General features: G+C 39.5%; 4 protein-coding genes and 2 long non-coding RNA genes across 13 annotated transcripts; 5 read left to right on the top strand and 1 right to left on the bottom strand.

Moving 5' to 3' along the window:
• Positions 1-26,027: 26,027 nt before the first annotated feature.
• Positions 26,028-29,069, top strand: LOC129728820 (uncharacterized). The gene is made up of 4 exons (XM_055687289.1): positions 26,028-26,171; positions 26,229-27,413; positions 27,471-27,614; positions 27,679-29,069. The coding sequence occupies exons 1-4, from the start codon at positions 26,145-26,147 to the stop codon at positions 27,835-27,837; spliced, it is 1,515 nt and encodes a 504-aa protein (XP_055543264.1). The 5' UTR covers positions 26,028-26,144; the 3' UTR covers positions 27,838-29,069.
• An 11,759-nt stretch (positions 29,070-40,828) lies between these two features.
• On the top strand, positions 40,829-41,630 carry LOC129718863 (uncharacterized). Its single transcript, XR_008727068.1, has 2 exons — positions 40,829-41,119; positions 41,183-41,630. It is a non-coding gene; the product is annotated as an uncharacterized LOC129718863 (long non-coding RNA).
• Positions 41,631-42,656: 1,026 nt separating this feature from the next.
• On the top strand, positions 42,657-48,910 carry LOC129718355 (uncharacterized). Of its 3 annotated transcripts, none has more exons than XR_008726880.1 (4): positions 42,657-42,849; positions 46,656-46,750; positions 47,273-47,358; positions 47,414-48,910. It is a non-coding gene; the product is annotated as an uncharacterized LOC129718355 (long non-coding RNA). The 3 variants fall into 3 exon arrangements; XR_008726879.1 differs by having other exon boundaries at positions 46,656-46,783; XR_008726881.1 differs by having other exon boundaries at positions 46,656-46,798.
• A 5,467-nt stretch (positions 48,911-54,377) lies between these two features.
• LOC129717999 (uncharacterized) lies at positions 54,378-101,817 on the bottom strand. 4 transcript variants are annotated; one of them, XM_055668371.1, is made up of 5 exons: positions 101,411-101,805; positions 65,634-65,836; positions 55,796-55,920; positions 55,429-55,734; positions 54,378-55,375 (listed from the first exon to the last, which is right to left on the bottom strand). In XM_055668371.1, the coding sequence occupies exons 3-5, from the start codon at positions 55,832-55,834 to the stop codon at positions 54,917-54,919; spliced, it is 804 nt and encodes a 267-aa protein (XP_055524346.1). In that variant the 5' UTR covers positions 55,835-55,920; positions 65,634-65,836; positions 101,411-101,805; the 3' UTR covers positions 54,378-54,916. The 4 variants fall into 4 exon arrangements, with proteins under 4 accessions (XP_055524346.1, XP_055524347.1, XP_055524345.1 ...); XM_055668372.1 differs by having other exon boundaries at positions 65,645-65,836; XM_055668370.1 differs by lacking the exon at positions 65,634-65,836 and having other exon boundaries at positions 101,411-101,817.
• On the top strand, positions 70,939-71,774 carry LOC129718000 (peritrophin-1-like). The gene is made up of 2 exons (XM_055668374.1): positions 70,939-71,044; positions 71,111-71,774. The coding sequence occupies exons 1-2, from the start codon at positions 71,038-71,040 to the stop codon at positions 71,518-71,520; spliced, it is 417 nt and encodes a 138-aa protein (XP_055524349.1). The 5' UTR covers positions 70,939-71,037; the 3' UTR covers positions 71,521-71,774.
• Positions 101,818-113,882: 12,065 nt separating the features above from the next.
• LOC129732254 (uncharacterized) lies at positions 113,883-152,436 on the top strand. Of its 3 annotated transcripts, none has more exons than XM_055692976.1 (7): positions 113,883-114,055; positions 124,292-125,288; positions 138,738-140,621; positions 151,167-151,321; positions 151,386-151,888; positions 151,950-152,046; positions 152,101-152,436. In XM_055692976.1, exons 2-7 carry the CDS (start codon positions 124,428-124,430, stop codon positions 152,282-152,284), a joined length of 3,684 nt encoding a protein of 1,227 aa, XP_055548951.1. In that variant the 5' UTR covers positions 113,883-114,055; positions 124,292-124,427; the 3' UTR covers positions 152,285-152,436. The 3 variants fall into 3 exon arrangements, with proteins under 3 accessions (XP_055548951.1, XP_055548936.1, XP_055548941.1); XM_055692961.1 differs by having other exon boundaries at positions 124,255-125,288; XM_055692966.1 differs by having other exon boundaries at positions 113,883-114,541; positions 124,255-125,288.
• The last annotated feature ends 102,623 nt before the right edge of the window (positions 152,437-255,059 follow it).

The following is a 255,059-nucleotide window of genomic DNA, read 5'->3' as shown; positions in this document are numbered from 1 at the left end:
TATATATATATATATATATATATATATATATATATATATATATAATATATATATATATATATAATATATATATATATATATATATATATATATATATATATATATATATATATATATATATATATATATATATATATATATATATATATATATATAGATATAATATATATATATATATATTTATATATATATATATATATATATATATATATATATATATATATATATATATATATTTTGTTTCAGGTGAAGGAGAAATTTGCATCCAAACCCCTGAGGTGACCAACCTCAGGGAGTGTGGGGTTGGTTTGAATCAGTGACCGGACCCACTAAAACCCCTTCAGTCTCCAGCCCATAATACTCCCCGGGACCACCGCTAGGTATTGCTTCGGGGAGCGGCTTTTGTGCTCTGTGCACCCTCTTGGTTCTTTAGGTCTTTTTGCTAACTTAGCTAACTTACCTGGAGACTGGCCGTTAGCTAACACTGGCGTGTCGGTGGTCAACCTGTCGCCTGTTTTGCAATTCTAAAACTATTTGAGAGGCGGCTGTACAAACCGCCCTCCAAATGTTTGGGTCTTTACACATCCTCCGAACTAGGTTGTCCGGAGTGGTGTCTGGCCCGCTCACTACCATCATGTCGCTCCGCGCATGCACAAAACGACGGCACACGAAGAAGACATGCTCAGCAGTCTCTTCCGCTTCCGCGCACTCGGGACACATGGGGGACCCCGCATGCCCGAATCTGGGTAGATACTGCCTAAAACAACCATGGCCTGACAGAATCTGTGTCAGATGGAAGTTCACTTCTCCATGGCGCCTCCCGACCCATCCGGATACATCCGGAATAAGTCGATGCGTCCATCTACCCTTCACGGAATTGGACCACTCCTGCTGCCATCTGATAATCGAGAATGATCTTCTGGTACCTCGTATGCCCCTTGTGTCACGTTGATCGAAGCATTCTACGTCCTCCTTAATGGCTATGCTGATAGGCATCATGCCGGACAGGACGCAGATTGCGTCGTATGACACAGTTCGATACGCGCTCGCAACCCTCAGGCACATGAGCCTGTAGGTACTTTCCAACTTACTCCGATGTTTACTAGTACCTAGTGCTTTGAACCACACTGGCCCGCCGTATCTCAGTATGGACGAAGTCACGCTAGCTAGAAGTTTCCGCTTGCTGCCGTACACTGCTGAGCTATTGGACATCATGCGAGATAATGCTGCAAAAGCCATTGAAGCCCTCTTACAGGCATATTCGACATGGCTCCCGAAGGCAAGCTTGTCATCGATCATCACCCCCAGCAGCTTCAGGGAGCGCTTAGAGGCGATGGTGCAATTCCCGACACTCATGAACGCCTGTTGCTTCGACTTGCGGTTATTGACAACTGAAATCTCCGTCTTATGATGCTCCAGCTCCAGTTTTTTGGAGCGCATCCAGTCCTCGACGATGCTTATAGAGTGCGAAGCCGTCAACTCAACCTCCTCGATCGACTCGCCGTAGACCTCAAGTGTGATGTCGTCCGCAAACCCAACGATCACAACCCCTTGGGGGAGCTTTAGTTTCAGCACTTCATCGTACATGATATTCCACAGTACCGGGCCCAGGATGGAACCTTGTGGAACCCCTGCGGTAATTGGGACACTGTGCTGTAAACTAGCACACGATTCTGGAAATAAATTTCCAGAATCCTGTACAAAGACACCGGAATGTCTTGTTTCCGAAGCGAGTGGGCTATGGAATCCCAGCTAACACTATTGAACGCATTTTTCACGTCCAACGTGACGATTGCGCAATAGCGAATGCCCCATCTTTTACGCTGGAGTGCTACCTCTGCTGTTTTGGTGACGGACAGAATAGCATCCACCGTAGACTTGCCTTTTCGGAAGCCGAACTGGTTACTCGACAGACCGTTTGCACTTTCGGTGTACCTAACCAGTCTATTGAGAATAACCTTCTCGAGCACCTTACCCGCCGTATCGAGCAGACATATCGGTCTGTATGCCGACGGGTCGCCAGGTGGTTTCCCTGTCTTCGGCAATAAGACCAGCTTCTGTCGCTTCCATCTCTCTGGGAATGTACAGTCATGCAGGCACTTCTCCATGACTTCCCGGAATAGTCTGGGGGCCTCTTTGATGGCCTTCTTCACAGGCAGATTCGGAATCCCATCCAATCCCGGTGCCTTGCTCACCTTCAGGGAGTTGGCGATCGCGATGAGTTCCTCATTCGTAACCGTTTCCGCCTCCTTTGCCTCGGCACGGCTAACGCCGTCACTCATATATTGGGTGTTCGGCAGGTTGACCGACCACCTCTGGTCTGAGTTTGAGATACTGGAACGTCGGTGAAGTGACTCGCCAGCCGGAGGCCAAGGATTTGGCTCGTGGCGTGGAAAGAGTCCCTCTATGATCCGCTCAAGCATCGCTGGTGATTTTTCTGCGGGCGCCATCGCACCCTTAGTCTTGGCCATCACCATCCTATAGGCGTTACCCCACGGGTTAGTGTTGGCACTAGCGCACAGTCTTTCGAAGCACGCACGTTTACTAGCTTCTATTGCTCTCTTAAGCGCCGCTCTTGCGGAACTGAATGCCCCTCGACGATCTTCCCTTTCTTCGTCGGTTCGCGCACGTTGAATCCTTCTTCTCGCTTGAAGACACGCTCTGCGGAGGTTCGCTATCGCGTCGGTCCACCAGTAGACTGGTGGCCTTCCATGCCTAGGCTGGCGGTTCCTAGGCATAGTGGCGTCGCACGCCCGCGAAAGTAATACAACAAGTTGATCAGCGCTCAGGTTAAGAATTCTGCTCGCCTCGTGTTCTAGTCTAATTGCTTCCGCAAATACCTCTTCGTTGAAGTGTGATATCCTCCACCCGCGAGGAGCTGGAGTGTTAATTCTACTCGCCACATGCGGTCTCGTTTTACAATCTACGCTATAACAGACCGCCATGTATATATCGCTATGAGTGTAGCCATCGTCTACCCTCCAGTTCGTGATCAATCCTGGACTACAGAATGTCACATCGATGATCGACTCCGCGCCGTTTCTACTGAAGGTGCTCTTCAAGCCGACGTTGGCCAGATCTATGTTGAGCTTCGCCAAAGCCTCCAACAAGATCCGGCCTCTCTGGTTTGTGCGTCGACTTCCCCACTCAGTTGCCCATGCGTTGAAGTCGCCCGCCACTACCAACGGTGATAGACCGATCAGCTCCCCGGTGGCTCGGTCGATCATCCTTGCGAACTGCTCGGTAGACCAACGAGGCGGAGCATAGCAGCTGCAGTAGTACACTCCATTCACCTTGGCAACCGCGTATCCTTCGTTTGAAGTTGACACTATCTCTTGAACCGGGAACCTGCTCGTCGTCCATATGGCCGCCATACCGGACCCGTCCGAAATCCAGTTACCGTTTCCGGAAGGAATTCGGTAGGGGTCCGAGATTATGGCGATGTCCGACAACGACTCAGTGACTGCTTGGTATAGCAGTTGCTGAGCCGCGAAGCGGTGGTTCAAATTTAGCTGTGTCACTCTCACGCCCGTGGCTTGCTAGTCGGCTTACCGGCCGTGCACCTCGGGCCGTCCATTATGTGCTTTGCGTCACGCTTCCCGGCGCACGCCAAGCACTTCGGGGGCTCTCCGCAGTCTTTGCTTTTGTGGCCTGCAGCACCGCACCGCCTGCATAGGGAGCTCCTGTCAGGCCCCTTGCAGCTAAAGGACTTGTGTCCTTGCTCGAAGCATCGAAAGCAGACCTCCGGCGGCTGGTAGATGCTGAGTGGGCACATTGACCAGCCCACTTTGAGCCTCGCTACCGCCTGGTTTGCGTCTACTGACGGAAGCCTGACAGTGGCGGTCTGGGTTCCTACTGGGCCTTTGCGCAGTCGAACTGCCTCTGGTGCCACAACCACTTCGCACTGCTCCTTGAGGGCATCCACGACTTCGCATGCCTCGGTGACTTCGTCCAGGTATTTAAGTTGTAGGGTTACCTGCGACGTGAGTGCCCGAACCTGCACTCTATCTCCAAGCGCCTCTTGGACCAATGCCCGATAGGCTGGGCCCTTGTTTCTGGCTTCCTTGCGGAGCTCGACGATCATTTCTCCCTTGCGGGATCGGCGGATGCTACGCACATCTGCCCCCAGATCTTTGAGCTTCGCATCGCCTCTCATTGCCTTAAGGACTTCCGAGTACTTTGACTCTTCTGTCTTAAGGATGAGTGCGTCGCCCTTATTTTTAACTTTCTTCGTCGCAGGATTTGTAACCGGGTGCGGTTTTTTGGCCACCACTTTTTGGTTCCTACTCCTTCCCGGAACCGTTACCCACGGGTTACCGGGAGCCTTCTGCTCCTTGGCTGCCACCGTGGGCGTTGCTTGCGCCACTCCTACACCGGTCTGAGGGCTGTTTGCGATTAAACGCTTCTTGGTGCCCCCGGGGGCCGTCTCTCCCGGGGACTGTCGCGTTCGTTTGGCAGCTGGTCCTGCCGCGCAAACTACCGCAAACGTGCTGGCGTCCGTTTGGACCGACTTCGTCGCCAGCTCGGTCACCTTCGTCTCCTCTTTCTCCGCAGCCGCAGCTTTCATTTCGAGCTCGGCATGCTCCTTTTTCGCAGCATCGACGGAGGACCGAAGCATGTAGAGGGCCTGCTTCAAGTACTTCGTTGTATTGCTGCGACTTTTCGCAAACTCGATTATAGCATCGAGCTGCTCAGACAGGGCAACTACCCTCGGTAGCGTGTCCCGCTGTCTTCCGACCGCCTTTAATAGCTGTGGACCAGCCACCGCGATGTCTTGCGTAGATCCGGTAGGCGTACTGCCTTTACCGTCTTCGCAGGCGACCTTCACTGCATCCGTCTCCACTTTTCTAGGCGGAGACCGCTGGATGCCACCTCGCGCAAATGGGTTTTCCAACCCATCTGCCCCCATCTCCAGAGTTTTGTTTTGCTGCATTTTTGTTTATTGGGTTCCCCTACCAGCCGCTATCCTTATCCATAATGGAGTAGTCGCCTAAATGGTCCCAAGGTAGTCTATGCCGGAGCAGTGAGGCCATGGCTAGGGGCGGCTGCCATAGCGCCTTATGGGCAACTATGACACCCCCGCCCAGCGAAAGTCAGGAAAAGACATCTGATCCTACTCCTGCCGGGTTCCCACCAGGCAATGGACTCGGAACGTACTGAAAGGCCTGCCAGGTTTTACGTGACGGAGACCCCTGCACCGGTTGTAATCTCGCCGTTTCAAGCCGTTATCACACGACATTACTAAGGGAGCTCGGCGCAGGTGCCAGCCCAAAATCATGGTACGAAAACGAAATCCGACTCTTATCCTATAGTGATGCGACCAGTTGCCGTAATTGGGAACATTACTGGCATCAGCCCCAATGGGCGGTATAGTGCATTTGGGTGGTGGGAGCGGCACTACTCGCTCCGTCGGAGCTGCTTCCGGCCAGTGTGGCTTTTGCGAGAATTCAGCGGCCCAGTGCCTGCATCTCGCCACGACCTAGGCTAGCTCCCGCTGATGGTCCGGGACTGCTTGCTAGCAGTGAGCACTTCCGTGGCCTTCGGTAATCGCCAATTACCGACCCGTGGTGGCATACAGCTCTGCCATTGGTGACCCCGACATGTATATATATATATATATATATATATATATATATATATATATATATATATATATATATATATATACATATATATATATATATATATATATATATATATATATATATATATATATATATATATATATATATATATATATATATATATATATATATATATATATATATATATATATATATATATATATATATATATATATATATATATATATATACATATATATATATATATATATATATATATATATATATATATATATATATATATATATATATATATATATATATATATATATATATATATATATATATATATATATAAAGGAACTAGTTTTCCTGTAGCAACATTACCGTTTTATAGCCTGTAACTTTCTATTTAGCAATTGAAAAAGAAAATCGTATTATCAGGACTTTTAAAACAAAACACGCCGAATTCGGTGCATTTTGTTTAAAAATAAACAGATAAGATCAAAATGAACACGTTCTTTATTACGACTTCCGCCCTAGTTTGGACCTAAGGAGAGACAACTGGGTACACACTTAACTGCATAATGTTTTCTCGGTAAAGTAAAATACCAAACTACTTGAAAACATTTTCGTTTACCGTTGTTCCGTAACAAAATTACTGAGAAATCGGAAACCGAATGTGTTTACCGGAATACCGTAAATTTGTTTGCCGAAAAAATCCGTAAAACAGCAAATTTCCGAGCTCAGTAAACTAAAATACCGAATCTCGGAAGCTTGCCATCATTTAACCGAAATCTCGTTGAACCAAAAAACCGAGATTCCTTAAAAATAGAACTGCCTTACCGAGATCCCGAAAAATAGAACTGTCAAAATAACGAAAGCTTCACTATCAGTTTTGTTCGTGTTTCGGTTTAGAGGTAAAAGGAAGAGGTTTCGCGGTTAATTTCGCGTGTTTCGGTTTAGAGGTAAAAGGAAGAGGTTCGCGGAGAAATCTGTAATATTCAGATTAACCTAAAATGTTTAGTGAGTATACAATATTATTTCACAGATCTTGTTTGTGTTCATTGCAAATATAATACTAAAAGAAAACAAATAATTCTTTCCTTACTCAATTTTGTAGGTTAACTACTCGTTTCGCAGGATGGAAGTTGCAGTGATTTAATTTAATTTTATTTTATTCAATAATTTATCTTACAGTATGTAGTCTTAATAAATTATAAAGATAGCGTCAAGTTTACAAAATATTTTTGTTGTTTTAAATCCAGAAAGCAATACAATAGTACAATTCAGATGGGTCAATGAATGAATCATAATCATTGATGGATGACACATTTGATTTTAAGGATATTAAAGATGCAGATTCTCCGGTAACCCTCAGACGGGGTCGTCTGCGTCTATCGTCTGCAGGAGGAATTGTGCATAATGCTGATAAAAAGTATTAAAAACATTCAAGTATTTTCAGAGTGAATGGCATCACTTACGCAAAATGCAACAGGGATCATGGAAGTGGGTGAGTAAGAAGAGTAAGAAACCAGATGTCTCCCCTTAGGTTTGGACTACCCCGTAATACATGATTATCACACTCGAATCTCGCACACCATTTCGCAGTTATGGGTGATAGTTATCGATACTACACAGTAAAGAAAATTTACATTACTTTGAATGCACATAAATGGAGCATTAGAAACCACGTAATATTCCGTGTGGCATTATATTCACATGCAAAGTAAATGAATATATTGTGAATTTGCATGCATATTTATATTCGGAGCTTTAAGTTTATATCAATTAACGTACAAATTTACATGTCTAGAAACGATTCTGTATTGTACATTATTTACGGTTTGAAATGGTATATGTTTTTCACTTTATGTGTTAGAAATCGTTATGTGCTTTCATTTGTATTAGTTGTAAATTTCATTTTTTGGTACTGTGTAAGGATATCGAAACGTCAGATAGGAATACTCTAGTATATCGACAAAGATACTTCATTATGACTTTGGTTGGTAGGTTAATAAGAAATTACTCGATAAATGCGCAGTGCTTGATACCGATATATATCAATTTTATAAAGTATGCATGTTGCAAATAAATTACCTAAACAAACAATGAAGCAAAAAAATCTACCACTGCACTACTAGGCTGTCTGTTTGAAAGAGCGAAATAAGAAATTTGACAAGCAGTGATTATCACAGAAGTCTAAATAGCCATGCAAGGGGCAATATTGTAACTGAATAAAATATGGTGTCGCCTTTCTTGTTTATTTGTTCACTGCTCATCTCTTCCTTTGAGTATTTCTATGCATCTTACGAAGCGTATCTATTGATTCACAGATGTCGCATCCCTCTTTAACGAAATGTACGATGCGAAGTTTGGTTCTGATATCGGCTCTAAATTATTGAATCGGTTTTCCCTGCTTTTGTTTACATTTTCTTGTTTTACAGGGCCACCAGATGTGCGAAATCGTATGAAAAATACAGATTTATGCGTATTTATGTTAATTTAATGTTATGTTATTTTGATTTTATTTTAAGTTGCGTCCGAGCTTACCAAAATTTGCGCAGTATTTCGGATACTTTTGCTAGGGTAGCTTTTCCAGATGTCGGTAGATTATTTTCAGATTACAAGCATACTGTTTTGGGTTTTCGAGCAGCTGCGAATATTCCTAAAATACATCTGATATCAATGATTATCATTATTGCTTTGATTTGATTTTGTTGCAAAACTCTACAATCTTTATAAAAATTATATCGAGAATTCATCAAACAAACAATTGGGCTGAATAAACAGCTAATAAACAATTGAGTCATGAGGTTGCTGGTAGAACGCGTTGCCGATTCGTCTATCTTGACATACATGCCCCAAGTAACCATGAGCATTAGGAGATAGCATTTTATTGGCACTAATTCAGCCTTGTTAATGACGAATAGCTATATATTCTGTTTTTTTTTAATGTTTAGGGCATTAGCATTACTGAGAGCAAAATATGCGCTTAAAGGGCTACCGTAAGTGTTACGATGTAGTGTTTTAATTGAATATAGAAGACGCATTACATTTTTTCGTAAGTGCCAATAACGAGCGATATCGAGTGGTCAATTAAAAAAAAAGGGAACGGCTTAAGCAGTAGCGCCTATTTTAATCAGTCGAAGAAAACAGGCCTCAAACTCCTGCATTTTGATTGATATCGACAATTTCAAAGATGGAAACCATAACTTCGATTGTCCAGCTGTCTTAAGAATATAAGACATACCGTTAATAACAAAGTAATCTCTGAACAAACATCATTTGAAACATATCGACCTATATTGCAGCCATTCAAGGGTGCTGAAAAAGTGGAAGAGGTTGTTTATAAGAAACGACCGCAAGGTTAACGTAGAATTACGACAGCCTGTCTTATGGCAATAATTTTTTGCAATAGCTTTGGAAATACACTCGATTAGGGTTAATCGTTTTAATGGTGTGAAGCGATATATTTTTCCGAGTTTGTTTCGTATATTAGTGTTGCTTTAAAAATAAACGGAATCCGTTGGAAACTAGCTGAGTTCAGAACTTTTGAAAGTGGGCAATATCCGTGACGCTCTCGATGCTTTCGGTTTTACAATTTGTACCCCTATATATGTTGCCGTAAGACATAATTCTACGTCGAAAACGCACTAATCGATGTGCTCAAGTCGACTCTGTTGAAAGAATCATAAAAAAAATCGTATAATCAATTCATAAATGTTTGATATTAGTTGTTATTACCAGACAATTGAACTGTGCAGTAACAGTTAATAATTTCAGCTTTGTTAAATGTTTAAAATAAACAAATCAGAAAGAATTTTGAATTTCCGAATGTATCGTCGGAATCCTTGGTCAAGTATATGAATATGAAGATTGTTTGTATTTCATGATGCTGTAAAAAGACGGAGTTTAACCAGAGAAACGCCGGAATCCTCAATCGGCAAAGATGCCCCTTCTGTAAATTGTTATGAACCATAAGTATGATTGAGATGCTGTAAGAAGTGACTGGTTTGTAATGCTGAAAACTTAGTAAATTGACATTTACGGATTTGTTTCGCATATACCGCTTGTGCAATTGCAGCAGCATCAAACTGCAATCAAAGTTGCAATTTAGTAATAATCATTCATTATGCTCTTCCAAATATTTTTAGTAGCCTTGAAAAAGACTGGTTGCTGCAGTTGCAAATTTCATTCAATTATCGCATAAATGCTTCATGGTCCAGATAGCGCGCGATATCCGCTCTGACAAAGATTTTTTTCGCACGTATCAACTCAAGTATCAACGCGCCCAGCGCGATCAGCCAGAAATTGAAACCCGGCTTTTCTTTCTTCTTCACGATCAGCAACCAACGTCCATGTGGTATCGGCACAATCATGGAATGAATTATACATAAAACACAAAGCGCGCATTCTTAGTCAACTAGGTATATTCTATCGACCTTGTTAGGGAAGGAAGCATTGTGCGACCAATCAGAGGTCGACATTTGCGTTTCGACAAGGCTTGACAATTTTCAATAGTACAATCGTTCGAACAATCAGATTACAACTTTCTGCATTTGGACGGGTGCTTGGTTGATTTTCCAATCGATTACTGCAAAAATGACGAAAATCGGTTGGAAACTGACTGAGCTTAAAACGGTTGAAAATGGACAATTTTTGTGACGCTCTCGATGTTTTTGGTTTTTGAAATTGGATCCCTGTGATGAAACTAGTCCGCTGTGTATGTTGCCGTAAGACGTAATTCTACGTCAAAAAAAAAACGCCTGCAAAACAGATGAAAACTGCTTAAAATAGGTTCGGGGTGATTGGAACAGTGTCCCTCGATTGGTAACTTTAATTCATTGTTGTTAAAGTTTGCTAACTTGGTTTTACAATCTGAAAACAAGTTCTGACAGAGAAAACGATAGAGAATTGATTGATATACAGTCTGGTTTTTTTACGCGGTTTTTTTATACGCGGATTTTTTTACGAGTTTTTTTTACGCGTATTTTTGAATTGACGCGGTTTTTTACGCGGATTTTTGAATTGACGCGGTTTTTTACGCAGATTTTTGAATTAGCGCGGTTTTTTACGCAATACCGCGCAAATTAAAAAAAAAATCGCGAATTTCCGAATTAACGCGGGTTTGAAACCAGAAACGTTTAAGTGTTTATCTAGTAAAAGACTTAGTCCAAAAAATACTCTCCGCCCACCGAAAGATCCGGAATGACCATCAAAGAGGACAATTTTAAATACTGGTTCTAGAGCGTCTCGGGTTTTTTCTAAAACCCTTTTTGCTGGTTTACTTTAGGCGAATAAAAACATGATTTTTTACGCGGATTTCTTAATTAACGCGTTTTTTACGCGGATTTTTGAATTAGCGCGGTTTTTTTACGCGGATTTTTTTACGAGGTACGTATCCCCCGCGCAAAAAAAAACCTGACTGTACTACTGTTTGAATTTCATCCAACACATTTCGAGTATTTCGTCTAAATAAACAGGCGGTTCCTAAAGCTGCTTAGGAGAACATACAGCCAAGAGCCGCAATGCATGTGTTAGCATTGATGCAACTATCAGGTTAATTTCTGTTTCCCTATTCACACATAACAAGAATCTTACCCGTCAACCTCAAATGTCTAATTAGAAACACCACTGTTTCGTTCCCCAGTGTTTACTTGAAATGAAAACAGGCAATACCGTGAGTCCAGAGTTGCGATTGTTGTTCGGGATGGGCACGAGTTTTGTATCTTCAAACAGGTCCAAATGAGTTGCTATGAAGCACACTCAATGCGTGTTTTAGTTAGCTTGCATAAAGGCAAATGTTTGTGTTTTTCTCTGGCGCAGTTTACAAACCGTGATGTGATTCCAAGGCGCATTTGAAGTCTTTGAAATCATCAACGTTTGCATACTGTATGACGGAAAAATAGGCTGCTTGGCAACTCTTGTCATATTATTTCTTTATTTCGTATGCGTACAACAAACTAATCCACGCACACCGGATGAATTTCATAAACCATTTCACATTGCACTGTGGTCCAAAAAGGCAAAAAGTGGAGCTTAATTCCATAGCGCCTTTCGACTTCATCCTAGCTCAAAGGTGTCTTCAGAACAATTGTTTGCATTAATGACCCGCATAATATCAAATTGTTAAGAGATAGAGGAATAGTTTGTTTGGCAAAGTTGTAGGTAATTCGAAAACATGAAACTTTGCTGAACTAATAAAATTTCTATCTTCATTGAGTACAGAGTTAAGGAGTGTTTTATAAGAAAGGTACTTAAAATTTAGTTTTTGCCTTTCTCCTAGAAAGATATAGCAATCACTTGCAAAACCGAAGATATAAAAGTGCTCCAAAAGGCCGAATGGCATATATCACTCGACTCAGCTCGACGAGCTGTGCATTTTCTGTATGTGTGTGTGTATGTGTGTGTGTATGTGCAGATTTTTATTCTCACTCACTTTTCTCAGAGATCGCTAGACCGATTTTCATGAAATTAATTGCAAATGAATGGTCTTGTTGTCCCATAAGACCCTATTAAATTTCATTGTAATCGGATTTTTAGTTTAGAGGTTATGTATCAAAATGTAAAAATCATGAAACATCATTATCTCTAAAACCACACAACCGATTTGAACGAAATTGGTTTCAAATGAACGGGCTACCTTGAAAACCCTCAACTTTTTGAATTTAGAAAGATTGAACTTGTGGTTCAAAAGTTACGAAAAGAAATGTGTTCTGAGAACAGTTTAATCTCACTCATGTTTCTCAGAGATGGCTGGACCGATTTTCAAAAAATCAGTGTCAAATGGAAGATCTTGTTGCCCCATAAAACCCAATTGATTTGTTTTGCAATCGGACTATTACTTTGACTGTTATGTTTAAAAATGTTAAATCCAGCGATGAAAAGTAACATATTCCGACGACTACTTGAACTCACTCACTTTTCTCAGAGATGGCTGAACCGATTTCCACAAAATTAGTGTCAATAGATAAGTCTAGCTGCCTCATAACACCCTATTGAATTTTATTGTAATCGAACTGTAACTTTTTCTGTAATGTACCGAAATGTGAAAATCACGAAACTTCATTATCTCAGAAACAACACAACCGAATTGATCAATATTATTATCAGACGAGCGGACTAGTTGAGCGTTAACTGATGAATTATGATTGAACACGTGGTTCCAAAGTTTGGCTGCCCTATACGTTCCCATTTCATTTGATTATAATTGAACTTAAGCGATCGTTATTAAACAACATTATCGACTTTTGCCTTCTGTAAATCGCCTTAATTCTAAATATATTCATATCGGCTGGTATTCGGTCATTTTCAGCAGATTTTCTGGCACAAATCTGACACCGGAAATACCCATATTGGGAGGTATTTAGTTATTTTGGTTGTTTTCCAGAAACTAAAAGTGGTCGTCTTTAATTTCAAAATAGTGTCCAGGGTCAATGTTTGGTTTCGCAACATCTCGATTACGGAAATATCCATATTGAGTATAATTTGGTCATTTTCGACTGTTACTTAGAAGTTGCCATTTAGCAATTCAAAATGGTGCCTGGTTGGTTATTTTAGGCTGTTTTTCACAAACCGGAAGTCACCGTCTTGGATTTCAAAATGGTATTCAAGATAATTTCTGGCCTCTGAGCGTCATTCTGATTGATTCGATCATTTTCGGCTGTTTCCCAGAAACCGGAAGTCGCCAACCTAGAATCCAAAATGGGGTCTGTGGTCGGTTTCAGCTGCTGTGTATCATTCTAGTTCCGGAGATACTCATGTTAGGCGAAAATCGGCCATTTTTGGCTGTTTTCCAGAAACCAGAAGTTGCCATCCTACAATTCATGATGGTGTCTGAAGTCAATTTTTAGCTTCTTGCAACATTCTGGCTCCGGAAATACACATATTGGGTCGTATTTGGTCATTTCCAGCTGTTTTTCAGAAACCGGAAGTCGCCATCTTAGAATTCAAAATGGTGTCTGTGGTTGATTTGAGCTCCTGTGTATCATTCTAGATCCGGATATTATTATATTGGGTGGAAATCGCCCATTTTTAGCTGTATTCCAGAAACCGTATGTTGCCATTATTCAATCCAAAATGTTACCTGAGGTCAATTATGGAACATATTTGTTGCCACTGAAAACTTTCAATCACCAAATATGGTTCCATTTAGTTGATTAGTTCGCGAGAGGTGCAGAAATTTGTGCAGAAACATGTGCTTCCAGAAGAGGGAGGGGCGTCGAACCATTATGGACATATTTGTTACCTCTCAAAACATTCTCATACCAAATTTGGTTGTATTTTCTTGATTGGTTCTTGAGCTGTACGAAAATTGTGTTTCATTTTTATGGGACCTCTCCCTCATAGAAAAGGGAGGGGAGTCAAACCATTATGCACATATTTGTTACCTTTGAAAATATTCACCTGCCAAATTTGGTTCCATTCAGTTGGTTAGTTCTCAGGATGTGCAGAAATCTGTGTTTCATTTGTATGGCACCCCTCTTTTCCAAAAGAAAGAGGGTGTCAAAACATTATGAACATATTTTTACCACTAAAAAAATTTACCTGCCAAAGTTGGTTCCATTTAGTTGATTAGTTTTCGAGATAGGCAGAAATTTGTGTTTCATTTGTATGGGACCCCTCTCTTCCAGAAGACTCAAACTGTGAACCTTTATCGGCACCAAAAACCCCTACATACAAAGTTTCACGCCGATCGGTTTGGTAGTTTTCGAGCCTATATGGATCAGACAGACATACAGACCGGACTGAATTTTTATATGTATAGATTACAACATCAATTTTTTAGAACTTTAAGAGTGAATATACATTTATTGGATTAAAGCGTTCATGTAAATCTGTTTTTACAAATAATAAGTTTGAATGAGAAAGGCTGGGTCTGACCGCTAGGTGGATTAATTTAGGTTTTGTACTTAACTTTTGTTGGTTGCATTTTACAAGAAAACGTTGCTCTAACGAATTGTTGGGGCATACAAAACACACATTGTCGTCGAAGACCACACATCTCCAGGATTTTTTCTTACAAAGTTAGAGCCCATTTTAGCTTTTTTTTCGATAACTTTGACGACGTATAGGGTAAAAAGGGGCAAGCGAATACACGAGATGAATTCTTTTACGAAAAGCTCAGCTCAAGTACTACAAGGTTCCATTTGTCTTGGTTCCATTTGTCCCAATTCACATATATAAGAGTACAACGACTTTATGTTACAGAAGTTTTTCATATACTTCATATGAATGATTTATTATTCTTCTGATTTCAAAGCATGAAATACTTTGAAGATCTACGGAATGCATGAAATCACATGTTTTGCTTTTCTCCTAGAAAGGTATAGCTATCACTGATTTTTTTTGCAATCGGACTATTACTTTGCCTGTTATGTTTAAAAATGTGAAATCCAGCTATGAAAAGTAAGATATTCACAAGACTACTTAAACTCACTCACTTTTCTCAGAGATGGCTAAACCGATTTTCACTAAATTACTGTCAAATGAGAGGTCCAGCTGCCTCCTAACACTCTATTGAATTTAACTGTAATCGGACAGTAACTTCTTCTGTAATCTATCGAAGTGTGAACATCACGAAACTTCATTATCTCAGAAACTACACAACCGATTTGAATAGTATTGATATCAGATGAACGGGCTGGTTAAGGGTTAACTGAACAATTGGTTTCATGATTCGGCTGCTCTATACGTTCCCATTTCATTCGATTATAATCGAACTTATGCAACCGTTATATATTAAATTGTTAAAACAACGAGTCTATTATCTCAAAGATTACACGACTTATTCATCATAACTAGCGTCATATGAACGAGTTATCTCTTAAACTTACAAATAACTAACTTCATAACAACTTGATATGTGGTTCAAAAGTTATGGAACGAAGAGAAATTCAAAGACTATTCAAAACTATACCTGCTTTGATCAATATACGTGGCCTCAACATAATTTAAATGTGGTTTCGTACTATTCCCGGTATCGCTCGTGATGAAATTGTTCGAAATTAAAAGTCATTTCTTTTATTTCGCTATTTCTCAAGCACTAACATTACGTCAAATTTCTTATTTTATACATCAATTACAACATCAAGATTTTAGAACCTAAAGAGTGAATATACTTTTATTGAATTGAAGCGTCCATTTACACGGTGACAAAAAAGTCCGGTCACACTTTTTTAAGGTCGCCTGTAGCCTACACGTTGCATCTCTCTGGTGCCATCTATATGTCAAATAAAAGGGTTTACTTTGCTGCCCAAAGTGGCAGAGTTTCGTTTCTGTGCAGTTTGTTTACATTGAGTTGTGAGCCATGGCAGAGTTAAGAGCAGCTGTTATCGCTGAATATGTGAAAGGGTACAAACCCGGACACATATTCAAACACCTAAAACCGCTCGGAAACAACCGGAAATTCGTGTACCGGACCATAAATCGGTACCTAGAGACCGGAGGCACCGAGGACAAGGCACGATTTGGACGACCAAGGTCTGTGAGAACTCCAAGGCTGAAAAAGATTATACGAGACCGGATTCGCCGGAATCCCGCCCAATCTGCATGGAAGCTGGCCAGGAACCTTAAAATGAACCGAGATCAATCCGCCTGCTTCTGCGCAAGGATTTAAAACTTTCATCGTACAAAAAACAGGTGGTTCATGGGGTTACCAAAGCTACAAAGGACAAGAGGTACCAACGGTCGCGGGAGTTGCTCGGTTGGCGCGCAGATGAAGAGATTATTTTTTCGGACGAGAAGCTGTTCGTTTTGGAGCAAACAGTCAATCGCCAAAATGATCGGTTTTGGAGTGTGAGCCTCCAGCAAGCTCCTGCGGACAATCTGAACGTTTCCCGGTACCAAAATAAGACGTCAGTGATGGTTTGGGGAGCCATTTGCAAGAGAGGTAGACTGCCACTTATTTTTATCGATAAAGGGGTCTAAATCAACGCAGCGTACTACCTGGACACGGTTTTGAATAAAAATGTTCTGCCTCAAGCTGAACTATTGTTTGAAGACGATTACTACTGCTTCCAGCAAGATGGCGCCCCATCCCACACCGCAAAGGTTGTTCAGGCGTGGTGTGAGGAAAACTTGACTGATTTCATTTTGAAGAATGAATGGCCTCCGTCTCCGGATCTGAATCCACTGGATTATTTCGTGTGGGAATACATGATGTCGAAGCTGAACGACTATAAAATAACAAATTTGGAACAATTCAAGCGAGTTATCACGAAAATCTGGGACGAGATGCCGATGGAGCACGTGCGCGCCGCTTGCGACGACTTTTCGAGACGTCTGAAGCTGGTTCGATCAGAGAAAGGTGGTGTAATCCCGAGATATCGTCTGTGAAGTATCTTTATGAGTTACTGAATAAAGCTATAAAAGCCAGATTCAGATTTTCTTCTTATTCTTTGGAATAATGAGATTTTCCTGTGTGACCGGACTTTTTTGTCACCCTGTAAATCTATTTTTACAAATAATAAGTTTGAATGAGAAAGGCTGGGTAAGACCGCTAGGTGGATTAATTTTTTTGTTAAACATTCTAAAATATATGACGTATAACATGCTTAAGTTTGACCAAAAACAAAACTCGAACTCGAGCTTCTGTTTATTTATACGCAGATTTCGGAGCCAACTGTTTAATGTAGGTACAGGACAATTGCCGGGCTAGCGCTACGATTCTACTAACACTAACAATCTCTTCTAAGCCCAAACTCGAGCCTACGACGACTGGCTTGTTAGGCCAGCATCGCACCATCTGGTAGATTAAGTTTGACTACTGAACCCATATAATATAGGCTATATTGAGCCTGTACTTGGCATCATCGCATAACTCTTGTTCATGTTTATTGTGAATCTCACGCGTGGTTGCCAGAATGGGATCCGATGACTCCAGAAGTCGATGAAGCCAGAGTCTATGTTTATAATATAGAGTCGCGCAAAGATGAAAATAAAGGAACCAAATCAGTGTCAAACGAGGGAACCAATCGAGCAATGTATATAAACAAGGTGATAATGTTAGGAGTGAGTGAAAAGTGTTGTAATTAAGCGTGATAAAGAATATGTGTTTTTTCCGAAGTTTTAACTACACATTTTAATCCAATATCGAACCTGTACACTGGCTCAGGTAAATTTAACAAAGCATCACCGGTGTAATCTATCGAGACTGTTTTACTCGTTGCAATGAGTTGTAATTTCAAAAATGATATTCGCTCATGCATGGTGAAAAAGAGAACTGTATAGTTCTTGGCAAAAAACGGCACAAAAACTGCCTTACCGAAACGATAGATTTTCTCTTTGTGCGACTCTATATACACACAGACTCTGGATGAAGCAGGTCTTGGTTCGTCGCTGTTCTTGATTTTTTTCTGGTGTGGTGAGTTCGATACCTATATAAAAAATCTAGTGTAGGTTTAATAGAAATTTTTGGTTAATTATGAATCTACCTTTTGAGATCTTTGTTATGACTCTCTTGTGTTCATTCGATAACTGTTCTATCGGGACCAGGAAATGTTGTACAACTTTCAAACCATGCATAAGGATCTTATGCACGGTAACAGGCATATGGTACCAGTCGTACAAATTAACTAGCTGGTGTGCCGTTTCTAAACAATACAACTCGAATCTATCAGCATGGATTTGTTTTCCACTTGCCAACATTTGACTACATCGTAATTCAGACCTGTTATTTCTGCCACCTTCGCTGGATTTCGGAAAAATTCTCTAGCCGAATTTCCATCGTTGGAACTCCCGGAGCCTCCGGATCGAGGTTTATCAACGTTCAGATCCATTTCTATTTTAAATTAGTCACTGCAAGAGTTTTTTTTTTGCATTCTCACTCTTTTTTTATCGTTATTTTCTCGCGCTTTTCACTTTGTGCTCTTGCACCGCTATCCTCTTTACACAATCAACATCATTCATGGTTTTGGGTGTTATCCCACAAATATAAAAGGTTTGAGTGGACTCTGTGTTTGTTACGACATTAATGACCTTAAATATTGAGTATAGGAAATGTTTCCATTTAATTTTACTATAAAGTTCAATAATTACCTTAGCATCAACCATTGTTAGGAGTAATTCGTACGATACTCGCAGAATTCTTCCATTTATATTAAAAATGCTGGGCTTAAGACTGGCGATTTGATTTTCAATATATATTTTCTCTCGTTGGATAACCTCAGTCGTTTCGTTCAAATATTGGACTCTTATTGGCCTGCAGTATCGTACGGAGGAAGGGCGCTTATTCTGTAAAATAATTTTTCCATGTTCTTTCGCTTTTATAGGGACTATAGAAGCTGCGAAGATACTTTTGTCAGAAAAAGTACCATCATCACCTGTAAACCTTATGTTATATTCACTCATTCCATTTGTGCCATCAAACCCCCATTTGACAGTCATAATTATATCTTGCAATTCTACATTAGTGAAGTTTGCAAGACAATCAGCGTTGATCTCGATTATTCTTCTGGTAGTATGTGTTCGAGAAGATCTGATAGACAAACTAAAGCGCGTGTTTCTGTTACCAACAATGAAGTAGGTTCAGAATAATAACTTTTAATTGGCTTTCGAAACTTCATGGTAAGATGGATAGAGATCAATGATACGCATCAAAGCACCTTTTCGAAGTCTTTCGTAACTATGTCTTGTGAGATTGAGATCCAAAATTAAAGCTAGAGCTTCAAGTGCCGTGTATGGCGCATATTTTACAGTCGAATCCGCTAATGAAGATATCTGATTCCTATGAATTATCCTGCGTAACCTTCTGAACCACAGAAGCAAGATCCCTCTGTCCTGATTCCCTAAGTTTTATCTGCTTTTGCCCAGGCTCAGACTTTGAATGCATCGATCGTAATCTAGCAGTTCTCCGGTTCTTAACCTTGGAGCAAACATCTTCGAAACGCGAAAATTTCCTACCTCTGCCAACTTTTTTAGGTGTAGATATAGTGGGAATCATATTAAGTATTTTTGGTGATAATTTGAAGGGTGTGTTGAAATATTTTTCGTTTCTCTCAAATACTTTCAATGCTGTTCGGTTACATTTTAGCCATAGTTAAAAAAAATATCGACACGTATGTCGAACGATATCGCTTATCATTTTTGCTACGTCTGTCATAAGGGTTTCTATCTATCCATTGTGAACCTCTCTGCTTACGTCAGATTCGTGATTTCTGCAGTTTTGGCAACATTAATGTTGCCAGATTTATTGTTTTTTGTGCGAAATACATGAAGAGTAGGGTTTCCCAAAAAAAATCGATGTTGAAAAAGTCAAAGTGCTCAGCCCTAAAATGAAAGATAATGATATTTATAGCATTTTTGTAGAACATTTCGACTTTCCAAAAAATTGCGAACAGGTTGCCCAAACGTGATTTATGAAAAATGACTTTTTTGGGCTGAAAAAACAACTTTCTGTACTTTTTACAATTCTTTTCGATTCCTATGTTTTTTCGCATATTTTTTTATTTTTGTAGGGTCATTTTTGAATATATTGCATGGTTTGGTTCAGCATTGCATTCAGTTATTAAACTCACAGAGCCCATTAAAGATCGCAAAAAAATTATTTTTTCCCAAAATTTTTAGATAAGACCCTTAGAACACATATAAAAAAAATTTTCATGCAAGAACGGAAGTTTTCACTGCAAAGCGGGATTCAAGAGAAAAGTTTACATGAAAAAAGATCCTTGATATCGTATCGGGGGGCTGAGATATTGGCATTTGTATATACGATGAAAAACTAAGCATTTTTACAAAATTGCCACCAAAGCTCAATATATCCATTGGTATTCTATTTAAGCTAATTCAAGTGATCAATGAATGGAAAAACTCATATTTTTATTGAAAAAACATTGTAACGAGGAGAGTTATCCGGTTGGTGTTGGGGTTGGATTTAGCTGTAAAGGCATGTGATGATTTCTTTGTTTACTTTTGTTTTTGAACTTCTGAAAATATTTAGTATGTTTATTTATACTTAAGTTTACATATTTCAAATCCATATCTGGTTTTCAGACAGTCTTTTTCTATTTTTTGATACAGTAAGTATTAATTCGTTTTTTTCAGTCTCGTTTTTAGGACCTACACCGTGGAAATCTACATATAGGGATATTGCACGCTCTGAACAATCGTTAACTACGCTTAAATTTTCAGCACATGCTTTGCCGTGAAGAAAATTTTTGTCTGTTGCCCACGTCGATGGATCCTTGGTGAAAAGAAACTCGGTAGGGTAAATATGTATAAAACGCCCCCCCGGGGCATAACGCCCCAGTCCATTTATTCGGAAACACACAAAAAATAAGACATGAGACTATTGGGTATCCGTAGCGGGTCATAGGACCAACCTTCTGTGCAAGTTTGATAATTGTCACTAGCAGCAAAAAATAAACAAAAATCACTTTTGAATTGAGCTGCTTCAGATCTAATTTCTTGCAGCGTTTTCGTAACATTTTTTCACTAATGTATAAAGTTTATTACCTGGTTTTTGTACTTATATATCTCAAATGAACCTCTAAGCAGCTGTATCTAATGAAGAAACGATAAAAATTGTATAATTTGCTTAAGTATTCAATGCTTTCTGCTACATTACAGCTCCCGGGTAATATGCCCCACCGCTAGCCCGGCTGATTTGTTCATTGCTTTAGCGTTTGCTTCTGAGACTTCAAGCGCTGTTTCACTTCGCATGCTGAGCTGTCATATGAAGCTACTGCATGGGATATATTATACTGCATCTGGGGCGTTTTGCTCCGGTAGATTGAAAAGCTCGCAATTTTGTCATATTTTTTAACAAAATTATGGCGTTTTTGTGTAATAGTAATTACAAAACAAAATAATAGCAGTGCATTACCAACTAAAAAGTGTATCCAACTGCATGAAAGATTTGTTGTTTGTGATAAACAAAGCTACAATATTGACGATGTTCCTTAGGGGGGGCGTATTATACCTGTTTACCCTATTGATCTGCAGTATACTGAAAAATTCTACTGATTTTTCCGTCACATAATCAGGAAGCGTTGATTTGAGTTTTTATGCTCTTACGATATTTCTCCCTGTACTTCTATATTTCAATCGTTTCACCATCACGAATCACGCAAGCGCCATTCTGTTCGCCCGAGTTCACATTCGTCATGTCGTTACCTTTCCCTTTCACAAACGTATCCAGATGCCACGATTTCAAACACTTGAAAACAAGCTCTGCTACTGACCTTCCTGTGCCGTTTTCGAGAAACTGGCAGTTCAAAATTTGCTCAGTTAAGTTTTTCCCAGTCACTACAACTGCTAGCATCTCACGCTTTTGTCGATTAGATGACACTAATTGCTTTCCATCAAAATGGACCACAACTCTGTTACATTTTTCAAACTTCTTTTTGATTTCAGTTGCAATTTCCTTTCGAACCTGAAATAGTAAAACAATAAGATTTGAATAAAAAAATGAATTCTGTAACTGACATTTTTCCGTTTTCTGTGAATAGACGACTTGCTCAACGTAACGCGGTCCAGATTAACATCAAAAGAATGAAGAACGGAGCCAAGAATTCCAACGGCAGCGCGGTTCGAAATTTTTTCTCGGTCCAAATTTTCTACAACGCTGTTGTTCATTACGCTGATACGTTTCATAGTACGTTTCTTCGCTTCGAAGCTAAAATTCGGATCTTCTAAAAAATTTTCTATGTTCGATTCCGAAACGTTTTCTATGATCTGCTCTTCTAAAATAGTAGCTGGCCTTTTTCGTAATCGTGCTCTCTAAACAGGGTTTTTAGCTATTGCTGCTTTCTGCCTACGTACGGTGGCCCCAAGTAACTTTGTTCCACTGGATTGAATATGAAACGTTTCATTCAATCCAGTTCTGAACTTTTCCAAGATTAGCAGTGATTTCGGATTCGTTTTCGTAACACACTTTTTGGCCTTCTTACAGTCATCTATCAGATACTTAAGCTAACGAATTGCGTTTTTCGTAGCCTGGTGTGGATGTCCAAGTTCATCCCACACTTTCACGAGTTCATCAACCACCGATTTCAAACATAGCTGAGACGGCTTTCTCAGAACTTCTTGCTGGTAGCGGTAAAAACAGATAATTTCCAGATTCGATGGAAGATGATGTCGCGGCAGACGACCTCTGGGAACTCCAGTAAGCTTTTTGGCGCGTTGAGCTGACATCATTTCTGTTTAATTAGTTGATGGATTAACCAGTTTAATAAAATGAAATTTTTTGTTTAGTACCTACCACATTTTTGACAAAATTTTGATGGCAAATGCGAATGGCGTAGTGCCCGAACGAGGAGTGGACAAATTGAAAAAAAACTAGCCTACTTTTATATACTGACAATCACTTTGAATAAGCTTGAACCGGGACATGAATCGTGAAAAGACGAAGAACAACACAAATGTTATGTCAATGCATAGACCTACCGTACATCTCTGGATCCTACCCCAACACCAACCGGATAACACTCCTCGTTACAATGCTTTTTCAATAAAAATATGAGTTTTTCCATTCATTGATCACTTGAATTAGCTTAAATAGAATACCAATGGATATATTGAGCTTTGGTGGCAATTTTGTAAAAATGCTTAGTTTTTCATCGTATATACAAATGCCAATATCTCAGCCCTCCGATACGATATCAAGGATCTTTTTTTATGTAAACTTTCCTCTTGAATCCTGCTTTGCAGTGAAAACTTCCGTTCTTGCATGAAATTTTTTTTTATATGTGTTCTATGGGTTTTATCTAAAAATTTTGGGAAAAAATAATTTTTTTGCGATCTTTAATGGGCTCTGTGAGTTTAGTATCTGAATGCAATGCTGAACCAAACCAATATATTCAAAAATGACCCTACAAAAATAAAAAAATATGCGAGAACATATAGGAATCGAAAAGAATTGTAAAAAGTGCAGCAAATTGTTTTTTCAGCCTAAAAAAGTCATTTTTTCATAAATCACGTTTGGGCAACCTGTTCGCAATTTTTTAGAAAGTCGAAATGTTCTACAAAAATGCTATAAATAACATTATCTTTCATTTTAGGGCTGAGCACCTTGACTTTTTCAACATTGTTTTTTTTTTTTGGGACACCCTAATGAAGAGTCAAACTGACGTAAGCAGAGTTGTCAAAAGGGTAGGTAACATATTACGAATTTTTCATTATAGCGTCCTCCATTATGGCGCGTGAAAAGCTGGATACCGTATGCCCTAAAAATTTCTTTGGAAACGCAACGATAACATTCTTCACCGCTTTCTTTTGACTTCTTTCAAATACTAAACAATGTTCGTTTATCAAGTTCGACTAAAATTTGTAATAAACATACTTGATAACATGCTTTTCTTTTCTCCTCAAAAAACCTCTAGAGTGCAGGAGAACATCTTGCACTGCGAAAACGACTGCTCTCACACTAAAGAGCAAATCAACGCTCATGCCAGAAGAGAGCGACAAACGATTTTTATCTGCTGAGCTTCCTGAATGCACTGCGGTGAAACCTGAAATCTCTCTCTTGCAAGACAATGAACTATGGTGTACTTTCTCACACGTGTGGACATCACGCACAATAATTACACTGCAGAGCTATCTGTGGTGCGTTTCACAGTTGGTTTCTTGAGCATGGCAGGAGAGGAAAAGAGATTGGGAGAAAAAAATAGACTGCGTTGCTCGTGCCTCTCGTGCCGGTCGAATTTACTCTGGTGGAACACGAGGACTACACTTTTGGCCAGTAGTTTTTTTTTTCACTTTCGGGACTACTCGCCAGTGGACACTGTTGTGTACTTCTGCGTTTTCTCTGTAGAGTGATTCCCTCTTGTTTCTATCAGATGTGGGGTGAGCCGGAAGTGTGTTTGTCTCTCTGTAAGCTAGTTTAGATACTTTGGAGTGGAGAAAGAAGCAGTGTGGTGAAAGCATTTGCTACACGCAGGCACATACTGGAAGGGAAGTGCGCGGTGAATTTTTCCTCCTCTCCTTTCACATACTGAGGAGAATGACAAGCATGACTGGCAGTATCGATCGAGTATAAAATCGAGGGATTAAGATGTGTTCGAATCGCCTAAACAATAAAAACAAATTGTCTTATTAAGTCAAACCTATATATATATATATATATATATATATATATATATATATATATATATATATATATATAATGTATATATATATATATATATATATATATATATATATATATATATATATATATATATATATATATATATATATATATATATATAAAATATATATATATATATATATATATATATATATATATATATATATATATATATATATATATATATATATATATATATATTTTTTTTTTTTTTTTTTAATTAAATTTGTCGTAGTTGTAATAAAGCTGAAAAAGCACTTTTTCAGAAAGACAGAATGTACAATTTTAGCGATGGAATTGTAATATAGGCGCTTATTTAGACTGTAAGCCAGCTACTGTTGGCTGTAAAAGAGTTCTTATACAAGCTGTACAAATAATGAATAATCGCTTCTACAGAATCGATCAGCATGTATGAAAGTTGTTAAAATGGCTGAGTTATTTCTTATTACCCCTTGTTCGGCTATGTAACGAATGTAAGAAGTAGCTGAGACTGAGACAGAAGACAGTAAGTATCAGAAGCGTTCATTCATGCAGTTTGTTCAGTGTTTAACCCTCTAGTGCCCAATTTAATTTTCAGACAGACTTCGAAAAAATCACTATGAAACTTTATAAACATTTTGAAGTATTGATTGAAGCTTTTTAGAGGTTTAACTGAAGACCATCTTAAGGCGACACTGGGCACTAGAGGGTTAATTGATGTTGTCTAATAGCTATTTTTAAATTGGAATAGTGCTTAACTAGTCAACAATTAAACAATGGTGTGGCGTATTTCTCAAGTTTTTTTTTAAACCAGAATTTATTGCGTGTTCAGCTAATAAATCAACTTGTGGCAATCCATTTACCTGTATGCAGACTTTATTCAGCTATTTTAAAATTATTAACTGTTTTATTCAGCCCAATTGTTTGTTGGGAAGTCAGTCAGTTTCCAGACCCAGATTGAAGAACCATAATTATTTAATTAATCATATAGTTGAACGCTTTGAAAAAGTATACCACATAGTTGAATTAAGTTAAAAGTGTTTTAAATCACACAACTAAAACAGTTAGTACCCTAAGTTTTGTACTTTTAAAAAGCAACAAGTTTTGCAAAAATAACGATAATGCTAAGTAGTAGGGGTCTTCACATCGAGCTCGTATACGAATACCGAGCCGTAAACTGTGTATCTTCCATTACTCGTCAATGGAGGTGAGTATTTTTACGGCTGGGTATTTGTTTACGAGCTCGACATGAATCCCCCTAGTGTAAAAACAAATCTTTACCGTCTAGGAGGAATTCGTCAAGTTGTTGACAGATATCGCACCACTCTATCCTGAAACGTACGATGCGGCTCATGGTTTTAACATCGGCTTTTAATCGGTTTTTAATCGGTTTACCGCGCATTTGTTTACATTTGTTTGTTTATGTCATAGATTAATGCTCGTAGGAATTGTATTGTTTTATTTTGGTTATCGTGCGCAACTCAATGATCTTTGCAGTAATCTCGAGAAATCTAGTCTAGTTAAAACTAATAATGAATATAAACGAGCTTCCGGTTGAGGTGAGCAATATTGAGTGTATATATTATAAAGTATTGATGTATTTTGGTTGTCCTTAGATGCTGGAGCATATTTTCCAATTTCTCCAGTTTCGGCATCTTAAAATCGCCTCCACCGTCTGCCGGCAATGGAATCAAGCGGCATTTTCATGGCCAAATTTGCTGAAGGTCAAATTAATTTTTGGCTCTGATAACATTTGTGAGCGTACAATCCCGGCTTTGGAAATCACCCATCAGAGGAGATACCGCAATATAACCTTTAGCTTCCGGGATGCTCAAGCTGATCAGCCGTTGGTGCATCATTTCTGTAAGGTTCTCCAAGAATTTCAAAAGTCGTTAGAAAGCTTGGAAATCGATTGGCATGTGCAGGATGCGGCACTGGATTTACTCATGTTGGCAAAGCTTTTGAAATATGCCCCAGGACTCAAAGAACTATTCGTTTATGATTACACGAACGCTGAATTTACTCACGATCCCAGTTGTTCACTTCATTTTGCACCGATGATGTTTTTGGACAAAGTACGCCTTCCTCACAGTGTGATGGGCGATGTTCGATTTAATTTTGCGCAATTTGCACCCAACGTTACACATGTCGATGTAAAGTTTGATGGTAGGCATCCATGGGATTCAATCCGAGCCCTGCAAGAGCAGCTGTGCGCTCTAGGAATCGATACTGCAACTCAGGGTAATTTCAAGCACCTTTGGTCGATGGAACCACGAAAGCTACGGAAACTTGAATTGAACAGAAATGACTGTGATTTTATCATGCCAAACGACGTGAAGCCTCGTAGTATTGGTAATTTTTTCCAGCATTGTTCGGCGCTAACTGTTCTTATGCTTGAGTTAAAAGTTCCCATGGAAGTTTATCAAATCGTTGCCGATAGTTGTTTGCAGCTTGAATCGTTGTTAGTATCGGAAATTGACGATGGCTGGGAGTTTTTGTCGATCGTTCAACACTCGAAAAAGCTGCGACGTCTTATAATAGTCAAAACTTTTTTCGATTCCAACCAGAGATATATTAGAACCACCCGACTGCCAAACGTGCAAAACTTGACGATAGAATTCCCGGAAATTTATGACACCTCTCGGTTCTTTGATCAGCTGAATCTGCTCTTACCGAATATAAGAACATTTCAACTAACGCAGTACAACAAGTTTTTGGAATATTCTTTCAATTTGAAAATTCTGCAAGCATTGTTCCGCAGCAAAATGCAAAGGTTGGAAAAGCTGATTTTGTTTGATACGGTATGCAATTTTGAAATTCATATAAAAAGTAAAAATAAATGAAGTGTTCCATTTCAGGGTGCAGATTTTCCTTCGCATCTATTTAACCAGCTCAACCTTTTTCCTCGACTGAACGAATTTTGGCTGACTTGCGAGGCGCTCGCTCCATGGAGTCGATCAGCGATAGTTCCCGGTGTGCGTAGTTTAGCCGTGAATGCTAAAGTAAGTATTTAATCTTCTTTTCAAAGAAACCAGGTCAGAATTGATAATAATTCCCTTTTTTCAGATAAGTAAATTTCAACTTCAAGCGTTGCTGAAAGTTTTCCCATCACTGACCAGGTTAGACGTGCCACATGCGGAAGAACAACCCACTCCAGGAAGCTTGAATTGCGAAGTAGGGTTTTGTAAAAATGGGTTTTGCCTAGAGTCCTACGGCTCTTTGTGAAGAATTCATGTTCTCGTGTGACGCAAGACGCTTTTTTGAGTTGTGGAAAGATCAAATTATTTCACAATGCCCGACAGCTATCAGGAGATGAGATTCAAACCCAAAGCAGCGAGGTCGGCGTAGCACAAACATTACTCGCACTTAGATCTTGAAGCTTTTATTAGTTTCGTTTATTGTATATTAGTTTTTTCATTTGATTATAATACATTGTTACACATTACCAGCATTTTTATAGTTTAACATGTTTTTGACGTTGGACTACATCTTAGCGTAAGGAAACAAATTCCAATTATTGTCGAATTTGGTTTTTTTTTTTTAAGTAGAATACTTCTCTCAGGAAGTTTGGCTACAAAGGGATGTGAAATGAAAATCTAAAACCGAAAAAAGTGAAAAATATGTCCAATTTCAAATGCTAATAAATCGGTTAGTATTCGATGGATTTCCTTCGTTCTTGCAGTAATAGATTGGAAAATCTTTTTAGATTCTTCCCAAAAGAAGATAATTGTAATTTAGTTATTCACACTATTGTACTATTGAAAATAGTCAAGCCTTGTCAAAACAAAAAAATCGACCTCTGATTGGTCGTTATATGATTGCTTCCCAAGCACGGTCGACAGAATCATATAGCTTGCAATTTTAAACATGCTATTTGGCCTATAAAAGAGCCTGTTTCAGTCGAAGCCGCTCATAATAGTTCTAGACAGCGACAACAGCAGTCATTCCTTAGCAGCAGCAGTAGCAGTGCAGTGGATACCAGCGATGGCGGAAAGCGGACACAGCTGTGGCGTAGCCAGACTTCCTGAAATCTCGCTCGCACAAAGAAGAGACAGTGTGCTTTGCGCTACAAGTCTCGTTTCTCATTCAGTCGCTACGTGCTGTGTGCAGCGTGCGAGCGAGAAAACTTACCATTCGTACGAGCCATGTCTCGTCACATGGGAATTTTTTGCGACGTACACGAAGATACCTCGTCTCTCAACTTAACGAGTGCGGTGCATGGGCGACGCGTACTTGAGACAGCTTGCGTGCAAAATCTCGTGAGCTCGTCTCGCGAGCTTGCCTCGCATGTTGCTTCGCGCAAATGGTGCGAGAAGGAAATTGATTTTGCGCAGAAGGATACAGGCAGGGGATTTCATGTTTTTTTGAAGTAGAATACTTCTCTCAGGAAGTTCGGCTACATAGGGGTGTGAAATGAAAATCTAAAACCGAAAAAAGTGAAAAATATGTCCAATTTCAAATGCTAATAAATCGGTTAGTATCCGATGGATTTCCTTTGCTCTTGCAGCAATAGATTGGAAAATCTTCTAAGATTTTTCCCAAAATTAGATAATTGTAATTTTATTATTCACACTATTGTATTATTAAAAATAGTCAAGCCTTGTCAAAACGAAAATTTCGACCTCTGATTGGTCGTTATATGATTGCTTCCCAAGCACGGTCGACAGAATCATATACATTGCAATTGAAAACATGCTATTTGGCCTATATAAGAGCCTGTTTCAGCCGAAGTCGCTCATAATAGTTCTAGACAGCGACAACAACAGTCGCCCTTCCTTAGCAGCAGCACTAGCCCTGTGGTTGGTCACCACGTCTCAGGAGCAGCGCGGTTCTTTTCAGCGTGTGTCGCCAGACTGCCATTATTCCCCCCGTGTTGGGGCAGCATGAAGATTGCCATCAGGAAATCCAATTTTGAAAATCAAAATGCCTTTTTCAAGGCAAATAAACAAGTCATTGAGAGTTAATAATTTTTGACAACGCAAGCAAGCATTCTGTGTTGGATCCTAGCAATTTAAATCTGTCGCATACGTCTAATTTACTGAATGTGGAATAGCTTCCACAGTGCATGTTGTCCGTGTATCCTAATTCCCCCACTATTAGAGCAGCTCAAAGGTTGCGGTTGCGATCAGCGATTAGAAGATAGTTGTAATTTTATTATTCACACTATTGCACTATTAAAAATAGTCAATCCTTGTCAAAGCAAGTAAACAAATAATTGAAGGTTAATAATTTTCTGGCATCAACACAAGCAGACATTCTGTGCGGGATGCAATCAAATTCTGTTGTAGTTGTCTTATTTTTACTTTATTAAGTAAACCCCCCAGTGTAGGGGCAGCGCGAAGGCTGCGATCAGCATAACCGACTTTGAATAACAAACTGCCATGTTAGAACGCATTCACAAAGACACTTAGGCCTCTGCCATGGTGAACGCGAAAGTGAGCGATGGGGCGAGAAACTTGCCGTAGGTAAATAAACAGCTCTCTTTACGGCTGTTCGGTTTTCTGAATTTGGGCAATCAAAACTTCTACTGGCTGTCTGATTTTCAGTGTGCAAACAGCCTTCAACTGACTACTTTACTTTACTCGTTTACTCGTTCTGATTTATAACCAAAAGTTAATTATCTTAATTAACAAAAAAACTTAGATTTTTCTACTTATTTATTTCGTTGTCCGCAAAATCAATAATTAGGCATTTAGATACTCACTTTCCGAGCCGTTTGGTTGGCAAAATCAAAAATTACAGATTCAAAATCAATGGAATCAGTGATTCCACGTTCGATTAATAAAATCACCACTTCGGCATCGTGTCATGCTTCAAGGACTAACATCTCAACATATGTGTAAACGGGATAGCATATCATCGCCTCTTTTCATACATCTTTATTTTACTGCTGACAGCGGGCACAAATTAATTTGAGTCCAGGACGTCCAGGACATGAGTTCGTTGTCATTCACTGTTACTCGATATAGGCCAAAGGCTCGGATAAAATGGCAAGGTTTGTTAATCTCAAGTTACTCATCGTTGACCCAAATAGTTCTTGATCAACTTTAACTTAGAGAAACTTGACCAACTTTAAATTAGAACCAACTGTTTTCGGGTGCATATAGTCTCGCGTGAACGCAGATTATTTCCCTCGCTCTGTTTCATGTTTTCAAGTTAGGCACACAACAACACAGATAGACAGCGTTTTCCAGACTTGGTAAAAGCACCGCTATGAGCCGCTCGGTGACATCGCCAAATCATAGACACCAAACACCACGAGCGTATTATGACATACATAAGGCATACGTAACACTCAGGAAGAAATCTTCCAAAAAAGTTGGTACAAAATGAACTAATCGAATGGTACCACACTCTGAATAAAATCACTGTTTGAGTTGTTTTTGAAGGCAGTGTACCTGCGCAGCCCTGCATCTGTCTCGTTCCTAATCGAAAAATGTTGCATTGATTTTGTAAATAACTTTTTGACAGTTCCTTATGGGATTTTCTTTGGGGCTCGATAAGGCCGAGAAAAAGAAAATTCATTTTGTTCATTATTTATCGAGCAGTTTGACAGGGCGAGGTACGGAGTACTATGGGGCAACGTGTACCAGAAAAAAACGCCAGTGTTACGTATGTCTTATGTATGTGGTATTATCGTCTTATGAGACATTCGTAGCAAGCACCAACTCGGCGCAAGAGCTAAAAAAGCTACGAATGCAGTGCGATAATTATGTGTTCGTCACCTGGAGGCACGTTGAGCGTTTTTTTCTTTTTCGTTTTGTTTTGATCCGTGAAGAGATATTTGCTGTGTGATGCTTTTCTTAATTTGTTGCGCACCAAGCTGAAGACCAAAGCACCTAGCCCGAGTGCGTGTGGGTTATGGAGCTAGAGTAACAATCAAGCTCTGCTTGAGATGCTGTGCGTACTTTACCAAGTTTGATTAGGAATTTCGTAATATTTTTTTTTTTAAATATATACTGGTTTTTTGAACAAAGATTGATGACTATGCTTTCTGAAACGACGGAAAGTATCGAAATAGTGTCTTGATTATATTCCACCGTATTTTCTGGCTGCAGGCTCAAACATATAAAGCAATTAAAACCTCATATTACATGGAATATTCACCGAATCGCATGCTATTTTTAAACGAAACAAACAAATCCAAGTAATTGCAACTGTTGCAAAAATTGTAAAAAAATTTCACGGCATGTTCTTTTAAAACTATTAAACAGAGCATTATTTTGCTGCTTCATTTAATTAAATTTCATTTCATTGAATTCATGACATTCAATTTCAAAAACAACACAAATATATAGTCACCCACTCAACCGCATACGTCGTTAGCGCTCACCCTCTGCACTAGCTGTAATGTGTAATATACATAGCAAAGATAGGCAGAGTAAAAGGAGACGGACATGCCACGAAGCAAAAAAGCAAGCAAAATCACCGTGCGCTATATGTAACTTTAGAAAAACACCAACGAAGAGATATCCGCTCTGTGGTGGTGTTCTTCATTCTTCGCGTGTCGAATCATCGACCGAAACACCCAGCTCAAATGCGTGATACCTAGTCTAATCTGAGAGCAAGAGCTCAATTTTTGTTCCGCCTCTAGTGCGGTGCGTGCTTTACCAAGTCTGGTTTTCAGCATTGCAAAAAATCGCTCCTTCGTTGCGTGTTTCCATGTTGCATCGAATGTTTTCTGCGATCGCAAAACATTCAACTTCGGCGTCAGTCGAATCACGAATCATGGTAAAAATGAACATCGGTATCCCGTATATCTCGTCCGTGTGGATCACGAGAGCAGAGTGGCGAGCACAGATACATGCGTTTAAGTTCAGATGGGCATGTTGACCGGTTCGGTGGGCCTGGTGCGGACCGCACCAACCGCACCCCCCTAGCTACGCTACTGCGTCGGTTTAGATGTCATTGACTATCTTATGATAGAACTCTGTTTTGTAGTTCTAAAAATAAAAAATGTGGTTTGAAATTACAACATAAGTTTTCCGGAGTTAAAAATAGTAAAACCATTAGAATTGTTTATATTTTCTAGTACATGTTGATGTTGGATAGAATTTTCGAATTGAGTACACTAAAGTCGCTTTTTATGCGGGAAATACATGCCGCGTAAAAAACCGCGTAAATTCCGGAATCCGCGTAAAAAAACCGCGTAAATTCTGCAATCCGAGTGAAGAGGAACCGAAATCCGCACACAAAAAATACCGCGTGAATTCCGGAATCCGCGTAAAAAACATCGAATAAATTCCGGAATCCGCGTAAAAAAGCCGCGTAAAAAGCGACCTTAGTGTATAGATATTGCAAATCAGGTTCTGAAGGTTCGTGATAATCTGATCGTAGTTATATATTTTTGTGAATTCTTCCGATTAATACACCTACAGAAGGGTCTGACGGCATATATCGTATGTAGGTGCGTTAGGCAGCCTATACACCAGAGAGACGCAGAGACACTCACCGTTAAGGCAACTGTCAACATCAAAACGGATAAAGGCAATGCAAAATTATACAGCTCCCCCGTTTTGATGTTGACAGTTTCCTTAACGGTGAATGCTTTGTCATTTCTCTAATATACAAGTTCACTAAGGTACAGTACGGGCGTCTCGCTCAGTTCGTAAAGCTATGAGACATCGTCTGGTGCGCCGCAGTCTCTTACCGAAAAAAAAGTAGGAGGGTGGTATTCAAGACACGACCGCATGACGTTGGACTACGGTATTCTTATATTCCATTAAAACAAATAATAAAGAGAATTGCAACTCTAGTGTTTGCTCCAATTTTATCTAACAGTGCATTTCTGAATGCTGAGACGTTGAAACGTTATAAATAATAATATATACTAAAAGAATGGATATCTTTTATTTAATCGCTGTCATTTCATACATATTCGAATCAACCCTTTGTTTGCTGCACTACCAAGACAATCATTTAATTGAGCGAATTGGTAAAATTTTCCTATCTAAGCAAAAAGCAAACTTTACGAAACTATCTGAAATTGGAGCCCAGAACGATTCAAACGAAAATTTTAAACTTGAAAATTGTTTGACATTTAATCGATAAAACTCATGCTAGGTTAGTTCCAGCCCAGCATATAACTTCATGTATTTGAAAAACAAAAACGTTTGGTTCAATAACTCAATATAGCAAGAGCTCAATCACACGTTTTTCGGTAGTTGTTATCAATCGGTAGTATGTTGGGCGAGTGACAGGATAATATCTTAACTTCTTCAGTTGTGATTTAGAGAATTTCTAATTGTTTTGATATTTTTCACGATAGCGACAAGTTTGTTTCTTTCTCTGTGTGCGAGAAACAAAATCGAAACCGCGCACCGAGAAACAAAAACGAAAATTTAATGAATGCTCATTGAGAAAACTTGCAACTCTTTTTACCAATAATTTATGATACTCAAAATAACCCGTTTTGATCTAAATCAAATTTCTAGTAAATAAGTGCTGATCATTCATAGGTAGTAATTTTTCCTCGATGAATTAAGACTGGCTGAAGAAGTTAAAACGCTGCTGTAAAATCAAATTCACAACTGTGTTCGTTGAGACATTTTAATATTTTCAATGACAATAATAATCTTCGATAAACACCCGCTATAGTTATTCACACACATGCTATGACTATCTAAACACGCGTTAAAACTATTCATACACACGCTGTAGCTATAGTTTTTTATACACACATGCCGAAGCTATCCATACACACGCTATTCCTTTCCATACATCCGATACAACTATCTATACACACGCATAAGCTATCCAACCATGTGCTATTACTATCCATACATACGCTATAACTAATCATTACACAAGCAGCAGCTATCCACACACAAGCTATAACTATCCGTACACACGCTGAAGATATACACGCAATAGCCATAAAATGCTACACATGCTAGTGTCTTACACACGCTATAGCTAGCCATACACACGCAACAGCGCCATCCCTATCATCGCAAATGTCATAGCAATACAGATGCACATACGCTATATGTGCACACTGCACACACACTAAATGGCGGTAGCTTTCCTAGTGGCGGTGCTGGCTCGTGCAGTTTCTGGCAGTTCTGGCAGTTTCGTGCAGTTTTCACCCAACGATATCTGAATTGGATTACCGCTGGTGGGGTCCAACTCAGATCGAAGGAGAACCGAACTGAATGAAGAAATGCAGCTGCCCACTACCTCCGCCGCTGCTGCCTGATACCACCGCTCTGGTTCTGCTGCAGCTCAGTTTGGCCGCTGGAATCAGCCACCGCTGCTGATTATACAAGACCGGCCTGGTAGCCTTCCACTTGTTAACTGATGAGGCCTTCCACTTGCTATGAGACGACACAGGCTATTATATAGCCCAAAGCAAAAATCCATCCGCGAGCAAACAAGAAGTGAGCTTGTGATTGGTTGAATGTGCACGACTTTTAACACAACTTTTTACTAGTTTAGTATCGAAAACATATTTAAATTATTATATGACAATCTTGCGCAATATTTCCCTTATCAATCAAGCCATTGGTGTTTAGAATCTGTTCAGTGGTAATGATAAAAGAAGCATTTTAAAACGGTGTTGAAACACCTGTTGCAGCTACCGAAAGCGAGCTCGTTATTGGTTGAAAGCTGCGAGACTGTTTACAAAGTCAGATCGGTTGTATCCGTTAGTGTCGACTGTGCTTGTGAAGAGAGGTGGTGATTGGTTGCTCGGTATGATTTAGACAATCGATGTGATTTATCAATTTTCCAATAGTGTATCTCGAACAATAGGTTATTTTTGTTACATAAATTCAACCGTAAAAGAATTTCTGATCGGTTGATGCCAAAACCTCGAAATTCTGAAAAGAAATGACTGATATATAAGCGCTCAAAACCTGACCACTTTTCCCTGGTTTTCCCCGGTTGAATTACTAGATTTTCAAATTCAGGTGCCTAACTTCGATATAGACGTTAGTCCAACGTCAAAAGAAAAGAAACCTCTCGTCGCTTGGGTAAAAAGCGCGTGTACAGGAAGTCTGTGTACACGAGAAAGTCTCACGACTCAGTGAGTCACGAGCTGTAGCGCACAAGCTGTATCAAGTATGTACAGTACGGGCGTCTCGCTCAGTTCGTAGTGCGAAAGAGAAGCGAAAGAGCAACCTGCAAATTGCATGTGACGTGTCTCGTCTCGTCGCACATACATGGAAATTCTACGAGCGAGAGGAAGATTTCTCTCGTCGCTTGAAAAAAAAGCACGTGCACAGGAAGTCCGGGCGTAGCAGTGGATAGCGCACTAGTTGCAGCAGATTCCAGCAATGATAGCGGCTGATGCAGTGAGGCGCTTTAGTGAAATGCAGTCTCTGAGAGGTAGTGGGCACTAGTAAATGCATTCAATGAAAAGTTGACTCATTTTGACAACACGTGAGCCGTCTAGTTTTGAGTGTTAAATCAGCTTTTCACTGTTTGTTTTATCACAAGGAACACTTCATTCGCACTGTCAATGATAACGCAAAGATGTGATCGGTATCTCATCCGATACTAAAATGAACAACAAACTGTCCTTTTCAGGATGAGATAAAAACATGATTGAAGAGTTAATATTTTCTAATGAGTTTTTTCGGATTTTCAAATTTGTAAAAGTTAAAGTTTAATTTTACTTTATCTCCGTGTGTCAGACCGTACTGAATTATCTTTTCGTTCAGTCATGAACACGATAGCCGAAACTTTTACTTTCTGCATAAAAATCAAATCTTCGCATAATCAAAATTGAAAAACAAGCCCCAATAATGATAAGCAACTTACTATATTATTGAAAATGGTCAATCCTTGATGAAGCGCAAAATTCGATTGATTGATTAGTCGTTAACATGATTGCTTCCCAAGCACAGTCGACAAAAACATAGACTTTGGAATTTGAAATGTGCTCTTTGTCAGTATAAGAGTAACGATGGGAAATATCGACTGATGCGGCTATCGATAGTTATCGATGATTTCTTACTCCTATCGATAACTATCGATAAGTTTTTCATCTCTATATAAGAGCCTATTTCAGTCGAAGCCGCTCATATTAGGGACGAATGACCGTTTGGGGTTGAAGTCCCTTCAAAAGAAATCAATCAATCAATCGAAGCCGCTCATAATAGTTCTAGACAGCGACAACAGCAGTCGTCCTCCCTTAGCAGCAGCACCAGCGATAGCGGATAGCGGCCACAGCTGTGCCGTAGGAATGGATAGCGCACTATTTTCAGCGGATCCCAGCAACGATAGCAGCTGGGCCAGCTGATGCATGGACAGCGGATACCAAATGGCAGCGTATAGCGGCCACAACTGTGGCATGGATATGGATAGCGCACTAGTTGCAGCGGATCTCAGCATCGATAGCGGCTGATGCAGTGAGGCACTTTAGTGAAATGTAGTCTCTGTGCGGTAGTGGGCACTAGTAAATGCATTCAATGAAAAGTTGACTCATTTTGACAACACGTGATCCGTCTAGTTTTGAGTGTTATATCAGCATTTCACTGTTTACTTTATCACACAAATGCTTTGTTCGCACTATCAGTGATAACGCAAAGATGTAATCGGCATCTTATCCGATACTAAATTGAACAACAAATTGTCCTTTTCAGGATGAAAAAAAAACTTGATTGAAGAGCTAATATTTTATCATGAGTTAATTTACATTTTTAAATTTGTAAAAGTTATAAATTTTACTTTATTTCCGTGTCTCAGAACGTACTGAATAATCTTTTTCTTCAGTCATGAGCACGACATCCGAAAAAATTTCATCTCAAAACTTAAAAATTGTCAAGCCCCAACCATGACAAGCAACTTACTATATTATTGAAAATTGTCAATCCTTGTTGAAGCGCAAAATTTGATTGATCTGATTAGTCAACGTTTATCTACTAGAAAAAATGACTGACACGCAAGGTTATCTTTCTTGTAAAAGTATTCTACTTCAACCTTGCGGTCGTGGCTTTGCACACAACCCTCCTGTTATTTTCCTAGGTGGCAACAATTAGATTTCACATTAATACTGGCCTTTCATAACGATCATGAGTTGGACAAACTGCTACCTGATAAAGCCACGAACTCAACTTTGTGATGGTTACATTACTCTAGAAGATTTTGCTGTTCTCATCTGAATATAAAGGTTGTTTTCAATGAGCTGTAGTTTTTCATGATGACATTTACGAAGTTTTCCTAGATTGACAAACCGTATCCGATCACTGTGAGAATGATTATTTTGTGGGCTTGTTTTGGATATAAGAAATTGGTTTGTATGTTACATTTTATTGATAACTTGAGCTCATCAAATCTAAGGAAAACTGCATCTTCCGACCATTCGCTGAGTGTTTTATTGTGATTTGACCACGTTTCACTTTCGGCACATGAGCCAAAAACAAGCGGTTATGTTTAATTATAATTTATTTTTTTCTTGTTTTTCTTCTAACCAATTTAAGCTCAACAACCACCAAAAGAAAGGCACATTTTGATAAGCGAATGGTCAAGCGTTTGAATCTTGCGAATGATCAGTTCATTCAAAGTCAGAGGGGCTTTCACACATGAATTTATACTCATTCCGCTTCCCTCACGCTTAAAAAAAAGCTGACCCAACTCAAAATTTACACAAAAACATTGACCAAACCCAGAATTTATCACAAAAGATCAAAATAATGGTCGCAGTGGTCAAAATCTTACACAAAAAAATAGTCAAAATTTTGCATTTTGAGTTTTTTGATGGCAAACGATACCAAATACTGTTAAGTTTTATTTCACGAAATCCCGTTTCAAAATTCACAAAAACTCCAGAATTATGCGTAGAATTTCTTAAGATTTGTATAATGGTTAATGGAATAAGGTTTTAGCTTGTTCAACGTGCTCATGTGTGCATAATCGACCCAAAAATGTTGAATGAAAATTGGAAACTTTAAAATTGGAAGTTTTCTTGAAAATTTTAAAAGAAGTTTTCGACGCTAATTTTCAAACGCGTTTTTCTCGAAACTATTTTTTTGAATTGTGCCACTGTTACATGAGACCGACGATAAGTGGATTCCTCTCCACACAACTATAACTGCTGATACTAGTTGACTAACGAGGCTGATGCTGATACTTGGTAACTAATTAAGCGTAGAGAGAAAAGTGGAAGCACAGACTAACAGACATAACACGTCGAACAAATTTTCAATAAAATCATCGTTTGGATGATTCCAGTATTTTACGGTAGTAACACTAACACCATCTGCTGTCGTGTTCGCGCTGCGTCATGTACTTCGACATCAGCGCCAGCGTTACTGCATGTGTCAAATGGGGAACTACAAAATATGTATGAGACTGCATGACAGCGCCCCAGACGACGTTTTCGCGCGATGACTGTTATTCGATTGAAAATTTAAAATGAACGTTTCTTGTGGCGATGGAGCTAGGTTCCAGTGTTACGTCTGTTAGTCTGTGGTGGAAGTATGTATAAAAATTTGTCACTGCATGATGACCAAAGTACCTTCGTCTCCGTAACAGTCGTAAGAGATGTAGAGGCGATCTCGGTCTCTGGCAACAACGGTTGAAATACTTCCCCCTCTAACCGACCGTGAGGACGTAGTCGGCGACGTAATCGATCTTTACAAAGTGGCAACTACTGATGTAAAGTAAAGATGGTAAATGTATCCCAAATTGGCCATCTTACGGTGTTTTTGTGCAACTTCTCTAGCTCTGATCTATCGTAGATGAGCAACTACAAAATGTACGATCCTTTGAGCAGTGCTCTCGGTCAAAAAGTGAAACTTTGGCTGCTTTGAGGCACGTGTTACCGAAGTCCGATTGAGCTGAAATTTTGCATGAAGCCTTTTTTAGAGAAGACGAAACTTTTGAGCTCTACTTCTAAACGAAAGTCAAAAAGTCGATTTCCATTGCCACTTTATTTTGATGGTTTAAGAGTGCTGAAAGTTGAAACAAAAAGCGTATTAAGCCTACACACTTAAAATTTATTGCCAGGTCTCGGTAATTTTTGCCGAGAACGGCACCACTGAATGCTCGGTTGAAAAAATAATGACAGCTGTTACATTTTTTCGTTCTACGGCACCTTTTGTACTACGGCATAAAATATTACCGATCAGTTACTACCGAGATTACGGATATTTTGTGTCGAAATTTCAGTTAGGTGAACCGAGATTTACGAAAAAATGTGACGGCTGTCATTATTTTTTCAACCGAGCACTCAGTGGAGCCGCTTTCGGCAAAAATTACCGAGACCCGGCAATAAATTTTAAGTGTGTAGTGTGTTATAATTCATCCCTGTGGATTATTGTGTTGCAATGCAATGATTAATAAAAGTTGGTTTGGAGTCTAAAGGCCTAAACACAATGAGTAGGTTCGCGTTGCGTTGAAGTTCTTTTGACAGAAAATGTATGGGCCAACTGTCGAATTGCCTCAAACGCAGCCGCAACGTATCCATTGTGTTTAGGCCTTAAGACAATTCCCAATTCCTAACTTATGGGGAGCTGCGTAGCCGCAAGGTTACAGAGTCCGTCTTGCCAAGCGGATGATCGTGGCACAGACAAACAGACGTGCCTCTTCAAACAAAAATCATGAAAAATCTTCGTCCTTATTCGAAATGTTACTGCTTATTTCCTACTAACTTGTTTTCGTAAAACGGTTTTTGTCTTTGCTAATGAGTGTGCACGCTTGCTTATATCAACCCAAGCGGCATTACTGATGGTTTTTGTCTTTGATAATGAGAAGGCACACTTTCTTTCAGCGACACTACACGGAGAAAAATAAAATGTTAGTATTGACCTTACACCCATGGTTATCGCAACAACCAAAGAATTTTGTAGTTATTACCATGATAATTGTCACCTTGAAATAGTTCATGGTTGAAAATACCATGACGATTAGAAAAGCAGTAACCATTTACATTGTCAAAACAACTCAACCGCAGCGGTCATAGCGACCATGTTTTAACTGGTGATCAAAACTATCGATATTTGCATTAGAACTAATTTACCGGTTAAATTTACCTATTGATGTAGTCATGCGAACAAACGTGTAATATTTTTCGAGTAGCAATATATTCTGACACCGAAATCTGAAACTGTCAAAACAATGTCTGAAAAAATTTTGTCATCTCGTGGTTGCTCGAAATCGTAAACAATTTTCTCCTTATCGGTCGTTTTTCTCTAGATTTATCAGTGTCTGTCACTAGACAAAATATAATCCCTGCTGTGGGCATAAGATTAGGTTACTTCGGTGACTTCGGAAAGTGCTGATGGTGTCGAGTGAAAAAAGCGGTGAAACAGAAGTGAAACCTCTTGCTTTCGGGCAAGGCTGGTAACGAAATCTACTGACAAGGAACCGTGCCGGGATTTAACGGAATTGTTCGAACAAGGCCCGAGTAGTGCAGGAGAATGAAGTTGGATGCCAGCGTTTTACCATTAGAGCTGGTAATCACCGCTCAGCCACTAGTTGGGCTATCCGGCTTGAATATGCAGCGGAACACTATCCACAAAACGATCTGGGAGGCGTTCAACAACGGCAAAAAGCCAGAAAGGTACCTAGATTCTTAAAAACGGATGGTATCAAATTAGTTGTTTTTGTTTTTGTTTAATTCCAGCGCATCTATAGAATATAAACTTCTTCCACCCAACCATGAATTTTCTGTATCAAAACTAAAACACCAATACTATGAACGGTATCACTCAAAAGGTATCTTAAAACAAAACTAGATGCTGAAAGATTTGGAACGATCTACAGTGGAGTGAGAAGCAGTTGCAGTGTGCTTCCATTATCCGGTAGCTGAAAAACTCACTCCTAGGACGAAATACACGGCTAGCGGTAGTTTTAATTCAAAAAGGTGCTAGCATACCTCAAGGAGATGATTTTCTTGCTTCCGATGGGGCATCCAACCAACTGCCTCGAACTAGCGTGAAATGAGCGACAGTTTTTCTCAGCGACACATTTATCCGACCCCAGCGCACGGGTGGCGTAGCGGCCAGTGTTGGAACTAATTAAAACTGGATATTATTTTATAAATTAATTAAATAAATTAGATTTTCAATATATTACGTGTTTATTTACTGTTTTAAAAGAAAGCCAATAGAATAAGGAATGAAATATTACTTTAAGCGAATTCCTAAATAGGCAAATCAACGAGAAATTCAAGTATGAGATAACCAGATCTAAGAAGCAGAAAATAAAGGTTCATTGCAAGGAACACTAAAAATACCTATCACCGAACCATGTTAGAAAGTTAGCAGGCATGCCAAGCTACCATCTGACAAAATCTTACGGTTAGCTTCAGGGTCTGACGGAAGTTATGGGGCAAAAGGTGTGAATTTTGTCCAAGTTACAGCGGAAATGCTCTTGGTGATGTATGAAACATGAAAAATACCTATCACCGAACCATGTTAGAAAGTTAGCAGGCATGCCAAGCTACCATCTGACAAAATTTTACGGTTAGCTTCAGGGTCTGACGGACCAAGAGCATTTCCGCTGTAACTTGGACAAAATTCACACCTTTTGCCCCATAACTTCCGTCAGACCCTGAAGCTAACCGTAAGATTTTGTCAGATGGTAGCTTGGCATGCCTGCTAACTTTATAACATGGTTCGGTGATAGGTATTTTTCATGTTTCATACATCACCAAGAGCATTTCCGTTGTAACTTGGACAAAATTCACACCTTTTGCCCCATAACTTCCGTCAGACCCTGAAGCTAACCGTAAGATTTTGTCAGATGGTAGCTTGGCATGCCTGCTAACTTTCTAGCATGGTTCGGTGATAGGTATTCTTAGTGTTCCTTGCAATGAACCTTTATTTTCTGCTTCTTAGATCTGGTTATCTCATACTTGAATTTCTCGTTGATTTGCCTATTTGGGAATTCGCTTAAAGTAATATTTCATTCCTTATTCTACTGGCTTTCTTTTAAAATAGTAAATAAACACGTAATATATTGAAAATCTAATTTATTTAATTAATTTATAAAATAATATCCAGTTTTAATTAGTTCCAACACCGGCCGCTACGCCACCCGTGCGCTGGGGTCGGATAAATGTGTCGCTGAGAAAAACTGTCGCTCACTTCATACAAACCTGCCTCGAAGTCAAAACCGTAGCTGATTTCGTGAGCTACAAAATTTGTCGCCTAGTTTTCAAACTCAACGCACCAAAGGCTTCAATATCGCACTTCACGAACCACATCGTCAAATATCGCAACCGAACGGGTTCCAAGAAGCTGCTCTTCGAGCACTACGCCTGGCTGAGTGTGCAGTACAGTGCCTTCGGTAAGTTGTTTTGCAACGCAGTCAAGACGGGCTGGCGCCACTACAAACCCAACATCCTTTTTAAGGAGGGGATTTATTAGTAGCTTAAGTATTTATGATAAATATTAGTAAATAATGAGTATTTGTGTCCAATCACAAATGGTGACTTCTCAACACTATTATAACATTGTATAATTTGTAATTTAACATATCATTTGTAATTTTAATTGTTAGGATTTGTTTGCTTTCGCAATTAGGACTTATCATTCGTAGGGATTTAAACCTACTTATCAAAAAAGGGGTAGTAAACTTACAACTAGCTTAATTGCTACCTTATTGACTATAAAGAGCAGCGAAGGAAAAAAATCACCTCTAGCGATTAATGAATACATATAAAACAAGCCTGGGATGCGTTTACATCGTCGTCAGTATGCGAAAAACAAAGTATCGGTGCTGGTGCACTCTTTTTGCTTTCCTCTTTACGACATATGTCTATTCATTAGTGTACACCAAAATACGTGGTTCTCAATGTGCACAACTCGGAATATGAAGTTATTCGTCTCTGTTACAGAGAGCGATCAGAACTTGTTATATCCTTATTCTTTTGACTCATGAATATGATTTTTTGTCAGAAAAAGAAAGAAAATGACAGTGTATGCTCTCCTACTCTCGCTTAAACTCAACCGCTGCCGAAGTAGTTCCTTCCCCCACACATTCCCTTTCACCGCACCACACCTCTGCTGCTGTTCAGGCGACATGATTTTCTCCTGTTGCTATCCTTTCTTCTCGTAACTACCGGCTTATGGAAAGACAAACGCAACGATCGAATCGCTTCTCAGAGCTGATGTAGTCTAGTCATGTGTTTGTTTTCTCCCAGAAACCTATGCACCCTATCATCATTTCATTATGGGTTGAGAGGATTCGAGTTTAGTCCCGGCCTGTACACTTCGTGAAGTGCACATATGATGAATAAACGACGATTGCATCATATTCGTTTCGTTTCCATCACTGATAAAGAGAGCTTATCGTAGCAACTGAGGATTGCAACGATTATTGTCGAAAATTGTTATTAATTTTATTTGACATAGCTTCTGATGTTTCAACACCAATAAGTCTATGTAATTCAAGTGTACCAAACCAAGGAGGGCGCTTCAAAATAATTTTCAGAATTTTATTCTAAATCCTTTGAAGCGTTTTATTCCTTATTATCGGTATAGCATAAAGCATTGCTGGTCTAAAAATTTGTTTATAAATCAGCAGTTAATTCTTTAAACAAATTTTAGGATTCCTGTTGAAGAGAGGATATAAACATCTCGTATATTTGATGAACTTTGCTTGTAAACTCTTAGTGTGTTCTTTAAAAATAAGTTTTTTATCGTAAATTAGTCCCAAGTACTTAACCTTGTCAGACCATCTTAAAATTCCCCCATCATTTTGATAACGTGATTATTGTTTGGCATGAGGAAAGAAGCCCTAGTCTTATGGGGAAACATTATCATTTGAGTTTTAGAAGCATTGGGAGAGATTTTCCACTTTTGCAAGAAGAAAAAAATATCTAAAACTGAACTGAACTGAACTCAACTGGATTCTTATCCGGCTTTAAAATTGGAGTAATTTTTGCATTTTACCATTGTTTAAAAAAAAAATGCAATTTTTTAAGCAAACCCAACATCCTGGTATTTACTTCCACAAGGTGGCCGAATATGTAGGCAAGCGTGAGGAGGCGTTTTTGCAGTGTTCCGCATTGGCACCCCCGAGCGAGACTCAAACTGGTGGTGCTGGGCAGGTAAGTTAGCAGATGGCTAAGCGCTGAAATCATTACTTTTATTAATTTGTTTATTCACACCTGCAGGCCTCTTCCACCAATGCTAACGCGGTGCTGTATAGTGACTTTTTCGGTATACGACTTAATTCGAACATCCGCGTAAAAAAACCTCCTATAAAACCGCGTAAAAAGCATGACTTATATAATTTCATGGATTTTTCTGCATGGGAAAAACTTCGAAAGTACTTAATTTTTTTTAATGATTTTAAATCTATGGTTTGAGTCAAGCCATCAAGCTCTCATTTTAACAAGATGGTAATCTCTAGTTGTGAGATTTTGAATGGCGGTAATATACACTTGCTGAAGCCGTTTTTTTGGTATTTTGCACTAAAGACCTGGATGTCTTTTAAAGAAATTGATGCTGATGTAGATATGCATAACGTAATGTTATTCGCATCACTTTTGAGGTCAATTAGTAAACAGATATACTGTCACTTCCGGTATTTTCCCGTCATGCTGGAAATTGGCTTACATGTTTCCAGTACACAAGAAGGGAAACAAACACGATGTGAGCAATTATCGTGGCATCACCTCACTCTGTGCTGTCGCAAAACTGTTCGAACTTGTCATCATGGAGCCTTTGCTCGCTCACTGTAAAGCTTTCATAAGCACTGACCAACATGGATTCACAGCCGGTCGCTCCACCGCTACTAATTTGCTTTGTCTCACTTCGTACATCAGTGACAGTATGGTGAAACGTGATCAGACGGATGTCATTTACACTGACTTGACAGCTGCCTTCGATAAACTGAACCATCGCACAGCCGTCGCAAAACTTGACAATCTTGGAATCAATGGGAATCTGTTACTATGGTTCCAATCGTACCTTACCGGTCGCCGTATAACCGTTGCTATTGGGGATTGCCAATCCTCTTATTTTGACGCTACATCTGGAATACCGCAGGGAAGTCACCTAGGACCACTTATCTTCCTGCTCTATTTTAATGACGTGAACCTAGTTATTAAAGGACCACGGTTGTCTTACGCGGATGATCTCAAACTCTATCTTGAAGTTCACACAATTGAAGACTGCCACTTCCTTCAACGTCAGCTAGATATTTTTGCCGATTGGTGCCATCAGAACCGTATGGACGTTAATCCATCTAAATGCTCGATTATATCATTTTCGAGGAAAAAACAGACCTTACATTACAAATACGCTTTGCTAGGAACTGAAATCGAGCGCGTAAACCAAGTTAAAGACTCGGGGGTTATTATGGATTCCCAGCTAACATTCAAGCCCCACATTTCGTTTACCATCGACAAAGCCTCTAGAGTTCTGGGATTCATCTTCAGGACCGCTAAGGAATTTACAGATATTTACTGCCTCAAATCGTTGTATTGCGCAATATCTCGCTCTATATTAGAGTACTGCTCGGTTGTCTGGACCCCTCATTACAACAATGGCGCGGAAAGAATAGAATCAGTTCAACGGCGCTTTTTGAGATTTGCTCTTCCATGGACGGATCGTTTCCGCCTACCAAGCTATGAAAGTCGCTGCTTACTAATACGTTTGGAGCCTTTGTCTGTCCGTAGAGACACGGCCAGGGCGTTGTTTACCACAGACCTTTTGCAAGGCCGCATAGACTGCCCCGCTCTTTTGGAACAAGTGAATATAAACGTGCAACCTCGTGCTCTGCGAAACAACTCGATGCTGCGATTACCTGCTCAACGAACTAACTACAGCACTTTTGGCGCAATAGTTGGTCTCCAAAATTATTTAATAGAGTATCCGCTCTATTCGACTTCAATTTATCTCGAACGCTTCTTCGTCGGCGATATCGTTTATATTTTTTAAGATCTGACTAGTTGTAATGTCATATTGTTGTATTCCCGTTTCTTTATATGTATTGACTCTCTAAAGATATTATTTTTATTGTTAGCTTTTAGTTACACCATTGGGGCACTTGCTCGCCTGTTGGTGAATAGACCAAATAAATAAAATAAATAAATCTCCGACTTTCCTTGTTATTGCTCTAATAAAAGTTATCTTATTTTTTAGGAACGATAAATCGACGGATCGACCAACAACTATCTACTTCAAAATTAATCATAATTGAAAGCTTCAGCGAGCATTCGAAAACTGTGATTACGTTGGTATTTGAACAAGATAACTTTAACGTTTAATTGGTAAAACTACTTACGGTGTGCGGTTATTCTGAGCCATTTTCATTTATTGTTTTTTAATTGTTTCTCGAAGCTCTGCTATTGAAAACCAAAGCTCAATTTTTAGGTCTTTTTGAGATTTTTCTAAAAAACCCAGAACCAATAATGTTGATAGCATTGCTTTTGAACTTTTTTCGTTAGTATTTAGCATACAAACCCTTGTTTTCATGCTATTGCATATATTTCATACATGCATTATTTATATGCTAGCTTCATCTCCCACTCACACAACACACGATATATATATATATATATATATATATATATATATATATATATATATATATATATATATATATATATATATATATATATATATTATATATATATATATATATATATATATATATATATATATATATATATATATATATATATATATATATATACCAGAGTTAAAACCGAAATCATGGTTAAATTAATCATTCACAGCGTTTTTTTTTTCATTTACAGGAATTGACACATCCTATTTGTTTTTCGCAACGGGTTTGCATACTCAAAGTGAAATTACCCGTTCTGTACACGATACACATCCGTAGGTAATTTATTAAAACGACTCGAAATTCTTGCAACTTATAAAATTTCTTCTTTTAGGCAAACGTTCCAGAGTCCAGAGCCAAACGGAGTGCAAATCGTATTTCGGGAGTATATTCATTCACCCGTAAACACCTGGGACGGAACTTGTTTTTTGAAAATGCTCGTTCTCAGCACTCGAACGGCCGGTTTGGGAAAACTTGGAATTTTATTCAAGGGGAATAGTTGCTCTAAGTTTTTATAAAGATGCCAACCCTCTGGACCCCTCCCCGTTTACGTGAGACGCAAATATGTCTGTGTTTTTTTTTGTAATTTTTCAAACAGATTGAGCAAACACTGGGAATTTTCATACGTATCAATTGCTCCATGTATCAAATCATGTCAGGTAGATGAAATATGGTATGTAAAAGTGAATTTTAAAGTTTATAAATAATTTCAGTACAAAATCACAAAACTACGTATTTTCATAAAAATTCAAATAAGAAAATCGTTCTTCAAATTTTAAGCTCTACATTTTTACGGTTAGGTCTCCTGAATCAATACGCGATGAAATGTTTATTTTAGCATGAAATATTTTGAGAAAAACGAGTTTAAATTCACTCAAGTACGTATTTTCATGGAAACCTGATTCTCTCAGTCTCCCACAGTAGGTTTCAACTTAGCTCTTCAATTTTCAAGCTCTATATTTCTAGAGTAACATCTTCTGAATCCAAAGATGCTGAAAGATTTATTCTAGCATGCAAAAAACGAGTTTGAATTCTTTGAAGTACGAGTTCTTATGAAAACTTGATTTTCTCCGAATCTGCAGACCTTAAAATTTGAAGAACGGCTTTGTTGTTTGATTTTTTATAAAAATACGTAGTTTTATGATTTTGTACTGAAATAATTTGGAAACTCCAAAATTCACTCTTACATACCATATTTCATCCATCTGACATGATTTGATACATGGAGCAATTGATACGTATGAAAATTCCCAAAGTTTGCTCAATCTGTTTGAAAAATCACAAAAAAACACATACATATTTGCGTCTCACAGAAACGGGGAAGGGTGCAGAGGGGTGGCACCTTTACCAAAACTTAGAGCTACTATTCCCCTTGAATAAAATTCCAAGTTTTCCCAAATCGGTCGTTCCTGTGCTGAGAACAAGCATTTTCAAAAACAAGTTCCGTCCCGGGTCTTTACGGGTTAATCATTATTTATAATTATATTGAATTAATCCATATATAACGCTAATCATATTTATACCTATCTGTTTAGTTTAACATTATTCATATCATTCTTATATTTGAATCATTCAAAATGCAAGATTTTGTTTAAAATTCAATAACGTACATAAAAAATACCAGAATCCAGTTTTTTGAAAAACGGAAATGTTTTCGCACTATTTAAAAAAGGCAGTGATATTGACTCCTGATATTGCGAGAAGTCAAATTAGCACAGACTATCTTTCTAGGGTTAAGATGTGATGTGATTCATTACAACATTAGTTATATTTAAACTAATTCATATAGAACAACTAGGGATATTGTGCGTTTAAACTAAATGTATGTAAGCTAAAGAATAATAATATTATATATATACATATACACTTCGATTAGCGTTATTCAAATCATTATGATGACAATAATTAAAAATGTCCACAGCGAATAAAAAAACAAAATAAATTGTTGGGCTGACCTCTAAAATGGTAGAAATTTTCATTTCTACTAATTTGGGGGTCAGCTTGACACGATGGGATGGGTGGTTTTCAACCGACTTTTAAATTTGGTTCAGACAACAAATGCATGGTCAAAACAACCAATTTTCCTGTTCGCATCTGGAAATGACTATTTTCTTGTTGTACGAACAATAAGGTTCCTGGTTCATAATAACTGAATATGGTCATTGCGACAGTTTCATAGTAAAAATAAAACATAGTCATTTCAACCATACATGGTCGATTCTACCATTTGCTTTTTCGTCTTGGTATTGTTATTGTAAAATTGTTATCTTGACCACATAGAATAGTCGGTTGAAAACCACCGATCAAATCTGTTCATGCGGACCCTTAAAATAGTAAAAATTTACTATTTTTTACCATGTTTTTTTCTGTGTGTAGCGGCATTATTGCCCACTTAGCAAAATTTCAAAATTATCGTTATTTTTCTGGTCGACGAAATCGTCATCGAGTGGCACGTTGTGTTGTGATCGTGGGTTCAAATTTTTAAGGAATGCCCATCTAGAATCCGTAATAATAAAATCATTTGTATCTCGGTAACGGATTGACGCAAATAAGGTTAATACAGTCGTCGTTCACAGAGGGGATTCACTGCTGTCAAATTTCATATATGTGTGCGTTATCGCAGATCAGCTCTGGTCCATGACGTTTGTTGGTCCGTGACGTTTGTAACTATGAACGATAATGAGGAAAAAATCACTACACAACACATTCATAAAAGTTTCCCGCGGTTTCTCGAGTTTTGATAAGAAAAAACGTTCCAATTCTATAATATTTCACATCGATCAATTTCATAACCAAAAAGAACAAAAACCAAAACAAACACCATGTTGCCGAATATGTTGGTTACACGATGTTTGACAGATAGATCCCCCCTGGTCGTTCAATAACTGCACCATGTTTACATCGCAGTTATCGAATGCCGTTCGATAACTGCAAGACTTGACACATGCCAAAATTTAGAGGGGGGTGCGTCACTACCATTTTTGTTTTCAATGATGTCGATATGTATTTTTTTAATGGACAAAAAATAGTAGAAAACTAAAATAGGCAAGCTTTTCGATTAATCAGTTTGATATTCTTATTTCCGCATCATAATTTATTGCGTTTTAATAATTACTTTACATAACCAATATGTGGGCAAAGTGCGAAGATAAAGTTCATCACTACAATAGACCATTTTACGCGACATTTTTGAGCTTAATTCATGAATGAAATATTGACAGAAAGCTCGGAACCACTGACATAACGCGAGTAAAAGCAACATCAATGTCGGCTGGATCCGTGTTAATCGGAACATTCGCCATGGCGGACGAAAACATTTTTTTTCTTTTTCCCTTGTAGGAGCCTTTGACCACTGCTACCATTAGTTAGATATATATGACAGGACGAAAACATGCGTGTAGGCAAGTTTTTAAGCTCTTTCTTCGTTTTTTATATCAATTCCTCTTCCGTTTTCGCGACAAAATTGTTGGAGAAGATCTTGCGCTTCAAGTTTGCCCAGAAATTCTCGATGGACGCAGCTGGGGGACCTTGGGCGGATTCGTCGACTTCTGTACCACATCGATATTCAGCCGCTCCATCTCCTCCAACGATTGCTTCGTGTAGTGAGCCGACGCCAAATCTGGCCAGAACACCGTGTCTTCGCCCTTATGGTATTTCTCGATGAACGACACAACTTCTGGAAGGCACTTCGTATGATAAAATTCCCCGTGCACGGCCAGCCCGGAGCGAAAGAAAAGCGGCTTTGTCATCCCCTTCTCGCTGATTGTCAGCCACAGCAGCACCTTCTTGGGGAACCTGGTGTGTGAAATAAATTTCACTTCGAAGCTCACTTCCTTTGTTGCCATCGTTGCCATCCAGGGTGTGATAGGTCTCGTCATCATCACTGCCACGTCGCGATTCGCCGGGAAAATCGACTTGACCATCTTCTTCAGTCGCTGTCGCTGCGTCATTGCCTGCAGCTCCGAGATCAGTTGACGGGACCGCCGCTTCCTGACATGTATGTCCATGTTCTCTAAATACTTTTTCACTGTTTTACCGCATGGTCCAACCTCCCGGCCAAATGCACGCAGCGATTTAACAACTTTTTCCTCGGTCTTCCTCTTCAGCATCCTTCGAAGTTTCTTGTCGCTCAGGATCGTTGGCCGTCCGGAACCGGGCTTTCTCTCGATGCTCTGATCGTTGTCCAATAGTGTCAAGATGTTGTAGATGCCGGAACGGGCATACCCGGCGTCCACAAAGTGCCGCACGATGTCCGTTTTTGAATTTTTTTTTGCTAACTCATGGGTTACTATGATTGATGATGCATGAGTAGTTTCGTCAGTGCGATTAAAGGTAAACCCATGAAAAATCGGCAATTTTTGTCCATTTTTTTTACCGCAAACGTTATTGCGGTACTGGATGACTTCCCGGCTGTAGTGGTAACTCGCCAAATTTGGTCAAAACTTCACGGAACTTTACTAAAAGGTGGTACGCGTTATTTAAGGCATACTTTCTTGTACAACTTCGAGTCCATCGACTTATTCATATACCTGGCCGAATCATCAGTTTTTTGACAAATTTGTCCATAAATGCTATCTTAAACCTCAAAACCTGCTGATACAATTTCTGAGCTCGAGTTTTGCTGAAGAAACTCTGGCGGTTGCTTCACATACATAAGACATACGTAACACTCCGGAAGAAATCTTCCAAAAAAGTTGGTACAAAATGAACTACTCGAATGGTACCACGACCTGAATAAAATCACTGTTTGAGTTGTTTTTGAAGGTAGTGTACCTGCGCAGCCCTGCATTTGTCTCGTTCCTACTCGAAAAATGCTGCATTGATTTTGTAAATAACTTTTTGACAGTTCCTTATGGGATTTTCTTTGGGGCTCGATAAGGCCAAGAAAAAGAAAATTCATTTGGTTCATTATTTGTCGAGCAGTTTGACAGGGCGAGGTACGGAGTACTATGGGGCAACGTGTACCAGAAAAAAACGCCAGTGTTACGTATGTCTTATGTATGTGGTTGCTTCCTGGCTCGATATGAACGATATCGTGCTCGCAAACGTGTTCTTCGATCGGTACTGTGAGCAGCAGCGTATTTTTGTGCGATTTCATTACCTGATAATTCTCACTGCACGAAACACCGTGAAATTCATACCACAAAAAGTGGGCACCTAAGTAAACAAACCGCTGTAAAAGAATTCCACAGCCGTCACTTTCTGTGCCGCTGCAACACAATAAGTGATTCCGGATTCTAAATGAACAGAATCAGCCAATTCGATATCAAAAAGGACTTAGGCATGGTTTTATTCATGCTTGTCATTCTCCTCAGTATGTGAAAAGAGAGGAGAAAAAATTCACCGCACACTTCCCTTCCAGTATGTGCCTGCGTGTAGCAAATGCTTTCACCACACCGCTTCTTTCTCCACTCCAAAGTGTCTCAACCAGCTCACAGAGAGACCAACACACTTCCAGCTCACCCCACATCTGATAGAAACGAGAGGGGTGAATCACTCTACAGAGGAAATGCAGAAGTACACAACAGTGTCCACTGGCGAATAGTCCGGAAAGTGAAAAAAAAACCTACCGGGCAAAAGTGTAGTCCTCGTGTAGTTACACTGCGAAAACGAATTCCACCAGAGTAAATTCGACCGGCACGAGCAACGCAGTTTATTTTTTTTTCTCCCAATCTCTTTTCCTCTTCTGCCATGCTCAAGAAACCAACTGTGAAACGCACCGCAGATAGCTCTGCAGTGTAATTATTGTGCGTGATGTCCACACGTGTGAGAAAGTACACCATAGTTCATTGTCTCGCAAGAGAGATATTTCAGATTTCACCGCAGTGCTTTCAGGAAGCTCAGCAGATAAAAATCGTTTGTCGCTCTGTTCTAGCATGAACGTTGATTTGCATTTTAGTGTGAGAGCAGTTGTTTTTGCAGTGCAAGATGTTCTCCTGCACTTCTGAGGAGAAAAGACAAGCATGGTTTTACTCTCATAATTTTCCACCACTTACCCTCCCTTTACGCTGAATTCAAGAATACCTCTTAGTGTGACTTCCTCTTAATAAAATAAGTCCCCGTTATAAATAAATTAGTCCAGAAAAACGCACAAAAAATTTATCCGAGGAAAAATAATTGGGTGTTTTAGAGGTATGTATATTTTTTTTACAATAAATGTCATTTTTTAAATTTATTTATTAGACAAACCCTGTCATAAAAATATCATGAGACAGGGAAGCCATGTCATTTTTCAAATGTCTTCACACTCCACGAAACAATATTTTCATGCATAGGAAATCTGTAAACACGGTCCCCAGTGAAAGTTGAAAAAAATCCCAGTAAATACATTAAATCGGATGCGGTTGATCAACCGACTATTAGGCTTCCACTTCTTCACACGCGCTTCAATGTCTTTGAAAATAAGACGTGTCTTCACATCAGGCATTCCTGACATGACACATAAACCAGGGTTGTATTTTCCATAAGCCAGCAACAGCAATGTCACTATGTACACTACTTTTTTTTTGTTCACATTTATTCGACACGGCACAGTACACGTGTGTACTACTTGCCAGTTGGTGAAAATAAAAAAAAAATAAAATTTTTCAATTAAAAATCACACGGAAATCGTAGAGATCTAAGACAAATTACGTAGTGCCTACTGAAGGGTCATCAATTAGTATTAGAAAAAGCAGGAATTTTTTAAATTAAAACCCCCTATTGGCAATACTTGACAGGAGAAACGAGGCTCGGCATGTAGAGCAGTAGTAAGCGTGTTATAAACGGAAGGGTAAAAACCATATCACACACAAGCACGGATAAATAAAGGGCATGCCACTTCTCAATAGCGGTATTGCTAAGAATAGAAGTGTGGGATTCAGCAGACACCCGGGCATATCTCACAATAGATCAAAGATTCTGGTGGCAGTAAGGAAATCTATATAGGAAGATTTTTTAAATTTATGGTGTTTCGGCTTGCAGTCTTCTCTTAAAAGATCAAAACAGAAGTTTGTCTACTGTCCTACGTTTCGGCTGAGTGTATTTAGCCTTCTTCCGGGAATTACTGTATAAAACATTTTAACAATTTAGTGTGAGGAGTGTATAGGCGTTGCGTGTACTTACTAGGTTTCTGTCTATCGTCATTAACTGTAATATTTCTACGTGTAAGCGTCCTGTTATGTACATCAAAGGTGTTTGATTGTTCTATGTGCTAATGAAAAATAAACTTTTTTGTATGGTTTTTAAAGTTCACTATACTTTACTGCTTCGGCGTGTTGTCACTACTCTTGTGGGTATTACTGTAATCTAGTTTATGCTGTTTACTATCTGTTGCTGTTTGTTTCTGTGTTTTTTGTTTGTTTTATGATTTGATTTGTTCATCAAAATGAGCATCTACTAGAGCTCTCAGCTGAAAAAATAAATTAAATGTAGAATAAATGAAAAAATCGCACGAATGGAACATAACGTGCGTAGAACTCGTGCATATGTTATAACCTGTGCTCTCCTTTATATCATGACTCATCCCAGCCCGCTATTATTACATCTGACATGTAACTTCAGCACTCAAAACAAATTCTGCGTGGTCCGCGAGCTCGGTGGAGCAACGATGTGCGGTGCCCGGGGCGAAACTGTTTGAAATGGAAAATAATTGACAGACTGTTGTTATTGGTTCGTTTCATTCTGAAGCTTATTTTTTTTGTAGTCTGTGGCGCGCACTTCGTTGAAACCAATTAAATGATAATCCAAATTTCTTTAATTCCATGGCTTGGATTCAGGAATGATGTGATACTGGTTCTTAGGTTTAGACGTAATTGAAAGCGTGAGTCGCTCGTAAATATATATTTTTGGATATTCACTATTGTATCTTGATAGGAATTTTTTGAGCTTTCCGTAGCTGGAGTTTACCCAATCCGATCGCGGCCAGTTGTGTTAAATTATTCGAACAAAGCTCGAGCAAATTGCGCCGTGCGCTGACTTGCACGATCCGCTGGTCCGATTCAACACCCCTCAGGATCCGTTGTGCAAGTTCACGTTCGGTAAGATTGAGGTTAAATGTAAGATTCGTGCTAGCCGGGGTTGACCTCGTCGGTACCCGCGTTAGATCATACTGATCGCAGAAGATGGTCGATAGATGAATGCTCTCCGGGTCTCCAGCACAGGGTGACACTTGAGATGAGCGGGAAATGCTTTTAACGAGATCATGGTATTCAGACTGAGTATCGTGGAGGGCTTTGGCACCGCTAAAGGTATTTTTGATGGAAACAATTCGCCCTCCACCGTTTCGGAGCATCGCAGGGACTAAACCGGTTAGCATCTGAAAATGGATTAATTTTAGCATTTACAGTGATTATAGGGAATAGAACTTACATTCACAAACCCCAGAATATCACCGGACGATTGACTTACGAATGGTTCCTCTTCTTCTGCAGCATTTTCTATGGGGGCAACTTGATGTATTATAAAATTGATGCGATCACATTGTTCGTTCAAGTAGGTTGCTAACTTTTCAACCCGTTGCCTCTGGGTAAAATTACAGTCAAACACTTTCACCGCTCTATTCAAGTGCAACTCAGTCAATTGAGCACCGGTCGAGACGTACGCCACTTGGCAGTGGTGAGTTTCGACCAGTTCCTCGCAAAGGGCCTCCGACAGCGGTTTATTCCCGTTCGTAACCTGAAAGGGAACAGTGTCATGAATTGCTCGTTTCTAAAGGGCATGGTGTTGCGTTTCCCACTAGAACCGATTGTTTGTACAATGTTTTTCGGCTGGACATTTTTCTTCCGGTGGAAATTGTGCAATGAGGGTCAGTCTACTGCTAGAGCGAGTAATTTCCTAGGTTGGTTAGATTTCATGTCGTTTCTGGAAAAACAAAGCAAAAAGAAAAGATTGATCAATTTATTTTGAATTTTAAATAAATGTTGATTTTTTAGAAAAAACTAACTGTTTTTGCGAACTTTTGCCCCCCGTTACTCTGTATTCGCCAACAAAGTTTTCTTCAATTCATATCATAATACCTGATTTCGATCGAATTTGATTTTAAAATTTCCCAATCAATTATACGTCAGACATGTTGGATTGCAGATAGCATTGCTGTGAAGTTTTTTTCCCTTGTAAATCTAGTTTCTGTATTCGTCTGGTATATTATCTACCGGTGCACTGCTTAATCGAAATCGATAAGTAACCGTGTGAAGCAGTAAAAAGGTATAAATGATGTGCTCTCAAGAATCTAATCCATATTCCTGAAGCAAACTCTCTTCGAAGACCTCCTGTCGGAATCGGTTTAAACATGAAAGGTGAGTTTTTTTTTAATGAAACAAGTTAAGCTTTTAAGGTGAATCGGGACGGTGGCTTTATTTTGTACAATTTTCAGGTTAGGTTTCATGTCACTTGACGATTTTGAGCGTAAAAATCTCAGCTTCCATTTAATAAATAGGGCCCGAATTGCTACTCTATGCATGCGTCGGTAGTGCAAACAATCAATCAAAGTTTTACACTTGTAATCTTAATGATTTTCGAGAAAATTACCTTGTAAAATTTGGACAAAATTCGAGCACGGAGTTTCACCTTAATCACATCCCATCTATTTACTCAGGATATTTTCTGCTGTTAGTACTTCTCGGCATGGCCGCCGCCAGCCTAAGGAAGGTCGGGATTTCGGCAGCCGATGACGTTGAGATTGAATGCCCGGCAGACTCCGATCCGGACAATCCTACTCACATTCGGCACCCAACGCAGTGTAATATCTTCTTCATTTGCATTGACGGAGAGCCAGTGGAACAAATCTGCCCAGACGGAACATACTTTGATATAGTAACGGAGACCTGCGAAGAGAGCGTGTTCTGTCCATATGATCACCAGTGATTTTAGCCTGTTTATAAATTAAGAGTTGCAAACAATACGGCAAGTTTTATTTGAAGAATCTATGATTGCATTGCAATACGAACGGTAAATTTGAACTCGGAATTTTCTTAGTTACTATTTTAAATGTTTCGATGAAGTTCATATTTAATGGATGGAATTTTTCTTTGCTTTGTGAATATTTTTGGGCAAAACTTTATAAAACATGGAATTTGAATAGCACCTTTTATAAATTTATTTTTACTTTTCAACCTTTATTCGTATTTTCTGTTTATTCGCTATAAGGAGGAAAAGGGATATTTCTCCGTTGAACATTTCCAATGTTTGCAGTTAATGTGTTTTCGTTGTTTTGCCTCTGCAATAAGAAGAATTAGTTTTAAACTAAGATCAAGTTTCTTCTATTGCGGTGACTATTTCTATTAACCTTCATATTCTTACTCAACAAACAAGAGCACCAATAGTCAGGGAACTGAAATTTGTCTTATGAATTATCTAGCACATTTAAACCACAATGAAAATAACAACTTGATTTTTTTAGTCAAATCACATGCAATGTACTATATGCGGGTAAAGTGGAATTATCATAGGAAATTTGGCGGGGGTGAAGATTCGCCGACATGGGTCCAAATTTTATCACACGTTCTCACAAAAAGAACACATATCAAGATAAACAGACTAAACATTTTTGTAAAACAAACAGTAAGGGCAATCATATGCTGTTTTTTAACCAATGACCTGTTCAATTTAACTATTCTTAGGGCAATGCCCTGAAAATAAAATTCAAAATTGAAGTGTTTAGTTACTTTTCAGCCAATTTTATCACTTATCTTTTCCGTTCATGTACGCTTGGGTAATTCTTACGCTCCCGTAAAGCGAAACGCGGTGAACAAGCAAATGATGATAATTTCATCTTTTGACAAATCAAATATCAACTAGAACTTTATTCTTAAGACAAATAACGAAATTAGATCCAGAAGGTAATCTTTGTATAACGGGTCTCTTTCGTCGAACGTGTCTGGTGGGAGCACACCGACTAAGGGATCGCGTAAGCGATAGGGATATTGGTATGTCGCTAATATTCTCTGCAAGTGAACACTCTCTCTCAGTCGCTAGAAATATCTCTCACATGGTAGTGTGTGTAGTTGATTCAGGTGTTCTAGAAACGAGACACAATAGTAGAGGGCATACGATATTGGTCTTAGATAAAAAAAACCGTTCCAGATGATTGTGGTTCGAACTAGTAAGCTTCCTCATATCATTGCCAGAATTGGAACAAATGAATACTAACTTTTCTAACTCTATCAGAATATATAATGTAATATTCTAGTAAAGCAGGAAAAATCTTCGAACAAATATTTCAATTGAAAATGAAAGACTAAATTGAATCCAATTTACTTTTTACGGTGCACTAAAAAATCATTATTCTATTCGTCTGCCCTGTAGTACTACACTGAAGACTAAACAACGATATTTTTTTAAAGGGGGGATTTGTTTGTAGCTTAAGTATTTATGATAAATATTAGTAAATAATGAGTATGTGTGTCCAATCACAAATGGTGACTTCTCAACACTGTTAGAAATTTGTAATTTTAATTTTTACTTCGCAATTGGGACTTATCATTGCACAATGGTCCAGAAGCCAAATTTAGGGGAAAATTTGGGTCTAGAGCTCTATAGCAACATTTTAGAGAAAAACTTCCTACTACAAAGTTGTAACATATGATAAAGCGCTCATCGAAAAATTATCAAAAATTAGGGTGACCAACATTTTCGATGCAATCATGTGTCTAACATTTTTATCTTTGTAGATAGAAAAAAAATTTGTTCTACAATGTTATAGCTCGATTGATTCTAAGTTACTTTGTAGAAAAAAGTTTTTCTCTATCTTTGAAAACAACCGATTTATATTGAAAAAAACATATTTTACGCTCCAACTTTTTTATTTCAAGTTTCATCTCAAAACTGTCTTTGAACGACTTTTAGAGCTTTTGAAGAGAAACAATTTGCAATGCTGGAATCGTGAATATCTCAATTTTACTCGAAGTTATTAATATTTTTCATCAAAAAATATGCGTTTTTCATTTGTTTGTCACTCTTTTTGAGGCAAACATGAAAAATATCTCTTGGTCTCATTTTGAAGAACAAACCTGACTCTATAAATGGAGTAACTTTTAGAAATACGTTTTTTTTAAATGTGACTAAATTCAATTTAAAAACAAGCCGAAAATTTCAATAATTTTATACATTATGCATATAAAAGCACCCATATTTATTTTTTGGTATTTTTTCTTATAACTAGACGTAATTACCTTTAATTAGACCCAAAAAGATCAAAAATCGATCAACTGGTTCCAAAGTTATGAATTTTTTTTTAAATTAAATACATCGAACACAGTCGTTTTTTATGGTCACCCTATTTCGAAGTTGGTCTCGCAAAGTGCTACAATTGTGCTCAAAATCGCAGAGATGCATCTATGTTGAAAATAATCTAACCCGTATTGTTTCGTTGGGTTGTCAAGGGAACCAGCTCCGAAATAGGGTTACCATAAAAAACGGCTATATTCGATGTATTTTATTTAAAAAAATTCATAACTTTTGAACCAGTTGATCGATTTTCGATCTTTTTGGGTCAAATTCAAGGTAATTACGTCTAGTTATAAGAAAAAATACCAAAAAATAAATGCTTTTATATACATAATGTATAAAATTATTGAAATTTTCGTCTTGTTTTTTAATTTAAATTTACTCAAATTAAAAATTAACATATTTCTAAAAGTTCCTTCATTTATAGAGTCAAGTATTCCCTTAAAAATGAGACCAAGAGATATTTTTTATGTTTGCCCCAAAATGCTACAAAGATAAAAAAGTTAGATACTTGATTGCATCGAAAATGTTAGTCACCCTAGTTTTTGATAATTTTTCAATGAGCGCTTTATCATATGTAACAACTTTGTCGAAGAAAGTTTTTCTCTAAAATGTTGCTATAGAGCTCTAGACCCAAGTTTCCCCCTAAATTTGGTTTCTGGACCATTGTGCATTGGCAATTTACGTAACACAATTTATGCGAGAACTCGAGGAGTTTTTAGAAAACTTCAATGGCAGAACAACTTATCCAGCTAATCTGCACCAGAACCACGTGAAACCTTTGTAAATTTAAATATATATTAAGAGAATAAATTCTTAAAGTAAATAAATTTAAATTTATTAAAATTTAGGAGAATAAATTATATTATATTATTATATTAAGAGAATAAATAAATTCTCGGCAAAATAGTTCAATTTAGGAAGTGGTCTATTCAAGGTAGCTCTACCTCATAAATTGCTAATTATGTTAAGAGAAATTGAATTAATCTAACAGGTGGTCCACCAGGGTTGTTAGTCTCGCTCGTAAGCAACATGCAACACCCCATATGAGGTTCTCGGTGCTACCGCTATCACACACTAGAGAATTCTCCATTCAAACTATTTCCCGTTCTTTTTCACTTTCTTTCTTGCTCCCATTCTCTCTCGAGATCATATGCACACACTCACATCTACTTTACTCGTGTGTACTCATATGTACCTACTCCCCTACTCGCGAGACCGAGCAGCCGAAGACAATTGTTTCGAGATGCTTTGCAATGGTTGCAAAGGGACAAAAAAATAATAGGGTGTCGGAATCAGGCTCGACGATGACGCAACTCAACTTCGTCTTCAATCCGATTTGATATCAACTTCGTTTTGTTTCGCTCTCCTTCTCACTGAGCACAAAACAAGCGTCTTTCACTCGGTTCATTTTTTTTCGTCGTTTCTTCTTCGGTGTTTTTGTATCGTCGGTTCAGATTGAACTGCTAGAACTGAGGCTTCAAGGCAGCAACGAAGAAAGCAGATTCGAGCAAATTTTGCTTCAATTGACGATTTAAAATTTATCGTCAACTGCATGATGACGATGAACCGAAGCAAGTTATTCGCTTTGACCTGTGAGGTAAGGACAAGCATGTTGGGTGCTGTGATTGATGTATTTGGTCGCAGGCTTTGCAAATCGTTGCGTGGAGCATTTTACACGCTACATGTTACACGTTTCATGTCACACATTATACATTATATGTTACACGTTACATATTACATGTCTCATTAGGTCCCGTTTCGTTTACTTTCAAATCATACGTAACATGTTACAAATCGCATATATCAGTTTTAAAGCATAATTTTCCTAGCCCTTATGCCTGCTCCTATATGTCTAAGGGCACGTAAATACTAGCGCGGTCTGCACTGTGAAGGCGACTCACCCTATCGCTGGTTAATGTACTACTTAGGGCTGTACAATAACCCACGGCAAGGCGAACAGTCTTTGCAACGCAAGCCGCGCCAGTATGTCCACGGCCTAAAACGCAACAGCAGCATCAACGCTTTGTACGAAGTAATTTACCCTCATCCATCCAAGTGACGATTTCATTGAAGCTGACTATAGTCGCTTCAGTTGGATAATGAAGACGAAGAAATTCATTTTGAGCAAATTTTTCGTCAGTTGAAGTTGTTTTTTACTTCATCCGAAAGACGGAAGGCAAAGCAGAACGCAAAAGATTACACATGCAACAGTCGTGTGGAATATGAAGGTGTTCATCTTCTCTTCGGCAAGCGCCAGCAGAACTGAGTTTACGAAGATTTAGTAGCAGCGAGTGTCTCCCAGATGGTCTCGAGGTACGATGCTGGCCTAACAAGCCAGTCGTCGTAGGTTCGAGTCTCGTCTCGGGAGAGACTGTTAGTGTCAGTAGGATCGTAGCGCTAGCCCCGCAATTTTTCTGTACACTAAATAGTCGGCTGCGAAGTCTGTGTATAAATAAACAGAAGGTCAAGTTCCGAATCGGAATGTAGCACCAAGGCTTTGCTTTTCTAGTAGCAGCGAGTGAGACGAAGGGGTTGCGTGCATGGTAGGGAAATGTACTGGTACGCTACAGTATTCACACGACAGTAGCAAGATTTTTGTAATTACCACTGTGGAATGAAACACTACGCGACAGTAGCCGCTACCGAAGTTTCATACGATCTGCTTTACGTCTTGCTTTTTGTCACGATTTCAATATGAACAACAATTCTCTCGCTCACTTCTCTTTACATTGTTGTCATTGTATAGACAATATCTGGCTCGTGTGTTATTGACTGTAGCTGTCTGTGCTATTTATTGCATTTATTACTAATTGAAGTGGAATCAATTTACTTAGCATCGATTTTTATTTGGGTCCGAGGACGGTAATTAACCCATTATGGACCGGGTGTTCGGTTTTCCGAACAGTACTTTAGAAATTTTTCACTAATAACTGAGATAAGATAAGAACATTCCGTCTTCTGTATATGATAGCTGGAAATGTTGGCTACAACAAAAATGTGCTGGACACCCCTCCCCAACCATCCCGTAGGGTGGCTAGCGTTTCGCGCAGATGTGTGCAAAAACACAATTTTTCATTATAATTTTTAAAACTGAAAAAAAAGTAGAAGCTATTGATATTGATATATTCTAGTTACTAATGGATGACTCTTACTTTGTACCATTTATCAATACTCTACGAGCATTGCAACGCGCGTGCCCCTTGATCGAAAATGACTGTTCGTTTTTCCGAACAGTGGTCCTATAGGTGTTCACTTTGTTTACGTACTGTCAAACGCAGTTAGTTAAAGTTTATTTTATAGTGCGTCAACTACTATTGTTTCATGTGGACTGAATCTGTATTGAAGCTATCGTAAGTATCAGTTTCATGTCTTTTGATTACTTTGCTCTAAGTGTATCTATAGTGAATTCGATCTTCATGTTTAGAAAACAAGATGAATCGACGCCGCGCATTGACGATGCATGAAGTTTTCGCTATACTGGAGGAAGAGAGTGATGATGAAGAAACTTTAGCTATTCAACGGGCATCTGAAGTAAATGTGGTATATATTCCCCTCCCGTTGATTTTAGATATTAGACAACACTTTCCAGCTAGAGCTCACGATGAAAAATCAAGAAGATGAAGGCATTGTCATAAACCCACAATATTCATTTGTAAAAAATGTAATGTTTATGTACATCCCAAATGTTTTCAAGCTCTTGAACCACATAATTAATAAATTTCAATGAAATCATATGATTCAGGATTCATTGATTTGTTATCACACATTGGCCCATTGTTCGGAAAAACGAACAGTGAAATACTCGGTTGTGGAAAGTGGGAAAATTTTTTCTTCACCATTTTTTTCTTGATGAGAACAATACAAGCCTGTGTTGTGAAAATCGCGTTGGAGTATAATCAGGATCTAGGTCCGGTCCATAATGGGTTAAATTTGTAAGATTCATGCTTTTATTGTCCTGCTTTTGCCTAAATATGCCTAATTTGGATAAGATTTTCGCTACAACGAACTATTTTTGAATGAAAAAATTTAGAAGTTGTGACTCAAATCTTCTAGTGTACACGATTGATGATATTTTTCGGCAGTACATATTTAGAAATTATTTATTTTCCATTTTATTACTGTGCTAAACTGTCGCATGATTGCTAATTATTGTCATTCGCACAATGTGACAGTCGAGATATCGAAGCGGCCGGAGATCGGCACAAAAAAGAATCGTTAACCATCCGTGTTAGCTTCTAGTCACACGATTCTCCCAAATAGAGAAGCGTATAGTTTAACGCTGCTGTCGCAGTCTGCAAGAGAGGCAACAGTACTTTTCGATACGGTGTCATGCAAAAATGTCAACTGTGCGACACACTGGTTGCGTGTTCTCCTTTTGGTGCTTCATTCGACGACGTTGAGGCCTGGTCGGAATACTTCAGCAGCGGTTTGTTTCGGCTGGTTTTGCATAAGACTGCTGTAAAAAACTTACCGAAGCAGTCCGATACCCTACATGTGCCAGTATGCGACACATTACATATTCTTCGCCCCACTGTCGGGTGTAGGTGCATGAAGCAAAACCGGATAGATGAAGAAAGCGTTTTCGTTCTCGAGCACAGTTTTTCAAGCACTCCTCTTAGTCGAGCAATTTCAGTCGAGTACTCCTACTCGCTAGCAGGAACTCGCGTACTCTCTTACAGTCGCTGAGTAGCAATAAGCAAGATCTCTCTGCGTGTCGGTGCGCGTTTGCTGCTACTCAGGTGAATGCATGAAGAATAAAGAGTATCTCGAAAGCGTGTGTGCGAAAGACTTGAGAAGCTTAGAAAATGTCTCGTTCTCAAGCAGCTTTCTCGCTCGCTTTGCAACGCTGTGGTCCACTGTAGGTTTATGAAGTAAAGAGGTCCACTATAGGTTAATTTACTCTACCAGAAAACTTTTATCGGGAAACATCTTATCCAAACTCCATCAGAATCACGAGAAACATTTGTAAATAATAATTGGATGGACCGCTTCCTTTAGTGGACCAGCCTGATGAAAAACACTTCTCTTAATATTAATTGAAATGTATAAGCGTTTCTCGTGATTCTGATGCAGATTACTTAAATAAGATGTTTCCCGATGGAAGTTTTCTGGTGATTCCTCGAGTTTTCGCATGAACTGAGTTAATCTGACCGAAGTGGTTCACCCAATTTTGTTCTAACCTGAATGGGTGGTTCATTTATCAAGTGATCCATAATAGGACAAAAGGGGATACAGCGGTGCCAGTGAAATTATGAAAACACGAAGAAAATACTCAATTTAATACTTAACACATTTATCATCGAACTAAGCTAAACTTTCGAGTGTAGCTTGAAAAAGCAGCTTGACCCCAACTAATGCTTGTTTTGAACAGCAAGAGTCAATCGATGACCGGTTAAACAACGCAGCGAGCTGGAAACAAACTAATATTTTGAAGAACTTAATGCGCACCACCACAAAACTGGCAACGAAATTTTAGAGAACCACTTCAATGAGCGCTTTGTATGGAGACTTTCTCGAAGCATTGAACCGTATCTTTAAAATGTCGTTTTTATTCACTAGCAGGCAAGAGACTTTTCTGTAGACTTTGAGAGCCAAAGTCGATCGCAATTTTCGATAGAAAGATATAGTTGATTTTTGTTATAAGAAGACCAGTCTTTAATAATGTATTTATTTTTAACACATTTATGTTATATTGAATTTTGACGTAGAATTACGTCTCACAACAACGTAGGGGTGCTAACGTTTTATCAATTCCTCCTCTGTTTTCGCGACAACCCTGTTGGAGTAGATCTTACACTTCAAGTTTCCCCAGAAATTATCGATGAGACGTAGCTGGGAGAAGTCCCAACTTCCTTACCATAGGATATGCAGATGATCTATCTCTTCCAATGATTGCTTGAAGCAGTGGGCCACCCAGCCAACAATTTGGTCCGTATATTTCAGTTGTTGTTGAGATATAAGCACCCTTGTACAATCTGATGAGGTTGTATATAACGTTCTATATGAGCTTATAAGTACCAAAGTGGAGGCAATATACGTACCAAAATGGTTCGCGCAGTTAAAAATATACAACTTTTGATTCCATTTTTTACAATTCTATAACAATTACCTTTTGCATAAAATCTGAGGTATGAACAACTCTGTTTGCTACTTAGTACAATTTTCTATCTAATTCAAGCATACATACAATTCCGTTCCACTCGTATTATAGTTCTACCACGATGCTCTACGAACTTAAACGCAGCAGTGTGTAACCTGAACTGCGAATATATTTTGCATTACACACAATCTAAATTTTCCAAATAATAAAATAAACATAAAATTTTTTTATTGATAACTATACGTACCATTAACTTACATTCTTTGGTATGTATTAATTATTGGGGTTGGATGCGGCATTTTTCTTTATTATATTTTACAAGGCTGTGTTCAGCCTCGAACCCCCAACGTTCCAATCACTGCTCTTGTTCCCTATCCTCAGAGTCCTTTCACGATGCTGCATGTCAACGAGTTTTATCTAGTACTGTTGAACGCCTCAAATCGTATGAACCTGCAAATCGTATATAATGTCACTTATTGTTTTCAATGTTGACCTAAATCTATTTATAGACTCGGATGTCAATGTGTAACTCAATATTGTCTCATATACGAAGGAATAATAACATGCGATCTGTATCGACTTACTTTTTAACTGTTAGGTGATTCAAGCAATTGCAATCAACAAATATTAAAAATCTTTTAAGGCGTTCCCCATGTTTGTGTGAAACCCGACTGTATGTGCCATTTTTTTGGGTGATTTTTCTTTTAGTCAAAACTGCGTTCATGATTTATACCCAATTCTTCAAATCTTTAAGGAACTAGATTTTAAAAACCAGAGTTATTGAAACATATTTAATTTAAATTAAATTTGACATAAAAATGGTATCACTCTATACTATTCAACGATTTCGTGTTTCATAATAGACGATTTTAACTGTCACGAAAAAGTAAATTGTAAACAATTCATTATACAATCTCCTTACAACTGTTTTCAAGGAATATGAATATCAACGTGGATCATATAAATTAGAAATCCAACAATTTTGCACTGCAATTAGATTTAGCACTGTAGACAACTCTACTGCGATGAAACCTGATTTTTTGTGTGCATTTATACGAGGAACAATATGCAGTCATATATCACGGACTGTACGATCCATATATGATGAAAGATAACTTGAACTGGTTATATCATGAACTTTATACAATTTCGATTGAAACTGGATGTTTGTACGATTTTGTATTGTCATTTTTATACGATTTCTAGTTATCTGGGCAACGCTTAAGCCGGCCGAAACAAGAAGGTGTCTTCGCTCTTATGGCATTTCTTGAATAACGACGCAACTTCCGGGAGGCAAGAGGGGCTTTGACATTCCCTTTTCGCTGATTGTCAGCTACAGCAGCACTTTCTTGGGTACTTGACGTGTGAAATGAACTTCCCCTCGGAGCTCTCTTCTTTCGCGGGGAAAGTAGAATACGAAATGCCCTGCCTGTCGTTGCCATCCAGGGTGAGATAGGTCTCGTCGTCCATCACCACCTCCACGTCGCGATTTGCCGGGAAAGTTGACTTGACCATCTCATTCAGCCGCTGCCGCTGTGTCATTGCCTGCAGCCTTGTAACCAGTGGCTGTAACGCATGTTTGCAAGATAATTTTACACTGTTTGACCGGTTGCACCGACCTTCCGACCAGGTGCACCAGGCGACTTTCCCTCCAGTCTTCTTCTCCAGCATCCTTTGGAGCTTCTCATTGTTCTGGGTCGTCGGCCATCCGGAACCGGGTTTTCTTTCGATGCTCTTATTGTTGTCCAATAGTGCCAAGTTGCCGATAGATGCCGGAACGTGTGCATCCGGCATCCACAATTTGTCGCGGAGGTGTACGGTTCTTTAACGTGCACTTTTCTGAACGGAATAGCTCCACTGTTTTTGCCATCACAATTAGATTTTGACTGATAGAGCTGTCAATTTTTTTTCTGCTGATTCATGGGTCGGTATGATTGATGCTGCATGGGTAGTTTTGTCAGTGCGTGTGAAGCTAAACTCATGAAAAATCGACAAACGTGTAACCGTTGTTATAATTTGTCTCTAGTTGAGGAACTGTACACAATCAGCGACATATAACCCTGAGGGGGTGGGTATAATGGAAGAAGCAGAAAAAGGGAAGCAAATGGTGGATGGTAAAAGAAAGCCAATCAAAAAATGAAAAACCACTGAACATACAGAAGTACAGCGGCGCTCGTATGAGAAGCAAGTGAGTAAATACTTTGAAAAATTCGAATGTAGCAAAATCAGTACAGTAAGCCGGGGGGAGATTGTGCCATACAAACCCATTGTCAGTCATCTCATGGCGATCACAAGCCCAAACTTTCTTGAATCAGTTTCCTCAAATACTTAACCAAGAAAGACTACTCTTCAGACCTGGAAGAGATGGCTGACAAGTCACGGGCTGGATGGCACAATCTCATCCCGGCTGATGGCAGCGAATATTCGATAGAGGAAGGAAAGGTGCATTCAGGTAAAGAATACCATTCCGCTTTAGTTACCTGCTAACAGTTGATGTCCGAATAGGACCTTTTTATTCTTACGCCAAATGAATATTTTATTCGTTGGTCATTTTCTCACTTCAATTCACTTAGCCTAATCGTAAGGGAGTTTCGGGCAACGACGAGCTTGATGAATCCTCGATTTATTGTTGTTGTTTTGCCCGTTCGAGTGCACAACGATACGCCCACCGAAAGAATAACTTTTATTATAAATATATGAAAGCCAGTATGCAGAAATTTAGTCTTTATTGTATTACCGATCACTCTAGTAAGAAGATGATTTGCTGAGCACTAGACCGACAAGTAGTAAAGAGTTGCGGAAAGTCGCATCGCAACAGGCGGCGAATTCAAATATCTAAATTTTGTCGAATGAACCGAATATGAAAAATATGAAATAACAGTACCAATTAGTAGATGCTTATTTACATTATTGACATAAAGTTAATAGCATGGCTTACGTAAGATTTCGATATAAAATAATACATATCATATTTTTTTACTGACCGGATTAGCACTGGAAATTGACACGGGTTGACACTAAGATTTATTTTAATTCGAGAGAAGTAAATGTTGTTTTAGTCATTTTCGATTGCAGTTTCGGAAATTGGCAACCCTGCTAGTGATTGTAGATCATCAGCGCAAGATTTTGGATCTCCCGTTCATGTGGGAAGCCCTGTCATATAGGCAAGCCCCTAGCTTTGTGAAAACAAAAACCAACCGTCCTCTCAAGGATAACCACAGTCACTTTACAAAACGTATGAGAACAAATTGTTACAAAATTGGCATATCGTCATTTTCGTTCAAAACTGGTAAAACCCATAATCAATAATTTCGAGGAAAACGGCTTAAAAATTGGCGTGGGAATTATTGTTCACATTTCCAAGAAAATCTGAAGCTTCCTATTCTCATTTTTCTTGGGTTTATTCAGTATTACGGCGTTTCAAGATATGCAATAGGTGAATCATGAACCATGCAGTGAAAAGATTCAAATCAAACTTCAATATATGCAAAGAAATAATATCCTATTGTAGTGCTGTAAATAAAATTACGTTTAACGTGAAATGTTTTGCCGAGCGGCAGAAAAATGTCAACTACTTCACAATCAAATAATTTGGAGTGTTTAGAAGCGCGATTCGTGTTTGGCAATAGGGGCATCCTGCAATTTGGTTTATTTCTCGTCATTGCAGTTTGCTTTTTGCATGACGTGTGGAATGTCTATCATTTTTTTTTTGTTATCTCGGCAGCATTTTATAATCATTTTTCGAACTTTAGCTTCCTGAAGTGGCGTGAAGTGAAGTGGCGTTCTACCTGAAACTGTGTTCCAGCAACCTTCAACATTGTTTTAGAATCATTTATGAACGTTACCATGGGTTTTCAACATATCTAAAACCTTTGCAAGCCTAACATCCTTCTAGTAAGAACCAATAAATTGTGTGTGAAACCTATAATGGACGCTGTACACAGGTAAAGTTAGCCGGTGATGACTCAGAAGTTCATAATAAAAAAATCTTCGGATTTTGTAAATGACTCAGATTTTCTACACTAATTTCAATGATCATAGAAGCATTCTACTGGAAAAATACAGCAATTGTCAAATATTTATTGTGAATAGTGTTGTTACTAAACAAATAAGACTCGAAAATGGTTCTTTTTTAAACTTATTTACTAATGATATTTCCTTGATAATATCATTGAAATTTTTCGTATATCACCATAAGAACTTGATTGATTGAAACTGGTGAATATCTGAATGTACCTACTTGAAAAAAATGGTCAGCTAGTGATACATTTTTGGACTGCTAAGTTTATATTTAAACACATTAAGCATAACATCTGATTTGAATCGGATTGGATTTTATAATTCACAATCAATTGTGCGTCAAACATGTTAAATTGCAGGTAGGGTGCCATGTAGGTTTTTTACCTTTTTAAATTTAGTTTACATTTTTTTTTGTGAGACGTATTATCTACTGATGCACCGCTTAATCGAAGTCGATAAGATTCGTTTGATTGGACGTATGAAGCGGTTAAATGGTATAAATGATGTGCTTCCAAGAGTCCAATCTGTATTTCAGAAGCAAACTCTCTTCGACGACATCCTGTTCGGAAAAGGCTTTAACATGAAAAGTAAGTTTTTTTTTTATAAAAATATCGTTTAAAGTTTATACTACATTCAATATATTTGATCAGGTTATTTGCTGCTATTAGTACTAGTCGGTATGGCCACCGTCAGCATCGCTGATGTTGAGATTGAATGCCCGGAGGACTCCGATCCGGACAATCCGACTCACATTCGCCACCCAACGCAGTGCAATATCTACTTCGTGTGCATTGACGGCGAGCCAGTGGAACACGTGTGCCCAGAAGACAGTTACTTTAATCAGATAACGGAGGAATGTGACGCAGCGGAGAACGTCTTCTGTCCATTTGGTCATCAGTGATTTTTAGTTTGATAATAAAATGATAATATTATCATCATTATCATTATCATGCTATTTAGCAAAATATATGTGGTAAAATTTTTTGGAGCACTTGAAGACCCAATTATCGTGCAGCAATAAAATTAAGTTGTGAATTTTCTCAGTTTCGAATTTTTCTGTTTTCTACTCTTCTTCTACTTCTACTTTTGTATCGCTAAATATTTTTATATTCGGGAATATCTGATACATTTGACATGCGATACTTTCTTCAATATTTTTTTATAAATATATATTGAGCGTGTGCATTGAGATTATACAGGGTTTTCCCATTTGTTTCTAATATCTCTTATCTTTACATACTCGTATTAGCAGGAACGGTTATGGGCAATGTTAGGGTGGTTGCTCACAATGAGGGTACAACCATTTTACAGGGAAGTTGTAACTTCATGACCGCAAAACTGCAACAAACTGGATATTAATTAACTTTCGTTATTTAGAGAATTAGTCATCATATTTTCATCGTCTTATCAAATAAATACAGACACTTTTGAATAGTATTCCTAATGTGACCGCGACGTTCGATAAGTTATCGTGCAGTCCAGTAAAGATATCCGTCTACCGATAACAGTAATCCATCTGACGTGAAAGTTTGACTTGTTTAGCATATATATATAATGCTAGAGATCGACACTAATTTGCTATTTCGAAGGTGACACTCGAGTCGGGACTTTCCAGCAAGTGGCACCTGAAAATGATAAGTGAGCTAGTGATAACATTTTACAGAGAACATTCGAAGGCTTTTCATCATATACATTACCTTTCAGAATATATTCTATTTTCGGCACTAGTTGGACTGGCTGCGGCTGGCACCAGCAGCATCTGCCCATCGGAAGGAACTCGAAAATTAGCGATACCTCGATTGACGACTCGCTACGTGACGTGTATCGATGGAATCCCGTCCGTGAGTACATGCGAATCGGGAACCCAATTCGACGCTAGCTACGAACAGTGTGTCGTGATCTCAACGGTAGAAAAAGCAGCAGATGTTGAGATCGTATGTCCTGAAACGGACACCCCGGAGGAACCAATCTATGTTGCACATCCGGGCAGATGTTATGTATACTTTATCTGCGTAAATAATGTGCCACATGAACAGATATGTCCAGACGGAACATACTTTAACCCTGCTGTGAATACGTGTGACCTTCCGGAAAAGGTTGATTGTGAAAGTTAAATTTTATGAGCCATGCATTTAATAGAAAAAAGACTGTGGTTAACACAAAAGTCTAAACAAACTCGTATTAACTCGAATTGAACTCAATCAGAAGATTCCCGAACAAACGTTGAAATAAAACACAGCTGAAAGGGCCACGGATAATGCTTTGCGATTGAAAAACCAGTTACAAATTTAGAACTTGATTCATTCAAAATTCATCCATTAAAGCAGTGAAACCTTTCCATTGGTAATAAAACATCCCACTATTGCAATTCCTAATCTCATTATCGCTATGGAATGGAAATGATGCTGTTTTCAATCAAAAAAAAATATTTCATTACTTTTGTCAAACAATCAACCTTACAGAAAAATTGTTGCATTCGTGTTTTAGCCCTGGTTTATTATAACTGCAACCAACAAGCCGAGGTAAAAAGGTTATATGAGCTTTATTCTAAGGTTGCATTAAAGTATTTATAACAACTCACTGCGCAGTGGAGAACGTCTCACAATATTTACCTACCTCAGAAGACCGCGAAAGAATAAGGTTAGTAAACGATGCAAAAATAAATGAAATACCATCAATAAATCGATTATCGTCACCACCCCGGCAGGTATATTTTGATTTCTCCCCAGACCAATCTGTCCAATCTGCAGAATCACTTCGTGCAAATAATTTCAACGAGAGCTGCTGACCCGTCATTTGAAGCTGCGGTGTGAGTCGAAAGGCCAAACAAAGCGGCTTGGCAAATGACTTGGGTCTTTTAATCTATTCACTACGTAAAATACGACAAACAGGTAGGTATATAATTATTGGCTTTAGCCTATGGCTTAGCGAGATGGTTTCGGAAGGTGAGCGTGGGTCATCTTGAGTTGAGTGCTTGGCAACTATGCACACCAACAACACCGACAGGGGGTTAATGAACTTTATTACCCACGCGATGAAGTTTATTTTATTAGATAAATTTCACTGAACGGGCGGTTGAATAATATTCATAAATATTGAGTGGAATATTCTTGACACCGGTTATAATAATCATAAAGAATGCAAATTCATTCTCAATCTGGATCTCAAGTTCCTTAACTAAAATTACTGGTCGTTAAAAAGAAAGTTCGCACCACCGAAAAAGTCACAAAACAACCTTGTTGGTCATTTACCGTCTGTTTGAATGGATTGTTGTATTATTCCGTTCGATCAGAATTGGGATACGAGGCGAACATGTTACGAATTTCCGCATGTCCATTTAGTGGACAACTTTCACAGATGCGCTTTCGTACTACAGGTATTGACTGCACTTCTAGACATGCGTAGGTAGTCGGCATGGCCCTGAAACCCTCAAACGAATCGGTCGTCGTCGTTTATCTCGAAAAAAAGTGAACGGGTAATACTTTCAAGGGACAGTGTCTTGCCCTTCGCGAACCCGAATGTTAAGGATAAACCTTCCTTCTTCGTATAGGTAAACTGGGTTGTTTCCATTCCAATCTTTCAAAGATAAATTTATTAAAATTCCAACTCAGTTGTCGCATTTATTTTATATTATGATGCAACATTGCATTTGAAAATTATCAATAACATTGTAAGATACGATCGAAATATGCTATTCATTTTAATTTTGATTTTTGTGCCACAAATATTCCATTGTCTTGAAATTTAATTAATCATGCCGAAAAGTGCAACCTTATCATTAACCTACTGCGCCTTAAGTATTAAGTGTGCTGTATCCAGGGAAGACTAGCCGTTCATTTTTAGTCTGCATCAATGACGAATTATCAGCTCATGTGATTTCACGGTCAAGTTTCGGAATGGTGAGTTGATGATCCCGCCCATAGTAAGTGTGCAGTGAAAGTTGTCAGGTTTAGTTTTGTTTGGTATAAGTTCTCCCGTCTACTCAGTGAAGGAGAATCTTGTGGCGTATCCGACATTCGTTCCGTTTCATGGCTTCGAATGAATGCTTTAAGATGAAAAGTTCGTTTGATGAAGAACCTCAATTACATCTAGCATCTGACGATGGAAAAAATCAAATGCTATTCTGTGCATTATTGTAGTTGATTGCGAATGATTGATATCGATTGTAAGTAAAAAGAATTCGATTAGCAAATAAACAGCAAAGCCAAAATACGCTAAGTATGTATTCTGAAACTGCGAACCTTTTTTGATTTTTCAATGTAGAACAAGTTTAGCAATTATTAATATTTAGATTTAGAATAAGCAGTTTTAGAGTTAATAGAAATGTGTGTACGATTTTTTTCAATCTATCAATGAATAACTTCTAAATGCATTTGTTTTCATGATATTTCTAACTCAAATTTTAAAAATTATAAAATGAAATACAAGTGAAAAATATAGAGGTGATCGAAGTAGGCCGTGGCCGGATTTGGACGTCAAAATTTTCGCTCGCGTGATATTTTGGACGAAAATTTGTTTAATAGGATAGTGCGTGTAAGTTACAGGTGTTATTGCGAAGTGGGTTTATTCGGGAATGTTTGTTGTGTTGTGCTTGATGCGGAATATTCACTTAAGTTCCGTGAAGAATCATTGATGAACTGGCTGAATTGGCATATGGAATGGTACTACGCCACCGTAGTCTGCAGCGGGTTCTGTATTACTTCTCATGACTGTGTGGTTTGAATCTGACAACAAGGCTAGCTGGATAATGTGTGCGGTTTTGTTCTACGTGTGATTTTGGTGAAAAAGTTGTTTTCTTATTAGTGTAATTGGTCAAGTTTTTCGGTTCAGGTTCTACTGCTGCCCGGGAATGTGCAAAAAGAAGCCAGCGGATCGTCATGAAGCAGATAAGTGGCATTTTTATTCATAGTGTTTTTGAAATGCTTTGTTTTTTGTTTGTTTTGAAATCGCACTTGGAAGGAATTGAAGAGGGGTCGAAAAAGATCGTTTTTGGGATTGCGTCTTGGGCTAACTAAAGAGCGCTCGAAGCGCCATCAACATCCAGATAGAGGAGCATTGTTATTAAGAAATGTCAGGTGAATGAGGTTCCGAAAGTCATAAGAAGTACTCGAAGCAAAGATAATTTCGTAGTTAGCGTCAAATGATATGATTCGTTATGCACGGAGGGGGAATGTCATCGTTAACATTTTGAGTGATATTTGTCGATGATTGACAACTTGAATTCAGGCGCATATGTGGGAGAAAGTCGTCCATGGCAGTCCTATTGAGGAAGTCGTATACAAACGTGAACTGTTTTACAATTCAGTTTCACACCGTTTCACTTGCGATGTGCCCGTTCAGGAGGGTCGGGTTCCGAGTCGAAATGTGGCACCAAGGCTTTGCTTTTTTCGATTTTCCTATGTTGCATATAACTTTAAGCCGCGACCCAAATTCTCATGATTTAAGGGGTTATATACCTTTTTGGTCGAGAAAAATGAGGAAATTTGAATCTATTTTTAAGCGCATAGCATCATTTTCATTGCATCAAAGGGGTATTTTTCTGAAAGTACAGTTTATCAACAACAAAAAAATACGTTCGATTTTGAGGACTATGGTGCAGTAATGATAGCCAAAATCTTATGCTTCACTTTTTCGATTTTTATAGCTTTTGGGCAAATTTTTTTTTTTTATTCTCGTTTATTTTCCGTCGGTCTAGTTCCGCCACTGTTGTGGCCAATCACCGACGCCCAGGGAGGCGACTCCACACCCAGGATCCTAACTCACGACCCGTTTATTAACGGACCGGCGCCAACGGCTTTACTTCCTCATGCGATGGAAGGCGTGATCCCAGAGATTTTTCGCCTCAGAAAATCTCCCGGTGTCGGCTAGGATTAAATCTAGACCAGTTGGGTTGGTTGTGAGTGGATCACGCCACCTCACAACCATCGACACCTATGTCGGCGGTGGGATTCGAACCCAGGCGTCGAGCGTGGTTGACGGAGACGTTACCAACCACACTAGGCCCCCGCTCCTTTTTGGGCAGATGTTTTATATAATACGTTCCAATTATGACTGGTTCGGCATTTTGTTAATAAACTTGAGACTATATATTGGTCAATATGGATAACTTCGTTTTTAAATTATTAAGGCTTTGCATGCATAAAACTTTGCCAATTTTTCTATTAAATAGGTAACATTCACATCGAAATGTCGTATCCCCGAGCGTCTGCGTCGGTAGAAGGAAAAATAGCGGTCGTCCGTAATGCTTCGGTGTAAACCGCGTTTCCGGTTCGGGAGAGTTTTGCTCATATGAACGTTTTCGAATTTAAGTGATTTCGCGGAGTTTACCCAGATGCTTTTTCATGTCTCACCGAAGATTTCGTTCGGTCGATAAATATCGTGACTAACGAAAACGCGATGTAAACCTTCCAAAGAATCGCGGCCAACGTGTACTCGAGATTAACAAATAGCTGGTTGCTACAAGTGGTAAAGGCTACTTCACGCGCGTCGTACGCAGAGGATCTCGGTGTTTGGCAAGAAAGATACTCATGGTTCGTTTCCGTAATAAGCGCGCATCATTTTTATATTCCGTTTTTCAGGTGTGTTTTTCGCGGGATCGTTTTTTTTAGAGCAGACGAAGTGAATACGAGAGACGTCGTTAGTCGATCTGTTATATAGAAAATATCCGGTTGACCGAACCTAGAGAGACTCCGTGTTTATACATTTCAAGTGGCATATTTTTAGATAGATCAACAACGCGCAATAGCTTTCGGTATAAAGAGGATCACCTTACGAGGAGATATCCGATCATTTGGAGTTGTCTCGATTCAGTCAAAGATCCAGTATCCTTGCGTACGATTTATTGTTGCGGTGTTACATTTTCAAACTGAATAAGTTCGAATCGCATTATGAATATCGTGGCGGATGTAATGAACTCAATGGCGCGACACTTGTTGTAAAGAACCCGACGCTCGAAATCAGCGCATCGTTCACCAAAACGAACCCTGCTGTATACCTTGCCCTTTCTCCAACATCCCAGTGATTTCTCGTGGAAGTGCAGAGGTGTTCTCGGCTTCCATAAAGCGAGTATCACGTCAACATTTTCCTATACAAACTCCTTCTTTGACCTGCATTCGGATGCGGCCGGCGCTGGTATTGCCTGATTAATATATTAAGGTCACCAGATTTTACACATTGAGGATGCATGTTGGCCCCAAGCATCATCTATTGGTTCTCTGTGTAATTACTGCTGATCTGGCAATAACGGAGTAGCAACCGCGGGCGGTCAATCATGCTCATGCTCATGCTCATTATAAAATGAAATACAAGTGAAAAATATAAGAAATAAATTCATATAATATAAGTGAGAAAGGAGAGTGTGAGAGAAAAAAAGAGATAATTTATAACTGTAAAGAGAAACTGAGAGCAAAAAAAGTGGTCTATCTGAGTCTGAGAATAACTGAAAAAGATAGACTGATAGGAAGAGGGACAGACAGAGAGACTTTAAGTGAGATAGAAAGAAAAACGGAGCTTAACTAAAAGACTAAGAGAGGGGGTACATACAGCAACACCAGAGAACACCGTTATATTTATTCTCAAATTCTGTCCAAACCTGTCGGCAAAATTTAAGATATATCACGGTGCCCCGCTGGACCATTATTATAAAAAAAAATTGTCCATCAAATCCAAGTATAGGGGTCAATTCTTGAGGTCATTTAACACCTCTGGTTAAATTTTTGAAAAAATCCACCGACTGGATCTCGAGAAATCTCAATTTTAGTGTGTTAGTTAATAAATTTCGAAATAATCCGTATTCGATTCATGCAATATCATTGAAATTCATCCAAAAACTTGCCCAAATCATTTTATGCCAAAATATACTTGTTGGTGTTGCTACAATTATGATAATTCACCACTGAATTAACTCTCCTAATTGGCTTAAGTGTGTTATTTGTATGGCTTAGTGGCTCTAGTTTAATTGAAATGTTACGTTCTGTGAATTGAATGGGAAAAAAATAATTTAAACTTGTTGTGTTTCATACAAACCCACACATAAACACACACAAACACGCACTCACATACACACACAAATATTCACACACGTATACATATATATTACACACAAATTTTGAAAATTATGTATTATATTTTCCTAATTAGACAGAGTTATTCAAAAAAATATATATAATAAGAGAATTTAGTCTCTTTTTTCTGTGTATCGAATATTACGATTTTTTTAAACAATTGCATTTCGCAGGGAGTAAAACCAATTGGTAGTTACGCATTTTTAATATTTCTCGAATGTTTCAGAACAAAAAAGTTTCTTTTAGTGTGTATTATTGTATTTATTTTAGAACAAGAAAGTCGAATCAACAAAAAAGTACATTTTGGACATATTGGCTTTTACGTCAACTATGCAAGAAAGGCAGTATAGGCTAACACATGTGATTACTGTTATACTCAATCAAGGCACTTAATAAATGATCGTTGTGAATCTGGAGTTTTTTCAGTTGCCAAATCACGTTGAAATGAACAGGCTCGGAAGCTTGTTCATTGTGATGGCCAAGGCATCTTCCAGTGTCTCTACAGAACTCTGGTACAAGGTACTTACTTAGCCCTGGAAAGATAATCTTATTTCGACGTGAAATTGATGCATAAATTTCAAATTAAATGATTTGAAAGGCAAGTTTTTGTTTAAAATTTAATATTGAGTGATCATTATGGTGGTAACACATCGAGACATAACAAATACCAGAATTCTGTTTTTTAAAAAACGTGAACATATTGCACTATTTGAAAACGAAGAGGGTAATGTCACTAAAGCGAGGAGTCAAATTGACGCAGACTGTCTTTCGAGGGTTAGTGATGTGGTAATTTAAAAAGAACGGAAGTTGTAGAATTTCTCAGCTGCTGGCAAAATCAGAAATTGTCTTTTTGAACCCATGCTCGAGACAAAAACAAAACCATTTAATATACACTGTTCTTTCACTATCCAGAACCTGGAAATCGCACTAACAATTAAAAATTTGATAAAGTAGTAGAAGCCAAACATTCAGCAGCATTTGTCTTTCTAATTGAGAAAATATAATACATAATTTTCAAAGTTTGTGTGTTCATATGTATACGTGTGTGAATATTTATGTGTGTTTGGGAGCGTTTGTGTGTGGATTTGTAATAAAACACAATGATTCATTTTTCCACATTCACTTCACAGAGAGTAACATTTAAATTAAACTAGAGCTACTAAGCCATACAAATAACATACTTAAGTCAATTTGGAGAGTTAAGTCAGTGATGAATTATCATAATTGTAACAACACCAACAAATATATTTTGGTATAAAATGATTTGGACAAGTTTTTGGATGAATTTTGATGATATTGTATGAATCGAATAAGAATTATTTTGAAATTTATTAACTAACACACTAAAATTGAGATTTCCCGAGATCCAGTCGGTGTTTTTTTTTTTTTAAATTAAACCAGAGGCGTAAAATGACCTCTAGAATTGACCCCTATACTTGGATTTGATGGACAATTTTTTTTATAACAATGGTCCAGCGGGGTACCGTGTATATGTTTTCGATACAGAGGGTCCTATAAATCGTAATTAAAATATCATGTCGCATTTGTTACATGGTTGTACCTGGAACTACAACTTGTTCTTAATAGTGCTGGTGCGGACGCGCAAATAGTGAATGTCCTCCTTCTTAACACGCATCTAAGGTAAATTAGCCTATAGTGGGCCCCTTTCCTTCCCGTAAAAACGTGCCAGATTAACTCAGTTTATGTGGAACTCGAGGTATTTTCAGAAAAATTCCATCGCGTAATATCTTTTCTAGCCATTCTGCATCAGAATCACGAGAAACTTTAAAATTCCGATTTGTGTTAAGAGGAATTGAGTTAATCTGACGAGTGGTCCACTATAGGTTAATTTACCTTAGAAAGATTTTCTTTACCTCAACTGTGTTCCGTTAGTATGCTATCAGGTACCTATCTTGTATCGCTCTCATCAGCACTAGCACATTGTTCGTATGCGACGCACCCACTCAAATGCAGAAAATTGTAGTTTGATTATTCGAAACTATTGTGACGGCTGTCATAAAAGGCTGTAGGAAGAATAAGCGTAAGGAGTAGCATACATACTTCTCGGCACCTTACCTTTGTGCAAAGAAAAGCAAACTCCGCAATAGAGCGTACCAATAGAGTTAACAGCACCTTCCACAGCGCTAGATTTTGGATCTCCCTTCTGTGTGGAAAGCACCGTCTACCTATAGACATGTCCTCAGTTTTGTGAAAATTAAATCCAACCATCCTTTTAAGGACGAACACATGTTTTTTAAAATGAGTTTTCCACATCTGTGTGTAGGAGTCACCGTATATTGAGAGATGTTTTGAAGGATTTTTATGTCGGCAGTCTTTCCACTACGATCGATCAATTATAGAGGAACACTCTCGAATGTCACCAAAAAACTGTCATTGCCTGGTAGTTTTTTCCCCTGTTTTCAATGCTCATTCAATCAGTAGGTACTTAAACTGCAAAGCCACTTCATCTACTTTTCATTTGCTGTCAAAATTTTAAATACCGGCCAAGTGGTAACGATTGAGGATTGTGATTTTCTAGCAACTCATGTAGAGGAAAAAAATGAAAATGAAAAAGGTAAGAAGAAGAGAGGGTGATAAAGTAGAAGAAACAAAGGAGAAAGAAGAGAAGAATGAATAAGTAACAGTTCAAGGTTTGTTCCACTTAGTATCTGCCCATTTCGTTGTCGTACCGAGAAACCTATGATAGCGTTTTGATCTGAAAGGTTTGTTTACTTACAGGTGAAAATTTCGCGCTAAACAAACCAAATGTGGAAGTGGAACATTGGACCGGAAATTACAAGTGAAGGTCATCAGGGCAATCCAGAATAATCCTGGAGTCTCCCTCCGTGATTTGGCGAAAAGGTTCAATGCAGCACATAGTACAGTTCGTCGAATCTTAATGCGTGAAGGATTACGGTCGCATCATGCTAGCAAACAGCCCAACAGGACGCTGAAACAGAACCTGGTTGCCATAACCCGAGCCAGAAAGCTATACGAGCAAGTCTTGACCGTGTACAACGGATAAATGGACAAATCCCGGGTTCGGGAATTTTACCATGCTAACCATAAGGAGATTGCTCAAGTTACCTTCAAATTTGTTTTCGCGGATAAACTCGCCCGCAATTTGATGATTTGGCAAGCCGTCTGTAGCTTTTCATCACAGGAACAACCAAGAATGGACAAGTCAACAAGTGTCTTTAGGAGATAATTTTGCCGTTCATCCAGTCACACGAAGGCCCCGTTAAGTTCTGGCCTGATCTAGCTAGTTGCCACTAAGCAGAATAATATTGATGTTACCGAAAAAAAGTTTAACCCTCAAGCTGCCCACAGTCTCGTCCTATTGAAAGCTATTAGGTAATGGTTAAACGTAAATTGAAGAAGTGTGGCAAATCAATCAAAACATCATCTGATATGGTGAAGTGGTAAAGAATGGCCGATACGATTGTTGTTGCTACTGTGCAAAAATTAGTTGAAGGTTTTCGACGAAAAGTTCGAGAATTTATCAGAACAGCAGACAAATATTTTTTTTTCGTAAAGTTCAATAAAAACCCTGCAAAAACTTATTTTTACCAATGTTGTACGTTATCCCTCATGGGGAAATCGGAAATTCTATGCGGTCCTAACGTCTCCGCCAACCACGCCTGGGTTCGAATCCCAACGCCGACATAGGTGTCGATGGTTGTGGGGTGGCGTGATCCACTCACAACCAACCCAACTGGTCTAGATTTCATTCTAGCCGACACTGGGAGATTTTCTGAGGCGAAAAATCTCTGGGATCACGCCTTCCATCGCATAAGGAAGTAAAACCGTTGGCGCCGGTCCGTTAATCAACGGGTCGTAAGTTAGGGTCCCGGGTGGAGTCGCCTCCGAGCGTCGGTGATTGGCACAACAACAGTGGCGGAACTAGTCCGACGGAAAATAAGCGAGAATAAAAAAAAAACCTTAGAAAGTGTAACACAGAATAAGTTACGTGAAAAGAAGGTGGATGAGAATCAGTCACTTTTCCCGGTAAATTTTACGTGCATTTTTCTCAGAGTGTAGGCCGACGTATGTACGAAGAGCTCTTTTGTTGAGCTCTAGAAGCTTTTTTAAGTGATAGAGATAGAGATAGAGATAGAGATAGAGATAGAGATAGAGATAGAGATAGAGATAGAGATAGAGATAGAGATAGAGATAGAGATAGAAATAGAGATAGAGATAGAGATAGAGATAGAGATAGAGATAGAGATAGAGATAGAGATAGAGATAGAGATAGAGATAGAGATAGAGATAGAGATAGAGATAGAGATAGAGATAGAGATAGAGATAGAGATAGAGATAGAGATAGAGATAGAGATAGAGATAGAGATAGAGATAGAGATAGAGATAGAGATAGAGATAGAGATAGAGATAGAGATAGAGATAGAGATAGAGATAGAAATAGAGATAGAGATAGAGATAGAGATAGAGATAGAGATAGAGATAGAGATAGAGATAGAGATAGAGATAGAGATAGAGATAGAGATAGAGATAGAGATAGAGATAGAGATAGAGATAGAGATAGAGATAGAGATAGAGATAGAGATAGAGATAGAGATAGAGATAGAGATAGAGATAGAGATAGAGATAGAGATAGAGATAGAGATAGAGATAGAGATAGAGATAGAGATAGAGATAGAGATAGAGATAGAGATAGAGATAGAGATAGAGATAGAGATAGAGATAGAGATAGAGATAGAGATAGAGATAGAGATAGAGATAGAGATAGAGATAGAGATAGAGATAGAGATAGAGATAGAGATAGAGATAGAGATAGAGATAGAGATAGAGATAGAGATAGAGATAGAGATAGAGATAGAGATAGAGATAGAGATAGAGATAGAGATAGAGATAGAGATAGAGATAGAGATAGAGATAGAGATAGAGATAGAGATAGAGATAGAGATAGAGATAGAGATAGAGATAGAGATAGAAATAGAGATAGAGATAGAGATAGAGATAGAGATAGAGATAGAGATAGAGATAGAGATAGAGATAGAGATAGAGATAGAGATAGAGATAGAGATAGAGATAGAGATAGAGATAGAGATAGAGATAGAGATAGAGATAGAGATAGAGATAGAGATAGAGATAGAGATAGAGATAGAGATAGAGATAGAGATAGAGATAGAGATAGAGATAGAGATAGAGATAGAGATAGAGATAGAGATAGAGATAGAGATAGAGATAGAGATAGAGATAGAGATAGAGATAGAGATAGAGATAGAGATAGAGATAGAGATAGAGATAGAGATAGAGATAGAGATAGAGATAGAGATAGAGATAGAGATAGAGATAGAGATAGAGATAGAGATAGAGATAGAGATAGAGATAGAGATAGAGATAGAGATAGAGATAGAGATAGAGATAGAGATAGAGATAGAGATAGAGATAGAGATAGAGATAGAGATAGAGATAGAGATAGAGATAGAGATAGAGATAGAGATAGAGATAGAGATAGAGATAGAGATAGAGATAGAGATAGAGATAGAGATAGAGATAGAGATAGAGATAGAAATAGAGATAGAGATAGAGATAGAGATAGAGATAGAGATAGAGATAGAGATAGAGATAGAGATAGAGATAGAGATAGAGATAGAGATAGAGATGGAGTTGGAGTTGGAGTTGGAGATGGAGATAGAGATAGAGATAGAGATAGAGATAGAGATAGAGATAGAGATAGAGATAGAGATGGAAATAGAAACAGAAATAGAAATAGGAATAGAAATATAAATAGAAATAGATACAGAGACAGAGACAGAGATAAATGGAGAGAGATAGAGGAAAAGGAAGATAGAGAGAAAGATTTACAGTGAGAGAAAGATAGTGAGAGAGAAAGATATAGAGAGAAAAAATGGTAGGGAGGGATAGAGAGAGATAGATAGAGATAAAGAGAGATGAAGACAAAGAGAGAGATAAAGAAAGAGATGGAGAGTGAAGAATATAGAGATAAATAGATAAAGAAAGATAGAGAGAATGATAGAGAGAAAGAGGCAGATAAAAAGAGAGAGAAAGGTAGAGAGGAATAGAGAGAGATAGAAAGAGTTGAAGAAAGAGATGAAGAGAGAGAAATAGAGAAAGATAGATAAATAGAACAATGTATAATGGAGAACAGTGAAAAGATTTGTAGAGAAAGATAAATTTGTGGTAGAAAAAGAAGAAAGATGGGAACTAAAACAGTCACGGAAATAAAGAGCTATTGCACTGACATCTGTTAGTAAGAAATGTTATTGTTGGGTATGTATGAACGCGGATGGCTTGTAGTGATTTTGTGTTTTGTTTTAGGCTAATGGCTCTCAATTCATGACAAGCAAGATGTAGGAAACAGAGAATAAAAGAATAGCAAGTAAACAAGAGACAGAAGGAAATACGTAAAGTAAAAAGTAAAAAGCTGACTAATTCAGTTACGAATGTAACAGATACTTTACTTTTAGCAGCATACTGTATACAGTAGGGTGAGTCAAGATAGTTGATGTTTCAGAACCATGTTTTTGTGGTTCTCTTATGAGGCCCCAAGCAATCCTAAACTTACAAGAAGTCGATTGTTTCGTCTCCATTTGGCGCATTGCATTCTAAATTGCTCGAAGGTTTGTATGATAAAAGCTACTTTTTCGCATTTCCCATTCTAGAAGGCTTAGCTTCATTAATACATTACATTACGTAAAAGTATAGTGTTTCGGATGCTAAACAACTTAACCAACGGCATTAAATAGCTAAACAGCGTCCATTGAACATGAAAATAGTTGCAACATCACCTTAGGTGAATGTATCCAAACCAGGGCTCAACATTTTCGAAACAAAACAATGAAACTGATTATTCCGCGCTGTCACTTCGATTCGAACAGTTTCATTTTCACTTGATTCCTTCCGGCTGCTGTCATCGAATCACTTCTTTCTTTCTTTGTTGTTCATCGGATCGTTTCAAATGAAACTGATGACTATTTCAACTGACGGAGAGAGTGACGGAAAGAGAGAATCTTTTCTTTTCTTCAGTATCTCAATTAAAACTAGCACCGCATCGCACCGTTTCATATCGTCACATTTTCTTTTCTCCCTCGTTCATATATTTTCGCGCAGTACTGTGTGGAAGCCCTCTGTCTCCGTTGGCGCTAATTGTCAATTTCGATTGAGAATCGTCATGTGAGAGTGACGGTGATAATCTTTTCTTTCAATTGAAACGCATTTGTATCAGTTTCGAACCCTTCAGTTGTCAAACTCAAAGCAAGGCCTTCCGAGTAGCTTACGTGTGACTCACGGAAAGCTTGAGAATGATACAAAAGCTTTTCAATTGAAAGCGACGGGTCAAAGCGTTACTACAACCTGATAATTGTCAATTGAAAATGATTTTGTCAGGCTCTGATCCAAACCCTTCACAAAAATTGTTACACATTCTATTTCACTTGAACATCAGGGATGCCAGCTCATTTTTCCAAATGTCTTCACATTCCAATAAAAAACGGCTTTACATGTCTTCCAACCCGAGATGGCTCGTTAGGACCGACCAAAGACTGAAAAAGTTACCTGCAAATCAAAAACTGTCGAGCAAAAACAAAAAAAGATCACCACCTCTGCAAAATGCGGGTCATATCACATATTTTCTAATGTTTTCACAATGTTTGTCTTCACAAACAAAGTTGTCTTCACCGCAGGGTAAATGTCTTCCATTTAAAGGCATGTCTTCCAATCTGGCATCGCTGTTTAACATGTTAATTCGTGTTCAAAATGCCGCTAAAACAAGAGGAACTGCGCGCTCGTGGTGTACAATTCTTCGAAGCAATTGAAAACGAAAAAGCTCAAAGTTCAAGAGTAAACATATACCGGTATCCATTGTATTCCATATCCTGGATTCTATGACAGTAATCCGGAAGATAGGTAGCGGCCGTCCAACGGAGTTAATAAATAAAAACCCAAACACAATGGATACGTTTGCGTTGCGTTGCGTTGACGTTAATTTGACAGAAAATGTATGGGCTAACTGTCAAATTGCCGCAAACGCAGCCGCAATGTATCCATTGTGTTTAGGCATTGAGAAAACGCCTCGCTCCACAACCCGTTCAACAACAAGGATTCGGAAAGTCAGCGGAAAGCAGCCAGAGAGTTCCGTTGTTCAAATTCATACATCTGCAAGCCTTTAAGGTGAAACGGTATTGAAACCAAAAATAGCCGATTTCGAACCATCACTTCGAATTTTCAGAAAAACAAGACTCGCAAATAGATAATGCGTTTCCTGTGAAAGCGCAACTTTATGTTTATTTCACCGCAACAAACATGAAATAGCGTTTTTGCATTAACTGTTACCGAGTCTTGTGCCCTTGATCGTTCGACCTGGTGGCTCGAAGTCGGCCATTTTTGGCTTCAATACCGTTTGGCCTTAAAAAAAAAGGAAATAATGAAAGCAACTTTTCTTTATCGAAGTCGAAAATGCCCGGAAACGATCGATCCTACACTAAACACAAATTCACTGATCTTCCAAAAATAATCTACAAGTTCGAGCACAAGTTTAAGTTCGAAGATTGTACATCGTAATATCCGATAAAAGAATTTCAAAACCGTGGTTCAAACCAAGCGGTTTGGTATTAATCAGGAAGTATATCACAAAGAGTGTTTGAATAAAATGTTTGAAACGTATTTTAGCCGTACAAAGCATGATCACACTACGTTAAGCATACGCAAATCTTTCTGGAGAGCCAGAACACATCAAAAACCGAAGCACAATGAACTGGCTCTGAAAATATTTGTAATCATCAGTATCGTTTTTACATAACATTTTTTCACAGCTATCAAAAAAAAAAGGTGGGAACAACAGCACAATGGCATTTTTGGCCCATAGAAAAATCTTTGCAAAGTATCAGTCAAAATAAAAAAGAACAATTGAAAAAATACTAAAACTGGGGCATTTTTCATGGAATTGCCCCACAGCAAAAATATAAATTGAGATATTTAAGGTATGAGGTATGACAATTTACTCTCAATGCAATATAATTAATGATTCGATGATAATTAAGATCATTCGAGATTCCATTCTAGGTATATAATTCACCTTAGATGTACTTTTCTGCTCGCGAAAGCAATGACCAGATCAAAGTTTATTAAGCTCAGCCTGTTAGTGATCAAGTTGCATTACTGCTTTCTCGAATGGCAGCACGTGAAGCAAGTTGTTATACCGAGAGCTGCAACAAATCCCACATGAGTGTATCATGCAATGAGATGAATTATGCTGCAATATCTCTATGCTAAATAATTACAACATAGCTACTAGGCTGGCGCTGTGCAGGTTGCGCTCACATCAAAAAGTCGAATAAAGGCGTTGCTGGGTGGGCTCGAATGAGGTGCACGGTGAAACTGTGGTACTAGTTCTATCCAAAGCGGAGGGGAAAACTATATTCGCGAAATCGATTTCCTCACTCGCCTGCAAGAGGTCGATTTTTATCAGCATTGAGAAATTAAGGCAACCGCCCGTTAATACTTCAACGGGCGTCATTAGTCCAATGCTGTCCAACAGGTTGCGTGTAGCAATTTGGCGTGCATTTTACGCAAGCGTAAACAGGAAAATCGTGCCTGTTTAGCCTAGTTTGATAAAGGAGTAAGTATCTAATATAGAAATATATCCATGAGAAATGCAAGACATTAGTTTGATCACTTCAACAAATTTAGCAATTGAACAATTATCATGCACTCAATACGAGAACAAAAATTGAATTAACGTGAGTGTAAGAACTGCGCTGTAAGCAAATTTAGAAAATCTTGCCATTCGCAAAAAAAAAACTCAACTAAGCAACTCGCGGTAAAGCTCAACCAAAAATTGCTCAGTTGAGCACCTCAGCTGCAGTTTGCGTTGGCCATGAAAGCGTTCTACCATGTGCCGCTAGAAAGCCCTTGATAACTTTTAATTACTCCTCGTGCGTTCGCGTAACGTATGCTAACTTCTTGTGTGCATTATGGACGTTCCAATCGACTGGACATGTTTTTTGCAGTCTAAGGTGGATGGCGTAATACTGGACTCCTATAAAAATTTTAATATGGAAGTGAAAATAACTGGGCGACGAATCACTACTTTACACCTAGAAACGGTAGCATGAGTCGAAATGTTCAGTCAACCAAAGACGAATTAGGATTCACTTGGATAACAAGATATCGGCTGCCTTAGGCAGTGGATTAACACATCGTTTTGCAGCGACTACGTGTACAAATGCGTTCTAAGTAACAAGTTGAGAGCGCATTAAAGGGTCAGTAACCCTCCAAGGGAGAAACCGAACAAGTGCTTTATTACGCATTTGACGTGAAAAAAAAGTTTATCGTCAGGTACGTGACTACAGTTTTGTTTACATTGCTAATGTGAGAAGTACTTGTCATTAAACTAATGATCGTAACGTACGGTAGATGGTTATACAACTTGTTGCATACACGAGGATCAATTAAAGCTCAACTACAACGATTGACACACCTTTCATTATATGTCATCGCTGTGAATCATCTTCTTCAATATCCTGTCGACAGAGTTTGATCAATTTTAGTGTAGGGGTAAGCGGGGTAAGACCGCCTCCTTAAGCAATTCTGTTTATAGAAAAAAAAGTTGCGGCTGCATTTTCATTTTTTCTTCGCTAAGAGGTTCTTCTATTCAATACCCGCATTAAAAAAATAAGAACTGAAATACTTTTGTTTATTTTTCAGCTTTTTTTTAAATTTTAAAAATTCATTGAAAATGTGCAGATCTTTTTCATGCGGGGTAAGCCCGCCCACCAGCGGGGTAAGATCGCCCACCATTTTTTTGAGGATAAACAATATTTTTAGGACCGAAACGGTTGATTCTATCGGTATAGTGTCTCTGACAAAGTTGTAGATGGTATTTTTTTTCTTTTTAAATAAAATATACACTGTGAAAAATCTGAAAAAAAAAATTTTTCTAAGTTTTAACTTATTTTGTTTTCTGATTATTCAAGTTCAAATCAATGTTTAGGTACCATTTTTGGTTTTCAAAATAAATATATTTTTCAGAATTGGGGTTTTTCAAGATATTGAATTCATAATATACCTATCTTTAAGCTAAAAATTAAAACTCATTAAACCTATCTGTATGATTCTTTTGAAGACTTATTATGTATAGAAAAATACTAATAATTATTATTTCTTTCATATATATTTTCAATTTTCCATGTTTTTTTTTTTGAAGAACAAAATTACCAACGACTCTATACACCAAATAAACCGTCCAAAAAAAAAATTCTTCACAAAAATTGAGCTATTCATATTTCCATAACTCCATGATCCAACAACCATAAAATTTTAGCTTACCTTTTGTAGATTTTACAGGCAAAAACATGTTTTTTTCAACAAAATTTGAAAAAAAAATTATATATTTTTAATTTTATTTCTATATTTTTTCTTTAAATTTTTTTAGAGTGTGTACTTTTTTCGAAAGTAAAAAACTACCATTTTCAATTCTGCCGGAGACGTCATACCTATCAAACACACCGTCCAGGCTCTAAGATTATTTTGGTTGATTAACACCATTTTCACACAGCTTTACTTTTTTCAAAAATAAGTCTTGTTAAAATATATTACTAGAAAAGCTTAAACCAAATCGAAAATGGTCGATTAACATCGATGTCTTATGTGGTTTGAAGTTGCTTTACTGATCCTGTAAATGTTCCCTTTGTAGTGTCGAGGCATTTGGGTCTTGAAGTAAAACAACAAGCAGTTGGATTCGTGGCGGTTTTACCCCGTGTATAGTGGGCGACTTTACCCCCAGTGGAACATTTTCATATTTGACCAAAAAATAGTCAAAATAACAAGATTACTCACGGCCTTCGATATTTCCGAAAGAAGATAGATTCAGGCAAGCCATTAAACGTATATTCACGAACAAAACAATAGATTTTTAGACTGAAAAACCTTAAGTCCCGTTGCCGCAAAACAATAGCGCATTGACTGGTTGCCAGCTGAAAGGTTGTTTTTGATTATTTCTGCGACCGTTCGTGCACTATCAAAACAGAAAAACGTGCAAAATGTTATGTAATTATACTGTAATAGACACGTTAAAGAAATTTTTCAATTATTTTATAACTTGGTAGTAAAACTACGGTGGGCGGTCTCACCCCGCAGAGCGGTCTTACCCTGTTTACCCCTACACTGATCTTCACTTACCTTGTTTGTCTAATGAACGGTTCGATCATTATATCGGTAACATCACATATATGATCATCCAATAAATGCATTCAGTTGATTCCAGATGCGCCTCAAGGTCCGAAATAGTAATTGCCGGCATGGTTTGCCAGTTAAATGCAACCAGTTGCCCACTCTCCAAGGGTGCAACAACCGTAATGAAATCGCAGCGAAAATTGCATGTGGTGCGAATAAGAGATACAATCGAATTTGGCGAGAATAACGCAAAGCTTGGTGCAATATTGATTTCGGTAGATGCACTGAACTATTCTCATCATCGGTGCATGGCAGGATGTTTATTTTATATTGAAAACAGAAACGACGCATTGTTACATACGTCGGCGCAATTGTAATTAATAGACCATACACACAATAATCAGCCCCGCTATTCCGAGAGTAACTATTGATTATTGCCGTTCCAACATCCGACGAACGCGTTCAATTACATACCGGTGGCGAAGTTTAACTGTACAAATGGTTTATCATTATGCAAAAATCATTTACCGTGGCGGAACGCGAATGTCCGCAAAAATTCTCATTGGCTTGCAATCTTGCGTTGAGGTTTGTTACGGGTTAGAACATAAACCATCACGCCAAGCACTGATGGACGTATAAGCTTGACAACGATCATAACCACATGGGAAATGATTACTTATGACAAGCAATTGTTGACCAAAATGGAACACCTTTGATAGCGGTAGAGACCCTCCTCAACCCTGAAACTGTTGTGAACACGTGTGCAGTAGAATCAATTTTTACAATGATTGCATGGAGCAATCACGCAAAGCAAATTTCTGCATATGAGAAACTGTCTCCAGGTGGGTTTCCACAGTCTGGTGCGAATAATTTTTATGAGCTAACTGCAGACAACAATGAAAGAGATAGAACCCAGTTGCAATGGCGGACAAAAGTCAATAGTTGCGCTTCAGCGGCGAAAAATTACCAGATCCAGTGCTGAGACTGCATTCGGAAAGACGGTTGTTGGTTGTTTTTTTTCTAATTTATATCTGAGTCGTCAACAATTGCAAGCATTTCCGTATGTTCACTAGACGGTTGCGAAGGTAACCGTCACTCCGGCGTCATAGATGAAACACTAACAGCGCTTTCAGTGTTTGTAAGATGGAAATGATCATATCTTGCTCATCAAATACTATTTTTCCAATTGTATGAAAGAACCACACGTAATCATGAATAAATTACATATGTCAAGTAACACTGCTTCCTACTGTTTTTTTTTCTCGGATGCAAATCACGGCAATTGTTGTCATGTTACTTCCCATCCACTTGCGGTAATGGCAATGCTTTGTAGGCGGAATAGATAGGCAATGTCAATCAGAGAGCGTTGTACAACTTACGCAGGCATTTGTGATTATCTTTTGAACAGTTTAACAAAGATAAAAAAGTTTCAACAAAAAGAATGGAAACCACCCCGATTACTGAATAATTTCTGAGAATCAAGGCTATTCGCTGGACCAGGTCAGTGATGTCAGTTTACTCAGTACTTACAAATGAAAAGGCTAATGTTTTTTTTAAATGAATTAGTTAAAATCATAATAGAATCGATGACTTCCTATCGACAAAATAGGTTCCTCCTATAATAAAACTAGTCAGAGGTACATTTAGTTGAAAACTCTCCAGGGAATTTGAATTGGTGATAACATTGGCAGGAGGGACTAGGCTAAATGTAGTGAAAAATAGGCGAGAAAGTAAGGGCAATGGTCAATGGCTGGGCACTGCGTACCATGAGTAGTTCGTGTACTTGCAGGCATAAAATAAACCCTGTTGTAAACCGTAGCATCCTGTCCAGCAACTCCAATCCGTCCCTTCTCGTGGTACAAGCGGGGATACGAGTAACACAGCGAAGACCATGGTAACCAACCCGTGGAGGGACCTCAACCTTATACTGACAGGGAAGTCTGATTCCCTGATTAGGGGCAGCTCACAACAGTGTCTGACCCGGAACGGGTGGCTAAATAAGGAAACGTGCTGTCTCAAACGCTATAGCCAAGATGGCAGCCCCATCACTAGACTATGTAGCGTGGCCCTAGCAAGGCAACCTACCTAAATACTTACAACAACACTACACTTCACTACAACACTTCGAACAATGAAGTAAATATAAATCGGAACATTCGGCACCGACCTAAGCAACGAAAAACGGACCACGAATGGAAATTCGGTACCTGAAACTACAAGTCGTTAAATTTTGTTGGCAGAGACAGGGTGCTGCTTGAGCAGTTAAAACCTCGCAGGTTCGGCATTGTGGCTCTGCAGAAGATATGCCGTAAAGATGAGAAGGTGTGGACAACGAAGCTCAGTTCTAGCAGAGCGGTGGAGCAACCAACGAGCTGGGAACTGCTGGGGTTTCGTGTGCTGGGCAGAATGCCGGATCGCATGATCAACCGGTAGGCGATCAACGAGAGGATGTGGTTGTTGAAGATTAAAGGTCATTTCTTCAACTACAGCATCATCAACGCGCACTGCCTGCACGAAGGTAGACCTGACAACAAGAAGAAATCGTTCTACGCGCAGTTGGTGGCACATACGAAAGCTGCTCGTCACGGGACATCAAGATCGTTATCGGGGATATGAAGGCCACCATGAAGGCCACCGATGATAAGGCCTCACAGCCTACATACCGACATGAGCGACAACGACTAACGGTGCATACAACTTCGCAGCTTCCCGAGGCCTAGTCAATAGAAGCACATATATCGAGGAGCTCGAAAAGAGTTGATCGCGATTCTGAGGTCAAAGAACGCCAGCAGGTGAAAAGAGATCGTGAAGAGCTGGAGCAACCATTTTTAGCCCGAAAAAATAAAACGCGCAGGTTTTACGAGAAGGTAAACCAATCTATAGGGACGAGGAGGGAACTTGATGACAAGCGAGCGCGAGGTGATCGACAAGTGGAAGCAGTTTTTTGATGAGCAACTCAATAGGAGGGGCGGAAAGGAAGTTAACCGTGGAAACAAAGAAAATGGTACAGGTAAGAACAGATCACCGACAGAGCTCTATAAACATGACAAAGAGCCACTAAAAATAGCACTTCTCTGTTTAATTTCCAGAATTTGGAAGAAATAGACTCCCGGAGTGGATGAAAGGAGTTGTGTGCCCCATCTATAAAAAGAGCGATCGGCTATAATGTAGCACCTACCGTGCCATAACGTTAAGCAATGCCGCCTGCAAAGTTCTCTCCTTAATCTTACTCCACCGTCTTTCTCCTCTAGCAAAAGTATTCGTAGGCCAGTAACAAGCGGACTTCACACAAGTACGCGCTATTACGGATCAAACCTTCGCTCTGGGGCAACTCCTTCAAGTATGACGTGCCCACACATCAAGTCTTCGTGAATTTCAAGGCAGCGTATGATTCAGTCGATCGATAATGCACGACTACGGTTTTCCGGATAAACTGATACGGTTTATCAAAGCTACCTTGAATCGGTGATGTATTACGTGTGCGTATCGGGCATATTCTCGACTCTCTTCGAAGCGCGCAGAGACAAGAAGATGGACTATCCTGCAGGTTTTTCAACATTGCTCTTAAGGATTTAATCCGACGAGCGGGCATCGAAACGAGAGGCACGATTTTCAGCATAGACTTCGCAGACAACCTCGACGTTAATACGAAAAACTTTTGGACAGCGAAGGCAATCTACGCCAGACTAAAAGTGAAGGCTAGGAGAGTTGGACTGGATATGATGTGTCGTAAGCCGCCGACAATAACACAAGTAAGAAGATCCAACGAGGTATTCAAGCTGGAAAGCGGGCCTACTTTGGGATTTTCAGGACGTTTTATCCAGGAGCACACAGCGTCACACGAAACTGGCGATGTAAAAAATCCTAATAAGACCAGTAGCTCTTTATGGATTTGAAACCGTGACGCTGCTCACGGAGAACATATGCGCACTGGCGGTACTTGAACGGAAAGTGTTGCGGATAATATTGGGTCGGGGAAAAAGGAAAGGTCGTATTTCTGATCGAAATTTGACGCTTTATTTAACATACTTAGAATTATCCGATTTAAGTCAAATATGAGCCATTTTGTTCGCAAACTTGTTGCCATTTAGAAGGCAACTTCATTATTCCCTCTTCATAAAACCCCCCTCCTTATTTGCAAAAAGTTAGACAGCCAACCTCTTTTGAGGCCAACTTAGTATCACCAAGAGTGTTTTGCATGGACCGAAAGAGATGGTAATAACTCTGTGCCAGGTCCGGACTATACGGTGGATGCGATAGAATATCCAATCTGAGCTCCTGTAGCTTCTGGCGGGTCATCAAAGATGTGTGAGGCCGAGCGTTGTCCTGGTGGAAAACAACACCATTCCTATTGACCAATTCTGGCCGCTTATGGTAAATTGCCTGCTTCAAACGGTCGAGCTGCTCACAATAGATAACCGAATAGAGGGTCTGGCCTTAATTGTGCAGCTCATAGTGGATGATTCCCTTCCAATCCCACCAAACACACAGCAAAAACTTCCTGGCCGTCAATCCGGGCTTGGTGATGGTTTGGGCCGGTTCACCGCACTTCGACGGGTGTATCTTCGACAGCCACTACACCAGAACGAAATCGATCAAACCAGCGCTGTGCTATGCGAATCGTTACAGTATCGGGCCCATAAACTTCACAAAATTTTTTGACCACCTTCGTTGCATTTTTACCTCTCAGGTAGTAAAAACGTAAAACATGACGAATTTCTTGCTTGGTGGACTCCATCTTTGGCGCGCTGTAACTTGAGACTGAATCGTACGATCACAACACTGTCAAAACGTCACTAGTAGCATAGATTGTCGTCTCTTAGTAGCCGTACAGTATGACCCGACGGGATAAATATAACACAAGAAACATATCCATCCAACTATTGACAAAATACGGCATTTTTTTTCCCCAACCCAATATTTGGTGAGGTATAAACCGAAAGCGTAGATTGGCGCAGGCGTATGTATCACGAGCTGCAGGCACTACTTGGAGATATTCCCATTATGCACTTAACGACTTGCACTCGAGGTCGAGAGGTTGTGATGGACCGGACATGTCGCGAAGATACCGGACGACAGTGTGGTAAAATCGGGTCTTCAAGAACCCCACCTGCACCACAACTAGAGAGGTCCAACGTGTTAGGTGCCTTGACCAGGTTGAAGCCGATTTACGAGTGTCGAGAATCCTAGTTTTCACACTACAGATTGTATTGCCGACAGATTTTGATTGCCAACATCCCCGTTTGTGTGGTCCCAAAATACGACAGAGCTTTTCATTGGAAGAGGTGTGTTTTTTAGCTAGAGGAAGAAGTAGTGCCGCCAACGTTTGTACCATTACTACTGCTGATACCCGTTGCAGGTACCTATATTGCCGCTGGCTCCAAGTTAGTATCGTCCTAGTGGCCATACACTAGTAAGCTGATTGGTTTGAGCAGAAAGAGGCTTTTCTATAGCCGAGTGCATTCCCGGTTCACTTGGTATGTAATTCTGTCGATCGAGATAGGAAAAGCAAGCATCAAGTGTTTTGGCGGATTTCTCAATCGACTGCTGCAAGAACGAAGGAAATCTGTTGAAAACAAAGCGTTTTACAAACATTTGAAAAATGGCAAATTTTGTCCTCTCTTCCGTTTTAGATTTTCATTTAACACTATGAAGCCGAACTTCCTAAGAGACGTAGTTCTAAGTCAGAACTTTTTTTTCTTGAGAGTGCCCGCTTTGATTTGTTAGAAGAACTTTTGGCAAATAAACTGTGCATCTCAAAAACATATTTTAAAAAATATCTGAGATGACTAATTTTTTAAATCACTTTTTGTTTTCAAAATATTATTTTTCACTATTGAATCCGAGATTCAGTTTTTTCAATATTTTTAAGGTAAATTTCAGACAAGCAGGTTTAAGGTAAATTTTAGAACTCAGCCTTCGACAACTTTTATTTATTTTTCATTGTTATTATTCAGTTCAGATTATTTAAAAGAAACTCAGCCCTTTTTAAATGTTAGTACCATAAACTCCGATCTCTAAATATCTTAAATATTTTAAAAATATACTGAACACAAAATTGTTTGGTTTTTCTGGCATGCATTGAGCAAGACCCTTGAAAAGTTTAGCAACAATTCTGCTGTTTTCAAAAGTGCTCTAAATGAAAAAAAAGCAGGAAAGAAATATTTTTGCTTTTGTCATCTCGCACATTTAGACAATTACATATGAGAGTTCGCGTAGGTTCGAACGGCCTCTTAATTTTTTTTGGTATCGTCAATGCGAATTATGAGACGTCTGGTTAAGTTGCAGTTAGGCTTGTTATTCTCCTCAACATGTGAAAAAACCGGAGTTTTTTTCCTGTATGGACTTCCTCACTAAGATCAGAATCGTTGATTAATTGTTAGATATGCCCGGGTGTCTGCTGTATCCCGCCCTTCTATTATTAGCAATACCGCTTTTGCGAAGTGGCATGCTTATTATTTTATCCATGCTTGTGTGTAATGTGATTTTATCATTTCTTTTACACTCTATCTGCTCTCTGAGCCTCGTTCGTCCTACCAAATATCACCAATCACAATTCCCTGGAGAAGCTTCGTCGTGCATCCTTTAGCTAGTTTCATTGATGAGGGACTTATTTTTTGTTAAGAGTAAGTCACGTAAAGGTATTATAGGTTTCAGCGTAAAGGAAGGGTAAATTGTGAGGTAGCTTGAGAATAAACCCATACTTAAGTCCAGTTTTGACATCGAATGGCCTGATTCTACTATGATTAGAACCCACGACCATCCACTTGGCAAAGCGGACTCTGTAACCTTGCGGCTATGCAGCTCCCGGAATTGAGTTTTATTCTGCTCTTGGGGAGCTGCATAGCCGCACTTCTTTACCGGCATGAGCACTGCACGTAGCAATTTGCATTTCTTTCTTTTGTTTTGTTCTGTGCTTCTGTCTCTCTAAAAAAAAATCACTTGCTACTTACACCCCAACCGAGCGAAACAAGAGTGGTGAATCACACTACTGAGAATACGCAGAAATACACCGCAATGTACACTGCTGAGGAAATACAACAGAGACAACATGAGTTGACTCACTGTTTAGTTATTGTACGTAATCCCCTTTTGTGTGAGAGAGCTCACCTCAATCTATTATCTCCCACGGTGTTTGTTGCAAGCTCCTCACTACACATGATTTGCTGCACTCTTCAAGCGTCGATTGTTCACCAGTTTGAGAGCAGTTTGTTCCGCAGCGAAAGATATTCTTCTACACGCTAGTGATTCTCTGAGAAGAAACGACAAGTCTGGTTGGTGCGAAATCCTTCTATTGCTAATAATAGAAGTGCGGATTACCGCAGACATCTGAACGATATTCTTTAAATATTAACGCGCTTGCGGGATATTTACCGCATTTTATTCCATTGGCTATATTTACAGATTTGCGCGTCCGATTATTGTTCATTTAATTGCACCACGTGCAGTATACATACACACACCACCGGGTATATCAGCGTCTTCCAGAGCGCAAGTTTGAGCTTTTTACGGGTTATTCTTCTACTACGCTTCTTTTACGCTGACAGACAAATCATTGAGACACATGGTCGTTTAGAAGCTAATACGCTTGACATTATTGGACATGAACACTTCATCTCTAGCTCTTGCCATTTTTTAGATATATCGATCTATGTATAAAAGGTACTAAGCTTGCAAATGTTGATGACACCCCGTTAAGCATACAGACGCGAGGCATACGGACGCGAGGCATAGTACGCTAGGCATAATGGACGGCAGGCATACGGACACGAGGCATATGGACGCGAGGCCGAATGGACGCGAGGCCGAATGGACGCGAGGCCGAATGGACGCGAGGCCGAATGGACGCGAGGCCGAACGGACGCAAGGCCGAATAAACGCTAGGCCGAAAGGACACAAGGCCAAGAGGAAGTGATATGGAATGTGTTATTATCGTCATCATCAACACAGCATTCGATAACATGTATTTCGCTACAAAGTGTCATTTGAAAAGCAATACACTCGCGGCCTTCGGCCGACTCGCTGTCCGAGCGAATGCTGTCCTTACTCGCTACCGCTCGTTCGGACTTAACTAAGGGAAGAAAACTCTGTTTGAGTAGACCTAGCAAACCAGTAGATCAGTCGTTTGGGTGCGAGAGGCCGCCGCTTCCGACGGCGGGTCGGCGGCCGGCTCGGACTGCGGAAACCACGGCGGCTTAGTGCCGCCTCGTTTCCTTGCCCTCGATTATGCGTCTTCGCCGCATGATTTCAAGAAAGGTATTATACCCAACTTAAACTCTTTAGGAATATAATAACACCTGAACTACATAATTGGATCTCATGCGATCGTACAACATCGCGTCCATTCGGCCTCGCGTCCATTCGGCCTCGCGTCCATTCGGCCTCGCGTCCAATCGGCCTCGCGTCCAATCGGCCTCGCGTCCATTCGGCCTCGCGTCTATTCGGCCTCGCGTCCATTCGGCCTCGCGTCCGTTATGCCTTGTGGCAGTATGCCTCGTATCCATTATGCCTCACATCCATTATGCCTCGCGTCTGTATGCCTAGCATACTATGCCTAACATCCATATGCCTAGCGTCCATATGCCTCGTGTCCCGTCCCCGCAAATGTTTATCTAGATTAATTTCCGAAAAAGTATTTAAAGTTGCTCAGTATAATAAGACCTCACGTACCTAAAATGTTAATTGAATTGTGAGAAGGTGCTATCAACAAAATAGATGTTGTTCAGAAACTTTTAGAACTTGTCGCAAACTGGAACATAGTTATTGTTGCATTTTTGGAAAAACAAATTTCTGTACATTTTTGACATTATCATTTTTTAATACAAAATATACGTTTGACAGTAAGCGGGGACCTAGCGTAGTTGGTAACATCTCCCCCAATTTCGCTAGTTGCCTGGGTTCGAATCCCAACGCCGACATAGGTGTCGATGGTTGTAGGGTGGCGTGATCCACTCACAATCAACCCAAGTGGTCTAGAGCAGGGTTGACATTTGTTGACACTCTTGAGTGAAAGTGAAAAAAAGCATCCATAAACGTTATTTTTTTACAATCCTTTCAGAGTTCTCCTTTCCCGCTTTTTGCATGGAAGTGAACTGTCAAAACACCTCATTATATTTCATGCGATGGAAGCAAGATAACAAAATCAGTTTATCAGTTAACGAATATTGTCGAGGCATCGGTCAATGTCAGTGAAAAAGTGTTTCGGTGAGGTTTATTTTGGTTGAGTGGACTGTTTGTTTTTCTTTTTCGCTTTGAAGTGAAGATCATTTGGTTGGATTTGTCGTCAAATTTTATTCCGTAACCGTGAACGATACGCGCGATCTATTTCATCTGAGTATAACAGCACGATACTAGGACGAAAATCTAGTGTATCTGAAAGAGTGCTGCGATCATTGGAAGTGAAAATTGAAAATGATTGGCTGTAATTTTCGAAGAATTTTGCTGGGGAAAATGACTTTTATCAGCACTGGTCTAGACTCAACCCTAGCCGACACCGGGAGATCTTCTGAGGCGAAAAATCTCTGGGATCACAGCTTCCATCACATGAGGAAGTAAAGCCGTTGGCGCCGCACTGTGGTCCAGAAATGAAAAAAGGTGGTCATAAGGCATTTTCTCATAAACGTTACATTTTAGAGAAAAACTGTCTTCAGGATCGTTTTAGAATAAAAAAAGATCCTTCTTTGGACATTAACAGATCCGTGATTAATCCCCCTATAAGTGAGATAAAAAGAATATTTCTCTAAAAATCAATATTTTTCATCGCCGTCTGTGGCAAAGTTTTCCAAAATAACATAACAAAACATTTGCTAAAGACACAAGGTAGCTATTTCTCAATCTTATTGAGCTATCTGATTATGTTCAATGATGTTTTAAAAAAAAGTTTCTCCCGTAAAATTTATATTTTATACGACTATACCTCTGATATTCTCACTGAACTTTTAAAACAACAATAAACCTGCATTTTTTATATGTTATATCAGACTTTTTTTATGATAATTTAGCTTCTATCAATTTGCATCAAAACGTAAAAATGCAAAGCTTGCTATGTTTTTCCCAACAAAGATCCGCTATTGACCAACATGACATAAATGAACTTACGTTAAAGTTGTTTTGTTCCATGATTTTTTAAGTTTCTGCAAATTCCTGCAAGAAATTTTAACTGCCTTGTGTGAAGAACACATAGACAATTCAATTGGTGGTAATCTTGACGGCAGAAAATCGAAAATTACTCAAAAGTAAATCAAAATCAAAAGTAAATTTTTTGGCAGGAAAATTTGATAGAAACCTAATTGTCATAAAATAAAGTCTGCTGTAACATATAAAAAATAAAGGTCTGATGTTGTTTAAAAGTTCAGTGAGAATATCAGAGGTATAGTAGTATAAAGTATGAATTTCAACGGCAAAAACTTGTTTTTTTAAACATCATTGAACATAATCAGATAGCTCAGTAAGCTTGAGAAGTAGCTACCTAGTGTCTTCAGCAAAGATTTTTGTTATGTTATTTTGGAAAACTTTGCCAAAGACGGCGATAAAAATTATTGTTTTTATAGAGAAAATCTTCTTTTTATTTCACTTGTAGGGAGATTAATCACGGATCTGTTAATGTCCAAAGAAGGACCTTTTTTACTCTAAAACTTTCCCGAAGACAGTATTGCTCTAAAATGTAACGTTTACGAGAATATGACTTTTGGCAACCTTTTTTCATTTCTGGACCACAGTGCGCCGGTCCGTTAACCAACGGGTCGTAAGTTAGGGTCCTGGGTGGAGTCACCTTCCCGGGCGTCGGTGATTGGCACAACAACAGGGGCGGAAATAGACAGACGGAATATAAGCGAGATTAAAAAAATACGCTTGACAGTACAAAACGATTTTTGATATAATTTAAATAAGAAATTATCGAAATAAACGCATACTTAAGAGTTGCTTTTTTTTTTCAAGGAAACATTAAATTTACTTTATTTTCCAATTCTACACACGCTTTTTAAATATATTTTGTTTTTACCATCAGGATATAAAGAGTTTAAAAAAGAGAATTCAATTTGCAAAAACTTTTAAAAAGTTAGAGCATTTTTTTATGATTCAAACGCGCGTTTTAAAGTTGAAGGTACACTGAAAATATATTTTAGTTTATTCCACTAAAAAGGTGTGTATTATATACAAAATCTTCTGTTGTTTTCTGAAACGAAACCAATGCGTGATAAATATGAAGGTACTTTCGTCAGAACTGTCAAAGTACGTTTTCGTATACGTAACGATTCTCCGTTAGAAGTTTGGCACCTTGGTCTTTTGACCAACGCGGCACCAATCGTGCGTACAGTTCCTTTGAGATGCCGCTAGTCTAAATTAGCTCGCATAATATCACTTTTCGATTGTTTAGCTCTATTTCCATATTAGGGTCGGTTCACAACAGCGTCTGCTCATCGAATTGGATGACCCTCAAGTGATATATAGATTATTAGCCCACCATCCTCAGTTTGTGTATAAAAAGTTTCAATGAACCAGAATCAGAGGCTTATTTCAAAAATTTATCGGACTAACCAATTTTTGTAAATGAGAATATCAATATAAAATCACAGATTTTCTTCAAAACATTTTGCACTCTATGACTAGCTCAAAATAACTCTGAGTGCCTTCTTTTGAACTACAAACATTAATCACGTTTGTCGTAATTATCAACTCAACCATGCGCTGACCTCACCAGAACTCACACTAATAACTATATCCACTAATCAATAGTAACAAATGATAAATTTATGCAAACAAAATTTATTCTAACGCGCTTTACCTTTTCTTAACCGGCTAGCTTCTTTAGATCACGCCAGCGTTTCACCCTCGACCAGTATGGCAGATTACTTCCGGTAGCGCCGTGCCATTGTGAGGATAATTATGAACAAATGATAACTGCACGTGTGGTAACTAGTTGCCGCTCAAAACGAAATTATAATGATTTGCACCAGTTTGCCGTAGATAGTCATTGCTCCAAGTTATGATGCTTCTCTCAAGGTCATTACTATTCAACTATTCCTATTACTATCTCAACTATTCAAGCAAGTAATTCCACATTTTTTTCGCCACTTCTTCTCGGTAGCACTCGAAAATAATAGCGGATAATTTTTTTCTCCAATAACGCTTCACTCAACTCGAAACCATCAAGAATCGCGATCCATTCCGTCGCGCATGCAAACTGCGAATGATGCTTAAGGAAAATAAAACCCAGCAGCCAAGCTTCGCACCTAGCGCTGAATTCAAATGAGCGCCCCGCAACTGGGTTACCGCCGCACTGCGTGCAGCTGAGCTACGGTTTGTTGTTGTTCATTCCGTGGGTCGAATCAAGTCAAACTATGGGAGATGAGCCCCCCGAAACACGTGCCTTCGATTGAGTTCTCGTCGATCGTGAACTTGATTTCGGCAGCCGGTCGATACACATACCGGCGGTTATAAATATATATGCATCGATGATCCGGTATTTTGAAATGGCTCATTAGTGGTTGTAGCATTGATGAAGGGCTGTACTGGTTACATGGAATTTATTTGCATCATTTATCGATTGGAGTAATAAGCAGGTGTAATTAGTTTAACAACGTTTATTTTTATGGAACTGGATAAAATTATTTCTGGGTGGGTTAAAATACTAGCTTTACGTCACAGAACAGATATTCAACTTCGAAAAAAAACTCTGCTGCAAATCCTGCTCCACGCTTTTGCATTTATTTCTTGCTGTTCTATCCTACATTGATTTTACAGTGCATCGCTAAAACAGTTCGCTCCAATAGTTTGAACATGCATAAAAATCTATTTTTTTGCTTCAATGACCGGACAAAAAGGTGATCTTAAATCCGTCAAAATCAAGTTAAGGCAGTACCGCATTCAAGAAATTTTTTAGCAGAAATTCAGTAGCAATTCACAATCAACATTGATAGAAAAAATTAAACCAAAAATCTTTCAACCATTCAAACATTCCTTAACAAATTTTCTTGGACCGTACACCGCGCGACAGTTGAAACCGTTTTAACCAGTTAGTAGAATTACTTTAGTATTTTTCTTAGAGTTGGAAACCGCGTTTCTCGACTAACGGCAGTATTTATTTTTCTCGTACCGTTTATTATGCCTAATATTGCGAGTAATGCATATTAGGCGTCGTACACAAATTACGTAACGCATGAAGGGGGGGGAAGGGGTGGTTTGAGACTGCGTTACTTACCGTTACGTAGGGGGGAGGGGAGGTAGTAGGACAGTTACGTAACTGTGATGTTTGCTCGAAATTGAAATCTTTGGAGGGGAGTCAGGCTGCTCAGCGTTACATAATTTTAGGGGGGGAGTCATATCGAACGTTACCTATCGTTACATGGGGTGGGAAGGGGTCTGAAATCTAGTTTTTATCGTTACGTAATTTGTGTACGACACCTTAGACGCGCTATACACAGTACTGCTTGCGACATTAGGTACAATGTAAAAATAAACGATTGTCGTTAGTCAAGATATTCGGTTTTCAACTCGGCCACAATGGAATTCATTAAAAAAATATGTACGAAAAAACCATGCACGTATGCGTGTGGTACTGTACGATTATCATGAAAAGGCACTCTCGCTATACCAGTACCGGAGAAAACAAAGAATTCTCTCGACAAAAGAGCGGCGACAGGTCGCACAGTTTTTTTGCTTTTTGGTTTTGTATGAGGAGGAGATAGGCCGAAATAATTCTTCACCACGAGCAGGTATGAATGATATAAGTGTAATAAAACTTTGAGTGTAAAATGCGTTCTCTCCACCGATAGATGTCGATACTTAAAATAAAGAGATTTCGTCTCGTTTTTGGTTCTTTAGTTGAACATATGTGTTTAAGTTAACGCGAACTAATCTGCAGAAGAGAATTGATATAATAATTGATATGACTAGGAGAGTATAATAATCCTATCCTTGCTTTACTATTAGTGTTTTCATTTACAGCACTAAACGAAATAAAGTGCTGCGCTCTGACTTAGAGAGTTCAGGGCCTTTAGGATTTTGTGGAAACACACGAAAGTTGTATCCGTGCGAAAACACACCAATATTATGCGATTTTAGTGCAATTTTTGAAACCTGGATAATGACATTTTTTGTATAAAGCGTGTTTTGGTCGCCAAAAATTATCAAATCAACAATATGTTTACCAGTAATTCATCGTCTTGCATGTGTCTTGCATCCATATTTTCATGAAAATTTTATTTTGTTATATTTTATTAGAAAGTTTATTTTTAATTTTATCTTTTTTACATTTCATAGACGTAAGGACATCTTCAACGGTGGTCTATTTTTGAAACAACTTTATACTAGATTTTCACCAGCGAAACCTGAATAAAACCAACTAATATGGACCAACTTTTCGTTCTCCGCACCGGTGTTGTATATCTTGTTGTTTTATACCGCTGACATCTGTCACACTGTCAACAATTCAATACCCCATGCTATCAGTTAATGAGACTTGTTATAATAAAATGCGCTTAATATTTAACAAACAGAAAAACGGTAACTTTTTCGCACATTAAACGATTACTTTGGCAAGACACTTTATATCCACAAGGCTTTATAGATTTGACGGTTTGACCCGAGTGTCAGTGACATTTCTCAGGATGGATTGGTATGATCGAAAAATTTCTGCTACAAGTAGGGCTTCGGAGGATAGCGAAAACTATTTGATAGTGTAGATGTTCATCTTCCGTTTTCGTCTCATCAATCCTTCAAAATCTTGCAGTTCTTCAAACTTGGGTTGGGTTTTGAGGATATTGGGTGGCATTTCGCAGCTCGATTCGAAAGATTTTCGCTATTTTCGAGTAGGTCACATACTGCCAGTTATACTTCAAGCTTAAAAGGAGCTGTCATTGTCATTTGTCCTGCAGCTCATCTAACCCGCAAAGTCGAAAAAATACGAAAAACGAAACATAACGCACCCCAGCGATCATTTAGTTTGTTCGAGTAGCTCGAAATCCGCAATGTCATCCCAGCATTTTGAATGTTTTCAGTTCAGTGTCTTCGAGGAACATTTTTCTGGCTTCTCAAGGTCTCCTCTAGTCCCACTATAATTAAGGCGATTAACAAATAGCCAACATATTTGTCATCCTGGTGGCTGATGGTTGCAAACCAAGTAGTTGAACCTACGGTTATGGTCTTTCAGAATTCCCCCCTTTGCTGGTCGGTTTCCTTGAAGCCAAAAACGACAAACCTGTTCATATTCTTCTTCAGAAAAGCCACAAAAATGAATTGAGAATTGTCATAAAAAATCTTTGTTTTGTTTATTCCCTAACACTAGCAAAACGCTTATATGGAAATAGCTAAAAATGAGGTATCCAATAAAAATATGACATTTTACCCACCTATTGGCAGCGTACAAAGGGTTTTAGAACGATCTATTTCTTGTTCCAAAAAGTGACAAAAATAGACCAAAACGTATACCAGTTTCAATTTTTTTCAATTCAGATCTGGTATAAAACAAAATTTACACCACCGGTGCAGCAGTGAATTTGAGTTTGTTCCGAAAAAATAGAACAAAACAACGATTTGGACCCCCACTGAAGATGCCCTAAGAGGTCCAAACAATACTGATAGGTGATTTTTCAAAGAAATAAACCAAGGAACCCAGATAAAATATTTTTTTTTAACGGAAGTGTTACCAGATAGATTGTTTTTGTATTTTAAAACTAAATTTGTATTTTTCGGCAAGAGCAGCCAAATTAATTTTTAATTTTATACTGTCATCGTGTTCCTCGAAAATTTTTACGTAAAAACACTTATATGGGCCAATATTAAAAAATTTTTCAAGAAAACAGCTTACAAGTTTTCTTACATTTTATAGACGCAGGACGTCCGAAAAATACTGCTAGATGATTTAAGGAGAAAATAAACCAAGGAATCTGGATAACATATTATTTTTGACCGGAAGTCAAAAGCTAAGAATTAAATTTGCATCATGGTGTCTTCAGAGGTGTGATAAAAGGCCCGATAGGCCCGGCTTTTTGTTGTGGTACCTTGAAGGAAAACTTATTGATTGCTGTGACAACCTATCGCATAGCTTTGTACGCTGAACGAACAACGGTACAACTTTATATCCCCTGAAGAAGGCCAAGTTCAAAGACCGTAACGTCGGACATGAACAACCAGTAGCGTTTTGATTCACCGTTAAGACTGTAAAAGCCAAATTTCCTTTGGAATTTATATATTCCGTCAATCAAATGTAAACTACATTTCATTACAGATGTTACTTATAATGTTTAAAATGTTCCTCTTACATGCTAAAAATAATTTCTAGTGTCTCTCAGACAATTTTTAATTTGTTGTTTCGACATTATTATGTCAAGGATTTCGCAATGCAGACTATACTGACGTATCATGGTTCATGCGACCTTTTTTGCATTTGTGTTTAGAACTGTTTTTCAGAGTCATTCCTGCGAGTGTTCGATTGGAGGCCCTCAACGCTACAGCAGATTTTAAGGAAGGTAACGGACCTATACCCAACAAAGACAGCAGGTCTGATGTCAATTCGAAGTTGTGAAGCGGTGCATTTCAATTATAATTTTTTTTCAACTCTCTTTTTAATTGGTAACATTGAAAAAAAGCGTCGATTAATTGACCTGAAGTCATTCGGAAATAATGTTGAAGGTTACTGAATCACAATTGTAGATAGAGAACTTTTTCACCGTCAAAACAAAATGGCGTGGGTGAAACTGAATTTTGCTCAATAAAAATGTTGTTCAAAATTTTAATTAGAGACCAAACTTATTTTTACTGCCTCAATTGAAAAGATGTGGTCATTCCTAAAAGAACGGTTGGTTTTACGATTTTGAGGGCCTGGAATTGATCAGATTATGCCTTTTCATCGGGTGCAGCACAGCTTGATATTTGGTAAAAAACCAATTTTCTTCAGCTGCGTGCCCGCCAACTCCTACACTTCTGTAGCAAGACATTCCATTACAGCTGGCAAAGCAACAGGTACTCCAGCACCAATGCGCTTAATTTCCATTACGCAGCAGGCGATGAATTCGACTTACCGCGAATCAAGGCCCAGCATGATATGAACGAGATTTTGTCTATCCCTTGACTCTGCCTCCTTTGCCACGACACAACAAGACAATGTAATTTGTACACTCGATTATACGTAATAGCGATGTGACGATGAACAAAACTTAAATGACATGATGAAAAATGTGATTGTTTTGAATAGCTACGGAGAAGACTAACGCAAAAAACAGGTGGCGCGGCGGACTGCGTTCTGCACTGTTTGTTGGTATACAGACGATTGATGTGCGAGAAGTATATGAGTTTTTGTCAACTGTATGATACACTGTTGTATGAACTGTTGAGATAGCGCCGAAGACAAGCGACAAAGTAGCCAAGTCCAGACTTCCGTTCGTTTGCTGTTGCCATGAAAGCTAGCCACACAGCGTACTGTGTCTGAGGAAACTAAAGCTGTTATGAAATACACAGGCTTCACATTAGAAATCTGTGGTTGAGTCATTTAGTAATCTGTAATACAGAATAAACCACCAGCGTGATGCAATGCCGTAACTAATAGAAATACTTTAATAATAAAGTTGAAAGAAATTTTAAGAAAACGGAAATCATCCAGCGTCATATGCAAATGGCAATGGCCAGAAAATTAACAGACTTGCTGGCTGCCACTATCGTGATAACTTTAATTCAATGGTCTGCATGACGGTGCTTCCCACGCAGACGGGAGATCCAAAATCCAGCAGTATGAAAGGTGCTGGTCCGTCCGCTATGAAAGGGGCTGCAATGAAATGAACGGGTGCTTAAGCGAAAACCATACAAATATATTATATTTGAAATCGTAGCCTGCTATGCTACAAGCGAAGCTGCGACAAGGTCGCTTCACTTTCCAGTAAATCATCCTCTTGCCTAAGTTATCAGAGAGACAATGAAGATTAAATTTGTACACGCAAGCTTTCATACGTGACTTCCGAGAGTTATACTCAGGCGAGCAAAGTAACAGCTACAATACTAAATAGTTTAGAAAGTCAAAAACTCTGATTGGTCTTAATATGCGTTCAACAACGCTCTACACATTTTCAATATTTAACGTCACAAAGCCACAATATTTCGGTGGATGCACAGCTAATTTCCAAACGACTGCGGCAAGAATGGAGGAAATCCGTTAAAAATTGACTAAGTTAAAAGCATTTGAAGGTCGACGTTTTCGGTTTTTCAATTTGTACCCCAATAATGTTGCCGTAAGACGTAATTATACGTCAAAAAGTAACGCAGAATTTTGGTTTGTATTTTTCCCAGAAATATTCAATTGTATATAGTTATAACCCAGGATGTAAATTGTCACTCACGCCGTGAGAGCACATTTATGAAAATTATCGCGATTATTGATTTGCAAGAATGTGCTTTCACAGCTCCGGTGTTTGAGTACGAGCAATACTCTCTTCGACAAAATTGTAGTACTACTTGAAAGCTTCAAGTTCGTCGGTCATACAAAGTTGTTCAGAATTGCGCTTATTGAATGAGCTGTCGGCTTGTAAAAAATTGAGCGCGAGTGATAACATTAATACAGGGGTACTTCAAAAGTTCAAACCGGAAAAAAAGAAAGATTAATCTTATAGCTTTTCAACCATTTTAGTGAATTTTGATGATAAACCCGATGAGAGAATGAGGAGTTATATGAACTCTTGGAAAACACGTGTAATGAGTGCTCATGACACGTCATCAGGATCGTCATCGGGGATGAAAATGCGCAGGTCGGGGAGGAGAACTTCTTCCGCCCCCTGATTGATAGAGAAAGCTTCCACTCTACTACGAACGACAACGGCCTGAAGCTTGTAAATTTGGGTGCAGCCAGAGGTATGGCTATCTGTAGCACATTGTCATTGTTCATTGTCTCGCAAGAGAGAGAGATTTTAGATAAAAATCGTTTGTCGCTCTCTTCTTGCATAAGCGTTGATTTGCTCTTTAGTGTGAGAGCAGTTGTTTTCGTAGTGCAAGATGTTCTCCTGCACTCTAGAGGTTTTTTGAGGAAAAAAGACAAGCATGCCTGTCATGTGCAACGAGAGGAAGAAGAACCTGATACGGATAGTGGGGGACGCTCCACTACGGACCAATTGTTCACCCTGCGACAGATCCTCGATCAATTTCGAGAATTCAATTTGCAAACTCACCATCTGTTCTTAGACTTAAGAGCAACGTACGATACAGTTAAGAGAAATGAGTTATGGCGAATTATATTCGAACAGGGTTTCCCAACAAAACTAATTAGGCTGGTAACTGCCACCCTTGAAGGCTCTACATCATGCGTCGGGATATCCAGTGAATTATCGGACTCCTTCGTGGCGTTAGATGGTTTGAAGCAGGGAGACGGGCTGTCAAACTTATTGTTCAACATCGCATTGGAGGGTGCTATAGAGAGGGCCGGCGTGCAAAGAAGCGGCACAATCATTACGAAGTCTCACATGCTTCTAGGTTTTGCGTATGATATCGACAACATTGGTATCATCCGTAGAGCAGTGCCTACGGCCCTCTCAGCAGGAAAGCTGCGAGAATAGGGCTCATCATTAACTCTGCCAAAACAAAATACATGGTGGCTGGTAGAGAGCGTAGTAGTCCGACGGATGTTGGTGCTGAGGTGGTGTTAGATGGGGAAACTTTTGAAGCAGGTTAGCCGTGAGATAAAAAATCTGAAAAAGCGGCTGCAAACAGGGCCTTCTACGGATTACGTAACCAGCTGGGTTCCCGCAGTCTGCAAACCCGTACTAAACTTGCACTTTACAAAACACTAATTCTTCCCGTAGCCCTCTACGGCTATGGAACATGTACGTTGAAAAAGGCCGATTGACGAGCTCTTGATGATTTTAAGCACAGGATTTTGCGTTCAATCCCTTGGTGGCAAACTAGAAAATGGTGTTTGGCGCAGACGCATGAACCATGAAGTATACCAGGTGTACAAATCGGCGGATATAGTTAGGCGGATAAAACGCGGCAGGTTGCAGTGGACTGTGCATGTAGGTAGAACGCCGGAAGAACGACCAGCGAAGACTATATTAAGCCGAAATCCCGATAGAATCCGTCGACTTCGAGGTAGGATCCGCACTTGTTGGATATGTGCTGTCGATAAGGACGGCCGCGGAATAGGTGTTAGGGGAGATTAGAGGGTAGCAGCTCAAGACCGAGTGACATGGCGGCGTAATCTGGATTCGGCATTGGATCGATAATCGGTCTGCAGCCGTGAAAGTAAGTAAGTAAGCCATTATCATTTTTTCAGAGACTCAAATTAGTTTCCTCGTAAACATAACTTAAAAGCAACGAAACCGGCGAGCAGTTTTTATACGACACTCTTACGTTAGTTGACGCGTGTCCCTAATGGCTAGGGGCACCAAAATTCATAAAAATGGTTGAATAGTTATAATCTTTAATTTTTTTCCGGTTTGAGCTTTTGGAACAAGTTAAGTAAAGCGGGCAGTTTGCGAGGATGCGCAAATGAACGGGAATAGAAGTTGTGACTTTAGGCTTAGAAATTTTTTTCCCTCGTCCAGACGGGACTCGAACCCGCAATCTCCGTTGTCTCCGGCAAGGTGTTTAAGCCAATTAAACTACTGGGAAAGGTATAACTAGTTCTAAACCAAAGTCGAATCACTACTATTGTGTTCCCGTATCTCAGCACGCCACGATGGGGTAGAGGGTGAGTAGAGGGTGATACATTGCATACATTGCCCGCTATACTAAACTTAAAATGTAAGACTTTTGGAATGAACTTTTTTTCTTTTTGTCGGCCAGTGTAATTTACATCCTTGGTTATAACTTCAACATTATTTCAATAAGATTTAATTTTGAAGTTATATTTTTTCCTCCATCAAATTAGTTAGTTTCTGGTTCTATTCGCCGACGTTTTCGACGGAACGATAAATAATTTTAGTATGTATTCCGAGCAGTTTGAAAAATTCGGACCAAAATTTTATCCGGACACCACTCCTGAAAATCTGGAAGAAATCCGTACGGGGTATGCTTTACCATGAATAATGGAAACCGCAAATAATATATTCATGCTTAAATCAGCTAAGTCAAAAACGACATTTATTGCTTTTTCAGTTAGTAATGCTGGAATAGTTGCTTTGGACATTTGAAAAAAAAAATACAATCGTTGTTGTTGTTGTTTGTGAAATGCATTCTGTTACAGAATTTCTGTCACTTTATTGAATACAAACATTGCATACAATATGATAGTGTTGTCTTTTCATTGTTTGGAAGCTTTCGTGATCAAAATTTGTATATTTCGTTTCAAAATGCCAAGCAAGACTCAAATTCCGCTCAGTATTCGAAAACTATAACTATAATAATAGACCTTCACAAATCCGGTAAAAATAACCGTCGAGTCGCAGATATTATACGATTACAAATGATACGATTGCTGAAATTGTGCTGAAGTTTATAAAGAGTAATTCTTTAATACCACTAAAATGGTCAGGCGGTCCGTCAAAGACAAGTTACCGGATTGATTGGGATAAAGTACGAATTGAAAAACAAGGTTCAAGTCTGGCAGCTACAAAAATATCAAAAAATATATATAATTATCAAAAACATATTGAGGGTAAGTTTTTTCAATGCGCAATCATTTTCATCAACAAGGTATTAAGTTAGTTAGAGTAGCACTTAAGAGGCCTTAGTTATCAGCGGAAAATATCCAGAGACAGCTAGCCTAGGCACAAGATCACATTCCATGGGAAAACAATCATTTGGTACAAAGATCAAAATAAGGTTATTTGGGTCTAATAGTATCACAAAAAACTAACTCAGCTTGCTTCTATTATTTACTCGGTATGTAGTATGCAAGCATGCAAAAACTGAAGATGAGCCGCAGATACACATTTCAACAAGATGACTATCAAAAGTATACATAAAAAATTACAATTAGCTGTGAAATCTGTCGAGTAAAAAAGCTCAAAATCAGAAAGCGAGCGCAACCCTGTGTTATCAAATAAACATATGAAGATAAAACGGTACACAGATATCGCGTATATCGCGATACGCGATGGAAACACGGTGTAAAACGAATATCGATTGATATTTTATGAAATAAACTATCATTAATACAAGTTAGTCAACTCGCGATGTTAGTAAAATTGTAGATTGTCTGTGAACCTAGAAGTTGATACGTTTCGTTTTACCTTCCGCCTCAAAGGCTGGCACGTCACAGATCGGATCGGGCGCTCGTTGCTCGATTGATTGGCGCTTTTGGTATCGTGCCCACACGGGCATGGGCGGTCCGGTACTTGAAACGATTGTGTGGGTATTCGTTATCAGTGCAGGACCTTTTTGTTGATAATTATTTTTCAATGCCGCTGGTGCTGACCAAACTTACTTACCAGTTGCAGACGAAGTGCGCGTCGTTTAGCTTGTGGCGTTATGTGTTTTGGTGATAAATTAGAATGAATATGTTTACGATTAAGAGAGGGTTATTGTGACGAAATTAAGCAGAGATTGATTAGAGTTGGTGAAGTTTTGTGGAACATCTGAACGCATTTTCAAGGTAATGAGAATGGACAAAAACTCACAGCCGGTGGAGAAATCGGAAGAAGATCCACCATCACAATCAAAGGTAAAAATCAAATAGAAAATTGAACAATTCAACCATTATTTGTGGACCACATTAAAAAAAAAACAAATCATTAGTAATACAACACTAAAGAGTTACTTATACCAGAACAGCTTTCGCGTGATACTAAACTGATTGATAACAAGCGAATGAATCACTCGAACGGGTATTTTCAACGCTGTGTGTCTTATTGTTATATTCATCTGATATTTTCCGACTTCTTAAGCTCCTGCAAATATTATTTTGCGTTCGTACACTTGATTCACAAACTGTTGTATGATTGTTTCATACTCTCCCATATTGTTGTCACGAAGATGCAGTGCAGCACATACCTACATACCATAAATTAACACAGCAGATGGTATCGAGCAACGTGATTGCATAAGCGTCAGGCGTATTAATGCAGCTGGAACTTGAGAAATCAAATTTGTGCATGCATCACTAACCAGAATTGGAACGGATAAGATACCGGATTTTATGAATCAAAAATTGTAGAACGCAGGATAGACGAGTCATGAGTATATTTTTATAATACCGGAACGGTTTTATAATAGATCAAGCCTTATCGCCTTACGTCACATTACAACAAAAAGGTACTAATTCACGGTTAACCAGTGCAGTAACTTTCTGTCTCTCGCTCTTCCTCGTGTGCATATAAACCAGACTTATGCTGTGCGTGAATCATGGAATCTACTTCTCGTTTCAAGTTGCACCCATTAACCGGTCAGAGAATCGTTTGATGAAACCGTGAATAAAGACGCATATTGTGCTGTTTCCAGCTGTTTGATTGCTTGGAATTTATGCCGAGAACGGAAGGGCAGAGCACCAAGGAAGAGCGTTTTTAATTAACTGGAACTTGTCGGCGAGAGGCGATTTTAATGTAGTGAAGTTTATAAAACAGTTTCGAATACCACGGGTGGTTAAAAGAAGTATTTTGAAAGCGAGAAAGATGACTAGTAGTTTGGAGTATAAATTAGTTTATCAGTTGCCAAAGACTAAAGCGATGGTTCACAACTGATTGTTAAGTGATATAGGCACTTGTCCTGAGATCTGCTCCCGTTATTGATAGAGGTAATATCTGGATGCGTTAATTTTCACTAACCATTCGAAGTCTCAAGGCACTGAAATGTTCTGAGAAGGCAAACCAGACGACATCACTACTTTGATAGATGAGTCCAAATTTGATCATTTTATTAAACAACAATAAGTCGTGACGAATGTTACTTATTCACTTTAATACTAAGTAATCGAACAAAGTTTATTTACTGAGATACAAATTTCATACATAATTAATCAACTCACGCTCAATCTGATTAGTGTAGATTTGTTATGTTCAAAACAAATGATGATTATTATCACAACCCGTCTAGTACATCGAATTAACCCGTTCTTCGCATTGTTAATGCAGTTAATTCCCTTCCGATGGCAGGGCAGTTATCGCTAATGGCATGCATTAGCCCGACGTTGGCCGGCTTCCAAAGGGTTCTATACTGTTAGCTGGCCGGTCTGCACTCATATCTGTAGTGTGTATTCACATACGAGCGTTTAGTCGTGAACGAAATTGAAAACAGTAAATTTATTAAATTCTCTTGATTGACGCCTGGCTTGCAGAACTGCTCGTAAGATGACGATGCTGTCGGTTTGCTGTTGCTGCCCCGTCCGTCGGATGCACGGAATGGGTCACGCCTGTCAGTCGGCGTCGGACAATTTGCGAGTGAAGATGGGTCCAAATCGGAATCGGTTGCGACAAGTGTTCTCCGGTCCGGTCGAAAGCTGTTGGTGGATAAGTGAATTATCCAAAACGTGCAAACTTGTTAGATGTTACTAATTAGTGCAGTGCTCGCTGAGAAAGTAATGGAAATTGAATCTAAATCATGCATTAGTTGTCCATAAAAATTGAAAAACAAATATAATAATGTGATAAAACGAAAAGATATAAGAAATATAAATTGTAATAATAGAATGTTATACAGTGACAATCGAATACCAATCAATTTTTTACGGATTCATAATACGCTAACTGTGAAACATACAGGCCTTTATACACCAAAACCCCCACTATGAGTCTCTATGATTCATACCGTGTATCATTTATTTGCTTTAAATTGGTTGATTAATTACGGCGAGATGTATTCATTTTTAATCCTACGCAACCAAGAACTGTCCGGCAAGAGACGAGCCAGAGTGGAAATTCTGAGAGCTGCCCTTTGAGCTCCGGCTGAGTCCGCTTGATTGAGCCAATTAGTGTCGGAGCTGTTGGGTGCTAGCGATCGAGCGGTGCTCTTTCTGGGAACGACCCGAAGCGAACGACGGGCAAATGAATGAAATGCATTTATCGTAAGTTTCGCAACGAGAACTGAGGCGGCATGGGACAATTCTTCTGCTTCTTCACTGGTTGTCACTAGTGTTGTGACAGAGTAGAGTGTAAATTTAATCATAATTTTTTTCGATAGAACAGTCTTCAAATTACTGCCTGTAGATTCGTATTCGTAACAGTCTGATGGTGTAAAACCGCCGATTTCAGAATTGAAATATGTTTCCCGAAAACATTACCTTTTTTGTTAGACTGCTATTCTATTAGAATGGTGTGTTAGAGAGTTCGGTTTTTCACAAATCAATCTTTGAAGTACAACATTCTAAGAAATTCGATGTTGTGACATAAATGATCTATTATAAAATCTAACATACATTTTATAGATTAAACATGTCTTTAGAAGCGAAGATTTTTCTCAAAATAGTAAAACATAGTGTTCCTTTTACCTTAAAAATGGCTTTATTCGATATTTTTCATTTTTAAATATATATAACTTTTGAACCAGGTGGTCGATTTTAGATCTTTTTGGATAGATTTAAAGGTTATTACTTCTAGGAGAAAATATACCGAAAAATAAAATATGTGTGCTTGTGAATGCAAAACATAAAATTATTTTAATGTTTTCAAATAAAATTTAAAAAAACTAAAATATCTTTGAAAATTTCTCCATATATGAAGTGGAATGGGCCCTTTAAATTAAGCCCTAGATACTTTTAATGTTAACTTCAAAAAGAAAGACAAACATATGAAAAAGGCATATATTTTGATAAAAACATCAATAACTAGGAATAGAATTGAATTATATTCGATATTCGACTGCAAATTGTTTGTCCTAAAACCTCTAAAAGACGTTCGAAGACAGTTTTGTTGTGAAGACTGAAATCGAAAAATTAGAGCAAAAGAAGTTTAGATATCTATTTAGATATATATTTAGTTTTTAGATTGTACTAATTTGAAATAATTTTCAAATAGCCGCTTTATCATATGAAAAAACTATGAAAAAGAAAGTTTTTCTCTAGAATGTTGCTATCGAGCTCCAAATACAAATTTGCAGTTACACTCTTGTGGTATCTGCTGAACAATTTGTTTATCATTTTTCCAAGCCGCAACACGACACGAAACGTTTTATATTTTTGCGTGTGTGAGAGCTCCATTGGTTCGGCTCCGCTAGATATCAACACAAAATGAGTTCCGTTTTCGTACATCATATTGCGAATCTGGGACGAATTGTCAGAACTTCAAATGAAGGTGGAGCTAGTTAAAAGATAGCCCCAAAATAGGCTTGGTATACAGTTGAAAAGAAAAGGGGGTCAAGAAATTTCGCCTTTTTTACCAAGCGAAGTTTTGACAGCTGAGAATGATTCACAGTAAGCTTATCTGTCGTCAGTAAACGCGATTCCACTTGGTTGCCGCCTTTTTTTCTTGCAAGCCAAAACATCTTAGGACTGAGGGACGATCAGATGAGCAAAGATTTTAAAGATTCTTTCTGCACCTGAATGATACCACTGCTCATTATTCCGTACCAACACAAGTGACATTTCGCTTCACAGCCGTATTCACATCAGAAGCATTTTATTGTCACTTTCAGTTTACGATATTTTTTTGGTTGCGGAAAATTCATTTCCGGAATCGGTAGGTACCTGAATTTTACATTGAGATAGGAAAAGAAATTTCTTTTCAACTGCATACCTTGCTATAAACATCTGGAACGGAAAGCAAGCTCGTGGTAGGATAGTCATTGCTTTTCCGATTGATTGTTAGTTAATTTTTTCACTGACTTTGAAAGATATGCCAACTATCATACCAAAAGTTCAGGGAAAACTTCATCGATTGAGACATTAGTGTTCAAGATCTGTTTAGCAAAAGTAACATTGCATGCATTCAAAACGGAGCTTAGCAAGTACATTGCTACACTAGTTTTAGCATTATTTATATGAATTAAGGTGCCGCCACACGGACGCTAATTCCCTTAGTTTCTAAGTCTTAGTTGATTGTAAAAAGCATTTTTTCATCACTGAATAGTAGGCTATGAACTATTCGGGCATGACGGAGTAGTTCAGGGTCTCTATGTTATAGCTTTTGACAGTAAAATCTCTCGTTATGATGAAAAAAATGCTTTTTACAATCAACTATGACTTAGAAACTAAGGGAATTAGCGTCCGTGTGGCGGCACCTTTAGTCTCGATTTATATAGGTACGCAGGTTGCATTACAGGAGTTGAGAAATAATGTCAGTCTTTGGGTAAAGTATTGCAAATTCACAGCATTCTTCTGTATTTGTATGTGAAAGAACATACATCGTAGTCCATACTGTAAGGGGCCGCACACGCCCCCCCCCCGTGGACAACTAACCCTCCCCCCAAAAGTTGTCCACGTGGATTGTGGATGATCCCTAAAAAAAGAAATGCTTTCCATTTTTTTTTTACAAATTGGTGTGGAATCTGTAAGGGAAAATACTTAAATGACGTAGCATTTTTTTCATGATTTTTAAGCCCCCCCTCCCCCCTCGTAACATTTGTCACAAAACCTAAACCCCCCCTTAAAAAAAGTAGCATTCGAGAGTATTATTTAAGTTAAAAATACGACAAATTGTAAGCCTACCAGCGCCACAAAGCGAGTAAATTTCACACTGAATTGGTCACCATACAGTAGCCTTTGATCTTCTGAACAATTTTGCTGAAAACCGCAACTTTCTAGGTTGTCAAAAACACGAGATATCCGCCTATTCCAGGTGATTCATATCTTTTCGGGGGTCTGCAATATTCAAACCGGGTGTTGCTATACTCAGTAAAGCGATTCCAAACTTATGGCAGGTAGTGTATCCAGAAAGAGGCAGTCGTCTACGCGTTTCTGAACACGCCCTGAACAACCCGAGGGTTGCCTTTATGGTCGTCTTATTGACCAGGTATGCACGAAGGCACGCACTGTGAAAGTCAGCAATCGCGTCATGTTTCCTCTAACTGCCTCAATACCAAAGTGCGATGTCTTTCATCCGCGAATGTTAAGAGATTAGCTCTACCCGTCGCCTGCCGCGTCGTGTAATGGTCTACGCTGTAGCAGACCAGCTGTTGATCGATATTAGTGTAGCCATGGCCGAATTTAGGGGAGGGGGTCCAAGGGGGTTATGGCCCCCGGCCTCAGCACTTTGGGGGCTCCCTAAAGTTCACTTCTCGTGGCTCAGAACTAAACATGAAATATTAAAAAATCCAAAAACTTCCTTGTAACTTCAAAATAATTGAAATTTGGATGAAGCTAACACAATCTTTCTATAAACTTCCTCTAATTTAAATTTTTGTATGACATAAGTATATATATATATATATATATATATATATATATATATATATATATATATATATATATATATATATATATATATATATATATATATATATATATATATATATATATATATATATATATATATATATATACATATATATATATATATATATATATATATATATATATATATATATATATATATATATATATATAAATATATATATATATATATATATATATATATATATATATATATATATATATATATATATATATATTTATTCCTGTATTACATTTTAGACAGCTGAAAAAGGGACTGCTAGCAGGTACTTGGCTCTCGGGCCCCCATCATCCTAAATCCGGCCCTGAGGTTAGCTATCGTCTACCGGCCTATCGTCCGCGTGGTTGCCATCTCGAACTTATACCCAATTACCGTTTCCGGAAAGGATGTGGTAGAGGTCCCATACAATGCAATGTCTGACAACGATTCACAGGTTGCTTGGTATAGCAGCTGTACAGCGGCACAGCAATAGTTTAGAGTTAATTGTATCACCCTCACGCCTGCGGATCTCGTTCAGGTTTTTAAGCTGGGGAGTCACCTCTGGGGCGAGTGCCCAATTGAGTCTAGGTAGCGCGTACAGAAGCAATGATTTTTAGACAGATTCGACATGTTTTTATATTGTTGATTGCGGCAAATTTTCTCGCAAAAAATTCTTGTAGAAATGCGCGGGTACCTACGTCCAATCGCGGTAACATCTTCTACAAAAAGTGCGGAAATTGGATTTGAGCACTTTTTGTAGAAGACACCAACTTGATTGATTATACCCACGCATTTCTACGGCGTTTTTCATGCATCTTGCGAGGTAAATTCTCCTGCAATCGACAATATATTAGTTTTTTTTTTGGTTTTGAAGGCAGAAAAAACAGGTTTTTACATATTTTTTTTGGGCGTACGGTGAAAGTAAATTTATTTCTGATTATTGTACATTAAAGAGTAGTAATTGAACTATATTCTGTAAAATATGGGTTGAAAAATATTGAAAATTGACCGAATGGTAGCAATTCTTCGCAGGCGCCTCAGAAAAAATACTTTTTGCGGTGCACGTCATACCTCAGCACTGGATCATCTGAAATGAAATAACCAAAGTTTTTCCTTTAATTTTTATGTCCCTCTAGGTATCTCTGTCGAGTTTTTCCATTTTTTTTTAATTTTTGAACTTTTTACAAGACTTGAAAGTGAAAATACCGATCTTTGGCCTAAATTCATGACTATTGTTGTTAATAATAAAAAAAATAAAATCAAAAACGAAAAAATCTCAACAGGGTTACCTCATAAATTATGTAAGGAAATACTGTAAAAAATTTGAGAACGATCGGTTGAATAGATTTTGAGATACAGAGTGCACCGAATCAAAAAACATCGATTTGAGAAAAACGCGTTTAAAGTTTTTCGTAGCGAAAAGACCCCGATAAAACTTAGTAAGCTATTTATTTTTTATTTTACTCGCATAGAATCATCAATGCCGGGACCATAGAGTATAGAACTTTCGTCAAGAATGCAATAAAAAAAATCACTTTTTTTGAACCCTCAAAACCCTTCCCCCCCTTAAAAATCTGGGGAGGAAATTTGTTCCTTTTAAATGCTTTTAAATTGGTTTGTTTTCAACTGATTGCCTTTTATTCTTGCAGCAATCGATTGGAAAATTATACACGCATCTGCCAAATGCTGAAAAATATTGAAAATTGTCAAGTCTTCTTGAAACGAAAATTACGTCCTCTGATTTGTCGCTTGCTGGATTTCTCTAGAAAGGTCGACAAAATTGTATGCCTATAGTATAGTATACCTAACAAATCACTTGTCGGTTGGTCACATATCTCAGTAGCAGCGCGGTAGCAGCAAACGTTTCGATTTGCCGGTTGAGGGCTTCGCCCTTCTTCCCCGCGATAAAGCTTTGCCTTATTTTGGCATCAAAACAAGCAAGCATCCTGTGCTTAATCCTAGCTATAGCTGTGTCCATTTAGAATTTGGAATAATAAAATCTTTTGTATCGGTAACGAATTGACGTATGAATAAGGTTAATACATCAAAACAAAGGTAAATTCACTGTAATTAAGAAAAAAAAAAAATCAATACAAATCCTTTCTCTTTGTTTCAAATGAAAATTTACACTTGCTTCTTAATGCTGGGAGCATCAAACGCTGCACACCTCTAACGTCGACATCCTTGGCACATTTGTTACACATTTTGGTCATCTGAGTTGCGTCCAGAGCCGTTTTTTTCCACTTTTCTTAAGCTTCTGCTTCATTATTGCCCAAAATCTCTCGATGGGCCGGAACTGCGGGCAGTAGGGTGGATTTATGTACCACTGAATGACTTCCCGGCTGTGGTAGCAACTCGCCAAATCTGGCCAAAACCTCACGAAACCCTAATAAGTTTTAATAAAAGGTAGTGCACTGCTTCGAGTTCTTCGTGTTATACGTCACGAACACTTCAGTCTTTGCTCCGTAGCTGCATATCCCTTGCCAAATCATCAGTTTTTTTTTATACTACAGATAGTGGGCGCCTCGGTAAACAAAACGCTGAAAAATAATTCTTGCAGCAGTCACTTGCCGTGCCGCTGCAACACAATAAGTGATTCTAACTGGACAGAACTTTATCCGAATCTTCGGTGTTCGTCAAATTTACTAATAGCGAATTTCTTTATTCCACTAACCCACCTAGTTTTGACCTGGAGCCAACCTAACTGCTATCAAAACCCTTCTATATTCGCTTGATTTTGACCTAGAGCACCGTTAAGTTTGTCAGTATCAGGCGACCACCGCATGGGCTAAGTTCGTAAACAAATATCTGGCATCTCTCTCTTACTTGCGTCGTAAATCGGAATGTCGTTTCTTTTGGATGTGGGACACTAGTAAGGTGGCATGCTGTGGAAAGTGTAACGAAAATGTGCCCTCTTAAATTTCATATTATGTTACTGGATTTTAAACGCAAATGTCTTGATCAAAGGTTGCCCCAAACTTATGGTATAATAATTAGCATTTTTTTCAATGATAAAGTTGAATTGAAATTCATCATTTCAGTTTAGTTTTGCAGTTCACAACCAGAGGCCCACTTCTCCTTCGATTGTTTTATGCTGACTGCTAGCTCACTATAACCAAAGAAAGTACGAAAATCAGTCACGTCATCAGGCGGTCGTGCTTCACAGACAGAGCGTTGCGATGTGTACTTCTCGATCGTTAGACCGCGTCGCACACTGTAGCAGTAATATATGTTATGTTATCATTTTTAAATGCTCGCAGTGTCGTTAAAACTGACTGGATTGCAAGCAACAATATCTTGATCGACAGCTAAAACATTGGAATGTCTTTACAATAATAAACTAGTTTAAATTGAGTTGAAATGTGTGTACATTCAACCAAGCACAAAACGGATCAGCACTGTTAGCAGAACGTGCTGAACTTTTCTGTTTGAAATCGGATTAGATTCGTGTATACCTCTGGTTATGCACAATATCATCGAATTGGGGTGAACATGAACACAACTACAGTGATAACTATAGTTAAATGATGCATAAATGCATCATGGTTAGATATCAAGAGTGAAAGCGACACTTAAAGATACAACAACAATTTGTCACACATGATCCTCCCTCTTTTACAAGTAGGGGGTCGCATTCTTTGCCAGGACCCAGCTATGAGACAGAATTATCGCGTTTTCGAAAAAGTTGATTCATTTTAAATGTATTATGCCTTTAACATTTCACTTCTTATTAATTGCAAAATTGTCCTCTAAGCCATTTCTCAAAGTTGTTTGTTCATGCTGCCGTTACTTCAAAACAATGAATGGAGATGAAAACGCCTAATATGTCATAATGACTTCACGTAGCCAGTGACAAATGTTTACGGTTCAGAGACAATAACAATTCTGGCTGTGGTTTGCTCAGAGGTTTATTAAGAGGAACAAACTTCGCTTTTACACGACACAAACTGTAAAAATACAATAGTTAAAAACGAGTGTCATTTACCGAGGTCGAGGCTAAGCTCAAAAATTCTCTGGCTGCCTCTGTTGCTGACCAAAACAAACCCTCCGAGACGTCGAAGTCAGCACTAAATACACCACTCTTCCACAGCTAGAGGGAAATTCCGGCCAAAAAATTATCGCGACAATATCGTTCACAAACGAAAAAACGAACTATTTAGACAAATTTACGTGAACGATATTCAGCCTAAGTGGTGAGAACTGCTTTTGCGGGAGTGTCCACATGCGGGTAATTTTCCTTTATACATTCTCTATCAAAAGTACCTAAAATTAGGTAAATTTTCCACTCGATGCTAAAATTGCAACCGCACAGGGGACCTAAAACCTTCTGATTTTTTTGATTACCACCCATAAAAATTTGACCATACTCTACTAAATTCACCATACTCTACTAAATTTACCTTCAAAGTTGCTAAAGATAAACTCTGTATAATTTATCATGCCCTAAATCGGATTAATTGCCAAAAAACGTTGCTGGAAAAAATAGTCAAAAATTACTACTAAGGAAACACAATTAACTAAATTTGCAGAACAAAATATTTTGAAAGAAGATCAACTAAACTCAGTGTTAAAACCTTGTTAATTTGTTTCAAACGTCCTGCAGAAAGCAATTTTCCACATTGATCAACTAAGCGCAAAACAAGTTAACTGTTTTCTTAGCTTTTCGTATAATTGTACGTTCTTAGAAAAAATCTCAGTTATTCATACCCGGTATCTAACGTTTACCATCGCCGGCCGTTTTGTTGTGCCGCATATCTAACTCAGCCCTTTGGAGCAGTGTGCCGCCTATCGCTAGTGTACGTTCCTCACCGTCGGATTCCAACAATGAAATTTTCACCCCCCTCCCCACCCACACTTGCTGGATGTGTGGATGCAACAGTAAGTGCACTGGTTACGTTCAACTTTGCTCGAAGTTAGGCCGGGGAAACAATTATGTACACACATCAGTCAGATCTTCATTCACGACGAGGCATCGCTTTTACTTTCGTTGCCGTTTGTATCATGCCGTAATTAGTTTTGTAAACTGCACCATGAATGATAGCCGTTGTGGATGCGAGGAAAAGCACCGGAGACTTGAATTACGTCTTCGGCGTCTCACCGCTTTTTTATTTTGCATTTTTGGCTTTCATCTTTTCACAGTGTACACGATGGAGCTGTACTTCCAACCGAGCAGTGGTTCATTATTTTCAATTGATTTATCAATCATGAGTGTCATGAATTTAGATGACACTTTGACAGCGTTGATTCTGGAACCCATATTGGAAAACATCAAAAATGAATATTTTTGCACTTGCTACCATCACAGTGATGGGAAATTCAGTTGCTGCTTTCACTCTCATCTGCACGCGTTGCTACCCAACAGCAGCATTTGTATTCTTTTTCGCTCATAACGCGAATAAAATTGTGTGCAAAAAAAAAAAAAATAACAGCTGAAAGTGAAACAGACAAATTAGTTTTTTCTTGCAGCAATGCCCTCTGGTTTGCAATTGTGAACCAGCAACTAATATCTAAAATAATAACCCTTTTCACCATGCGGTTATGGGTTTGTGGATTAATTCGTAGCTAGCAATTACTTTCCATATTAAATTGCAAATGCGTTCAGCGGTGTGTTTCGGTTCTGAAAGGCTCGCTTTTATTTGACCGGTTAACGCAACGATTGACTCACGATGCCGTGCGGAGAGGGCATTATCATTCGTTGGTTGAATTAAATAAATGGTGATGACTGTTGTGCATTTAATCATCAAGAAATCCCATTGTTCACGTGATTGTCAGTTACTCCCAGGTATAATCTAAATTTGCATTTGCGCTGTCAGAAAATTGCAATTATTATCATGGATAATGGCCTGAAAACGAAACAAACTGGTTGAGGAGTCATATATTTATGTTAGGTTTGTTATAAACTAATCTGAATACTGTCATTTTTTTTTTGAGTCTATGAATTACTTTTTTAACTTTTTGATTGTTTTGAAAGCCATTACATTTTAGCTTTTTCACACGAGAGGAGAAGTTTTTACAGAGCTAAATGTTTTGGATCATACACGAGCTCGTGGAATCAATGATTTTCATAAAACTGCATGAGCCTAAAAATTTCTGATCTATAAATCAATTAAATCCAGATAAATTTAGGGTATCGTCAGCCATTATTTTTATTTCATTTTACTTCGATTCGAGTTTTTTAAGTAAATTACGAGTGGCTTTTATCGCGCATTTAAGCCTGAAAATTTATTTAAATAACACAAGCGGCATGAAATGCATAATCTAGTTTAAATAGATATCAGTATTTAATTTTAAAAATGTGTGATTATGATAAAGAACTGCTTGGTCATATAAATTCATGACTTTATACTGAAAACTATCAATAAAAACAACAGAGATTAATATCTAATCGTAAAACGTAACTGTTAATTCGAAGGTGCCACACTACCCGGGGCAAACTGTATTCTCAATAGTTGAAACAATCGGCCATAAAACCGTGTTCGAGTGATCATTCGGTAGCTCCCTGGACGCAGGCAACTAGTGCGCGAATAAAAGTGCGCGATAGTGCAGAACGTGACAGCAAAAGAGAATCCGATCAAAAACATTCTAATGATGTCAACAAATTCCGAACCGGCGAGTCATTTGCTGCCGTCGGTAAGTGGTGGTAGCATTCTGAGCTTCAGCAGACAATCCTCGGAATCGCCGCTGCCAGCAGGATCGACGTCATCGTTGCTAGCTCAACAATCACAGCCACTGGAGCTCGGCTTGGAAAGTGGCAAATTGCATGCGCTGACGGTAGACAGCAGCGAACACACTCACCGAGATGACGGTTGTGCTAGTCTTGATGATCATGAAGATGATAATGATAATCGCAGTGATGACGACAGCGAAGGCAAGTGGTATCGGCTCCGCAGCAGCGTTTGTAGCGCTGGCCACGGCAGTAGTGAACGTTTACTCGCTCGAAACGACGGCGATCGCGATCGTGTTCAAGCCTGCATCGAAGATTGCTGGATCCCGAATATTATCTACGAGAATGTCGCGAATATTCAGCCGCAAATTTTGAACGGTGGTTGTGGTTATGGGAAACTGAGAAGATGCGAGGAGAATATTTATGAGAATATTTGCGAAGATTGCGGTAGGCTGTACAGTGCGGATAAATGTGCCTTCTGTGCGGTAGAAGACGAAATCGAAGCGGATCGGACAAAGAAAGCCAATAAGTACAGTGCCAAGTTCCAGGAATTTTTCGGTAATTTTTGGACGAAACCAGTCCGGTTTGGTGGTAGTGGAAGCATTGCAGCGACCGGGACGATCCACGGCAAGCGGAAGCTGTGCAAGAGTGACATTGTGCACAACGTGAACGGTTTCGAGGATGTGTTTCGCACCAACAAATCATTCGACCTCGGCGAGATCTGTCGGATGCGTAATGACGCCCGCTCGTCGGAACTGATTGTCGCTGTGACGGCGAGCTCGGTAAAGTATCTCCCCATTGTTGCATGTGAATCATTCCCTGCTGTGTGCCTATTTGTTGATTATGATTGGTCAGTGCGTCTGTTGTACAAAGAAAAGCAAACAATGCGAAGTATGTTGCAAGTTAGCTTGGGTCATGATTCTGAAATAGCGGCTTGAATATTTTATTTTAAAGCTGTGCTTTTTATAATATTCAAATCATGACTGAATCTGATTCGCTGAGATCAAAGTCAATTATTTGGTTTTAAATTCCTTCCAGATAAAATAAAAAATACTGTTTATTCGTTCGAGTGGTAATGTTTTTTTTTTTTAGAGTGGCAATGACCTCAGAAAAGTTATTAGAAGTTTATGAAAGTGTTGATGTCATAAAATGCTGCAGAAAATTCATTCCCAGTCAGAAATTTCAACAGATTTTTGAAATGCTGAGTGAATATATAACAAAAGATATTTGAATATTATAACAAAAAAAATCCACCCATTAAATAAAATAAAAATCAGTAAGTGAATTGAAAGGTCAACCAACTTTTCCGAGAATTTAGCGCGAAAGATCGCGCTACCATCGTTTTTTATCGTAAATCAGTCCCCATTACTTAACCTTGTCAGACCAACTTAAAATAACCCCATTCATCTTGACAACGTGATTATTGTTTGCCTTGAGGAAAGTAGCCCTAGTTTAACGAGGAAAAATTATCAATTGAGTTTTAGTGCACACTTTTCTAATAGAAATTATACCAGAGGACGTTGACTTTTAATTGTATGCCAGCATATCATAACTGCTTTAGCGGGATTTTTTTTATATTCCAATATATTCAAAAGCACTATTTTTCTTTATTTTTGAAAGAGGTAAATTTGGAGGCGATTCTCAGCCTGAACCGTTTCATGTATCCAGATTTCGTTCAGAAATTATAAATCAAAAACTACAAAATCATGTGCTCAAAACTTTTTGCATGTGAAATTCGCATTACTGTATTTTAGGCCGGATTTCAGAGTTTATGCGGTTTTTTACGCAGATTTCCCAGAAAAGTTGTTTTTACGCGGCATGTTTTCAATTTTCAAATAATTTATTTAGAGTGTCCGATAAGTTTACTTAATCCAATTATTGAATATTCACTAATTTAACTTTTTATATTTTAATTATTAATGTTTTATATTTTGTCTTGATCGTTTTGTAGCTAAAAATAACACTGTTATTGAGTGTTTTTCGAAAGTATTCAGAAGAAATGATCAAGAACCTTTAGCAAATAATTTTCACGTAGATCTCGAAACTTACGCCGTTTGTTCTGCGGATTTCGGACCTAACGCGGAATTTTTTTACGTGCTGACAGCGGAAATTTTTTAAGCAGAAGCAACCTTATCCAATGTTAGAGAGGGTGGTGAAATGTGATCGATTAATTTTGTTTCAAGAATCGAGATTCTTCTTATTTCTGATCGATCGATATTTGAAACTCCTAATTCTGTTATGAAATAACTGAGATATAAGCGCTCAAAATCAAAACACCTTCTTCATGGTTACGTTTTTAGATATTTTTTTTGCACCATTTTCGGCTATTTTTTGTCTGTTAAAAGTTTAACAGGAGGTTTGTTTGTAATAAATTAACATTTTTTTTTGCCTTTCTCCTAGAAAGGTATAGCAATCACTGACCCAAGGTATAAAAGTGCTCCAAAGGGTCGAATCTCGTATATCAATCGACTTAGTTCGACGAGCTGAGCATTTTCTGTAGGTGTGTGTGTGTGTGTGTGTGTGTGTGTGTGTGTGTGTGTGTGTTTATGTGTGTGTGTATGTAACGGTCTCCCAATCTCACTCGATTTTCTCAGAGATGGCTGGACCGATTTTCATGAAACTAATTGCAAGTGAAGGGTCTAGTTGCCCCATAAGACCCTATTGAATTTTATTGTAATCGGATTTTTGGTTTCGAGGTTATGTATCAAAATGTGAAAATCACAAAACTTCATTATCTCAGAAACTACAAAACGGATTTGAACAAAATAGGTATCAAAAGAACGGGCTTGTTTTTTGAACCATTTGTGAAATAATTTTTCAATGATTGGACATGTAGTTCAAAAGTAATGCAAAGAAACGTGTTTCAAACACTGTTTAAACTCACTCACTTTTCTCAGAGATGGCTGGACCGATTTTCACAAAATTAGTGTCATATGGAAAGTCTTGTTGCCCCATAAGACCCAATTGAATTTTATTGTTATTGGACTTTACCTTTGTCCGTTATGTATAATAATGTGAAATCAGGCTATGACAAGAAACATGTTTCTAAGACTTTTTGAACTCACCCACTTTTCTCAGAGATGGATGGACCGATTTTCACAAAATAAGTTGCAATAGAAAGGTATAGTTGCCTGATAAAACACTATTGATTTTATTATAATCGGACTATAACTTTGTCTGTTATGTATCAAAATGTAAAAGTTATGAAACTTCATTATCTCAGAAACTACACAAACGATTTGAACAAAATAGGTATCATATGAACGGGCTGTCTTTAAAACCCCTAAATAACGGATTTTATGATTGAACATGTAGTTCGAAGGTTATGAAAAGAAACGTGTTCGGAAAACTTTATCAAATTCACTCGTTTTGCCAAAGATGGCATCACTGATTTCAACAATCTTAGTTTTAAATTGAAGGTTTAGTTGTTTTATTGGTACCCATTTTATTTGATTAAACACTTGTTGACAAACTCGAAAAAAATGCTGCTTTTGGGCTCATAATAGTTGCCCTAGAAAAAAAAAATTCACAGGAAAAGCTATAATTTTTCATTTTTTCTTAGTTTGACCTTCGGGGCGACACTTGTGTTGACCAGTGTAATCGGACTTTTATTTTATCCATTATGTGTTGAATTGTAAAATATTAAAAATCTCTTCTTTCAAAGATTAAACAACTTATTTAAAGAAAACAGGTGTCGCAAATTCGGATTTCAAAATGAAGTATGGAGTTGATTCCAGGTCTCTGAGCATCATCCCGGGTACTGAAAAACTCACATTGGGTAATGTTTGTCCCTTTTAGACTAGTTTCCAGAAACCGGAAGGTACTGTCTAGAAATTAAAAATGGCGTCTGACGATGATTTCTGGCCTCAGGGTATCATACCGCTTCCCCAAATCGTATTGGATGAAATTTGTCACTTTAGGCTGTTGAATGGAAACTGTCGCCATAGAAATACCCAGATTAGGCAGTTCGACAATTTTATGATGGATTTTATAATTTTATGATTATCAGGCAACCAGAAGTGGTCATCTGGATTGAAAATTGGGTTTTAGGTTGGATTCTGGCCACTGGGTATAATCCAGGTTTCAAGAACCCGTATTGATTGGTAATTGGCCATTCATTGGATGCCTCTCAGAAACGATCAGTAATATCAACTGCGTTAAAGAATTTTAATTTCACAACATTCAATCATACATTATTTGAAATCTACTGACTAACGTTGACTTAAAGAATCTGAATATTTATAGGCAGTATATGAGTACAAATCGATTATACCACAATCAAAAACAAAATCGCATCATATAGTTGAAAGAATTTTATGTTATTTGCATGTATATGTGTTAATTTATATTCATATCGTCGGTTTCGTGCAACACTGGCACAACTCAAAAAACGTAGTTTCGAGATAAACGCGTTTGAAAATTTGCGTCAAGAATTTATTTTTCGCTTTTCAAGAAAACATTGAAGTTTAAGATTACCAATCCTTATTTAACACTTTTGGGTCTATTATACACATATTACGTGCTCAAGTTGTTCAAGTTAAAACCTTATTTTTACTAACTTTATGGAGGTATTTCGATTTGTGCAGCAAAGGCACTTCTACTCATAACTCTGGAATTTTTGTGATTTTCGAAATGGGATTTCGTGTGATGAAACTTTGGCATACAGTATTTGGCATCGTTTGCCATCAAAAACTCAAAAAGGCAAAATTTTGAGTTGTGCCAGTGTTGCACGAAGCCGATGATATGTTAAATTTTAAGTCGGTATAGTTGTGCTGTTGGCTACCAAAAATTTGTTGTTTAGAATGATTAACAAATCCAGGAGAAATAATCAAGGTGTATTTTTTAAGTGTTGGAGTAAATCTATTTTAACAAATTATAAGTTCAAAGGAGAAAGGCTGGGTCTCACCGCTAGGTGGATTAATTTAGGTTTTTTGTGTGATCCATCACAAATAATATTTTTTTAATACTATTAGAGATGTGTCGATCAGAAAAGCGTAGAGATAGAAGGAGATTTCTCTCTGATACTTCCAGCGCTTACAGGGAAATTTTATTTAATATTTTTCCCCAGCAAGAAGAAGGTGAAATGGAAGTTATTAATAATACATCAATTCAAAGTTAAATTGTTTTTTAAAAGGAGAAAATTTCACATATCGTGGTGACTATTGCTTCTGAATATAAAAACAGTAACTTTCAACGTTTGTTTCTGACGCTGAAGTTATCTACAAAATCGGTCAAGAGGTGAATGCCGACTGCTGGAAATCGATTCTGTAGGACCTGCCGTACCGCGAATATTTGGTCCGTGGTGGCGCGGGCACCCATAAATCCCGCTTAGTATTGCCCCACGAACTCCCTTGCAAACGGTGATAGTCGACGACACAGAATTTGAGAGATTTGAGAGAGATTTTGATTTGTAGGCGGCGTTCAGCAACGTGATTGCACGGTAGTTGCAGCAATCCAACTTGTCGCCTTTTTTGTAGATGGGGCACACTGTAACCTCCATCCAATCCTCCAGTACTACCTCCTCCTCCCAAATCTTGGCAATAACCCAGTGTAGCGCTTAGCCAGTGATTCACCACCGTGTTTTAACAGCTCGCTGGGGAGGTGGTCAGCTCCAGCGGCTTTATTGTTTTTCAGCCGGCCAATCTCCTCTCTAACCTCCTGGAGATCAGGGGCTGGGGTTCTGTCGTCATCTGCGCGTACACCGAGATCTACTACCACTCCGTCGTCGTCCTCTGCTACATCGCCATTAAGGTGCTCATCGTATTACTGCTTCCACCTGTCAATCACCTCACACTTGCTCGTGAGAAGGTTGCCGCCCAGGTCCCTGCACATGTCGGCTTGTGGCACATAGCCTTTGCGGGAACAGTTCAGCTTCTCGTAGAACTTTCGTGTGTCTTTCGCACGGTACAGTTCCTCCATCGCGATCCGATCCTCGCGATCTCGATCTTACTCCTGGCGCTTCTTTTTCCGTAAGACCGAGTTTTGCCTGTTCCGTGCGCGTCGGTAGCGCTCCACGTTCGCCCTCGTTTGGTGTTGCAGCATTCTCGCTCGTGCTGCATTCTGCTCTTCCATTAACTGTTTGCACTCGTCCCGACCAGCAAAGTTCCTGCAGTGCTACGATTTCGAAGTTGCGCGGATTTAGTTCATCATATATGATCCTGTCGCAGCCGTGAAAGCCTAACGATCTGCAGTTCCATGTACCGAATTACCAATCGTAGTCCTTATTCCGTCGCCTAGGTCTGTGCCGATTGTTCCGATCCGTATTAACTTCTTCGATATATGCAATGTTTGGTGTTTTTCGGGGCGGCTTGTTGGGCCTTCCCCAACCCCCTGTCTCGCCGAAGGGCCATTGTGTCAGCTCTGATTAGAGTCCCACGCTGACACCAGGACGTTGATCAGCCGCTCCTAACATGGAGAACAGACGCTGTTTTGAGCCGCACCATCTTGGTGAACAGACACTCGGGTTGGCGAAGCATTTTCTCTACCGCCGAGATATGGTTACCGCGCCAACGATCGCGTCGCACCTTCTCACTTAGCTATTGTCGGATGACAACATTGCCCAGGCAGTTGTGTCCAACCAGTTGTGTCCATGTTTTAACGGGGAGTCTATTGTATCACATGACTCGTGGAGACGTGAGATAGGAACTTGTGAGGACCGGAGCTATGTTTGACGCTCCTTCCAAGTTGTCGACTCACCATTTGAAGCCCAAAGGTACAGGTACAAAGTCTTATAGAGCGCAAATTTCGTACGGATCTGTAGGCTACGAGACCTAAACTGGGTACGCAATCCGTAATAAGTCCTATTCACTGCCGCAATTCGATTCTTCGCCTCGCGGCTCAGTTCGTTGTCACACGTCACGAAAGTACCAAGATGAACAGATTCGTCGACCACTTCGAAAGTATCCCCATCCAACTCCACAGCAGCCCCAAAACCAGCAGAACTACCACGCTCTCTGCCAGCCACCATGTACTTCGTTTAGGCAGTGTTTATGGTGAGTCCAATTCTCTTAGCTTCCCTTTTGAGAGCCGTGGAGGCCTCCTTAACTGCTCTACGGTTGACACCAATTATATTAATGTCGTCCGGATCTAGAAGTCTAGAAACATGTGGGACTTCGTGATGATGGTGCCGCTCCTCTGCCCACCTGCCTTTCGTATTCCACCTTTTGAAGCTATGTTGAACAGCCAGTTCGAGAGCCCGCGTTCGAAAATTCGCACGCTGTACCCAAGTAACAATTTAAGTCGTATTGCATTCTTTTAGCGGTTTTCATGACCAATTTCGCAAAATTGCTGTTAAAACTAAAAATACTATAAGAACCTCCTGTAAACCGCTATAGGTTTGCTTTACAGCCAGGTGGCCCACCCTTGCCAAGCTTATTGAATTAATTATAAGAATGGCAATAAAACTACTTTGAAACCACATGGAAAGAGGACCGCATACTATAAGCAGCTGGCATTACCTCTTTAAGAGCGCAATAAGTTTGGTTGCATTATTGCGCTCTGCTACTTGCCACAATAAGTCCAAATCAACTTTTCATTGCTTGACAGCAACCGTAATAAGTTGATTTGTTGTGCCGTTCCTGCACACACACCAGAACATCACGCCACTTTTTTCAATAAGGGAATCCCTCGCCGCGGGAGAAATGTTTTACCTGTGTTGGTTATCATCGTGCAAGCGATTTTATTTGATGGTGATATTGTAGAAAGATAAGGAATAAGGAGGGGTTTTTGGTAGGTTTTGTAGCTCTCAAGCATATGCGCATGAAATTTTGTCGTGCATTTTGAGATCATAGGCGCTTAAAATTTATGCGCCATCGAAATAGTACGGGCTTACAAAAATGATCTCATTGTTAGCAAAAATGAATTGGATTGTTTCAGCTCAGTTTTTCAGGAAAAAAATCTAGCCGTGTTCTTCAATACAGAGATAGAGCAAAATCAACTTAGGATATTCAATTTATTTGTTAGTCAGACGACGATTCGGTTTTCGTTTCAAGATTATTAAAAGTTTCAAAAATATCAATATGGCGCGGTTGGTAATTAGTTGGCATTCATCGTAGCCGCAATAAGCCTAGTTCAATGATATATATGTTGTAAGGTGCGGCAAAGGTTGGATGCCTGTATTATTAAAAAAATAGAGAAAAATATGGTAAATCCCTGGGGCCTAGACAACTTTATTTTTATGAAAAATTTGACATCACACCGACGATAATGAGGAATCAACAAACTTTGATATAAATAGAGAGGTGCACGAAAAATGCAACGATACATACTTAGTTTAATTGAATATTGAATATATTTCGAAATATATCAATAGTGTCTTGCCCCTACCTGCATTTACACACATCTTACGGAGACTGCGACAGAATTCTGCATCACACTAAACCAACTCAGCCGCTTTTGTCTCACCTTTATGTATATCATTGCCTGCATATATTTGTTTACAAGTTTGACAGGTTAAAACTGGGCATTTGAATGACCGCAATAAAACTGGTTTCTATGTTATATGACAGCAAGCTGGAGTGGTTTTATGGGGCAATAGATAGTAATAATAAAACCAATAATAAAGCAAAATCACATTGACTCTTGCCGGTTTTATTGGAAGTTTTATTAAAGTTTTATTGACAGCTATCAGTGTTCATTACGACTTGCTATTTTTGGCAACGGGTTTAACCGCCATAAAATCGTTGGTGATATTCATTGCTGTGATAAAATCGTTAGAAAACCAAGTAGCTATATAATTGTTACTTGGGACTGACGCTTGATGTGAGTTAGTTTTGTTGGAAAACCATGTTCAAGCATAATTTCCCACAGCTCGTTGCGTTCCACTGTATCGTACGCCGCCTTAAAGTCTATAAACAGATGATGTGTCTGCAAGTTGTGGTCTCGGAACATGTCAAGGATCTGTATTAAGATGAATATCTGGTCCGTTGTAGATCGTCCCGCTCGAAAACCACTTTGCTATCCTCTATCAAACGCTTCCTGCAACGGCCTCAGTCGCTGGAACAGGATACGGGTGAGAATTTCATAAGCAGAATTGAGGGTTAGGCCTCGATAATTATTACAGTCGAGCTTATGTCCGTTTTTGTAGATAGAACATATGAGTCTTTCCAACCAGTCCGTAGGTAGTTGTTCCTCAGACCATATTCTTAGGATAATCTGGTAAGTTGCACTACACGCTCCCGACTTTGAAAAGTTCGGCCGGTAAGTCGTCCTTCCCAGAGGTTTTGTGGTTCTTCAGCTCTTTGCAAGCATTTTCTACCTCGTCCAATGTTGGTGGGTCCACAGCTTGTCCGTCCTCCTCAATTTCTATCCTGTTCCCCTCGACGCCTCTTCTACCTAACTAACCGTTCAACACCAGTTCAAAATGTTGCTTCCAACGCCAGGCCACCTGCGATTTATCGGTAATCAGGTTCCCCTCCCTGTCATTATACATGGCAGGTACTGGAACGGTCCGGTTCCTGATTCCGTTTATCGTTCAATAGAAGCTCCTCGTGTCGTGTAGTGCTCACGTTTCTTACGGTGGTGAACCTCATTTCGGCAGCTTTTACCTCCCGGTATTCCTCCTGTATCTGACGTGTCACTCGATTAGCCGCTACTAACGTGTTGCCGTAGGCCCGGTTCTTCTCTTCCGTCACCTGTAGACACTCAGCATCGATCCAACCACTACGCGTGGTTCCCGTCGTCATGCCTATCACTACCCGCACTGTTTCGCTTACCGTATTATGGATATGCTTCCGCTGCTCGTTCAGGTCCACTCCAGCTGGTTCACCGATCCGTCTATCAACTTTCCGAGTATACTCTGCAGAAACTCCTTTCGCTGATAGCCTCTGTATGTCCAGATGTATCTTCATCGCCGATCTCGATTTAAATACGTTGAACACGAGATAGTGATCCGACTTGAAGCTTGGCCCTCGAAAGGACCGCACAGCTATGACGTCTGAAAAGTGCCGGCCGTCGATCGTTATGTCGTTGGTCGGATTAACCGCCCGGAATTCACGTTCTCCGGTTGTGGGCCAACGCTCCTCTTGTATGGCTACTACCTCAACTTTTGCCTTCCGTAGCCCTCTGGCCAAGCTTACCGCTCGTGCAGGTTCGAGCAGAGTCCAAATATTCCAAGTGCCAATTTCCTAATCGTTGTCATTTTACGTTTGCATTTGATTTTAGTAGGAGAAAGTAGGTAAAGACGGACACCCTATGGTTTAGCCGTAATAATTACTCAGGTATTGCTATTGAGATCGCAGTAGTCATACAAATTGAAACTTAAGATCATTTGTTGTCATAATTATTTGCGGTATTAGTGAACTTCCCCCAAGTTTTATGTGTTTTGAGTCTTTAAAAATTCACGGCCCATATAGCCTTTTCTTACTGCTTAATGATTAATATCTGCTGGTTTCGCTCGCGGGTGTACTTTTTAAATATCTGTAGTACACAACCGATATTACAAAAAAAAATTCTTGGAAAATCCGTGTGTCCATCTTTCCCTACCTTAGTGTGTCCATCTTGCCCGACCTGGCTGTAAATTTTTCAAACGATCGTAGCTCTCTATCGGAGCATCGAAAATGTTCTGGATTTTAACTTGAAACCGAGGAAAGACTAATTAAACACTTTACCATCGGGAACGAATAAAAACACATTCTTTGTTTTACTTACAAATTTGACTGTTTGCCTGCTGAAAACCGACAATGCATCTCAAAAGTATTAACACACTACAAAGAAGGTATTTGCATCACTCAACTATCATAAAACTAGTTTGTGAAATATAAAAAGTGCCCATCTTACCCGCAGTGTCCATCTTTGCCTACTTTCCCCTATGCAGTCTTACTGGGGCTGCCATGCCTAGTCTCATGACGGGGCTGCCGTCTTTCACCGCATTTCATAGTTTAGCCGTTCGCTCTGGATTAGTCGCTGTTTGAGCCGCTCTAGCCTGAGGAACAAACGCTTAAGCAAGCTGCTCTCCAAGGAGAACAACTTTCCCTTACCTGTCAGCATAAAAAAATGAAAATTCTAAGTTCATGAAATTACTTCCAGAAGTCATTTTCATGGTTTTACCCTCAAAATGGATCTTTCGGAACTTATCCAACCGGGGCCTATTTAGTAAGCATAAAGGCATATATGGATGCAATATGGATATTTGCAGAACCGGGATGATATCTAGAGACTGTTGAACGACCCCCGACGCCATTTTTGATTCCACTTCCTGGTATCTGGTATCTGAAAGAAAGTCAAAATTGTCCGAAAATTATCGATTATGCATATTTCCGGAATCGGGATTTTCCCAGAGACCGAAATTCAACTTCAGACGACATTTTGAAACTCGAGATGGTGCCTTGAGGTTACTGGAAAATAGCTAATATTGACTAAAAACCACCTCATATAAGTAGTTTCAGAATCAGAACGATGTCCGGAGACCTGAGAACGACCACATAGGCCGTTTGAATTACAAAATGGCGATTTACGGTATCTGGAGAAGAATGAAAATTGGCTGAATACTATCGAATGTGGACATTACCGGAACCGGGATGATGCCCAGAGACTGGAAATCAATTGCAGGCGCCATTTAGAAATTCGAGATGGTGATTTCCGGTTTTGGGAGAGTGGAAAAAATTTATTCCGAAATTTTACCTTTACCATCCCTTCTGGCATATTTGTCACCATTCATGTCACTTCCGGCATGTTTGGGACATGTTCGAATTAAGTGAAAATAATTAGAGGCCAATTTGCTTTTATTTTGCTTCTCAAGATTTTAACTCTTTTCGCCTCAAAAATAATTTCTGGTTACGCCACTGCATCATGCAAGTTAAATAAGAAAAGGAAATATTTCTTCCATGTTCGTTAACCGCGAGTTTGAATATTTTTTCTGTGATTCGATTATCCGGAATAAAAATTTTTCGGATGTTCCGGATGATCGAGTTCGACCTGTACCACCTTATATGAGTACTTTCGGAATCGAAAGAATGCCCAGAGACTCGAAACGACCCTAGAGGCAATTTTTAATATCAAAATGACGACTTCCGGTTTCACGGGTGTTTTTTAAATCGGAATGCTACCGAGAGACCTCAAAACGATACCAGAGGAACCGGAAGCCACCTCCTTGAATTTCAAAATGGAGTGTGAAACTGATTTTCGGTCAACCAGTAATCATCCCGATTTCGGAAATACCCATCTTTTTGCCAGAAACCGGAAGTCGCCATTTTGATATTCAAAATGGTCACTATAGTCGCTTTCAGGTCTCTGGATATCATCTCGATTCCGAAAGCACTCATATAAGGTGGTATTTGGTTAATTTTGGCTATTTGCAAGAAACCGGAAGTCGCCAACTCGAAGTTCAAATGGCATCTGCAGGTAATTTCCAGTCTCTGGGAATCATCCCGACTACGGAAAATCTCTTATTGGGTGATATTTGGTAATTTTCGGTTCATTTTTGAAACCGAAAGTCGACATTTTTGAATTCAAAATGGCCTAAGGAGTCGTTTTCAGGTCTCCGGACATCATTTTGATTCCGAAACTACTTGAATGAGGTATTTGGTCAATTCTAGCTGTTTTCCAAAAATCATAAGTCGCCATCTTACATTTCAAGATGGCTTCTGAAGTTGATTTTGGGTCTTTGCGGCTAATCGCCTAGTTCGGCCCATTATGATTCTTTTCCAGAAACCTGAAGTCGCCATTTTGATATTCGAAGTGGCCAATAAGGTCGTTTTCAGGTCTTTGGACATCGTTCCGATTCCGAAAGCGAATAATGTTATCAAATATTCATAAAAATCCAAATTTTCAGAACATATCCTCGAAAAAAAAATGATTTCCGCAAATGAGAAAATTCAAAGTAGCTAATTTGCTGACTCTTTCAGGACTAAAACTATTAAAATCGGATGAAAATTGTCAAAGTTACAAGAGTTTTAAAAGCATTACAAACCTAACAACAGCCGTTTTTGCACAAAAATTAAAGACCGCTAAATCTACATTCTGGCAGTCGATAGCAGAGAAGCTTAGATATTTTTTCCTTTTTACTTACGAAAGTAGAAAATTTCTCCCAATGTACTAAAACTCGATTGATCATTCTTCCTTATAAGCCTAGAGCTTTCTCTCTTTGTACAACAATAATCACGTTATCCCGGTGAATAAGTTTTTTTTTGAATTGGACTGCAAACTTAGATACTTGGGGCTTATTAACGATCACAACAAGTTTTTAAAGATCACAGATGAAGGTTATATAGTACATTTCAGACCAGTAATTTTTCTTTCTGTCACGATTTGAACAAAATCGAAAAGAGGAAAAAGCTTCAAAGGATTCAGAATAAAATTTTTGAAATTAATTTTGAATACAATATCTTTGATACAAACCATAGTATCCTCATGAAATTTGGAGATGTGCACTGAATAAGCTTTAGATATATATGTTGATTCTATTTTTCAAGTTGGTTTTGCAAGGATGGTTTTTTGTTGTTGCGATATCTTGATAAATTGCAATGAGGTTCTGATTGTTAGCACTGTTTTAACCTCAATGTTTTACTTTTTTTCCTATTTTTTCAAGCCTTTAACAGTGAACACAATACTTAAGACGGTTTGATGCATTTCCAATATTGCTGGCTTTCACGACATAGTTTCTTCTGCTGCACGTTTTTTCGAAAACGTGTTACAGAAAGAAATATTTCTTTCAAAATTTATGGGCAATAATATGGGCTACCAACTATGATTTTTCGGATCCTTCAAAAAAAAATTGAATATTACACGTCACGTACAATATTTTCTCGATTAAATTTTAGTAACGTAAACCACGATTTTGTTCGAAAATTATGTACAATTAAAATTTGCGTGAAATATTATGTAATTTTCTATCATAAGCGATGAAGGCAATTCTTTATTCTTTAAAAATTTTTATGACACAAAGATTTCTTACTGTGCATCATTAGATAAGCTAAGCTCAGTGCTAAATAAATCAAGCTCTTTCAAGGACATCAATGTCAATTTGCATTCAGCCGCACGACAATATTATGATAGACGATGACCTCAGTAATCTCAATAGCGAGTATACACCGCAATTAACATTTGCAGTTGTATTCCGTTATCAACTCGTAACACCGTAAAGCTGCAACAAAAAAACGACGCAAACAGCAGACCAACCGAATCAACAAATGGGTTCATTTTCCAAGGTGTTACAGCTTTGCCATATATACCGTACATAAATAAACAATTTTCTGTTTTCCCCCCCACCCGAACGGCGAAACATAATCGTGTAGCCACCCCAGCAGCCCAGCAGTGTCGGTGCCGAACGAGTGCCGCGGCACAAAAGTGAGGATCATTTGGCGTCGTCGGTTGCTTTGGAGTCAACCGCCGAAGTTTCGCGTGCAGTACTACCACAATCAACGACGACGACGACGGCGGAAACGAAAGACAGCGGCTGCCAGCGACTGAAAGTGAGAAGTGCCAGTGAAAACTTGATCGATTTTTCCACGCCGGAGAGAAGAAATGAAACCATTTACGAAAATTTACTGGCCCCAAATCGGCCCGAATCGGGCGGCTGCGATGGACTGCTGCAAACCCCTCCCGCAGTCAGCGAGTGGATGATGTCATTGCTGGTGGAGACCGAAGATTATGCCGATGATTTTGAGGCGACTTATCACGTGAAAAGCATTCCGTCCGTTACCTTTAATGATGTTAGTGTGGTGAGCTGCTGGAGCACAGTTATCAACGGAAGAAAGTGGTTCAACTGTGGGAACGAACAAGACATTAGCTATAAGATTGAAGAGTTTCGACAGAATGTAAGAAACAATCGGTGCAATCAGCGTTGCGAATCGGAACGAGGGGAGTTGTGTGATCCAGTGATAATTTCTTTTCGTAACTCAATTTTTGAAAATGAGAACACTGATCAGTCGAAGCCGAAGAACGTTGCGGGAGATAAGCCCGAAGAAAGTGCCATCGGGTTGTTGAATGTTTTCGATACCGTCCATTATTTGGGAGAGGCGCGCGACGACGCTTGCCAAAACATTACCGTTGCTGATACGGGTGGAGGAGCTGTGAATGACGTGATAAGACCATATCGGTCACAGGTATACGGGCACGGGTGCACGCGGACGGTGGTAGAGCGGCTATCGCCTGGCAAACAGTACTCAGCGAGAGACGATAGTAAAAAACGCTTACTGATACGAAAACATTTACTGGCGATTAGTTTGTGTCGGGTTGTGATTTCGTACGAACGTCGTTTGAAAGTGTTCTGGCTGGTTGCAGCATTTCAAAAAGTGGCGCAACAGCAGCGCAGTTTAGTGTTAAATAAGCACCGGACGTACATCAGAATAATGGCCGACGAATGTCAGCCGGTAGCCAGTACTCTGCGTGAATCGATAGAAATTGACAAGTATTTTCGGTTCCTAGAATCTAACGAAGTCATGATTAACTTGGCGGCCGCCAAGAGGCGCCGGCGTCGGAGAGGTGAACTCATCAATCCGGAATTGCAAAGCAATTCGTCCAATGAAATAAGTTGTAGCAGTACCACTAGCGGAGTACATTCCGACTGTGGGATTGGTCCTCTGGATGAACATATTTACCAACGAGTTTGGACCTGTCGAACAGAAGGAGCCGAACAGGTGTACGAATCTCCTCAAGAGCACATCTATGAATACATCAAACGGAATTCGACCGTAAAGCCTCGGGATGAGCACGAGTGGCTGGTGGTGGATGATTTCTCTTTTTCCAAAAGTAACCGGAGAATACACCGACCAGCCCCGCCAATCCCAAACCGTAACGTACGACATCCGCTGGATCGATACAAGAATGTTTGCATTCTCTATAATCCAGTAGAGCCAAAAAATAATCGAATAGTGTACGATTACCGGCGTGATTACATTTTCGACTATCGTAGTCTGACGAAAGATGACGTACCATCGGCGACAGACTCCGGTGCGTCATCTTCCGGGGAAGAGGACGAGGAAGACGATGAATTGGAGTTTTGCGACAGCTATCCAGAATCTGAAGACGACGACGGCGACACAGCGGGTGCACATTACTCGACCGTCGATTCTCGCGAAAGTCGAGGTAAATACAGCTGTTACGCGATCCCGGATTGTGTCCAGTATTGGAAATTCATGCTGCTCAATGTAAACTACAACGACGACGAGGAAGACGTGGTGAGTATTGGGGATTGCCCTTTTTCGATACGTGCTACTTATCGGTTACCCACTAACAAGCTTGGTTTCTATATCTGTAAATCCTCCACACCGCCGCGTAACAGGGAGTATCGTACTAATGCCTTGCTGCTGCTCGGAATTCTCAGCCGGTGGAATGCTTAAGTTTCTTTCCTGCGTCGCTTGCTGGCACCCTTCACTATAGGGGGCTTAGCAGCCGCACGGCGGCGGCGTCAACCGAAGGTGATGCATGCTGTCGCACATGTTATTGCTTGCTCCATTACGCATGTAATTTGCACCTAACTCGTCGTGCGCTGTCGCAGGGCTGTAATGATGTTATTTTAATGTTTTAAGTTTGCACTGTTGCTTAATGATTTTTCTCAAAATATTCTTTGAACAACGATGTCCACATATTTGAATGAGGCTAGAATTGCGCAATGATTAGTAGAATAATTTATGCAGCATTGCCTTTTGTTGTTGCAAACATCGATTGCATGTTCGATTACTGATATCGGAAAATGGTTGTTGCCCCACACGTGGTTTGAATTAGTAACGAATTTTAGAATATATCGTGTGTGATTACTTTCTGTTCTGCGATTAGATAATTTTGTTACTCAAAATGGAATGTTCATCCAATGCACTATTTTTTAGATAACCTTTAATATTACATAATCTCTGGGGTCTGGTTAGATCACATACATATTTATACGTTTACTTATTTTTGCCCTAGAAAGATAGAGTAAACATTATAAAAACTTTTTCTAAGCTGAACCAACCGATTGAGTGTAGATAAAACATTCGACTTCAATCTACTCTATCACTGTTTTGTATTTGCGCAGACATGAGTGAAAGTAATACTTACTGTTCTTCCGCGTTTCCTGAGAGACGGCTTAACCGATTTTATCGACTTTAGTAATCCTTGTTTATGGTAACATGTTTGAACTTTTGATTCGAAATGAATATATATTAAGATCAGGCCATTTGCTGTTCCATTGGTGACCCCAAACAATCCAAAACCTACAGGAAGTCGATTGCTTGTGTCTCCGCTGGGCGCATTGCACATAAAGTTTATATACGCATATTATGCTCTTGTTACTTTAGAAGCAATTACGAAAAATTTTCTCTTTTGTAACAAATTTGTTTTTTCTTTCAATTATCAACTAATTACAGATAAATTACAGATTACTCATTACAGATAAATTTATAGCTTAAAAGTTCTGTGGAAAATTCGAACGATTAGTCAAAATTCCAGCTCCATCGGACTTCGGGAACAGGTGCCTCAAAGCTACAGGGCCGGCGGTTGATGTGGGTAGTATGGGTAATAGTACCCACTCGGAAAATATCCCCGTGGGTACTTACGCACACGGAATTATCAGACAAAACCAAGAAAATGTAATGTTTTCTATGTTCGAAACCTAAAATTGCCACGCACATGTGCGAGCAACTACTTGGATGGAATGGATGTCGTTCGGCGAGAGTATATAAAGCAACAGATTTTATGCAATGCTAAGCAATTTGTTTAAAAAAAATCGATTTCGAAAACTTCTTGTGCATTTTTTGTCTTTCTCCTAGAAAGGTATTTTGTGAGACTTTCACTACAGTTAGTGAAGATTCAGTCCGCCTTAGTTAAAAAAAATGCACTAAATTTTTCGATTTTCTCCGTGATGACGAAAACAGTAAAACTTCTTCATTCAAAAAAACGGTACCCCGCCGCGTCAAAAACGGATATCGTGCGACACTTTGTGGACACCGGATATCGGTAGTGCGCACTATTGGACAACAATCGGAGGAAAACCGGGTTCCGAATGGCCGACGGTCCTGAGCGATAAGAAGCTCCAAAAGATGTTGAAAAGGAAGACCGAGGGAAAAATGACTACATCGCTGCGTGCGCTTGGTCAGGAGGTTGGTGCCACCGGCCAAACTGTGAAAATTACCTGACGAACATAAATGGCAACGACTAGCAGCAGCAGGGCTTTTCGTATTTTACTTGCTCCACGTAGAAAGTGAGCTCCGAGGTAAAGTTCATTTGACACATCAAGTTTACCAGGTGCTGCTGTGGCTGACAATCAGCGAGAAGGGGATGTCAAAGCCGCTCTTCTTTCACTCCGGACTGGCCATAAACGGGGAAATTTATAGTAAGAAGTGCCTGCCGAAAGTTGCGTCGTTCATCAAGAAATATCATAAGGACGAAAACGTGGTGAACAGGTTGGATCTGCCATCGGCCCACTTCTTGAAGCAAACGTTGGAGCAGATGGAGCGTCCTGTCTGGGAGTTTCTGGTCAAAACTGAAGAGTAAGATCTACTCCAACAATTTTGTCGCGAAAATTGATAAATAAAACGAAAAAATAACTCGATAACTTACCTACACGCATGTTTTCGTCCGCTATGACGATTGTTCCTACTCATGAACCTTTCCTATTCTTTACTACCCATTTGGGAAAATAGTGTGACGCCGGTCCTGCAAAGCGAGCCAAAATGTAAATATTTAGCCGATGAAAAAAAAAACGCACTGGTAGTAGTTGATGAAATATTCGGTATCGAAATTTTTGTTAATGCTAAAAGTGTTGAAATTACATGAAAGGTTAAAATCAAATGTTATCTAGGAAAAATTTGAAAAATCGACTTTCTGGAATCTAGAAATTCTTAAATGAGGGATTTTCCCATTTCAAAACTTTCAAAGTCTTAGTTTCTAAGTCTATTTTGTATTTTTCATAACACCAGATCTTGGCGTCTGTCTAAGACATTTGGCGTAAAAAATCGTTATCGAGCATTTTATGAGCTACTACCTGCACCTACTTTCGTTCAGCAGTCGAAAAAGTGAAATTTTGTCGAAGTCCGATTGAGCTGAAATTCTGCATGAGAAGACGAAGATTTTGAGCCCTGCAAAATAAATGAAATTCGATGGTCAACTTTTGGTCACTTCAATATATACAATTAATATTGATATTATTCTTACTATCAAAAAAGTCAGTGGAAATGTCTTTTTGAAAAATAGAGATTCCCATGCTTTTCTAGAAAAAAAAAAAACAAGGTAATAAGATTCTCCAAAGACTTGATGAAATCTTCTGCGCCCGATTCATCGATCTTCCCCAGCGGCAGTAGAACGCTGAAATTCATTTTCTACGCAAACTTGCTATTGAAAAATTCGTGAATTCAGAGAGAACGTGCATTCGCGCTCCTACTACGATTTCGTTGGTTATAATAACGGCGAATTTTGACTAATGAGGTGTTTAATTTTTAGCCAAGTTTTTCAGTCAGTTTACAAAACAGGCACCGCACCTCCTGAGGCACAACTGAATCACGACTTGAATTTCCCTTCGCTGAACTTCACTCCAGATGACATTCAGAAGGCATTGGCCAGTCTTGTGCTTCCAATACTTACTTCACTATACTTTACTTTTGCTTTTATGGCTTACGGACCGATCGAGGGCCGAACGAATTAGAGATGTCCAGCTTCTGCTGTCTTTGGCAGCCGTTTTTCAGTCTCCTCGTACACCAGCAGATCGTGCATCATCTTCCACCGTACACATCTACTGCGTGCGAGGCCTACCACGGAGTCGACGGCCTCTTCCTGGTTCTCTACTGAAGACAGTTTTGGCGGCTCAAACTTTCTGGCTACATGTTCAGCCTGCCCCGCTGTATTACCTTCACTATATCAGCATGTTTGTATACCTGGTACAACTCGTGATTTATGCGTCTGCGCCACACTACATTTTCCAGTTTACTGCGAAGTATCGATCACAGAACTTGACGCTGAAAAACTCCGAGCACTCGTCGATCAGCTTCCTTCAGTATCTTTATACACTAGTAAAATAAACCTCACGGAAACGCTGCAAGCAATTAGATTTGAAGCAGCTCAAATCAAAATTTATTTTTGTTTATTTTTTACTGCTAGTGACAATTATCAAACTTGCACAGAAGGTTGGTCCCGTGAACCGCTACGGATTCCCAATGGTTTTATATCTTATTTATATCTTATCGTTATGCCCCGGGGGGGCGTTTTATACATATTTACCCTCTACATTTTTGAGAATTCATTCAAACATGATTCTCAATGGCGTGGACGTGTTTCTCAGGACATATTACGCACGTCCAGACATGTTTCTGTCCCGGTATTCATATAAAATCGCTACATGCATTCACTTTCACCGTTCATTAGGGTGGTAATGATTTGTATGGAAAAAAATCGTCCTTCGTCGCATTTAGAAGTTCGTTCGTTTGTTTTTGGATAACACCAGATCTCGATGTTTTATGCATTTTTAGGACATTTGGCATCAGAATTTTTTGATATTCAGAAATTTATGACCTGTGCATTTTTTTATTGGTCACAAAATAATGCTTCCGTGTTCCCGAAGTCAGATTAAGCTGAAGTTTAGTATGGGAACTTTTTTCGAAGACGAAACTATTGAGCTCTACTTCTAAACGAAATTCGAAAAGTCGATTTCCATTGCCACCCTACTGTTTATGTTCGAGACATATTGCGGCTATCTCTGGGAAGAAACCATTTTTAGTTTTGAAACAAAACCCATTGAGCAGCACTGAAAATTAGTTCCGAAATTATTTTAGTATGAGTCAAATGAAGTGCAAAAACCAAAAAAAAATTAATTCCATAATCGTTCGTTTGTCAAATCCGATAATCATTGCCCTAAGTAACACACAAAGTAAGACACAATGTTTGGCGTCGCACAATTTTGCAAATGCACAAAGTGTACTCAGTGGCATTTTTTTCGGTGCGGAAGAAATACAAAAGAGCGAATGGGGAGAAGAGAACACAAACGACATATCGGGAGTGGCACGCACGGTTTGATGGCAAATGTGTTGTGTACAAATTTGTGTGCTTCTGTCTGCACTGAGGTGAATTCCAGCCCTGGCCTCCCAGCATATCCAGCTAACTTGCAATGTTCAATTTGGAAACGTTAGCAGCAGGGCGACTGGGGATCCAGGTTATTTTTATTTTCAATATACCCGACGGAAGCATTGACTGCCCCTAACTATTTCAGGAAAATCCACTCAAAATATTTTCCACCCCGACAACTACGAAGATCTCTGCTTTTTGCCAGTTTTATCCATAGAACTGCGTACGGCCAGAACAATCCTTTATCGACGTTTATTATGATTAAACCACACAGTAAAAAAATACATTTGTTTAAATGCACATAAATGGAGCATTGGAAACCATGTAATATTCCGTGTGACATTATATTCACATGCAATGTAAATGAATATATTGTTAATTTGCATGCATATTTACAATCAAAGCTTTTAGTTAATGTCACTTAACGTACAAATTTACATGATTTAAAACGACTCTGTATTGTACATTATTAATTGTGTGAAATTGTATATGTTTTCAACTTTATGTGCTAGAAACCGTTATGTGCTTTCTAATTTACATTTATTCTTGAGGTAACTACAATCTGTACGATCAGCACTCATTTATCTGAGGCCGTATCTTATGGTCTTGATCGATCGGCTCTATTAGGCCGTGTCACTACACTTTCATTTGTATAAGTTGTAAATTTCTTTTTTTGGAACTGTGCATTTCTAAGAATGTTTTCACAAGCAGAATCAAGAATAGGTAGTGTAGTCTGTACGATTTAATCTAAGACGAAAAAATAATTATAAAAATCGAGATATTTCGGCTTAGCTGAGCACACACGCGGTTGTGATGTCGGGTTCGATTCCCGATCAGGTCGAGGATCTGGAAATTTTCTCGACTCAGCACTGGGGCACGGTGTATCGTTGTACTTATCCTACAACATGCAGAATGTGTGTGCGAATTCTCTCAACTAATCTAGTTGATCGAGACCGCTATTAGTCCTCCAAGCTAGCATGCGATATTGTTGATGTTTCGGCTCAGCGGTCTTTTAATTTTTGAGCAATTTCTTTGATTTTGCCCAACGTTTCGACACCGGTTGGTGGCTTCCTCAGGGTAACTATAATGTTTCAATAATTTACATGGTTTAAAAAGGTTTTACATTTTATGAACATTGTCTACTTACAAATTCAAATTTTTCTTCCTTGTCCTGTGGCTTTTTTAAGCATATAACTGTGTACATGGTGTAGTTTGGAAGTGTTAACATTGATAGTTTTTGGCTAAATTTTGAAAAGCTGTGGGATTTAGTCTGTTATTATTGGTTTCAGTTTAATATTTCTTACTGTTTTGTTGCTATGGTATTCAAAAATCTGTGGTTGTTCCAGCGTTTACATCCACTATGGTGGTTTTTGCTATTGAGGGTTAGTGTCTTGGCTATTTCTGTTAGAGCTATTTCTAGAGTAAGACGGGATGTTCTTTGTCATTCTAGTTAAGAGAGAGGCATATGCTGTGTTGAGACCAGCGATATCCGTTCTCTGATTGACGGCTTGTTTTGTGGTGTGAATAAAGTTTGGAAAGAAACTGTTTTACTGTGTTTGTTTGGCTGCATGCTATGTAGTATTGTGGGTAATCATATCTGAGCATCTTAGCTGTCAGTCAGCATCGAACAGAACGATTTAGCTTTACCTGTTGTGAGCTGTTGGGACAATCTTGAAGCTGTTGCTGGATATGTGACGTTGGATTTGTTGCTAGAAACGATCCTGGTGTTCCCTGTTGGCTACTGTTTTGTGGATTCTGCGGCAACGGAGGTGGTGGCGAAGGTGGAATGTATGCTGGCGTTGGATCGATGTAGGATCTTCAACTTCTCTTCATTGTCGACATTTGTTTTTGAATAAACCTGTTCAATGATGTTTTTGGGTTGTTGTTGTTTTGCAGGTGCTGGAGTGTCGGTGTTTAAGTTGTATGCTACTATTCCTTAAGAGAAACATGACCCTATGGATGAAGTTTACCACGACATTATTCTACTGCATTTTGTGACACGAATAGTAGCTTAGCATCCTTCCCGAAGCAATTGGTTTTGTGTGCCATTCCGTCGTTAGCTGCTGATTTTCCTTTTTGATTACGATCATGTCCTCAATATCAATCGTGAATCCTAGCCTCAGTTCCTGCCTGTTAAATACCTCTAGAAGCGTGGGAACCGCATTCTTCGGAATAACTGGAAATAAATTGTCTACGTATTTTCGGATTACAGGGACAATAAATGACAGTTCAGTCAGTGCCTTATCTACGATGGAACCTAACGCTATATCCGCCCATTTTTTTGTGAAAGAGGGTTCCCATTGCTGTACCGTAGATTTGAATGTAATACTGATTTTTGTATTGAAAATAGTTTGATTGCATACAGAAACTTATCGCTTCAAGAAACAAATCTAGATTGATTTTGATATCCTCGTCTCTCCACTGTTTAATAATCATTCTGGTAACTAATTCCCTCGGAACGTTCGTAAACAGAAATACCGCATCCAGGGAAATTCTGATGTGGTCCTCTGTGGGAAAGAATTGTGGATGCTATATGTGCTTTTCAGTGAACCTGATAGAATGCTCGCGAAGAATTTTGATAGTTTGTAAGTGGGAGGGGGGGGGGGTTTGTTGGGGACCACTGGGCGTAGCGGAAAATTGGTGTTGTGTGCTTGGAAATATATAGAATTGTTAATGGTGAGATGTTTGGCCGTTGTGTTGCCAATCATGGCAGTGCTATCGAAAAAATATGCTAAAATATGCTATAATTTTGTAAGGAAAAGTCCTGGACAAATGTAACATAAATATGCGTCTTGTGTGTGCCAACAATTCTTCTGTTCTGTTACTTTTGGGCCCCAAACAATTCTAAGCTCACCGGAATTCGATTGGTTTTGCCTCCGCTTGGTGCTTTGTATTTAAAATTGTATGAAAATTTGTATGTATTTTGTATGTATGTATTTTGCATGTGCCTTCATAAAGAGCTCAGTAACGCTTCATTATAACACTGCATTATGATAAAGTATAGTATTTAAGATGCTTAACAACTTTATCGAAGACACTGAAGAACTAGGATGTCTCTAAGAAAAGCTATAGATTTTTTTTAAGTTTAGTATGTCGTATTAAATGCTGAAAATCATTTTTTCTGCCAACACTGCCTGTGTACCGGTGTCAGCAAGCCTATTTTTTGCATTCTATACAACTCGTTCCGAAGGACATTACATCAACTAATAATAATATTACGTACTTGTAAAGCGCTTCTTTTATTAACAAAGGTCTTAATGTTCGGCAGCTAACGGAAAATTATTCAATGAAATTATCATCTAAATCATTCAAAAATTTTTTGTAGCTTTACTCGAGGCGGGTCAAAAAGCTTAATGAAAAATTAAAACGCTTGCATTTTTTGTTATCGTATATCGTACAACGTTGTCCAGTTTTGTTAGATTTTATGTCCGACAACACTAAAACTATAACTAAAGAGTTGTACGCAAAACCACGATCGCAAGGTTGACGTTGATAAGCTTTTTGGGAATGATGTGATTACACTGAAATTATTTAAAACGGCCCCAGTTGTCATTTAGAATCATTTCAGCGGCATTGTTTTCAGAGATCTATTTTATTGGTGTTGGATAGGAGTTATTTACATTATGAGATAGTCTATCGTAATTTTAGCGTCTATCATTCAACGAATTCGTGATCACAGCCGAATGCAGCAATGCAAGTGTTGTAACGAACAGCTTTATGTATTTCTGCGTCAACCTTATTAGAGGAAATATTGCCGCTACACCTTCCGCTAACGCTGCTAACTACTGTAAGGACCGTCCTAGTAGCCATTCACTAGTAACTTATTGGTTTGAGCAGAGACAGGCTCTTATATAGCTCTCAGAATACATTCCCGGTGTACTGGGTATACAATGCGGTCGACCTATTTCGTTTTCTTCCCCGTTTTTAGTTATTTGGTTTACACCCCTATATAGCCGAGTTTCCTAAGAGGCGTGGTTCTGCATTAAAAAATCTCCGATTCGGATTGAGTTCGGGTTTCACGAAGATTATTTTTCTGGGTTCTTGAACCTTTGAACCTTTTCCAAGTTTGATTATGTTATAATAAATAGATAAATTTTCTTAGGGAAATACGGTTTTGTTTTCAGACGTATCATTGGATCAAAACGCTACTATGTTTTTTTGTCCGACGTTTCACCCTTCGGAATTGGCCTCCTCAGGGGTTCTACAAATTTATTTAAACATGTTATAAAATGCATTGTGCATTTTTCAAAATACTCTAACATTATTTTTTCTCAAAACACTCACATACAAATGTACCACTTTTCGTTCAGCGTACGAAGCTTTACAATCGGTTATCATAGCTATCAACAGTTTCTCCCTTAAAATACCTAAATTAAATCGTTAGAATTAGTTGGAGCTTTAGAACTACCTCCAAGCCTTTACGACATCTAAAAGCACGATGCGTTGGTGGATTTTTTTATGTATAAACACCCATAAATTAGAATCCATCTTGGTGTTATCAGAGGTGTGATGAAAAGCTCGAGTAAACGAAGTAAATCCACTGTGCTCTTACGACTCAAGTGTTTGACTAGGAATTCGGCAGTTTTGTAGTACTACTTAAGGAAATTGGGTTTGTCATGCTTTGTTGTTGTTGACAGATCGATGCTAAAACGATTCTACGCTGTTAATCTGTATGAATCATTGCAACATAACCTCGCTTCTTGACAGTTCAGGGAGCTTGCTTGCAAGGTGCTAGAATTTGGAGTAAGGGTCGGTAGTTTTTACCTGAGATTGCGGTTTATTCCATTAGAGAACGCAAGAAAAACCAACAATAATCAACATTTTTTATTGCAGTCACTCAATTTCAAATAAAATTAGGAAATAGAAGAAAATTTAGGCTCCGTTAAAAAACATTACTCCGCAAAGCGAGTTCGATGCCCATATAAACTTTTTAAGCATAGGGCAAACTGATAAATGTAACTTTACTGACATATATATTATTGAAAAATTGTTTGAAAATAACAACATTTGGAATTCATAAATCCTGTTAGTATCCTGTTGAATATATCTCTTTGCTGGGAGCATTGAAGGTTGTTTTTTTTTTTGATTTTGTTTCAAACAAAAGAAATATAACTCTGAAAGGTTTTCTCCCTTCGACGCTGTTGAACAATTGGCTAATAAGATAATATACTGAATGATTTCTTGAAAAAAAATGCGTTTTTTTTTTCAAATTACAATATGTTGTAAAATATCGTTTAACCTAACAAAAAATCTGCACAATGACTGGAATGTTGAAGGTGAGATAATATAAAGCATCCGTAAAAAAATCGGATGTCCCTAATTACAAATTCTGCATTTTATTCTTTTTTTAAAAATGATGGAACTCTGACAAGAACAACTGTATACCATACACATCATATCGTTTACTCGATAACATTTGCAAAAGTGCGAAGGGTCAAATTATATTCAATATCATAATTTTATAAAAAGTAACTTACTAACTAACAGAAGAAGTCAATTTCGAATGCATGAAAAAATGTAACTAACACTTGTTTTGTTAAGTAGAGATCTCAGTATATCTTTAGTAGTTTTTTTTTAATAAAGTCACCATTTGTTTGCATGTTTGAATCTGTAAATAAGCGAATTTCACACTGTGGATAATCAATGCACTTTACTAACTAATTTGTTACTTACACATTTGGTTCTTCCGACAGGTAATGACAGAAACTACATTAGCCGTGATAGAGGAAAACACCGACAAGTGCCCTCCAACACCGGGCGATCAAAGCCCTAAAGTAATTACCCAAACACCTTCCTCACCTTCCGTTTTAAGCCCACCAGGTAATCCAGCTGCTTTACGGATAAATGGGTAGGTTTACTCTCCAACTTGCTCAACTAATTTTTCACAGTACCATTGCTTCTACCAATTTCAGCAAATCGCAAATCCCCACTGCCGACAGCTGCCCTGGAACGTACAAATCTAAAAGTACGGAAAACCTGCCGGATGTCACTCCTCAGGAAAAGGAAAAATCACCCTCCGCCGGCAAGCGAGAATGGCTCCGGGATAAGGTGAAAGCCGTCCTGCCGCTCAGTTCATCGCGACACCCCGAGGAGGGACTGGTTTTTGGTGTAGAGCTGGACCACGTGGAAAGGGACGAAAAGCTACAGATACCCCGATTCCTGTTCGAGGTAACGGAAATTCTCAAAGAACACGAGTACATCAACACCAGTGGATTGTACCGAGCATCGGGAAATAAAAATTCCATTGAAAACATCAAGAAGAAACTGAACGAGAAGCGTTCTCCGAAAAAATACGAGTTCCTCAAGAAGCAGGATGTCCACTCGCTAACGGGCTCGCTTAAGCTGTTTTTTCGGGAGTTGAAGTCTCCGTTGATATCGAGGGATGTCTACGAACAATGTGTTCTTAAAACCAAAGGTGGTAGTTTTGTTCTTTACACGTTTCTTTAACTAACCAACATTATTTCTTTTATACAAAGATGAAGCCGAAGCCATTGATAACATCAAACTAGGTCTAGTGAAAATGGAAACCATTCATAGAAATACGTTGAAGTACCTCATACGTCATCTAAAACTGTAAGTAATTTGAATTTTTTGAGTTAAGTGATTCACGAATGTTACCACTTGCAGTGTGCATCAGCATAGTGACGTGAACATGATGAACTCGTCCAACCTGGCGATCGTGTTTGGCGCGTGCCTCTTTGCGTCCACGCTCGGGCTGATGGAAAGCTATGAAAACAATGACTTAGGGAAAATTAATACGCTTGTGAAGCAGCTAATCGATCATTACGATAAGATTTTCTACGAACAGTGATAGCAAGTTTAAGACATCAACCAAAATGTGTGCGCGGTATCCTCTTTGAGAACGTTAAGGCCGTAATTTTAGAATAATTACAACCACTGTTATATAATCTAGGTATGTTATAAAAGTTTTATTTGGAGCTCTGAGAGGCGAGTGATTACAAACCGAGCTACCGTTATTACATCCGAAAGGGCACCCCGCTTCGGCGCGCGATAGATTGTATGCTATCTGCTTGTATGCAAGACTTGCAAGCAATTATTGTGTGCAATCGTGACAGAAAACTGTTCGAAACGGCCAATTGTATTAGAAAATAGTTTTGTGGTTCATTTTTTTTTTATAAGAAAGCAAATAATATATAAATTTTAGTGAAATAGTTCACATGTTCTAGAAAAGGTAAAAATTCACAAAGTCCAAACGTGAATCAAATTGTTCAAAAATAGGATCATTCGGAATTGCCTGGAACAAATTCGTAGGAAGTAAATTTATTGATCTGTTAAAATAATGTTGAAAAATTTATTTTTAAAGTTAATAAGACTAACTAAGGAAAGTATGTTCAAAATTATACTCCATCATGAATATGTGCAGCCGCTCTCATCACGATTCCAAATTTTCTTTAAGAGATTTATGCGAATTATCCCGGAGCCCGTTTCAAATTCTTTTTCTTCGATCCTTTTCCGAAACGAATGCGAACAAAGTAAATGGATATAAACAAATATGATTCAATTTACTAAAATGAATATAAATTTACATTTATTTGGCACCTCTTCGTTTCTGCGTACTATCTCACATGGCCAGCGGTCATCGCATTGCCACGGACTTTCCAGATTCAATCGGTTCAATATTGACTGAAGCAAGAAATAAGGATGGGATGCGAGCCTCGATAATCGGTATCAATTTGTTTTCCATGGGGCTGTGCGAACCGGCAAGAGTGCTGCTGCTGTCGGAGCAGAGATAAATAAATGTTGCATGTAAGTATAAATTCGTTGTTCGCCACTTTCCCATGCGTCGTCGTCGTCGTCGTCACCGGAATGGATGAACCGGCCATTTGCGTTCTCGATGTTCGATCTCCGGTTTCTCAGCTGTTGAAATCTCGCTTCGAAGTGGCCGAATGGTCATCATAAATCAACGGCCGGTCAACGGTGTCTCTGCCCGGAGGAAATTGGAGGAGAAATCGAATTGATTCGAATTTTCTCACTTGCAAACATACGCATTATCAATCTTGCATGCGATTCTCCCGTGTATCCTGGCTTGCTCTGCTTGGAGATAATTTTTATGTAATATTAGCGTAATAGTCAACCCGTTTTATTACGATCCACCTTTTTACACGATAATCACCGTCATTATTATTATTTTCACCTTATATTGAAAATGTCATTTGGTTTGTGTGAGCCCAAGAGCGAATCGTCTCCTGAAGTATCCCACAGAGCTTGGATTAAGAATTTGCCAACATCTCATCAATCAACAGACGCCCACCAAACATGAATGAGAAGATTTTTTTTTTGCATTCGATTTATCATCTCATGCGTATATTTCATTACTGATACAGAAATGGTGTTGAATGAGAAATTCATTTGATAATTTATTACGAAGTATTCTATTACAAATATTTCTTTTCAACCTCCACAAAATAAATGAAATCGTAACCACAGAAATCACGTCGAGAGATAGATTAACAAAATCAAGCTAGACTTTGTAACATGAACGTTCACATAGGTTTTTTTTTCATAAAAGAAAAAAATCACCTAGAATGAATACGTTCGAAAATTCAAATTCACTGAGCGATTTTCCTGCTGATAACCTCGCACAACAGGCCACCATTTTCTTGTTTATTTCTCTTTTTTACGAGACGCATAGTGGCATATATTTTTTTTTTTTGGCTTTTTGGGCCACTCCGTCTGTTGAATGTCGACACTGGCAGGATGATGAATTACAGGATAAAATCCAGTTATCCTACCCTGGTGCCAGTCAGTCAGTCAGTCCGCGCGCTGTTGCGCTGTGTGCTGATGCAAAATAAACCTAGAGCAGTGATAAAAATTTACATATAAATTAAGCAATCATATTTGCTTAACACAGTTGCGAACGGGGTGGTGAACGGGTGAGAGCAGCCTAATACAGAAAGGGCCGAACAGCGAATGAAGTTAACACGTCAGATTTTTCTCGCACAACTTAGTTCAGCGGGGGGTGTGGGAACGGGTCCCGCCGCCTGCAGATGAAAAGACTACGGTCAGCAGTGTGGGTGGCAGGTAGCAGAGAGAGTGATAAGCCATTCATTGATTTTGATGATAATAAATGGGATTTTTTTTCGTACATATTAATTTCAAAGTTCACTGGGTAGGTTGCTATTGTGTTATTGTTGATCTTTTTTGGTTCAGGTTTTTAGGTGCTGAAGTAAAAAATAGTTTTTAAATTGACCTGTTTCGTTTTGGTTAAAAATTTACATAAGCAATCACTCTGATCAATTCGATCAAGTGTTTTGATTCTCAGGTTTTGATTTGCTGTCAATTCGCGTATGTAAAAAAAACTATAGTTAGTGCAAAACCTGCAACGTCTCTCTCTCTTAGAAGTAGGTCAACCATTTTAGCAGTTTTCATCTTGATAGAATGACGCCAGCATTGGCGCAAATGAAGCTTTCTCCTTAGCTTTGTATCCTTCTACTGGATTCAGATATGGAGTGGTATGGAGATTTTTTTTTGCTAAGTGGCGAAGGAATCTGCTTACAGACAGAGTGGGGTCGAATTTATCAAAACCCACTAAAACCCGTCCAGATGGGGCTTATTATTCTGGAACGACTGTAAAATATAACGTCAGGAAGTGGCTTTTTGTGCTTCATACGCCTTCTTTACTCTCATGCTTCATACCTTAAGACTAGCAGTTAGCACTGTGGCGAGTCACGCCACACACGTAATAGTTTCAGGACGATCAAAGTGGCAGCTTTTAGAGCTTCCAAACAGCACTCCAAATGCCCAAGTCTTTGCATATCTTCCCAACTAAGTTGTCCGGAGTAGTGTCTGGCCCGCTCACTAGCATCATGCCGCTCCTCGGGTGCACAAAACGTGTGCATACGAAGAAGACATGGAAACTCCACGTGCCCAAACCTGTGTAGATATTGCCTGACGCAACCATAGCCTAACAGGGTCTGTGTCAGGAGCAAGCTCACTTCTCCATGGCGCCTCCCGATCCATCCGGATACTTCAGTCGGAATTAGTCAGTGCGTTCACAGAATTGGAACATTTTCGTTCTGATCATCGAGAATGATTGTGTCTCCCCAGCAACCAGATATAGACCCTCCTGCCGATGGGTCTTCTGGCGGTTTTTCAGCCTTCGGTAATAAAACCAATTTCTGTTGCTTCCACCTCTCCGGGAAGAGGCAGTTGCCCAGGCACTTCCGCATGATGGACAGGTTCGGAATTTATTTCAGTCCCGGTACCTTGAACACCTGTAAGTAGTTGGCGATCACCGTGAGTTCTTCATTCGTAACCCTTGCCCCCTCTTCAGCTTCGATACGACTGCTGTCGCTCACGAACGAGATGGCCAACCATCCTTGGTCTCGCCTTGTGTACCGATGCTCTGGTTCGGGGGAGCTATTTGATAGAGTGTTTTGAAGACGGCGTTCAGAAAAGTGATTACCCGGTTATTACAGTAGTTGGATAGCAGTTCTTCGGTACTTATGACTGCAATAAATACCATAAAACGAGTTGCCAAAACGAACCCGTGAAATGACTCATATAGGATCGTAATAGTCAAGACCCGTGTTGGTGTCTGTGGAGCGGTAACCAGCGATGCTGGAGTGGATCATTGTGATACTCTTTTCATACCAGGAGTCGAGTCCTTGACCTTCGGCTCTTTGAGAAGACCGAAGACCGGCAAACCAATAGGTCATCCATCGGTGTATAGATCTATCTGCCGACTAGGTATCATTGAAAAGGTGCTAGAGAAGATTATCCACAAAAGACTGGCTAGAAACACCGAAGGATGTAAATGGTCTGTCAAGCAATCAGTTCGGCTTCCGGAAAGGTAGGTTCATGGCGGATTCTATCTTCATGAAGGAAGCTAATACGCAATTGTCACGCTAGACGTGAGAAATATCATTAGAGCCAGTCGACACTTCAGTAGTGAGTAAGTGCAACAAGTGATGATCAACCCCGGGGACTGCACCAAACGATCTCTGACACTCTTAGGGATGATACAGCTGGGGCGGCATCAATGAATGCAATTTGTGAACGTCGGGTTTTTCGGTGAATAAATATTAAGCACATCAGCCGATATGGGTTTCGCTGAATGAGGAAAAGTGTGGTGACGGGTAGAGACCAAAAAGAGAGACACAAAAGGTGTGCTTCTTTAGGCTTTATTTCAATTTGCTGCCTGTACATTAGTTTAGTTTAGTATTTATCATGCTGTCTGTATATTAATTAACCATGGATTTTTTCATGCTACACCATCCCCCTTAGAGAGAATAATGTAATAGGGTGGAATTATTTTAAATTTTATTTCCCCAATTGCTTCGCCCAAAATAAATAATTGACTTTTTTTTGACGTAGAACTATGTTTTTATTTAGCCTACCACATAGGAATGTAAATAGGAAAACTATTAACGAAAAGGGGACGAAAAATGTCCTTTTTTAAATGCTTATAAATCGGTTTGTTTTCAACCGATTTCCTTGATTCTTGCAGCAATTGATTGGAAAATTGTACACGCATCCACTCAAATGTAGAAAAGTGTTGATTGATTATGCGAACTATTGTACTATTGAAAATTGTCAAGCCTTGTTGAAACGAAAATAACGTCCTCTGATTGGTCGCTTGCTGCCTTTCCCTAAAAAGGTCGACAGAATAGTATAACTAGTTAGCCGCGATTTGCGGTAGTAGCAGCAGCGGGTTACGCCAGTAAACAACCCGAAAAAAATAACATGAAAAAAACCTTAAAAGATCACTTTTACATTAAATATTATTGTCCAGAACAATAAAAAACATCGTTTTTGCTATTTTTACCATGAAAAAGCGGGGTCGTTATGTATCTCAACAGCATTTTCTCAGGCATTTTTTCCATACATTTAGAAGTCACTGACAATGTTTTTCATGGTAAAATTATTGTTGGGGGTAGATTCAACAACAAAAAACGTTGTTAAAACATGGTAATGACAACAATCTTTTGCAAGCTTACAGTAAAAATACCGTGTTTTTTACGGTTACAATAAAAAATATTGTCCGTTTATTGTTCTCACAGCAAAACGCATCGTTAATTTTTTTTCGGGAAATCACATTACGTATCTAAGCAGCAGCGAGGTAGCACCAAACGTCTCGATATGCCAGTTAAGGGCTTCGGTATTCTTCCCGCGATAAAGTTTTACTTTATCTTGGCAACAACACATTCTGTGCTGAATCAAAAAAAAAACACAATCTGTCGCGGACGTCTTATTCACTGAATGCGAAGACAGCTTTTGCAGATTTTGAACAGCAAAATGTCTTTCTCAAGGCAAATAAACAAGTAATTGAAGGTTAATAATTTTTTGGCAATAACACAAGCATTCTGTGCTGGGTTCTAGCAATCAAATTCTGTCGCGAACAAAAAATTTACTTGATTTATTTACCTTATGCCCCCCACTATTGGCGCAGCACAAAAGCTGCAATCAACATAACCGATTTTGTACAACAAACTGTCCTGTTCTGTTAGAACGCCTTAACAAAGGTGATTAATTCGACTTTACAGGAATAAATTGAAGTCGATTCAATCAATCAACATGAACAGAATTTCGTCGTCTCCCAGCTGCTCAGTTGCAACACGCAACAGCGAGCAAACGAAATCGCTTGATGTTACAAAACGCAACACGATACGCGTTAAAATCGTTGCGTGTGTGAGAGCGCCATCGGTGTTTATTCGCTGTATACAAACATCAAATGCGAATTGTGGAATAATTCGTCTAAAGAACATTAGAGAATGGTAAAACTGAAAAGAAAGGCGTGGCCTATTTCGTACCAACCTTCTGCTATAAAAGAGTGTTATTGGTAAAATCGGCTACATTCATTAGTCGGAAGGTAAGCTGGCTGGACCGTCCACAACGTTGACAACAGTAGTAGCAGATACTAACACTCAACAGTAACAGCGGATTGCAGCGGGTTGCGCCTGTGGCTGTCTTTAAATTAAACAAATCATTTGCCCTGTGGTTGGTCACCATGTCTCAGGAGCAGAGCGGTTCTTCTCACTTCTCAGCATGTGTCGTCAGACTTCCGTTATTGCCCCACTACTGAGGCAGCTTAAGGCAAATAAACAAGTATTTGAAGGTTAATCATTTTTTGACAACTCAAGCGAGCAATCTGTGCTGGATACTAGCAATTTACTGAATGTGAAACAGCTTCTACAGCTCGTGTTTGAGGCAGCACAAAGCAAGCGTTTGGAGACTTTATGACACATTAATGAAACACTTACAACAATGCATTTCCTAATGGTGTGCGTAGTTCTACGTCAGTTATGCGGTCGTGTTTTGGATACAACCTCCTACTTTTCTCTTTTTTTCTTTTTTTGTATTGTGTTTTTTGATATTTTTTTTTCGCTTAACAATATTACATTCTTAGTTATGAAATTTGGTTGGTTTTTAGTCAATCTGTTGTTATGAACTATTATTGTTTTTCCTGTAGTTGTATTTTGAGTTTGTAATTTGGTTTACATACTGGTACAATCGTAGACCTACGTTGGGGTCGTTTTCGATCCAATTTTAGTTTTGGGAATCAATACGTCCGATTATAATATTTGACTGAAACTTCCTTTCTTTGTTGCATGAAGATTAAGGCATCGACAAAAAACCTTTTTCAGATGTTTGCCGCTAGATGGCAGTAGTGGTATTAGATTGTGGGACTTTTCAGTCAGACTGGGTCGTTTTCGACCTGTCATATTGTAGTGCAATTTCATGGATGTGACATTTCATAGTTTATTGTGATTTGGTTGTTTATACTAGTAGAATTATTATTAACACTCTGACGAACGAAGATTTTTTTTATTTCGTTCAAAATAAAATAACTCATGAAGTAGTTAGTCGTTTACAGAAAAGTCGAATAATAATAACGTAATAACGAATATGTTCCCGAAGTCGCAACAGGAAATGTAGAATCTGTTAAGTTTCACGGAGAGCACGATTCGAGTAATATGTGTTTTCCATATTCCATCAATTTCTCCATAGGTTTCCATACAAAATATACATGAGTCGAAAACGATCCGTCAACGTGAGATTGGTCGATTTTTTTCAACGCAGACCTACGAATATGGTCCAAGATGAATGATTCTAAATTTTTCGTATTTTCACTTTAATATTAAATCTTGTGGTTTCATGTATACTGAATTTCTGTTTTTTTATAATGCTGTTTTTGTCTTCTAGGCTTCTGTTCTATCAACTTTGTTTTCTGTTTGGTTTTAGGTGCTCATAAATTTTCGGTTCGTTTTTTCTTGTATAGTATGGATAATCGTCGACTAGCTTTTAATATAATGTACTAATTACTGACAAATATGAGCCGTTGAGAGCAAAAGTGGTACATGTCCAGTCTGAGCATGAAGGATGCATTATAGCTCGCTAATCTTAGGACATAGAACATTCATGCCTTCAGCAGAGTTGTCCAAGTTATTGAGTATTATAGGATGATGATCGGTTTGTTAAGGAATTCTGTCATTTCATGGCGCTAGTGTATATGTGTTTGGTAACAGATGAAATTTTACATAATCTAGATAGACTGGGGCCAATTCAAAAGAAAACACCCTGGTATCTTTAGGATTGTTATTTGGCCGATAATAACTACACGGTCCCAGGTTCAATTTTCGATAGACTACCGATTGCCCTCCGGGTCCAGAAATACCGCGGAAAAAGAAAACTGAAAATTGTTTTGGCTATTAGTCTGGTATAAGTTATTAGATCTCGGCTTTCCTTTGAAATTATGGTATTTTATTGCGTTCATCAAATTATACAAAAATCCAAAAAGTGAAAAAATGGCACATGTAGGGTAGAGCGGGGCTAGTTGGTTACGGGGTAAGTTGGTCAATGAGAATATCTTCGAATCTACGTATCCAAAAAAATCGTGTTATATGGGTGATATGTAGCGGATAACCAGATAAACTAAATGACAAAATGAAGTACCGTTTAAATTAGGACGTGTAAAAAATACAGGTTGGTGCCAAATTCGCCATCAATTCTACTCGGTTTTCAAGTTGAAACTTTTTGTCTAAACAAAGCTAGCCAAATTGAAATAAACATAGCTCAACGTATTATACGTATTATGAATCATTTTGGTTAGTTTTAAGTTGTGTAAAGCAAACTTCCGCCAAAATTTTATTTTCATATATTTCAAGTAATTTTCACATTTAATACATGAGGGGCTAGTTGGTCACATACTAGCGGGGCTGGTTGGTCATATGTGCATCATAAATGAATTCGAGTAACCAAGTAAATGCAATGTCAGGAACAGCGCATTTAGTGATGCAAACTTAATCCAAGCAAAAAAGCATGTGCTCTTGTTAGTAAAACCATTTATTTAAACCTATAAACTATTTAGTAAAAATTATCTCCATTTCATGGTCATTTTGATAAATATTTTATTGCACACTATAAATGCTGAGTCAGTGATCTGAAATAACTATAACGTACACTAATGCATCGACAAATGCCTTCTACCTGATGAAAATTTCGGCGAAAGTAAGCTTTCATCAAAAAAAAAAAAAAAAAAACTAATGTAGCTATAGTTTTGTGCTTGTGATTGCAGATGCGAATCTAGAATTTGGCTCCGGTTCTCAATTTAACCCGTATTGTCTTTGATTTAGTTCCCAACCAAACTTTTAGAGAGATTTCAACATATATTTCTCGTCAGGTATGAAAGAGGAACACGTTTTTTTCATGCAATCATGAGTTACTTTTCTCGTGGTTTGGGATTTCGGGAAGCAAACGTATAAACAAAAAACCGGATGCGGTTTGACCTCCGCTGAGACGCTACAGGCTGCCGCAAATGCAGTAAGGAAGGAAAACTGGATTGTCCTTCCGAAATATAAATGGTCAATTTACCCCACACACTGACCAACTTACCCCGGCTGAGGGGCTAGTTGGCCAATTAGACATCCACTCAAAAATCATAGAATATCCGCAAAATCATTAACTATTCTGAACAGTTTATATTTTTTCTAGATGCTATAGAGTTAACACAATACTTCCATGGAATGAGTTTTTGCCATAATGTATCCTACAAAAAGTTACAGAACATTTTGACCAAATATGACCAACTAGCCCCGCTCTACCCTACCACTTTTGCCCTCACCGGCTAATAACATATATGATTTTCTATTGTCTTGAACAAACATTTTGTTAGCTTCAGTTGAGTATAGGGGAACTGCTCCATTATTCATCTCAGCCCATATATTCATCTCGTACAAAATGAAAACACAATTGAAAAAAGAAAAAAACGCATATTTTCTTCTTAAACCAATCTGCTAATATATGGAATGGATTTTGCTTAGTTCACTTTAGACTCCCCATAAAGTATAGTCCTCAGAAACTCACTTAAAAGCACTTAATTTGATATTCCAGTCGGCCATCTGCACTCGAAAACTCATTTAATTCAATCACCTACCCCAGAAAACAAAATCCGCGCACTGTTCGGCTACAATGGGACTCGTTCAGCAGCCAACTAAAGTTTTTTCATCACTAACGGACCTGGTATATATGAAAGAATTTCTACAATTCCTAAATTTCAATTGTATACATGTATTTACATCTGTTTTCACTGCGTTGAAGAAAATCAAAAGTTGCCAAAGCAGTTTCTGATAATACGGAAAAATCATACTGAAAATGTTGAGTTATTCCCACATAATTGACAGCACTGCAGTGGTTACCTAGGTTACCAATTTTGTACGTAAACAGCTACAGTGGATATCTAGGTAACCTACTACGACGGGCTGAATATGGGGGCGTCGTGAGATGAATAATTGAGCAGTGATTCAAGTTTTGTGATGGATATAGAAGCGTTGTGAAAAATGGTTTGTTTTACAAAATTCAGGATAAATCCAGCCAAGTTTACTAAATATACAATACTGGGCGATTCTATAAGAGCACGTGAGCGTATTTTGTTAATTTGTTCAATGATTTTGTGAAAATTTGGGGTTTAATCCGTGCATTCTTCGTGAATATTGGCTTAATGAGATGAATAATGGAGAAGTTCCCCTATGTTCGGATTTTCGCGATGCGCGAGCATAATTTGATGCGTTGCTTCTCTTGCTTCAACGCCATTTTCACAACTGATGAGCAAATGTTTAAATCGAACATAGGGCATGATGCTACACACATCTTTAAAATGAGGGGTGTTCAGTATCAAAAAAAAGATACATTTAAAAAAAATACGCTTATTTGAAGTTGACCAATTTTTGACCGCAACACCTGTTATGAGCAAAGACCAAAATCATTTCTATGAATATTAGTTGTTAGGTAGTAGGCTCACATGGTGTAACGTTTCGAACAAAAACGAAGATTTTACATATTTTTTTATTTCGAAGAAGCACGTTTGTTTGTCTGTGCAAGTATCTTTTTGAGATTCGCGGCATAATATTCATGTAATACCTTGGTCGTGGTAAAAAAATCAAGAAACAATATTACTGCACGTTACTGGATCGATTGAACGTTGAAATAAAGACCAAGTGGCCGCATATGGCGAAGATTGAAGTACCTTTTCACCAAGACAACGCTCCCGCTCCTTCTGCTTTTGAGACGACCTATAAATTGGAACTAATTTTCTACAATCTGTAATAGCGAGATTTATTCCCAAGTGATTATTTTTTATTTTCCTTGAACGAAAATTTGGCTCTCTGACAAATAATTTTACTCGAAGATACAAACGAAACAACTTTTGTCAGTTTCGAATATTATTTGATATTTTTTATGTATATGTAAATTCATGTGACACAAATGATGTTTTTAATCCAAATTGGTTAAAATTATCAATCGGAATTCCAAACACGAATAGTTCATAGGCAGCATTTAATTGTGCGGCCATAAATCGATCTGGATTGAAGAGCCAAATAACATGTAAGGTTTTGAAATAGATTTTTACCAGTAACTGTGGAAAACAAAATAGAACCTCATTTAAAGCTGATTACACCATTAGTGCTGCTTCCAATGTTCTATAAAACTTAGCGTTTGGGGAAGAAATCGTGTTGCTCCCCGGTGATGTATGATTTCACTTTACTAAACAGAAGATCACTCGCAAGAATCTCCAATAGTTTTATAATATACCTACATAATAAACACAGATCACCTCTGAATTCCTCAGTAAATACTGAAATGACTTGGTCACCATCAATACTCTATTATCATTATTAAATTTACGTTCCAGAAAAAATGCTGCTCACAATTTATGATACAGTCATCATCATCTTAACTGGGAGCCAAGAGGAGAGACCTATCGTCACACCGCTCATCGAATCGGGAATATATCAAATCGGATGACGGTTAATGAATTTATTCATCGATTTGAATTCGAGCCGGCTTAAGTCCTTGACCGGATCGACCGTAGCACAGAAGACGGGGGAAACGGCGTAGCTATCTTTTTCTTCGTCAAAAGCAACGCGAAACCTGACGTTATATGGCAGAGCACACTCTTGCGAGAATCGAGGGTAGCTTTTGCGTGGATCAGCAGTAATTTTTTCGATACGTTTCAAATCGCACAGATGAAAATCAATTTGGAGTTTGTTTCGCCAATGATATAAATACAAATTCGATTACCTCCGCTGTTGGCTTCGTTAATGAACTCTTAAATCCTTCCAGCATGTAAGGAGGTTGGTTTTAGAATCGCAATGTGATGATGAAAAATCAATTTTATGGGAAAGAAAAACGTTGATTTTGAATAGTAATTTACGTTTGAACCAGTATACAGGACCAACCAACTGTGCTCGGCAATCTAACCGAAAATTACTCACTCAGGTGTCAAAAAGCACAAATCGGGCAGCACATTCCTATCCATACCTATCCTATAAGAGGACATTCTCTCCAAACCACGAGAAAGGCATTTCAACCCTCCATTTCACACATTGCAAAGAGCCAATTCTTCATCCTGCCATCGGTTGTCCAACTCTTCCCTCCGAACCTTTCATCGCCTGCCGGTACCCTGATATCAGAGCAGCGAGTGAAACCCGAATGCTTGATCGTTTTCGTTCATCGATTTTCCGGCCTTTGAGATGTGACGATTGAATCGAAATTTCAACACATATACAAAGGCCATCCTACCAACTATCTACAACTTCCTTCTGACTGGTGCTCATCTGCACCGTACACCGTCCCGGATGGGCTGGAAAACTTATCATCCGAAAAGTAACAATTGAACCAGCATTCACAGGAATCGGGGTGAGGGTAGCAGCAAGCGGGGGTAGGGCCAATAAAAATTTCTCCGGCAAAAAGTTCATACGAAACATCCCTCGGGGAACAGTCAGGCTAGATAGAGGGGAAAATGTTTGCTGCTTTGAAATGTTAAACTCTAAGGATAAGGAAAGTATGTCGGTCTAGGTCAAGGAGATTCTTTGTAATCAGATAGCCTTCGCGGTTGTGATGAGAAAAAAGGGGTTACACTAGACTCTCATCACTGGTGATGAAATTGATTACGGTCTCGAAATGACATGGATTTGATAGAATAGCTAGTGATAAGCAGTGATAGTTTTAGTTAAAACTTTAAACTTAATGGCTGCATTTCAAACTATCGTTGGAGAAGTTATTGAAGAACATAAACCCTCGAACCGCTTCGATAACACTTATTAAAGTTGAAACATATCAACACACACACACGCGTGAGAGTGGGATAGCCGTCGGAACGGTTGGTACTGAAACGCGCTGTAAGTGCGAAATAAATTCTCCTTCAACCCCAAGTTCTGTTGTACGTGGGGTTGAAGAGACTTTGCGGTTTTCTCTAAATTGCTTTCCAACCGCATTTATTTCGCTGTTCGTTGGGTTGAACTCTTTACCGCCCTGGATCTGAAATTGATTCCAGACTAGTTTTTCTCTACTGCTGTAGTATATTGATAATAAAAACAATGTCTTTGCAAACTGAGGGTTCACCCGGGTGGACAGTGTCTCCATTGAACTTTTTCTCGTGTGAGGCTGCCGAGGCTGTTTTATCTCTCTAATTGACCCTTCAGTTCTGACAAAACGATAAAACTTTCCAGCCCTTTTATAGGGCTGAAATATTGCGATGTGTTTTTGGATGCTGACTGACCGACTAACTGACTCCCACGGATCTGAAGGGAAATGAAGGGTCGCTTGGCTGGATGAAGAGTTGTGGTAATGTTAGAATATAACGGTGGTCGCAAACGTACGTTGATACTACTCGCGTACGAGTGTGTCGTTTGGCTGGCTGGCGATGGATGAAATGGATTCAGTGCAAGTGAAGCTAGACGGGTCGTGCTTTTTCCCGGACAGCCAGCGGCGTGCCGTCCGATTGACCTCTGGCCTCGCGCCAGTCGAGAGATAAAAGCATCCGATGTTATTTATGGGACAGTCTCGTGTACTTCGCCAGTGAAAGTAAGAAGCTTTATTAACTGGTTTGGCATTTATTAGGGCCTGACCGGAGAACGGATGAGGAGCGATAAATGAACGATTGACGGTTATGTTAACGTTTCGTTTTGACGGCAAGCTCCCTGGTGGCCTTTGGGGCAATAAAAATGTAATGCGGAAATTCTTAGTTTGCTAAAACGTTATTAATGGAATGGTTTGATCTATTATGTACAACGAACTATGTATTCGTACGGCAAACTACGCCGTCCCGGCATACGTTTGCTTGACAAATGAACACCAAAATTTTAGAAAAATATAAATTCATTTCTCCACACGGTCTGCTTTCAGCTCAATATGCTTCTCTCAGCGATTTTCGATGGTTTTGATATCTATCTATTTATATATCTATCTATCTATCTATCCTTCTCTCTCTCTCTTCTACCTTTTGCTCCATTCTCTCTCTATCTATCTTCTCTCTTCTCTCAACTCTCTCTCTCTCTCTCTTCTCTCTCCTATCTTTTCTCTCTTCTCTTTCTTCTCTCTCTTATCTCTCTTCTCTCTCTTCTCTCTTGTAACTCTCTTCTCCCTCTTCTCTCTTTTCTTTCTGTTTTCTCTCTTCTCTCTCTTCTCTGTTTTCTCTGTCTTCTCTCTCTTCTCTCTCTCTCTCTCTCTCTCTCTCTCTCTCTCTTCTTTCTCTTCTCTCTCTTCTCTCTCTTTTCTCTCTTCTCTCTCTTCTCTCTCTTCTCTCTCTTCTCTCTCTTCTCTCTCTTCTCTCTCTTCTCTCCTCTTCTCTCTCTTTTCTCTCTTCTCTCTCTTCTCTCTCTTCTCTCTCTTCTCTCTCTTCTCTCTCTTCTCTCTATTCCCCCTATTTTCTCTCTCTTCACTTTCTTCACTTTCTTCTGTCTCTTCTCTCTTTTCTCTCTCTTCTCTCTCTTCCCTCTCTCTTCTCTCTCTTCTCTCTCTTCTCTCTCTTCTCTCTCTTCTCTCTCTTCTCTCTCTTCTCTCTCTTCTCTCTCTTCTCTCTCTTCTCTCTATTCTCTCTCTTCTCTCTCTTCTCTCTCTTCTCTCTCTTCTCTCTCTTCTCTTTTTTCTCTTTTCTCTCTCTCTACTCTCTTTCTTCTCTTTTCTCTCTCTCTCTTCTTTCTCTTCTCTTTCTTCTTTTTCTTCTCTCTCTTCTCTTTCTTCTCTCTCTTCTCTTTCTACTCTTTCTTCTCTTACTTCTCTTTCTTCTCTTTCTGCTCTTTCTTCTCTCTTTTCTCTTCTATATCTTCTATCTCTTCTCACTCTTCTCTCTCTCTTCTCTCTCTCTCTTCCTCTTTCTCTACCTCTCTCATTCTCGTTCTCTTCCTCTCTTTTATTCTCATATTATTTACATCTTCACCATGTTTTCATGCATCTCGCGTCTCCATTAGTGGGCTAAAATCATAAACAAATTCCAAAACTCATTTTGTTCAAGTTTTCCCCGATGCAATATTTACAAACGAATTTCATAAAGCTTGAACCTCAAACTAACTTTTGGTGAAGAAAACCCCAAGGTGCATCAAAGTTGTGTAATATGCTGCTTCGGACACAGCGCGACCATAAAAACGCATCGTTACATGCCCGACGAGGTACCTACAAGTGAGAACTCTTGTAACTTTGACAATTTTCATCCGATTCAAATAGTTTCAGCACTAAAAGATTCAGCCACTTATTACTTTGAAATCAGTGTCAGCGGTGCCCTGAAAGAATTTTGTTATTCCCGAAAATCCAGAATTTTATTGATACAATTACAATTAGTACCTCATATGAGTACTTTTGGAATCAGGATGATAATCAAAGACTTGAAAATGACCCCAGAGGCCATTTTGAATTTCAAAATTACAACTTCGGTTTCTGGAAGAGAATCAAACATGACCAAAACCCATCTAAAATGGGTCAAAACTGGAAATCAACTTCAGACACCATTTTGATATTCTAGATGGGGACTTCCGGTTTCTGGAAAACAGAAAAAATTGACCAAAACCACCTATGATATATGAGCACTAACGGAATCGGAATCAAGATCAGAGACCTTAAAATAACCCTAGGCTATTTAGAAAATAAAAATGGCGACTTCCGGTATCTAGAGTAGATTCAAATATGGCCTACTACCACTCAATAGGATTTCTAGAGACCGAAAATCATTTTCACATACCATTTTGAAACTCAAGGTGATGATCTCCGGTCTAGTGTTGTTTTGAGGTCTCTGTGCAGCATCCTAATTTCAATGATATTCATATTAGCTGGTAGTTGATCAAGTTTGCCTGTTTTCCGGAAATCGAGAATCACCATCTCATATTTCAAAATAGCTTATGGAGTTGATTTCTGGTCTTAAGATCTTACCGATTATAAAAACACCCATTTCGATGGTATTCGGCCCGAATTGGTCCCCTTCAGAAACTGGATGTTGCTATTTTTTAATTCAAATTCAGGTCCCTAAACATCGTCTCGGTTACAAAATTGCGCATATGAGGTAGTTTGGTCAATTTCAGCTATTTGTCGGAAATCGGAAGCCATCCAATTAAATTTCAAAATGGCGAATTGATTTCCGGCCTCTGGGTATCCGATTCCGGAATATCAATATTATATGGTATTCAGCCAATTTAGGTTCGCTTCTAGAAACCGGAAGTCGCCATTTTGGAATCCAAGATATCGTCGGGGGTCGCTTTCCGGTCTCTAGATATCATCCCGATTCTAAAAATACCCATAATGGATGGTATGTGACGATGTATTGTTTAATACTTTCTTTGGCCACTAGAAGCCCTGGTGGAATCTGTTCCGGAAGAACCATTTTAGTGGCATAAAATTCTTCTGTTTCGGAGCATATCCCCGAAATACAGGATTGCCAGCAATGAGAAAATTCTTCCGGAGCACCGTTGATACTATTTTGAAAGTAGATAAGTTAATGAATCTTTCGAAACTTTACCAAGACGGGTCGTCAGGTCCACTGGTTGTGTATTTTCGGCCCACAGCGCGACCGAAATCAAAATCTTAGATCTTTTTGCAACTTCCGAAAAACAAGCTCTTTGTGGTGGTTATTGATTTGATATCCACGTCTCGATTCGCCGGGTTATCTGTTCGACTGTTTGTATCCCGTATACTGAATTGTCCTTATTACAAGTAACCACTTTTAACACCCTGACATTGAACTTCTTTGCTCTGCTGTCTTCTAATGAAATAGATTATGACGAACCACCAGCGGGAACATTTTTTTTTTCTCGTGTTGGATATTTTCGTCACTGCGACTATTTTTTTTTTCCTAAGCGCCATTTTAATTTTTCGTTAAGTCAGGATAACATTCCAATATTGGAAGTGGTCATCATGATATGACCAGCAGCATTAGTTCAGTTTCGTATGAAGCGCACAACCGTACTAAGAGTTGTTTTCCGGATTTCAAAGGGTTCTAGTAGCCCTCCATCGATGAACATTTATCTTTTGCCAAAAACTGCCGGACATCTGTATAACAGAAGTTCCGAGACGTCTTTTTCCATGCCACATAGCCGACGGCTCGGATGATACCCTGTTGTTAGACTAGTATATATGCTTAACCTTCATTGAACCCTTGTGTGGAAAACAACATTTTCTCCAAGCGAAAAATATTTTTGGTTGATGAGATATTTAAAAACTTACGTTGTTTACCCTAGTGTGTGGATTTCCACACATACAATATTCGAATTTATTTTGGACAAGAAACAACTTAATTTTGCTCCAAACATATTTTTTTCATTGAGTGCTTTCATACCTGAAGCTATAAATACCAATTAATCCTGTTTCAAAAATCGAATAAGGTGTGTATGTGTGCGGAAGTATGTGTGCGGAAGTATGTGTATGAGTGTTTGACTGATTTTAGAAATGTATAAAGGTGCATTCTTGTAACTCGCATCAAATTCAAATCAATCAAAAGGCTACGTGGGACATGTGTAAAAGTGTGTGTTTATTTGTTCCATTCTAGTGTGAGAATTTCACACATATGGGTTACGAATACGCTAATGCTAAAAGTACCTATTTAGTATTTGCACAGCCTGGTTGAGCAGTGTTCAACATTTACACAGTTTTATGTCTACTGCAAGATAAGTATACTCGCACTTTTAGGTATATTGAAATAAATTTAGAATGGATCTCCCGAGATGGTCTAACAAGCCAGTCGTCGTGGGTTCGAGTCTCGGCTCGGGAGAAACTGTTAGTGTTAGTAGGATCGTAGCGCTAACCCTGCAATTGTCCTGTACACTAAACATTTGACTGCGAAGTCTATGTATAATGAACGAATCGGAATGTAGCACCAAGGCTTTGCTTACTTTGCTTAGCACAGATTTTAGAATATTCTTACGAAAATTTGCTTTATTTGGTCAAACCGATGTTAGGATTTTTTTTTGTTCAATTGCTATCATAGCATGTTTAATTGGTCTCATATCATGTAAACACGTTTTGTTTTGTAACTTTTGCATGAACCATCGGATCAAACAAATGTCCGATGATGACCTAATGGCCTTCAAGCCCTTCCAATTGCAGCCAAGGAAATCAAATCAATACATCAATTGCTGAGATAATCCAAATGTATTTTTCAAGATTGTTTTTGTACACTACGCATAATATCATTCAATTGGTTACCTCCAAACTACTGCAATGTACTAGGCGTTTCCACAAGTTTTGTTTTTTTTTTTTCAACGTACCTTTGGAAATTATCATTCAATTTTAAGTCAATTTTTGAATATAAATCTACCCTCCAAATCCTAATAAACGTATCTAGCACCAAAAGGACTCAAAATAGTCAAATCGCTGAAAGAAAAAATCGGTTAGTTTATCAGTTTTTATATAAGCTGACCACATTTCGTTACGTCATTTCTGAATGAACCTTCGGATCAAAATGATATTTTTTCGTCAAATAACTAGACTTTTAGCTCTTTCAAACGCGATTAAGAACAATCGAATCGGTTCAGCCGATGCTGAGAAAAGCGAGATATATTGGTCGTAAGAATGAAAATATACACACACATACTTCCGCACACATACATACCTCATTCGATTTTCGAAACAGGATTATTTGGTACCTAGCTTCAGGTATGTATGCACTCAATAAAAAAAAAGTTTGGGGCAAAATTAAGTTGTTTCTTGTGCAAAACAAATTAAAATGTTGTATGTGTGGAAAACCACACACCAGGGTAAACAACGTAAGTTTTTTTTAGGATGCAATGAAGGTTAAAAAGCTTCAGTACTTTGCGAGTCATAAAAACGTTCGCTGTGATGAACCACCTCGACTGCCGACCAATGGAAGTGTTAGTTCAGTTGGACTCAACCTTCAACATCTCCCATGCTCCATTCTGAGTGAAGAAGCGGATAATCCACAGAAGGGTTCTGGTCTTATGAACTGCTGAGACGATCCAAGTCTTGCAGGTTCATCGGCTTTTTCGTTTTCATCGATTCCACAGTGACCAGGAACCCGAAAAAAATCTACAACCCAGTGTTTGAAGTGAAAAAATTACAACCCAGTGTTTGAAGTGATTGAATACACTCCCAAACAAGCAGACTTCGGAGCATTTTAGGTTGCTTGACTGTCAGAGAGACAGTTAGCCATTGGCCCATTGGTCCATTCCTGGGCCAATTACAGATTGTTCATTTTTGAACCATCTGTGTAGAAAATGGTCGTCCTGGACGGAGATTGGAACCACCGCATTCCCAAACACCACGCTCACGTTCAAACATTCGAAATCGTCTTTTGAAATTGTATCTTTTCTCTATCCAGTCTTCGTTATTGATTACTTTAGGGGATCGATGCGAATAGCTTTAGAATACTTACTTCAAAAAGTTTTAAAGATCTTGTGATCCGCTTTTTTCGGATTCTAATTGTATAAATTGATGCAGTGGAAGCATAAAGAGTAAAGCCTTCAATGCCTTGGTATATGTATTCCTCTTTGCACGTGTTATTGAAAGAGTGGCTAGCCGTTGAAGTTTTTCCAACTTTTCCTGGGCACGTTTCTCTTTCGTTTGAAGCGTAGGTAATTTTGGTTCTCACAATATCCGAATAAATCCAGTGGATCATTTTCGGTTTTATTCCCACTGCTAACCAAAAGTTTTATTACATACCCGTAGAGTATTTCTAGCTTTGCTTATGGCCTGCTCTAGATGTGTGTTCCAGTTAAATTTCATGTCAAGGAGTACTCCTATGTATTTGATCTTGTCTGAGAGTAAGGGCTCACCTTCTAGTTTTATATTATCTAGTATAATTTTTTATTCGTGTAAGTGGCACAATAGTTGTTTTTGAAGAATTTACATTCAAACCTTCTCTATCGTACTGCGAGGGAACATTAATGACTATATCATCAGCGAATCCAACTATTTCGAAACCTTTGTCTATCATTTTTTTTTTGAGAAGATCATCAACTATTAAAAACCACAATAGAGGAGATATCATGCATCTTTGTGGGCATCCTTTTACTGCTTTCATACTTTTTTTTCTGCATGGACTTCCTCACTGCGACCAGAATCGTTGATCTATTGTAAGATATGCCCAAGTTCTGTACTTCTATTATTAGCAATACTGCTGTTGAGAAAGTGACATGCTTATTATTTTATCAGTGCTCGGGTGTAAGTGGTTCTACCCTTCCTTTCACACGCTTACACGTTTGCTTCGTTCCTCCTGCCAAATAATCACCAGTTACAAATTCCTGGAGAAGTTTCGTCGTGCGTCCTTTTGGCCAGTTTTATCAATAAGAGGGACTTGTTTTTGATAAGAGGAAGTCACGCAAAGGTATTATAGATTTAAGCGTAACGAAAGGGTAAGTGGTGGGGGAGCCTGACCTTGGACAAACATATGAATATTGCAATTGTCGAAACCACGTTTCTTCATAGCCGCAGTCATTGAGTCATGGTATTAAATATCCAATGCTTCTTCTATATCAAGAAACACCGAGAGTGAGATTACTTTTGCTACAAAAGTTTTCCCTAGTTTTGCAAGAAAAGCCCTAAGTGCTGTCACAGACGATTTACCGTCCTGATATGTAAATTGATATAAGAGGAGTCTTAGAAAGATATGATGACTTTATGTGTTCATCGTTTATTTTCTCAATTTTTTTGAGAAGAACTGACGATAAGCTGAATTAGCCAAAGGATTTGGTAAAGTATTGTTCCTTTTGTTAGCGTTGGGGATAAAAATAATGTGTACTGGTGCATCTTGGAAGTACATCTTGGAGAGCGGCATTGACTGTTACAAAAATTCCGCTTTTCCCGCTGTAAAGATATTGGACTGCAAACAATTGCGGTTCGTTTCGCTCGTGGGTGATAGAAAAGGCCATACACCATCAGACCCATTCCATATAATATTCTCCAGACTTGCAATGCCTAACCACGTTTCGATTTAGCAGGCTCGTCTGTACCAGGGGCCTTAATTGCAAGCAACCTACTACGATATCTATTATTTGTTGAAATAGATTAAAACATAAACAAATTTAAGGAAAAAACAAATGCAGTCTGATATTCTCCTCGGCTTTTTTGTTCAATATAATACTTATGGCAAAAAATAATTTCTAGCTTTACTTCCAGAGGTTATCAAAATAATAAATTTATGGAAACCCTCAATCCAAATGTGGTTATCTGAGGAGTCGGTACGGGAACAGAGCTGATTTTTTTAGTCGGGTTCATCCGGAAACATACACTCCCCCGAGGTCGAGATCGTTTTCTTCTTGATTCTAACGAGTAAGACGCTGTGCTTGTCCTACAAATCTTGTAGAATGACCAACTTTTTTTATATACTTCGTTTAAACTAGAGCCACTCATCCCAACCGTCGCGGAAATGAGTGCCAAACGATTCTATCTTTTCCCAATGCAGCTAATAATTGAAAAGACATTAAACCACCCTCGGTGGAAGTTGGCACTGTCGTACATTCTATCACGGTGCTATTGCTGAATCAACTCGATCACGTCTTTTCCCCTCTCGAAGACAGCAGGCCGCCGATAAACCGTGCCAGTAAGTTCGCTTTTCCACTGCCTCAGCCGGTATTATCTTCATCAATTTCCATCATTATTCAAGTTGCCTCCCTTTTGTCGGTAGGATAGTGTAGCAGAATCACTGAAACAAGTCAGGGTACCAAACTGACACAAAAAAATGAGCCAGTTTATAATCCTTCCTCCGTTCGCCATTTATTTCCTATCGCTAGTTAGTGTCCACCCATCCGCCTACAAAACGGAAACGAGGATCCTCTTCAGCCGGTGTCTACCCGGCCTGCCGAGCCAGTTTTAGTAGCAATATTGACGAGAGTTTCAATAAAAACCCGGCTATGATACGGACAACGGCAACGTATTCAGGATGAAGCCATTTTGAATCCTTTCAACCCCGCCGTATGGCTGCGACTGGATGGTGTAAAATAATGGCGCACAGTGAAGAAAACCAAATGCCGGTTGCCCGTTCCGGTTCTTGATGGGCAAATAAAAACAAACGATACTTGAGTCACGGTGCATTGGCGGTATTCAGTCGACACTGGCAAACATCCGCACGGAAGATGGTAACGGCGGAACGGAAGTGATAAGTGGGACAAGGAACAAGCCCCCTGGGGATTGTGGGTCGACGGTATCGGTTGTTCGGAAGGGGGAATAACTGTTATAACAATACACTCGACAATAGTGAACTACGGAGCAAATCGTCTTTGGCGCGAATCAAGATATATGATATTGCTCGAGTCTCTGTTGATTATGAGCGTGCTGAGGGAGCGTATTTAGTGTCCTAAATAAACACATAATATTTTTCTCTAATCCGTCCGAGTGTTTATTGACTTGAGTTTCGCACTAAGCAATGGTAAAAGCTAAATAAAAATTAAATTTGGCAATTTAGAGTATCGTTACTGAGTTGAAGGTTAGGTAATAGTCCGGACATAGTAAAATTCAGGTTTGCAGTATGCCAGTTCAAAGTTAACCTTCAATAAGTTGTGTCGTCATTCCATGACGTGAAAACAAAAAGCCGTCATTGCCAAAGAAAACTTAACGGACAACGAACAAATAATTTTGAGAAACTTCAATCATATCTCGCCAGTGGCGCTTGCGAAGCAATTTTTCCCAACTATTGAATGTGCCCTGAGCAAAAATAACCCTAACCGCTCTGGGTATATTTTTCCATCAATTCATCTTGTCATGTTCACTTATCCCAGAAGACATGCACAAAAAACCAGGAGGGAGCGCCAGGACAGCTTCGCACAGTGAAATTTGCACCCAAAATTACCATTTTCTATTTCTCGACCTGTCCAACGTTATGAGAAGAGTGTGGCTTTTTACTGCACAGTCTACTCGCAAGCTCTCTCCAAGCAGTCCCCACAGCTAAGTGATGGCAGGGGACGATCATGCATACGCGCGCATCCGTCGTGTGCTAAGAAAACAAATGCATTTTCCCCGGTCTTCTATGTATATCGTCCTTACGGTTTTCTTCCCGGTGCCACCCACTTGTCTTTCACTTGGCTTATGCGACGGGGGAAACTATTCAAAGAGCAAGTGAGTTGCAAAAAAAAATACGCTTCTTCTACTTTTTGTCCTCATCTCGCCTGCTTTGTCTCTTTCGTCGGAAATTTTTATCGCAGTGTGTTTATGGCATAGTGGAAAATGTTTTACGGTGAAAATTTAAACATCCAGAACAAGTTAACGATTTGGCCGTCGGTTGCACCCACCGTGGCTAGTTGTCAGTCGGTGACGGTGAGTCCACAATCTCTATGGACCGCCACAGACTGTAGGCTGACTGACTGGCTGCGGTACGCGTTGCAGCTTGCTGCTTACCGCTCTCGAAAAGGGGGAGGAAAATAAATACACTGTTTTTATAATAAATGATTTTCGTCTCGTCAGATGCAGTAGCGCTTTAGTTCATCCTCTCTTTTAACAGAACAAGTCGGAACAGTCGTCCGGGAAGCGAGGAGAATACCGTGGAGAGTGAAAATAGTTTCACAAAGGCTGAGCATCGTTCTGGCGCCGGCCCTAAGGAGGAAGCACAAGGCGACTGACTCCGTCTGGGGCATACCTCAGAGCGCTGGAGTGGTTGCGAACAGAGGGTTGCAACTTGCAAGGAAAAACTGACACAAACTCTTTTGTCACCAGGTTGAAGTGGTTTTTGATTGCATTAACTAGTGTTGCATGATTTGTCTGTTTTCAGCCATTTATGTCCCATTAGTCGAATGGGGACTGATTTAGTGGTCACATTCGCAAATCTTACAACTGATACGTTCTCGAAATTATTCTTTCCGTATGATTTACGACTTAAGTAGACGTTAGAGCTACTTCGCGACAATGGCAATAATTACTCTTTGATGGTGCATTTCCTTATGAGTAAAAGAAAAAAAAAGCAAAAAATTCAGAATAAAACGTACACTGAACTTCGCGAACAATGACTCCCCCGACACGAGAGTACACCGAAACATTCCATGTGGGGCACAAACATTCCAGCCAGACCCCTCACGAATGCCCTAATAAACCTATCCTGCCACAATGGAAAAGAAAATGTGCAACACATAAAGATGATATGCTGCGATAAAACACGCAACCACTAGGGTGCTTTTCTCGTTTAGAGCACACGACGGTGCTTCTGGGGCTTCTGCTGCGCTCCTGGAAGTGGTTTTCTTCGCCATAAAACTATGTGAAAAGATTCGATATAGACGTCCGCGTTTGAAGTAAGCTGTGCCGTGTGCCGTCCCCTTGCTGTGTGGCACGTACGTACCTGTTCGCAACCTTTGGAGTAGCAATGTCGATGCCATTGGTTTCCCTCGACGATCCAATCATACATGTGATATGCAGTGGTGGGCACCGCTAATCGAAAATATAGCGACGCTAATCGCTAAGTCGCTAACCGGAAAATTTAGCTCGATAATCGCTAAACGCTAAACGCTAAACCTACATTAGCGGAACTTTCGCTAATCGCTAACTTTTTAATATGTAAATAGTCATATCGCTATATTTATTGCTCGTGTTTTGTGAGATTTGGACCACTTTGATCTTTTTTGGTTAAACAAACGAAAACAATTACTTTTTAAAGCTATTTACAGCAAGAGGTTCACGAAACGGTTTTCATATTTGATTTTGTAAAAACAAGAATAACAAAAGTTATTTAGCTTGCATTGAAAATAGATACTCTTAGGAATGTTTTCATAAAAATTCAATGATTATCTGAATCGAAAAAGTAGAACCAAAGTTGTCATAATTTCAAGCACATTGCAATTTACCAAAGTTCTTGGTGTGCCGAATATTCAATATAGACCTTGTGCCTGTTCTTCAAAATACTCCTGTGGCTTGTACGATAACTGGAACTCCATTCTAGGGTAAAAAAACTGACAAAAGTAACTTTTGCTGTAAAGAATGTTCATCTTTCGAAGCAATTTACGTACGCCATCAGCAATTCACAGTTTTTCTAAATATTTCTATTGTCGCTTCTCTACAAAATTTAGCGAATAAGCGATTAGCGTTTCGAAGGCCAAAATTTTAGCGACGCTAACAGTTTCGCTAACCAGCTCAAAAATTAGCGAAATCGCTAAATCGCTAACTGAATATTAGCGTCGCTAATTAGCGAATTAGCGGAATGGTGCCCACCACTGGTGATATGGAGCGTTATGCTCGCATAGAACCGGAGAAAACTCGGTAAATTTCTGCTCGTAACGTTTTTATTTGAAACGTCACCGTTAAGTTGAAACTTTCTGCTACCATGGAATTTGCTTTGTTCTTAGTGTCAATGCAGACTTTTGAGGTGGATCATTTTAAACTAGGCTTGACAGAGGCATATGACTGACAGAACCTTTTTCAAACTGTTGTTCAAGATGTGAAATAAGAAAGATACGCCATGAAAACAGATTTGACAGTTTTACTCATGTTTCAACATAAGTAAGTAATAAGACAGTCTGTACCGATGACAACTCATAGGATTCGCAGACGACAAACGTCTTAATATGAAGGCTAGGAGAGTTGGGTTAGAACTCAATACGTCAAAAACTGAATATATGATGGGTAACTACGGCTTCCCACGGACGGTGATCGTGGACAGTGATGAAATCGAAGTGGTAAATGAGTTCGTATACCCTGGGACCTCTCGTATCCACCGGCAATAACACATTTGGGGAGAACCAAGGATGCATTCAAGTTAGAAATCGGGCCTATTTTGCCATTCGCCTGGCTCTTCAATTCACTAGGATACATCACAGCACGAAACTGACGATGTACAAAACCCCCTAAATAGACCAGTAGACCATGTGGACTTTAAACCGTAGCGCTGCTCATGAAGTACATACACACGCTTGCCGTATTCGATTGTAAAGTGTTGCGGACAATATTTGGAACCGTGCAGCTATATGAACCACTAATTTGGTACCTAGAGAAATTTCCATGGTGCGTAGAAAGACTTTGTCGGGCCGCTCTGCAATCAGGTCCGCAAGGCCAACCTCTAAGATCAGTTCTTCGAGACACGAAATATGACTATGTTACAAAACTAATCCCAAGCCAGTCTTCAGACAAAAACGGCCTGTGACTTACTCAATAGATCGTCTTATGGAGGACTAGCTACTTCCCCTGCAAAACCTTGATATCTTGAGGAAGGTTGGTTTAAGTGAACGTGCCAAATTGATCCGTCCATAGCAGTGCCGACTTCTCGACTGTTTTCAAAAGCGTCCTCGAGATGAACCTATAAAGACTTCTTCCAATGCATGCGCCTGTCACCTCATATAAAGTCAGCCTCTGGCACGTTCCAGCGATTGATGTATACAACGCTGGCTGGGTTCATCGCTACTGTTGGTTACCTTAACATTTTGGTTGAAAGGTCGCATTAAAAAAGCGCAATCTGCAACTAACTTTCACATTGCTCAAAGAGTAAGAGTTTAAGGTGGATAAATCGTGGATGGCAACCGGATTCCGAATTCCGACAAGTTCGCATCGTTCGTTAGTATGTCACTGCGGCCCGAATCCTCTCTGACTACCTTACGGGACGGTCAAAGCAATTTGTCTCGTATCTCGTTCTGTAACTACCGTGGAATTTAATTACAGTAGATTAAAAAGGAAGGTGTCGATGTTACTCGCTTTCATCGAATGTTGCTTGGTCAAACGGGCGCTCCAACAACTGCATAAAAGCTATCTGAGCATGGAACAAATGCGGTCGATTGAGCTGTCGCAAGTTAGCGACCTCCAAATGAATGAGGACATTACCAAGCCAGTTCAAACCTGCACAAATGCTCCAGCGTGGCGAAAACCGACTGAAAAACGAATCTGGGACCCCGAGATACCGCGACAGTGAGAGCATCTGAGCTACTCCGGTTCCACAGATGGAAGGTTAAAACCCCATCCTGGTGAACTCTTCTAGTAGGTGGCCGGAAGTGATTCGAACCAGCAGGATCACCACAACAGCGACGGTGGGAATTTTTCGTGGAGGCGTCGTAAAGTTTGAAGCTTCAGATGCGTTGGTGACTGATAACAATTTACGAGTGGTCCGTTTGAATACTACTGCGACTAAGTCCATATCATCTACCTCAAGATGGCTTCATTCCATTCAGGAGCCAACGGCTTCGTTGAGAGGTTTGCTGACACCTCTAATAGGTCACTTAGGAAGTTCACAAAAGGGAGAGAAGCATTGGATAAATATTCTCCAGTGCTACCGGCAAAATGGCATGTGGAGTCAATTTTTGGCCTCTAGGTATCATTCTGATTTCAAAAATACTCATAGTGGGTGGAGTTAGGCCATTTTTAGCCGTTTTCCAGAAATCAGAAGCCGCCATATTATATTTTATATTTTATACTTCAATTACAACATCATATTTTAGAACCCAAAAAGTGAACACACATTTATTGGATTGAAGTGTTCATGTAAATCTATTTTTACAAATAATAAGTTTGAATGAGAAACGCTAGGTGGATTTTAAACTGAAGAGTCACCTCCGATGTGAGTACTCGAACCTGCACCTCTTTACCAAGCACCTGCTGGGCTACCGCCTTGTAGGGAGCGCCCTTGTTCTTCGCACCCTTCAGAGGTCAAGAATCATCTCGCCAGTGCGAGATCGACGGATGATCCGCACATCTGCCCCTAAATCCTTGAGCTGAGTTCCACTCCTCATTTTCTTCAAGACTTCTGAGTACTTAGACCCGTCAGTCTTGAGTATGAGTGCGTCCTCCTTGCTCCTCGCCTTCTTGACGTTTTGCGAACGTTTTGTCGCCGCTCCGTCCTGGTGCTTTGTACCCTCCTTGCGCTCTTTTCCTACTACGGTAACTAATGGGTTTCCCGCAGTCGCCGCTCCAGTCGATGTTTCGGCCTTTGAGCCTTTGAGTTGGTGTGCTAGCTCCACCAACCGCTTCTTAACGTTATCGGGGGCCGCTTCCCCCGGGGACTGCTCGCTCGTTTACCGACCTGCCCCGTAAAGCAGATTGCGGCGAATGAGAGCATAAGGACATCAGTTTGAACCTGCTTAGATTCAGTTGCCCTCCTAGTCCTCGCTCCCTTTTCGGAAGCTTCAACCCGAGCCACAAGTTCGGCGTACTCCTGGATGCCACCTCGCGCGAAGGAATTCGGTAGTCCCTCCACACTCGTCACTTGTTTATTATTTCCATTTAGTTTTGTTTCTTGGGTCCTCCTTCCAGCCGCTATCCTTGTTCATAATGGAGTAGTCGCCTATGTGATCCCATGGTGGGCTACGCCGAAGCATTGAGATCATGGTTAGGGTAGGCCGCCCATAGCGTCTCATGAGCAACTATGTCGCCCCCGACCGGCGTTAGACAGGAAAGAGAATCTGATCCTAATACCAATTCCCACCATGTGATCCTTTTCTTGTCCGATTCCCTCGAGGCAATGGACGCGGAACGTACTAGAAGGCCTGGCAGGTTTAACGGTTGTTATCTCGCCGTTTCAAGCCGTTGTCACACGACCTTACTAAGGGAGCTCGGCGCAGGTGCTAGCCCAGAATCGTGGTACGAGAAACAAAATCCGACTCAAATCATAAAAAAAGCTGCGACCAGTTGGCGTAATTAGGAACTTACTGGAATCGGCTACAATGGGCGGGTTAGTGCATTTTAGATGGTGGAACCGACCCGTGGTGACAAACAGCTCTGCCGCAATCACGTGGCTGTTTTAGGCCACAAGTAATCATAGTTTATTTGCTACTCCAGGCACGACACAAGCGTGCGCTTGTTTGGGAGGTCGGTGCAACGGGTCAAACAGTGAAAAAGTATCTGGCAAACATAGGCATACATGTCAGGAAGCAGCATTCCCGTCCACTAGTCTCGGAGCTGCAGTCAATGACGCAGCGCAGCGCCTGAATAAGAAGGTCAAGTCGATTTTACCGGCAAATCACGATGTGACACTGGCCACCCGCCTAACGTCCCCAACTCCTCCATCTACTCCAACAATTTTGTCGAGAAAACTGAGGAGGAATTGGTAAATATAACGACGATAGAATCAAAAAACATGCCTGCACGCATGTTTTCGTCCGCCATGGCGAATATTCCGGTTAACTGCCGGAAGGCCGCAGTAAGCTAACATAATTACCTTTCATGGGAAATTTATCAAACTCAATTATCTGTCTCAGTTATTTTTTTACCACCATCCGAAAAAACTCCATTTTTTTAACGCATACGTTACTTGGCGACGAACTGGAGAATGGAGTGGGATTCAGGAGCATTGATCACGTGGTTGGTATATACCAAACATAACATCACGTGAGTATTGTCAAACTACTAAAATATAGCAGTGGACTGGCCACTTGACACGAATGTTGGAGAAACGACCAGCGAAGATAATATTCAGCAGAGAGCCGAACAGGACTCGGTAACTTCGTGGTAGATCCCGTATTCGTTGGATGAGGTTGAGGATACCCGTCATTTATAAACGACACCTTTTCGTAGCGCGTTAAATCAACAACACTTTTATCGAATCCAGATTTTTACACACCTCTTCTACAACTTTAAATTCCAAATTTATTTGCTATTTACCTTTACCACACAAATTATGGCCATCAAACCTTTTCTTATCTCGGCACGATATTTGAAAGGAAACATTTTATTGTATATTATTTACGTTTGATTAACACAATAAATTTACTTGGTATGCTATTTTGATCTTTGTATACTTACTTACTTATCTATTACCCTATTCAACATCAGATTACGTTCCAGTTTGATCAGGTACAACGTCTGTCGAACAGAAATTGAAACTGTTGTCTGATATATGACCGTTTAATGATAGATGCTACATTTATATTGTCGTAAACAGACAATCGCACAAAGACTGGTTTCTGACCTTCACATAAGCCGCTGTAAAGCAACCATTGGACCACTCTGGAAGCAAAAATATAAGGGTTTATAGCAACATTCAATAGGGTTTTAAGGATAGCTCTAATTTCGAATTTAATTCAATTTACGCCAATTTAATCTTATACGACCGGCTTTTATCCTGGTTTTACTGTTGACCTTCATATCATAATAGGTTTGCAATAATGGCCGCAATGAAACACTTATGAACCTTAATAAAATCTAGCGATTCTAGATTTATTTACTTACGATGTGAGTGGATCAAAGTTGATTAATGTTCCCTTTAGCAGCGATACGAAACCGACGCAGCGTAAAAGAGCTCTTGGGCTGTTGGGTGACCTTTTCACGGCCGTTTTTCTGTGCGTGTTTCTGCAAGTCTGATATAAAAAAAATTAATAATGAATATAAGAAGTTTTCTTTCTAAACTTAATAATTCCTCGGAGCAAAAAGTTCGAAAAAAAAATGAATAGAAAATATATGGCACAGCTGGAAAGTGCAATACGACACGACAAAAACAAAAAAGAACCAACGAAACAACATTCGATAGGCTATCCCTAAGGTCGTATCGTCGTCGATCATAAATATTGTCTGTTTGCTCGCCCCCGACTCCGCACTCAACCCGGCTTCCGTGGACGGGAGGATTATTGATAAGGTGTAAATTGAATACAAACTTTGACACTTTCGGCATCATTCATAGATTTCCACTCATGTGAAGATTGTCTCAGTGGGCGCCACTGGAAAGATCAAAGGCTCAGACGGTCTTCTTTTTGTGCTGCAGCGTGAAGAAATCCAATTATATATAAACTTGCGTGGCACAAGTATTCCGCAGCAAAAAGAAAAGAGCTCTCGCGGTGGCTCTTGAGCGACGCCTAGAACAAGCCTAGGTTCCGAAACGTTTAAACGATCAAAGTGAACAATATTGCTGAGCTAATTAGAATTCCTGGCCCCACCGGGAAAACTCTACTTACGGTCTCGTAAATACTCAAGAGGACGGAACCCGGGTTAAAGTGCGTTCCGTTCGGAGTTTTGCCCTTTCCGCTAGAGTAAATTGTTCGAAAGGTAACATGCTGCTTGCGCCGCTAAGGGGAGGCTCGGTTCTGTTTTATTTTATTTTTATATTTTCTCGAGAGATAGACACTGATTGTTTTAAGTTTTCGTCGAAATATCTTTTGATGACGCAACATGCAGTTACAGTCGCCGCATTGTTATCACCGAAATGAAAGAGAGAAATGATGGTCATCTTGAATAAATTAACAGCAGCATTCAAAGGATCATCATGCGAGCGGAAATCTTTCCGTTTTTACTACGACTTTTTTTCAGTGTATGTATTTTTTACATTCTTGACAAGCATGGTTGTTCATTCTTGTTGTTAGCTAATTACCTTGTAAAGCATTTTTTCACGGTTTGAATCAGTATAAAAAAAAAGGTTAATATATGAAAAGTTTCCAGGCCGGCGAATGCAACGCATAAAAAATTAATTTAGATGAATACTTTCAAACAATTAGTATATGGGTTAAACTCGCACAGGAAAACACTCGTTCATCGGAATTTCCCAACTATTCTAAACTAATTACACTCCTCCACCGCTCGGTACATAGTGGCTCTTGCTCGATCCGGCAGCCGCCGCCCCAGGGATACACATCGAGACTTACTTATCCGAATCAGTTAACATCCTTCCGCTTGCACTGCTTAGCAGAAAAGCTTGAAGAAGGAGCACGGCTAAACTTCGTTAGGAGAAAGGCTCTCTCTCTCGTTACGGACTTATCGCATCGAAGAAGGAATATCATCAGCACACAAGGCGAAACATTCTAGCAACAAAGACTTGGAGGATGCCACCATCTAATGCAATGTTACCCGGAGGGCTGTGCATGATGAACTTTCGACCCTTTCGATGTTTCAATGGGCAACCGCATGGATGTGTGTGCATGCAAGACTAACGGAGACCATGCGTGCCTCGATCAAAGTGCGAGAATGTTTCACTTGTTTGGAACAAAACAGATTCAATTAACAAGAAATGAAAGGGTTGGGAATTCACTTGCAAAGAAAAAAAATATAGAACTATTTTATATTAGATCAATTATTTTCTGTCTGCACTGCTACTTTTGTGATTTGTTACTGACCAAACAAAACAACCGAGAACCGAGCAATCACGGGGCGATCTAATTTAAGATTACAACGGGTGGCGTAATAGAGGAGAAAGCTATTTATTTCGTACTTTCGTCGTTTTGAATGAAACTTCTTTGTCATGCTTGCCGTCGCAGAAACGGCCAGCCATGAATTTTTCACAAACGAACCGCAGCACAATGTCGCTGCTGCTTCGTGGTCGGCCAACAATAAGTAGGTAAGAGCAAATATTACACCACCCCGAAGGACCTCTAAATTTCAATTCCAGTCAGCTTTACCCTTAATAATAGTGGCCGTTGATGTGGTTACACTCGCAGGGTTATTGTGCTGGGAGAAAATGGCGTCATCGCTGTGGTAGCGGGTGAATTTCCAATTATCGAGTGAGGAAAAAATATGATTGTCTTTTAGCACGTTTCGGCTATTTACAGTCGAGCGTAATAGGGCGGGGATCAACAGCGTTTTCATCCATAAGTTAACCTCATCTTTATTGGAAGAGATGGGGGAACGGCGGAGCGTTTACCAAGTATATCTTATATTTTTATTTTTATGACAAAGCGTATTTGATCGCTCGAGTGTTACTCGCAATTGATCAGGATCAGATGAAATATCAAATTGTTAACCATCAAAATGATTCCTGGGAGAAACAAATAATTCTCTGTATGCTATTTCTGGTGATCTGACACAGCATGCTCTCAATTTTTTTTATTAACGATGATTTTCAGTGATTTTCTGAATAACTTTAAATCCTTTCAAAACAAAGTACAAACCCAGTTTGATTTTAGCAACAAGCCCCATTCTTCTGTTGCGAAAAGTGAACCATGCTAAAAATTGTAGTATTATTTCCTTTACGGACGGTACACATTTGTCACTCAAGTCTTTTTTGTTACATTTATTGCGCATAAACTTTCCGTCTTACTTTAAACGTGTACCGTTCCGTTCTATAGACCATCGCACGGTGACGTCATGCACCTGAGTTTGACAGCTACTGGTAACTTTGTTTACCTTGGGGTGATGCAGTTTTGTTCTTAATTACAGCAGATCATTCCAATTGTGATCAAAATGACGGTTAAATGTTGTGCTTGCGGTGCCAGTACACTAAAAAAACAGTTGAAAACTAAGCAGCATTTACACTACGCGCGCGATTGATACATTAGAAAAAAGCAAAAATTCAAAAACGTAAACAAAGTTACCACTAACTGTCAGAAAAGTGAGGTTACAGAGATTCGGTAAGATAGTCTATTGGCAGCACTGATTGAACTGTCAGAGGTTAGCAGTGCACTACACTGAGCATGAATTGTGAGTTTTGGAAAAACGAAAGATGATCGTTAATTTGCACCGCGAGCTAGAAAGAATCGAACAGAATATAGAACAACTCCCAGTGGTCCAGGAATTTTTAGTTCCTTTGACACGTTTTCCCGGAAATGATACCTGTGACGCGAACAAGTAGCTTAGAGATGACGTCTGCATGTTCAAGTGCATTCACCGACGGAAGCGGAATGTTTCCTTCCGTGTAACAGCAATCAAGTGGCTTTAAAACCATTCCGCTGTCCAGCTAGAAGCAGCGCATTCAGAGTTGAATATTGTAAGTACTGTTCTTTTAATTCACGATAGGAAACACGGGCAGTCCAATTTATATCGTACGACGATCTATGGTACTACCGTTTATAGGCTTAAGAGGTGAAGTTGACTCCGGATATAACAGTATAGGTTATTCGCTGTTCATGTCTGGATATGTCTTATTCCGTAATCCGTATCACATTACTTCTGGAACAAAACTTTCCAAAGAAAGTAGATGCCACGACACGAATTTTAATAATCTTGTTTCCGTAACAACCTGAGATTGGTGATGAAACCTAACCAGACTCAAATCGAATTAAAATTCCTGGTAAGGTATTACATTGTTTATTTCATTGCACAAATTATGGCCCTTAAGAACCTATCACGACTTCCCATCATTGTAGTCAACTCTTCGTTTCAGGTATTACAAGCGGGTATCACCCGGTGCCTCCACTTCCCGATCGTTCAGTAGGCAAAATATTCGGAATGTTTCTTTTCCGACATTGATTTCGCTTCCGAAAGTTATGTTCCGATTGAGAGTAGTTCACCTGTTCCGGTACTTTCTGTTTGCCATTCCGCTTCTGATGTGTATTGTATTATTTGGATTACAGCAGTTGCAATTACTATATAAACCCGAGATTAGGTATTGATGATCGGAGTGAAATCTTGAAGATCATTCAAGAAAATTATTTGGATCTTCCGAAGATTCCATTAGAATTCACGCAAAGTCCCAGTGATTCGAAGATTTATAAATTTTGTATTAATGCCATTCATTAAGGCAGCCACTGTCATCATGTACCTAGACGATATCACGAAGCGAAGAATTGCGGCGAATCTCCCATGTGCTTCGTATGTTCCGGAAAACGGGACGCAAAACACTTTATGGAAAGGGAGGGTTATGTCAACCTCAAAAGAAGGGTACGTGGTTGAGGTGCACGGAGAGTTATACTGCAGTTGTTATGCTCCGCAACGTTAGTTCATTCAAAGTTTACCCTGGTAGTCGACTTGTTATCTATAAATCTGAGCGAACCATGAGGGGCCAGATCTTGTTGAAAGCTGTGACAAAGCTTCAACTAGATCTGGCCCACGTTGCGACCAAATCTATATACAGAAAACATGGTGCGGAGTCGATCATCGATGTGACGATCTCCAGCCCAGAACTGATCATGAACTGAATGACGATGGCTACCACCAGTCTGTGAACATCAACGAGAGGCGGCAAGCGACGGGTAGAAGACATCGCATTTCGATACCGAGGTATTTGAAGAGGTAATGGAAAGAGAGCGTGAGGAGAGCAGTTTGTTCAACCCGGAGGCTGACCAATCACACTATCGCGGTCGTGTGACGTCACCATACCAAAGACTCGCCAGCCTAGGAATAAGAAGACACAGGTTTACTGGTGGACTGACGCATAAGCGGACCTTCGCGGTCTGTGTCCCCGTGCAAGACGGAGGATGCAGCGCGCGCGAATTGACGAACAGAGAGTAAAGCGCCGCGCAGAAATGCTAACGCTGCTAACGAGCTCGATTAAGGCAGCAAGAGGGCCTATTTCGATAGTCTGTGCGCGAGTGTCACCCGTGGAGTGACGCCTTCATTACCGGCCAAGACTACAGACGCGTTGGCATCTGCAGAGTGATCACCAGTGATGCTGGAGCTTATCATCGAGGTACAAATTCCACGCCATGAGCCACGTCCTCGGCCTATGGCGGTCTAGTAACTCAGATATTAAGGATTATCCTCAACAGACTGATGAAGTACACGGAGGTTTAAACGGTCTGTCAAGTGATCAGTTCGGCTTCTGGAAGAATAGGTTCACGCTGAATGCTATTCTCTCTGTCACCAAGACGGCCGAGGTAGCACTCCGACGTAAGAGAGAGGGCATTTGCTGTTGCGCGGTCGTTACACTCGACGTGAAGACGCCTGCTCACTGTATACAAAAGGTCGAATACTGGATGTAAGGAAACTGGAGCAGGGAGCGCACCATAAGACGAAGATCGTTCAGAGTCGGAGACTGCACCATTACCTCAAAGCGATCTTTAAAGCTCTTGGGGGTTATAGTTGACAACAAGCTCATGTTTGGGAACCCCGTCGACTATGCCTGTATAGGGGGCTCATTGGCTGTTGCAGCACTATCTCGTGTGTTGTACAATAGCTCAGCGAAGTATAGCACCAAGCGAAAACTTCTTGCCAGCGTGGTTTCGTCTATACTTGGGTATGGTGAGCAAGTGTGGTCCAAAGATCTAGATACTAACAATTATCGTGGTAACCTGGAAGATCATGTTCCTCAGAGTTGCGAGTGTGTATCGTACCGTGTTATATGATGCAATCTGTGTCTTGTGCGGCATGATGCCCATTAGCATCATTAAGGAGGACAGAGAATCTTTCGACCAACATGACACAAGTTGGTGGCATACGAGGTTCCATAAGGACAGCTCGATGTCCCGATAGCAGCAGGAATGGTTTAATTCCACAACAAGTAAATGGACGCACCGACATATTCCGGAGGCATCCGGTTGGGCCGAAAAGTACCACTGCGAAGTGAACTTCCACCTGAAACAGATTCTATCAGACCATGGTTGCTTCAAGCAATATCTGCACAGGTACGGGCATGCGGGGTCTTTCATGTGTTCCGATTGCGTGGATACGGAAGAGACTGCTGAGCATAATTTCTTCGTATGCCCTCGTTTTGTACTTGCGAGGAGCGATATGGAGACATGGAGAGCGGGCCATGCACTACTCCGGAGAATTTGCGACGCTCTGGACATCTAGAGCGCGCTTGGTACAGCCGTCTCTCAGACTGTCCTGTAGCTGCAAAGTGTGTGGCGGGTCAGCCACAACACGTCAGTAGTAGCTAATTTTAAGTCTACAGGTAGTTAACTAGGAGGTTTTAAGAGTAAAGAATATCAAGTGTAAAAGCCACTCCCCGCCGTAGTAATTAACCGTCGTCTCGGAAAGGTCAGGACTGGAGACTAGAGGGGTTTTATTGAACCCAGAATAGGCCCACAATGTATCTTGGGGAGCTTAACTACCCTATCATCAGTCTTCTAATTCGACAACCAAGGTAAAGAAGTAACAGTTCTGTTACACCAAAATTGGGTTAGTGGAGTTAGCTGTTAACGAATTTGGAATAAGACCGAAAAATTCGCCCTTGGTGACAATTGAAAAATTACCATTTCCGAGTAACGTTCCGAATCTATTTGGAAGGCAATCCTTTCCGCATCATAGTCGATTGTAGTTTCCTCACTGACAAATTGGGCTCTGGAGCTGGAGAATTATCAATATTCTATCCAACATCGCAATGGTAGACTTATGAACCGTGAAGATGCTCTCGATTCTTCACAACTTTAGTTCGTTTAGAAGATGTCCCTTCATAATGGCCCAATACTTCTAGGGCGCAGTTCCGGAGTGTTTGCCGGGATGAGTCCTCTCAGGACAAAATCGACACCGTTAAGCTTGTACCACTCTACCATCTCCTTGGAATAGTGGCAGGAGCCTCAGGAAAGGAAGGAGCCGCTTCTGGAAGCACTCATTCAGATACACTTGCCCATTCATAGTGATCCACTTTCCACACGTGAAAATGGCTTGCCAAATCAGGAACTTCTTAGCAAATTTCGACACCTTCTGTATCCTGAGGTCCTAGGGAACATCAAACTTACCCTTGGCCATCACGTACAGGTTCCGAAGAATCTGCTGGAAATCTGTCTTGATATACGTCTTATCCTCCATCATGCAACAGTGTGACTTGGTCAACTTTTGGTCCTACCGCTTCCGCGCACGACTTTTCGCGGTCGTATTTTGATTCTCGTCTCGGTTTGCGTTCAAAGACAGTAACCACGCGCTTGTGATCGTTTTCATTGAGTTTAATGCTTTTCCGCACAGATGTGGGCTCTCGAACCACAGTCAGACGTTCTTTGAAACGTTTTACTGTACAGGAAACCAGCGTATTCGCGATTCCTAGCTTTTTCTCTATGTCGCGGAGCGACAGATGCGGATTTTTTAAGTACTCGTGCAAAACCTTTTCGCGAACGCACAGCTCTTCCGACGACATTTTGAAAACTTTTGCGCACCTGATGAAATCAACTGACAACATATAAACAATACCCATAAAACTATCTGTTTGCGAAATATTATATGCTTACTTAGTTACTTAGATGGCCGTACGTCCTAAGACATGGCCTGCATAACGTGGTTCCGCCTATTTACTCGGTCCATGGCTGCCTGCCTCCAGTTCCGCGGGCACCCAGTACTCTGCAGATCGTGCTCCAACTGGTCCACCCATCTCGCTCGTTGCGCCCCTCGCCTTCTCGTTCCCGCCGGATTTGAAGCGAACACCAATTTTTCAGGGAAGCTATCCGGCATTCTAGCTACATGCCCTGCCCAGTGTATCCTTCCAGCTTTAGTCACTTTCTGAATACAGGGTTCACCGTAGAGGCGCGCAAGCTCGTGGTTTATCCGACGCTCCCACACACCGTTCTCCTGCACACCGCCAGAGATGCATCTTAGCACCCGACGTTCAAAAACTCCGAGTGCTCGCAAGTCCTCCTCGAGCGTTGTCCACGTCTCATGCCCGTAGAGAACGACCGGTCTTATTAGCGTTTTGTACAGGATACAAGTTAACGACGAAACCAAATCTCAAAGTTTAACCGGCACAGGCCCAGGAATCCGCGGCGTCAGCAGACAACAGGAAATAACTCCAACGTCGAACGGCGAAGCCACAAGCAAGTGTCCAAACGCTAGGTGCACGTTATGTGCTAAGTCAGGGATTTAGGTTATTCGTTAGCTCTCTGTAATTAATTTAACGACAATAAAATCATTCCAGTGTGAACCGTGTTGAAGTGAAGTTCAGTTTTAGCTTTTTTAAAAATCCCCCGAAGAGTTCCAAATAATTAACCGGCGCAGTCGGAACGGATTAGTGAAAATAAGAAAATAAAAACAGTGATAGTAATTTAGAGAGGATATCGGAATTAAAATCGACTCACGGAAACTAAACGGAGGATCACCGTACGGTCAACTGGAATCATTAAGGTAAGGTAGATAAGAAGTGATTAATTTTTTTCTGAAAGTGAAACAAGTTTAAGTGAAATTATTTTTATAAACATGGAGCATTTGCAACAAGAGGTAGAATTATTAAGACATGAAATCAAAGAAAGAGATGAGTTAATTCACCAACTAAGAATTGAAGCACAAGGCGCTGCTGAAGCCGCTCGCGCTGCTAGAGCAGCAGCCGTAAGACAACCAGAAAACCCATTAAGGGAGACAGAAACCATTCTGAAGGCGCTTCAGACGCCACAAATTATCAGAGACCTGCCGTGCTTTAGCGGCGATCCCGTTAATGTACATTCATTTATTAGATCAATAGACAATTTAATACCACTTATTGATTCGGCCAGGGGAACTCCGATCCATATTATTTGGATCCAGGCCATTAGGTCTAAAATTATAAACGACGCCGATAACGTTTTAGAATTATACGGCACCGGGTTGGACTGGGAAGAGATGAAAAACAACCCGATAACTCATTATAGCGACCGCAGAGATGAAGTGTCGCTCGCAAAGGATCTAGTCGGTATCAAACAAACGGGAACACTGGAAGAATTTTATTCAAAAGTTTCCCACGTTGTCTCCTTGCTTGTAAATTTACTCAACATAACGGAAGAAAATCCGGAAGTCAAATCAGCAAAAAACCAGTTTTATCAACAAATGGGGCTCAAAGTGTTTCTTGCTGGATTACACCATCCGCTGGGACCCACAATTCGAGCCCAAACCCCGAAAAGCTTAAAAGATGCGCTGAGACTTTGTTTAGATGAAAGCAATTACATACAATCAAAAACTACACATCATCCGCCACCAATTCCTAGCAGAGCACCTCAACAGGTGCCATTATATAAACCAGTACCATTTAAGTTTCAACCAAGACCAATGTTTCCAGTGAATAATTCTTATAGACATCCGCAACAACCGCCACCACACATGTTTAGGCCTTTCCTCCCGCGGAAACCTCAACCAAAACCTGAAAGAATGGATGTAGATCCATCCGTTAGAGTAAATTACATGAACCGTCCTCGGAACATACCCCCTCCTCAAATGCAAAACAATTTTGCACCGCGATTTCCACAGAATTATCGCCCACCAACGAACTTTGGCCCCCAGAATTTCGCACAACAAAACTTTGCTCGACCATATAACCCTCCTAAATTCCATTTTGAAGAACTAACAAATACCGAACAGTGCTATAATAACTTCTACCCATATGAAGATTATACAGAAAACTATTATCAACCATTATCTTACTATCCAGACTTTGAAAATTATTATCAGTCCAACGAGACAACCGAGAATGAAACGCAAATTTTGCCCGAAACTGCTAACGAGGTTCATAGTGAAAAACAGGAAGATGATGATAAACCAGATGACCTAAATTTTCGGATAACCGCAAGCTCACAAACAACAACGTAGCCAATTTCATACCGTACATAAAAATAGAAACGACGAGAGGATCCTTAAAATTTCTGATTGACACAGGTGCTAACAAGAATTATATTAGCCCACGTTTGGTTAACATAGAAAAATGCAGATTCATGAAACCTGCTACTGTCAGAAATATTAACGGATCGCACCAAATTAATCAATTTACAGAATTCAATCCATTTCCTCACATCAAAAACTCTCCCAAATTAACTTTCTACATTTTTGACTTTTATTCATACTTTGATGGACTCATAGGTTACGAGTCACTTCAACACTTGAAAGCCAACATCCTCACGCATTCTAACGAGTTACAGTTACCATCAACCACGATACCAATGTTGAGAAAATACCCCGACACAACAAACATTAGTTTAAATTCAAACGAATCAAAATTCATCAGTATCCCTACAAACAACAATGAAGGCGATTTTTTAATTGAAAATGACATAGAAATTTCCGAATCCTTAATAGTGCATTCAGGGTTATACAGCTCTAAGCAAGGACAAGCGTACGTTGCCATTACCAACATTAGCAGCAAACCCATTAAAGTCAAAATTGATGAACCTTTTCAAGTTGAGATACAGAATTTTGAGACATGTTTTCCTGACATGATCCCGAAATGTAAAAATAAACAAGATCTTTTCAAACAACTACGACTCGCTCACCTTAATGAAGAAGAGCGACAAAAATTAATTGATTTGATTCGAAAATACGAGGAAATATTCCACTTAGAGGAACAAAAGCTCACCTTCACCAACGCAATAAAACATAAAATAACAACGAAAGACGACATTCCTGTGCATTCTCAATCATATCGGTACCCCTTCTGTCATAAAGAAGAGGTACAGAAGCAAATTTCAAAAATGCTAGAGCAAGGTATCATCCAGCATTCGAATAGTCCTTGGTCCTCACCAGTCTGGGTCGAACCTAAAAAAATGGATGCTTCCGGTCAAAAAAAATGGAGAATCGTAATTGACTATAGGAAGTTAAACGACAAGACAATTGAGGATAAGTATCCAATACCCAACATAAATGACATTCTTGATAAACTGGGTAGATGCACATATTTCTCTACATTAGATCTTGCAAGTGGGTTTCATCAAATCGAAGTTCACAACGATGACGTTTCGAAAACCGCCTTCAGCGTAGAACACGGTCATTATGAATTTTTAAGAATGCCATTCGGCCTTCGCAATGCGCCATCAACATTTCAACGTGTGATGGACAACATTTTAAGAGAACACATAGGTAAAATATGTCTGGTCTACATGGACGATATTATTGTGTTTTCGACAAGCCTTCAGGAACACTTGGAAAACTTAGCAAAAATTTTTAATTGCCTTAAAAGATTCAATATGAAAGTGCAATTAGACAAAAGCGAGTTTCTTCACAAAGAAGTCGCATTTTTGGGTCACTTAGTCACCTCAGAAGGAGTCAAGCCGAACCCAGACAAAATTGAAATTATTAAAAATTGGCCTTTACCAAAAAACGAGAAAGAACTAAGAGGCTTTCTTGGAGTTTTAGGTTACTACCGGAAATTTATTCGCGATTTTGCTCGAATATCGAAACCGCTTACTCACAGCTTACGAAAAGGAGAGACATTAGACTATTCGAGAGAATTTATTAATGCATTTGAAAAATGCAAAAACATTCTAACAAGCAGTACTATTCTACAGTATCCTGATTTTGACAAAACTTTCATCCTCACGACCGATGCATCAAACCATGCTATTGGCGCGGTTCTGTCGCAAGGTCCAGTAGGCAAAGATAAACCGATAGCATACGCATCTCGTACTCTTTCCCAAACTGAAGAAAAATACTCGACTATAGAGAAAGAGTTGCTGGCTATCGTATGGGCCTGCAAGTATTTCAGACCCTACCTTTTCGGTCGAAAGTTTGTGTTGTATACCGATCACAAACCGCTCACATACGGGCTGAATTTGAATCACCCTAACAGTAAGCTCGTTAGATGGAGGCTATCACTCGAAGAATATGATTATGAAATTCGATACAGACCTGAAAGCAAAATACTGTCGCCGACGCATTATCACGATTTCCACACGAAATAAACCTACATGAAGAAAGTGACAGCGACACGGACGCTGCCACTGTTCACTCAGCGGATACAGACGATTCTGAGTTTGTTCAGATGACTCTCCGCCCTTTAAACGTGTTTTCGAATCAGCTAGTGCTAAAAATTGGCGAACAAGATAGCAATGAGTTCGAGGAAGTGTTTCCACGTGTTTTCAGGAGAACCATAACAAAAATATGTTTCGGAGTACCCGCAATGTTAAATATCTTTAAAGAATATATGGATCACAAAAGAGTCAACTGTATTTTCTGCCCCGAGAGATTAATCCCCACCATACAAGTTGTCTACAAAAATTATTTTAACCGATGCAAAACCTTCAAAGTTAAAATAACGCAAACCATGCTACAAGACGTTCAAACGGATGAGGAACAGAATGACCTAATTCAGAATGTGCACGATTCAGCAAATCGAGGTATATGGGAAAACAAAGAAAAAATTTCTAGAACCTATTACTTTCCCAGAATGAAATTCAAAATCCGAAGATTTATCAAATTATGCGAAGTGTGCAACAAAGCAAAATACGAACGTCACCCATATAAAATTAAATTTGGCGAAACTCCTATTCCGAAAAAACCACTAGAAATTATTCACATAGACATTTTCATTTCGTTACCTGATATGTTTTTATCAATTGTAGATAAATTTTCTAAGTTTGGCGCAATCATTCCAATTAAATCAAGGCAGATACAGGACGTTCGGAAGGCTCTGTTGAAATACTTCAGCACACACGGAAAACCTCAACTCATCGTGAGCGACAACGAACCAGCCATGAGGTCAATTGAAGTCAGGGGACTTCTCAACGATTTAAATGTTCAAATATATTTTACACCTACAAATTGCAGCGAAACGAATGGCACTGTCGAAAGATTCCATTCTACACTCGCTGAGATTTTTAGGTGTATCAGATCAAAATACGAACAGTTATCTAACAAGGAAGTATTTCGTATTGCTTGTACCCTGTATAATGAAACCATTCATTCAGCTACAAAATTGAAACCACGGGAAATCTTCTTTGCCATCAGAGATGGTGACGACAGACATCTCGACGTGGATCAAATGATCGAAAGTCGGAACAAAATGTACGATGAAGTTGTCTTACAATTACAAAAAACGCAACATAAAACAATTGAGCAACATAACAATCATCGCGAGGTCCAACCGATTTTGCAGCCGAACGAAGAAGTTTTCCAGAAAGTCCAGGGAATACGGAATAAGACCAATCCAAAGTACCTTCCGGTTCAAGTCGTCGAGGATCATACTAGAACCTTCATTGACGACTCGGGTCGAAAGCTACACAAAAATAATCTTAAAAGAATATGAGACACTCACACTCACACTTTTCTTTCCACAGAATTCTCGTCAAACCCTGGCAAACGGAAAAAATGCAACTACCCATGCTTACACTCCTGCTCATCCTATCAATGAACACCCCATCCCAAAACCAAGTCCTACAGATTAATGATATTACCAACAACGCAGGAGCGTTGATACTGCAAGAGGGAGAAGGGAGGATAATAGACGGTTACGACAGGTTGCTGGATGTGATTGACTTTGTTAAACTAGAAACATCTGTGTTATTTATCGAAAACATGATTGGTCAGTTACAGAATTAACCTAGTGACTTTTCGGACATTATAAAAATGAAATTGAAAGAAATCAGATTCCTTTTTAATATGCTACAAGTTAAACCAAACAGAAACAAAAGAGCAATTAATATGTTTTTTTCTTCACATAACATTTATTTGACACGGCACAAATACAATTTAATGTTTAACGGCGCCAATTATATCTGATGACTTAAAAACTAAAGCAAATTTTTTATCCTCGCTGCCGACTACGAGCTGAAATTAAGTCTAACTTAAAACTAGCATGGTATTTCCAATCAGTGTTTTGTTGTTCAATGGTCGTCTGATAATCGTCGAATGGCATGTATGGATTCGTTCTGCTGAGCCACGATGTCGTGAGTTGGGACAGAGGCTCGTAGTCCTTGGGTCCTGGTTCTATTGTGCGGGGTCTGGTTGCTGGTTTTGTGCTTAAGGTTCAAACGTGTTCTTGTCGTTTTGTTGGGTGTAGACGGAGGGGAACGGGACTAGACTGGGGCGTGGATGGATTTCAGGAAAACGTATATAAGGGACATGTAGGATAGGTCACGGCTCGCCAAGACATCACGAACAGGAACAGCCGGCTGTCTACCATCGGCCTGCAGGGAAGCTATTAATTTAGACCTGGCGTCACGGTGTACAGGGCATGACCAAACCACATGCTCTATGTCGTGATAACCTTCACCACAGGCACAGATACCACTGTCCCTGAGCCCAACACGACGGAGGAGCGCGTCAAATCTATAGTGATTGGACATAAGCCGGGACATCACGCAAATGAAATCCCGACCTACATCCAACCCCTTGAACCACGGGTTCGTCGATACTTTGGGGATTATGGAATGTAACCACCTTCCCAATTCCCCTCTGGTCCAAGCATTTTGCCAACTGATGATCGTATTCTGACGTACAAGTGCGAAAAATTCATTAAAGGCAATTGGTCTTTCATAAATATCACCGTTTGTTGCGCCCACCTTAGCCAAAGAGTCCGCTTTCTCATTACCCGGTATCGAGCAGTGAGAAGGGACCCACGCTAAGGTAATCTGAGTAGATTTTTCGGATAAAGCACTCAGATGTTCCCGTATTTTCCCCAGGAAATACGGAGAGTGCTTAACATCTTTCATCGATCGGAGAGCCTCAATGGAACTGAGACTGTCCGTAAAGATGAAATAATGGTCCGTGGGCATTTTTTCGATAATCCCTAGGGTGTACTGAATTGCAGCTAATTCTGCGACGTAAACAGAAGCAGGATTATCGAGCTTATGGGAGACGGTTAAATTGTTATTGAAGATACCGAAGCCAGTGGACCCATCAAGAAGTGATCCGTCAGTGTAGTACATATTGTCGCAGTTGATGTTTCGATATTTATTGGAAAAAATTTTAGGGATCTGCTGCACGCGTAAATGATCCGGGATTCCACGAGTTTCTTCTATCATGGATGTATCGAAAAACACAGTAGAATCAGAAGTATTTGATAAGTCGACACGATTTGGAATATTCGAAGAAGGGTTAATATTTTGGGACATGTGATTGAAATACAATGTCATAAAACGGGTTTGAGAATTAAGTTCGATTAACCTTTCAAAATTTTCAATCACGGGACGGTTCAAGACCTCACATTTGATTAGAATACGAGAAGACAGGCTCCAGAAGCGGATTTTCAATGGTAGTACTCCAGCTAAGATCTCCAAACTCATCGTATGGGTCGATTGCATGCAACCCAAGGCGATACGCAAACAACGATATTGTATTCGCTCCAGTTTGATCAAATGTGTGTTTGCTGCGGAGCGGAAGCAGAAACACCCGTATTCAATAACAGACAATATCGTTGTTTGGTAAAGCCTTATAAGGTCTCCTGGATGGGCTCCCCACCATTGTCCGGTTATTGTACGAAGAAAATTCACTCTTTGTTGACATTTTTTCATCAGATACCTCACGTGACAACCCCAGGTGCCTTTAGAGTCGAACCAGACACCAAGATATTTGTGTACCAAAACCTGAGAAATCGTTTTACCCATTAATTGTGTTTGAAGCTGAGCAGGTTCATGCTTCCTAGAAAAAACTACTATCTCAGTCTTCTCCGGAGAGAATTCGATACCTAGCTGTAAAGCCCAAGCAGACAAATTGTCCAAGGTATCTTGCAATGGTCCTTGCAAATCGGCAGCTTTGGCTCCTGTAACAGAGATTACACTGTCGTCTGCAAGTTGTCTTATCGTGCATGAATTTGCCAGACATTCGTCGATGTCATTTACATAAAAGTTGTAAAGAAGGGGGCTTAAACATGAGCCCTGGGGAAGACCCATGTAGCTAATGCGAAAAGTTGCCAAATCGCCATGCGTAAAATGCATGTGCTTTTCGGACAACAAATTGTGCAAAAAATTGTTCAAAATTGGAGAAAATCCTTGTCGGTGAAGTTTACCCGAAAGAATGTCAATAGAAACGGAATCAAAAGCCCCCTTAATGTCCAAGAACGCAGACGCCATTTGTTCTTTACGAGCATACGCCAGCTGAATATCTGTTGAAAGCAACGCAAGACAATCATTCGTCCCTTTGGCACGGCGGAAGCCAAATTGAGTTTCTGATAGTAGACCATTTGATTCGACCCAGTGGTCTAAACGACGGAGTATCATTTTTTCCATCAATTTCCGGATACAGGATAGCATTGCAATCGGCCTATAAGAGTTGTGATTAGAAGCTGGTTTCCCTGGTTTTTGGATGGCGATCACCTTCACTTGCCTCCAATCCTGCGGTACAATGTTTTGCTCCAGGAACTTATTGAACAAGTTCAACAAGCGCCTCTTGGCATTGCCGGGTAGATTCTTCAACAAGTTGAATTTGATTCTATCTAATCCAGGCGCGTTATTGTTACAGGACAGGAGGGCAACTGAAAGTTCTGCCATCGTAAAAGGTGATTCTATCGCGTCGTGGCCCGGAGACGCATCGCGAACAATATTTTGCTCAGGAACAGAGTCCGGACATACTTTCCTGGCAAAATCAAATATCCACCTACTTGAAGACTCCTCGCTTTCGTTGACCGTTACGCGATTCCGCATTCTTCGGGCTGTGTTCCAAAGAGTGCTCATCGATGTCTCCCTCGACGTCTCGTTCACGAACCGACGCCAATATCCACGTTTCTTTGCTTTAGCCAAGCTTTTAAGCTTGGTATCAAGCTCCGAATACCGTAAATAGTCGCCAGGTATACCTCCCGTCTGGTAGGCCTTAAACGCGTCGGATCTTTGCGTGTAGACATCGGAGCACTCTTGGTCCCACCACGGAGTGGGAGGCCGTTCTTTGATCGTTACGCCGGGATATTTCTTCGTTTGGGCTTGCAACGCGGCGTCGAGAATCAAGCCCGCGAGGAGGTTGTATTCTTCAAGTGGTGAATGATGTTGAATCGACTCGACCGCTTTTGAAATCATTTCCTCGTATAACTTCCAATCGACATTTCGTGTGAGGTCATACGGAATGTCAATTGGTCGCATGCGAGTTGAGAAAAGGTCCTAAGATTTCTCAAAGTGAAATGAAAGTTACAAACAAACCAAACAGTGCTGCGGAAAAACCGAAGCAAACTCCTCCTGGGCTGGCAAATTTAGTAATTGAAATAAGAATAGGCAGATGGTCGCTACCGTGAGGATCGAGGATTACCTTCCATGTGCAATCCAACCGTAGCGACGTCGAACATAAGGATAGATCCAAAGCGCTTGGGCGCGCTGGAGGTTTCGGGATACGTGTCATTTCACCGTTGTTTAAAATAGTCATGTCGAAGTCATCGCAAAGGTTATAGATTAAAGAGGAGCGGTTATCATTGTATGGGGAACCCCAAGCCACGCCATGAGAGTTGAAGTCTCCCAAAATCAAACGTGGCGAGGGAAGAAGTTCTATTAAATCAAAGAGCAGCCGTTGCCCAACCTGTGCTCTGGGGGGAATATATATTGAGGCAATACAAAGCTCTTTACCTTGTATTGTCATTTGACATGCGACAACTTCGATGCCTGGAATCGAGGGGAGGTTAATACGATAGAAAGAATAGCACTTTTTAATCCCTAAAAGTACTCCTCCATATGGGGTGTCTCGATCAAGGTGAATAATATTAAAATCATGGAAGTTGAGATCAATATTTGAAGTAAGCCAAGTTTCACAAAGGGAAAATGCATCGCATTTGTTTTTGTTTATCAAAACTTTAAACGAATCAATTTTTGGTAAAATACTTCTACAATTCCACTGTAAGACAGAGATAGAATCCTTCATATACGCAGTTGAATTAGGCATCGAAGGATACAATCGCTGCAAGGAGAGGCCATTGGGCAGTCAACTGCTTCAAAAATGATCTAACTGTTGGGAGGAATGCTGTAAGAAAAATTTTAATTGGATCGGGTACATTGAAAGTTTCAAAAATCCAGTCCACAATGTCAGAAAATTTCACTAATCCAGAGTTTGTTTCATCAACTGGGAGTGTAAAAGGAGCAACTGGGGTTTTAGATGTTCCTGGCAGTGCTGGGAACTCCTTCTGGGACTTTAAATTTGCCAGCCCAGGAGGAGTTTGCTTCGGTTTTTCCGCAGCACTGTTTGGTTTGTTTGTAACTTTCATTTCACTTTGAGAAATCTTAGGACCTTTTCTGGGAAGTTTAGGAGAGGAAATATTTTTCCTCTTTCTAGACTCCCCAGGATTGGCGTAAGATGCTCCCGCTGGTGAATCGTCAGAATCGGTTTCCTCAGAGGGCAACAGATCGAAGGGGTTCGAAGTAACGGGAGAAATGGTAACGGTCTTCTTCAGCATGTCAGCGTAGGAACGCTTTGAACGCTCTTTGAGAGACCGTTTTATTTTATCCCTGCGCTGCATGTACACCGCACATGTCGAGAGCTCATGCAGATTTTCTCCGCAGTGAATACACTTTTCAGCGTTAACACTGCAAGAATCTTCCGCATGAGACTCCCCACACTTGCCACAACGTGCCTTATTGCAGCAGTAGGCGGCTGTATGGCCTAACTGCTTGCAATTCAGGCAGTTCATGACGCGGGGCACGTAGAGCCTCACAGGGAGACGAACCCGGTGGATCGAGACGTGGCTTGGTAGTGCAGACCCGGCGAACGTAACTCGAAACGAGTCTGACGGAGTGTATACTGTTTTGCCACCGATGATCGATGCTGACCGCAATTGCTTGCAGTCGAGCACCTTTACTTCGGGACACGTTTTGTTCTTAAAGCACCCTTTGGCACTTTGCAGTATACACTCGACGGACAGACTCGAATCGGTTATGACACCGTCGATCTCCACGTCTCGTGCGGGTATGTAAACGCGATACTCGCGTGTGAAGAGCTCAGAGCAAGCTATATCGTTGGCCTCTTTCAGGTTACCGACCACGACACGGAGCTTGTTAGGCCGGACCTTGGAAATTTCGGTCACGCCCTTGTACTCCTTCGTCAGGTCTTTAGAAATCTGCAAGAGGTTCAACTTTTTCGATTTCGGTCCTGCCTTTGGCCGAAAATAAACAGTATAGCTGCCCTGGGCTCCGTCTGGGTAAAGCCTGGGGCGAGGGGGGACTGAAGAATGAACAGGGGAGGGGGTAACAGAAGGGTCAGGGTCAGAGGGGTTCGGGGATGGTGGCGCGGGAGGCGAGGGATCTACATCCATCGCGCTATGTTTAGCGCACTAGCGCTGACAAGAACACGTACCTTTTTATTTCTCCCTTCCAGTAAGGTTGGTTGTCCGATCGTTCGAAGTAGCAGCCGTTACAGCCAGCAGCACCAATACAGCAGCACCAAACAGCCACCAGCAGCGAGCCAGGTGTGAGATCACTCCACACAGCGATACGACTCGCTGACACTGATGGCTTCTTCTTTTTCCTCGTTTGTGTCTCGTCCACTGCTGTAGCACAATCCAGCCAGCAGCCAAATCGGCTTACGCACCAGCTGGCAGTCACGATGCGAAACAGTTGCACAAAGGAACGACCTTGAACCCGGATTTATTTCACTCGACCAGGCAAACAATGCCAACACTTGTTCACACGTCTTTTGTTTTATACTCTATCGGACCGATCACCAAACACGTCCAGTACTGATGCGTGTTCGGCACAGAATGCAATTAATATGTTAGGCAGTACAATTAAATTTATCACCGGAAACTTAGATGCAGACGATCTAGCACTGATTAACAGCAACCTAGACGAGCTTAGAAAATCTGTAAACACTATCATAAAGCAAAATAACAGGCAGATAAAAATTAATACTAAATTCGATAACAGAATAAACATTATGACAGATCAAATTAAAAACCAACAGAATGCCCTAAATAGTATTCTTAAAGATAATGATTACATCATTAGCGAAAATCAGAAAATTCAAATTGTCTTTCAACTAAACACATTTATAGAAACTCTAAAATCAATCGAATACGCTATCTTGCTTACTAAACTAAACATTATAAGTAAGCTTATTCTTACACCAAAAAAAATTGATCTAATAGCACAGGAGATTTCAAGCCAAGGTTTAGAAATTCACAGCCTCGACGACACCAACAACTATCTCACCACCAGCACCCTATATAGCGAATCAACCCTCATCATCAGCGTTAACATACCACGACTTCTTCCAATCACATACCGGAAAGTGAGCATCGAACCTTTGCCAATACTGAACCATACAGCCCAACTGATGCATAATGAAGACTTAATGAACTCAAATCAAATCTTAGCGATTGTTTCAAAATGCCAACAAAACCGCAAAGTTACTTTATGCGAAAGGAGACAGGTAATCGATATTAGCGAAAACCCGTGTGAAGCCGCATTATTGCGAGGACGTTTTGGACATTGTAATCTCGTGGAAAAACCTCCAACCACAGAAGTAAGAGAAATAGCCCCAGGTACGCTGCTGATACTAACCGTTCACCAAGACGTAAATATCAATAGCACCTGTGGTATCAATAACAAAGCTCTGAGCGGCATCCATTTGATAACATTCCATAATTGTTCAATTTACATAAACAGCTCTATGAAAACCTCGAATTCCAATTTTATCAACCCATAATCACACCACTGGAACCGACGAAAATAAAACCTATGCAAATTCATAGACACATTAACCTTTCGGAACTACATGCCATACACATAGAAAATCGAAAGCATCTAGAGACAATCGACATTAAAAACATAATCGGATTTGTATCAATAAGCACTTTAACAGTTTTTATATTGGCAGTAACAATTTTTGGAATCATCAAATACCAGCAGTTCGCGAAAACAGGTAATTGCTCGGGACGAGCAATACTTGCGCAAGGAGCAGTTAACGACGAAACCAAATCTCAAAGTTTAACCGGCACAGGCCCAGGAATCCGCGGCGTCAGCAGACAACAGGAAATAACTCCAACGTCGAACGGCGAAGCCACAAGCAAGTGTCCAAACGCTAGGTGCACGTTATGTGCTAAGTCAGGGATTTAGGTTATTCGTTAGCTCTCTGTAATTAATTTAACGACAATAAAATCATTCCAGAGTGAACCGTGTTGAAGTTCAGTTTTAGCTTTTTTAAAAATCCCCCGAAGAGTTCCAAATAATTAACTTACACTTGGTGCGAAGACTCAGATTTTGCGAACGTAATTTTTTATGGAGCCCATAGTAGGCACGACTTCCACTGATAATACGTCTCCTTATCTCCCGGCTGATATCGTTGTTCTCAGTTACCAGAGAGCCGAGGTATACAAACTCGTCGACTACCTCGAACTCATCCCCGTCGATTATTACCGTATCGCCTAGGCGTGCCGTGTCGTGCTCGGACCCACCTGCAAGCATATACTTAGTTTTTGACGTCCTAATCTTCAGTCCGATCCTATCTGCTTCACGTTTCAGTCGGGTATACTGGTCTGCCACCGTCTCAAATTTTCTGCCGACAATATCAACGTCATCCGCAAAGCAAATGAATTGACCTGATCAGTTAAAAATCGTGCCCTGCATGTCAAACCCCGCTCGTCTCATAACACCCTCTAGCGCGACGTTAAACAATAAACAGGAGAGACCATCACCTTGTCGAAGAACCCTGTGAGACTCGAATGGGTCCGACGTTCCACCCGAAATTCTCACACTTCACATCCTCCATCGTAGCCTTAATCAGTCTTGTCAGCTTCTCCGGAAAGCCGTTTTCGTCGACTCTAAACTCACGGCACTTTTGGAGGATCTGCCGCAGTGTAAAGATTTGGTCAGTTGTAGACCGTCCTTCAATGAAGCCGGCCTTGTAGCTTCCTACAAACCTGCTGACTAATGGTGACAGGCGTTGGAAGATGACCTGGGAAAACACTTTGTAGGCGGGATTCAGGACTGTGATCACTCGATAGTTCTCGCAGTCTAGTTTGTCGCCCTTTTTGTATATGGGCTAGATAACCCTTTCTTTCCACTCCTCCGGTAGCTATTCCGTTTCCCAGATCTCGACGACCAGTCGATGCAGCGATCTAGCCAGTTTGTCGGGACCCATCTTTATTCAGTTCCGATGCCGTCTTTTCCGGCCGCTTTGTTGTTCTTGAGCTGCCGTATCGCATCCTTAACTTCGCTTATTGTTGGGGGTGGCACATCTTCGTCCACGTCTTCTTCGCTCTTGCTAGCACGTCATTCAGGTGTTCATCGTAGTGCTGCTTCCACCTTTCGATCACATCACAATCATTCGTCAAAATGCCTCCACTCTTATCCCTACACATTTCGGATCTTGGAACAAAGCCTCTGCGGGATGCGTTGAGTTTTTGGTATAACTTTCGTGTTTCGTGTGTACGGTGCAGCTGCTCGAGTTCTTCACAGTCCTCCTCTTCCTGGCGACGCTTTTTTTCCTTGAAGAGTTGAACTTGCTGCCTCCGTTTCGGTCTATATCGCTCCACATTCTGACGGGTGGCTCTACGCAGCATTGATACCCGCGCTGCGTTCTTCTCGTCCAAAATCTGCCGACATTCTTCGTCAAACCACTCGTTACGTCGATTCGGTTGCACGTGTCCCAGGACTTCCTCCGCAGCACTGCTGATAGCTGTTTTCACAGCATTCCAGCGATCCCCTAGAGGGGTTCTTCAAGCTCTCCCTCATCTGGCAGTGTAGCTTCGAGCAATGACGCGTACTGTGTAGCGATGTCGTGTTGCTTCAGTCGCGCGAGATTCTATCGTGGCGGGCGACGGTACCGTATAATACTCACAACGGATATATTTTGGCGTATCTCAACCATCACTAGGTAGTGATCCGAATTGATGTTAGCGCCTCGATGTGATCTGACGTCAATAATGTCCAAGAAGTGCCAACCATCTATCAAAACGTGGTCGATTAGTGTTTCTGTTCTATTCGGTGATCTCCAGGTGAGTCTATGGTGGAGGCTATGCTGGAAGAAGGTGCTACGTATGGCCATGTTCTTGGAGGTGACAAAGTCGATTAGTCTGAGGCCATTTTCATTCGTCAGCTGGTGTACACTGAAACGTCCAATCACCGGTCTATACTCCTCCTCCTGGCCAACCTGAGCGTTGTAATCCCCGATGATGATCTTGACATCATGTTTTGGGCAGCGGTCATATTCACTCTCCAACTGCGCGTAGAATTCGTCCTAATCGTCATCGGTTCTTCTGAGGTGTGGACTATGCACGTTGATAATACTAATGTTGAAGAAACGACCTTTGATCCTCAACCTGCACATTCTAGGGCTGATTGGCCACCACCTGGTAACCCGCTTCTGCATCTCTCTCATCACTATAAAAGCTGTTCCCAGCTCACGTGTGCTGGAACTTGCGAGTCTTCAATTCCTCAGAAAGCAAGCGGGTACTTCATAGGTAGTTGCTCTCAACGGCGGTCCATGTTCCAAGAATCCAATCGTTAGCCCGTTTTCGTTGCCTAGATCCTAGCCGATTATTTCGGTCCGTAATTAACGTTATTGCGTTCGTTGCTATTGTTTTTTAATGGTGCGGGTTTGCAATGCCAGCGACCAACCCGACTATGTCGCAGGAGGGCCATCGTAGTGCCATTGTTTATAGTCCCGGGTATTACCAGGACTTGAGAAGAACACTGCGTTACCTAGAACGCTTCTGTTGGTGTCGATCCCATGAAACTCCCTTCCGAGGAAGGAAGCCCCGCCCCCTGTCAGCATGCGACCAGCAGTCCCACCAGGGTTCGTTACCCGATCTTTACACTGGTTACTCGCACATCAGTTGGTACCACGAGAAGGTAGGGGTCCGGTAGCTGGAAGGCTGAGGTTCACTAGTGGGAACTGTTATGCGCCTTTGATCCAGTCATTAACCAACCTTAAGTTATATTATATAATTTTACTCAATTTATCAAAAGATAGAGCAATATCAGTGTGTGCAAATTTAAAGTGAAACACTCTTTAGTTCATCAAGCGACGGTTGTTTTTAGATAACGAAGCATGCCCTGAGTTCCGTTCAATCAGCTTGACTAGGATTGTACATCTTACGCCCTAGAACTCGTAGGCCTCGTGGCCACCGCAAAAAACAGCAAGGCACAGAGTTTTGGAAGGTGTCCTTTCTTGGTTCCACCACCTTTTACTGTAGCTTCGGACAACTGGGATCTGTTGGGATTCAAGATTGCATAGAGGCTACTTGCCCTACCTTACTGCAATCATAGGGATATACAATCTTAGAGATAGCTTTGTTCTTTTTTCGTTGTAATGCTGGTCAAAAGTTCCAAAAGCGTTATTTTTGTGTACGAACTACTGAAAACCGGGAAAATCTCAATATTCAATTAACCCTCTAGTGCCCAAATTAATTTCTAAACGGACTTCGATAAAATCACTATAAACTATTAGAAACACTTTTTAAGTATTTATTGAAGCTTTTCGGAACTTCGATTGAAGCCCGCCAAATGGCGGCATTGGGCACTAGAGGGTTAAGTTCCATTACAGCGCATGTCAAACTGTGGCTTTTCATACACCAGAAACAAACGGAAAAGATTTAGTTACTTTTGAGGAACATGTGATTACTTTTTTATCTTATGATCGTGCATTAGACAGTAACAAGCTGGAAGTAACAAATTAAATTTGGGTTACGCGCTTGCAAGAGTTTCTACCTATGAGTTTTTTTCGCGATTTACACGATGCAGTTTTGGGGTGATGCGTGTGTGTTTGCAACAAGACATGCATCTGCTTGCCAGAAAGAAAGTTTGTGTTTTTTTCTAACGCAGTGGTAAATTTAAGAAGCATCTGAAGTCTTCAAAATGATCAACATTTGCATACTGTATGTGTTGTTACTTGACTGCAGATGGTTGTTATTTCTTTTCAAGAAACAAATTTGTTACAAAAGGGAGAAATTTTCGTTATTACGAGATGGAAATTAAAATCTAAAAAAAAGCTGTTGCATTTTCTCGCATAGTCGAATTTAGAATTAAATTCCATGAACTTTCAAAGTAGCACAACACTCTTCCTGTCCTTCGATAGCGTTTGGCACATTCTGAATGTGTCAGCATCGATAAAGCGGAAGACCTTAAAGTGCAGAGAATAGCCCACGAACAACAGTTTTTGGACACGTATGCCCGCCAACCGAAAATCTTGCGATGGTAGTGATCGGGGTTGTCTCCATTCCAGAACTCGAATGGTAGACAGAGCTTCATTTTTGTACTCACCACTTCAAATTAATCGTATCACTTTAGACGTCCTCTTGAATTGATTCTTTACCAACTGCACATATTCTTTGTTCAGTAACTCTCGGTTTCTTTTTTAGAATGTTTACCATAGTATAACGGGAAAGACCGTTAATCATTGCCCGACAGTAGCGACCTAAGAGAAGAGTAGCCAAGATGATACCTCGGTTTGCTCCAGGTTTTTAGCTCCAAACGTGATTGGTTGATTTTGACAACACGCGTGTGTGACAATATTCAAAAGGGGTTCAGCTTGCCGTGTTGCTAAACAGCTGGTGCTCGACCCAATCATTGAGTAAGTAAAAGTGAAATATTGTGGACACAATTTTGTTTTCGTTGCGACAAAAAAAGCAAAAAAGAATTTGAATGAAGTGCAAAGAGTTTGGTCGTGAAATTTTATCGATTTCCCAAGAATGCAGAACCTTATCGACAGTGGCTAAAAATATGCGAATAATCTGAAAAAAAATATTCCAAATTTTAAAATCTCACGCAATAGTCGAAAATGCAGTGAAGGTATTTTTTTATTATTATGTTGTTTATTTAGTTGTTCGTGGTAACGTGAAATCAAGCTTTTCTTGAAAACAAGCAATTTTTCCCTTGATTTTGCAACAGGAATTAAGTGTTTCGCCAAATATTCTTCATTATGCTCCCTATAAAAAGTCCGGAGTATGATGATATAAATATGGATATAAATATGGACGAAGTTTTGTTGTTTTCTTTATATGTTGTTTGTAATCCAATTTTCATTGTTTTTTTTTGTTAAATAAATGTTTTTTTTTGTTAAATAAAAATATCAAATAAATAAAATTTTCTGGTTGCACTGGATTTTGCGTAAGGCAGACGAAAATAATGTTCAACCGGGGATATGTTTCATAGCAAACAAGAAGAGAGAGAAGCCACTTGGCCACTCTTCTCTTAGGTAGCGACAGCCTCCTAGCGTTGCACAGAGGAGTAACTCGAGTGAAAACCTGGCCAAAATTATTGTCGCTGCTATTTAGCAATGTTTTGGGAAATATTTAAGTGAGAAGTGGAAGTGGCTGGTTCGAGTATTATATTAAAAAGTAACTCTAAATATCACACACACAACTTAATGTTTACATTTACATAGCATATGTGTCTTAATTAATGTTAGTGAGCAGATGAAGTAATACGCTCACTGATTTGTTTTCGCAAAACGGGCAGCGAATCAAATTGAAGAAATTACCAGAAAAATGATGTAGCAAGATATCTTCATCTAGACCTATTAATTTGATGCTCACGGATTCCGCGAGCTTTGATAACTTTTTTAATATTGAAAATGCTCGAAAATACGTAAAAATCACTAATTTCTAAAACTTCTTAAGAGTAGCTATAATTTTGAAATTTTGGAATTTCTATCAACCGGTTTATTAGCATTGAACATAAAGAACTCATTTGCTGCAAAATATTGATCAATTGTCATTTTTTTGATGCTTGGCACAACTTGTTACTATACATGGTTCGATTCCCAAAAAAAATGCTTGAAAATTTGTCAATGTTCACAGCGCTCCCAGCATATGATAATACCGTTTAACGTTCATCGAGTGATGGCATTTTGCGGAGCATTTATTTAAGCTGCAGGAAAAAATATCGCGGCATCAAAAAGCGACAAAAACTTTTTTCTTATTTTGGCCAGCTTCTTGTTCTAGGTACTCCTCTGTGCGTTGGTGTGTTTATTGGTCCACATACGTCAGCACTTTGACTGTTTCAACTTCTTCTTGGATTGCTTTGGAAATAGCAAACGTACTAGTTCTGACGTAACACTCCCAGGGCACGTAGCAGTTCTTGATGTACGCCCACTCACCTAATACAATGCCAAGAACGAAAAATGAGGCCTGGTATGGATCTTATGCTTTCATCTTCAACCTTCAGCACGAATTCGCTGCTTTTCATGCTTCATCGTTAGAACGCCTATCTATTAGCTTGGATTTTATCAGCTCGAGGTTCAACTTGTCATCTGACCGTGCTTCCAACGCCGTCGTGAGCTCGTTTCGATATAATTTCCAACTCGAATACGTGCCACTCAAAGTCTATGCCATCAGTACACCGGTTGTCGGAGATCTGTTTCGACAGCGAAACCTTCAACGCCAGCGCAGCTTCCTTGAAATGGTTCCATAGAGTGACCCAGGTTCTTTCGCCGTCTTGGAAATCTTAATAAGGTTCAACCGGATATCTACCAGTAGTAGCCCAATTCTGGCAATAGCCTTCTGATCCTTAGTGCTCCAACTTTCAATTTCCGCTGCAGTATCACCCGTGCATCCGGGTTTAAAGTTGATTTGACGAGCCTTATTGATAACTCCATGTACGTTGGATATAAAATAACGACGTTTTCAGCAACGTTGATGGATATGACAACATGCGTGTTTTAAGTTATGACATTTGTAATTAATTTTCCTGAAAGTGACATGAGGAATCTATGTTTTGTTCAATCGAGATACAGGGTTGGTGTCTTCAGTAAAGTTCCTGAGAAAAACGTTCCTGAGAACACAATATTCGCATCTCTTATTCAAATAATTATAATAATTATAATAATAAATAATTATAATACCTCCTACGCATCCCCAAATGGTGAGATCTCAGTCATGAGTTTTGATGACAAACATTTGAGTATAAATGCCCAGAACGTGGAGAATCATAAGTTATTTTAAATTGAAATTTTAATTTGATTTGTGTTGGTGCCCACTATAGAATGGCATATTATTTTTTCCAAAAAATCGAATTGAAGTTTTCTTTACGAAACGGGAAATGTTTGAAATGATTTGTTCATATATTTATCTATTCCAATTTTCAAATTGAAGTTTGTTTTCAGTCACAAAAGAAAAAAATTAAACGCAGCAAAACTAACGAAATGGCCATCAAGAGTACCCGAAAGGGCTGTCTCATTAGACATGATTACGATTTTATCCAGCGCCATATTAGCCTCTGTCAGAATTCTCACATGAACTTGTAAATCCGGGAGCAGCACCACTCGGAATCCAAGCGAAAACGTCGGTAAGGTGGCTTACAACAGAATTCCATTACAGCGAAAAAATTAACGACCTGTTTAACTGCTATCGTAACAATTAATCGGCATGTTTACGTTCAACAAACTAATGACTTCCGCTTGATCCCGCGTCAAGCGTATTTTATCCGTTGACTTAAGCGACCTCCGCCACGGCAGCCTAGCCACCGTATTTCGTAACGCTAGCCGTACATCGAAGCGCAAAGCCCACGGAATGCACAATGAGAAGAGCGAGTGGAAAATAAGAACCTCCTAAGCAGAAGGATCGTTCTTGTGCGAGCGGCTGCTCATCGTCGGCATCGGCCGCGAAACGGCGAAACGTTTGATCGTAATCGATTCGATTCGAAATTATTTCCTACGTAATTTCTACTTGTGTTCTGCGATGTGGTTTTATTGTGATATCCAATTTGGAGCTGAAATACGGGCGCTGAAAGGCTGAAATGATATTCACCAGCGCGGAATGAATCGACATTCACGAAAGGCAAATAAAAGTTGTGTTGGGATTCGATTAAATCCACACGGAATGACTTCAATGGTTGGACAAGTGAGGAGAAAGGAATCACTCCTGTGCATGTCAAGAGATAGAGAGCTACGAACAGAAAAAGGAAAATCTGAAATAAATTTTTATATGATTAGCCGCAATAAAATGAAACGACAGATAATCTTCCTGGCCTGTCTGAGGTCGAAATAGTTGCGTTTGAACGTTCCACGTTACAGGGATGTAGCGCTTCGATGGCAGACCTAATTCATAACACAACGCCAGGGATGTGAATCGTAAACCTGTAGTCAAGCCAGCCCTGACCGGGGTGATGATCACAGTCACTCTCGGTGGCAGATATCAACATTTCATATAACCGACGGCTGTTAACTGCGTTGATGAACGGATGCCAAATGTGGCCACATAACGACCGAAGATCATCGGATGAAAACGACAGAAGCAGAAGAGGGCAGGCATGAATTAGTGAAACAGATCAGAGCTCAGATTTGATACGGCGACGTCCGCCGGGTTTTTTCTCCTGCCCATCCATGGCCGAGAATAAGATAAAAGCAAATAATGATTATTGAAACGAATCAAAAGCAAATCAAATAACCTGTTACCGGTCCGGTCGGTGCGAACTATGCTGGATTTTTTGTTCCTCGCTTGCCTTGCTGGCTTGGCTGGCGAACGTCATCTCGGAGAGAACCTTTGGTGATGGAACAACTTGGAGATTTGTATCGATGAAGTTTTATGTCGGGTTTTTAAATATGTTCAGTTTCTTTATAGCACGCAAAAGTTTCCAGAAAAATCTCGTTCGGAGTAGAATGTAATCGAGAATCGATACGAATGTCTTTCAGGTAACACAGGCGGTGAATCAGGATGAAATCAATACAACTTCGGTAGTATGAACTCGAAGAACTTTGAATCTCAAGTGATAGACAGAAGGCTGTGATTTTTTGAAGCGTTTTCCGATCAGGACAGATCATGAAACAGAAGAAGCGAATAAACAAAAACACTGTTCGATTCACACGAAACCAAAACTGTTACTAATTCGTAACATTAAAATAGGAAATTAAACGCCTAGCGTGTTAAATTCAATCTTTCGTCTTCGTTTTTGTTCGATGCTAGACGTAGAATGATGTTAGTGCAAACAAATGTAAAACAAGAAAAAGCAGTGCTCTAATCAAACCAGAACCGGAATGCTTTATTTCAATTTGGGACCTTCTGTTTTTTCCACTGAAGGCTTTGCTGCTCACTGTTCCTGAATGTGTTTAAATAAGATAATAGTTCATTTATTTATTATCATAAAAACACACTGCTAGTAACAGAAAAGGTATCTAGTACATCAGGCTTTTGAATGTAATGTTACCTAAATGGGTAGATCTAAAATCAAGTGTAAGATAGATTAGTACAAACTGTTTCATTAGTTTCAAGTCCATTCAAGGTGAAGAATATCATAAGCTTCAGCAATTCTCTCGTGACTTTTTAAAAGCACCTAAGTAACCATGAGAGATTCTCTCCTTTCTTGCTCTGTTTCGTTTAATGTAGCGTCAACAAGTTCAGTAAGTTATCAACGATTACTTGTCACAAATCAAAAGATCATAATATTACCTAGCTCTCTATGCAAATAGAATCATTAAAAATGTTCAAATAACTTAGTTATTCATCGAAGAGAAAGTAAACAAAGAGAGTCTCTCAAGGTTATGTAGATTCTTTTGAAAAGTTACGCTAGAATTTATTATTATTATTACTAGCTGAGTACCCGATCTTGCTCGGAATCTAACATCAGCCCTTTTTGTTATGATGAGTTCGAAGTTACTGAGGATTGATTTGTTGAACCTCGAAAATTGATACTCTATGTCACTATTGAATCTACAATTTTTAATCAGTTTGTGAGAAAACTATCACACTGGTTCTTTCGGCAAGCTTCTTTCCGCCTACCACAAAAAAAAGAAAACTACTAGGGGAACTGCTCCATTTTTCATCTCATTAAGCCGATATTCACGAAGAAAGCACGGAATGAACACCAAATTTTCACGAAATCATTGAACAAATAAACAAAATACGCTTTTTTCTCTGTGTGGACTCATCACTGCGACCAGAGACATTTTGATCTATTGTGATATTGCCCAGGTGTTTTCTGTACTTCGCACTTCACATTATTGGCAGTATCACTATTGAAGTGAATGATACGCTTTTCATTTATATCCGTGCTTGTGTGTGAGAGTTTACCCTTTCATTTCAAGCTTACTGCTCTACTATACTGAGCCTTTTTTCTATCATACCAATATCGCCAAATCACAATTTCCTGAACTGAGGCTACACCTAACGTTCCTCTCTGGCCAGGTTTATTCTGAGAGGGACTTATTATGTCAAGAGGAAGGAGTCTTATCGAAACCTCGTTCCTCGTGCCAATATCGCCAATTACAATTCCCTGTAGAGGGTAAATATTTCTGAAATCAGTTTTATTATAAGAAGGACTTATTTTGTCAAGAGGAAGGAATCTTATCGAACCTCGTTCCTCCTACCAACACCGCGTCACAATCACAATTCCCTGAAGAGGCACTCAATGCTTCACCTGGTCAGGTTTATTATAAGTAGGACTTATATTTTTTGTCAAGACGAAGGAGTCGTATCGAAACCTCGTTCCTCCAGCCAAGACCGCGTCATAATTACAATTCCCTGAAGAGAACTATTATACGTTACTCAGAACAGTTTTATATAAGAGGGACTTTTTTGTTAGGATGAAAGTTTGCAAGGGTACTAAAGAATTCAGCTTGAAGGAAGGGTATGTAGTAGAGAGCCTGAGAATGAACCCATTTTAAAGTCCTTTGACAACCAAATGGCCTGATTCTACTAAGATTCGAACCCACGACCACTCGCTTATCAAAGCAGACTTTGTAACCTTGTGGCTACGAAGCTCTCTCACAAAATACGCTTACGTGCTCTTATGAAATCATTCAGCATTGTATATTTAGTAAACTTAGCTAGATTTATCCTGAATTTTGTAAAACAAATAATTTTTTACAACGCTTCCATACCCATCTCAAAACTTAAATCACTGCTCAATTATTCATCTCACGACGCCCCCATATTCATCACACTGTTAATCATGAATGAAACACATTATCATGAATGAACGTAGCCGCAGCCCGTCGTAGTAGGTTACCTAGATATCCACCGCAGTTGCCCACGTGCAAATATGGTAACCTAGGTAACCATTGCAGTGCTGTCCATTTAGGTCAATTATGTCGGAATAATTCAACATTTTCAGTATAATTTTTTCGTATTAAAAGAAACTGATTTGGCAACCATTGATTTTCTTCAAGGCAGTGAATACAGATGAAATTACATACAGTTGAAATTTAGGAATTGAAGAAATTCATCTCATATATTTCTGCTAACTCAAGCTTGTTTTTGGAAATTTGAGGTGAACATTTCAAAGATTAAAGTATTTTTAGTGTAGCGAGTGTTTTTGTTTAGTGATTAAAACAAAAAATGGTCGGCTAGTGATGAAAAAAACATTGGTTGGTTGCTGAACGAGTCCTGTTGTAGCCGTACAGAACAATGCGCGGATTTTGTTTTCTGAGGTAGGTGATTGAATTGAATGAGTTTCCGAGTGCAGATGCCCGACTATAATATCAAATCTAGAACTTTCAAGTGAGTTTTTGAGGATTCTACTTTATAAAAAATCTAAAGTGAACTAAGAAGAATCCATTCCATGGATTAGCAGATTAATTTATTAGAAAATATGCATTTTTTCTGTTTTCAATTGTGTTTTCATGTTGTATGAGATGAATATATTAATGGAGCAGTTCCCCTTTATGCCTAATCATAAGTTTCCTGCTACATCACTAATATTGATTCAAGCGAAGATGTTAGTTCGTGCTTCGAATATCTACAATATTCAACATTAAAATATTTTGCTTAAAAAATACAATAGTAGAGTAACCAAAATTTAAAAATAAAAGGGGACACAATGCCATTTACAAGTTGGGCGATCCATGTTTCCCTATAGACCAACATCAACAGTGTGCATATTCAATGAAATTTTTAGAAAACTTTTCATCAGTATGCTTTTGAATTTCTTTGAAAGAGACGATCTGAAAATCACTAAATTAATAGACTTGATTATAAACAGTATCGGTTCTAAACTGATGGTTGGGGCTTTGTTTTTAGATCGTTGAAAAAATTTCGATACTCTTAATCATGAAATATTGTTAGAAAAACTTTATAAGCACACGAGACATTGCTCATAACCTAATACAAAGGTAGCTCGATAACAGGAAACAATTTGTGAACACTAGTGATACTAATGGTAGAAAGCTCGAGAAAACCGGTATTAACGTAGGTGCCGCAGGGCAGCAATATTGGCCCACTGTTCTTCCTAGTACAACGTTTGCATTAAAATATGGTCAAAAATTGTCGACATGTACTGAAGAAACTTCTTTTGCAGCATCAATAACACAGTGCAACATTTTTTTTGCCTTGGCTTCTATGTATGATTTTTTGATGAAGTTTGATGCGAAAATAAATTTCCCGGAGTTTGAACATATTTCAACTTAAGGGGCAACAATGGCGCCATTTTGAATTTTTGAGAAACCGATAATTTTTGATGTTTTTTCGACGCCATTTTGTTTTAAGACCATATTCACAAAGCAAAATAATAACGATTATTTCTGAGCATTAATGGTAATTCGCTAATATCTTAAAGTGGTAGTCAAATTATATCTTATTTTGAGTAAAAAGTGGTAGAGGTTGTTTATAAGAAAACGACCGCAAGGTTAACGTAGAATTACGACAGCCTGTCTTATGTCAATAAAATTTTACAATACTTTTAAGAATACACTCGATTAGGGTTAATCATTTTAATGGTGTGAAGCGATATATTTTTCCGTATATGTTTCGTATATTATTTTTGCTTTAATGGAATGGGACGGGATAGCTGGAAAAATAGGTGTGACTAAATTATTTCCAGTTATACCATTCTACAACGATCGGAAAAAAATACATCTCATTCATTCTGGCTCAGAGCGATCATTCGATAAGCTCCACCTTTATTTTTAGTTTTCAAGTTTTTCCTCAGTTTCGTAGCACGGATGTACAAAAATGATTTCTTGTGGACACTCTGTCGAGCCGCACCGATAGCACTCTCATAAAGGCAACAAAATAACAAATGTATTGTGTCGTGTTGCGCGGCTTCGAAGGAAAAAATGTTTCCTTCCCCGTGTCGCATGGACATTAGTACGGTAGACCTTAGTATGAAGGTATAAATTCTGCTGTGATGTTAAGCAATAACCGTTTTCTTCAAGACGTTACATCCTTGTTAATGAAGTGTTATGAATTTTCTTAAACGGATTCAGCACCAATCGGATTTGTTTCTGATGAAATCGGATTTGTTTCGCATATACCGCTTGTGATGCACAGTATCAATGAATCTTAATATACATCACACTGCTGCGCAATTGCAGCAGCATCAAACTGCAATCAAAGTTGCAGTTTAGTAATAACCATTCATTATGCTCTTCCAAATACAAGGCTACTAAAAAAGGCTGGTTGCTGCAGTTGCAAATTTCATTTAACTATCGCATAAATGCTTCATGATCTAGATAGCGCGCGATATCCGCTCTGACTTAGATTTTTCGCACATTGTGGAATGGGATAACGGGAAAAATTATTTCCAGTTATATCATTCTAAAAACGTTCGAAAAAAAGTGGATGGGCTACGCTGCTCACAGTTTGTCGGTATATGAGCGAAACTTGAGCGTAAAAGCGCATTATTTTATCGTCAACTGTGTACCTGCCAACAAATGTGTCATTATTGAGATGGCACCAGAGACAAGCGACAAAGGAGCCAGGAAATTTGTCACAACAGGTCAAACCTGCTTGCACGGCTTGAAGGAAGAAAATGGTCCCGTTCTCGTGTCGGATATAAGGGTCGCAATTATGCTGTGATGTCAAGCAATATCCGTCTTCTTCAAGACGTTTTATATCCTAGTTAATAAAGTGTTATGAATTTTTTAAAACGGACTCAGTACCGTGAGCAGAACTTGCTGAACTTTTCTGTTTGGAATCGGATTTGTTTCGCATATACCGCTTGTGATGCACAGTATCAAATAATCGTAATATTCATCACACTGCTGCGCAATTGCAGCAGCATCAAACTGCAATCAAAGCTGCAGTTTATTAATAACCATTCATTATGCTTTTCCAAATATATTTAGTAGCCTTGAAAAAGGCTGGTTGCTGCAGTTGCAAATTTCATTCAATTATCGCATAAATGCTTTATGGTCCAGATAGCGCGCGATATCCGCTCTGACATAGATTTTTCGCACGTTGTGGAATTGGATAACTGGAAAAATAGGTGTGACTAAAGTCGCAACCAACGTCCGTGTGGTATTGGCACAATCATGGAATGAATTATACATAAAACACAAAGCGCTCATTCTTAGTCAACTAGGTATATTCTGTCGACCTTGTTAGGGAAGAAGCATTGTGCGACCAATCAGAGGTCGACATTTGCGTTTCGACAAGGCTTGACAATTTTTCAATAGTACAATCGTTCGAACAATCCGATTACAACTTTTCTGCATTTGGACGGGTGCTTGGTTGATTTTCCAATCGATTATTGCAAAAATGACGAAAATCGGTTGGAAACTGACTGAGCTTAAAACGGTTGAAAATGGACAATTTTTGTGACGCTCTCGATGTTTTTGGTTTTTGAAATTGAATCCCTGTAATGAAGTTGGTCCCCTGTATATGTTGCCGTAAGACGTAATTCTACGTCAAAAACTCTCAGAAATCGAATGGTAGGTGTCTGATCTACGTAAAATGTCGGCAAAATGTCGATTTTGCCCCGATTCCTCTACAATACGAAAATAGGTTTATCTGCTGACATTTTACGTTGGTCAGACACCTACCATTCGATTTCTGAGACTTTTTTACTCAAAATAAGATATAATTTGACTACCACTCTAAGATATTAGCGAATTACCATTAATGCTCAGAAATAATCGTTATTATTTTTCTTTGTGAAATACTAAAACTATGCCAAAACCGGTTTCGTAGAATCACCGTTTTGAGCTCAGTTTTTGTCCGATTTAAGATCTGTTTTTTTAAAAGATGGGTGGAAAGATGCTTATATGTGGACAAACCCTTGGAATTTTGATATTTGGTCTTAAACCAAAATGGCGTCGAAAAAACATAAAAAATACCGGTTTCTCAAAAATTCAAAATGGCGCCATTGTTGCCCCTTAAGTTAAAATATGTTCAAACTCGGGAAAATTAACTTATGCATAAAAACACACAAAAAAATTATATATAGAAGCCAAGGCAGAAAAAAAGTCAATTTTTGTTGCACTGTGTAACAGTCAGCACAAAAGATGAACATCGATAAGAAACTCCAAAAGATACTGAAGAGGAAGACCGAGAGAAAAGTGGCTACATCGCTGGTCCCGGAGTTGCAATCAATGACGCAGCGGTAGTAAGATGATCAAGTCGATTTTCCCGACGAACCGCGACGTGGCAGTGGTGATGGACGACGAGACCTATCTCACCCTGGTTGGCAACGACTGGCAGAGCACTTCGTATTTTACTTCCCTCACGAAGGAAGTGATCTCCGAGGTGAAGTTCATTTCACACACCCCAAGTTCTCCCAGAAGGTGTTGCTGTGGCTGACAATCAGCGAGAAGGGAATTTCGAGGAAACTTATAGTACAATTTATAGTGCCTGCTGGAAGTTGCGTCGTTCATCAAGAAATACCATAAGGGCGAAGACGCGATGTTCTGGCCGGATCTGGCGACGACCCACTATTTGAAGCGATCGTTGGAGGAGATGGAGCGACTGAATATCGACGTGGTACCCAAGATGGTGAATCCGCTCAGCGTCCCCAAGTCGAGGATTCTGGGCAATCCTGTAGCGTAGGATCTACTCCAACAATTTTGTCTCGAAAACTGTGGAGGAATTGATAAATAAAACGAAGAACGAACTTAAAAACTTGTCTACAGGCATGTTTTCGTCCACCACGTTGAATGTTCCGGTTAACTACCGAAAAGCCGCTCGCAAGGGCGTATGTTTTTTTTTTACGAGTAAGCTAATTTAATTACCGTCTATGTGAAACTCAAACTCAATCATCTGTCTTAGTTTTTTTAGCACCATCCGAAAAACGTCCCCTTTTTTAATGCGAACGTTATGATGAACGCAGTCCACGTAACTTCGAAATGGTAGCACTACAGGAACTATGCCAGCTTGGACAGAAACTATGGAAAAGCTCAAATCTGTCGACGGTGTGCGATACGCATCGCTCGAGTAACTTCAGAACGCCTAATTTGCAAAGTAGAGTAGTGAGAGGCAAAAGTACGCACGGGGTAAAAGTACGCATTGGCCTTTTCGAAGCATACGAGCAAAAGAAACTGGCAACATTGTATGAATTTGCAGTATTATAACACATAAGATTCCGTTTAAATGGGGCGAAGCTATGAGGGAAGTTGTGTTTTGAGCTGTTTTGATCTAATTTTCTTAGCTTTGGGAACTATAATTGACCTATTCTGAAACTACAGAAACTCGATAACAACAGAGCCCAAAAAACTCTTGTATAATTATGGTTTGTAGGGTGAATTTGTTTTTCCAGAAATATTTTGATGTTTGTCATGAAACTCAAACCAGTTGGAAAACTCATTGTGAAGCAAAAGTACGCATAAATCGCGGGGCAAGAGTACGCACTAAGTGCCATTAACCGTAATGAAAAAATATGTTTAATAACGATGTTTTTGTACAGAAATTACTCAAAAATAACTAATGATATGCGGATGTGCTTCGAAACTAAAGAATATTATAGTTTCATGATTTTTCAAATGGAATATTACAACCATTTTAATAGTTTTGTTGATATGCGTTCAAAATGGTCCTTCCGGAATAGATAGGGGCTTCTAAAAGCTAAAGAAACAATGAAAAATACAAGGCCAGATACCATCCAATATTCATTTTCGCAACTGGGATGATGTCCACAGATCGGAAAATGGCCCAGACGCAATTTTGAATTTCAAGATGGCGACTTCCGGTTTCTAGAAAGCAACCTAAGATGGTCGAATACCCTCCAATATGTGTATTTCCGTAATCGAGATGATGCCCAGAGACTGGATAACGACCCCAGACACCATTTTTGATTCCAAAAGGTGACTTCTGGTTTCTGGAAAAAGAACAAAATGTGATCAAATACTAGGTAATATGAGTATTTTCGTAATTGGGATGATGCTTTGAGACCATTAAATGACCCCAAACGCCATTTTGGACACCAAGATGTCGACTTCCGGTTTCTAGGAAACAACCCAGAATGGTCGAGTACCCCCCAATATGTGTATATTTTAAAATCAAATGACGCCCTGAGACCGGAAATAGACTTCATACGCCATTTTAAAATTCTAGATGGTGACTTCTGGTTCGTCTGGTGTCGTTTTCAGGTCTCTTGGCAGCATACTAATATGCGATGGTATTTGGGCAATTTTGGATGTTTTCCAGAAACCGGAAGTCACCATCTTGAAATTAAAAATCGCGTTTGGAGTTTATTTCTGGTGTCTACGCATCATACCGATCCCTGAAATACTCATATTGGTATTCGGCCATTTTAAGTTGTGTTCCGGAAACCGGAAGTCACCATCTTGGAATTCAAGATGGCGTCTGGGATAGTTTTCAGGTCTCTTGGCATCATTTCGATTCCGAAATAACTAATATGGGGTGGTATTTGATCAATTTTTACTGTTTCCCGCAAACCGGAAGTCATCATCTTTAATTAAAAAATAACGTCTGAAGCTGATTTTTGATCGGGGGGTGGTATTCAACCATTTTTTGTTTTTTTTTTTTCGGAAACCGGAAGTCGCTTTTTTGGAATCTAATATGGCATCTGGAGTCGTTTTCGGGTCTCTGAGTATCACCCCAGTTCCGAAAATAAATTTTATTAATTTGTTTCTATGGCCTCTAGAAGCCCCAGTGGAATGTCTTCAGGAAGTTCATATAGTGCGAAATTTTGCCCCGTAAACTGCGTACTTTTGTCCCGCATACTGGGTAAAAGTTTGCATCTGAGTATTTTTTCTAAAAAGTGAAATTCTCATGCTACGAACAAAATTCGAAAAACTCTGGTAATACATTTTGAAGGCGAAAGGTTCATGTACCGCTTGGAAGCAAAACCGAATTTTATGATAATTGTTTGCAATAGTTCTGCTGCAAAAACAATTAAGTGCGTACTTTTGCCTCTCACTACTCTATTGCTGTTGCGGCATTGGATATAATGGCATGTGTAGACACATAGTGGAAGAACGGAATCAAGCACAAGCAAGAATGCTGCAACACCGAACGAAGGCAAACATGGAGGGCTGCTGATGCGCACGGAATAGGCAAAACTCAGTCTTTCGGTAGAAGCACTAGCAGGAAGATTGAGATCGTGAAGCGATGGACGAGTTGTACCGTGCAAATAACTCACGAAAGTTCTACGAGAAGCTCTCAAAGGCAACTTGATGTTAACCTACACGTGGAGAGATCTGGATGGCAAGTTGGTAACCTTAACGACGATGTAGCAGAGGATGTCGACAATATGGCAATAGATCTTGGTGTATGCGTGGATGACGACGGAATGCCACCCCTTTTCTGCCTAGATTTGAGAGGAGTTTGGTTTTCGGCTTCGTCTAAGGACTTGCTATTGTAGCACGAACCCTTGAAAAGATAACGGGGACATCAGACTGCAACGTGAAACCGGACGGATTGGACTAGCCATAAACGTGCCTAAGTACTCGAGAAAAGAAGATTTCCTAGAAGACAGGGTCAACCTCCCGCTACGAATTCAAATTAACGGTGATGAAATCGAGGTTTCATTAGTTCGTATACCAAGGTAACTGCTGACAACGACACCATCAGATAAATTCGCCGACGCTTTGTGACAGGAAACCGATCCTACTCGCGTAAAATTCATCAGCGCACGAAGTTGACCAAATACAAAACACTGATCAGACCGGTAGTCATCTATGGTCACGAGTCTTGGACCACACTCGTGGAAGACCAACGCGCTTGGGGTTTTTGAATGGAAGGTGCTGCGTACCATCTACGATGGAGGCTTCCGCAGACGACATGGCTGAATAGACTCCACGTTAGAAGCGTTTAAATTACCGTCATGGCTGCGCGCTCAGGACTCCAAACACCAAAGCCGAACGTCCTGGTGGTGCTCGAGACTTGAAGTGCCCACCATGACTGAAGCAATCTTACGTGGCCGAAAGCTGCGCTGCTGGAAGTGGACGAGCTGATCTAAGTCCCTCTCGAGGACTGTGGAGCACCGTAAAAACAACCATCAACAGCACAGAGGAGAACATACAAAGGCATGTGGAACGAAATCGATGACATGAGCAGTCATGCAGCCCGTCAAAACATGGAGTTATGCGAACAGAAGAGAAGACAACAAAACCAACTCTTCCAGGAGAAGAAATACCTTCTAGCTCAAAAAACTGGAATAGCGGAATCACTCTTATAAATGGAGAAATTTACCAGGAACTCGACGTATCAGGTACAGGTTTTGTGCCGCTAGCAGAAATTTGTCGAAATAAGGAGGGAAGTGATGAACACCTGAATGGTACAGGTACGATGCAGACGCCAAAGAACATGATGTCCCCAGTGCAGCAGAGAACGGAGGTGTGCACTCCTCAACGATAGATGATACTATCAAGCTGCTGTAGAACAACAAATCAGTCGGAGCGGAACTTAACAAGATCGACCTGGACAAATTGATCGATTACTTGCATCGACCATATCATAGATTTAGAATTCGGATGGAATTATCTGCCCTATTTACAAATAATGAACCAAAATTACTTTAAGAACTATCAAGCGACCACTTTCCTGAATGCCGCTTATAAAGTGCTTTTTCCATTCGTTTCCAACGTATTTCGCCACAAATAAAGATTCGTGGAAAGTTCCTAAACTGGCTTCATACCATGCCAGATTTTTACTTTGTAACAAATCCGTGAGAACAGAATCCCTATGCACGGTTCGACTTCAAAGCCGCATATGATACAACTGATCGGAAAGAGCTATAGAAGATCATGGACGAGAAAGAATTTTCCAGAGTGCAGACTCGACTGATCAAGGCAATGACGAAAGGCAATCAGTGATGTAACTCTTTGGAGAACCTAATATCCCGAAGGTGATCTCAACCGGATTAATACACAGACCAAGATATGTTGCACGTTTATCGGATAACTACCTAGAAAACTGGCGGTTGCTAGGAATTCGACTGGTAGACGTCGAAGAGAAGTTCAGCGACCAAGTTGGTTAGAAATGTTATTTATGATGACTTTATGTAAAATACGTTCAGGGTTGGAGTCGTGACTTGGCTGTTTGTGGCAAAGTAAGGACGGTTACAGTGATGTTCGGTAGTATTTTGACTGGTAGTTATAATGACTAAGATTTGTCAATTGAAAATTACTTTGTCAGGCTCTGCTTACGACTATCAATTCATTTACTATTATTAGAATAACTATCGTCTTTTTACGACTAACATACGAATGACCATCTATCTCTTGATCTATTTTAAAATGCAATTTTTGAGTGAGAAAACCGTGTCATTTTGATTCTTAATTACATACGTTTAACTTTTGATTTCATCTTTTTATTAAGTACAAATGATGAAACAAAGTATATTGGGATACATTTACCTGATTATCTTTGATTTTACGCATAGTAAAGTAAAAAAATCAGCTGTAGTTTCTACTGTTCTTTTTTTCAGGATTAAGTAAAAATTGGAGCACAAAAGTTTAATTAAGAAAAAGCCAAATAAAAAAAATCGATTAGTATGAAAACTCCGTTCCCTGAAGATCAGCCGCTTCTTTTCAAATTCACTCCACAATATGTACACATAAATCTTTTGTTGTCATTTGTTAGATATATAAAGCAAACAATAAAAATATGCAAAAATGCCTCGGCTGTTGTCATAAAACTGTCAATCAATATATTTCTAAGCCAACACATTCAGAAGCCTTCGTTAGCTGTGGTCAGTCGGAATCACAACACAACAGGAATGTAAATATTTAAACAAAACAAAGCTCACACATTAACTGCTCCCCCTCGAATTAGAATAAAAAATCGAACATTCACCGTTATTCGACGTCTCGAACCGCTCCCGTCATGTCGTATAAATTGAAATTTCAATAATCGCCTTTCGCGCGCCGTTTCGAGAGCCATCAGCTTAGTTCGATCCCCCAAGAGGTCCACGCCGCCCAACAACGGAGTGCCCCGGATTGTACGCACTAACGGCGGCCAACGTTGTAAATATCACAATGGATTAACAAAATGAAAACACCCTCCTACCACCTGGACTCCTCTCCGCGGTGCGGTGTGCTCAAAAGTGTGATGGTAAAAATCCTGCTGTCAGGGAGCATTGCTAGAAAAAGCAGCACTAACTAATGAAACTAATCTATTTCTGACAATGATTTAAAAGCACAACATCAATCACGACACCTCTGCATGCGATGATATTTCGGATGGACCGCAAACTGTAACGACGTTGGCCGACGAACAATGCCGAGAAGGAGGCCAGTCTCTAACAGCCCACGGGCAGAGCAGCGCGCGGTCATGTGGAGTCAACGGTAATGACGCTAGAATGTAACCGTTTATTGAATCAGGTCAACGCTAACCGAAAAGTTTTAATGCGTCATCTGGTTCAGCTTTTTGGTGGATTTAATTTCGCAGGCTCATTTGCATTTGCAATAAATAAAAATAAATAAGCTCAAATTACGAATGCCATAAACAAATATTCTGGTTGAAAGCCTAGTTGATTAAATTTGGAACAAATGCGTTAAAAAGTCGCATCACCCGGCAAACCGATCTACTTCGATTTTCGATCCCACTGTTTCCAGCTTGTTTTTTGTGAAACAGCAAATCATGCTGGTTTCGATTTAATACCTCCTCTACCCAACCTATCGTCATCCATCTGGTCAGCCAGCAGAGAGAGAGAGAGAGAGAGAGAGAGAGAGAGAGCGCGGAATGCACGCTTAAGCTACGTATGGCTATGGATCGACTGGGCTCAGACATCAGACACCTTCCATCGTGTCTTTCCGCTTGCTTCGAACGATTCCCCGCGTTCGTATACAGTGTTTGCCTGACTCACTCGCCAGGTATAGGAACAGGCTTCTATCTGATGCCGCCGAGCCACCAAGTCGGACCAAGCGATCGACTTAAAGCTCATCCCGGCAGCGTCAAAAAGCAGCCGCTCGGGCGGACTGCTTTATACTCGTACCTACGTGTGTAGCTACAACCCAGCAGCAGCAGCGTGTGTTCGTTCGGTCGAGGTGTCGAAGCAGGAGTAAATTAAATTCCGTTCGACACATGAAACGAGACGGAAACGAAATTAAACTTTATTGATTTTTAATAATATTGATTATTTACTATTTTTCATCACGCCTCCGAGAGTTTCACGGAATCGCTTTTGACTGCGTTCATTCGTTTAGCCATTTCTTCTGAAGTTTGGAGGCACGCGAGCCTCTACGAGCGAGAAGCACTGAATCACCCAACGAGAACAAGGCGAAGGTGCAAATCGGTGATGGTTTCGGGAAGATAACTGGTTGACCTTTAGTGGTTTTACTGTATGGATTCTTGTGCGCTGAGAAAACCAAACAACAATTTGGTTAGGCAGCTATGGGAAAAATGTGGTTTGCTCGTAGCGATGACGCATTTAATTTTTCGGGCATCAGCAAGTGAATATTTTAGGAGACAATCGAGAAACAATAAAATCAAACAGGCATCTGAAAAATTCATTTTGACGAAAATAAGTCTGTTACACTCACAACCTTTATTGCGCGTATAGGATGTTTTCGCAACCGGTATTTTGAAACGACCTCAGCCATTTTATTAAACACGCAATAAAGCGGCTTAGGAACAAATTGTGGTCTTAAATGCCAGTCGTTTTACAAACTATTTCTTCTACACCTGGGTCTCAGACACGAATGCACACAAAGTTTAAAGTGTCTTTAATAAAATTATTAAAATAATTCTACACCTGGATTTATTACAACCTTTTTTCTTTCAAATAGACTAGATTAGTTTACAATGACATGTTGGCTAAAAACACAAACAACAACCCATAAAAGCATTTCCAAGCATTGGTAATTACTAACGTATCACGACAGAAAAGAAAGCGGGAGCAAAGTTATGGTTCAATGCGCAACACCTGTACAAGGCACAATCAAAATAGATCTTAGTTTCAAAAGATGAAATTAAATCCCATTCTGGAAACAAATTTTATGCAGCTTTATTATAAACTCCATGCATGAGAGATTTCCCACAAATTGATTAATTTTTCAGTATAGTACAGGATAGATCTATATTATCTAGAACTAATTAAATATATTTATAGGTATTTATAAATCTAGTTTATTTTATAAAAGAATCAAACTCGTGGCTAACTTTATTGATAAACCATTATTGTGCAATTATAGTGCAAGAAAGTCACAGTTAATTGTTTTTCAGTCATATGCAGTAATATTTTAAGCTCTTTTCTGCTAATGAGCGTGGTATCAGCAGTAGAGTAGTTTGGGGCAGAAGTACGCATTGGCCTTTTCAAAACATGCAAACAAAATAAACTGGTAACATTGTATCAATTTGTAACATTATAATACCAGCTGTTAAGTTGTAACTATTGCACTGTTAGAAAATCCGAAGAATGTAATTGTTGAGCGCATATTTTGACTAGGGATGTTACGGATATCGGTACCCGCATCCGCAAACGCGGCACATTCGTTAGAAAATTGACATCCGTATCCGCATCCGCATCAGGACTTACATATTCGTAGCATCTGAAGATATTTAAAAATCACATCCGTAACATCCCTAATTTTGACCAATCAGGATAAAAATCAGGCAAAAATAATCAACCAATCACTACCATTATCCTTTAGCACAGCCGACATGATTTAATTTTGTGAATGTTCGGTTGTTGTTTTGCTCGCTCGAATGCACAACGACACGCTCACCGGAAGTATAACTCTCAGTTGTCACGTATAAAAGCAGACATGCAGAAATTTAGTATTTGTTGTCAATCCTGTAGCAAGAAGATGATCTACTGGAAACTGGATCGAATAGCAGCAAGCAAAGTTGCGTGGCGAATGAACCAACAAATAAAAAACTGGCGGACCACACTGGGGGTTGGAGATCACCTTCCAAGGTACTAGACACTGCTGAATATGTTCGGACTAGCTAGTTATTCTATCCGGACCTGGCACGATTCGCCTTCAGCCGTTTTGACACTGCTAACTGTTAGTTGTGCGTGGTAACGTGTGTTTACTTGTAGTATGAGTTGTTTGTTTGCTTGCAGTGCGTGAAAAAATAACTAGAGAACTAGTTTTTCAAAGACTTTTATCACCACTTCTAATCGTTAATGTATTTCGTAACCATTTCAGTTTTGCTTTTACTTCGTTTGTTTGACTAGCTCTCCTGGCGACAGAAAACGTACGGAAGTCTGAACTTAGCGGCTTTGAGGCATGTCTTTAATGCCATCTTAACGATAGACGGATTCTTTAGCTGACAAAAAAAATAATATACTTCGCGTACAACGTTCGTCTGTACCTACAAACATTGTGCAGCACAGTCCGTCCCTTTTTTCACATTCCTTCATTTTATCATTTACGTTCTAGAGCCTAATTTAGGTTGTAGTCCTCTCCGTAGGTATTTTAGACAATCACATGGATTTTTAAGTAGAATTGCTTTTTCCAGGAAGAGTGAAAACTGAAAACTCAAACGAACAAGGTGACGTAATTTGTCCTTTTTGTAATGTTTATAAGTTGCTAAGTTTTAACGAGAGAATCGTTCTAACAGCAATCGATTGGAAAATTATTTACGCATCCGCCCAAAAACAGAAAGTTGTAATTTGATTATTTAAACTTTCGTTTTATTGACAATTGTCAAGCCTTGTCGAAACGAAGGATTTAGACATTTGATTAGTCCCCTGTTGGTTTTCTCTAAAAAGGAGGACATAATCATTTTGCTAGCAGCGGGGGGCAGCAGCAGCGGCAGTAGCAGTGGGCAGCTGCAGTTCCTCTTTCAGTTTGGTTTGTCTGCGATCTGAGTTTACCTGATATAAATGCTTATTTGCATCATTGACATAGATGACAAAAACATTTCTGAAGCGAATGGTTCATCAAGATCCGGAATCGGCCAAGAACTCATTGGCTATTTTTCATCCGGAAGTCTTCATAGAAACCTTTAGTAGGGGACATTTACGTTTATCGCGTATCTATAGCTTGGATAGCTATCGTGAGTGTGGATAGCTACACATGTATAGAAAGCTCATGTTTAATTTAAATATCTGATTAGTAAAAGATTCGAAGCCAGATCAAAAATTTGCCATCTTGAAAAAAACTCAATATTTAGTTGTTAATAAATGGCATTCATAAACAAAATCAGCCATCTCTTGACTTGAGCCAAGTTTACTGAGAGTTTTTAAAATATCTAATGAATTTTTGAGCCCGTTAGCAAGGCTCACGTAATTTTTCGCTCAAGTCTTAATATCTGAAGAAATAATTTTGAAGTAAAACTACGTCTCTCAGGAAGGGTCCACAGTCGGTGTAAAATAAGAATCTGAAACGAAACAAATAGAAACTGACCAATTTCAAATCTTTATGAGTCGGTTAGTTTTCAATGGATTCCTTCTATTTTTGCATCAGTTGGAGAATAATATTCGCATCTGCCAAAATGCAGAAAATTGTTATTTGAGCTGTTGTAATTTTATACATTGTTGAGTCTTGTTCAAACGTAGATTTCCATTGGTCTGATTGGTCGCCCAAGCAGACAGATTTTTTTCTCTTGCAAAAAAATTCTGTTTCAACCTTGTGGTCGTGGCTTTGCACACAACTTCCTCCTGTTTTTTTTTTTTCATCATAATGATAGCAACTTTACTCATCGTCGCATCGCTATTTCGTTTAATTGAATTTGCAAGTTACAATGTCTGGTCATGGCAAAGGATGAAATGCGGGCAAAATGGGAATTATGCGCGTTGGTGCTGCAGTACCTCTCAGTCTGGCCACTGCAACGGAGTATCAGTGCACAGTGGGACGAAATTAAAAATAGTGGATCGATTTTAAGGGTGTACACTAAAATAAAAAATTAACTTTTTTATTTCTTGATAAACTTGATAATTTTCTTCCCACACATTGTAGAACTTCGCAAGAGCCTGAGCAAGTATACAGAAGATCAGAAAACTATATGTCTTAATCTGACGAACTTATAAAGTATTAAACTAAAACCCCTTTTTAAAAGGTTTTTTTTACGGGATAGCTCTCTTGTCTTAATCTTAATTATCTCAACTAATCTGGTTGTCCGCTATTAGTCCTCCAGGCTAGCGTGCGGTATTGTTGTTGTTGGTAACACCCCTGGACAGGTAGACAGAGTTAGTTTGGAGCAAAAGATCCACATAGGGCTGTACAAAGCTTTCCTTATGACTTCTGGAGAGTCGGTGACGTCATATACCCCTTAATCTATCTACCTAGTGCGTCTGTTCTCCAGGAGAGATAGTGTCTAGTCTTCAAAGGAACGGCTGAGGATTAATAGTAACGGAGTATTAATAGTACGGAGGATATGTGCCCATAGAGCCTAGTACTACCAGAGACCGGTTTCATCGTGTTTGGTATTTAAGTCATTTGATCAAGTGGCAGGTGATCTGCGATGGGATATGTGTATTGGGGTTTAAAGTCCGGTTCTACAGTTTCATATTGTATATATAATCCATCCGACAGTGTGTTTGTCTAAGAGAGTAAAACTATGACGAGTATACGTAGATCATAACATAAACAGGCATTTAAAAATATTCACATTCTCCTTAATCGATTTCTGAATTGGATTGACGATTCCCCAAACTCGAACACAGACTCCACCGCAGAAAACTCATGATTCACGGATGACTATTGTAACGTTCTTCAGGGTATACGGCAGTTGAGTTGAGCCAGTAACTCTGCGAAGCGTCACATTTTCAATATAGTAATTGTATAGAGTTGGGCTCATTGAGCGGTGAAATGTCATTACCACTCGCTTTGAAACATTGATAATAAGTATAAATAGCCTGTATATGATGGCAATTTTCGATCGAGTAAACTAAAACATGCAATTTAGGATTATCTGCATTAATGAGCTTGCATGTATCTTCAAATAGAGCAGTCGCATAGTTAAAGAATAACATGAACAGAAGTGAGCCCAGGTTGCTTCCTTGTGGTACCCCGGATGTGCTAATGAACACTGAAGAGACACAAGAGCCAAGTCGCACCCGAGAGTGGTTTCTTCCACTCAATTACAAGTTCAACCATGTTATAAGCTGCTCGGACGCTCCAAGCCGTGAAAGCTTGCATAGCAGAGTTTTTTTTTAATAACTCGTTTAATTGACACGGCACAATACCTCTACACGCAAAAGTTCAAGCTTTAATCATTCAATGTGTCCTTTCAATTCGCACAGAATTTGCTCTGACTTCGCACAACCAATGCGTGATACGCATAACGCAAAAGTTGTACAAGGAATACATTGACAGAGATCAAAATCAGAATATGTATCATATACACAAAAATCGTCATGTCTCGGTAAACTTCGGCTTCGGGCGAACGATCAGTTTCGAGGCGCTCAAAAAACCGTTCTTTACTTTCGCGAGCTGGTGCGTATCAACGGCTCGTGCATCCCTAAAAATCGTCAGCAACCGAAACAGCCAATAGCGAGTCTTGTTGTCGCGGAAGTTATTGACGCTGGTGCCAGTAACGCAGAACCGAATGCATGTGAATGAAACCAGAATAATAATTAAATGCAAAATGTTTTGGACTAATCTCATGTTTTTGTTTATTGTTAATGATTGAATGATGTTTTCGAATGACCTGATTCGTGAAAGTGAATCGATCAGACAATAATTTCTTCAATGGAGTCAGTACCCAACTTATCAGGATTGATTGCTGGTTGCACTGTTTTAACGATGCCAACCTTCTGAACATCGGCTGATGCTTTATAAGTGTAGTGGTTTGGAGTTGCGCAATACATTCAAAATAGGCTAGAGCATCAAATGCGTTATGCCCAACGCGCATGCGTTGTACTGGTTCCAATTTTAATCAGTAAATGCGCTAATTTCGCTCATTAATGATCTGGTTACGCACACTCCAACTTTTGCGTGTAGGTTTACGGTGCCAGATACAAAAAATAAAATAAAAAGTGCTACTGCTACTGTATATTATTATTTGTATTTGTTGCATTTGGTTTTCGTGTTGTGGGGCCATTTCGGTTGTTTCTGCGCGTCGTGGTCCTTTTCCGGGGAGGTGAACAAATATTCTTGCCTGCCTCCGGGTCAGAGCAAATCATGTCGTTCTCGCTGGCTGACATCTCGCTATCGCTTCCATTCGAGGTTTTGTACTTTCGGAGTCTTCGTTTTATCTCTTTAAACTCGATGGCATCAGTATCAGGTAAGTTGTCCTTAGTTTGCGAGGATGTATATTGGACCGATGTTTTTTCCGTTGCTGTTTTAGTTGTTGGCAGTTTCGCATTTGGATTTTGTGTTGTTGTCTTTGTTGTTTCCGCTGATGGTAATTTCGTTGATGACTGTTTACTTCTTTTTTCCTCGTTGGGTGTCGAGGATGACGAACTGTGTTGTACCGCTTTGTTGCAGGGGTTTCCCGGATGAGCTTCTAAGCCACACCATTGGCAAGTTGCGCGTTGGTTTTTGTAGGTAACCAAACTTTGTTCGGAGTAGGTTCGACCGGCAAATGTGACAAAACTCGGTATTGGTTTGGTTAATCGCATACGCACAATACGTACGCCATTGTAAACTCCCGTGCATAGCAGAGTTTAATAGCCGAACTTTTCGAATGGAGATTACAATTCCGTAGATATTACGTTCACTTGTGATATCTCCTCTAGTGCGTTGATGCTTACTTACTTTACTTTGTTGGCTAACGGACCGTTCACCGGTCTAGGACCGAAGTTTTGTCTTGGGCAGCCGTTCTCCAGTCTCCTCGTACACCAGCAGATCGTGCATCTTCTTCCACCGCGCACATCCACCACGTGCGAGGCCTACCACGGAGTCGACGGCCTCTTCCTGGTTCTCTACTAAAGATAGTTTTGGCGGCTCTCTCGTCAGGCATTCTGGCCACATGTCCAGGCCACTGAAGCCTGCCCCGCTGTATTACCATCACTGTATCAGCATGTTTGAATACCTGGTACAACTCGTGGTTCATGCGTCTGCGCCACACTCCATCTTCTAGTTTACCGCCAAGCATCGATCGCAGAACTTTACGCTCAAAAACTCCGAGCACTCGTCGATCAGCTTTCTTCAGCGTCCATGCTTCATGTCCGTAAAAGGTCAACGGTAGTATCAGCGTCCTATACAGCGCTAGTTTGCAAACTCAATCATGCACAAGCGTTGATGCATGTATTAGTAAATTCTAAGAGGTTAGTAGTTAGCGAACGCCCGGGAATGCGACTGTATGTAGTATTACTGACAGAATAAACCTCGTGATTACAAAGAGCCATTCCGTGCCATTGATACGGGATTTGTACTAGAAGGTTCACCAATCTCCCAGAAGCTCTATGCCGCATGCCGACATGTGTAGGGATGTGAGCAAAAACCTTGTCACCAACGAATGCAAGGCAGACGACAGATAGGGGCAGTATCTCAACAATCACTTTAATGGCGACACATGAAATATGAACGAAAATGGAATTGAACTAGGTGAGCCAGCAGTAGATGACCGAATACCAGCCCCCGACATCCAAGAAATCCACCAGGAGATTCGTTGGTCTTAAAAACAACAAATCCACAAAACAACAAATTTGTCATGACGGCTTACCGGGTGAGCTTACAAATCACGTTTATTAATGTCGTATACAAAATACTGTCCAACGTCAATAACCATTAATTGAGAGGTTCGTTGGACAGTATTAGGCGCGTTTCATGGGAGCCCGTGTCACCCGAATCAAATCTTTTCGCTCTAACGGATTCTTAAAAAATGTCACTGGTCACTAGCGACAACTATACTACCAAAGAGGTAACACAGATACCCATTCAATGTAAGAATGGCGCCACTTCGGGAAACCCTCAGATCGAATACGGTGCGCTACCGAACAAAGTTGAGGTTATACAAAACCCTAATTAGACCGGTGATCCTCTATGGGCTTGAGACAATTATACTCAGTGTAATACACTGCTCTCAGAGGACTAGAACGCCCTTGAACATTTTACCGGGGAGTACAAGAGAAAAACGGATAATGGCGTAGATGCATAAACCATGGAGAGAACTCCATTACAATCTAACTAAAGATAGACGATTGCGGTGGTCGCAAGGGTGCCGGATGACAACACTGTTAAGAAACCGTTTTTTCTTTAGGCACCAGAATCGATCATACCGAAGGCGAATGCAGGCGCTAAAATGCCTGGGATCGGTAAAACAGCCCAAAACCGTGTACTAAGCGTCTGTGGTATTTGAAGACCAAATTATCATGCAACCAAAATTATTCTTGAAAACCAATTCTTTAATGAAGTTCTGTCACACCGTCCTTTCAAACAATTAGACACTTTTTAACGATTTCTTGACGTTTGAGGTTATTCGCTCCCGGAAACTAATGAAGTCATCACCTCCGAGATTTTAGACCTAATTTAAGTGATTGTTGTGTGATTAGCTATTTATACCCTGTTCAACGACGTCTCACAGGATGTCCAGTAAATTGGGATCAAGTTTGCTAGGTGGCAAAACTTCCTTCTTTCAATACTCTGGAAGATTATCATAAGCTGTTCCTGTGTTTATTTATTGTTTGTATTGATTGTTTTATACTTTCCCTGTGCCCTTTCTATTGAAAAAAACTGTTGATTTTGACACATTTATAAGATGAATGATTTTAGCGACGCTTGTTCAGCCTTGAAAACCTTTTTTTAACAATACGCTTTCACGATGCGACAACGTTCCTCTACTGAAACACCGATTGCTGAGTCACTAATGAACATAATAATTTACAGTAATATCTTCTAAATTTCATAATAAAACATAAACAATGCTTCACCTGTGCCATCACAGGTCACCATTCACGGTAAACTCTCCTGTTCTGCTGCTGCCACGAGAGGACGCCTCACACAAAGCGGACAGTAATGAATTTTTAACTAAATGAATAGTTTAAATACAATTATGAATAATGACGAGCAGTCTCGTGTTCTCTAACTGTGGCATCATGTGCCCGCCGTTGTCCATGATAAACAACAAATAGCATCCCGCGCGCCGGAAGTCGTATGGCGTGATTCCCGGTATCCTGCTGTCGCGGCGGGGCCGCCGGGCGAAATAACAACACCGAGGCTGGCGGACGTCGTCTATCACACACAAGGGCGCAGCTGCTACCGTGGTGCCATAGTTTCTGTGTTGGGCGAAACGGTATCAAATGCGCCTGCATGCTCTAAGCTTGGTTAGAAAATTTATTAGTATCTTATGGATAAGTGTTAAATTTTAACCCTTTAGCCCATCAAAAAGATGTACTCGTAGTTCAACTAGGAGCAAGGATGTCGATTCATTCTCATTCATGACCCCGGTGCCTCCGAACGCGAACGGGTCCGGGTGATAATATGTATGTGTTAGTGTGTGTTGCTATCTGTCTGCTCATTGTGTGCGGGTGTTTTGGTGTGTGGTATGATGACATTATCCTTCCGCGCGTCGCAGCACAAAGCGAAAAGGTGCCAGAATGAAAAGGTTGCATAGGATGCACAGCGAGCAAGCGTTCCGCCCTGGCAAGCCATTTCGTCGTACCGTCGCGACGGTGTCCTGTGACCTGACAAGACCAGCACCAGCCGCCACGCCACCATCCAGGAGGACAGCAGGAGCAGTGGGTGCTGTTCATATGGCACGAGTTGTAGCACTCAGTGGAGCGCTCGCGTGGAGATGATGAATTATTATTGTTGTGGCACCGGGATAAAAAGGATTTCCAGAGTCCATCCTGAATAAATGATGTTTGTAATTGAATGAAAGCGTTGCACGGGAAAGTGCCTGTCGTGGCACGACTAGAAAGGTCGTTTGTCAAAATCTGAATTCAGAGAAATGATAAAATAGAACTGCGATTGATTAATTAAGCTGAGCTTCACTTAATGTCATCGAGTTCACACTTTTTTATCGCTCATGAAAAGTGTCACAGTAGTGATCCAGCTGTCGGAAAATGTATGAAGAATTGGATTAAGTTTTACAGAAAATCAGAAATGTTTTTATGATAAATTCGAAACACTACTTGAATGACAAATTATGTTAACCAGCGGTCGTTGAGGAAGAACTGAAATTTATGAAAATGGCTATTTCGTCATGCATAGTTTCAATATAAAACATGGTGATCATTTGAGTTGCTCTTCTCTGTTTTACTATAAACTTTTCTGCGAATTTTCCCCGTCATAAAAAAGAAATGTGTGCGAATACAATGAGTTAGTACCCCGAACAAACTGCTGGAGGGTCGGAAGTTGCTTAGTGGGCTCTACATCATCGAACCTTTCAACTCCTGGAAGGCGAGTCGAAACCGCAATAAGCGTCTCAGTCTAGGACACCCAGTGCGTTTGATCTTCAGAAGGAGTGGCCCAGCAGTCGAAATGACAGCGATTCAGGAGGTTCGGTGGCCGAATTCCGGAGCAAGTAACCCGATGGCATCGGCCTTGTTTCCTGAAGCTGCCGTGGAAGACAGTGGCACTAATCTAATTTATTTTTGAAGTTTTGTTCACACAGATAGACATTATACTCTTTCAAACGCGACTAAGAACAATCGAATCGGTTCAGCCGATGCTGAGAAAATCGAGATGTATTGGTTGTAAGAATGAATGACATGCACAAACTTGCGCACACATGCATACCTTATTCGATTTTTGAAACAGGATTATTTGGTACCTATAGTTTCAAGTATGTATGAAAAAAAATTGTTTGGGACAAAATTAAGTTGTTTCTTGACCAAAACAAATTCAAATGTTGTATGTGTGGAAAGCCACACACCAGGGTCGACAAAAAAATAAACATTTTTTTGGTGGAAAAAATGTATTTTTTTTATTAGATTGATGGTTTGAGAATTATCAAAAAATTTCGTCACAATCGATCAAGAAGTTTTCGAAAAAAAAAATCCAAACAAAATTCATTGGTGTGGTTTTCCACACAAGGGTACGATGAATGTTAAATATTTTTTTGTATTGTACCGTGTGAAATGAATGTTGTGAACGAAAAAAATGTGTTCGAAGCGAAAACCCAACAAAATTAAATCACATTTGACGAGAGAGCCAACTGTCAAAAATTCATTATCCCTAATCAAACACCTGCAAATTCGTTTGCTTAAGAGAGTTGATTCTTTGTTGTCTAAACAAACAATAAACAGAACCGATAGTTTATAACATGTGAAACTGCCACTAAAGTATAAATAATTATTTCCGACTATGCTTCACTCGCCTGGCTTAAGATGATACCGACAGCGAGAGCGCACGACCTGCGGTTACCTGGAATTCCATATTTTATGTATTCTTTTTTAAGAAATCTGATACATTTTCAAAGGTAGATACATTGTGTTTTTATTTGTCATCGTTTTATTTTTTTTTTTGGAGCTGTAAAGCTAAAATGCTTAAATAATTATTTCCTAAATTACCGATTTCCGCTTCTTAGTTATTGGTACAGTGCAAATATGAAATATAAGGGTTTTTATTCCTAATATTGAACTGATTGAACCTGAACCACTTGAGTATAATATTTGTATTTGCAAAGCATCCTAAAACTTTTTCCCAAACCTGGTAAAAATATTCCCAAACAATTCGACTCCAACCGAGCGCGACTCCAATATTCATACTGCCAATCCTGTTCCATGTAAAAAAAAACAACTAAAACGAAAAATCCCGTCATACACCGGGAGAAAAAAAAAAGTAGTGCGGTCTGGCTACACACCGAAATTTTCAATTACCGTGGGTTACGTTAAGTCGACCCTATAATTTTCTACTCGTTGAGTTTCAACAGCGAAATCGTTCTGTTATTTTCCTTCGCTTGCTCGCTCGCGCGGTCTTGGAAGGGAGCTAGATTTTTTTTTGTTTTTTCGTTGTTTTCATTCTGCAACCGCCAAGAAGCCCCTTACTGTAAGGTGAACTGCCCGGCTGACGACGGGAGGGGTCCAGCGAAACGAAAAACCTCTCCCACTGGGCTTAGCCGGTGGTTAACGGGAGGAAGCAGCCGAAAAAAATGAGGTGTATAATTGAAATAAATTATAGAAATTATAGAATTCCACGTTATTGTTCTTTTTTTTCTATCATGACAAAGCCAGACGAAAACCTTTCATTCTACTCGGTATGCATACAGAATAGAGTACGACAATCGGCGAGCGAACGGATGGAGGATGCAGAACCGAAAAGAAATGTTGTGGGTTGATCCAGACAAAAAATGGCCACACGGTTTTGATGGATGTCTCTGATGAAGAAAAAAGCCTGCGTCGTTCGTTCGGATGGATGGGATGGGATAGCGTTCCGAAAGGACTGGAAGAAATATGAATTGTGGGTATTAGCAGGGCACATACAAATCTAGCCGCTAGCATCAACACCTAATATTTAGACTGGCCTCGGCTAGGTATGTATGTATGTGTGATTGTGGTTTCACTCTGCTGCTGGCCCTGAACCGCACAAAGAGTTGACCGATTTGTATCACATTTCCATCATCGCCGATGAGTCGCGGAATGATGCATACTGTCGGTTCCTGGGTTTAGCCTAGGGGTAAACTATACAGTGGTTGTTTGAACCATAAAGATTACAATTTGGCTCTATTCTCGATCAGTAACGATGAAAAAGGCTGAAATCTTTCTCGCGAACGTTGACATATCAACATATTTATAAATGGGTGGGAATGCGTGGGAGTTTGGATTAAAAGATATTGGGTTCGTCTCGTGGTTGGCGTGATTTGAATGTTTCTGCTAAACAACATAGCATTAGGCTGCTTGCGGGAGCAGCCGGCAGTGTGCCGGAACCATTGTTGTCTGTTGCGGTAAATTAATAACATTTAACGAAATATGATTAGTGCCGGGCAAGATGAAACGATCCAGTTGTTGCGCACGAACGCGACGGTCCGCAGGCGAATCGGATCAACGCCGCCGCCGCCGCCGGGGTCTAAGGTTTGAATATTCTATTTCTTTATGCCACCTCGGTTTTTTGTTTGATAGTTTTCTGCACCTCGGACAGTTCACTGGTGGTGTGTTTCCGCTATTGACTGTTTCTTTGGGTTACGTCAGTCGTCTGAAAAATTTCGCGAGGGATAATAAATATTCTAATTTTTATGATAATGACGCTTTGTTTTGGCGCTTTTTTGCTTGGGATTTTTTTGGAACATCTATAAATAAAAGACGCATTAGAGCGCTCAATGTATATTGCTGTGCTCGAACCATTTGTTGAGAAGTAGCTCAACCATGCAGCTTGGGGCTCACCACAAAAGTACTGCGAGTATTTATTTATTTATTTGATTTGATGCTCTTCTAACATTAAATGTTTTGACAATCTATAATTTCTTCGTAATACGCAAAAATACAAGCTACAGTAAAATTTAATTCCTGATAGCTTTTTCGGCGATCATTTTCCTAGAAGGCTTCTTGTTGCCTGGGAACAAATACAATAAAAAATCACAGCTAATATAGGGCAAGGACTTTAACTTTGCGTATTCTCGGAAGGTATCAAACGCCACCGTGGCGTGTAGTGGTTTTCATAAGTTCAAATATTTTCACTTGGCATAATTTACAGATTCACTTGGCATAATTTACATCATTTACACATAATTTCCTCTTCCACGTTGTGCCATTTTTAGATGTCTACACATGTGTAGAACTACACATGTGTACCATACCACGTGCCATCAAACGGAACAAGTAACAGGTGATGTAATCCTTTCCATTCAAGCGTTTCTATGTAAGATTCTAAGACTTTAGCAGTATATGGCCGAGCGTTGGCATATAGCAGAATCACTTTGTCGTGCCTCTGGGTGTATTGTGACCGGTTTTCACACAGTGATTAGCATAATCGCATCAACTGAAGTCGATACCATTCCCCAGGTATGGATTCGTTTGGTTTCAACAGCACAAAATAAATAACATCGACCTGGTCCCACCAAACACAGAGCATATCCTTACCTTACCTTACCGAACAGTCCCAAGCCGTGGCGTGGCCTTTGCTGTACGTAAAAGTCGTCTCCATTCTACTCGGACCATGGCTGTAGTTCACCAGCATTGCAGTCTGCGTAGGGTCCGCAGATCGTCTTCCACCTGATCGTTCCACCTTGCCCGCTGTGCACCTCTCCGTCTCGTCCCTGATGGATTGGTTTCAAGAACCATCTTTAGCGGGCTGTCGTCTAACATCCTTACGACATATCCTGCCTACTGCAACCTGCCAATCCTAGCGATGTGTACGATAGATAGCTCCTCAAGTAGCTCCTGCAGTTCGTGGTTCATTCATCTTCTCTACTTCCGTTTTCCGTCTGCAGTCCACTGAAGATGGTACACAACACCTTTCGCTCGAAGACCGCAATAGCGCGTTTGTCCTCCACAAGCATGGTCCATTTCTCATGGCCGTAGAGGACTACCGGACTGGTTGGTGTCCTGTAGATGCTCAACTAGTTGCGGCAGCGAACTCTACTCGTCCGGAGCGTCTTCCGGAGACCAAAGTATTCGTGATCTTCAGCCATATTGTACCGATGAATTTCTCTCCTGGAATCGTTGTCTGCAGTTACCAGTGAGCCCTAGTGCTGGGACTATCCGCATTAAAATATTCGGATATCCGGCATCGGATATCCGAAATAGATCCAAAATTCGGATCAACCGGATGTCCGGGTATTTTTCGACAGGATAACCGGATTCTTGGATAGTCGGATATTCGGATATTCGGATTTTGTATCCGAACATAGTTTAAAGAGTATTTTGCAAATAATTACCTACGAGGGGGTGGGGGATTGTAAAAAAAGGCATTTTCGTGTTACGTTTTTTTTTTGGCTGGGCTTCAAAGGACAGAAAAAATTGACGGATAACTGGGTATATACGAGTATCTGGATAGTATTCGTTCACCCATCCGTGATCTGAGCCTCGGATAACCGAATAACGAGTATATCCGATTAAAAGTCCCAGCACTAAGTGAGCCAAGGTACACGAAAGGTACGTCGACCACTAACTTGAACTCGAGGTAGGAGCTTAGCACTGCCTTCTCGTGAACCCTTTCTTTTCATGAACTTTGTCTTCGATGCATTGATGACCAGTTCAATCCGTTTGTCTTCGGTCTTTAGTCTGATGTTCGTATCCACCATCTCCGCGATATCTTCGGCGAAGCCAAACCGTTGGATCGATTTTTGGAACATGGTGCCACTCCCGTTATTACCCCCTCTTCTTATGACATCTTGCAGGGAACCAGACCCATCACTTTGCCTTAAATCTATTCGAGTTTCGAGAGAATGTTCCAAATACTCGAACAACACGCTGGTTTGAAACCGATGAGTTGGTAATGTGTGGGCACGTTGTATTCGCGGCATTTCTGCATAGCCTGCCGAACCACGAATATCTTATCCGTAATAGCGCAGGCACCCTTGAACCCTGCCTGGTAGTGTCCCACGAACTGCTTCGCGAATGATGATAATTCGGCATCAGGGTATTTAGAGAGTACCTTGAAGGCGGCCGGTCGATCGCCTTATCAAATAATAATCAATAAAACACAATCCTCCAAAACCTTGAAGGCGGCGCTCAGCAGAGTGTTTATCCGGTAATTGCAACACTCCAGTTTGTCGCCCTTTTTGTGGATAGGACACATAAAACCTTCCATCCACTTCTCCGCCACACGTTCTTCTTCCCAAATCTTGACAATACCCTATTGCACGGCACGAGCCAGTGATTGTCCATTGTGTTTCAACAGCTCGCTGGAAAGTTGTTCCACTTCAGCAGCTTTACACTGGGGTCGCAATTTACGCGGTTGGTTGTACCGCACTAAACTTATTTGATACCGCGTACAAACAATCTTCCGAATCAAGTAAGAATAATCCGTGTTGTTGTAAGGACATCCTGTTTAAAAAAAACGCATAAAAACAACCCGCGTAAAAAGCGACCCCAGTGTTTTGTTTTTCAGCCGACCAAGTTCCTTCTCCACCTCCAGGAAATCGGGAGCTGGAATCCTGTTTTATTCTGCTAGTGCATCAATACCAATTGCGCTCTACTGTATCGCTGTTCAGATACTCATTGAGGTACTGCTCCCACCTTTCGATCATCGATCATCGTAAGGAGTTTGCTGTCCAATTTCTGCATACATCGGCTTGCGGTACATAGCCTTTGCGGAAACTGTTCAGCTTCGTGTATGCCTGTTGGTATCGTTCCACGTTCGCTCTCGTACGGTGTTGCAGCTATTCTCGTCCGTGCTGCATTCTTCTTCTCGACTAACTGTTTGCGTTTGCCGTCAAACCAGTCGTTTATATGATTCGGAGCCCTTGTACCTAGTAGCGCTATCATGATGCTACCTGTGGCGGATCGAATGCTTCTCCAGCTATGTTCAAGGATAACTACGCTAAGATGCTGCGTATATTCTCCAGGTGGTTTTGTAAGTATCTTTGCGAGGGAAGAAGGTACTTCGGACTACTATACCTCAGGAAGCTGCAAAGTTCACACACCGATGACCGTTTTCATTAGACACTGTGTGCAGGCTAACTTGCTCGACTACTGGTCTGTACATTGCCTCCTGAGCATTCATGTCCCCAATAGTAACTTTTACGCCCCGTCACGGGCAGCTATCGTAGATCTGCTCCAGATACAAGTTGACGATGCTGTAGTTTAAAAAACGGTCCTTTTTTCTCAACTTGTGCATCCTCGCGTTTGGCATTGCCCTGGGCAACAGCGTTGATCGGCTGCCACCGCGTTACGCGTTGGGGCATCTTACTCGGTACTATGAAGTCGGTTTCCAGCTCTATGATGGCGCTACAATTCTGGTAGAACAAAATAAGCAAATCCTTGGTGCTACATTCCGATTCGGGACTCGACCACATACACTGGCGAAGTTTGAGCAAATTTGATTCCAAAAGGTTACAATGCACAGTAGTCCAGAAAGCAGGCTGATAATAAATAAATATATGCGAAGAAAATATGCGTCAGGCGCTTTATAGAGATTTTGTAGACAAAAACCGTATTCGACAAAGTTGTTGCGTATAGCAAGGCGCTTTTATGAGTTGTTAAACATTAGGGTGACCAACATTTTTGAAGAGATAAAAATATAACTTTCTTATTTTCAAAGGTAGAGAGTAACAGGGTTCTACAAAGTTGTAGTTTTACTAATTTAAAACAATTTCGTAAAAAAAATACTTGTACCCCGTTCCTCCTATAGTAACCTACAGGGTTCCGTTTGATCCAACAATCTTACATTGATTGCTGCCCTGCAAAAATACACTCTACAAATACAGAAGTACCTTGGTGGAATCAATCTCTACAAAAACTTTGGAAAAAAAACGGAAACTCTTCAACCGGGCTAGACAAACTCAACTGTGAGACGAAAACAAACAATCCCTTTCCGCCTTTAATAGAGAAATAATAAGATCAAAAAGGATTCATTGGAGGCATACATGTGAAAACATCGAAAATACTCCAACAGCCACCAGGCTGCAAAGAATCCTTGCGAAAGATCACTCAAATGAGTTGGGTACTCTAAGAAAAGAAGATGGTTCTTGTACTAGCTCTGCTAGCGAAATATTAAAGTTAATGATGAAAACACACTTTCCCGGGTCGATTATTTACTCAAGTGAAGGCCAAAGTACATCTGTATCAAGTACTGGAATTCTTATAACCAGGACAAAAATTCACGAAACAGTGAATGCGATGATTGGGATAGAAAGAACTAGGGATGATGCAATTACTTTGGCCAATCAATTTTTTACCGAAAGTAGAGTTGAATGGGCAATAGACTCCTTTGACCCCTCTATGTCACCTGGTAGGGACGGAATCTATGCGGTACTACTATAGAAGGGTAAAACAGTTCTAATACCCATTCTAACGCAACTTTTTAAATCCAGTTTGATTCTAGGCTATATTCCGGGAGCGTGGCGCTAAGTACGGGTTATTTTTATCCCTAAGGCCAACAAAAGGAATAAATCTCTGCCAAATTCATCAGTCGTTCTCAAAACAATGGAAAAATAATCGGTAAACACATCAAATCATCATATCGTTTTGAAACTCCTATTAGTAAATATCAATTTGCTTACCAGGAGGAGAAATCGTCGGTAACTGCACTCCATACTATAGTTACAAAACTAAAAAAATCTATTGCAGTAAAACAAATTTTCCTTGCCGCGTTTCTTGATATAAAAGGGGCATTTGATAACTCATCTCATGACTCAATGACTGCTGCGATGGAGAAACGTGGTTTTGAAAATTGCATTATTCATGGGATAAACGAGATGTTATCAAAAAGAAAAATATCAGCAAGCCTTGGTAGCTCTAATATAAGTGTAAAAGGGGTGAGATATCTCCTCTACTGCGGTCAAAGATCATCAACTATATCTTCTAAAAAAATTGATGGAAGAAGGCTTTGAAATTGTTGGATTTGCTGATGATATTGTCATTATTGTTCGTGGCAAGTATGATGATATCATCGCAAACCGAATGCAAATTGCCTTGAATATTATATTTATTATATTATATTTTATCATAAAAGAGTGCCTTATGAATCAAAAGATCATTAAAGCTCTTTCAAGGGTGACTTAACTGGTCATCTAGGTATTCTAAAAACTATTTGTATCAATTCCAACAATGAAGACTAGATGGAGAAAAGATACAATTTTGAAAGACGATTTCGAATGTTTGAACCTGAGCGTGATGTTTGGGAACACGGTGGTCCTGATCTCCGTCCAGGATCAATCATTTTCTATGCAGATGGTTAAAAAATGAACAATCGAGTGGGAGCAGGAGTGACTGGCCCAGGAATAGACCTGTCAATTCCCATGCGCCGATGACCAACTGTCTTCCAAGCTGAAGTCCAAGCAAAACTGGAATGTTCTGAAATATGCCTACGAAGGAAATACAGACACTCAAACATTTGCATGATGTCCGACAGTCAAGCAGCGTTGAAGGCTTTGATGTCTGCGACATGCACATCAAAACTAGTTTGGGAGTGTGTTCAATCACTCCAAACACTGGGTTGTAATAACCAAGTAGACTTATATAGGGTTCCTGTTCACTGTGGAATGGGGGAACGAAAGAGCCGATGAACTGGCAACTTGGATCGTCTCATCATTTCATACGAGCAGAGCCCTTCTGTTGTGTATCCGCTTGATCTCTTAGAATGGCGCTAAAATCATGGGAAACTCTAAAAGTGGAATCCAACTGGGCAAACACCTTCATCGGTAGACAGTCGAAGCGTTTCTTCACACCAAATCTTTCCCAGTGTTCGCTCAATCTGTTTGAAAAATTAGAAAAAAAAACACAGACATATTTGCGTCTCACAAAAACAGGAAGGGGTCCAGAGGGGTGGCGCCTTTACCAAAACTTAGAGCTACTATTCCCCTTGAAGAAAATTCTAAGTTTTCGCAAATTGACCGTTCCTGTGCTGAGAACGAGCATTTTCAAAAAACAAGTTTCGTCCTGGGTCTTTACGGGTTAAGATAAAACTTCAAGATGATACATGTCGAGTATGTGGCATGAAATAAGAAGACTCGGAACATCTGTTATGCCGATGTCCGTCAATTATTATCAAAAGATACAAGTTCTTCGAGAGAGGTCTACTGGAACCCTCTGAAATCTGGAGAACAAATCCCAGTACGGTTGTGCGCTTAATACAAAGTATAATACCGAACTAGACTAATGCTATTGGCCAGACTGTAACGACCACTTCCAATAGTGATACGTTATCCTGACTTATCAAGATTAAGAAGGGGTAATATGTCAAAAATATAAAAAAATTAGTCGCAGTGACGAAAATACCCAACACGAATAAAAAAACAGGGTTCCGTCACGAATCTTGTGATAAAAGTATATTTTTGGTGCGCGAAATAAAGTTAATCAGTCATTCTTCAGTCATTTCTTTGAGTGAGGCGATTTCGTCTGCTTTGCGCACGTACATGACTTGTGCTTTTTTTCTTCAACGATATCACATGTCCTGGAAGCGCGAGGTGTTTGCGATAACTGTACATATTACAAACATTCTGAGTTCATATTCGGAATCAGCGACCCCAAAATCATTAAAAACTAGAAGAAAGGCAAAACATGTTTGAAACATGTTTAAAGTAGCTTCACTGTGCGATGACGTAGAAGCATGACCGGGCAGACTTTCTTGTTTCAGGTTGCTGTAATAAATTAAATTTTTATGACGTGTCGATTCGATGAAGAAATCCCTTCTCTATTGTCACTGGAGCGAAAAGCGACACTCAACTTCAAACCATAAGAAACCTGTTTCACTTAGACCCAATTAACGCACGTTGTTGAACAGTTGAGATAACTCATCTAACACAACCTTCAGTTATAGATTCTAAAGCGTAAAAATTGAAGGCTACTAGAACAAGTACTGGTACTATATGAAGTATTATATAACTTCATGAAAGCAAGCCAACTTGTTAGACTGAAGCGGCAAAATACATCTCGAGTACCAATATGGTAAAAAAAAACGTTTAAAACAGGTTATTTTCAAGTAATAATTGCTAACTAATCAAAACATCGCTGACGCAAGCATAAAACTTCAAAATGAAAATATTGCAGAACGACGCTAATTCATATAAGGAACAATAAAGGAAAAAAATAGTTATTATGGCGTTTCGAATAATTACCAAAAAATTAAAAACAATATAAGATCAACCGTCTGATGTTTCCAATACAAAGTTTCATGGTGATTACTTCTGGAAATAATACGCGCCATTCATTGGATACGGTTTTCCATTTTGCAATCAGTGGAAAAGAGGTTATGCATTAATAAAAAAAAAAAAAAACAGTTATAGGACAAAGTTAGTCCGCGGTATAGCTACCCCGCAAAAACGAGAACGACATTAGTTGCGAAGAGTTAATTTAGACCATGGACTAAGTTCGTAACCAACTATCTGGCATCGCTTTCTTACTTGCATAGCAAACCGCGATGTGGTTCTTTTTTTCCTGGAAAGGTCTGCACTGAGCCGGTTAGAGAATGACACATTCGTGGGTAAGAATTCGCCACAAGGCGCATGCGGTGTGTTGCTATGACAACAATTACCCAGCGCATGCGCAAATGTGTTGTTATGCGCAGTGCAACTACATCGACAATCGTTTTTGTCAGTGGCACTTTAAAATAATTATAAATCTACTATATAAAAATGGAATTCCGTAACGCTTGATCTTATTGATATTATTCCCTCAGTCTCTGTGGTGTCCAGTAATCAACATCATTTTGAATCGTTCTAAATCAAAAATAATAAGCGGTGACATGTAGGTTTTTTAACATGAAAATGTACGCTGATGTTCAGGAAAGACATTAGTTATAAAAAAATAGTTATCTAATTACTAAAACTTGAGATATTATTCACAAAACTACGTAAAACATGCAAAATTATGACTTTCTGTGCTAAATTTGCCTCTAAATCAAAATTCAAAGCGATGACATATGATTCTTTTTTCACTAAAATGTTTGTTAATGTTCAGGTAAGACATTCGAGGAAAAATAATTAGTATCTGATCACTAAAACTTAAGATATCATTCACAAAACTACGTAAAACATGCACAATTATGACTTTTTATACTTAATTCGTCTCCAAATCAAAATTCAAAGCGATGACATGTGATTTTTTTTTCATTAAAATGTTCGTTGATATTTAAGAAAGATATTTGAGAAAAAATAATAGGTATCTAATCACTAAAACTTGAGATATTATTCGCGAAACTACGTAAAACACGCAAAATTATGACTTTCTGTGCTATATTTGCCTCTTAATCAAAATTCAAAGCGTTGACATATGATTTTTTATACTGAAATGTTTGTTAACGTTCAGAAAAGACATGTGGGGAAAAATAATTAGTATCTGATTACTAAAACTTGAGATTTTATTCACAAAACTACGTAAAACAAGCAAAAATATGCTGAATTTGCCTCTAAATCAAAATTTCAAGCGATGAAATGTGATTTTATTTACATTAAAATGTTTGTAAACGTTTAGGAAAGACATTTGAAGGAAAGTAACAAGTATCTGTTTACTAAAACTTGAGATTTTATTCACAAAACTACGTAAAACTTGCAAAATTATGACTTTTTATGCTGAATTTGCCTCTAAAACAAAATTTAAAGCCATGACATGTGATTCTTTTTTCATTAAAACGTTTTTTAATGTTCAGGAAAGACAGTTGAAGAAAAATAAATAGTATATGATTACTACAACTTGAGATATTATTCACAGAACTACGTGAAACATGCAAAATTATGACTTTTTATGCTGAATTTGCCTCTAAATCAAAATTTGAAGCGATGACATGTGATTTTTTTTACATTAAAATGTTTGTTAACGTTCAGGAAAGACATTTGAAGAAAAGTAACAAGTATCTGTATACTAAAACTTGAGATTTTATTCACTTTTATTCACATTTTAAAACTTAAGATATTATTCACGAAACTACCGAAAACACGCAAAATTATGGCTTTCTGTGCTAAATTTGCCTCTAAATCAAAATTCAAAGCGTTGACATATGATTTTTTTTCACTAAAATGTTTGTTAACGTTTAGGAAAGACATTTGAGGAAAAATTAAATGTATATGATTACTAAAACTTGAGATATTATTCACAAAACTGCGTGAAACATGCAAAATTATGACTTTTTATGCTGGATTGGCCTCTAAATCAAAATTCAAAGCGATGACATGTGATTCTTTTTTCATTAAAATGTTTGTTTGTGTTAAAATATAAAATGTATGTTTGAAGATGATTTTCTGTCTACAGCACAACAATATTGCAGCCTTCTAATAGCGCTCTCGATCAACCAGATTAGTTGAGAAAATTCGTTATCGATATTGTTTTAGCACATTTTGCATGTTGTAGGATAAGAACAACGATACACCGTGCCCCAGAGCTGAGTCGAGAAAAATTGCTGTTCGAAAAGATTCTCGACCTGATCGGGGATCGAACCCGATAGCACAACCGTGTGGGAGCCAATCCACATCGCTAACCACAGAGCCACGGGGACCATATACAGCATACAGAATACAGAAAATCACCGAATTTTTTTTTTTAATTTATACGTTTTTATACGATTACATGCGAAACTTTGACTTTTTATGCGCAATTCGCCTCTGAATCAAAATTCAATTATTTGTTTTTTTTTTGCAATAAAATGTTCGTTGTTCTTTCATCTCTCGAGCATGAACATTTTACATTTATGATGTTTTCGTAGTTTTGTGAATAGTTACATTTTACGCCATTCGATTTACTTTTGTACTTTTGAATTTGTATTTGATTTTTATTAGAGAGCTTTTAACCAGAAGGTCATTCAGCTCTAAATCTTACTGTTTTACTTTTTTTGCGTTAATCCAAACTAGAACTCACATTTAGCTGCAGGAAAGGTTACGATTCATTTGTTTGAATATCGATTAAGAGGCAGCTTAAGCATTAAAAATCTTTTATTTTCTTCTTTTCTACAAAGTTTTGTGGATTAAAAAATGGCGACTTCCGGTGGCCAACAATTTCAATACTTTCGAAAGTGGACCTCCATACGTCATTTTATAGCGATGACACAATTTTTTTTTCATTAAAATGTTTGTTAACGTTCAGAAAAGACATTTGAAGAAAAATAACAAGTATCTGATTACTAAATTTGATATATTATTCACAAAACTACATGAAACATGCAAATTTATGACTTCTAAAGTGATATTTGACCAACAATTTCAATACTTTCGAAAGTGGAACTCCATACGTCACTTTGAAATCCAAAATGGTGACTTCCAGTTTCTGTAAATCAGCTCAAAATAACAAAAAACAATCCAATATGGGTATTTCCGTTCTGCGCGTTCTCAGAATATTGAAGCAGGGTAACGAACGTCTTCGTCAGTGGTTTTCTTCGGTAGTTTTACTGGCGCAATCTTATGCAAAAGAGGTCCGAAGAAAACCACTGACGAAGACGTGATGATGATGGAAGTATAAGATGTAAATTATATTTTTGAAGTGAGTTGAGCTAATGCAGCAATGAAATATAAAAAAAAAATCTATCTTTGAAACCTTTGATCCCGAGCATCGCCGGGAATGTTCAACTAGTTGATATTAAAAAGCAATGTTCAATCAACAAAATGAATAATTTCTGTTGCTTGAATATTGATATCAAAATATCATTTTTTCCGCATATTTTCAACGTTATCTGGACATAAAACATAACAAAACTAGAAAACGTTGTTAGATATACGGTAACAAAAGTTGGAGTGATATTGGTTGCACTGCAAGCGTTTTGTTTATCTTTTCATTGCGCATTTTGACCCACCCCGGATAGTTTTATTGAATTGGTTCAAATAGTTTCAATAATAATTTGAATAAGTAATAATGCTTTGAGCTGCTGGATGTTAATACCAATCATAGGATAGGAATTTTACAGGTACGTAGTATTGTTATTAGATGGGTAATATTGAACTGGCGCGGCTGCCCCGGCTGGGCATTTTGTATACAATTTTTCTGATAGTGCAAACATCTGGAAGACAACTCGAAGGAAAGTGCCATGAATGTTATAGTTATTGTTTATTGAACTCATATTATTGAAAAACATTTCCAAAACCAGAATAACGAGCTTGTGTTTAAAATGTGGTTGAGTTAGTTATGAAAAACAAATTCCCACAAACGTTGTATTCTGAATTGTTTTGATAACATCATAAACACAAGTTACAGACAAGCAGCCGCAGTTTATATTCAATAATCTATAAACTACACTTATGTTATAAAATAACATCTCGAGAACAAGAATATAACAACACAAGTTTTAAATTGCGCTTATAGTGCTCTTATATGACTACTGTAATTGTAAATTATTTTCTAACATGTTTTGTGTGTTACTTGGGGAGTTGCATATCCGTAAACTATTTTTAACTCTCGATGCGCTTCAGTCACCGTTTTCGTTGCATGAAATGAGAGTTGCGCTTCCAGCAAATGATGAATATTCGGAACAAAATCAAATACTTTGAGTTGTGCTAAATCGACTGAATGTAGATGACGCCACAATAAAATCACTTACGTGTCAGAGCGTACATGCGTGTCATGGTGAGGTTTCAATTAACTTTTCAGCACACGCGGTAGCAACTCAAGATTACGTCTGAGAAGACAATACACATCTGGATGGATCCGCTAAAAATTGCTAGGTATGAGTGCGCTTCTATAGAATTTGTACTGCTAGGCTGTTGCAACTGAAGACAACGATGGCTCGTTGCCTTATAAAAAAGTATGATAGTTCTTTTTTAGACCACTGGAATTCTCGCTTAAAATTTTGCCCAAAAGCTATTCTGGCATTGTAAGCCAATAACCACATATATATTTAAAACCGTGTGGCTAATTTACTATTGTGTAACATTTAACCTTTTCTTTTTCAATTGAAGTTCGATGCATTAGGACTTGGTACCCTATCATTAAACTTTTCACAGTACGCCACGTTACTAAAGTAGGACGTGGTTCTACACAAAACTGTTTTGCTAAAAAACATTGAAATGAATAAAAGTTTAAACTCATGATGCAAAACAAAAACTGCAGACAGTCATTTCCGTTGCCATCAAGTGTATGAAGAACAACGTCTCATATTATAATGCTGACTGCTTGCACCGTCTTGATCTTTTTTTTCACACAATAATTCGAAATCAATGCGCCATGAATCGAGCAATTCATAACAACGGCACCGTTGTTCCGCTAGATGTATAGAACGGTCCAATCACACATCGCAGAACCGATCATAAATTCATTACTTTATGTGACATGATATTAAGTTTTAATGTGGTCTTACCAGAAATGAAAACTGTCGTTGGGAGTCGTACTAAAGTAAACTAAAGCGGATCCCATATATAGAACGGCGAGATTGAGATTCACCCGCTTCTCTGTTGTGGTGATGATGTGCAGGATCAATGTTCGATGGGGTATGATTCTTGGCCAGAGAATAACCGCTTCGCCGCCAACCGCAACAGCCGCAAAATCAACTTCATAAATGTTAATGGAAGCGAAGTGATGCGGATTGATAGCCGGTTGATATTGCCCGTTTTATTCGAGTTGTATAATGCGCCAAGCGTACTTGCGAGGAGGGATTTCCCGTGTTCGATGTCATTGAAATGTTCGGTTACTATGGTGTTTTCGGATAAGATTTGTTGCATGTAAAAGTCAAGTAATTATAATCCATCAATGATTCATATCGTATTCACGTTCAATTTAACAATGGATGCAAATCATTCAACCCATTAGCAGATGATCTATCGAGTCAATCACACCAGCATTAACTCAGCAGGACCAATTTGGCATCTTTACGCTTCCCAATGGTTTGATTCCGTCCATTAAAATAAAGCATAATCACCGACGAACGATTTTGGGCTTCCTCTGCAAGCTGCATCTTTGTATGCTCGGAGAGGGGCCGGAATTTCGTAAATCAAAATATTTTGACCTGATGCAACGTAGAATGTAATTTATTTCTCCTTTGTTTCTCCTCCGCACGGGTTCCTTTCCCGATCGTTTAGGACCAGTCGGCGGTCGGATTTTTCAGCTTTACCAGGCACGCAACCGTAGAGGCAGACCGATGCGATGTGTTGTGTGTGCGTTCGTTGCATTCAATGACCGGTGCATCCCCCAGTCACTGTCGGGTGCGTTCAGATTATCGGCACATATGGTCCAAAAGCGGCATGAATGAGCAACCTGTCGAGGTTACCTTACACGCCACGAAGGGACACCTACCGTGCCGGATCAGCCAGTCGAAGAATGGTAACTGCAGCATATCTTTTTCGCTCGTTCGTTCGTTTGTTCGTTCGCTCACACCCACCGAAGCACAGATCCTCTGTTGGGCACCGGTGTGATGGCTAAGGCTCTTGGCAGGAGATAAAAACAGCAGGTAGACGCCGACATAACTCAGACTACAGCTATGCGAAACATGGTTTTCGAACAACCAGCAGCGCCGAGCACTCGGATGAAAATCGATGAAAGTGCTCGAAGCCTCAGTGCATACTGTAGCTTTAACATCGCAGCGCCATCCGAGTCGTAACGCTGCAAGGATGCTGTATAATTTGCCGAACAGTTGTTCGTTTTGATTGCGGAAGATCTTTGCAAATAACCACATCCAAAGGTCCGCAGGCAGGTAGGTCATGCTGTGAACCGAACCGGCCACGCAGCAGAGGCAAACGTCTGGGTACGGTGATTTAATAAAGTTCCGATTTTAAGTGGGTCGATTGTTACAATTCGCTCAAAGCTGGGTGGTTTTGTGCTGCACGGTCATTTCGCTGTCTGTTAAAGTGTTACTGCAAACCCGAGCACGTTTCATGATGTTTAACAGGTTATTTGATTGAATTAAACTGTGTTGAATCATCGGTGTAAAGGTTGAAGATGACGGAGTTTTCTGTATAGAAAACATAACTTAAGACTACAGCCTAGCAGATGCTGAGTGAATTGACTTTGTTTTCACTAAAAAAACACTAAAAAACAACTAAAATCTCCTATAAGAACACAAACATTATGAAATTTGGTAGGAGATTTGTATCCCCTGAAGCAGAGGCTCCTAGACTTGTTGCTCGGCGTGCCACTTTTCCAGGCTAAAATATTTGGCGGAGTATCTGTAATCTTCAATCGATGAGAAAAATTTTCGGAATGAAAACTTGACAACAACTTGTCGTTCAGGTTGATGTGGTATTAGTATTGTCATCGTAATCATTGGAACCTGTAACAAATACCAACTCTTTGATTATTTTCGGTGCTATTTTGCAAATATTTATCAGCGAGGATGATTTATTTAATTGACCAAGTAAGCTTTCTCAAATTTCGCAAGCTATGTAATAACTTGTTTTATTTGTGACAATTGTACTCGGACGTCTTTGTCGCCAGTTATTACATTACTTCGATTTTTCAGTTCAACAGAATAGGGTAACAGGGGTATTTTGGCCAGCTTTTGGAAGTGTTCGCACAGTTCATTGAAAACCAACACAATTTTTCAACATAAATATCGACTCTATTTCACCATTGTTAAAAGCAAAGTGTTTATTTTAATATACACCGTTCAACAATACAATATATTAAAAAATATCCTAGAAATCTTAAAATTTCTACGAAGTACTAAAAACATATTTTGGTCCACCAAATTTTTACTTTGGCCCACCTTTATATCTATGAATTTTTGTAAATTTGAGGCATTTAAAAATGAAATGATTTGGCTTATAGCGGTTCGACAGGCATTCTCATCCAATTTCTTATCGTTAAATGTGATAAATTAAGAAGTAATTACCTGTAAACTGCAACAAGCTGCTTCTTTGTTCACGTGCAACGGCCGAACGGTAATCAAAGAGATGTCAAAACTTGGCATGGCCAAAACATGATCACTTCAGAAAGAGGGAAACATATTTCGGCCATGCGTTTAACCACTTTTTAACTTTTTCCAATATGTTAGAGTATACAACAAACTGTTTCTACGTCATTTTATTGATGTTACTACAACAACGAATTGTTTCAAAAGCATACATATTTGTTCCAATAGCTTCCGGACATTGACTTGTATATTACCACTTCCTCTTGACTTTGGGTTGACTCAGCCATGACTTTGAATATGTATGAACTAATTCCAAAATAACACTAACTAGAGGCAGTTTTTAGCCAAAAATTAACGTGAAGTATGATTCTTAGGTGTGTTATTCAATGTTGCATGCAAAGTTTCCTAATATTCATTGAAATTATCAAAAAATATCGTAAAATGTTACCGGGTGGGCCAAAATATGCATGTGGGCCAAAATACCCCCGTTGCCCTAATCGAGGAATTGTTTAAAATTCTTCATAAAATAGATTGCGTATTATATTCCCTCATAATTGCTAGTCCTGCCTCAAATGTGGATTCATTAATCTACATCGCAAATTTTAATATTTTCAATCGTGAAATCAAAGTACTTTTAACATTTTTACGACGAAAGATCAAGTTGTTCAACATGGAAATCGAAACTAACAACTCTACTGCCTTATCATTAATCATGATATGAACGACTCCCTGACTGCAAGGTTTAATTAAATTTTCAGGAATAATATGTACGGCCGAAGTTCCACTGTTTTGTCATGCATTTTTAAGGTCATGCACGCATTTTTTGGTACTTTGCATCAAAACCACAATATAGAGTCCTTTCCAAAGACATTGCCGCGATATGCGATTATCACTCCGTCACTCATCGTGTTTATAAACAAAATCGGTAAATCATGCTCGCGCCTACGGCGACGAATCACCGATGCATCATGCATGATGTTCATTTTAATTATACTTACGGGTGACTTTTTACAGTTTTCGTCACCTAAGCCAAGCGGAAGACTTGGCTACAAATGTAAGCAAGATCTGACCTACTTTCGTGAAACGGTCGATGGCCTTGTTTTTTTTTTTTTTTTATTCTCGCTTATTTTTCGTCGGTCTAGTTCCGCCACTGTTGTGGCCAATCACCGACGCCCAGGGAGGCGACTCCACACCCAGGACCCTAACTCACGACCCGTTTATTAACGGACCGGCGCCAACGGCTTTACTTCCTCATGCGATGGAAGGCGTGAACCCAGATATTTTTCGCCTCAGAAAATTTCCCGGTGTCGGCTAGGATTGAATCTAGACCAGTTGGGTTAGTTGTGACTGGATCACGCCACCTCACAACCATCGACACCTATGTCGGCGGTGGGATTCGAACCCAGGCGTCGAGCGTGGTTGGCGGAGATGTTACCAACCATACTAGGCCCCCGCTACCGATGGCCTTGTTGTAGCGGTGTTTGCTAGCTTCATGGAAAGAATCCGGTAGAAGACCGGCTTCTTTCTGGGTTCTAAGTATGCCACCCAAAGTGACGGAACCCTATAGGAAGCTGTTAAGAAATGCGGGGTGCCGTTACATCTGCCCCGCCTCCGATGATAGAGCTCCCGTGAAGCGTCGAGCTCTACCGGTAAGTATCGCGGGTTTGTTACGTTATATATATATA

This window comes from Wyeomyia smithii, chromosome 1 (assembly GCF_029784165.1).
Source record: "Wyeomyia smithii strain HCP4-BCI-WySm-NY-G18 chromosome 1, ASM2978416v1, whole genome shotgun sequence".
In the NCBI taxonomy this organism is placed as follows: Eukaryota; Metazoa; Arthropoda; class Insecta; order Diptera; family Culicidae; genus Wyeomyia; species Wyeomyia smithii.
This window is presented reverse-complemented; position numbering and strand designations above follow the sequence as displayed.

Coding starts and splice junctions, on each gene's coding strand:
- LOC129732254 (XM_055692976.1), top strand. CDS start 124,428: ATGATGTCAACAAATTCCGAACCGGCGAGTCATTTGCTGCCGTCGGTA. Junction 140,622..151,166: donor ACGACGACGAGGAAGACGTG/GTGAGTATTGGG, acceptor TTCTTCCGACAG/GTAATGACAGAAACTACATT. Junction 152,047..152,100: donor CTCATACGTCATCTAAAACT/GTAAGTAATTTG, acceptor TACCACTTGCAG/TGTGCATCAGCATAGTGACG.
- LOC129717999 (XM_055668370.1), bottom strand. CDS start 55,834: ATGTCCAGCCGAAAAACATTGTACAAACAATCGGTTCTA. Junction 55,735..55,795: donor TGTACAAACAATCGGTTCTA/GTGGGAAACGCA, acceptor GTTCCCTTTCAG/GTTACGAACGGGAATAAACC. Junction 55,376..55,428: donor ATATTCTGGGGTTTGTGAAT/GTAAGTTCTATT, acceptor ATCCATTTTCAG/ATGCTAACCGGTTTAGTCCC.
- LOC129728820 (XM_055687289.1), top strand. CDS start 26,145: ATGAATATAAACGAGCTTCCGGTTGAG. Junction 27,414..27,470: donor AGCTGATTTTGTTTGATACG/GTATGCAATTTT, acceptor GTTCCATTTCAG/GGTGCAGATTTTCCTTCGCA. Junction 27,615..27,678: donor GTTTAGCCGTGAATGCTAAA/GTAAGTATTTAA, acceptor CCCTTTTTTCAG/ATAAGTAAATTTCAACTTCA.